Genomic DNA, 221,535 nt, shown 5'->3' with positions numbered 1-221,535 from the left:
TTGAGTGGGTTTTGCAGCCAAACTGTGCTGTCATGGATGCACTTTTTAGGAATACCTGATCTTCGTAGTTTAATGCTTTTCAAGCACAACTCGAGCACATGTGCAAAACATCTACCCCTCTGCATCCATGAAGACAGAGAAGGCGAAGGAAGTCAGCCTGAAACTGAAAGAAGCAGCAACACAACAGAATGCAATGCTGGACTCTGTCCTCTGGGATTTAACTGTCCAGCAGAGAGCAAGGCTACTAAACCTTTGCAAGGCAGAAGGTAAACCACATTGCAGTAGGGCAAGTACTGCCATTTCTCTCTGCCATTATTCTGTGAAATAAGAAGAGGAGGTCTTGGAAGAGAGCAGCCCCAGAACTGCATTTTTTCTAGCTAAAACCTAACGAAGAAAGATGGGATTAAGTTTCCACAGGGACTTCAGCAAAACCAGGTAAATTAGTTCAGGAATTCTTCTCTTTCTGCCCAGTCAGATAACTCCAGTTTTTTCTTAAAAGCTAAGAGATCAGCACCTGAGATTACCTTACCACTGGGCAGGCACAGTGAGCAGATGGGGAGAACAGAAGAGGTCTGGATAAAGACAAAATGAACATTAGACCTGGTAACTAAGATGGGTTTTGGCTGTCTGAAAATTAGGCAGGAGCACCCTAAAAAAAGATGTTTTGCTGGGCCAAAACCAGAAAGCTCCCTCCTCAAAACATTCCCGAGTGGTTTCAAGCACTGTAAGTCTCCACTGAAGCTGCAGCAGCATGCAGTTGTCCCTCTGCAGCAGCAGGTTCTCCATCCCATAGCTCCTACTTTTGTTCTCCTCAATTGTTAAATATTTAACAAGTCTACACGTGGTAAAGTTCATCCCACTATGAATGGCTGGGTACCAGCTGCATGGCATTTAAATTTCATGTAGCAACTGACCGTAGGAGGAGCTAGCCTCCTGCTTGGAACTAACTTTTTGGTATTCAGAACTGCCTCTGAGGACATGTTACCCTGGGCAAAAGACAACTGAGTCAGGATTTGTGCACTGCAAGAAACTGATTTGCACAGATGGACAAACAACAAAGCAGCTCTTGAAGCATCCCATGATAGGCTGTAGTTCACTGCTCCCCACTGCAACTGAGCACAAGTACTGAAAATGTTCAGAATGGATCTCTAAAAGCTTGTGGGGATAAATACATGTCAGTTGAGACATGTGTATCTATTTTTTTTTAAGACTTCTAAAGGTGCAGACACACTCCTTGCTATCCTGCAATGTACTGAACAATGTTTCTGGATTAGTTCACCCGGAAGATGCCTCTTCCTCTTCAGTGGGAGTACCTATTCTGGTACTGACCTATGCAACTCCTATTAAATGTACTAAGTTGGATATCCTGGAGAAACACATCAGCCTTCCCTCTTCTGCATGTGTCCTCCAGAACTCTTACTACAAGCACAATCACAATGGTGGGAATTCAATGCCTTGATTGTGGTGAAAATTTGGACTCAGAAAAGGTCCTGGTCATACAGGTGAAAGTGTCCATTTGGAGCAGACAGTACTGATGCAAACCTTTGTAAAGCCACAGGTGACAGAGACAGAAGTCAGCCAGTCTGTTTATTTGGGGATGAGATGGAAAAAGAGCCTCCTTCCCTTTCTGTGTCCACCTGATAAGCTGCAGGCACTTCTCTGCCTGTGTGGTCAGAGATGCTGTCCAATGCCCTAGTTAATCATATCCTTGAGTTTTGTGCCTGTTTAAATTTCTCCCCACCTGTACACTCCCATTCCAAAAAATCTGCTGATCCTAAATATATCCGGTAAGTAAACCTTTCCCTTTCCTACCTGTGACTTCTAGATTATTACTTTTCTTACCCCTCTGGTAACACATGTCTTACCCCTCTGGCAAATCAAGTTTGCATGGCAAGGTTTTGGTAGCTGTGGGTCTACAGGAGTGTCAGAAGCTTCCCCCATGTCCATTACAGCCAATGTCCACTGGCTCCAAGATTGACCCACTGCTGGCCAAGGCTGAGCCTGTCAGCAATGATGGCATGACCTCTGGGATTCTTAACTTATTTAAGAAGGTGAGGGAGGAAAACCACACCATTTCAGCTGGAGAGAGGAGTGAGAATATGTGAGATAAACAGCCCTGTAGACACCAAGTTCTGTGCTCCAGGCACTAGAGCAGGGATTCCCCTGCAGTCCCTGGTGCAGACCATGGTGAAGCAGATGTGCTCATACAGTCCATGGAGGTCCATGGTGGAGCAGAGATTCATCTGCAGACCATGGAGAATTCACCCACAGGCCATCAGAGCAGATGGATGCACAAAGGAGTCTGTCACCCCATGGGAAGTCCGTGCTGGGGCAGGCTCCTGGCAGAACCTGCAGACCCATAGAGAGGGGAGCCCATGAGGTTTTCTGGAAAGACTTCTGATGCCCTGGGGTAACGCACACTGAAACAGCCTGTTCCTGAAGGACTGCACCCCATGGGAGGAACCCACACTGAAGCAGTTTGTGAAGAACTCCAGCCCTTGAGAAGGACCCTCATGGCAGAAGTTTGTGGAGGACTCTCTCCTGTTGGAGGGACCCCACACTGGAGCAGCGGAGGAGTGTGAGGAGTCCCCCACTTGAGGAGGAACAAGTGAAAGAAACAACATGTGATGAACTGACTGCAACTCCTAACAGCAGCTCCTTTGCACTCGGGGGGAAGAAGGTAGAGAAAATCAGGAATGAAGTTGAGCCCAGGAAGAATGGAGGGGTTGAGGGGAAAATGTTTTTAAGGTTTGGTTTTATTACTCATTATACTAACCTGATTTGATTGGTGATAAATTAAACTAATTTCCCCAAGTCAGGTCTGTTTTGCATGATGGTAATTGGTAAGTGATCTCTACCTGCCCTTAATCTCGAGCCAGGAACCTTTCATGACATTTTCTCTCTGCTGCCTAGCTGAGGAGAGTGGTAGAGCAGCTTTGGTGGGCACCTGGCATACAGCCAGGGTCAATCCACCATATCCATTCACCAAAAAGTCCTGTTGCAGAAAGTTTACTTACAGTAGTGGAGAAAACATTTAATCAACTTGACCCAGCAGGGGAAAGTTTACACTGGAGAAGCACTTTGTGTAATGAAATTACATAAATGCAAGCCACAGAACTACTTCATAGTCATTCAAAAAACACTCTTTTAGTCAGTTATCATGAATCCCAAAATTGGATTTATTGTTCTACTGACCCACAATAATCTTATGAACTGATAAGCATATCTGATGAAAACACATAAAAAGTCAATGAATGCAGTCTACATACTAGTGTGGCAACAACTTTGATACACCCTTTGTCTTTGTTGGGGCAACTACATCAGAAATTGTGAGAGGAGAAAATGCTGTGTTCAGGCAAAAAACAGACAAAAAAATAGACTGTACGTTACTGCTGTAGTGGAAGTAATCCCTCCTGATTTACTTAAATTTTACTCAAAAAAACCCTTAAAACAAGTCACTTGTCAAAAAGCCTCTTGCTTTCTTCTGGGTTCAACCCTCCACTCACCAGAGTGACAACACACACCTCCAGTTGCCCGAGCATGGATGCTTAGCATTCAAACTGTACAGCCTTTCACAGAATCATAGAATGATTTGGGTAGGGAGGGACCTTCAAAGATCATCTAGTCCACCCCCCGCCACAGACAGGGACACCATTCACTAGATAGATTCCACATAGACTCTGGCCTCAAACACTTGCAGGGATGGGATATCCATATATGACTGGATAGTTTGAAAAGAAAGCAAAAGAAAACAGCAAAATATTAGAAAATGAATCCACAAGTCACATAAAACACCCTAACAGGCATCAAGGCACTTTGGAAATGCACTTCTTTAAAGACAGGATCACTGGAAAAAGCATCCAAAAGTGAGAGGCATCACACCTCCCTACCTCTTACCGTGTCATCCCACAGCACTGCCAATGGCAAACCAAAGAGACTTTGGCTAAACAGCTCCTCTTCCTGGCCTCCACTGCCTCCACTGCCCTCCTCCCAGCAAACAGTGGAGGAACCCACTGGCAGGGCCCAGCAATGCCAAACACGTCGGCCAACCTCAGACAGGAGTTTTGGCAAGCCCACTTCCGCAGCGTCAAGATGCCAGCACCCTGTAATACACCAGGCAGGCGGCGCGGAGCCACGGAGCTGCAGGATAATTAATGCTGCCTTTCAGCGGGGAGCCGGGGCACAGACGCGCTCTGTAATGTTTGCGTCGGAGCCCGGCCAGGAGCCTGGGCTGTCTGCTCCAGTGCCCAGATGCCGTGGCCTGAAAGGGACCACTGCCTACACTGCTCTGTCCTCCGACAGTGCTGCTTGAAGTCAAAACTGGCAGCAAGCCAAAGTGTTCTCTCATGAGACTGTAAATTAATGTTGCTGAAGGAAGCTGGCTAGTAGTTCATGTGGCTCTGGGTTTGCTTTACATCTGGTGTCAAACTTTGAATTCCCTCTGCAGCTAGGAATAAAACAGGTGAGGTGCCTGAGCCACTCAGCACCCCCTACACATTACTAATTTCCTTTCATCCAGGCCTTTAAAAAAAAATCCTCGATCATGCTATGGTCTTGAAATGTTATAGGGTTGGGGTTTTGGTGGGGTTTTTTTTTTGTTTTTTTTTTTGTTTTTTTTTTTTTTAAACTTAAAAAAGCAGCTGTTATTTCTCTCCAGGCTTTGCAAACATTCTTCCCATTAAGTAACTCATTTACTGCTAGTGGCAGGCACAGCTTCCTCCAACTCGCAACTCTAAAAGAAGCTGATACCTTTTCCACTTGAAAAATGTGGCCATGGAAAAGAAACAGACGTATTTTAAACAAAGATGCTCATTTTCAGCTCCTCCTCACTCCTTCGCCTCACAGACTAGGTACTTAATAAGCCCTCCATTCCAGCTGCCTGCCACCACAATCAGCATGATTCCTTATCCCTGTGTTTTCATTAGGGACATGAAATCAATCTTTAACCAAGGACAAATAGCAATGCTTCCAGTTACATCCAAATAACAACTTCCAGTTCTGGAATTAGACGTCAGTGCTGTTACTTTATAGCTGCTTTCTTGCTTTCTGCCAAGATGGAGGGGGAAAGGCAGGGCAGTCCAGAGGCCATAAAAGACATTCAAGAAGTATAAAAAGAAAAGTTTATACAGCTACCTCCAAGAAGAGATGAGACAGCATCCAAGGTTCAGATAGGCCGAACCTCCTCTTCACATCACAGGCTTTTCAAAGCAAGCACTTGAGAACTACTCCAATCATCATCTACTGGGAAACTCCCATCGATATTAACTGGAGCTAGGAAGAGAAAATTTAGTACTTGCACTGGAAGTGGAGTACTGATAGCTGCAGAACAGCTTTAACTGCTACACAGGGCTGCTCAACTCCCTGAAAAAAGCCGGGATCCTTCCTCAAATACCTTTACTTTTCTTAAGTTCACGTTGATTGCGATGGGAAGCTATGTAGCAGGGGAAAAAATCACCCAGCCATCCTGAATATTGTTCCTGCCTTATGAGGAGAAACCCCAGCTGTACCGTGCAAGCTCCTTTGAAAGCAACATTAAAATCCATAGTAGAGTCAGAAAGGTATTAGGGAAATGGATCATGACACACAGCTGCTGCATGTGTTACAAGTGAGCATGGCACATGCAAGCAGAGATGTGCCCTAGACTAAGCACTATCCTTTGCTTTGCTTATTTTGCATACTTGACAAGTGATGTATTACCTCATGCTTTCCCAAGTCTTTCTGGAAGTAATTTCTCTATGTATCTCCAGAATGCCACCAACAAGGATATGACCAAAAAGTTTTAATTTGCTTGCCTTAAAATATTCAAATTCTCTCCTACTGCGGAAATTGTATTTAAAAATAAAAAAATTAATTAAGTCCAATATTTTTTTTGTTTTAGTAGATACTTGGAAAGAGTTAGCTAGTCAAAAAGATATGTCACTTTTGGCAAGCAGAAGTATACACACCCACATTAAAAAAAAATAATTCTGTCCTTCATTTTCAACTGTATGTCCACTGCTGAATCATCCTTTAATTACAGCTGACAATTGCACAGATGTCTCCAATGCAGTTTGCTTATAAAGACACATTCATTGCAATGAAATACATGACAGACTTCACACTTAGCAGTTGTCAACATAACTTCATTAATGTGTCTTGAGTATCCACTTGCCTACCCCCACCCACTTCAAAACCAAAATTAAAACCCGCTTTTCTTCTGTCATCACATCCTCCAACAACTATCACCACTCACTCAAGTGTTAGGAAAATAAGTCACCACTTTTTTCCATAATCCCCATCAAAAATTGCTACTTCCAACAAAAGCAGTGTACAAACAAACTCAGTCACAAATGAAAGAAGCCATTTTCATTTCCCGAAGACCACATCTATTTATCTTCTTGACCCATCCAATTAAGTGGTATGATTCACCGATGACTAGTAGCACAAACATACATTCATGTGTTAAGTTCTGTCAAAACATTACAAAATTAGCAGAGAGCAGCTACTGTTGTAAATTTAATGGTGTACCTATGATGACTGTAGCTGGCAAAACAAATGTTCCAGCATTATAAGAGCCCTTTTAATACATAAATATGTCCTCTAAAAATAAGCTTGGACACTTCGAAGACATTGTCTTTATTGGGTAGAAAAGAGCTAAATGTTCTCACTTATGAATGTCAGACAAGCTTATTTCACGTATGTGTAAGGCAGCAGACCAAGAGGAGACAACAAATGGGATTCTAAACAAGAATGCCCATGTTTTGTGTTTGTCTACGCAGGGATTGAGACTAGGATGGAACATGTCTACAGATGGAGCCAATTATCTGAAAACAAGAGATGTTCACAGATTTCAGGTTTTGATTAGAGACATATATCAGTCAAAAAACTACTCGTGACTCATGCTAAGATTAGTTTTATATTATAACAAAGAATTAAACTACCTGTCATTTGTGTCATTACCAATATCATTATTGAGAAGACTGATATTCAACCTGCACTCCTGAATTTTGCCTGAATTTTGCCAACTTTGACAAGGTCTTTTGACTAGGACTTGGTTACAACACTGCTCAGTTTTCATACACTCACAGGAATAGAAACAAAATGTTCAACTCCAGTACCCCTTCATGAAGACTTGAACTGAGGGAAGACTCTAAGGTAAAGGAAGTAGAGTTCAGGAAGTCCTCCCCATTCATACTGCCCTTTGGATTTTGCCAGATGTTTGCATCTTTAAATGCTAGACAGAGCTAAGGGTGTTGTGAACCTTGTAAGGGTCAAGCCTTTGGTGACCTTCAGAGCCAGGAGAGCACTACACCTGAAGGGAATATCGATGCTAGCTGGAGCACCAACAGAGGGAAATTTCCCTTCTTATTCAATTTAGGCTTAGTTTGAGTCCCTCTACTGACGTCTCACTGTACTTCTTTGATGTCTCCCCTCTTTTGCACTGCAGACACGTGCACATACACAGCTGTAACTTCAAATCCCAGTGCCAAAGAATGTCATCCTCATTGTCACCCATGTCTCCCTATCACCGGCTATCTGAGCAAGAGCATTTATCATCACGATACGTGCCCTCATGAAACAATCAACACTGTGAGAAAATTTCTCTGAGTTTCCCTCTCTCGTACAGCCTCCCTTGTTTGGTGGGAAAATGGAACACGGTAAGGAAAGGAAATTATACAGCTGGAAGTTCCCCAGTAAACCTTGGAATAGTTCTTCAGTAGAAAAAAACATCCATAGGAGTTATAAAATCACTCTAATACCAGTGATATACTAATGACATATCTGTATTGCTGGAAGTATGTGGTAAACATTTCTTTGTAAATGTGATTTGAATGTATGTAGGCAGTACTGTAAGACAAATTTGAATTTTGGCAAATGAAGACTTTGTATACTCAGTTAAGTAGAAATTCAAAATGACATACAGCAACATGAGAAAAAAACCCAGTCAGACTGACAAAAGTGTGTGTGGTGGTTTTGTTTGGTTTAAAATGTATTTATTTTGCCAAAAATCCATCTAAATGAAAAACCTTAATATGTTAACTATGATGCTGCTGTTCTACCTGTATAATCAGTTTAATGTCTCTGAAGATTTAAAGAATAGTGTAGTGATTATGTTCGTTCATCTTAATGCCAGCTTCAAAATGAAGGGGGAAAATCACTTCTGTATGCCTCACAGAAACAAATAATTGCTTTAAATCCATCTTCCTTGAAAGCAAGCTGTAAACTCTCCAGTTTAAAAACAGATCAATCTTATGCAATTTGTCTGGTTTCTAATTATTAATATAATTCATAATAAAAAACCGGAGGGGGTAGAGTTAGGTGCTAGGGAAAGATGTTTGGGCACACATCAACCACCAAAATGGATTAAGATCAGATGAAAAAGAGAGAACAGAACAGCTATTAAACTTCTGCCTCGTCTTCACTGGGGCTGTTGTTAGAAACTTGGAGTACAGCTGCACTTAATGAGTTTGTGTAAAAGCAGACATTATACAAATGGGAGAAAGCAGGAACTTCATCCAATTAGATAAGAGAATTGGCCAGCAGCCTCCAATGAACTGAAAAGCTCTTCCAACTTTAGGGATAAGAGCTAATTATAACTCTGTTTTTGTGTGTGTACAATGCTACTAAATTATTAAGAAATATTGTTCTGTCAAAAAACTATGTCATATATACTGACTCGATTATTACAGATAGAGGATTTGCCAGAGACAGGGCTGGAAAGTGATTAGCCTTGATAAAAAGAGAAGTCATTTTGCCATCAGATTTCAGGGTGCAAACGGCTTGTTTTCTTGAGCTTCTCCCAAAATTTTGGCAATCGGGTGGAATGGCAAGAATTTCTATTTCTTCCTCTTGGTAGTTAGGATGCAAGGAAGAGAGGCTGACATAGGTAACTATGTGCCTGTTGAGAAAGGTAGTTCAAGAGATGCTCACTGTTGAAGCTAACACCCAACCCAGGGTATTGTTTCCTTTTTTTCCCTTTTTCTTTTAAAAACACAATAAGGTGAATGAGAAATAAGCTAGATATGAATGGGCACAAAGGTTCTCACTTTTGCTTGATAACAATTAAATACCTTGTTCAGAGAGTAGTTTGAGGTACAGAGAAAACAAGGAATTGCTGTTCTATCTCCTCCTCCTTCGTCACTCCCAAACATGCCTCCTTAACACACGATATAACAACTACTTAGGGTGTGCAACTCCCAATAGTCATGGCCCAAACACTGTTTTGGGCTTCATGGCCAATTAAGTCTCCCAGCCAGCTCCAGAGTGTCCATCAAGTAGGGCAATTTTCAGGAAAGAAATGACATTTTATATAAGGGGAAAAATGTGTGAGATGGCGTGTGCTCACTCCTCCCTGCATGCTGAGGGCAGCAGGGAGGGGAAGTGAAATTAGAGAATTTATTAACTCAGAAAGCAGGTTCAAACTCTAGACCCCACTATTTCACTTCACTCATGTCTCCTTTGGAATAAGGGCTAACAACAACTGCCAAACAATGTCACTGCTTATAGCCAAACACCCAAGTTCCATGCTTACTGACAATCTGTGCACGCTGTCCTTATGAGCATGAAAGGTAGTTTGGTTTCTTTTCAGGACAAGGTAGAGCCACTGGGACTCCCTGAAAGAATCCAGAAAAACAAGACAGAAAAATCCCAGAGCAGACAGCACACCGGAAGGCTAAGCCTGCTAATGGGACAGCTGTAAACAAGGATGACAGACTCAAATTCAAGATTAAAAAGGGAAGTGGGAAGAGTCCCAAAGAGCACTGTGTTTAAATTTAGACAAGCCATACTTCCAAATTAATATATTTTACTTCGATTATCCCAGAAGTTAATAAAGAAATTAACTTAGATTTAAATAATCAGTTAGACAGCCTCTCAAGAGACTTTCCACAATGTTTCAGACTTCGAAGGAAGACTACCAGTGTCGGTCCTAAAACTAACAGAGGCAAGAGAGAGGTTTAAGGCTCCTAAACGCAGATTCAGCATGTCAATTCTGAAATGCTAAATAAAAGCATTGGTGTCTTATTAAACGAAAAACAAATCACCAAGAAATCAGCTTTCAGGGATCTACTGAACCGCCGCATTGTACTTGCTCAGAAAATTACCCAGCAGTGTTTTCTGAATGAAGAAATACAAATCAGTTTTGCTCAGCAAATGCAGGAGCCAAACTCTTCTATTGTGAGAGTTTCAATAGACACTCAAATAACTTTGACAGCAGCATGGAGGGGGAAGGGTGTCTCTGACCCAGTTTCTGTATTACAGCATCACTTGGGTGATGGTGGTACGAGTGTTCACAGCAGAACCTCTTTTCTTCAATTTTCCTCTCCTCCTTGCCCACCATCACTTTGTTTAAATAATCTACACATGTATCATGGGCACAAGAATATGGTTAATTGAGCTTAATGATTGCTGGCGGCTTCTTATATGCATTCAGCTGGTGATTGTTCAGCAGAGAGCCCTTTACACAGTGTGAGAGGAAAATTTGTTTTTTAATTTGTCTTTCTCATTTCATGGCCATTCTGAAAGCAGAGTTCTCATTTTTCCCTGAGATCTTTGCCCAAATCCTTTTAACATGCCGTGGGAAATTTTGAAGGTCAGGCCCTCTTCACCCAGTGGAACCTAAAAGATTTTTTGGTAGGCTCCTCATCAAGAAGTTTCTTGCTACTTCTCACACCACTGATCAGGAGAAGTTTCAACTAACTGCTCCTTTTTGTAGAGCAACAAAAGCCTAGAGAGGCAGGGAAGTGAACTACTGAACAAGTGGATAAATGCATGAAAGAAAGGCTTCACATACCCAGGCAGCAGGGAAATGGGGACTCCACGTGTGCAGACACCTAAAGGCAGTATCCCTGCCAGGAAGCCAGGTAAGAGATGTAACAGATGAACTGGGATGAAAACACTGAAAATCTGAGCAAGAGAGGCAAAATCCAAAGGATGCCCATAAAGCTAGTCACAAGCTTTTTCCCACAGTAAGGGCTGAAATACACTTCTGAGTCTGAATATGCACAATGAAAATTTTCTCTTAAAAAAACCTTCACTGCTAGCCATGTTTCAATATGGTTTTCAACAGATCTTGAATTATTATGAACCTTTGCTTGTCTGCTTTTATATGTCACAAGCCATCACTAACCTGACAGCTCTTTGGCAGTCTTTCAAGCATCTTCAAAAATACAAAACTAATCTTGCTTTTAATGTTTTCCCTACTTCCAGCTCCTAAACCAAAATCAAATTCAGAGATTTCAAGAGAGCAGAATCAGAAACAGATTTTCATAAATGTCCCGATAAATAAAGCTGAAAGTAAAGAGTAACACTGCCAAAAGCAATGGTATATTGGGAAAAGAAAAGCAGGAATAATTTTATGTCAGACTGTAGGCTGTACAGTGGTGTATGCCACAGCCAGGTGTAACCAGCCTTTGAGAAGCCCACAGATAATTCTGCTACGCATAGACTGGGATTATGCCAGGTGGATCCCAGCACAGGTGCATGAATCTGAGGGCTACTGCACAATGAGAACCCAGGCCATGGAAGGAGGGGAGACAGAAGAATTGCTAAGGAGATCCCTGTTCTACTGGACAGTAAAGCAACCAAAGTCACAAGAAGCCACTGTCATCAGCCATAAGACCTCTTCCCAGCTCTCTCCCTCTCATTTTCCTTGGCTAATAAGTGTTGTTCAAAGTGCTGGTGCATGTTTATTAGGGTTAAGGAGATTAGTCAGTTAAAGGACAAAAAGAAAAGACTAAGAATAAAGAGACTGAAGCCTGAACAAAGATGTAGTTTTATTTTTCCATAAAGAATACATTAGCATTCTCATTTCATTGGAGAATGAAACCATTGGAGAAACCAGGTCTCTTTTTCGCTTTCTTTCCAGCTTTTGTTTGTTTGGTTGGTTGGTTTTGGTTTGGGTTTTTGTTTTTGGTGTTTTGTTGTTGTTGTTGTTTATTTTGGGTTTTGTTTTGTTTTTTCTTTGGTTTTTTGTTTTGTTTTGTTTTGTTTTGTTTACACTAGGGAAAAAGACCAACTGGAACATTTACATTATAAATCTTATAAACCTAACTCATTTTTGTTCGAATCCAATAAATTTTACTTCACTTTCTCAAAATAATTACATTTTCTGCAAAAATCTTGTATCATTTGAAAACTCATATTTGTTAAGAAAATAGTGGTGATAAAAACTTTTGACCATTTCTAGTGATTCCTTGTTTATGAGAATTGTGACACTTCCCTGGAAAACGGTAGCTAGTACACTAACTTCAGTACTGTTAAGTACCCTCAGGTGGCACAACCATCATTTCCTCTGCTGCCAGAGACTTCCCTCTTGACTTTGACTATTCACTTTGCCTTTGTGTTTCTCAAATCCAGCTATAAAATGGGTATAAAACTTGTACTCTACAGAATCACCATGGGCATGAAACCACTCATTATTTGAAGCTTTTGCATACTGTGGAGGAAGAAAGTATAGAATACATAAAAACCACTTGAATTAGGCTTTAGAAAGAGGCTGGGAGGATGATGGACCTGTCTGAATTAGTATGCTCAACTGAGCAAAGCAGTGTTGCTTCCTGAATGACTAAAGCCTTAAGATGCTCTTAAACTTGCAAATAGCACTACAAAATCTCTGATGGGTTGCAGACAGGCAGAACTGCTGTTTAATATCTCAGCCAGAAGATAGGAATTATTCTGCTGCTCAAAAGACTACACACGCGCAGTGGCTCAAGCAGACCAATAGGAAAAGCAGCCAGCACCAGAGAGTAAATACCGACGAAATAAACACCATCATTCCCACAGCACTTTAATTTTATCTCCAGTGGAAAAGCCAGGCACTGCTTTGCTTTGCCAATGGTATATGAAGAATTTACTGTCCTGGTGCAGTGTGTCTGTGATGTCACTTCAACACTGGATATTTGTAGCTCTACTCCTGCAACTTAAAACATGTTTTCTTAATATAGCCTTAGCTAAAAAACCTTTTCCCGGCTAGAATTGATCCCATTCACTTGCTGGTCTTTGACATCCCTCATTTAGGTTCAGAGCGGTCTGTTTGCCTTTCTGTGAAGGTGGAAACACAGGCCCAGAGCTGAGCTCGACATGGCAAGGCCGGTAGCATCTCATACAGACACAGGTTAACAGGGAGCAGCCGAGAGCCCAGTGCCCTCCTCCTCTGCCACTCACCAGCAGTACCTGGTACCGGAGCTAGCTGTGCAGGGGGGGAAAGGAGAAAAACTGAGAAAAAGCGAAGCCGATGATTAAGGAGTAAAGAATGGCAGATGAAACTAAAAATAGTCCCCTCGGCAGTTGTAAAGGAAATTCGTTTGACAGGAGGCTGCTTCTTTTGTCGAGAGCGGTTTGTTATGCAAGAGACGACACCAACACCGGCTCTTCTTATCTGGCTTGTCAGTTTAACTGACAAAGAGGAGCAGGGTTAACATCTCTGGAGCCACTGCCAGGCTCAACATTTGTTTGTTTTCATGCATGTCCGTGTTTTAAGAGGCAGCCCGGGGATTAATACCGTCCAGAAAGTGTGGTGCAAGCTCAGTTAGGCAATTCCACAAAAATCTTCAGAGTACTTACTCGTCATTAAAGGCAACAATTGAGCCCCTGCCTGCTGCTGGTTTTGTTCCCTTGCCTTCTGCTTCAGCCATCACATGGTGACTTTCCCGCACAACAGAAAACTGAATGCCTACAGGTTTTTCCATGCACCGGCAGCAGAGGACAACTGCCCCTACTCTGCTTTTCCAGTTCTCAAGATACATGGCTCAAAACGTGCAGAGCCTCCTGGATACAAGAAAATGAAAAACTAAACCAAAGAAAGTTATTTCATTTTCCCCTCACTCCTTCCTGATGCTGAGCCTTCAGCAGCACTTACACCTACCTCTATGCGCAAAGGTAAGAAGTAGGAAGGAAGAGGCTTTAAAAGAATCCACCTTAACACCTCCTTTCTTACAGAAGAGAAGCCGCCATAAAACCCGGGGGAGAAGAAGCAAAAGTGAGGCTATCAGCAGCTTGCTGGCCAATTTCCCACACGACTGCAGGTGAGTCTGTATGTTCCTCATTAAGGTGCCTTCTGGCATGCCTGAAAGCTTTTGGAGAGAGCCTGGTGGTCACGGCTGCCAATATCTGTTGGTGAGGAGGTAAGCAAATCACAGCCTGTCCAAGTTAAACAAGTTGAAGCCAGGATTTCCAAAAACTCAAGTGACCCACATACACTGTGCAGGAGGAGCACTTGGGTGTGATGTAGGTGCAAGGGAAAACAACTCTTATTTGTCTTCTTTTCATTGGACTTCCCTGAAGCATTCATTTTTAGACCCAGTACGCTGCACCAAACCGTGGGTTAATTAGAAACAGGAGTCTCTTCTCTATTCCTATTTTTGGAGGAAATGTTCATCAGCACAAAGACAGAAATGCAGAAGTCCTGTCTCCTCGGTGAGTAACTGAAATCATCCTCTCCGTCCCAAACATCAAGGTGTTTGGTAGAAAAATAAGCAGAATAAGATAAAGTGGTGAAAAATCCTGGTTGAAAAGTATATAGCAGGTTTTTACTTCAGGTTTCAAATATGCACTCTGTTCAAATATTGTGGGCTTCTTCTGAAAACTAACTTAGAAACAACTCGATTCATTTCCCACTCAGTGAAGGAAAACCTTGGTAGCAGGTTCTGCCCTAACCAGACCCACCTGCCATGAACTGCTGGGGCCACAGGATGCCACTGTTGCATTTCTTTTTCAGGAGGTTGAAAGAAAGAATGACAAATTGTTTGCATGAACAGGAGACCTAAATTTAATACCTCTTTTCCTTCTTAACACATACAGTTGCTGATGTTTAGAACCCCAGACAGACCATCCAGATGTTAATAGCTCAGAGCTGCACAGGAATGTTTTCTTCAGGAACAAAATGTTTGAATACCTTTTAAGGCTCAATTACTGAATCCAGCACCTCTGTACCTTCATAAATTTTCTATCCACAAGAAACCTTTCCAATGACTGCCCCAAGTGTTGACTCAAACTCTGATAGTTTTGTCCACAAAATAAATACCCTGTTATTGGATTTTATCTGTGTCCAGATGAGAAAAGAAAAACACTAGATGGGAGAGCAGATTAAATCAGAGAGAAGGCTGATCATAATTGATACCTCTTGTGAAAGAGCAAGAGCCCCTACCATGTTAATAAAACTTCATAAATATTTTACTAATATAAAATGGAATGTAATGTATTCATACCAAGAGACAGGGAAGTGGCCTGAGCTCCCAGATAGCTGCTCTTGCTGCAATTTTATGCAATTTGCAAATTGGCACACAGAATCAGAAGCCCAGGACTACTGAGACCTCTGGGATGGTCAAGACAAAAGCACTGCACAAAGGTCCACCAGTGTGAATTTTAGAGCAATCCAGACTGCAGAGATCTACACAGGATCTAAAAATCCTCTGAAAGCAAATTTGAGTCCTGACATATTTTTACACTGAAGTGGTAAATTATTACAGAAAAATAAGTATGGGGTTTCAGACAGTCTGCAAGATTTACACAGACAAGGGTTCCCCCAAGTTCAGCACAACACAGATGGAATTTGTGAGAATGGGTTGTTAAGAAATGAGGGAGAAATTTTAATGCTAACAGTTTCTCAGATTTCAAAAGCCATTTTGGTTTTGCTCAACATTTTAGAAGGGGAAAAATGGTTTTAGCCTACTACATCTCCATTTAGGAACAGGGAAAAAGAAAATGAATGATAAGGTTTCAGATACCATCTTGGGTGGCCAGCAACAGAAGAACTTGAGGAAAGCCAGCATGAAAGTGACAGCTGTGGTGATGCAGAGCATTACCAAGGCTGGTGTTACAGCTTTGTACTTCAAGCTGATGTAAATATGAAGGGGCCCACAGATAACAGCCTTTTAGGATTCAAGGCTCCAATAGAAACATCCTCACTACCTCCAGCCTGTTTTGGATGTGTCCCAGAAAATGGCTATTCCACAGTGAGGGTCTAGGTTCAGTGAGACAAAATCCATCTCTTCAGAAAGCCATGATGTAAGGTCTCTAAATCAGAGCTAGACAATTACTCAGAAAGATGCTGGGAAGTACTCAGCCTTGTAAGAGAAACAGCTACTGACCAAACAACTCACACATTTCCAAAGACAAAAATAAAAGAAGCTCATGGTTCCACTGCTTTTAAAATTAAGTATTTGTAACAGCACACACCAAGGATATAATATGAATTCAGTCATGACTGTTTACATTTCTTTTGCTGAAGAAATGTTTAGTGTTGTGATTTTTTTGTCATTAGCACAGAAAAAATTTGACCACACATAACCAATTACTTAGTTCCCAAACTGAATTTACCTCCCATTCCAAAGACCAGGGATTTCAAAATCTCCTTAAGAAAGGAAAAAAAAAAAAAAAAAAAGCTTTCAATCCAAATTCTTTTCTTGTTGTTTATAACAATAAACAGCAGATTTCATATAAAAGCAGCAGCATAAGGGTAGAAAATAGTGTTCCAAAGCTAATTTTAGTCCTGCTGATCTCAGGAGCTTAGTGTTCCTGTCAGACTGAACAGACTCCAGTGGTGCCCTGCCTGCCTGGCTGGAGAAATCTGTCCCCGGAGATCTATTTATAGCACCTTGTACCCTGTACCTAGATTAGGTTTTAGGTTTTTTTGTTTTGTTTTGTTTCATTGTGTTTTGTTTTGTTAGGCGGGAGCATGTATCCAGGACTACATTGATCCAGGACACAGATGTGACCTACTCGAGTAAATTACCACGGGGAAAAAAAATATGAAAACAGTTCACACTTCATTTTCTGCACATCAGTCCCTCTGGACTTCATCAGCTAGCCAAAATTCAGTCCCAAAGGTTATTTCTATTACAAAGAGAAATTGATGACAGAATTGGGTGCATCTTTGATACAAACCCATCTGCTTACATACAACACAGCATCCTTTCACCTGCAATAATGTAAAAACAAATTATCTGATCTTTTTCCTTGGTGGCTGTCATTTAAATTTAGCCAGTACAATATCTAATCCCTTCATGATTGTCTCCTTAGAAACACACTCCTACTCCTACATTTGGATATTTCTCCCTGTCAGCATGATTTTCTGTGGCTTGTTTCACTGGTTCTTATGTCATATATAGGCAACTCCAGCAGTCACTACCTATCTTGTATTTCCTTTATGAGTCTCCAGGGAAAAACCCTTATGTCATAGAGTTAAGGGTTTTTTAAAATGTAGATCTCACCTTGTAATTCTGTGTTGGTTGTGACCCTGTTATTTCAACTACCTGGTTCCATAATGACTTTAAACTCTTCTAAATACTTACTTTGCCCACCAGCTTCACTGAGTTTTACCCAGTCCATAATAGCATCCTTTCAGTTCCACCCAGTCTTCCAAACCAAAATGGCCACACCTGAACCCTTTCAGCCCAGAAGGAGAAATGTTTTAACAAAACTACTATACTGCAAACAGTGGCTGTCAGGGATACTCTTATATTTCAGCCCCTCCAAAAAAGTCTATTTCCAGCCATGAATCCTTGTTATTTTTCAACTGTTTGTATGAAACCTGCCCATCAGAAGGAAGATGTAATTCCTCATGCCCTCCATCAACAGTAGATATCTTCTACTGGATGCAAATGATGAATCAATTTCCCAAATATTTGTTATCTAGACAGGAGAACAGAGTTCATGCAGGCACCCTAATCTTTGGGGTAAAATCTGCCAAACTAGCTTAAACAACCTCTAAATAGAAAGAGTAGGAATTAGAAACAAACAAAGCTACGAAACAGTAAAACACTCCTGCTGTTAGGCTGCCTTTGCTAGCCAGATGACAGCCCCAAACAGAGAGGGTGTAGCGACTGATGGGTAGTGGTGTCTCAAACTGCAACTTCTCATCACGGCTTCAGTTACAGTCACCACTCACTGCTGCCAAGAGAGGTAGCCCTCTTCCCCCATCCCTCCCCCAGTTTCTTCCCTGTGGGACATGTGCTTCTGCCAAATCTTTGCTCCAGTGCACATTTGATTGCAGCACAAAGCCAATTCAACTCACTAAAACAGCAGAAAGTAAATTGGTTTTGGCTGGAAAGCAAGCAGAACTGGATTATTATGTGATCAAGCAAGCACTAGAGTTGGTGCAAGACAGTGAGAAGAAGATGAAGTGTACAGCTGAAGGCAGGAACAGCAGAAGACGTCTAGGCAAGGTGTGAATGGTAAACAGCAAAAGAAGCTGTTAACACAGCTCAGCCAGAGCAGGGAATCACACTCCTACCACCCTTCAAAACATGTGCTTTGAGCATTCAACTCCTGTAGCTATCTCCTCATTTCAGGGACAGCAGCTCCTCTGTTACCTGCATGTTACTTACAGGGGATTTTAGATTTACCTCCGCCATAGGACTGCACTTACAGCTACATATCTTAGCCCAAACTCATGAAGCACTGGTACCCTGAGCTTGCTGCTGTGAAAGCCCTGGGAAGGAAAGGGATTTCCTGCTCCCAGCTTTTGTGCAGGACAGTGCCACAGCATAAGGCAGCTTTCCAAAGCTCAATATTAGCTGGGCACGGTGTCATGTTAACACCATCATCCTGTTTCCCAGGCACAGGCTGCTTTTGTGTACAGGACTGCACAACCAACAAGCCATTTGCTGCAATCCCGGTTCAAGAGCCTGTCCAGACTCATTCCAAAAAGAGATTATAAACACCAACAGAAGGCATCCTGAGGAGACCAGCACATTGTTCCTCTGTAAGAGAAACATCACAGGCTGGCAGCGAGGTGACAAAGCCCCTGCTGATACACCACAGGGAAGGCTTTCAGCAGAGCACCAAGGAAGGAGACTGCATACATTCAAATGGCTGTTTATCCAAAACATGGCTCTGCACCAGAGGAGAGCTTACCTCCCTGTGCAACCCGTCTAGTGTAACACAGGCCATTCCCACACACCTGCTCCTGGGCACAAGTTTCACCCATTACCTTTTACCTCCTGCCCTTCACCCCTCCCACCCCCCGTTCTGTGGGGCTTTCTGCCCTGAACGCTGCCAGTCATGGAGGTGGCTTTAGAAATCAATAAGGCAACCTGTGGGGGCCTTGAATTTCAACTTTATTCACCTTCAGGTTTTATATCCTCTCGCGGTTACCAAGTTCTTCCTCAGCACTGTAGGGCACAGGGACATCATTTCGTTAAATTAAACAAAGCTCGGGTTGTCCTGTGCTCCCAGACACCCGCCCATCCCCACAGCCCTCGTTCCTCTTCATTGAGGAGGAGGAAAGGGCAAGGAAGCTGGTGAAGGTTCTGGAGTGCACATCCCATGAGGAGTGCCTGAGGGAGCTCGGGGTCTTTAGCCTGGAGAAAAGGAGGCTCAGGGGTGACCCTATCATTCTCTACAGCTGCCTGGGAGGACGGTGTAGCGCGGTGGGGGATGGCCTCTTCTCCCAGGGAACCAGCAACAGGACAAAAGGACACAGCCTCAGGCTGTGCCAGGTGAGGTTCACGACATCAGGAAGAAGTTCTTCACATGAAGACATTTGAATGAGCTGCCCAGGGAGGTGGTGGCCTCACCATCCCTGGCGGTATTTAAGGAAAGTCTCAGTGCCACGGTCTGGTTGACATGGCGGTGTTGGATCACAGACTGGACTTGACGATCCCAGAGATCTTTAGTTCATTTCCAACCAAACTGACTCCGTGATTTTGTAACTCGGCTCACCTTTCCCGGGTGGCGAGCGGGCAGGGCCGGCCCGGGCAGGGCAGGCGGGAGCGGCCGGGCCGGAGGGCGGTGCCGGCGGCGCCGGGAGCTGCTGCGGGCGGGACGGAGCTCGGCGCTCCCTCAGGTGAGGCCGCGGGCCGCGGGCCTTGGCCCCGGGCCGGGGGGAGCCGGCGGCGGGGGGAAGCGAAGGTGCCCGGCGGGAGGTGCCCGGTGTGTCCCGGTGTCCCGGGGCAGCGCCCACGCCGGGGCCACCCCCGGGGCGCCACGGGGGTCTCGGGGCGCTGCGGTGGCGGCACCAGGGACCTTTCCCTGCGGAATGGCTCCTGCCCTCGGGGGAAGGCGCTGTCTCTCTCCCTCTTAGATGTAAACAAAAATTAATTTATTCCTTTATATTATGTTTTTGTATGTTTATATTTATTTACTTTATAACACCCAAAGGTGATGGAGGAAGGTTATCAGGCCTTGATCAGTGCAAATTAAACCGACTGCAGACACTTCTGCAGGGATGTTGAAGGGCTGTGATGAAGGCAGATTAGTCTAAAGATTGCTCAGGTGTTTGAAGTCTATTTCCCTATTTTACAGATTTGGGCTTAATCGTATTGCACTTGAAAAGATAAAGACACTTTCAGCAAATAACAAACTGGTAGTATTTAGTATGGAATTATCAGGGTATAGCTTCTTGCCAGCTTACTTTCAGCCCAGCACAGCTTTGCCTGTACCTAATGTTTATGTAAATCATAGGCAACGTTTGGTAGTGACTCTGCTTACACCCACGGGTGCCCTCCTCTTAGAAACTCCCAGGACAAAGGTCACAGCCTGCTCTTCCAGACTTCCCTGTGCCAGTGGCAGCTGTGTGCACACTCATGCAGTGCACTGGCACTTGCTGGGCTTAATGCTTTACCTGAGACACAACATTGCAGAAGACAAGATTCAGTTCCTGGTGGACACGATCCCCTGCCCTGGCAGCAAAGGCAGGAGAATCGGAGCAGACCTAGTAAATAATCGAAGTGCACTAAATGTCAGGTACAGAAACATTGCACTTACATGATGAAAAGGAAAGGTAAAGAAAAATTTCTTGCTTTAATGAAGTTACTTTGTAGTTTAAAGGGTTTTACTTCCTTCACCTCTTGAAGAAGTCTGTACTAATTTTGAACAGCATTTAATGGAAGTGAGTGCTGGTCAATGAATAACTTTTAAGTGGAGCAATAAAATGAACCGGTTTTATTTCTCTGGCTCAGGAAGTTATTTTAGAAGGAGAGAATAGATCTGAGAAACAAGATGTCTCATGCTGGGAGTCGATACCAAGATAAGCAACACCGGCACCATGAGAACCATAGATCTGATAGGTACAAGGAAGACAGAAGAGCAAGGAAACCATACCCATACAATGCAAGGTACATCTTTATCTCCTCAGAGAAATAGATCACAGCAGGTCTATAATGTCTGTCTTCTCTCTGCTTTTAAATAGGCTTAATTTACAACAGTAAAGAAAGCTTTTAGTCCGCTGTGAAAGCATGAGCATTCTGCATTTGGAAGGGAGCTATTTTACACTTAGAAATTTTTTTCTTTGTTTTGAGCTGGAGGCAGGACAGAAAGCTAGGCTGTGTAACACAGGCAGATATGTGAATTTCCTGGGATGATCTGAATCAGGTTGGGTGACAAGTAGGTGAAATGTGGCTATGCGTCTTAGTACAGTTTCTGAAGGCACTGGTCAGCAGGTGATGGCAAGCTGTGTCTTGCCAAATATGCTTAAATAAGAATGTTACATGTCTGAGACCAGTACAGGGACTTTGTGAGCTCTCAAGTTGCTGTGAACATGTTCCTGTTAATCTGAAATCAAATTACTTTCAGTAGTCGCTGTCAATAGATGAGTGCTTGTTGAAGTGTCTAAGGCTGTTGGCAGCACTTGAGAGTGGGTCAATCCCTACCACCACAATGAGCAGATCAACTAATGGGTTTCCAGTGCCAAATAAACTCTTAAGATATTGCACTTTTCCTTCCAGCTTTGCCTGGCTGCAGCACACTAGACGTGAGCTTAGGCTGTGTGCCTTTTAGGTCATGCCAGTGCGTGGCTGCACTGTAGGAGAGAGGTCTGTAGGTCTAAAAACCACTGGCAAATTGGCCATGGCAGCAGAGTGTTCATCTCTGCCATTTAGTCTCTGGGGACACGATTGTAGGGGAAATTAAGAATAAAGGGAAACAGGGAGAGGAGAACAAAGACCAGCCTAAGAATCATCCTCAGAGGCTGAATGCCTGTCCTTAGCAAAAGCAGAGATTGGCAGGCAATATAGTTAAATTATTTTGAACTCATTAGAAGTGAGAGCAGCTAATGCCAGTAACACATTAATAGCACAGTGGAGAGAAAAATAAAAAAAACAAAAGGATTGGAGGTTTGATGTGGGCATTTTTTTCTTTCATGTGTAGCATAATATAAACAATGTGTGAAGGACTAGCAATAAATTAAACCACCACTTTTTAATAAAGCACTTCTCTGGATTTCTTGGTTTTGCTGTTAGTTTTATGTGTTTGGACTCGTAGATTGAAAATTGATGGATGGACTGTAAAGGTTCATAGACATCCCTGTATCCACCAGGGATTAGAGGAAGGGAAGCTGCAGTTGCAAATCTGTAACAGCCACGAAGATAATTCTTAGTCAAGTCAAGCATCTGGGGGCAATCAGACCCCACTAAAACTGATTGAAAAACTTTTCTGTCAGTTGTTTTGAAGGAGTTTGGCTTAACCTAACAGCATTTCCTCTGCTTGGTTCTCATGGAGTTCTCATGGGTTTTGGTGAAAACTTTGGCTGATTGATCAGAAGACCACCAGACCCTGTAATGAAATACATGGGAAGAATTTTGTTGTACTTTGGGTGCCTAATACTTTAATCCCTGATGAACCAGACTTTCTAGCCAGAGTGTTTCTCTTTCCAAATGCATTTCTGTCTGAAACTCCTACAGCAACCTTCCTCCCAGTGCTGAGGAGAATTACCTAGAATGGTAAAATCCTCAAGGAAAACAGCAGCAAAGGTGGCCAGAACAGGCCATATTGAGCAAAAAAGGCATCTAAAAAAAGAATTTTTTTTTCCTAAATGTACTCTGCTGCTGAACATTGGGGCGGTGGTGGGGGGGGAGGTTTGGTTTGATTTTTGTCTTGTTTTGTTTTCTGGCAAGTAGCAGGAAACAATAGAGAGAAGCAGCTGCATCAGAAGTACCAAAGGGATTGCTTTCAAGTTACTGGAAGTCTTATAAATCACACAGCTTATTTAATTTATGTGACACAGCTGCACAGGATGCTTTGGTAGTTGCACAAGACACAGGACAGAGGTCAGAAAAATCAGAAATGTTTCAGCCAAATAGAGCTGTTGGCAGCTAAACACGGAGACGTTCGCATTGGTCTTGTTATTGAACGTCTTAATTAAAATGTAAGAACTACAAAGAACATGATTTAATGTGGATGAACGAGATTACATTGAGTCTGGAATTGGATGAAGATAAACCTTAGTGAAGTGCAGTGATACTAGGAAACAAAACTACAGTTGAAAATGCTGATCTGTGGATAAGAAATTCAAGATAAAAAAAGGAATACAAAGAAGACTTTTAAAAATAATAATGCTGAATGAGACTTAAAATACCATTTAATAATAAATTCATCCAGCTGTACCTTGAAAAACGCCAGCTCCATTTCTTCTTCAAATGAGGGAGAAAATTTCTGTTAGATCACACAAAAGATGTGCAGCCAATGTTTCTTTTAACCTGAGTGTTTGCTCAGTTTAAAGGGAAAATTGCACTTTTCCTATAAAATAACCGAATTCTCACCAACTTTAAAAATCATCAGGCTTCAGATATGGAGCTGTATGTCATTGCAGAAAACTGGACCATTTTATCAATGAAGAGACTAATTGGAGATGGGAGAAACGGATCTTTTTGGGGAGGAGGGTTGATTTTAGATTCTTCTTCAAATATCTTCAAGGACCTCCAAAATTTGAATAGGCTGTTTTTTCCCTAGTTTAAAATCTTTGTCTGTTTATTTTAATAGCTTTTATTCTTTTAAAAGACATATTTGTGAGAGACACTAGTTGGAAGTACAAAGACCCATTAAATAGTTGTGCTACTTTGCACATTTATTATGCCAAAATCTCTCTCATTTCTATTATCTGGCCTGCTGTGGACTAGCTAAATTGTTTGGTTTTCATGAAAAAGCTGTTATTTCCTCTTTCTACCTTTTGCCAGTAAGCTAAACAGTTCAGCCAGCCTACCCAGTGAGTACACTATTTTTCAAAATAAGGACCATTGAGTGCAAATATCCTTGTGAACATGGATTTATGCAAGATTTTGGGATATTTGCTTTCAAAACAGGCAAGCAAAAAAGGTCAGATGCCTGTGAAGCAAGCTAGTTGCTTCCACTAAGAGGAGCATTGATAATTTCTCATGTTCTAATGTTCAGGAGGACATTAGAACATTCATTTCTCATGTTCAGGAGAGACTGTGACCTAATGTGTAACCATCAGTTGTTTACTCCATTGTAGAGACATCCGAGGTGGCCAGCACTCAAGGGCTTCTCCTGTTTGCTCAGACCCTTACTCTAAAACCTCAGGAGCAGCACAGGAGTATTTTGGCCCACCACCAGAATTTTATCCTCCCAAGGAAAGCTTCTCAGTGAAGTGTTCAAAGGTATGCACAACAAGAGGTATGTGAGACTCTTATTGCCTGCCATCCACCCCTCTCCTTCCAAGGACTTCTCTTGGTTTCTGTGTTTAGAAGCACAACAAAGTACAGCTAGAGGAATATTAAAACAAAATAAAACAAATGGAAAAAAAACCCTACCAAAAAAAAGGCCACAAGGACTGAGAGAGTTAATGAATTGCATGACTGAGGGTTATACCATTTTAGACATCTAAAGGCAGTATTTCTACAGATATTTAGATACTTGAAAATACATCTCTGGAATATGCATCCAGATCACCAGAGTAGGTCATGTGTGTAATCAGCCAGTCAGTGCAACAAGAGTTAGCCTTTGGGATTTTAGGAATAAAATAGACATTTGCATCTGTGAGCAGTTTAGAGATGGCTGTTGAAGGTTTGGTTCTAGTTTGTTTCCCAGTCATTCTTCTCACACTTTTTATAAGTTCTGGATTTTCTGCAGTTATCACTCATACATCCTTTATAAAGCATCATTGCAGGAGACAAATTTTTTTACTGGACATGAATCCAGTAAAACAATTTTGGAGAAATAACTTGGGTTTTTCTTAGGAACAAGGCAACTGCTCAAGGACAGAAATGAGTCTTAATGTGGGAGGAAATCAGCCTTAGTAAACTCATTCCTGTAAACTGAAAAAAAAAAAAGTTGTTAAAATATTCATTACCTCTTGAAAGTTTTCCCTCTTTCCGGGCACTGATCATTCTCACCTTGTCTGTAGGAAAGCTCCACTGCAGTCTGAGTTGAACTTGCAGCTAGGTGCAAAGTCTTTGGCTGATGTCTATAAATAGACTTTCAGTGTCCTCCAGTAGAGAGAAAAGTGAAGAGATTAGCTGCTGGAAGTAAATTAAAGCACATAACGTTAGATTATTTCTTTACTCCATGTAGGAAAGTTAAGTAGCACAATCAATTTAATATTTCTCTGTATGTGAATATGTGAACAATTTTAAGAGTGAGATGAACTATTTTGTTTTAAAAATATTTTCTGTGTATTAGTATGCAGTTTGTTTTTCATCTTCAGATGTAACTGGAGCCATTAGTAAAGTTCTAGTGACATGGAGCCATGCTGATATTTTATCTATGATAAAATTGTATCATCAGTTTCTTCTTTAAACTTACTGAATTATTTTAACTTGTCTGAAAAGCTGCATAAAACTCCATGCCCTATTTTATCAGAGCTTTAGGAAAATAAAGGGGCAAGTTAGTTTTAGTTTCCAGTTTTACTGGTTGCTTGGACTTACGAATAGCTTAATGTGAATATCTAGGGGTTTTATCCCCTGCATTTGCTTTTCATTATTTCAGTGCATTAAACATCATTAAGATTTTTAAAATGTCCTAGTTTTGGATACATCAGTTGACAATGATGATTTTACTCCCACCCCTCCCCCAGGTATTGCTCAGTGTTTTCCAAAAATTTCATGTCTGAGCTTGCAGTGGAGGAGGGGAAAGAGATCATGCAGAAAATAAACCCTTTTATTAGCAACCTTATTTCAAAAAATGAAAATATATTGAAGGTTGATAAGATTATGAGAATGTTACTAGCCTGTTTAGTTTTTGGAAGTACCAAGATTTAGCAGAGTTTACTAGAATTGTTTTGCAGAATTCTGTATTCCCTGCAGTTATGGCAGATGCTGTAAATGAACTATATGAATTGTTTACAAAGAAGTCAGTACATGGGAGCTGCAATACTTTAGAGGATGAAAAGTTCCTGTAAATACTTATTAACCATCTCCTTCTTTTGCCAATGATTTATCAGCACTCTGGTGAAATTCCCCCTTCCCAATCACCATAATTTTAAAATAAACTAGACTCAAACAAGGCTGGGAATTCAAGTGATGAAGCACAATCTTTTCCAAAGCAACAACTGAAATGTTAATCTCAGTTTCTGACTGTCCACTGAGTAGTTGAACTTTGGGGCTTTTATCTTTTGCCTAGCACACCTAGGTTATGTTCTTTTTGCATTTTGAGCAGTTTAGCAAACTGCTAAAGCAGTTTAGCAAACTAGAGAGGAATTCTATACAACCAGAGCTCTGAATAGTATTTGCTTCACCCAGATAGTTCCCCCTTCATCCATGTTTTTTACCAGCTATATCCCAAAAAAACGTAAAGCTGAATTTGAGAAATAAGCAGCTGGGTTTTTTAGGGATCTTTTAAACAGCTTAGGACACTTTAGGACCTCATTCTCCTGTCTTTGTTATTCCCCCCTTCCCTCCCTATTCCTTGCCCCCTTTTTTTCCCCCCTACAACCACAATAGGACAATAAACCCAGACCAAATATAGTGGAAGAAAAAACTGATACTGACCCCTTTTGCTGGTAAGAACATTTGATACCATCTAAGAAACTTCAAAACATTCTGCTCTTTTTTAATCCTTTCATCTTGAAAACAGAAGGAGGAAAAAAAGTCTGTTAAAACATTATATGAGGGATACCTATTCAAAGCCATTCAGGTGGGATCACATGGATAACAGTGCTGGATCATATGGGGCACTTCATCACTCTTCCTCCCAAAAAATGGACTAAAGTACAAACCTAGGAGGACCATCAAAGTTTGGATTAGTAGAGAGTAAGCTGTCTTCTGGAATAGACTCCAGACTTTGGATTGGTGGAATTTCCTGAATTGGAAAACTTCACTCACATCTGTTGTGTTTAATACCTCTTTACAGACCTATGAAGTTTGTTTAATTTTCTGCTGAATTGCTTTTTTAAATGTTTGACCTTCACATTACCTTAAGATAAGGAGTTCCAGAGTTTCACTTGAAGTACTACTGTTTCATTCCTTAAAATGTTTTAAAGAAGGTGTTTCTGATTCTGATGGTATTCTAAATATGTAGTGATAATCTCATATATTCAACTTCTCTATGAGATTTATCGTTTTAGAGTGAAGTCTTCCCTTTTTCCCTGTGCCCCTATTGCTTCTTCACAGATTGAACAACAGCCAGTTTTGGTCAGTTTTCCAGTCTTATACCTTTTCCAGGTCTACCACAACTTTTTGAGATAGGCTGACCAGAAATGCAGTAAAAATTCCATATAAATTCCAGAAAGAATCAGACATCTGCCAAAGGGCTCTGGTTCTGTAATCCTATTCTAATGCTTCCTACCTTTTTTGTGGTGTTTGACTATCAGTGAACACTGAGCTGATGTCTTCAAAGAAAGCTACCTGAAATGGAAATGCTTTGCTTAGAACCCATCTGCGTGCTCTGTCCACAGGGGCATCAGTTGTTTGTGGATATTTCTGTACAGCCATGAAGTGGAGGTTGCTTATTAAACACTGATTTCATTAATTTCTCATTCAAAGCTTGAGCTCTTAGCAGCCTACCAATTTTACTGTTGGCAAGCATGAAGAAATTTTTTTTATTATTATTATTAAAGCAGATTTCACCATCTCAGTTTTCAGTCTTTTCAGTTCATTAGTCTGTGCGTCCACCATAGTATTTTGGTATGTAGTTTTGAGCTGAACATGCTTGGAACCTCCACTTACAGGTCTTTGGGCCATATTACAGAGCAGACCCAGGGTGCACAAACTGTATTTTCTTTGGATAAAGCTAAATGAAAGGATGAGCTGTAACTACCAGCAGGTACTCTGCCCTTTGGAACAAACAAGACACAAATTGAAGTCCTTCTCTCTCCAGAAAATACCTGTCCTGTAGCCCCTGTGTCTTGAACTCCACCTGACTCTGCAAATCCCCTCCCACTGCACTGCCAACATGGGCATGCTGGTGACAGGCAACCCTTAACTCTAGTTGCCTGAAAACTGGCTGTTTCCTTTTTATTATCCTTTAACCACTGCTAACCAGTGAAATGATTGTTTATCTCACAGGAGCTTGTGTCATTTAAGAGCACTACCTTTCTTCATATATCTGCTGATTTTTTTTAATTGACTTCCCTATAAAACTCTTGACTGTTCCCTGCTCTGCTGTCTTTATGTCTGGTTTCTATATGTTGGGTAATTTTACATAGGAGAGCTACACTTGTGGGCCTGCGGATTACAGATCAAAAGGCAGCAGAAGCAGAAGTGTGCCACCTTCTGTTTCTACAGTAGTGAGGGAGATTGAGGGAACAGTTCATAGGCGGGTGTCAAACTGCCTAGATGCACTATATAATTTATGAATTTAGAATTTGAAATAAACTGTTTGTGATAAAGACAAACCTTTCATTAACTAAGGAACTGCTGCTTGCAATAGCCATTTCTTACTGCTTACACACAATATATTACATGTGCCATTTAAAGCAGCACCTGTTAAAAACAACAAGAGTTTTTTGACCTGGGGATTCTTAAGGCTGAAATTCTGTCAGAAGGAAGCATTCAATTTGCTTTTCACAGTGCAGATAAAATTTCCGTTATTCTCTATTCTATGTGGAAAACCTAAATTAGTAATCATTTTGCCTTTCAAATAACCCCCCCTAGATATATTTAAAATAGAACCAGATTCAGTGCTTTTGTTTAGCAGATGGAATGAAAAAAGTGTTCAAGGCTGGCTGCCATCCTTCACCTCAGTGAGAGGAAAATGTGAGTTGAACCCAAGAGTGAATTGCTGATCATAAATTGGTCTCAGATATTTGGTCTTGACCTTAAAAACTTTTAATTTTCTTTTTATTATGTATATTGATGTGAAAGAGGTGGAGCAATGCAATTCTTGGATAATGCCTCCTGTAGTTTTGCTTAAACAGCAAAGATAAACTTAAGTTTCTGCCATCTTTGGTCAGTATGTGACTCAGAAAATTACTTGTGCTTTTGTCTTCTATAGAATTGTACTGTGCTGGTCATGATTCCTGAGCAAATAACCTTTTTTTTTTTTTTCTTTCAACCCATTTGGCCTTTAAGGGAGACAACACTGAAGAGGTTACGAAACAGTTTGTGAGAGAGCAAGTATAATTGAATCCCTGTTCTTTGCTGCTATGAATACAGCTTTGCTCCTTGAATAGTGTTAGATTTCTTAAGCATATTGTAGGCACTTCCAAACAATCATGCCTTTAGCCTACATTCTAACATCCACAATTGTTAAAACCTTCAGACCAATTTCCTCTCAGAAAAAGACAGCATTATGGTTTGTAACAACATGAAAAGTCTCCAATTTCAAACATAGCCAGGAGGAAATATCAAACTGAATTTATTTGGAGGAGGAAATAGAATTAGGGAGTAACAATGACTTTCTCCAGGATGCATTCATGCACTAACAAGCCAGCATTAATTCAAATGTAAACATCTATAAGCTTTTGTTTTTACAAAACACAGTTAATTTTTTCCCCTATAGCTATGCATGATGGGAAATACTCATAGACAAGAAAAAAATACTGAGATGAAAAGTTAGCCAAGACACGGGGTTCACACTAATAGAAACTCGCTTTGAGTTATGCCATTGTTCTCAGCCATAATGCTGCTGTTGTTTCTTTGCTGTGTTATGTTGTGATACTGTTCCTCTTGGAGTCAGACATGGGAGCAGGAGGGGAAAAACATTTTGTGGAGGACTCATATCCCTTTCAATGCTGCGGAGATGTTGTGGGAGAATAGTGGTCTGCAAGAGGCATTGGACTGAAGTAAAAAAATCTCCTGTACCTTCAGGTATGCACATTTAAAAACACTGAAGGGTCATTAAGTGTGCATAGTGCAGGTAACTCTGTGTGTGAAAACAAGCATTTGATAAGTACATTCAGCAGCATGTTGCATCTTTTTGGCAATGCAGGACACCTACATTCCTGTGGGGGCACCCAACAGGATTAGAAACTGTTGTGTTTTGTAGTCACCATCTTCACATTTCGCCCCCACAGTGTGCTGTGCTTAGTTCCTTTAAATTGTGCCCGAAGCTGCTGTACACTGTTCCTGTGGCAGTTAATTTCCATGTGTTTCTGCCTAAGAAGGGAGCACTAGGGTCCCCTGTAGTCTCATTGTAATTAGACAGCTTCCCCTTCTATCTTTTACAAAGTATATTTTAAACACAGAGTGACTAACAGGCCGAAGTTGCCATCAGGTTTTTTAATCTTGTAATTGTGAAGACAGACGATATTAATAGTGGGAATTGGATGGAGCTGTGCAGATTAAAATAATCCCAGTTATTCAAAATGCTTAATTAAAGTAGCAGAGTAACAAGATACAGCAGCAGAGCTGCAGGTAACCTTCCTTCCTCTTCTGATGTTCAAGTATTTCATTTGGAGCTCAGTCCTCTTTACTGCGAAATACAAACAGCCTTGAGCAGTTGGCTCTATAAAAACACTCAGGGGAGCTACGCTACTTGCAGATGCCAAATCCTACCTTTAGCAAACTGTTGCCTTGCCAACACACGGGACTTCACTCTGCCCACATTTTCATATGAAATTATTTTCATCCACCTTTTGGCATTGTGCTAACATGTACACGATTGTTTTTAGAGAAGGGAGAGCTGCAGCTGAGAAGACTCACTAAAGTTGGCAGGGGAAGGTACTGGCAAAGTTGAGGTGTGTGTTAGACTCCAGCCCGTGTTTCCCATACTGGCAAATCTTAGGTTTGCTCGCTGCTATTACAGAAGAAGAGTTACACCATCTTTCCTGTGAGAGAACCAGGTTTGTCTTCCCTACATCTGACCCAAATTATGGGAACAAAGGGAAACTCTTCTCTTTTAAAAGTGGCTCACAAAGCCAATTGATACAGCAGACAGACAATCTATTGAATGTAGCTCTATTTCTTGAGCAAGTGATCCTAGCTCTCTTAAAGGAGAAAAATCCACCCAGACAGGAATGTTGCTCACCAAGTGTGACAACGTACAATTAGTGAAGTGAATGAGAAGCTTGAGTTCACAGGTGCCTCCAACCTGACCCACCTCCAGACTATGCTTACTTAAAGAGCAATAACATCCCAATCTTTGTACTTTATAAAGGTGGCTCAGTTTCAGTTCAAACGGAGGGAGTGGCCATGGAAAGTTGGCTTAGGGAACAAGAACGGTTCATTGTTTTCTGAACTCCTTTTAAAAAAAACTCCCGCAAGCTGGTTTCAATACCAAGACACTTGTTTACTACTTGAAAGAACTATTGGTACATTAAGAAAAAAAGGATAAAAAAGGTCATTTCCTGAAATGTAGAATGCAAGGTGACCATACAGAGACCTACTGGTGCTACAAATAGAATACAGCCTTTTACAGTTGTTGTTTAAGCAGTACTGTCAAATACAACAGTTTAATGCAAGATCTTTTGCTTCCCACCCTCTCCAAAATTAGGAAAGATGACTCATGCTCAATTAGCAGGAGAGAAATCAAGAACATTCTAGAAGTGATGCTTTAAAGAACTACTGGGTACAAGTAATCCATAGCTTTTGTTCCCAGGCAAGGGCTGGGTTGTACTGAAACTGTCTTACAGTGGTGGGAAACTATGGGGATAAAGGATGATGCAGTAATTCTACAATTTAAGTCCACCCTTTCCTGTGAAAATTGGACAGCACTTTTTAGAGGATGGGAAGCTATTAAGCAGAAAGAATAGAGCAGGTGGGATAGTTGTTCTTTAAGGGAAGAGGATACACAGAAAAAACAGGATAATACATTTGGATCTGAGCACTCTGTGAATGCAAGACTTCTCTGAGTCATTAAAACCAAGGCTGGTCATCCTTTGAGATTTCCTAAGAGCGATTATCTTGACTAAAGAGAGACAAATTATTAAAAGGTAATAAAGTTTTTTTTCTAGAGCACATAAATCTTTTCATTTTCCCAGTTTTAAACTGTTTTTTCAGTGATTTCCAGTAAGATGGATATCTCAAATGAGCATAAGTGTGTTGGGCACATCCATGCAATTTAAATGCAGTTGGCTCTGAGTGTGTGCATCCCTTGGGTCCTCTGAAAAGCCAAGATTTTGTTGGTGTTACATTGCCTAATTCTTGTGTTTTAGGGTTGGGTTGTTTTTTTTCTGCCTTTGATTTTAGCATGACTAAGTGAAAGCTAAGTCCCACCACTGGCTGAAGAACACAGACCTGCAAAAATAATAGTGTTGTGGGGACTCGGGGGGCATTTCTTTGTTTATGAAAAGCTGTGCATTGCCCTTATTCTGCTTTAGTGAAGCTGGTTGAATTCTTGTTGCTGGTTTCAGTAAGATCTTGCTTTCTACATAAAGGGAATAATACTGTTAGAAAGGTATTAAAACATCTTTGCATCCAGATTCTATATTTTTGATCTCTTGCAACTGTTGTCTTCATTTCTTTTCCCTTGTTCAGTTTTCCTCCTCTGTTTTGGTTTCTCCCCATTTCTGTCACATTTTGTCCCCTCCCAAAAGCAGAGCCAAACCCTGCTTTACTTTGAAATTTGCTCCCCTTCTCCTTATCTTTTTCCTCCTGCTACTAACTCGGTTTAGCAGAGAGGTGACCAAAGCTGCATTGAGCTGTGCCTTCAGTCTCTGGGGAATGGCAAACCTGCGCTGGCAAGAGATGTTCTCCATTTGAGATCCTTTTCAGGACTGACTGCTGCTTTTGTAAGTCGCTGTATATGTTCAAAATACTTGTCTTCTCCTTTTTGAGGAGTAAAAAAAAAATAAGAAGAAGAAAAATTACCTCTGAAAAGCAGAAAACTACCCAAATGGGGGGTGGAGGAAAAGCAACAAAATACAACTTGCAGTGAAAAAAGTTTGGAGAAAGATTTTTCATGTGTGTTGGAGCTTCTAACTCCTCTCTTCCCTTCTCCTGGAGCGACCCCTAATGGGATGTGACATGGGTGCCACTAACCTGTATGTCACTAGCCCTGCCACTGGGACCCAGGTGTCCAAAGGTGGCAGCCACATACCCCCAGGGCTGCCCTGGGTCCTGCTGGTCCCAGTGGTACGTGGTCTGAAAAGGAAGCAGAGGGAGAAGGCAAGCGAAAATGGAGAATGGTAGACATAGAATATTCTGGAAGTACACAGTGATGTTCACTGAAGAGGAGTGAATGAGACAAAAAGAGACAGGAGGAGGAGTCCGTGTGCATTCAGCAGAGGAAGGTGATTTCTGTCTCAGGTACAGTGGAGGGAGACACTTTGAAGGCCTTTTCCATTAGTATGGCACTCATGGGGTCAGGGGAGTTCAACAGAAAAAGCCAGAACTGTCTGTCCTGCAAATTCATTTATGGCAGAAACAACGGAGCAAACAAGAACTGACCATTCTACTTTATGTACTCACGTTACACACACCACAACCCACACACCTGAACATCAGAGCTGTCCTGCCACAGTGCCTGCATGGAAATTCCTCTTTGCAGCTTCTGACAGGAGACTTGAGTGCACAGCTGACTTGCTGGGTATCACACATCCAGCCACAGCGTGGTCTTATGAGGCAGAGCACGTGGATTTAACAGCTCACCTCACCTGAGAAGGGGAGTTTCTGGTCCTTCTCTGGTCCTGGCTGGTACTGCCCTTGCTAAACTCATGCCAACATGATTGCTCATCATATATCATCAGATATGCTGTGAGTCACCTCAAGATGCTAAAGTTGCAGAACAAAACCAGCAGCACAAAAGAAAAGAGTTAAATAGTTTCCTGCTATTTTAGTTTATTTGAGCAACTCTTAGAAGGGCCTAATGTGGAGGTAAGGGAGAAAAGTAGTGACTGCCCAGCCGGGGGTGGGAGCTGTTAAATTCAGCTGCTTGTGGGTCTGTATCCTTAACCAGCCCACCTGTCAGCTTTGCTGGATGGCCAAGCCCACATTTGACAGAAGATAAAACCATTGTTCAATGGGTTGATACCATGGAAATATCCCAGCAAGGAAAATAAAGGGAAAGAAAAAGTGAATAGTACATAAATAGTGTAACTTGGAAGGATCTCTTATTGGTTATAGCAGGAAGCATACTCACAGCAGAAGACAACTGCATTCAAGCAAAATTAACAAGTAGGATACATTGAAGTTACTATCCACTGCAGATTTAGATTTTATGAAACTAATGAAACAAATCCATGGAAATCTCTGGCAACACCCACTTCTAGATTGCAGCCCTTCTCCTCGCCTTCAGTGCTGAAAAGCAGTGCAGGAAAGAAGCACAGGAAAGAAATAGCAATCCAGGAGCCCTGACAGGGCTTATTCGGTAAGGAAAGGGTTAGTTCCTAAAGCCAGCTGTTGACTCTGCTGATTTTAATACAAATGAGTAACATTTTAGGTAAATCCAAAGATGTTGGACCTGAGAAAGGAAAAAATAGCCAATAGAATTCTGAGCTGTTCAGACCTTCAGTTATTTTACACTTAAATCTTGCAGTGTGTTCATTGTAGCATGGGATTAGGGAATTACTGTAGAGATAAGCAACTTCCCTGTAGGAAGACCTTTTGGTTTCTGCAGATATAACTTCAAGATGACATGGCTAACTGGCCTGTGAAAGCAGAAATGGCAGGACAGACTCGGTGTGTGGCTTGTAACTCAATCCTTTCCACCAGCAGCACACTGCTTGACACAGGTCACTGCTAAGGTGTGTGTGACCATACCTTGGCAGAGCTAAGATTCAAAATTTACCTGTCCTTTTTTTCCTTTTAGTCTCAAATCTGTCTCTATCCTGTTATACTAGTAGGATTTTGTATCAGCTTGTAACTATCACAGATTAAGGCTGCAAGAGAGGCCTTTGGCATTACTGGGTTGGAACATACTGTAAGGCTTAATATTTCCATCAAAGCCCTGATGATTATACAAGGTCTTAGGCATTTCCACTAATTGTCTGCTACGTTCGTAAACCCAGCTGGCTGTCATCATAGACCTGTAATTCATTCTGCATACTGCTTATCATTTTAAGATTGTCTTTAATACAGGAGGCTTTGTTCTTGCACTTTCTTTTAAAAAATCCAAGTTAATCCAAATGATACAAGTGATCGGTGAAGTCGTTGCTGCTGGACCTCTCTCCATTGTTTCGTCACTCTAATCAATTCTACAGCAGGCATGTGTCACAACTGTGCAGGTACATACAAAACCTGTCCAACCTGAAAGCCCTGTCTAAGGAAATTTTTCAGGCATACCTTCAAAGCATCTACTGCTGTGGTTAAAAATACAGTAGACCTGCACTGATCACATTTGTGTTCCCATTATCAGTCAGCTCAGCAAAGTTAAGGGGTGGCATACAGAATGTGTGTGAACATATAGAAAGCTTTGGAGCAGCATCATTGAGGATTGGGGTCAGTTATAAATGTGGGGAGGTTAGCAGCAGGCAGTGACTACTTTGAGAACAGAAAATTGCCTTTTCCAAAGCTCAGCAAGGTGATGTAGAGGAAAAGTTGATGCTTGGCAGGTCAGGGGGCCTCAGTACACACAGATGAAAAGGAAATTCTGAAGTCAGCAGCTGACGGATCATGAATTCCCAACTACTAAGTAGCCAAACATACTTAAAATTTATGTTTCCCTTAATCAAATGGTCTTTCCTCCATGTAGACTTGTAAGAAACAGTTTCCTGATGGAACATCTATGAAATCAATAGTCAGCCTTTAAAAAGGGAAGTGCCCTCCTGCATCCAACACTGTCACACTGTCTAAGGGCCCTGAGGATCTAAGTTGACTCCCTGTATTTGGAAGGTATACTCTACAACTCAACTGAGCAGACCAAAAAAAAAAAAAAAAAAAACCTGATTGAGTTCCAGTTAATGTTGTGCACAGCTACTACTCTTTCAAAATACTATGAACAGTCCTAGTAAAGTGATGACTCTTTACCTATTAAAAATGACGAGTCTTTTGGCTGCATTACTAGATTTAGTACAAGAAGTTCCAAATCCTAACTCCAGGGCCAAAAATTAAATTTCTCTCTACGTTTAGCTCCACAAATACCTCCTTTGAAGTACTTGAAGCCTCCTGAAGAGATTTGGTAACCACCACAGTTACTGCCCTGCTTCACAGAAATGGTTGTGCAGAACAGTCAAAGAAAAGGTACGCTGCCATGCAGAAATCAGCATCGCCTCTGAAGAATACATACACAGAACTGCTCACTTGGTTCCTCTTGAACAAGGGGAAGAATTTTGTCTGCTCTAACTAACACTACCTTCCTGTGCAGAGCAAGTGGCAGCAGGAAAGGACTCATTACCTTAGCTCTCTGTGGAGGGAGTAAGAAGGGGCAGAATGGGAATATCTGAAAATCCTTCATTGTGGCTGTCACTGGCTTTCTTTGGTTAGAAGCATCTGGCAACACAAGAGAGGAATTTGTTTAATTCCCTTGTGTTCCTGCTTCAGTTCTTCCTTTTCAAGCCCATACAGCCTTGACAACAGCTGAGCCTTGCTCAAGAGGGAAATGCCATGTTGGATCAGTGCTAGTAGCATAAAATGAAAGTCTGTGCAAACCACAGATCGTGCTCCACTTTAAAGACAAATATAGGACCGCTGTGTCGAGCATCTTACATTCTTGGCTGTCAGACAGCAATGGAATAATAAGATTTACAATTCTGTAATTAACTTCAGAACTTGGAGCAACACGCCTGACACGCTAAGGGTTTTCATTTCCCCAACAGGCAACTCTAGCTGTGCTACGCTTCAACATCCGTCATGTTTACTAATCTTAGGCTGACCCCTAGTGAGCTGTCACAGAATAATCAGATTTATCAAACATAAGGCAGCTTCCTGAGAGGCAGCTACCAGAAAAATAAGTAATTTCTCTTCTTTTCGGTTCTGGGTTTTGTTTGTATTTTTTCCCTTAAAGATACTTGGTTACTATTATTAGTAGCCTAACATAAGAAAAAGGGAAGAGTCAACTGAGAAATTGTAAAGCTTTCTTCTGAAGGTCAGGGTGTGAAAGTGCATATGACCTAGTATCAAATTCACTTAATTTATTTATGCATACAAGGTGAGTTTTGCATCCCTCCTTCTTTGTTTTTTGGTGGTTTTTTTTTTTTTTTTTGGTACAATCAGAAACTCCAGAGTTATGAGCAATTTTTGTCTTTGAAGAAGATAAAGTACAAGTTAGATAGTAAGTTTAAATTAACAAATACCTTCACAGAAAAAAAAAAAAAAGGTGTAAGTTAAAGTGGTAAATGTGTTTTGAAGGACTGAAGTAACTTGCACGATTTTTAATGGTTAGAAGCTTCTAGGTTTTTGTCAGCTTCAACCTCAGCATTTTGTTCATACTGGATATTTCTTGCTCAGTGTGTTTATGCCAAGTAGTTACAGGCCAAAATATAATCACTGTGCGCTTGCCTTGGCAGTAACACAAGCACTGTAAATTTTTTATGGATTTTTTTTCACTGTATGAAGATCCATCTATCAAGCACACTGACAAATTAAAAAAAGTAATTTGCCCAGCCTCCAAAATGTACCCGCGAGAGTTCAGGCTTCTCTTTTTTTTTTTCTTTCCAAGTGCTTTTCTGTAGCTGTAGCCAAGAGGAGTATCTCAGTATTAGTACTCTCTGCCTATGATTTTGGTGTACTTCTGTCACCCACAGTTTGCACAAGATGTAGTTTTGACACCTATTCCCATCTTTCTGCTCCTTCCAGGCATTTTGAAGTTTGTGGAAATCACAGTTAACCTCCTGGTGCTGATTTGCGTGGGCGCTTCCCAAGCCTCCGTTGCAGGCTTCACATCTCTCGGAGGCTTCGGATCCTTCAACCTGAATTCAGCCTACAGCCCCTTTGAGGGCACGGAGCTGCGGGAGGTGCGGGAGCTGGACATGCAGTACACCCAGATGAGAGCCCCTTGCGTGTACGGCGGAGTGGCCTTCAGCTTAACAGCGGCCACGCTCACCCTCGTCTTCCTCGTCGTGGGGGCAAAACCCATCCAGCAGCTCCGGACAGGGCTGCTGGTAGGCGAATGTGCCTTCAGCCTGCTGGCTGGCCTGGCGTACCTGGCGGCCGTGGGGCTCTACCTGCACTTCGTCAGGCAGGTGAACGCCACCGAGGTGTGCAGGAGGCGCGAGCGGCTCTACGCGCGCCGTGGCTACACCTCCATGAACTGCGACGTCCAGGGCGGCGACGCCGCTGTCGGCCTCTTCGGGGTCGTCGCTTCCTGCCTGTACTTTGCCAGCTTTGTGCTCTGCATCCTTGCTGTCCGCACCGTCCGCGCCTTCCAGAGCCACGCGGCCAAGGCTCAGCACAGCCCCAAGGGCAGCGTTAGGGACAGAAGTGTCAGAAACCAGCACGCCGTGCACAGGACCTCTGAAAGCTCCCACAACGTCCAGGCTCTCGCCACGTTAGTGTGAAATCAGCTCTGGGACTGGGCCAGAGAACTGAGGCTTCAGCAAAGGATGGACACTCGCAAACGGGCAGCCAGCCCACAGTGTATTTTCCTACAAGGTGCTGAAGTGTGTATTGAATCACCGATTGTAACCATACTGCTCCAACGTGATGTAATAAAATCGACATTGAGTGACTGTTTTAACAAGGATTTTTGCACCGGTCTCTCAAGCTGGACTCCTGCATTTAAAATGCGTTTCATTGTAATGTTTTCATCCCGCACAGACCAAATCCAAACAGCAGTGGGCTTTTAATAGGTTACAACTGCGTTGCTGCCAAACTTGAGCTAAAAACAACTTCCTTTCCCTCTCCCATGACATAGGGAATTGAATACACAGCTAGGATGACCAGCTTTCAACAGATCCTGTGTCTGTTGTGTGTCCTGTTCCTTTATCCTGCAGTGCTTATGAACCAAAGGACACCTGAGTGCTTCTCTGAATCCTGTCCGAAGTTACACTTGTAACCTTTTTTGCCTGGGCTAGTGAAGCGTTTTATCTTTTGAGTCACGGGGATTTACCCATGCCGATCATGTGCTCCCTGAGGAATGCTGCTGGGGGAAGTAGCTGCAATGTCAAAGGCAGCATTCAGGATTCTTATCCAGTTTCCTGCTACATTTTCCCATCTCAGTGAGCACAGATCAGAACCTGAGAGATACCACACTGGTCAGGTATCACCTAAAAGATACCATTTGTTTCTGTAAGCACCTAAACGAGGTTTGCCTTGCTGACTCCACAGACATTGGTGGGCAGAGCCTGAATCAGGAACATGCTGCCTGTCCTGGGAGTGCTGTGACAATGACAGAAAGTACGTGTATCCTTCCAATATCTAAACAGGCAAAGCATGAGTGAACAGCAGTAATTGTATGCCCCAGGGCTGAGAAGATAAATTTAAGAGAACATCTTTCAAGAGTCCTTTGTTTGAGGCAGATGAAATAGATCACTGGTCTTCAAAGATGAGGGAGTGGGAAAAAGAAAAGGCTGTTCTTCAAGTGCATAAGATCTGTCAGCTTGAGAGGAGAGAAAGTTCTGGCCATTTTCATTCTTTTCAGTTTTGTCTGGCTCACAGTCATTGCCCAGATGAGGCTTTTTTGAACCGTAGTAGAGATTATTTACTGCATACTGCATACATACATATATGTATAAACACACACACACAGAGATCTCAAAGGATTGTGTTTGAGGCCAAACAAGAAAATGTTGTGGTTCTGATTAGAAGTGATTACATGAGCCTTTACAATAAGTATCATTTGTGTAATTCCTTAAACATCTCTTTAACACTTTGAACACCAACAAGCTCTATAGCATTATTATGCTTATGGAGAGACAGGAATAGAGGTTTTCCAAACTGGCTATGACTCACAGTCATCACAGAGTCAGGAAATTAGGACTTTGATTTCTAGCTCTTTGCCAAAGCCCAGACCTTCTCTGGTATGCCGTAATCAGCTGCAAAGTCTGTTCCAGGGATGTCTGGCATGCGGCTAAAGCCGCAGCTGACCACTTGTTGGGCATCTCTGCCTGCACTCCTGTTCTGTGCTACCTCTACACCGTGCACAGTTTGAAAGCAGGCTTAGTTACACAATGACACACTGTTATTAACTTACACAAACAACAGAAAAGAAGCACCTTGACGTGACAATTCAAAAGCTTAGAAAATGTTGCAAATAAGAATGCATAAATTTAAATAGGTCATTAAATACATGCACAATATGAATTTTAGTCTCAGGGCTTCTTACTCTGTCCCATTCATTTTTGGATGCTTGCCTGGCATTGCTGTGTAAAAGCAGTAATCTTCTTGGGAACATCAATTTCTTTTTTTTTTGCTTGTCTCTTTATTCCTTGTGTCTGTGGTAGAGGCCTCATTTGCTGCAAGGTATTTCAGTCTTTGGAAAATGGTGCACAGGACTCCACTGTGGACTATTGCTGTGGTGTTCCTCCCCTGGATACCTGGGTCCCTCGCAGTCCAAACATTTTGGGTCCCTTTCCTGTTAGCAGGAGCAATTTTAATGTGTTTTACATGGAGAGTCAAAATGTAGGTGCCGAATACAGGTCAGTCCCAGTCACATTCTCTCAGCTCCTCACCCAGTTGCTTCCCTGCACTCATCAGCCTCTCTTGTTTCTAATTTTTACAGGCTCAAGTTTATTCCTTATAACACAACTAATTCTACTCTCTTTTAATCTAAAATAGTTCCCCCTTGTCCTGTCACTATAGGCTGTAGTAAAAAGTCTCTCTCCACATTTTTCAGCCCTCTAATATATTGAAAGACAAAAGGGTCTTTCCAGAGCCGCCTTTTCTTCAGGCTGAACAGCCCCAACTCTCTCAGTCTGTCTTCATAGCCAGCCCTCTGATCATTGTCCTGGCTGTCCTATGGTCTCGTCCCAAAAGGTCCATGTCCTTTCTGTGCTGGTGACCCCCTGAGCTGGATGCAGCACTCTGGATGGGGTCTCACCAGAGCAGAGCCCAGGGACAGAATGCCCCCCTTCACCCTGCTGGCCATGCTGCTTTTGGTGCAGCCCAGGATATGATTTGCTTTCCAGGCTGCAAGAGCACACTGCCAGTTCAAGTCCATTTTTTTATGCATTATTTTTTATCCCTCCCGTACATCTCCATAGGGCTGCTCTGGATCCCTTCAGCACCCAGTCTGTACTGATCCTGGGGATTGTCCCAACCCAGGCGCAGAACCTTGCACTTGGCCTTGTTTGAACTTCGTGAGGTTCACACTGGCCCACCCCTTAGGCCTGGAGACGCTGACAGGTGGCTGTGGATAGCATCCCTTCCCTCAAGCATTCCAGCTGTCAACTTGGTGTCATCAGCAAACACGCGGAGGTCCTGCAGCACTGCAAGCAGAGGGACCCCCACAGCCCAGCGATTGAGAGTTTCTTGAAAGTTTTGTGCCTTGAATTTGTTTCCTTCCTTGACACCATGGAAAGATTATTAGGAAATAATTGTGAAGAGGTAATAAACAATGCTGTTTCCTCCACTCACCTTCACAGAAGGAAGTGCAGGAGAGGAGTGAGGAAAATCCCAGAAATATTTCTCAGAGGACTAAGGCAGGAAGGAAGCAGCTTTTCTACCTGTTGGGGTGAAGGACAAGCCAAATGCCATCAGAACAATCCAAACAATCCTGCTTTCCAACTATAACGCCATGCTTGATGTCCTCTAGAAGTCTTGAAAGTCTCGACTGTGTGAGCTGGGAAGGTGTAATACAAGAGCAGAGGTTTTCTAGCAGACACATGTGACTAAGGCCACAACAGGCTGTTGTCCCCAGCTGCCATTGCAGGTGGTCCTTCTTCCAGGGCAGATTAGCCTTCCCACTTTCTGCTGGAGATGGCTGTGCCTGACCATTACCTCTTAGCAGCGACTGCCAGTTAGTACGGGACAATAATCCACATTTGGACCAGTAAAGAAAGGCAGGGCAAATGGCTCCTGTCAGCCCTGCCATTCCTTTGAGCCTTTCCCTGCTGCTTGCCCTGTGCACACGTGTGTCTGCAGTGCCTGCGTGCAGCCTTCAAGGTCAGCACTGAAAACAAGCTCAGCTGTTTCTCTGACACAGGCCCTGACAGCCTAATTCACCTGCAGCCAAAGGAATGCTCACAGCCATCACCCTCAGTCCTTCTTTGGTAAGGGGGATCCTCAGGCTGTATCCAGCTTGCCCTCTGTGACCACCACAGCTCCTCACGTGCTGTGAAGGAAGCAGGGATAGCAAAGGCCAAACCTGCCCTTCTCCAGGAGGCTGTCCTGGGCGTAAACAGCACATCATCTTTCAACCTCAAAGCCTTGGGTACAGCAAGAAGCCTTCTGGCACACCAAGCCTTTTCTGAACCTTCACAAAGAGGATTAAAATGGCCACCATCCCTGGAGACGCGAGGAAATGGTTGCAGGATGCAGGGTGAACTGGAGCTGCCTGGCAGGAGAAAAGCCCCACTGCAGATGACAGGTCACTTGTGAAAGGAGCTGGGCTGAGTAGCTCATTCATCTCAGAGTTACCTGTGAGACTCCTGACCAGCCCCTTTGGATTTAAACCATCAATTTGCACCACTCTGCTTCAATGCGTGAGCAAACAGCTTTAGTCAGTCAGAGAGAAAAGCCTCCAGCTGAGCCCCCCAGCATTAGCTACCCGCAGAGGGACCCCCTCCCCACAGAAGAGTCTCAGAGAAAAACAATCTGTCTTTGAAAAAAATGTGTCTCCACACCCTAATCTTGAGGAGGAAACAAAGGACATAAGATATTTATGCTGAGAAGGACAGAATGATAAAAAAATAAAGTAGAGAGGAGGAAGGAGGGGAGGGAATCCTCTCCCCTGATCCTGCATCCCAACACTGAGTAGACTGCCATGAAAATTCCATCACGCTGGGCTGTGCACCTTTGAATACCCACTTTCATGGATGTGTCCTTTATTCAAACAAATTGATAAAATAGTTCATTCTGGGGTAAATCTTGTCCAAAAGAGAGCAAATCAACATCCAAGGACACAGGTCTCTTGTTTCAATGTGAAAGGCAAAACTGGGGGAGTGGAGGACAAAGAGGAGAGAGGATGTTTACTCTTCCAAATAAGCTTAACATAACCTTTACATTTCCCAAATAATTCATGTATCTGGAACTGGAAATCTGGTGCTGCTGGAAGATCTGCATGTATTAGGGCATTGCCATCCTGCTGCAGAGCAGCTGTAAGGGGGAAGGACCTTTGTATCCATCTACAGAAATAAAATTTTCAGGTAAGCAGAAACAAGAAGCTCTCCTATTTTCTTAATGATAAAAGAAAATTAAAAGAAAACATTCCAAGACTATAATACATTTTATCCCTATTTAAGCTTTCTCCATGAGTCCTCCAGAGAAGAGTTTGAGCATATCCAATGTGCAGAAGCAACTAGGGACACAAACCGGTTGTGCAACAGCAGAAACTGAATTTAAGGCTTAGCATTAAGAAAAGTCAGGATCTCAGTTTACATGGGAAACTGCTTTAAACTGATGAGAATACATACAGGGATTAGAGCACTAAAGAACAGTTTGAATGGAATTTTTCTTTCATAATCCATGTATTTTACTCCTAGTTCAAACTCAGCTTCATTAAAGTTACTCTTCTGGTAGTTTTCCACCACAATTACATTCACCATAGAGATAAGCAAAGCTACAGATAGACATCAGACCTTCAGTAACTCAGATCCCTCAATCACATTTGCCAAACTTGGACGCCTCCTCTTCTTTTTCAAGACTCCGATAAGTTACTGAAGGGCACCATTGAAGGGCAGTATTTATGACAGCTGTGACATTCGTCATTACTCTTCTCCTTCAAATCATCCATCTCCCAGAAATGGTGGCGCTCAGAGTATTGCAGCAACTTAACGCCGGCACAGCATAAAAACTGTCACAGATGCTCAGCATCACCCGTCATAAATAAAACATGTGACCCCTCGCAAGGTCCACCAGTTGTCAAGGCGTTTGATGTAATTGGTTCGGGCGTGTGACAGTGCAAAACAGGCAAGTCACAGGATGCCCTTCATTACTACAAACAGTCTATTGATTTCCAGGGATGCCTTTCACACACAGACCTGCACCTGCTACTGTGCTCCCCAAAACTCTCAGGCCGTGCTGAAGGGCTCAAGTCTGGGAATGCCTGCATTCCTGTGTTTTACAGGTAATTAGTTTTTCAGAAGAATGTAGCAAGGCTCATGAGACAGATGCACACAGGTGCAAACAAGGTATTTTCCTTGCTTTAGAGTGCAAAAATAATTCCCCAACAAGATGGCCCCATCACAGAGCCATTACGGTTGGAAAAGGCTTCTGAGATGAAGTCCAGCTGTTAACCCAGCGCTGCTGTGCTCACCACTAAACCATGTCCTCAAGTGCCCACAGCCACATCTTTTGGACACTTCCAGGGATAGTGATGCCACCACTTCCCTAGGCAGCCTGTTTGAATGCCTGAACACCCTCACAGTGAAGAAATTTTTCTAAACCTCCCTTGGTCCAACCTGAGGCCATTACCTCTCATTTTGTTATTTAGGAGGACAGGCCAACCCCCACCTGGCTGCAACCTCCTTTCATGCAGTTGTAGAGAATGATAACATCTCCCAAGCCTCCTTTTCTCCTAAATAACCTAGACAAAGCAGATCCCTCAGCTGCTCCTCATCAGACTTGAGCTCCAGACCTTCACCAGCTCCACTGCGCTTCTCTGGACGTGCTTCAGCACTTGTGCAACTGAAAGGGGATTCAGATTTTCTGACTTGTGAATCAGCTCTGACAGTGAAGTTTTGGCAGTTTATTGGTCCAAATAAATAAGACATGCTGGGATCAAGATCTCATTGTACATAATTTGCTAAGACTACGTGAGATCTTGCTAAGATCCTGTTTTACCTGGCAGCACTGCGGGTGCTCTCATGATCAGTAGCAGGTGTGGCTTCCCTGGCTCCTTCAGCCTCCCATCCTTGTTTGGACTCACAGCAAATACTTGTAACACTCAGGAGGCTTCTGAGAGCCCTCAGCCTGTGCGAAGCAGACTCCTGCTATGTCTGTGTTGCTGCCTTCCATGCTCATCTAAAGAAAGGCTTTTCCGAGCCTCTGGCTCTCCTGCATGGCTCGCAGGATGCGGTGGCAGCACGAGGGTGTGGGATGCAGCCGCCAAGGAGAAAGATGCAGCAATGCTGGTCCAGCCCCGCGGTAACACGAGGGGGAGCCCTTGCAGCTTCCAAGTAATACGGACAGCAGGAATACGCCTTTCCCCACCCCAAATGCAAACGCTCAGTTCCTCATCAGAAAAAAACAGGAGGGCTGAAAGCCATCTCTGATCATCCTCACAAGGACATTGGTCCTCGTTCAAACACGTGCAAGCCACAGACCACTGGGAATGGGGAAGGTCACTTGCTATGGATCCCCCTTCCTAGACATTCCCTATTTCTGACGGTGCAGGATGGTCTGGGGACATCCTTTCCCATGTTCTTATCTCCAAAGCATTCAAAAATGCCAGGGAATTACTCTGCTGATACCTGAGCTGATTCTGAACAGCAAAGCAACAAATTCTGGAAATTTGTGGTCAAATTTTGCCCAACAGAAATGAGAGAACAGAAAAATCTCTCCCTTACCCCCTGTTAAATGAAACTCCCATAGGTGACCTAGCAAAGCTTGCTTTCAGGGAGATTTGCTCCTTTCAGGAGGACAGCTTTAGCCACTTTAAAAAGACACAGCAGGTTTTGCTCTTCCTTGCCACCCAATTTTAAACACAATTGAGCAGAGCACTTCCCTGTGTATTCTATGCACTATTCTGTGCACTGTACATCACTATATATTCTGTAATTTCAGGACCAAGGTAAGTACTAACTGCAAGTGCACCTACTGCAAGATTTTTTTTTCCACATCATGCTGGTGTCTCTCTCCTTAAGAGGAATTAAAATGAAAAAGCATCTTACAAGTCACAGACTTCTGCTACACCAGTCTCTCTTCATAGTTCTGCATCCCAATTTCCCTTAAAGCATTCAACAGCATACATTTAATTAGCAAAACAATCCCATCTGTTCCACGAGTCAATACTGACAACTTTATGGTTAAAACACATTTATTTCTCTTGGTGCAGCTGTGCTGAATCTGACGAGGGGAGAAGAGCCTGCTGTGCTCAGAGCATTGTGTCTGGTGCCCAGGCTCTCATCACAGGGCTGCTGGCACTGGGAGCTCCTGAAGGCCTCCAGAGTCCCATCCCTGACCACTGATGGCCCCTGGGACGCCCCTCAGTGACCTACATGCCCTAAACACAAACCTCCAAAGACAATTCTACAGAACCATTGGTAAAAGATCCCTTTTCTGTCTGTTTCCTTAATTTCAATGAGAGACACAAAAGAACAAGCTCAAACAAAACCATCAAACAAGCACCAGAGGCTGTGATGAGCAGCAGGACACTGGCACTGAGACCCTAATGGGCAAAAAGGGCAAGAAGAGCCAGCTGAACTTCATCCACCAGCAGGAACTACTTCCCAGCCTTGGGACTGCATACTTCATCCTCTCCCCCAAAGTCTGACGTGCAGGAATCCACACTCTGCTTGTAAATCAGGCACCCTGACTCTCCTACAGCAGAAAGCCTCAGGGGATCACCGGCTCCTGGGTCTCCCTATGAGGGAGCAGACCAGTCCTGCCTGTCCCAGGTCTCTGTCACACTGCACTTATTATACAACAGCTTCCTCATGCCGTCATGCTTCTGATGAGCTCTTGCAGTTTAAGTGTCTCCCTTTAGCTTACAATATTAAAAAAAATATGGAAAAAGATGAGATAGTGTCTGCTTTGTTCAGATCCTGCCTCAGTCTCAACCTAGAGGGCAAGCTTAGCTCATGGCATGAGATAAAAGGTAGGATGAGGTATCCAAGTCAACCGCAGGTGAATCCAAACTTGTCTGGAGAAAGGATGATCTAAAGGATGAACTGTTGACCTCAACAGGAATGGAAATACAAATAGAACGGTCTGGATAAAAGCAGGGACCAAGCATTTAAACCAGGGACTTGGAGCAAACAAGGAACGTTTTCCACACTGATGTCCCAGATAAATGGTATACTGATTCTGCCCTGGGGCTGCGGTTAATCTATTTAATATTTGGGGGGTTTCCACCCCCACCTTTTGATTGAAATGGCTGCAAAGAGTCGCTTGCTGTCACACAGCAGACAAATTTTAACTTTCAGCTTTCCACAGAAGCAGCAGTCTTGTTAGGCAGGGCATTTGAACACTTACAGACAGCATCAGTGTAAGGCACAGCAAAATGCAAGCAATCAAGAGGAAACAGACTGGTTCACTAGCACCCCGTGAAACCCTCAGTGCAAGCACGCAGGTAAGATCGCAGGTAAGACAAAGCAAATACTGCAACAATAGCCCCAAACAAGTCAATTGAACGAACAAAGCAGGGCAGTAAAGCAGGTTAACAGAGAAAAGTAAACAGAGTCTTTTAACAGATGCCAAGACTGTCTTGGTTTCAGCTGAGCCCAAGATATTTTTACCACCTTCTGGCCATGTAGCTCCCCCCTGCAGCCAAAGCTCTGAGGGACCGGACCCAACAGCACTGCTGAGAACTTGAGAGCCTTCTCCTCTTAGGAAAAGCACACCTCTCCGCTAAGGGGCTGGCAGTGTCCAGGGCAATCAGGCAGATCAGGCTGAAGGCACTGTTCTGTTCACTCCTTTGAATCCTACTGCTCTGCTTGAATTGATTCAAGCCCTCCTGCCCCCCAGACCAGCAACACCCTTCACGGAGTTATCCCAACCAACCCACTCAAGCGCACATTTGCAAGCCCAGACTTGCAAAGTTGCACCCAAGAGGCACCATCCATGACTAGATGCAGAAATTATCTTCAGAGCCAAGTGTGACGTTTCATTAACACCCAGCCCCACAGAGATATGCTTCCAAAGTTAAAGCAAAGTTATGCTTTAAAAAATAAATATGTACAATTTGCTGGAAAATTACATGTACAAACTGTAAACAAACATGAGGGCTGGTGATGAAGCCGAGCTTGCTACAAAGAAATTACTTGAAGCAAGACTTAGGGGGCACTCTTTATTTACAGTATTTACAGTAGCAGCACATTCTGCAGCCATGAGGGAGACAACCCACAGGGATGCAGTGGCACGCTCCGAGGCCAGTAAGCCAGAGGAAGGCGATGCCACCACGGTGGCTGCCATCACGGAGATGGTGGTGCCACCCGCTGAATGCACAGGCAGGATGCCAACAGGCTATTCTGGCACAACAAAATGTCTTACATTAGAGCACTATGGGCAGAAAGCAAGAAGAAAGCTTTTATGGTTTTTAACAAAAGGCTCGCATTTACAAGCACAGAAGCCACTCGGTTACTTCTCAATAGTACCACAACTTTGTTTAAAATTATCTTCCAGAAAATAATGGAAATATGTTAATTTCTCTGCCATCAGCCATCTACCTCCTCTTATTCATGCATTTCTGCTTGTCTCAGATACAACTATCAGCAAATTTCAAAGGACATGGAAGGTTTGATTATAAAGGTAATGGGGTTGTACATTTTCCATGGCTGAAAGCCTTCTTTTTAGCTCCCAACCATCCTCCCTGCTACAGCTGTCAAGTTCTGCAAATAAATCCACATCTCTGAGTCAGATAGTTCCCAGTAGGTCAAAACTGTGCAAAATACACTGTGAACATAATCCAAATATGCAGTATTAGTGCATGCAGATGCAATCGGTGACCTTAGCTACAGCACTCATGAGGTAAGAATACACTAGCCCGCTTTTGTGAAAGAGGATGGTCCAGAAAAAATCATGAGTTGCAAACACTGCACCTTGTTTTTCAAGTCAGTTTAAAGCCAGAACAAAATACCTTTTGCCCCTGTTGAAAAATAAATGCTATTTACAAGCATGCAGCAAACCATCCAACCTAGCAATCTAGCCCGACACATGACACAAAGCCCAGCAGAGGGATGAAGTCACCCCTATGAATGCATCAATCCTTCACATTATGACTTGCTAAGACAGGCTACTATCACAGCCGTATTTTCAAGGCAGAGCAAATAATCCAGAGGTACAGTTCCTCCACCAAAATCCTGTCACATTGCTGCTAACTTTACAGAAAGCACCAGGTTGAAAGGGGCAGCATTCAGTGGACTGTCAATTTTGACCATCTGCACTTCAAAGTAAGGGCACAAGGAGGGAAACCACAGTGTCGCCTGTAAGGAATGAATGCCACAGGGGCTGGCAAGTTCTTGGGACTCTGTCCTTCAAATGGAGGGAAGGGAAAGTCTTTAGAGCCTATGGGCATATCCTTCTATTCACATGAGAGAAGGGAAGCATCAGTTGTCAGCACTGAGCCAAAGTTTGCTCACATGAAATGGTTCCCCTTCCACTCCTGTTCTGCCCTCTGCTCCTCTCTCTGAATTACCCCATGTACAGCACACCAGACACCTTAGCACAGAGACAGCGACAGCAAGGTTACTCCTCCACCAGCAGCAGGAAAATAAAGGTAGTGCCCTTGCTAGTTATCACCTTCAGCCTCAAGCAGCATCAGAAGGAAAAAAAAGAGAGCATTTTCCAAGGACAAGGAGTCAATTCAGCAAAATCTGAAATACACAGTTTACCAAAGAACCCCCAAGAGTTACTGACCAATAAACCATAAACCCTTTTTGTTTAAATACATTATTTAATGAGTTTTCTTTAAGAAAGAGATCTCTTGAAGCTCAAATTACAATGAAATACAATCCTCTAGATCTACAATACACAGTGCTATAAACATTTATCAAACCAGGTATTTTAATGTTTGCTCCTTTGTTGTTATTGTTATTAAGGAAAAGTAAATAAAAATCTTCTGTTAACAGCAATCCTGTTCTAACTTGGCTATTTCAGCCTAGAACAGAATAAGGACAACAGCCTGTCACCACACTCCTCTTCCCAAATACAGACCAAATGCCAAGAAGGAACAAGACACTGTCATGACTGCACACTACTTCAGCTTATAAAGAGTGAGAAGTAAAATGGAGCAGTTGGCTGAGGGCAATACTGAGAAAGGACATTCCACCTTTCCCACAGGAATCACAAAAAGATTCCCCTTTGCTACCAAAGTCTGATTGCCATCGAACTCATGTTCATGCAGCACACTGAAGCAAATTTACATAGGTAGTTTTAAATTCACTTTTCTGCCTTCTCCTCATATTTTCTCTCTTCTCTCAGTATCCAATGCTTTCCTTCTACCTTTTGTTATCCCTTCATCATTTCTATCTTCAGTCACTCAGTCCCAGTGGGACAGAGCCAGAGCACACCGCTCCTCTTCAGTCTTCTGGCATTGTCAATACTGTGGCAAAGGGCAAATCAATAGTGCTGCATTAGTACCGACAAAGAAAAAAATGCAAGAGGTCAATTCCTCACAGAGTTGGTTTGTATCTTTTAAAGGCCACTTTGCACAACTTTGAATTCTGAAAATACAAGTGAGCTTCTGCAGTTAGTGTAAAAATATGATCGAGCTGAAAAAGTTTTAACACTTCTTGGTTTAACTGAGCAACACGCTGAGGAACCACAGCAAGCTGCTGTTTGAGAGCTGCTGCTCAGCTAGTCAGACATAAAAGCAGACATCAGGTGTAAATTTTATATTTATTATAACAAAAATTATGACATGTTCATTTGTGCATTCGGCTTTAATATAACTCTCGGTATGTAAATGTTCTACAGCAAATGAGCTCTATACAATCATGCTGGTTGTGGCAGCAGTAAGGAACACAAACAAAACGTGTCTGTAAAAGTAAGGAAAGAAAGAGACCGGAGGAAAAAGTGGGTTTCTTTGAACAGTCTACACCACCTGGGCTCTAGCTAACTTGAACACAGCCACACAGTCCATTACGCTTAATGACCATGGCCCAAAGAGTCGCTTAAGAAAAAAGGTCAGTTTTTCAGGTTGTGTCCTTAATGCCAAGGCTACAAAACATGTAAGCATCACTATACAACACTGAGCTATTTACAGGAATTTCCCAATCAACTGTTCTCTCAGAGAAAATTAGTGAATCTCAGTGACTTAAGTCACCTGAAAGAGTAAAGCAACTCCTAGGAGTTAGTCTCCATATTCTACAAATGTCTATCATTTTCAAGACCAAAAAAAGCCTTTTCTCTCAAAGAAATACAGTATTACAATATTACTTAAATCATTTAGCACTGGCTACTGCCCTGCTTTTCAAACAAAACAAACAAGCCATTTTAAAAAATATTACATCATCATCTGTTTCTCAGCAATATATTAAACCTTTTTATTATTTTTTGTTTTGTTTTCCTGTTTTTACACTTGATATGTTAAGGGAGGGTTAACTATTTTAAACTTTACCAGTCAAGCGTCTCTAGAAGAAAGTCAATGAATATTAAACCTAACAAACTGAAAAGCTGCAGTTATCTGTAGTGGCAGGATAAGGAAAAGGAAGTATATAAAGGAAAAGGATAAGGAAAACCCCTGCTGTAATGCAAGCCCACTGGGTCTCACAGTCAAGTCTCCTTATTTGTTAGTTTATTTCTGAGCAGTAAATAGAGTGGGTCATAGTGGTGTGTCATAATAGTCTGCCAGGTGGTCCATCGGATACTGCTTCTGCTGCTGCTGCTGTTGTTGCTCCTGGTGCTGCTTCATAATCTCCTTGACTTCTTCTTCGAGCTCTGGTGGGATGATGAACTGGTCATCAGGATCAGGTTGTGCTGGAGCAGCAAAGTAGCCCCCGGTTTTTCTGAGAGGCGCATCCGTTGCAACTTCAATTAAGTTATGGCTCCTCTCGTGTGGTGCCACAGAGCCGTTGCCCCGCCGCCGCCCTATTGTGCCCGTGGCAGAATATTCAGCTTTCCTGGGAAGGCCGGGCTCATCTTCATTGGCACTGATGACGATCCCTTCGTCACTGGCTTCCACTGGCACTTGGAGAAGCTGCTTCTCCTTCGCTCGGCTGCAGTGGATGTCCACCTCCACCTCCACGCGGCTGCCGTTGGTGAACACCCCCTCGATGGGCTCCTCATCGTCGCTGTCAAGGCCGTTGTCGGAGAAGGCGCTGGAGAAGGTGGCGCTGGAGAGCTGCCGCTGGAAAGAGTTGGACAGGCAGACGGGGTGCAGCATGCAGCGCTGCTCCCCCGGGTACGCCGGGCTGTTCTCGTTCATGGCCACCTGGGGAGGCTCGTCCGAGGCTGTGGAGCCCACCTCGCTGCTCATTTCCGAGGTGGAGATCTCGCTGCTGATTTCGGAAGCCATGCCGCTGCTCGAAGACGGCATCCCGAGCGCGTCCGTGGGCCTGTCCTTGATGACCACGTTGACTGACTGGGGGAAGATGCCTGGGCTGGGGGGCGGGACCCCGTTGAGCTCACAGCAGCAGAAGCTGTCCTCCGTCACGTTGAGCTGAACCACGACGGCGCTGATGCTGTCGTTGCAGCCGTAACTCTGGGCCAAAGTGCAAAGCTTCTTGGCGGCCGCCAGCGCATCAGGCACGTTTCTGACGGCCTCGACTGCTTCATCCATCGAGAGGCTGTCCCACAGCCCCTTGCTCCCCAGAATGAAGAACTCATCTTGTGGAGTTAAGGTGATGGACTGGACGTGAGGACGCGGCACAACACTTGGGTGAAGGAAGGTGTATCCCAGGATTCTTGTTGAATCTGTCACACCATTCACTTTGCCATCCTGAAATTAGAAAGGAAAGGAAATTGGCAACAAGATAGACAAGGATATACAGTACCTGCCTCTCCTTGCATTCTACTGATGGCTGTTTTTGCAGTACCTACCCCCAACGCTGCCATTCACAGTCAAGGGGACAGACAAGCAAAGTGACTTGCAAGGAGGTGACAGAGCTGGGATTAGAGCACAGCAAGGGCTGGTTTGCAATCCTGCGCTGCGCCTCCTACACCCGACTGATTTGTCATCAGCACCACCTATGCACAGACCAACAAGGCAGAAGGCTGCAACAAAGAGCCATCTATTCTGCTCCTGCAGCTGCAAGAGCCAACTGGACAAATCTTTTACCAGTGAGTCAGACTTATCCCTCCTCCACCCACGGTATCTGGCTTTAGACAGAGCAAAGCAACACACATTTGATGTAGGGGCAGCTCATTCAGTTACAAGTCTTCTCTTGCAGCTCTAACAATTGTAGGTTTCATCTTGGCTCATCACTTTAGAAACCAAGGTTCATTTAAGAAAAAGGTTTTAAATTAAGCATGCAAGTCAAATGTAGCAGAGAGCAAGTCTGCATTTCTCAGTCAGCTGAGTTGTAGTGAAATGTTTTACACGCCCTAATTACTTACTACATTTCCACTTAGATATGACATTTCCAAAGAAAGGAGGAGTAGTAACTGAAGGGATAACATCAGTAAAAACGGACGCATTTGAGAAAAGAATCCCATGCACGTCCAAACCCCAGAATCCTGTCCTGGTTAGAATCCAAGCTGCCAGAATAAGCAGAGCAAGTGTCTGAAACAGCAAGTCTGGCTATTTGTCAGCCTGATGGGGATAGCTGTACCCTGCTAATTGAATATTCAAGAAGAACAGCAAAGGTGAGGTTTTACCCTCTTTGGGTAAAAGCTAATAACTGTAGGGGTTATTATAAAGCAGATAACCACAGAAAAGTGAACCAAGACTAAAAAAGCTTCCTCTTTAAAATCACTCAGGAAAAAAAAGCCCCCGTGTCAGCTTGTTAACTTTCCCATTAGAAGGCTGACAGCAGTGATAAGCCATCGGTGTACATTAAATCAGTGAGTCATCTGAAGATTCAGCCCAGAAATTTCCCTTTTCCTCTGGAGCCACAGAATGAGCGTGCCTCCCTGATGCACACTGTGTTGGACTAATTCCCTTTCAACTTGTCATGTTTGGGATCCCAGCCCTCACTTTGCCCAGGCAAGATCAACAGGCACATGACTTACTCCACACACACATGCCCACCCTGCTCTCAGGCACACAGCAGGGAGGTTTCTGCCCTTTCCCCCACCATTAGGAGGATTCAATATTTATCTATTCCTCTGCATGTGTCACACAAGGCAAAGCAAAACTGACAGCAGTGGCTTCAAGCTTCTAAGAAAGGAACAAACAGCTTTCTCCTCTCTCATGGTTCAGCTGAGCACAGGGTGAGCCTCTCGGGCAAGTGCTCTCTTCAAGAGAGCCTGTCAAAGGGCAGTTCTGGGAATGCAGCTCAGACAGCAAAGTCAGCCTGCCAGGAGCAAGGAGTCTCCTAAGGGAAGGACGGCATTGCTCCAAGTGCTCTGCCCTCTCATCCTTTTTAATTGGAAAAGCTCTCCATGACAGTTCCAACACAGCAATTCCTCTCCCATTAGAAGGAGAGTATCTGCTTTCCTGTTTCAATGCAACATGCTCACAGCTGCTCACTCTTGAAAGCTAATCAAAGTCCAGCATGGCAATGGAATGGAAAAGCAACTTGACTGCATGGTATCAATCACCTTGAAAGGAAAAGTGCAACTGAGGAGCCCACACCATGAACACCACCTCCTAGAGGTTGCCGATATCATGTAATTTCATGCACTGCTGTGCAAATGCTCTCCAAAGAAGCTGCAAGTTGCAACATTCCCCAGCTGTTCTCTAACCTCTGTGATAATGGCCTTATGCTGCTTAATCCTCTTCAGCTCTTCTTCACAGCTCATCATGTAACACCTGGACAAAGGCAGAGGTTTTCCATTCCGGCAGAGAACAGTTTGGCACTTCCCCACATTTGCTGAGGTTAGCGTGAAGCATCCACCAGGGTCCATGGGATCATGTTTTATATGGCAAAGGACAGCAGAGCCTCCAAGTTTCTGTCCAGCTGTTCCAAGTTTCCTGGAATTTAAACAAAACAGTGATTGTTCTTTAATTGGAAAACAAGTATTAGGAGCACTGTGGAGAAACAGCCGCTGTTCCACAACCAGAAGCATTTGGGGCACTGGCTCTATTGGATCACTGGGACAGAAACAAAAGTCTCCACTGAAGACTGTGACACTTCAGCAGCAGCACTGCAGGGGTCCCACGAGCAGCTCTCAGGCAGGGTGTTATCTTCACATATACAGCAACTCAAATACGCTCAATTTTAGGAAAAAAAATCTTTGCACTTCTAAGAATTTCACAGTTGTCTTTACATCTAATAGATATTTGTTTTAAAGGTCAGATAGAGCTTTGGATCTTATTATTATTATATCTGAAGCTATGGATCTTATTATAAAAATAATAATTCTGACTGTAAAAACCCTCTACTTCTGAGCAAAAGCAGAATGCAGAGATAAACTGTTTTGCACTATCTTCAGGATAATACTCTTAGAAGTTATCAAATTAGGACGAAAAATATCAAAAATCAGAATCCTGAGGACAGAATGGACAACTAAATTTGCAACCAAGCCTCAATGTGCTTTCTACATTATTTTTTCACAAATATAAAACTCTAAACTCTAGGAGTTCTGCATATCATCTGTAAGCATCAGTGAATGGCTAAATGCAAATGGAACAAATACTATTTCTGGTTCTCCAAAGAAATGGTTAGCTGATATTGATTTGAGACCAAAAAAAAAAAAAAAAAAAAAAAAAAAAAAAAAAAAAAAAAAAAGAGAAAAGAAAAAAAGAGCTTTTTGTAGGAATGCCACATTCCTCATAAATTGCATTAGTAGCAAACAAAACCACTTAGTAAGTACTTCCAGTACTCAAATTTTTTATTATTTTTGAATATTTTAAGTATATGGCAACCACCTTTTCAGTTAGCACTGTTATAAGCAATTACAGGAAGGAAGTCTTTTCTCTCTTGTAAGATTCAATGCCACCCTACTGCTTCCCTGTCTTTCCCAATGCAACAACTTCAGCATTTTTCCTTTCCAAGGGTGCAGAAATTCAACAAGAAGCAATGCTACTTTAAATATGATCCATTTACTCAGTCTCTAAGCTGCTTATTTGCTTTCCCCTCTGCTTCCCTGACCTCTTCCCTCTCCTCTGTTCAATTCCCTTCATACTCCTCCTTCACCCAGTGTCTCCCTAGGCACAATTTCTTCTTCTGTCCAGAACAGCACACACGGTTTCTAAACCACTACACAGAACTACTATTACAGCTAATGTATCACAAGCTCCAGAGAGCTTGTGATGGGTCCTGCTCAAGTAATATTCAAAGGCCAAAGGGATTTCTAAGAAGTCAGACTATGTGTTTTAAATATTTGCGTAACCTTAAATAACCTGAATCAGTACACAGAAACAGAAAGGATAAGCTCAGGCTTTGCAGGCAGCTGTAGCAAGGAAGTTTAAAAAGATGATCAAGACATTGATACCACCGACTTGGTTATGGCCAATTGTAAACCTTAATACTCAGGAGATGATACCAAAAAGGAATAAACCTCCACCCACCACTTAGTCATGAGCATTTTAGTAACTTTGCAGGCGGGTTGGGATTTGTTTGGTTGGAGAGGTGTTGGGATTTTTCTCCCCACACCTTAAAGGAACTGACGCAACATTCACAAAACAAGCAATAAAAGGAAACACTGTAGCCGGATAGCAAGGCTTTCCCCTCACCCCCCTCACATTTCTTTGAAGCAAGAGCAGGTGCCTGACCTGAAAGCAAAGAAACTGCACAGACAAGGTAAAAAAACCTTCACATCCAAGACTCACCTCTGCATAACAATGAACGTGTTGATCATGTATTCCTCCTCATTCTTTGTTTTCTGCAGCTCTTCTGCCAGGATGTCACTCATCGTGCACTGCAGCAGATAGGGCACCTCCACATTGCGGTCCCCATCAAACACACCATAAAGGGCCTCCCGGTTGTCGCAGAAGTTGTTGGCCGAAAGTGCTGCCACGCACAGCCTAGGGAAGAAACAAAGCAGAAAACATCAGGGGTTCTATCCTACACTAGTCTGTCAAGTTGTCATTTTGACCAGAGAGATGCAGCCTGCTCTGAGCACCAGCTTTAACCACCTCCGGTCACAGGTGTTTCAGGATGCTTTCTGAGCTGTGGGGACGAGTCAGGCCCATCAACAGTGCTAAGACACGGAGAGAACTATGCTGGAAGTTCAAGCTAAGCCCTAAGGATTCTTCCTTCTTTTCAGCACGTGAATTTTTTTACTGTAAAAATGGGAGCGAAAATCTCTCTGAAACAATACCAATTTTAAACTGCACTTGCTGCTCCAAAATCCATCCTTGGGATCTAGTGTGCTGATAGCCAAGTTGTGTGTTAAACCAGTTAAGAGTTAGGAAAGGATTGCTGGCACTTGCTATGGGAACCTAGGTAGCAGAAGATTTCTAAAAAGGTATTTGAGGAACAAAGAAAGATTCATCACATTGCCAGCAACACAGAGACTAGCGGACTCTTGGTACATTATTTGTCAAGTGCTGCCTTTAGTCACAGCAGCCACACACTATGAATATTCAGAGTTTTGGTCATTCTGTCTCTTCTTTAGTATCTCTGATTTGCTTGGTAAACATCCTTTGGTTGAAGATAAAGAAGCTTTGCAAAGAGGAAAATGCTTTTAAACACTCAGATCTTTTGCAAGTAGCAGAGTCTTGCATAGACCAAATGTGTCGGCTGCTCTTGTATCTTAGCAACCTCCCTAACAAAGACCCAAAGGGAGAGCCAGGCAGGAGAGCTCGGTACACAAATGCAGAGACGTGGCTTGGCCTCTGCAAACCCTAGAATGTCCCCAAAACTTCCACTGAGCAAAGGAGCTCTTTGTCTCAGCACAGAGGTGCTCACACAACAGAGCCCATGCCAGGCCGTACTTGTTCTTAACGCCGGACGCCTCCGTGTAGCCGTGGCTCCACACTGCCGGCGCTCCCGACGCGTCGCCCGCCGACGGCTGGTCGATCTTGAAGCACCGGATATTGCTGCGAGGAGAAAGGAAAGGGGACAGATGCAATGGATGCACTTGCTGACATGATCCAACTTCAAATGTGAAAAGAACACCCTTTTTACTCTCCCAGTTCTTAGTAAGACATTCGATAGTAGAAAATGCAGCAGGACATCCAAAGTGGTTACCTTTATGTGCCTGTACACAACCAATAATAACTGAGCTTCCATAGGGTGTCAGCTGCACTACTTTGTTTAGCTGGCCTGTACTTCCCTGCCTTCACCCCTGAGCTATTTGGTTCAAACCAGGCCCTGCAGGAATACAAAGCTAATTTGCCACTAGTTTGATAAAAGCCAGTACAGCAAAGTGACTTTTAAAACTTATACATCTCCACACATTTTTACAAGTTTCTGTGCTCTTTTCCTTGGACTCAAATGAAATCTCCTGTATGACTCGCAGCACCCCCTAAATGGGAAAAAAAATTAAAATAGTTGTTTAGAAACAACAATGTGTAGCAACACATTGTTACTTTCATGAAAACACCCACAAAACAGAAATCAGCTCCATCCTGATCCTGCACCAACCTGCAAGAGCCAGCATGTGGTCCTGACAGCAGGCATAGCCCTTCTGCATTGCCCAATTGTGCAGTCCAATTTTCACATAGGCCCTTGATCCTCTACCCTCCAATTTACTACCAACATAGCCTTTAGCCTGAATTTCAAGTATCTCCTGGAGCACAGTAAAGACTTAAAAAGGGCCCAGCCCTCTCTGTTTATACTCTTCTCTTCACAGCCCTGCATTGCTGGGAGAGATGACCTACCCACTGCTCCCTACTGCTCTCTTCCAAAGGCAGGAAAAGCGAGCTCCCCACACACTGCAGACACTTCAAAGGCACCCAAACCTTTCATGAACCAAATGAAACATAAAAGGACTCAAGCAGAAAGGTCTAACTGTTCACTCTGAGCATTCATTTTTCCTCTAAATCCCCACCTGACCTGAACACACAGGAAAGTCTTTTCTGCATTGCAAAGCCTTCTTCAAATAACTTAAAGTACTGTCACATCCAGTTTGATTTCTTTTTACATTAATAACCAGGATGTACATCAGTGAGGGCAGACTCAAAACCAACAAATTACATAAATAATGTTGCAACCACTTGTCTTGGTTTGGCAGCCCTCTGTGTGACAAATAGGAGGCAAACATCTTGCCATGGCTATTAAAAAGGTTAACTAACCCCAAATCAAACTGGAAACCTGGACCTCTTCTAAAGTAGCAGAGATTTTAGTTCTGTTGCACCTGCAAAGCAGGACACACGCGAGCAAACACACTTGCACTGCAGACTTCTCATACAAGGCATTTATCTCCAGGGCAGAGGAACCTGGGTCACAAAAGTTTCTTTTTGTTTCTTTTTTAACTGGGTTGACTGACCTCTGGCTCCTGGGCAGGTCAAGGACCCAGAGTTGTCTCAAGGCTTCCCAGCAGTGGTGAAAAAAAGAAGTTACCTCAACACACTGGTTCCAGCCTCCTTAGGGGCACCAGTACAAACAGACCATGTGTCCTGAAGGGAATGATACCCAGCAGAACATCCTATGCAGGCAATACAGGCTAAGGCTTGTGGGCAGCCTGGCTTATTTTCCCCTTAATTTAAAATGGCTGTTACAATTGAACTAGATGCTCTCTCTTAAAAATCAGAGTAACAGCATCTTTTCTTTTTCTTCATTTTCATTTTAATTGCTAATGAAAATTCTTACATCCAGTAAATCACTTGGCAACATCTTCCCAAGTATGCAAGCTTCCTTTAAGATCTCCATACATACGAAAAAAGCAAGCATGCATGACAGGACTCTTCTCACCAGCACTGAGAATACATATTAACCTACTACCTGCTTGAATTCTGCCAGGGCACAGATGGAGAGCTGCCTTTCACATGCAGAAGGAGGATATAAAAAGTACCAAGTGCACAAGTATTTTTGTGCCTGCCACAAAAATCAAGGGAAAGAAGCACCTCCTCTCTCACAGTCAATTATAGCAGAATACCATAAAAGTAAGTGTAGTGTATCAGACGCTGAGAAACCCCTCAGGAGGTCTGAAACACCTGATTGTGCCTAATGAACACAAATGAACAGAATGGACCTGTGGTTTTAAGAATAATTAATTTTTTTAAACCCCCAAAAGTAAAAGAAAACCCAAAAAATCCTACAACAACCAAAAGACCCCCCAAAAATTCCTAACAAAACATACACATACACTCCCTCCAAAAAAAAAAAAAACCCAAAAAAACACTCCCAAACAAACAAAAAAAAAATTAACCAACAAATTAAAAATCCACCCACACTGCCAATGCCAAAACAAACAGCAAGGAAAATGCACTTGCAAGAGGGAAACGCTTCCTGTGAATTAAGGACTACACATATGCCAGTGAAAATACAGCATTTAACTGGACCACACTACTCTTCAACTACTTAGAATTCAAATTTGTACAAGAACGCTACTGTGCACGATGCCTGAATACTAAAGTGATAAGAGAATGTGAGCCCATCTTGTCTTCTGGGTTATACATAAGAAAAGCTGGTGTTTTCTGAGTTTTGACACCTTTCATGAACTCTATAAAACATATATAGCTTTTCCCCTATGAACCAGAGTGTGTAATATTACACACTGCTTCTTCAGGAAGATTTCCTGCATGCAAAGAACAACCCTTAAAATAGAGGCATGCCCCTTTTTTCACTGTCTGCTGCAGAATTTTGTTTTTATCTCTGAGAAATCATCATTACTCAAATTTCCACCTATATTTTGAACATCTGCTGATTCAAGCTAAAAGTAAACTCACGCTGTAAATTTCCCTTGCTTGCACAATAGATGAGGGCTACTACTCCAGCGTCTGATCTTAACCATTTAAAAGCAAACAACATGAAGTAACTGGTCAGCCCCTAAAAAGTAAATCAATCCTTCTTGGAACCATTTGATGTTTAAAGAATAAAAAAGATTTAGAAGGAAACTTGGAGCTGGTACAGTTTCCCACAGGACATAAGAAAAGTTCAAGGTAGCACCACTGTCCACAGATTATCTGGTTTACTGCAACAGCTCCTCATCACACTGCAGAAGAAAGGACAAAGCACTCAGGGAATTTCAGTTATGGACGGCACTTAAATCCTAGGGCAGGAAACAAACAGGTAGACAGGAAGGAAACTGAGGGTCCCAAAGTAAAGGAACCAATTTCTCTGCAAACAGAGCAAGTCCTTAGCTGTTTAAATATAAAAAAACCCCATAATTTCTAGCACAGAAGCAGGCAGATATGAATGGGAACAAGAAACAGTATGAGAAGAGGTAAAAAGCAGCACAATGGCAAAGACAGACCCAAGCAGGCTGAATGCAACAAAAAGATATAGCAAGCAGCTACTGGCATCTCATCAGTGGTATAAAATACATCTTTTGGCTGAATGTAGTGTCAGAAAAAAAATGCAAACCAACTGGCCCAACAGTGGTTACACCAGACTAGCAGACACCTCCAGCAGTTACAGCTGAAAGCAATTGCACCAAATTGGGTAAAATCATCCTCTTCAATGAAGCATCAATTTCACACCTATTCACTCTATCTGCTACTTTCTGATCCACTGGCAACAGGGAACCATACTCCTTAAAAGAGATTCCACTTCTGTGTAGAAGTTTTCACATCTAGAATTCTTCTGCTCCTTCCCCACTCTGTAAGGTAACTTACTTCAGAAGCTCTAGGGTTTTGTGATCCAGGGCTAATCTGGGATTTCCAGTCAGGTCCAGCTCCTGCAGTTTTGGAGGCAGGTTTTCAGGCAATGTGACTTCACTCAGTTCATTGCAGCTTAGGTCCACACACTGCAAAAAGAAAGCAGCCAAAAAAGCAAGAGAATTCAGCTGTTATCAAGATCACACAAATTTTGACTAAATGTGGTAATGCATGCTTCATGAACAATAAAGGCTGCAATCAAGACCTAAGACCATTCATTTAAGTAAGTGGTTCTTAAAAAAGAAATTCTTACATGGCATTTAGCCATCTTGCCAGATGTCTGGGACACCTAGAAATATGTTCCTTCCATTTCTATCTCTAGTCAGGTGTCATCTTGTTACAAAGCCAGTAAGTTTGGTCTGGTCTTCACAGAGATAGTCAGTGGATTTTAAAAGTAATTAAGAAAAAATATTATTAATGAAAACAGTCTCTTAATAGACAAAGGAAATGGAGGCAAGTACAGCTGGGGCTTCTAAGCCACTGGCATCAGGCTCCCAGGAATTCAGTATTTACTGAGGGATATTAAAATAAGCAGTGTTATTAATGTATGCAAAAGGGAGGAATAGAGGGGGAAAATATCAGAGCAGTTTTAAACATGGTTTTAATTAGTGTCATCTTAGATGGATTTGTATTTAAATACAAAATCAATAAAAAGAGTGAAAACAAAAAGTTTAAATATTTCAAAAATACAAAACAGCAAAGAAACTTGCAGGCTGTCTACCAGCTAAGCACAAATTAGCTAGAACAAGTGAACTATAATGATAAAGTCCCCAAACATTGCTTAAAGCTCCATATTCAAATGAAAGTCAATACACAGGGAAAAAATAGGGCATATGAGAACAAAATCAAATCTCAAACTACTAGAAGGATGACTAGTGTAGTATGCTCCAAAAACTGAGGAAAAAAAAGTAATTCTGAGAGGACAGAGCAGACTGGTATTTAACAGAGGACAGAAGAACTATCTACATTCTTTCTGAAAGGCCATTTTCTACTTTCAAGTTCCAAAAGTGAGAGACTTCAGAAACTTTAATAGAAGAGCTGAAAGGGGCAGAGTGAGACTTTTTCTAGCTGCACATTTTGACCACGATGTAATTTCCATCAATACAAGAGAGGCATTTTCATTTTTGTAGGTATATTCAAAGACATTGGCTCCTGAACTGGAAGCAGACATAAGATAACCTACTAAATCCTGGAAAAGAACAGTCTCCAAACATTTTATTTAAAAAATGCAATGAAAATAAAAATTTCTGACCCAAATCTTGAATCCTAAGATTGTCTATTATGGAAGCTTTATTATCTATGAAGAACAAACTGCTGGCGTTATCTAACCCTGATAAGGAAATCAAAGTTTAAATCAGTCATGCAAACAAAACAGCAGACAGCTTAGCAGCAGTTATTCCAGTGAGCTTTTTCCCTCTGCACAACCGCTTGCTGCTTCCAGAGAGCCAGTAATTACTTTGCAGATTAAGGAAGCTGCCAGCAGGCCTGGCTGTGTTCAACACCTCCATGCCATTACATATTTGATGGAAGAGCATGCTGGAATGAGAAGTACAAACACCAGTAATTTCATTGCTCTCCTTAAATGCCCAGTGTGCCAAAGACAGAGACACTCTACAGCAGATCCCTTGGCCCCTAGGCACTAGTGAAAATGGTTTGTCAGGTTGGAGTTTCTTAGGTGCTGCTTGTACTCATTGAAGAACAGGCTAAGAGGGACTTGCTGTGTTAAATATAGTCTTTGTTTTACTCCACAGGCAAGCAGGAAAGTTTCTTTCCTAACTTATCCCCATTTCCTCCTGTGTTATTTTAATGCAAGCTGGTTTTGCCCCGCCCATGCAGCACCAGAAGAACAACTGCAACTGCACACAGGATTTTGCACTGGATGGGCCAGCTGGAAGACAGGGTTTAACAGGGAGCGTCTGCTTAGGCTGCTGCATTTAACAGCTTTGTAACTGCTGTGTTCAAGGCTGGAAGGGACTTGGGTTATTTCCACTTGTTGCTGAAGGTGATCATACCAATATTATCCTAATTGGCTTTTTTTTGTAAAGCAAGAAAATTGGAGTCACACAACAGCTGCTGGGAAGAGTCTGCTGGGGCACTGACTCAGGTGTGAGTGCTTCCAGCACTTGGCCATTCACAGAAGACATTTCAGTGCACAGGGCAAACCTAACTCTGACAGCATCTGTCATAAAAGACAATAAAACCCCTAAAAATGTATCGTGCAAGGTACTTCCAAGGTCTTCACTGGGGTCTTTAAAAGACAGGACAACACACAACTTCTGTAGCCCTGACTGTAGTGTGTAAAAAAGGCTTAGAGACAATTATATCTTTAAAATGACCTTGTGTCTGCAAGTCCTGGAGTTATTGCAATTGTAAAAGCATCATCATTTACCCTAATCTTCCTTCTGAAATCATTTCAGATAGCATAGTAACTGCTGCTACTAACTGTTCCAGTGACACTGACACCAAAAACATAATACGTCAGCCTCTCAGGCTAATTAAATACAGAAGTAAAACAGCCATTACCTCAGGTAACAGAGTTTCCCCAAGAATTTAGAGTGAATGTCACTTCAGTTAAAATTAATCATCAAATATGATATAATCACGGAGGTGACATTAGACTAGATGACTTGGGGCTTTGCTACAAACAAGCTTATTTCACCAAGTGATCAAATCCACAGTTAAAGAAATAAATTCTGCACTTCAGCATATTTTGAATGCCGCCCCATATCTAAGAAGGAGCTCGTGTACAGACAAGAAATGGATACAGGCAGGGAGCACATGCTTAATCTCCAGACTGATAAATACCAACCCTGACCTAGAGAAATCACCCAAAGGCCAGAACTCCTATGTCTAACAGGGCACCTTCCCATCTGGCAACTGTATGAACTCATCTCACGTAAGTCAAAACAAGGCTTGAGCACTGACCACAAAGGTGGAGTCAAAGAACACTTTGCCCTCTTAGATTAAGCCACATGTTATCCCAGCATTCCCAAACCACTGAGTGACGTCCACATCTCTTTCTTCTGCTGAAAAGAACTAAACCATAGGGAACCAGCAGGAAGAAAATGCCAGCTCTTCCAAGAGTATTTTGCTGCTCAATGTGGCCAAGCAGCACTTTAAATATGACACCTCTGTAAAGCATTCTGTTTTCCCCAAGATGCACAAACAAAAGGAAAAAGGTGACTGTTCCCTATCAGCATATTTACAATATATATTTTTTTTTGTTGTTAACACCACCCTCACATTTTTAAAGAAATGTTTACCATGCAGAGCCTCACTCCCCCACCCCAATTCTTCCTCTGAGAAAAAAGGCTTTACTTCTGATTGATTCTAAATGGCCCTCTGCTTCCTCTGGCCATTGTTCCAAAGAGGGAGGAGTATTCAAACCCACAAGTTTGTTTGAGATTTCCTGGCTGAAACCACAAAGCTCATCTTTACATATACTCGCTTGTCCAACAGAATTATTGCTCCTGCTGCTTTCCATGACCCCAGACACTGAGGCACACACAGCAGGCTGGGAACCTAGCCTTTTGACTTCACAAAGTGCCAGAAGGACACTTAAGTTGTTTTGAGTCCCTGAATAGGTAATCAGTTCTCAGCCTCAGAGAAGGACAGATTTTTTCTGCTGTATCACAAGATTTGTATGCTGAGAGACAACAGTCTCCCAGCTCTGTCCAGCAGAAAGGGCACACAGTGCAAACTATTCTGCACTAGAGCCAGGCGAGAAGCAGGAACTCAGCTCACAAAGGGTAAGGAATAGCGTTCATAGTGTGGCCAAGCGAAGAACGCCTCCCTCAGAAAGAAGCATCGGAAAAAGTACAGAATTACTTCTGGAAACACAGACAGGAGACAGATTAGCTAATCTTCCTGTTGTGCAAAATCTGACTGCAATTAGGAAAATGAAAGTTGATTGCCTAAATACTCAAATCCTGCATGTGCTCCCTGAATTTATCTCTGTCCCTGAGGTCTACCCTGTAGCTTCTGCAGTTTTTAAGATGCATTCTAAACCAAGTCCATTCCTACAGAATCAATCAATTGCCACGGCAGCAAGAGTTAATTACGCACAGCTCTTGCCAAATGTTTAAGTCGTATCAAAACAGACTGTCACAGGAAGACAATTAACACTTATCTGGCAGAAAAGATACAGTGCAACCAAGGTAAGTGTAAAATCAGATTTTGAGGCTCCTTTTTGTTCCACTCTGAGACTGCATAGGGGCAAATATTTTGCATATGATTTCAGAGGAGAAAGCAGCTGTCAGATCCCCATACTCTCTGAGAATATACTAACCCATAGCAATGAGAGACCCGAGGGCAGAAAAGAATTGGTAAAATTGCATTACGCTTGCTCCTTCCAGAGCACATTCATTCCATACCTTTATTTCAGAAAGCTGCATGACTTCTGGGAAGACTTCAATGCAGTTGGAGTGAGCAATTACAGTATGCATACGTCTGCAGTTCATGATGGTTGTTGGAATGGCTTTCAGTTTGTTCCCACTAATATCGATTTCCTCCAACTCTTCCAGCTTGGCCATTTTGCTACGAAAACAAGAATTTGAGAATTTTTCTTCTAATAGATGCATATTTTATTTTGAAGTGGTGATAAGAGCAATGGTTTTGTTACTTTAAGAGAACAAAATTTTGTTCACAGCAGTGCCTGTCATCTCTCCTCATGTCAGATTCTAACACAGTTGTGGAAAAAAATGTGTACTTCTTCTGTCAGTGTTTGTTAATGCTACCTTTCAAATTACTTTATTTTGCTTACATCCCCCCTACTCACCAGCTCACTTTCACTCTTTCCTCCTTTCTCCCCCTTTCTATCAACTCTAGTTTCTTACTACATCTCTCCACCTCACATTTTCCCCTCCTGCTTCTAGCACCCCACTCAGCCCTTCCCCTTAAATTCATCTCCTTCTCCTTGCTGTTGAAGCCCAGCTGCTCAGAATACCACACAAGGACAGAGATGTCTCTTCCATTATTTATTGGCATCTCTTTTTCAAGGTTGTACCCCCATCAGTTTTACAGCACATCTTACACTTGAAAGATTTCTGATTAAAACAGAGTGAACTGAAAGCACAGAAATTGCTGCCAAGGCAGAATCTCCTTCTGGAGTCAAGAGGATTTTTCCCTAGCTGAGTTTAGTCCACTTCCAGAGGACATTTCCAGATGGCTGTGCTCACAAATCTCTTGTGAGGAGAAGCTCACCAGGTGTAAGCAAAGTTACCAAGCCAGGGAGAACAGAAGACCTCCTTGCTTGACTTCCAAAAGCATAGAGTGACCATGCTGAATTAGTCCAGCTGAGAAGAGTTTCAAGCACCACAAAAACTCACCAAGTAACAAGCATCACTCGCTTGTCTGTACTGCAAGAGAGGGTAGCAATGTGCAGGAGGGCATAAGCGGGGAAATCCACCCACTGTAGGTACCACTACACCCAAAATTCAGCCTCTGCCACCACATTCCTGTGCAATTTGGTTCTCGCTGTGAAAATGCTGCATGATGCCCACCCACCCGTGGGCCAGAGGCAGTGAAACGAGTTCCTTACCTTGCAGGGAAGCTCTGTAGGCGATTGTAAGCCATGTGCAAGATTTTCAGGTGTGGGTGGCCTGTTAACAAGGGTACGCATTTATCTGTGAGGTTGTTATTGGTCAAATACAACTCCTGCAAGATGCTATGGGTTTCTTCAGAAAGGGTGGCTGGAGGAAGCATTTCCAGTTTGTTGGCGGAGGCATTAAGAAATCTCAGGCTGCAAAGAAAAGTTACATAAGGGAGTTCAGTCAAACACTCGGCAGGTTTTGTCTAGAAATAGAAATAAAAATCACTGTTTTTAAGAGTTAACTTAAGATAGTCATAAGGTAAAGGTCAAAAGCAACAAGTTCACAACAGACCAAAAGTCTAGCATCACAGGAGCAAAACTTGTGATCATGTTTTTAATGACCACATTTGTAAGAACTGAACATCAGCAAAAGGAGCACATCGAAGTGCCTCTATCCTGTTATCAAGAGCTCTGTATCTCCAATGTTACTACAGCTGTAGCTACAGGTAAGAGCAATAACAAACCCAATCATTTCCATACTCATTACACGCAAAAATGAGCTCCGTATTCATCATCAACGAACCATGAGAATTGCCTTTCAAATGACTAAACAAGTCAATGGTAAAAAAGCCAGACTATTTTTCAGTCTTGGTCTAAGTGCAGACAGTATTTTGTTTAAACATGCAGGCCTGAGAGCAACTGCAAAATATGAAAAGTCCTCTTTGAATATTTGGATGAAAAAAGATGCATTAATCACAACAAAAACCAAAACCTGAGACCAAACAGTAATTTATGCTTTCAACTTTAAAGAGAAACTGTGCTAGTAGCAAATTAAACTTTCAAAATTACATCCTTGCTTGCTGATGTGTGCAGCAAGAGAGCCTTATCTCTGCGTAGCTTTTCTGAGTGCCCTTCCCCTGCTCCCCAACACAGCAAGAGCCCATATTTTTGCAGTCCTGCCACAAGGGAAAACGACGCAAAGAGCACAGGAACTGAGCTATTCTTTCTGTCCTAAAGGCCTATTCCAGGATGGAAATAAGACCTGCTGAGGTACAGGCACTGCCCATTCCTGCCAGCAAAGTTCTGTGGGCAGAGGATTCATGTTTGTTAGGGGAGTACGGTGATCACAGCAGCACTGTAGGTATCTTGATGGCTAGAACTCTCACCAGTAATTCCAAACAAATGGGAAAATAGGACTATTTATCCTTTAGTAACCAATTCTGGCATGACTATGCCTTTTCAACAGATACGGGACCTCTCTTCCTTCCTTCTGTTTTCAGAAAAGGCTGCCTTGGAGCAATGCAGAAGGAAGTGTGGACTTGCCAGTCTGCAGTGACTGCGTTCAGACCAGGCTGTCCTGCTCCTACCAACTAATGGGAACAGGCAGCTGCAGAGAGCAAGGCTGCATTCAAGAAAAAAGACTCATAAAATGTGCTGTCTCAAGCCTGTAAAGCCCACTGATCAGGACACAAAAGGTAGGTGCGTTCCTGTCATCGATTTTAAGAGAAAGTGATAAAATATTGATGGCTCCATGCACGCAGGAGTCCACACTGACCTTTAAGGTCTATTAATGAATGAAGTGGATTTGCAGGAGTAGCAGCTGACTCAAACTTGCTCAGCAGTAAATAAGGGTCAGGCATGCTACAGGAGTCACGTGGAATGCCAAAGGATCTAAAAAAACCCACTATTTCCATCAGGAGCAAAAGCTTCTCAGCACTGCACAGAACTGAAACCAGGTTAGCTGTTTTACACAGACAGAGGAATCCACTTCAGAGAAACACAGTTTAATCCTCAGGCTCATTCATTATTCACAAGGATGCTAAAAATCCAGAGGAGGAAGGGAGGAGAGGAAGGATTAGTACAGAGAAGGAAGTAAGACGCTGAAAGGGGTTTTAAATTCATTTATTTATTCCAAAATGATGCTCTATTTCACCCTTTAGCTACAAACTAAAAATATACTAAGCTCATTCAAGGCTGTATCATTAAACCAAAGTGTACCGCATCAACAGATCCTGTGCTTAATTAAACAGCAGCAAGTACAGCTATTACTAAAGTACAGACAGTTACTACTCAGGCAACTTCAATCAAACGTGCATGGGAGTCTTCCCTCTCCACAAGATAAAGGCACCTTGATTAACATTAAAGCCACAGAATTTTTTGTACCATTCCTAGTACAAAATGGTCATCTTCAGCTCAAGCTGGAAAGGCTTAAGAAACAATTAGGTTTAAGGCTGCTGGAAAAAAGTGAGTTGTCACAGGAAAGATGGGGATAAGGGGTGACAGCAAAACACACCCTGAGAAAGGTGTGTTCTGAAGAAGAACCTGTATCTTAGTTTTGCTCTTGCAAACTGCATAAGAACGACGTGCAGTGTTGCACAGGTACCAGCAGCCAAAGAGATGATTTAGAGAACATCATAGCCCATGGCTGTGAAGTCTGGTCAAGAACAGCTAGCCCAAAGTACAACTAAAAGCTTCAGTTAAGAAAAGGTACATTACTCTGATACAGCTACTACAGTAATACAGTGTACTATACTGTAGCCATTTTAGATTCAAAGAAAAAATTAATCACTCTTCTGTTTCTAATAAACTTTCAGCATTGGTGAAATGTAACAAGATATATCAATTTGTTCCCTCACTGGTAATAAAAGTGAGTGGAATCTGTTTGTTCTTGTCAGAAATAACTTTTGATGTATGTATTTTCTAATAGGGAAGGGAGAGAGGAGAGTTGATGCTCTGCACACACATACCATTCCCCTCAACCTGATCTTTTGCTAAATCTTCGAGGGAGTGATACAGTGACACTGGAAAAAAATCCCCATCATCCTAACCTACAGGCTACTGCCTTGTGAACAAAGTTTAGGTGACTAGCAAAAGTCTTGCCAACAGCTTAGAACAGGAACCCTGAGGTAGCAGAGTGTCTCACCTTAAACAACTGACAGTCAGGGTCAGAATAGTCACATACTCATCTCTGTCTCCAGATGACATAATTAGAATTAAATCAGCTTTTGGAAATTAGTGTGTTGCTTGCTTACATGTTTTTAGGCCAGTTGTTACATTAAAATGGCAAAAACCATTCTGACATCATAATTCTTTCAAGATATTGTCTAGATTTAAAAATAAAAATTAAATAAAATAAAATAGTGACACTATTCTTTGGGTAGAGAACAGAATGAATCATCAGATTGCTAGTACTAAAGATTTATCAATTCTGTACTATAATTTTATGTTAAAAACAAACAAAAAGAAAAACCAACCCAAAGCAACCCCATAACAAAAACCCAACAACCAAAAAAACCCAGCAAAACCTAAAACTGTAGTTGCCCGTCAGGTTTTCCCTCACACTGATTTAACACAGAAGTCCTCCTCCAGGTTATTTCCACTTCCCTATTTCTTCATCCTTGTCCAATGTGCCAGCTGCTACCTTAGAAGGCACATCTTATAAATGCCCTCCAGACGAGTGGAGATTTACTTGGGCACAACTGTTCCCATCTCTCTTGTGCATGAACTTAAACTGATTCATGTTCCTTGAAGATTTCCCACTCATTCTGCTTATCAGATGGAAGCAGAATGTCAAGTATTAAAGCTCAGTCCAAAGTTAATTGTTTCCCCTTTCCAATTCCACCCACACACTATACCACAAGCTCATGAAAAAACTACAGCATCACTACAAAGACCTGGATTCAGCAGCCTGTGCACATACCAGAGCACAATACAGCCAGGAAAGCATGAATTAACAAGTACTAAAAGAGTGTAGCAGTTGAAGAAAGAAATGAAAGTGCTGGCAGGGAGATGTCTGAATTCTTCAGCTTTGACAAGTTGAATAGTCTCCTCTGGCAAAATAACATAAACAGTGATCTCCGGCTGGAGTAAGTCACCTTTGGTTTTTTGGGGTATTAAGTCACTTGCTGGACTTAACTTTTCCAAAAGACAAAAATAAGAAAAAGGACTGTCCCAAAGAATAGGCTAGAAACAAGGGCATGGATTTAATTCAACTAAAAGCACCTAATATCCAGTCATATCCATTCCCTATTCATACCCAGAAGATTCCACCTCAATCTGAGCTTCTAAAAGCAGAGGAAGAATATCTTCTATATAAAGCTGCAAAAGGTTTGAACTTTGCCTACCAATGCCTACCTCTAGCACACACAAAAGCTGAATAGAGACAATCGGGAGAACACAGCTCTGAATTCCTCACCATTTTCTGAGGCAGTTTAACAAACTTGCCTTGCTGGGCAGACACAGCCATCACTGAAAAAAATGTAAGTTCTCAAAAAAGCTCAGGAATGTTTGACACTAAAAAGAGGAAGACAGACAACGGCATTCTTTGGTGAAGCAGCAACAAATCAAAACCACTGTGTTTAGCTTGAAAGTACTGATAAGAGTTGGAAAGAACACTGCAGTTACAAAAAGAAAATATGCAGAGAAATCAAGATCTCCAGTTTGGCCTATGCCCCAAGATTTCCACCAGTACAGAGCAATCAAAAGACAAAATTTCTTCTTCAGTATCTTCTGCAGAGACATGCCCTCAATTTCTGATTGCCTGAGACTAAAATAATTTATGAATGTGATGTAGCAGGTGTGTGAGGAAGAATCCTGTAAGCTAAGCATGTCTGGGGGGGAAAAGAGAGAGGGGGAAAAAATCAAAGCTGTCCTGCCAGCCTGTGCAGAAGGGAGTATTTCTTCTTTAAAAAATAAATAAAATAAATTAAAAGACGGAAACATTCAAGTGAATCCCCTTCCTGCTGACGGACTGCCAGAAAAACCACTGCACTGCTGCTCTCTGTCAGCTCTTGCTTTCTAACCCATCTTTAGCTATTTTATAAACAGATTTCCCCAGTTTCTAAAGTACCTGCTTGCAATCCTTAACCTAGCATTCAAAGAGACAAATGCAGCTAAGCATTTCTGCAACACAAGCATGTTCATCATTAAACACTCAAACAGCACTTGGCATTCATTTGACTTGGTTTCCTCTCTCACACTCCCCCTGCATCCAGGATAGGACTGAATCCTTGCATCACAAAGAAGCAGCCACAGTGGGTGGAAATGGCAAATATCAAACGAGAGAAAATTTAACTGGGTCACCTTCCAGAACTCCAGCAAAAGCCAAATCCACCAAAACAAATAAAACAAATTCAAAACAAACAGAAAATCAAATGAGGTAGGAACAGCTGAACAAAGCTGAAAACAAAAATTCTGCAGACAGAGTCTAGACAAGCTCTGAATAGCTGACATTGGCTTAACCACTACAGCTGGCCACTACCAGACACTGCAAAACAAAGCCCAAGGTTTAAGCTGGGCACATCACAGCTACAAATCTTCACCACACAAATGCTTTAAGAAGTCTGATGGCTGTTTTAAGGGTTGACACTGAAAGCATTCATTCTAACTGGAAAGGAGCTTAGGCAAGAGACAAACCCTTGCCCATCTTCCCACTGTGCTTCCCCATTTTTAACCCTGCCCTGACCACTGTCTCTGTTTTTCTACTGTGCCCAGCTAAGTCTCTTGAAGACTCATTCATCTCATCTGGAGAGCACTTGGTGCAACAGTTTCCATGCCATTGAATGGTAGTTTGCCTGCAAGATGCTCAAGGAAGGCAGGAAACGTCTGTATGAGAATCGGACAGCGGAAAAGGCATCACCAGAGATGCAGCAGAGGATAGAAATGAAAGGCTTCAGGAATGCAGGTGCACAAAGAAAGGTTCAGGACTCAGTTTGGGAGTTTTCCCCATCAGCTGCAGCACTTGCATGAATTCTGTTTTTCCAGCATATGGTAATGAGAAATGAAGAGACTATCTGGCTGCCTCCATAGCACTGATCTTGCCAAGAAAATCCCCACCCCACAAGAGAAATCCTTGCTAACATGATCAAGATGTGCATACTTTCAGTGCAATAAACAGAACCAAGTTCTATCTCGGTCAGAGAGATGTGTCATAGGCTAGTCCTCAATTTCTCCTTGACTAACAGTTTAAAATAGAAAATTAATTAAAAAGCAGACCAACAAAATATCCCTAATTATACTCTTCAGCAGAAAACTACCCCATTTCATTGTTTTCTGAACGATTAAGGCAAAAAAATCCATGTTTATAGATTCTTCTATGAAGAGAACTGAGGTTTTTCAGTATTTGGGGTTTGGTTGTTGTTTTGTTGGTTTTTTTTTTTTTGTGAAAGCAATATTCTCTCTTTGCGCACCAGTGCACTGATTTCCTTTCCTTCCTTAGATGTTCTAGATGTCAAAGCCCACCAGTGCTCGTGCTAAAGTTTGCCCAAGGCACTTCACACCCACTTTGTCAAATATTCAGGATTGAGAAAGAGAAAGTGTTTATAATTCAGAGCATGAGACTTCATATCCAGACAAGATATCATCTGTCAGTTGCACAGACCCGAGTACCTTTCAAAAAAGCCAAACCAAAACAAACCCAAATCTTTCCAAGGCTGTAAAAGGCAAGTCATTTTATGCAGAGATAAAGGTACTATAAGGTAAAGTGATTTGTCCAATGTTACACGCTGGGTAGAGACCATGGCACACCACTCAGGAGAACCAGTTCTCTTGGCACGTCTGGCAGTACAGATTGTGCTTCCCAGGGAATGCTTGGAGAAGAGAAGCATTTTACCTTATTAAAAGCAAAACAATCTCCTGAATGCCTTTCCAGACACGTTCCTGTTGACACTTAGCTGCTGATAGATGCAACCATTTGAAAACAAAAGGAAAGAAGTTTTATGTAGAAAATCCCAAACTTAAAACTCTGATGTTGTACACTAATATATTAACCTGTACTGCTGTTTTCCTTCAGAGTTCTCACTTTTGCAACAGTCATAGGAAAACCAGCATGGACAAGTCATACCATCTTAAACCAAGTTAAAGGGTAGGGATCGACAGGGAAAACACTACCCAAGCCAACCTGGGTTGGGTATCTACCTCTACTATCATCACAGGCAAGGGAGGCTGCACTGGTGATGAGATGTCAGAAAAGGTAAGCTCTGTTTATCTCCTGTGATGGTGCATGACTTTGTTAAGACCTATGAAAACACCAGCCCTGTACTGCTCAAAAACTGCAGAGGGGAAAAAATTCCCCAAGCCTGAATCAGCCGCTTAACACTGTTATTCAAAGTATTCTTTAATTCTATCTCTTCTCAGCATATTCCTAGTAAACTTCTGGGAATCAATCCCCAGTCCAGGTTTTAGCTTTGTAGTTTTTCATTTTGGCATCACAAAAAACTAACAAACAAACAAACCAAAAACATAAACAAAAATGAACAACCAAAAAAAAAAAAAAAAAAAACCAAAAAAAAAAAAAAAAAAAAAAAACAAAAAAAAAAAAAAAAAAAACCCAAACAAAAACAAACAAACAAAAAAACACAACCAAAAAAACCCCAACCCTGCCCTGCCTACAGATGAGCTGCAGTACAAAACAATCAGGTTCTCTGCCAGAATGGTGGCACACTACATCCCAGTGTACCTACAACCTCTTTTTAATACAAGTTTTGCAAAATTATTTCTCTCATTGCTTTCAAAATACCAGGAGCTCTCTGAAAATAACTCAAAGGTTTCTTTTCTTTCCAAGTTAACACATTCAACAGTTAAAGAGTTTATTTAAAAAGCTCAACCACCAATCTAATTCTCCAAGTCAATTCCAGGAAATTTAACCAGATGCTCATGACAGAATTAACAACAGTATAAAAGGAGGGGTTTTGCAATACTCTTAATTAGGAAAGGATCTCTGCCAGCAAGATCACCACCTCTTTTGCTTCTGCACCTCTCAAGATAGCCAGGAGCTTTACATTCCTTTTGCCACAACTAGGATCAGAAATAAACCCAACCCCCCCCCCCAACACACAATCTCACTGTCTGTTAAATTATGCATGCATTGAGCACTCAGAAATCCGATGACTATATGTGGAAGTGAAGAAGTGCAAGGAATGCTGACACCAAGTGGGGCCAGCCCATCCACCATCCCCAGATGATGCTACCAACCTCCTATACTTCAATCACAGTCACTTGAAGGATATGTTCATATTCAGAAAAAAAAAAACAAAAAACCAAAACCTTTTAGAGTCTGATACTAAAGAAATAGCAACATAAAAATAAAAATAAGCATCCAGAAAGCAGATCAAGTGGTGACACTAGCTAAATTAGTGACAAACATTTAAAACAAAATCAAAAAGTAGGGACAGGGGAATAACTGAATTATTCTGACAGCCTGATGCATAGATTTTGTTTTGTTTGACAGGTATAAATAAATTCTAGCCTCTGACTGAAGGGGGGAAAAAAGCTTTCACACTTCATCAAACAAGCCTAAGAAATATGTATTTAAAGAAACTGCCACTAAATCATTTCAGTATATGTAGTAGAAAATAGCATGTGCTTAACTCTACAGCTAGATTTCAAGAAGTAGGTGTTCAGCAGGAGCTTGGTGGCAAAAAAGAAGCAACCATATAAGGAAACAAAACCAGAATAAACAGAATGTGCTCTGGTGAGTTGGGCAGACATCTGTTCTTACCACACAAGGCTTGGCAACTTTCAAATTAGAGGAACCTCAGATTACCCTCTGAACCAGGAAGTAACAGGCCAAGCAAGGTTCATCATATGCATGTCAAAAGGATCAAATTTCTTTATAATTTTACCTGTCTGCTTTCAAAAGCAGGTTGGATGGCAGTTCCAGGAGCTGGTTGTGCTGCACGTCCAGGACCTCCACCTGCATTCGCTCAAGCCGATCTGGGAGCCTTCCTAACATGTTGTGTCCTGCCAGCAGCTTCCGCAAGCTACTATTGTAAAACAACCTTAAGAGAAATAAAAAACACCAAAAATTAGAAAAATTTAAACTGAAGAGTTCCTCTCATAATTTAAATATGGTATCATGGTTCATTATAAGAAAGTGATTCAGCCAACTGATTAGCAGATGTGGTATTAATTACGCACAGATCCAAGAATGTCTTCCCACTCTACACCAACTTCTTCAAAAGGTTTTCAGAGACAGGGAAGGAGGTTCACAGATGACTCAGGAGTGAAAGTAGTGACAAAGGGTTATTTTATGCCACTGTATAAAACATGAATACAGAAGCACAACAGTGAAGGAGGCAATTGCTAACAAAGGCTGCAGAAACCTGCACATGTGGGATCCCCCATGCAAGCACTTCAGAAGTGGGGGTGAAATCACTAGTCACCCCACAAGCTTTATAGTGCTCTACTCATCATGTGCTGACTCATAATCCAATGCAATTCCCCACCCCCACAATTTTTCTTTTCTGTTAATACCAGACTTACATAAAGCCTCCTTTCCAGTTCTACAGCAAATGAAATTTATCTAATCGGCTTTACTTTCTTGAGTTTTTACAACCAATAGATGATCTGGAGTCCCACCCCCCTGCTCCATTTTTTGTGGGGCTAGAGAGGAGAAGGGAGAAGAGGGCAACATAAAGAGAAAAATAGCTGTTCTGATCAAACAGTATAGCTAAATTCACAGGATAAACAAAGGAATGCGGGCATGCACCTAAAGAAACCAAAAATAGAGCAACTCTCAATTTTGAACAGAAACCACTTTCAGCAAATTAAGAAAAAAAGATTATTCTTCATCTGCCACATGTCTTACATTTGTCTTACATGCCTGCTACTGTACTATTTAATCTGGAGAGCCCATGCAACATGCTGACCTGCTTCAACCAAATACTCTCAAATTATTCAGCATTAAAGCAAGAATCTTCTTCCCTCTGTCACAATGACCCAAATACACATAACGAGCCTCCCACCCCCTTCCCTACAATGCATCAGGTCATGGGATTATTGTGCCAAAATCATCAATCAAGCACGTTGAGTATTTTCCCCTTGACAGATACCGTCACTCTCAGTATCTGCATGCCAGTGTTAGCAGTTATCTCACTTGGTTGGATTGTCTGAGTTATGACCATGGATACAAGTCAACAGCCAGCCCTATCATTCCAGAAGGCTCAACACGGGGTGAAAAGACTTACCAAAGTGATAAGCCTATCTATTATGTATTCATTATTTAACCATTTTTGGTTTGCTCTATTTTTACTTGAAAATCTCTCAGTTATGGATTTGCCTTTGTACTCTATTTTTTGAGACTGGTTAATACTGTCAACACCAAATATCAGGGTAGAAAACAGAACTGGTTGACAGCAAAAAAAAAAAAAAAAAATCCCTTGGAGTTTTTTTGGGGATGGTTGGGGGCGGCACCATTTTAAAATTTTTTAAAAAGCTGAAATCATGCCAAAATCCTCAGAAATTTTCTCTTTCCATAATTCAGAAGAACTCAGTAAATCTTTGGGGGATTTTGGTTGTTTTTTTTTTTTAATTTGCTTTCTCTTATTTTTTAATTCACACAAGCACTGAAGAACATGGGGTGGCTGAAAAGAGGTTGAAGAGCATTTAACTAAACAAGCTCCTGATGAGCCTGGGATGCTTAGTACTCAAGCTGGGTGGGGAACCAGGATGCTGGGACTGCTCTTCCATATGGGCAGCTTTCCCACTTGCTCAATTCCCACTGGAAGTTTTTGTGAAATCAATAAATTCTAAGGACAAGCACATCATTCATCATCAGCATCTTCTCAGAAAACACGGTTTGGTGTAAGCATTCTACCACCTCCTTTACTAAGCAACTCTTCAAGAGAACACAATGCTGAATACAGATAATCTTTTTTAAAAAACAGACAAAAAGGAACAAAACCAAATATAAACATCTATTCTGATGGCAACAAGATAATTTTGGCAACTCCTAATTGAAGCATTTCCTTTCTCTTTTGCAGTACGATTTTTATGAATTTGTCCTGCATAGCTAAGACCGAGTATCCTTTTTTGCTATTTTTCAGTACTTTTAAAACTAAAACAGTTGCATTACAGTCCAGTCCATTTTCCCTTTTCCCTTAATTGAGACAAATGCTAGTACAGAAACCTCTATCTCAACTGCTTCAACTCTTTGTCTTCAAGGACTATTTTTCTGTTTCAAGAGGCAAACACACAGCATCAAGTGTAGTTGTTTAGCTCAGATGCAATATTCACCCCACCAGGAATATGCTGGTCACTCAAGGCTTGAACATTTGTTTAAGTGTCACAAGCAGCCTCCTAGGAGAGCCCTGCTGATTCACTTCACAGGTTTTCAGAATGCAATTCTATGTAGAAGTAGTAAAGAGCAGAGCACCTGAACACACTCATTCAGTTTTTACTTGCATTTACTTCACACTTAAGCATGTTAAGCTATTTGCATTTGAGTCCAGACTCAAATTTCCCCTGAAGTTTAACAGATATTCAAAGCCTGCCTTTTGAATGGAACAGGACCTAAAACTGAGCTGACTTATTAGGAGCTAAGCTATCTAGACATATACTACAAAGAAGAACTTTCAAAGATAAGCTATTTCCTGGGGTTAATGATAAGATGGCAGGAGAGACAAGTGGGATGTTGACTGTACCTAATTTCAGCTAATCATTAATCTTCCAGAGATATCCGGTATGCCTTGAAAGTCCTGGCTGTTATGAAGTGCAAATGAAAGAAAAATGAACTTTTGCACCCCCACCTTCTGAGCTGGCACAGCTTCATTTTTTGTGTGTGTGCACATGAAAAAGCAGAGGGATTAATAGTCTGCACATCAGCCTGCTAGTTTGCTTGGTAAATCTCCTCACATCCTCTTCTGCCCATATTTTTGAAATCTATTCTTTTCCCATTTCTGATGCTGAAATGGACAAGTTTACACCATCTTACACATCCACCGGACCTAGAAAAAACTATCATTCTTGGTTTCTGATGCTTTTCTGTGCTGTACAGCTCCTTAAGGAAAATATTTGTACTTGACAGTCATTGTGAGTCCCTTCCAACTCAGCTTATTCTGTGATTTGGTAGCTCATGATACATCATCATCTTACACAACATCTCTTTCAAAGTGTACAGAACAACCTAAAATGACAGCTCTTTTCCAGTGAAGGCAGGAATTAAAAAATGCCCAACATCACCACCTAAGCAGTATAACCCACCTGGAACAGACAGCTCTCTCCAGAACAAATAATAGCAAGATTCATTTATTATTTAAACTCAACTCCTATTTTGCTTCCTCTTGACTTCTTTTCTAAGATTTATATTTATCAATTTTAAGTTTAGACTTCTGGAAAAGAGATCATCTTGGTAGTGAAGGCAATTGCTCTTGCTGGAGTTTATTTGCTTGAGGAGGCTTTCCCTTCTTTAAACCCTTTTTCACTCAAACAGGGCTGTGAACTGGAGTCTCCAAGCATCACTGAATCTAAATTACAAGTGCTGGATTTCTAAAGTGTCATGTAAAGTTATGGCTGTAAATATTTAATATTCAGTATTAAAAATGAAGTGCTTTCCTGCCTGAACAGCCACATGAACAGCTTCAAAGTTCAAAGGCACTACTTTCCCTGCATGAAAATAAAAGAAGAAAGGCTAGGTGGAAGCTCGAGGCATGATGACACCCCACAAGGTAAAAATAAAATCAAACAAAAGATAAAACAGCCCTGACAGTCACTGGAACAAGCTAAACACTGAGTCAGCAATTATTTTTTAATTGTTTATCCTGTTCTCCATTGTGGAGCTGGTCTGCAAGACTTACCGGGCAGGCAGCTCACGTATCTGATTGTGGCCAACATCCAACACTTCCAGTTTCCTACTGTCACACACCCACTCAGGCAGGTTTTCCAGGTGATTTCTATGAATAAAGAACACAAAAAGGTCTAACTAAATTATAATTGAGATGTAAAGGCTATTAAGAACACAGCCTCAAGAGAGATACAGATACCTGCAGGAAACAAATCTGCTACATAGCGTGTTGCCTGTGAGATTTTATCATCCGTCCTTCTGCAAGCGCAGTCAGGTCCTGAGTAAGGGGGCAAGAAAGCTAACAGCAGTGCTATCTGCCTACATATGCAGTCACTAAGAAAATGGAAAAAAACTGCTTCCAAATTACCAGAGGAGTATTAAGAGTATCAGGGTACCAAAGCTGAAATATCTCCATGGAGAAGAAAATTTCTGAGATGCTACTCAGAAGATATTCACACCTTACACAGGCGAAATATCTCCTCAATCTCTCAAATACACTGAAATCCACTCTACCATTTTGCTACCTCACTGAACAGAGCAAATTTTTTTGCGCATATCTTTCAAGCCAACTGTTTTGCTTTTCTTGCATTTATCTTCACAGAAACTGACCCTTCTGGAAACTAACGTCTTGGAGGCAAGGTTTTCCAAATACTGCATCAAAAACATGCAAATAGGCACTATGGGGCACTCCTGCATCCTGCCTTAAAGAAAAAAATTAGCAGCACAAGATACATGGAGGAGATTGTGTGCAAATGCACACAATTCACATAATGACTACTTGAGTCAGAATACACAGATGCAAACTGGGCATCAAATAATAGTCAGGCACTCGCAGACCTGAAGTTCAGGAATAGGATGCTTATGAACCATGAATATAAATCAATCATGTACTCATATCGTTTAGTTTATTCCTGCAATAATCCTAAATCAAAATATGCAATGGCAAACCAACCCCTCTTCTCAGATAGCTTCCTTTCTGATCTCAAATGTATTTCCCAAATTCCAAGAGAGCCAAAAAGCTAAGGACACCCTACCCATTTAGTTACAATGCCATCACTGCAATGAAGCACAAAAAGAGTTTTGTGATCAAAATCATGCATTCTGCACCGATTTAATTACCAAATAAATGGAGGACACAGCTTTTCCAAGATCGCTCTTCAACAAATCCCTCATTCAGTCACACCAGTGTGTTACATTTAGGACAATGTGAGTAACTCAGGGCTGATCAAACTTCCGAGTTGATGGCCGCTAGCCCAGGTAGCTCACTAATTGTTATGATCACCCTCAACACCGTGAGTGCTTTACACAGGTTTTTAATGAATGAGATTATCACTTTAAATGCAGGTGAGTAATTTCTTAAGTAAGACAGCCATTAGGCACGTGTATAAATGTTTTCCTGATTCATTTCTGGAACTGTATAACAAACTAAAACACCTCATTTTCCATTTCTTCCCTTATCCCACCTCCCTCATTAAGGTGAAATTTATGTATGCATTCAAATGGCAACTGTAGACATCCCTGCAGCAGCCAGGGCTGCAGAGAACTACAAGGAGCTGCAGAAGCTGCCAAGCTGATGAGTAAACTATCAAACCATCACCTACGCCGGGCTTACGGTGCAGACACATCCAGAAAGTAACTACCGAACAAGTCTCATATTGGTGTGCATTTGAATCATCATGTTCTAACTCCATAAGACAGAAAATCTTTAAATCATGGAAACTCTTTAACTATAAAGAAATACAAATTCTGATTTGCACAGTAATTAAAAAAAAAAAGTAAACCTATAAAAAGAAAATGGAAAAGAACTGACCAGCAGGAAAAAAAGTATCCTCTAACTCTGAAAATTAGTCTTTTCTTATTCCAAGGTCCAGTTCCTACCCCCATTCCCACTTAGCAAGATGACAGTGAATGTCATTGTTCCGTAAGTCTCTTTGATTTATATTTCACAGGTCCAAGAAAAAACATACTCTTACCTAGAAATATCCATGTAAGTCAGGCAATTAGGAACTGGATACACATCAAGGTGAACAAGTTCTAGGGGAAAAAATATATAACGTGAAAAGTGGTGATAAAGATTTGCACTTAAATTACTGTTCCAGAAGAACTATTTTAAGAGCTAACACCCAGAGATTTCAGCCCGTATCAATAACCTAAAAAAATTTCTGAAGATATGGACCTTTGTGAACCCCTTGTGAGCTCTGTTTCTTTATTATGTTTTAGTACATTTGCTATGTTACATTGTGCTTGCTATGACTGACACTGCATAACTGATCATGGATGACAAAGTGGAGGACTTGGAAAGTTCCACGGCAAATTCTCATTTCTTCCATTTTTGTCACAAGAGCTGTAATTTCACCTCCGCCGCCCTCTGCCCAGAAGAGTCAGTCACAAAACTGCTCTACTTTTTTCTCACTGGTCACTTGAGATATAAGCATGGGAAGGGAACCTCCCCACTCTGGAACAGCAAGTTACAGAATACCAGAATCCTTTAGGTGACGGCAAGATCCAGAGTATTTGTCAACACATTACATAAGCTTTGGCATGCCTGTGGAGCTCCCAGTTGCAGGCAGCCTTACAGATCTTTCATAACACAACTACAGCTAGTAATGTTATTATTCAAGCAATCAAAATATAGTCTATATCCCAAGGTTTCAGGTAGCTAGTGCTTAGCGTTAAGTTTAAAAAAAAACCAAAACCCAAGCAGACATTTATTTCAGCTTACAGAAAAATCAACTACAGTGCAACTGTAACAAGCAGTTTCTTTGGAAAATGAGATGAAAACAAGGTGGCCGAGGGTAATGAGAGGACAAGCCAGGAGGAACAGCAAGAGCAAATAGGCAGCTGGTTGCAAGACATGGGTTGACTTGGATTCTCAGCCCACATTGAACAGCACATGCTCAGATTATGTTAACTTTTCTCAGCTACAAAGATCCTGGCATGAATACTTAATGAAAGCGCAGGCTTAGATATTGCTAAGATGACAGCCTTTTAAAGGCAGTTCAGACTGCTCATCAAATGCACAGTTCTCCTACTTTGCATTTTCTTTATTCCACACTGAACTACTCTAAATGATAAAAAACGTGGTGCAAACTGAGTATTTTAAGTAATAGCAGTTTCCAGAGACAGATCAAACAGATCCTGTTCATGAAACACAGAGACACAGTTATGCAACTGAAGAAGGCTGCATTATTTTTATTATCAAATATGAGCAAATGAAGTTACCATTATGAATTTCATAGCCTTCTGGACAGGTTAAGCAGCTAGGGGGAGGAGCAAAAATTTACAGTTTTGGTTTGTCTCCCAAATGGCCACTTGTTCAAACTTTCTCAGTGCAGGGAAAAGCAGTAAATTCCTTACCGGTTTTAGTACAGCAACACATGAATGCAACCAAAACAAGTGACAAATTCAAGAACCCTCCCTACAGGCATAGAGAAGAATTTCTAAGATTTTCACAGTTCTTAGACCTCCAAATTATGTTATTATTTGGAAGTCACTTCCAAAGCTCAGCACATGTGAAACCCTTTTATCTAGGACTGTGTCAAGAACCTCCTGATTACATGCACTGCACTCCACAAGCATCTGACAGAGAGCCAGGTACAATGACAATACCACAGCTGCCCTGCAAATACACTCACCATTGCAGGAAGCATACAGAGCTTTGAGAAAATAGCCACTGATTTTGAGGGTCACCAGCTGATTCCGCTCACAGTGTAACACTTCCACGTTGTTAAAAACTGTTGCATCCAGCTCCCCAAGTTTGTTGTCTCGCAGATCCAGTTGGGTCACATGATGCAGAAAATCTATTTCATCGGCCTCCAATCTCCTAATTGAATTCAATCTTGCAGACAAAAAAAGGAGATTAGGTGTAGTTATAAGGCAGGCTCCTGCTGACAAACCGTTGCTTGCTCTACAATAAATCAGCTGCACTGTATTAATCTAGCAGGCTTTCAGGTTCTGATCAAGGTTGATTTTTAATATTTTCCCCTTTGCTATGTTACGGTTTTAATTCTTTGAAAAGCAGGATAGCTATGCTCTGTAGCGTTATCCATCATGACAAAGGAATGATGACACCAAGCTCCTTTCTAAACTACTTTGAAAAGTACTGATGAAAAGCTCTGTAAGAAGCTAAATATTACTGTGTCTATAAAAATAAAAGATGATCTGGCTGTTATTTGTGCCCAATAGTTTGAAAAAGAACAAAACCTCTACAGTTCTTGCTGGCCTATCATCTGCTGGAAAAAATCCAGCACATACAACTAACCAGCACGTATTGGAGACCCTTGCTTTACTGAAAGCAAAGGTCTGAATTTATGACTGAGATTTATGAATTCGCATGTATTTGCTTCTCGCCTCTCCATGTTTCACAGCAAACAAATTCAGAGACCTGAAAACGGGTGTTGAAAGAAAACAAAGCAAATATCCAAGACAATTGGGTCTGACAGATAAAGAGGACACGTTTTACACATCTTCACTGCAGGGCATTGATACAGTTAATACTCAGTAACTTGCCAGAAGTTATAACTGACTGAGATTATCTATAACCCCGTAAAGTTTAAGACTGCAGAGCACTCCAAAGAGATCAGTTTCAAATTCCCAGCTCTGAGCAGAACACTAAAATCAGTACAGTAACTTCTGCTGGCCCACTAAACCAGCTGAGCCCTCTCTACAGTAGATGACAGAGACTTGCAGTTCTCCTGTTGCTCCTGTTTTCCAAGCATTGTCCTCTGTGTAACAGTTGTGTTTTTAGAGTAGCTACATCTTCCAGGTAAAAGAAAAAGGATAATATGTCCCCTCCAACATCACCTTACCTTTTACATTTTCAATTTACAAGTAGTGCTTCTTTGTGATTTCACTGAAGCAAAGCACTTCATTGTACAGCAAGTACAATATTTACACAATATATATAATAAATATTTACAATATTTATTAGCAGTTAGTGCCACAAAGAACCACTGTTCACTGCTAGGTGCAGAAAGGATGCAGCAGATGATGAGAGAGCTGGAACTGGCACCACTGGAACTCATGGCCAGGTCAGCCACAAGATCCCTTCTCTGAGGCAAATTTACTTGCTGTTAACAAATGTTAACATATGCTGTTAACACAGACATATTTTAACCCTACCAGAAACACTTCAGAATTTACCTACCTATTTTAGCTAAACTTATGTTAGCCCTTCCTATATTGCAAAGTCTGACAGCTACATGGCAGTACAGTAAAATAAGTTTTATCTTACTTTAGCTTAACTATGTGGTTCCAAAATCCACAGTTATATGGGCCTCATGGTCCAGGCTCTGAATTGAGCCTTGACCAGCTGATTGCAGAATTTGTCTTCCCCAAAGACCACAACAACAGAGAACAAGCTCATACCAGAGCCATTTGTAACAAGCATCTCTTTGGACTCCTCTGAGGGTATCAATAAAATAACATTACTTATGGTAGACAAGGTCTTTTAACACACCAAGAAATATTAAAATATCTATTTTTGCCCTTTCACCTTCAATGCCCTTTTCTTCACCTCACAAATCTGTAACATTTCAGATAGAAGCTTTCTGGACCAGGGACTATCATGTCTATTGCATTAACACTGCAGCAACACAAACTGCAGGAATCACAAGCGTCCCAGGCTCTGTTTTGTTTGATCCTTTGGTGCAAACATCCATTTCCCCTGAAACTCATTTTTCTACCTATTGATCCCCTAAATGCTCCAACTTCCTCAAGGAAGAGTGCTAAGTCACAGCAAGTGCTGGGAGTTACATAACACCACCAGAAACATGGTTCAGTGGACAAACACAAGAGATTTATACCCAGAGGCAATTCTGACAGCCAAGGAGAAGCCATTTCAACACAAATAATTTAGGTTCACTTATTCTTCCCATTTTCTGAATACCTACCTTAGATCCACATGCTTAATATGAGGCATCCTTTTTAACACCTGTAGGTTCAGGGTATCCATGCAGTTTCCTGACATACAGAGCTTATCCATGGCAGTCAGCTTCTCCAGCACTCCAGGAATGTCAGTGAACTCGTTGAAGGACAGACTCACATAGCTGAGTTGATGAATATGCTCCAATTCATCAGGAAGGGACTGGAGAAAGTTGCCATCCAGCAAAAATGTCTGCAAGCTATTAGAAGAGGGGAAGGGAGAGTGAAGAAAACGAGTGACCTGTTAAATCACATTTCCTTCCTATAAACACACAAATCTGCTGCAGTTACAGTGACATACAATATACAAAAAGGCAGCAGAAAGAAAAATATTAATGAATAACGCTGCAATGTGTGCTACAGAAGATATCCACCAAATAATTAAAAGCTTTGGCAGCCATGAAGTGTAGGCTGTTAGACAGTTCTATCTCCAGAACAACAATTTGTATGACAGCCGAAGAACATAAGCAAGAAGGGTTAAAAGATTTTCTTCACCATGAAGGTGACCCTTGTGTCAAATGCTGCAGACTGGAAGAGCTCTGAGGCACAAAGTGTGCTTTCCTTCCATCCACAATTGCTTCCATATGGATCTACAAGCCAGTCTACTTTGACAGAACCCAGTAAGTTTAAACTATTTCTCATAGCAGGAGTATGCAGAGTCATGAAACTGCTTGTTGCCTTTGTCACTGCTGGCTGTGTATGTGAAAGTTCTAAGAAAGTACTTGCTTGTGCATTTCGCCTACAACTGCTGGAATGCTTCTGAGGGCATTGCAGGACACGTTGAGTTCAGTCAGGGTTGGGATACTGCAGACTGCCAGTGGGAAGTCTCCTAAATTATTATTTGAAAGGTTAAGGCTCTTCAATTTGGTGAATCTAAAATGAGAAAAGAAAAAATAAAGGAAAGAAATAAGTAATCCACACTAAGTTGTCTCACAATGATTAATATAAGGCGATTTTGATTATCTAAATACAAATCACATGGATTTTTAGTTTATGTGCTCAGAACAACCAGGAAAACTACCAGACACTCAAATTCAACATGACTTGTAAGAGTTCACTCGTGTTAAGTTGACAAAGAGAAACAGACCCTCCTGAACAACACATTAAATGCATTTTCCAATGAGTGTAACAGAACAAATCCCTTGCAGTCTGTGGCATCTCACCCTGTACTAAAGCATTGCTATTTTCCTGAACCCATTTTTTGGTAGTAAAACTACCCTTAGTTTTACTATCAAAGGTGCAGGAAATTCTCAGACTATTTGAACACCTATTTTTTGTGGTACTGCTGACCTGTGTGCTCAGACCATTCATGTTTGCCTTCCAAACAAAAATTCTCATTAGAATAGACTATTTGGAATACAAGTGGGAAATGTGCTGAATTAAAACAGAATTTAGCACAGCTTCTGTAGTGACAGAGGCAAAATTTTGTCCTTGACACATCACAGAACTCTTAAAGCCCCTTGGTTTATGACATCGGCCAAAAAAAAGCAACTTGCAAGTGTTTGCCTTACTAAAAATGACCAAAAGCATTTAAACAAAAAACCCAAGAACAGGACAATCCAATTAGCCAGCCTGCATGTTCAGCAACATTATTATGGTTGCCTGACAACCACTGGGAGGTGTGCCTAAAGCCAAGTAAAAGGATGAATGAAAAGATCTGTGTCAGATTCCGAGAGATGGGAGGAAGTTTCTTTTCTGGCACAGCTTATACCAGGACATTTTATCTGGACTTAATTTTCCCTTCATTAAGGATCAAGTCCTTTATTTGTGTGAGCAGACTTTTATATAACTTGGCAATGGAAGCAAAACTGCACCCATGAGTGCAGCTATTCCACATAAAAGTAATCTCCAGCAGCATGTGCCAGTGTATCCATAGCCTCTGTATCAGCCCATTCCTATCTCAGAGAACTTTGTCCTCCTCCAACCAGGAAACATGGAAAGCAAATGCATCAAGCATTAAAAGGTTGAAGAATTTTAATAACAAGACTGAAAAATCCCTAGCAGCTACTGCAATCAACTGGCACACACCTTCAGTATTGCCTAAATCAAACTCATGTCACTGACTAAAGTTCAATTGAAAACGTAAGCAGTGGCTTAATATGGTATTTCACTGAGAGCTGCTGAGCCCCAAAGGCAGGCTGTAAACACATATAGCATTGACACAGGCTTGCAGCAAGCAAGGGAATGCTGTACTCTCTAGTGCTATTTTGGTGCAATGATGGCAGGAGAAAAAAAATAGAAAAATCATTGCCAGAGTTATCACAAATTTTGAACACCCTGTGCCATGCTGGAGGCAGAAGGAGTTTGGAACAAAGTTAGATGGAGACTAAAGGAAATCTTGCAATCAACTTAGTGCTGCAGGGGAAAAAATATTGTGCAGAAACAATGACTAGTCTATCTCTAAAGGGAGAACAGTAAAAGGAGGCAAGTGTAATGGAGGCAAGGGTAAGTTAATAAGGGCTGCTAGCCAGAAAAATAAATATGCATATTTTAAACACTTTACCATCATACTCCTCTGTTTTGAAATAAAGGACTTAAAAATCTTGACCTAAAACTGAGACACACAATCCCGCATTTATCTCGAAGATAACTGTAGAGTTAGGGCACAAATATACTGCCTAAAATTTGGGGTGCTTCTGTGGTGGAACAGCTGTCCCACATCATCCTCAAAGTTAGCTGCAAATACAAACAAGAGTGCTCCAAGCACTGGATTCTGAGCCTTTAGAATAATTTCTCCCACTATTTAGGCAAGTACAAAAAAAAGTGAAAATGGGAAGATTAAGTCAAAATAACTCAGCTGCTGGAGAAACACCAAAATGTAATCTTTCCAATTTTCAAGCCAACCATGAAAAAATAATTAACTCATTTAACAACCACAGTGAGGCTACAGCCTTTACCTGTGTCACTCTGTAGTCTCAAAAGGATAGTCTCAGGGCTTTTGTCCACTAAACAATCTACTAGAAGATCCCAAACACAACCTTGAGATAAAATTACAGAAGATCAAACTAACAGAGGAAAGAGTACTGGGGCAGCAGGTGGTAAAGGAAGCTAAGAAATACAATAACTCCAGTGTCATGTTCAGCTTCAAGGTTTTCTGCATACATTCTTGTGCATATCTGCCCTAGGTCAAAGAGGAAGAGGGGAAAAAAAGTTCCCCCTACGCAATGTATCTGGATTACATCTCTACTACTCTAATGTATGTTGTAATGTATGCTTATTAAAGGTCTTTGGTGAGTAATCTAACTACTCAGCACACAAACTGATCTGGTTAACAGGTCTATGAAGTGCATAAGTGAGGATGCAGCCAGTATTGGATACACTCAGACAAAACGCACATGGAAGTGTACATCAAAAAATCCACAAATGAAAATTCATTGTTGAATCACATTTACAGAAACGCTAGAAGACAGAAACCATAGTCTTAGTTAAAGTTAAGAGACTAATCTAAGACATCTGGCTGGAAGAGGTATTTTCTTCCCCCGTTGCAAGCATGTTCATTTAGAAAATGCTAAAGTAGTATTTCTTCTCATGGAGCACTGTCAAGTGCAGAACATTACTGAGCCAAACTAGCAGACATTTGCTCTAAGTTAAGATCTAAGTCTACTTCTCATCTTTGGCTACTCACTTCACACTATCCACATCACAAACATGCCAGTGTACTTCTGTTATGGAGCACTGCCACACTGCACATTTAAAATGCTGAATTGTTTATAGAGCTTCTTATATCTAGACAGATTTACAGTCAGTCACACCAGTATCACTTGTATATCACATCAATATAAATAAGGTAGGAGAGAAGTATTTTACAGACTCAAGGTTTCTGCTGCAGCTGAGTTGGCAAAGCATCAGGCTTCCAACAGATTTTACAAAGCAACATCTTTGCTGTTTTCTCACATCCAAATCTTTACTCTTATCAGAAGCAGGCACACACATCAATGCTGCCCACATGGCATTGCTAGAAATGAAAAAAGGCACAACATTGCTCGTGTGAGGCATGACAATGTAATAGCCTCATATCAAGCCCATACATAGGCTTTTCGTCCTTCTTCCACGGTTCCAGACTTTGTTATCTCTTAGCAAAAGTCAACCTGAATGAAGAACAGCATCTCTCAATACACTATGCTCAGTTAGCTTACTAAGTTTTCTATTGTAATGGCCAATACATAAACACTTGCTTTGCTGAACAAAAATAGCCCTACTTTAAGCTAGAGCAAAGTGTTGACATGTCAACCCTGGGATTTAAACATGCAATATGACTGAACACTAATTGCCCTAATTGAGCCAAAAACTGCCCACTTATTTAATCCTGAAGCTGCCACTTCAGGAAGGGCTTTAGTTTGACATATGAAAAATAAGGAGAGGGACTAACAAGAAGTTTGCATCACAGCAGAGCAATGAGCTGACTGACAGGCTAATTTCAAATTTCTAATTTCAAGATCTACCTGGAGTGAACAGCAGAGGAATTTCCATTACACAGCAGAGGAATTTCCAGTATAGCATTTGTGTTCCACTATTTTTGGGGCAAGGAGAATAGTGTATTCCAACTGGTGGCCATACACAATCCATGAAATCCAGCCATAACAGGCTCATCTGACAAAACTGGTCTTGCCCTACCCTTATCAAAAACAATTAAAAAGCAGTATTTTACTACACCTGTAAGGGAAGGCCTTGGTATCTAAAAAACTCCGTCTAAGGAAAGCAATCACTTTCCCAAACCTATCTCCAGAACCTGGGCTCTCATGACTATGCTGTGGTTACAGCTCAGTATTATTTTCAAGCATCAACGTAAGTGTCCCTCATTTTCAGCACCATTTCTGAGCAGAACAGTGCTTGCCTTGCAGTGCTGTGACAAGTTTTAGAACCAAACTAAAACTTACCACCTTCTTGAACATCTGCTACTCTGGCCACTTAACCACAAAGAGAATTTCTAAAATTCTGCCATGGCAATTTCCTCCTTAGAAATAAAAGGTGCAACTTACTCTCTTTCTGTAGTTGTGTTGGATTACCCTCCATGGCCTTACAGCGTAAGGGAGTTGCTAGCCTAGTGACAGAAATACTGTCATAGCATTCCCTTTCCAGAAAGGTGTCATTGCATAAGTCCTAAATTAGTAATATAATTCAAATGAACAACTAATCAGATGTTAAGTCAAATTCAGACTACCTCCAAACTTAACAACAATAAAGCTTTTATTATATTACATGGTTGGTAAGAGTACCATAAGGACAAGAAAACCAAGTGTATGGTTTTGTTAGTGGAAATAACTTGAACCTACACTACTACACAATGCAGTTCTCAGTTTCTGCACATGCCTACCACACACTGCTTCATACGGGGAGAAAGGACAAAATTCTTAGGAAAAAGTAGTGAAAATATATTTACTTCCTCTCTACTGGAAATTTATAATGGAAATACAAAAGCATTAACTAGGGGTGAACTTCCAAACTGAAACATGTTTAACTACATGAAAAGAAACCCCTTACTTTGGAAGCCATATCCAAAAAAACTAGACAAATAACTTGGAGACTGAAACACAATAACTGGATTCCATATATAGGTTCACTTGTTAAAACATTACCTCGAAGAGAGACTGCTGTACTTAGCCCTACAGTTCACTAAAGTGAATCCAATTAATCCAAGTGCAATTTCTACTTTTAGACTACACTATTTTAAAAGCATGTATCTCTTACTGCCATTTATTTTTCTCACACCACTATTAACTGTTCCAATTTAAAAAATAAAATTTAAAAAAGTTCAATTGTTTCAGGCATTAAACCGATTTTGCAATTGTCTTCACTTAGTCATTTGCAGACACTTAATTTTACGATTTATTTATTCTTTAATTAAGTGTCACTGATTTTTGCTGGGTGTTCACAAGGGCACTTTCTTGAGATTACAAAGATACATGAGTTAAGGAGAACACAGTCATGAAGGTTTGGAAAGATGCACTAACAAAAGCAAACTCTTTGTTCAATGTCTTTTCAAGCTGGATAAAACAAAAGCAGTGAAGTTATGTAAACAACAAACTCCAAGTGCCATCTTTAGCATTACAAATTATTTTTTTTTTAAATTCCAAAGCTACAGAGATAAGAAAATAAGTGTAGCATTAAAATACAGAAAGCACTTGATGGGGTTTGTTGTTAGTAGACCTCTGGCTGTCAATACCACACCGACCTTTCCTCTTGCCCTGCTACTCAAATAGCTGCACTTCAGTGTTTGACTTTAAGTGAAAGAGAAGAAACTGTAAGGAAGTAAGGTTTCCTCCTCACCTCCTCTCCAAGACCAACAGTTGCAAGAAGCAGCTCCCTGCATCTTCACACACCATGGAACAAGCAAAGTTAGCACGCTTCACATACTAGAATACATTTGAATATCAACAAAAACGCACCCAAAACCCAAACCACTAGCCCAAAAAAACCACCACCAAAAAAAAAAAAAACCAACAATAAAACCAAAAAAACCCAAAACCAAAAAAAAGCAAAAAAACCATCACCGTTTGTTTTTGTTTTAGTGTTTTTGGTCACCCCAGAAACAACAACAAGAAAACAAAGAAAAAAACCTCCTCAAAACCCAAACATACACCCCCCTAAAATAAAGGGGGGAGAAAAAAGGAGAAAGCTCAAATATTTCCCAGTGCATCTACTGGCAGTGCCCCTGTGGGGCCTGACAAGGAGGTAGATGTATAATTGACATTCATTAAACCATTCACCTTTCTCCACTAACCTCAGTTTCATACAGTAATAGCAATAATCATAAGGAGTACCTCAAGGCACTTTGAGGCCAACCAAGGGGCAGGCTGGAGACCTTCCTCCCTGCTCCTCAATCTCTAGGTACAAGCTAAGCTCAAGCTGCATCTCACACTGACTTCCAGAAATCCTGCATCCTGTGCTCACACCAGTTAGGTTGGCAATACTGGCTCCCCCTTGCTTCCAAGTGTTCTCTGAACAAAGATCACATTTTAAATTACCTCCTTATTGCACAACGAATTTGTAAGGAGGGTTTAGTTTGAGGTTGCCTGAAATCCTGGGTTTTCAAATAAAAATTTCAAGGGATTTCACAAACACTTGCATCAGTAATTTAGAGTGCTCTAGCCTTCTCATAACTAGAGATTCATCTTCAAGTTTCTGCCACTAGCCCCAAAGACTTTCACCCTAGACGCCATAGAAGGCAGTGCATTTCTATAAGGGCTCTGGGAGAAAAACTAAACTAACTCATCTTAAGATAAAAATCTGTATAATCATTGTTAACAATTAACACAATCAGAATAATAATTCCTTCTTTAGCTAAAACTGGCAAGCATAATTTTATTTATTTTTAAAACAACTTTGTGTCTTCCTACATCTCCCTTTTCTTTTTCTTATTTTTCTTTTAAATTTGCAACAGTCTTATCTTAAAAATCTATATACTGATAACTTAGTTTTCAACATTAACAAGAAAATAATATTCTTGATGCCAACCACTTTTTCCAACAACACCAACTGAAACAATTACTTATAAAGATGAAGTATTCTCAGTCCAGTGAAGCAGAGCAACAGTAAATTAAGACTATATTCTATGCTTTTGCCTCAAATTCAGAGCAAAAGTACTCTGCAAAATTAGCAAGCCTGAACTCTTCTTAGCACTTCAACCAGGGAATATCCTCTCCTCCAAAAGAGAAACATACTTTCCTGTAGTTTTAGAGAAGATTCTGTGAAGGAGAACAAGTAGCATCATTTCCTATTTTTTTCAGTACAAATGAATTTTCAGATGGCTTACTTGTATATATAGCATGAAAGATGTATTCCCTGAGAAGCAGGGAAAAAAATAGAGGTTGCTGTATTTACCTTTCAATATTCAGAGTGTTCAGTTATGGAAGTTCACAGCTGCAGAGCATCAACAGCAACAAAAGGGGGTTGAGTGGACAGTAAAGCAAGTAGAAGTGCAGCTACTGGGAAAAAAGTACATCTACACCTCTTTACACCTTCAGATGCCATATGCTGATCAGGACCAAACATTTTATTCGTAAATGCAAAATGATATTTTAAAAACTGAAAGAAGCAACTGCATAAACAAAAACAGAAATTCCTTTTTTCCCCAATACATTCCTGACTGTACCTGCCGTGTCAGTGCACTAGTCAGCACGTCATTACTATGACCCAGCTGCTTGCAAATCTCCTCAGTGGGTGGCTGAAAAGTTGGTATTTTATCGTGTCTTTGACACACCTGTTCTGAAATCCAGCATTCATTAAACTACCACCAAAAGTTATTCATTAAGAGGAATTGCAGCACCAAGAACTGCTTAGAGCAAGACTAATTTTCCTAGACTGCCTTGCTAACCAGGTTTTACTTTAAAATTGTACCATGAAGGGTAGGTATGTAAATGCCAATGTGTTTTGTTCAAAACATCCAAGCACATGACTATTTTGGAGCCTTAAATACCTGTAGGCTTGATTCAGTGGTGCTGTGCCTCATATGCAGCTCCAATTTAGCAATTGAGAATTTTGAGAATTTGTAGAAAAGCCAACAGTACCAAATCAGAACAGCAGAGATTCTGTACTTGCTTTCCTGTGATTTCAAAGAACATGGTGAACAAAAAAAGACTTTTGGTTTATTCAGTTAAGTTTTACCTTGTGCAACCCCTATAAATCTGAAAATGGTTTTATGGAATTGGTTTAAAAAAGAAAAAATAAATAAATCAAATGTGTGTTCACAGGAACAACAAACTTCATTTGACACATATTTTGATACTGGGTTTCACTAATAATTTCAAAACATACAGTGCTCTCCTCTTTCTAGATATTTGTGTGTTTACTCACTAGAGAAAAGCAGACTTACTAGCAGTAAATCTGGCTCAAAGCTTTTTGGGAACTCAAGTACAGCTCAAGTTTTCCCACCCAAACGAGAAGCCAGTTCTGTGTTTCTTAGGGCAGGAAGGAGAATGGCTTGGGAACACACTCCAGGGTCAGGCTCATGCTTTTGCTGCAGTATGGAGGCAAAAGACAACCAGTGGAACATCACTTTTCCAAACCTTCAGCAGGAACTACCACTACTTCACAGAGCCCTTCCCACTGGCACAGCAATGGAAGCAAGTGGCAACAGCTTCCTCCAGCTACTCACTCTCTGGGTGATGCTACCTGTCCTGGGTGAAGATAAAGCTGGAGGACATCAAGCAGACAAAGGGAAACACCAAGGGCAGGAGTTTCTGATGCACCAGCTCAGATACACCAAAACAGTGCTGTGTAACCTAATTTTTTTTTTCTCCAGAAGTTCCCAGATCTGCTTCATTCCTTTTTTGCCAAGCTCAAAAAAATGGAAGCAGAGCAGAATATTACTTGCTTACAGAATAGAGCCAGCTCACAGAAGAATGAGACAGTAAGTTTTACACCACCTCAGGAATATGCCACTTCTCCAGATTCTCCTCATCTCAGAAGAATCTCAGAATACAGGAGAGTTGTATTTTGTATATGAACTCTTTCACTCTTTTGTGTTCAGCCTCATGTTAGTAAGAAAAAATTTAACAGTTTGTTAACTATCAGCAAGACTCATCAGCTGTTCCCACAACTGCAATACCAAGAGAACATTAAACAGAGAATGAACATTGCCCATCACATTAATTATCAATGCTTTCTAATACCAAACAGAATTAGTTGCAGGTACATGGACAAATCCAAATCTATTCCAAACAGAAATTCACTGTAGGTACATGAACAAAGCACAATCAAGTATCTCCTTTACACTTTCTGATATTTAAAAAGGAAAAATTCTAAGAAGACATTAAAATAAGAGACATTGATTATTTGTCCGTGTTCATCGTTAGCTTATGCTGAAATTCCACTTGCTATCTGGAGACCTATGCTGACAGTCACAGTCCAGTCAGAATTCCTCTCCAGACTGTGCTCATAAGGTCTTGAAATAGCTGCCTGCTTTGTTTGTGAAGCAGACTTGCGGGGTTCATTCATCTTTCATTATGCCAGATTTTTTGTTTTTCCAAAATGAAATTGGAATGATTTAAAAATACAACAGCCCACATAATCCATCTTGTACTTTTCGGTTGTTTTTCAAAGAGGAAGGGATTTAGAAATGTTGTTTAAAACATTTTGTTTGAACAGCACCATCCACAAATACAATCCTGAGATACTTTGCAATTCACTTAGCACTGAAATTAAAATCACAGTTTTATATTCAGTATGGGAACATTCACCTTTGTGAACACAGAAAGGCTGCTGATTCCACAGAACACATACATTAAATCATTCAGAGCACCAATCATGCTGCTGTCTACCCATTTGTTACACTCTTGGATGAGCTGCAGTGGAAAGAACTCAAAGGTCACAGATACTAAGAAAGAAGAATTAGGATTGAGCAGAGGAGGAGGAAGACAGGAACCAGACTGAATTTATGAAATCAGGGCTTCCTTTGCTTGAGGGGGCTAACAGAAAACTTCTTCACTTGGTCACATGCAGTACTGTACCTACCTAGAATGGCTGCCTTTGGTGCGCAGCTCACCAATTCATACTCACTCACACGAGTCAAAGGCTGAGGAACTACAGTCTGGCCTCAGCAGGTAGATAAAAACACATTATGAAAATTGCATTTTGAGCTGAAAATATCCTTCTATTTACAAGAAAAACATGAAGTTTCTTATGAAAGCCAGCCTGTTTCCAACACACAAAGTTAACCAATTTCTGAAGCATTACAGTCAGGCCAATGTTCCACAAGAGGAGGTAGTAATTTTTAGGAAAGTTCCTGCAGATCATGGCTCCAAGGACAGAGGAAGAGTAGTAGAACGATACTACTTTACCTTTGTAATTCACTAAGCGCTCCACTTGTGGATGGGCTGGGGTTTAGCCTCAGGAAGTTCTGCTTTAAATTAAGATGAGTGAGGTCTTGGCTATAAAACAGGTTGGCAGGCAGGTGCTCCAAGCTGCAGCATGAAAGATCCACTGAGCTGATGCGTTGTGATGCAACCTGTAAGTCAAGTACAACACCAGTATATTAATATAGTAATAAAAAAAACATAAAATTTCCTTCACCCCTACCAGCACAAGATAAACTGTTTTATGAGCACAGCAGAAGCCAGTGTTGGCATATACAGCTAATCTAACACAGTTTACATAATTGCTGCAAGTTATGCCATGATCTCCTTCTTGGCTTCAGTGCTTAGACCAGGTCCACACATGACTAGCAGGGAGAAAAGGTTTGTCAAATTAATAGGTGAAAATAATCTATTTTCATTTATGAAGCTATGCAATACTTTACAACCAGAAAAAAAAAATTGACATCAGCTTTAGTTTAGTCTTTGGGTAGGCAATGCCTCCTCCAAGTGAGTGGAAGTGAAGGGTTAGTAGTCATCACCATTGCCTTGGTTTCATACATCCAAGATGGGTATCAAATGGAAGAAGAAGAGTTACCCCATTTACACCTTACTGAAGAGAAAAAATAACCCATCAGCAAAGCACCAAGCACTCATTTCTTCTCAATGAATTAGAAGACTGTCCAAAAGAGATAAAAAATAAGACAAAACCAAAACTGAGATTTGGAGGCTTAACACTGTTTTCTAGAAAGAGGAAGATAAAACAAACACAATCTATAGAGGCTAAAAAAATCATATCACCTAACACTATATATATATAGCTAGCGTCATTCCACACAGACCTACAGGTAACTTCTTCAAGTAACAGCAATACTCCCCTTTCTATATCTCTAGGATACACCTCGGTGAACTGCATCTTCCTGTTTTACTCATTTACTAAACTTTACTAAAAACAAATAAAATATCACCAGCAGAATCAAAAACAAACCCAAGGCTGCAATGTAGAATGCTTAAATAGTCTGTCGTACACTACTAAAAATCTTCTTTTACAAAGCAGTGTACGACAGAAATGCTACATGGCAAAGCACAACTCAGTAATGCAAGGCAGCGGGGATGGTGGGCAAGGAAGAGGTGCCAAATGCTAGAAGAAGGAGAGGCATTTTTGGAGCAGGCATGGCTGGACCAAAGGAAGAGAAGTAAACAACTTCACCACCATTTTAGATTTCTGGGACCACATCAAGAGTGCTCCAATAGTTATGGTGCTCTGTCAGCTGCTCACACTAAAAGCAGCTATTGTTTCACTGGCCTTTTACGCTGGGATTCTGGAGGTACAAACACCACATCTAAGGGGCAAAAAGAGAAGAAGACCCAAAAACTCCTTATCAATGCCCGGTGACATAAGGGCTTCTCAACTCTGATGAAGGCCACACCACTCAACCTTCTGGGCAGAGATAGAGTCCCTGCCACAAGGTACTCTGAAACTAAAGGTGTTGAGGAGGTAGCTTGCCACTGAAAGGAAGGCCACAGAAATGTTTTTTCCCCTCTCCAACGCAAGGTGCACAGGCCTTAGGATAAGTGGTTGCTATTATAAACACACAGCCATAAGCTTCAAGGGGAACAGACACTGCAGTGTTTTTCTCCAACACAACCGTTAATAATCCAGCCCTCCCACATCCATGAAAACGCGTGAAGTTTTTTTACTCAATTAGTTCAGTCCTTTTGGTACTGTAGCTAGTATTTTTCTTCCCCTTTTAGAAGAAGACAAGAATTATGCATAGGCTACACTGAGCAGTCGTCTCTGAATGCTGGGTATTCAGTCTGTTTATGCCCAGTACTGCACAGTTCTGATCCCACTGTTGACACCCGTCAAATTTAAAAGGAAGAATATTTAATTTCAGGTGTAACACTTGTATACGCTGTTGCTCCAACTACTTGTTTGGAATGCAATATGAACAGCAATAAGCAATCCAGCAGTGCTTAGCAAGGCTCATTACTCTAAAAATATCTCAAGGACCAGAAATGGTAACTCTGAGTGGGAATCATGATAATGCAGCCAAACAAAATCAAATATACAAATTCTACTGTGGCCCAAAAAAAGGATGCAAATCCTTTCTTAAAACTGTCAAACCCTGAGAAATAAATCTAGTTAAAATTAATTTTGTTTTTACAGGTTGTATGTACTGGTTATTTTTTGACTTTTTTAAGAGAACACATTATTATACAAAGCATTTAATTAATATTTTCTCACAACTGACAAATATTGAATGATGCTTCTACCAGAGAGATAACTGTAAAAGTAAAAACCATTCTTTTAAAAGGTCTTAGTTCTGGAATCAACTGTAATTTTATCAAAGTCTTTCTGTTACCAAACAGTACTCCAAGAATTAACTCTCAAATTGTTACAAGGAAGGCTCATATAAACACACATTCTCACAGGCTTTTCTCTTCAAAAAACTTCTCTTTCCATTGCTCAATACTGTTCTATAACAAATTCCTACAGAATAGAACAAGATGAAAAAAAAAAAAAGAGTAACAAAGGAGAACATAATTTTAATACTTTCTTTCATTGACCAGAAATTTTCACCAGCAGTTATTTTGAAGTTGAATATCAAAATTCTGAGATCATGTTGTTCTGAAATCAATCAATCTTGCAATTGTCTATAATTGACTTCAATATAGCAAAAGACTGCACATGCCTGAGTTTGCTATTGTTTATTAAAAGCAAACAGTTTTTTTTTTTCCCAAAAGACTATGCAGTTCTTTAACAAAGCACTGGGTTTCCCTGACTCACTGTGAAGAATCACCGCAGACATAAGCTGATAAAAGGTGAGAAAATGCTGAGTAGGATATACTTCACACTCAAAGAATAAAATGCATCTGGAGAAAAGGACATTATCTGCAGAAATTCATGTTTCCACTGGAAGAAAACAAAATTAACAAAATAAACTGTAAATAAATATCCCAACAAGTTATCTGGGCTGTGTTCAACACATCCATGCTCCTCCAAAAATTGTGAAGAGAGTTGGTGTGGTAGCACTGCTAGAGGGAAAGGCTTTCTGGATACACAGGGAACCTGCATTAAGTGCCTGTTATGGTTTGTTTGGTGTTTTCTTGTGGATGACTCTTAAGTACAGCTGTTTGATATGCTATATGTACATATATAAAAATAAAACCACAAGCAGCACAATTCAAAACTCCACAGGCAGAAGCCGCCACGGCCCAAACCAATCCCTCTCAAATGTGTTCTCATCACATCCCAAACTGCACAGACCCCTCAGACTTGTGTCACACGAAACCACTGCTGCATTTCCAGCCCCAATAACACTGGGGAAATGGCTGGGGCAGTGATCTTCTCGGAACATGGCACATGACAAGCTCTCGATGACAGGAGCTACAGCAGGAGCTGCAGAGTCAATGCTTGTCCCTGCAAGACGTGCAACATTTGACACCCACGCAGCTCAAACACAAAGCAACATCTCACTCTTCTTTGAAGTCTGTTTTTCAGTTGGGATATTTAATCATCAAAAAATATAAATAAACAATATGAAATATGCTATTTTCTCCATTCCCTGGATATTATTTTTAAATATTTTGCAGTCTGTCATTGCATTGCAATGTCCCCCACTGTAATACCAGAAGAGTAGTAATAGGATAAGGCCACAACAAACTTTGCACATCAAACCACAAAGTCCAAGGGAAGATTTTTTTCCCTGTTTCTTTTGCAACCTCAGTTATGCATCCTAGGCCTACACTGTTCTATCTTTTTTCAGTCTTCAGATGAATATGGCAAGCTAATTGTAGTTTTGAAGAAGTGATACACAATGTAGCACATGTACTACAAAAAGCCCTAGGTCTACCCACTGCAAACACCAAAACTCTGTAATTGTGCTTTTAATTTTCCCACAGCAGCAACAAAATGCAGATTTATTCTACAAATACCACCACAAAAAATGATGTTGCAGAGTACTCTCCCTCCCTTGGGTAGTATGCCCTCTGCTCCTCCCCACCTGAGAGCTGCACACATGCCAAAGAAACAGGAGTCTCCCTAATACGAAAATTCACTTTTACGCGTTACTTGTGCCACAATACACCTACAAACAAAAACAACTATTCCAAAAAACCAGCAGTACCTCTGATGCCTAGATTCCAGGCACCACTACAAATAAAAGAGATTTGCCAAAGTGTTTTGATTTTATTTTTTTCTTTATTATATTCTTTTATTATTTTTTAAAAGGAAACAGTATTCCAAGACCTATGAAAACACAGTATGGGTTCACTGTAAATCTTTATCAGCTGGCAACAAAAATACAGAAAAACACTCGCATCAACCCATATTCTTGTTTTTTGCTACACAGGGCTGAAAAACCACTTGGCTTTGTCCATCAGCATAATGACACCTCTGTCACTGAGCTATGCAACAAGACTGATTATGGTCTTTGTTTTAAAGCCTTGGCTATACTACAAAAATGATCTGTTGCTGACAATGGATGTCAGCAATGGGCACAGCTGAACCCAGCTGTATGGACAAACACAAGTCTTGTTTACACAAGGACATCTTTTGGTGAGACCTGTGGTGTGAATTTCAACCAATGCAATTATGTCTTTTCCTGTTTACCCTCATCCCATTACCTATAGCTCCATTCAGATAAGAAATTACTGCTTAGGACTTCAACAGAAGACAAAATAGCAAAACAGCCCACACTGTAAAGGCAGCCAAATTCCCAGTCTGTTTGAACTGAGTTGACAGTGTTAAATTATACCTGCTGTAGACATGCAATACAAAGGTAGTTTAATTTTTCTCCTTTAGGATTTGTTTTTAAACAGTTTGATAATCATCACATCCCACCAAGTCCTGCATAAGCCTTAACTAAACAGTGATACATTGCCTTGAAATACCTAAACTAACTTTGAGCAAACAGGTTCTCCTCACTTCAGAAGTTACCTTGCTTCAAATTCTAATCCTCCTTTCTATTGAAACATCAAAGCCCTGCTCAGCAGAGGCTCCCTCCACTGAGCTGAAGTCCACAGCCAGGAAGCACATTCCTCAGCCACAGTCAAGAGCTGAGCAACTCTAGCCTGGTAAACAATCTCATGCCAGAAAACTTAATGAAGGGGAGGGGGGAAAAAAACATTTGTTTTTTCTTTAAAGCCATGTATTTTCATTTTTTAAATGACAGCTGTTAAAATGGGTGCAGCCCAAGGGTAAAAGGGTACTGTCTTTTCTGGCATCTCCTTTTTGTTTTCTTTCAAATGTTAAATTAGATAGACGCCAACTCAAGCTAAGGGCCTCACACAGAAAATATAAAACCCAGCAAAGGGTTTTTTTGAAAGCCTGTCACTCAGATCCACAAACCCAACAGGCACTGCCACAGGTCAGAGCAGTAATTCCCTATTAAGAACAGGGCAGAAGTGCATGCCAGTGTGGCAGCACCCACGGGGCACTCTTGCCCCATCTCTCCTCTGCAGGTGAAGCAGCCAAAAGCCTCTGGTACAAACACCTCATGCCAGCAAGAATCAGGGGAACAAAAATAATTTAAACTTGTCAATTCTCTGATCTCTTTATCTCTGTACAAAGTTTTATAAACAAACAGGTCACTTTTACTTTTGGCCTTTGTGCAAACCTCTAACAACTGAAAACAGCATTAGCAAACGTGTGGGGAGGGGGAAATGCGAAGGGGATTAGCCAGAAGTTGGGCTCCCTTACTTTTCATGATAGGAGACCAGAAAAAAAATCATAGATGCGAAAGCCGATGACCCCAGTTTAGCATAAAGATCTTGAGAGAAAGAATTTGACAAATAAGGTGACATTCATCATCTGTCATTTGGAAATGCTGGGTAGTATCTGAAGTCACTACCACAATATGAGTACTTTTGTTCCTCCTGGAGGAAAAGTAGTCTTCTTCTAGAGATAATGTAGTGGTATCAATATTACCCAGGGAATGATATCAACTCTGTACCTTGGTGGTAGCCACACTGGGATGCTCACACTGAGATCCCTGCAAGGACAAGGCTTAAGATGTAACTTAGAGTTAAGTGACAGTAATTAGCTGTTGCATTAAGCTACTTATAATTCAGACATGTGAATCTCCATTTGGTGGAGAAAGGAATATTAACATCCTTAGAACAGCTTGACTGAAAATAATGCATTTGTAAATACTGCCAAAGAGGTGACAGTCTCATAAAAATTAAGAAAAACCCCTTTGCTTCTTACTATTCCTGTTAGATTTATTTATTTACAAAGATAAGCTGCTGTACTGCCAAGCATGCAGACTTTGCAATGAGCAGCCCTCCAGAAAGGACTTTCTTTCAGCATTTTTTCATTTCAGAATGGGAAAATCATGCAGCAGATCCTCATGGAAGCACTACTAAAGCATATACAAAATACTAAGTGCAAATCATGCCTGGCCAATCTGGTGGCCTTCTTATGACAGAGTGACTGCAGCAAGGGAAGACCAACCAATGTCATCCACCGGCACCTCCCTAAGGCCTTCAACACAGTCCCACACAACACCCTTATCTCCAAACCATGAAGACGTGGATTTGAAGGGTAGACTATTTAGCAGATAAGGAATTGGTGGATGGATGCAGCCAAAGTTGTGGTTAATGGCTCTCTGTCAGGTGAAAGGTAGTGGCCTTCAGGATCACAGGTCTTGTGATTGGTGCTCTCCGATGTCTTTATCAATGAGATAGTGAGATCAAGTGCACCCTCAGCAAGCTTACAGATAACAGAAGGAAGAGAAGCCATCCAGAGGGGCCTGGATAGACTTGAAAAGTGGACCTGCAAGAGCTCAAGAAGTTTAGGAAGTCCAGGTCCCAGGAGCTGCACCAGAGTCAGGAGGTGACCCCAGATGTAAGTACCGACTGGTATAAGTCATCACTGAGAGCAACCCTGTGGAGGGGGACTTGGGGTTCTGGTTGATGAGAACCCACACATGAACCAACAATGTGCACTCACAGCCAGGGAGGCCAACTACAGGCTGGGCTGCATGAAAAGGGATGTGGCCAGGAGGTCAAGGGAGATGATTCTCCCCTTCTACTCTGCCCTTGTGAGACCCAGCTTGGAGTGCTGCATCCAGGTCTAAGGTCTCTAACACAATAAAGACTTGAACTTTTTAAAGCATATCCAGAGGAAGGCCACAAAGATAATCCAAGGTTGCTCAGAGACGCTGCAGATGCCCCGTCCCTGGAAGTGCTCTAAGTCAAGTTGTATGGGGCTTTGAGCAACCTGGTCTACTGGAAGGTGTCCCTGCCCATGGTGGCAACTTTTTAACTACATAATCTTTAAGGTTTCTTCCAACTCAAACCATTCTATGATATACTATAGATTTCAGACTCTTGCCAGTAAGATTTACACTGGAAGTGTGAGTCTCCCCAGTCCCACATGGAGAGGGTGGTAGGGTTTTTTAGTTTGTGTTAAGAAAGAGATTATGCTAGGTCCTCAATTGCTGATCTAGGTTCTTTGACACAGCTGTATCATATGGAAAATTCTACAATGAGATGAACACTTTTCATGCCGTTATTCCACTCTAACTCAGAAAGGCCTTTGACCCAAGTGTTTTGTAATACAAATAATCATGGATATAGCTCTACTGGCATGTGGCCAAAAACTGGTCTCTAGCACTCATTCCCTCTTCTTCTTGGAGACTTTAATCCTTCTCCACTGACTACAAAAGAGGCCTAAGGAGAGTAAATGACCCTGAAGTTAGGTTTTGCTAATAATTCCTCTCCTTTCTTCCTTGCCGGCTAGACTTTACTTGGAAAGGCTTTCAGTGTACAGCCATTCAGGTTCAAGACCAGCTCCATTGTAACACCTTACACACACCAAAATACTGTGCAATATGTCAGTCCCTGCAATCCCCTCCTGTCTTATGGCATGTGCTCACTGCAGACACTTGGTTCCCCTGAGCTTCATTAAGAGCAATATTACATTCATTCTCCCACTTGTTCCTACTCTTTCACTTCCAGAGATTACTGAAAACACTTTGGGATCCTTCTGGATTGAACACATCTAAAAAGATAACATATACAACACCTTACTGAGCTTTCAAGTGATGCTTTCCTGTAATTATGCAAGAGCTGCACAAATTCAGCTTCACTAATACCCGAACCTGATTAAGAGGCTTCAAAAGACAGTACTTGAATGCAATTCCAGATGCTTGGGCGATACCTAGTTTTCTGTTCTCACTCTTGGCTTCAATACTTCAATAACCATTATTAACTGAAGGCAGCAAGCCCAAAACAAGAACCACAGACTCTCTAAATTCCAGCAAAAGAAAAAAAAAATAACAGTGAAACTTTAATTTCTCTGAAACACAAATTAAGAGCTTGCAGTCACCATTACACTTTAAAATCAGCTGAACTGTTTAGACATGCAAAATTAATCAGCTGAGACAAAATATCAGGGCTTCCCTCCTGAACCATTAAGAGAGACTGACTGCACTGAAACACACACAGAAGTTAATTTCCAAAATGTCAACTAACCTCATATAACAAAAAAGACACAAAAGTATAGGCTTTGCAGGGAAAGAGGAGGAGGAGGAAAACTTTCAAGTGTTATCATCAAAAGAGCAAGAAAACTGGCTTCAAGTTTGCTTTGCCCAATCTTCTGTTTTCACACTTGAGATAAGAAGCCATCAACAGCAAGAATGACCAGATATGACGACTTCAGAGCAAAGGTCCCAAATACTGAAGATTTCATGCACACAGAGAAAAGGAAGTCAAGTTCCGCATGGAAACCAGAGGTTTGTTTATGTTTGAGTATTTGTAATCACCACCAAAAGGAAGCTGTGGGTTTATTTTTAGGGATCTATTTTTAGTTAAAGCATTATCTCAACATTGTCATTTTATGGTATTAGGGGAAAAATGGTTTCCTTGTACTGAACTTAGAGTCATCATATTTCCTGTGAGTAAGGATCAGCTCCAAAAAAGACCCACTAAAAAACGAGAAAATCTTCCTGGGTTCTTTTTCCTTGACTAGACGTTGAATCAACTTTTCCAAGCGGCTAATGGTGCTGCTTAGTCTCAAGTGTGAAGAAACACAAATTGTTATTCACAAAGAAAACAAGCTTTGTTTAAAGGCTATTTTCAAAAGATGTCCACTGATGCTGGCAGTATACTAATTTTTAGGTCATATTAGAATAAAGACCAATTTTTCAGCCTCCAAGCTCAACTGGCATAAGAAACAAATCAACTACTTCATGGTCACCTTCACAGTGACCAACCAGCAGGTTCCTGACCTCCAACCTGCTCCCAAAACACACAAAACCAGGCAGCTCCAAATCACAATGGTACATTCAAACACATAAACTAAGACTATTAACCTAAAAGGAAATGTCAGAAACTCCTAACTGCAACACAAGTAGTCTGTTGTACACAATTCCCTGTAGAATGACCACAGGTGATAACCAAGAGCAAAAGATAAAAGCAGAAACGCTAATCTAGAAATTCAAATTGCATTGAAAGTAAAAGTCTACACAGTATTCCTCCAGAAGAAGGTTGCCCATTGGTTATGGGGCTTAACAGACTTGCAGAGGAGACAGTGAATTCAGAGACATAAAAGCACTGTAACAAGCAACATCCCAAATAACTTAAAATAAACTACTTTATCCTTGCATATGATTTTCCCCTACACTCACCATTGGTGCTGTTCTGTGATCAAAGCACTGCAAGAAGGTATTCTGAGCCCATTTTGACCAGTAAGCATTAGAAAAGCCTGCCCCTAATGCCTCCAGAAACAACTGAAGCTTGGTAATAAAAATCACGGCAGTGATGAACTCGGTGAATACAGCTCATTACAGTATCCAGAAATATATATGAAGTACGTCAAACACCTAGAGGGTAAGCCAAGGCAAATACATTGTAGGGCTAACTTAACAATGAGACTAGGCTTCAAGCCTTCTTTACAGACTGGAAGCTGTATTTTGTATTAAAAAGCTCTGCGTTCCACAATGAAGCTGGCATGGAAATTTCTCACACAACTTTTCCTGGCTGACTATGGCTGACAGGAGAAAGACAAGCACTAACATCTGAGAGTATCTGAAATAAAGATGAAGTTATATGCACAAGTGGATATACCTTAATTCCCATCACTTTAATTAATGAGCAAAATCTTCTGTGCTGAAGGAAAAAGCAGTCCCATGGTTGTTGATCTATCCCTGTCTCAAAGGTGGATAAAGCACAGCTGAAAAGCAGGTACATCTTCAGCATTAATGCTCAATTGTTGCTTACTGAATTTCCTCAGCACGGTTTCTGTAAAACACATCCAAAAGCCAATCATCTTGGTCTGCTATTTTGGGAATATTTTTGCAGAACTGCAGTCAAGGTCAGGAATTATTTTCTAAATTCTGCAGAATTTATATATATATATGTGGTTTGTAGCACCAAGCATGTGGTCAGAACTCAAACCTCATCAGAAGTAAATATCACTAGAGTTACAGATGAGCTTTACAGGGCTCATACTCGTCTTTTTACAACAGTTTCTGTACACAATTGTCAAATTTATACTGAAAAAATAATTAGAAGACTGAGGCAGATGGTCAGAACTAGATAACTTTAGAGAAAAAAAAAAAAACAAAAAGCAAAACCAATAATTTTGCACTGCTGCTTCAGGTAAATCTCTACACAAGTTGAGGAAAGATGGACACTATAGCTGTAGAGGATCCTGCATTACTTCCTTGAATAGTATGAGCCAAATTCTAATCTGTTCTTGTTTTCTGCTAGCTTCACAGTGCAAGTAAATGTATGAAGAGAGAGCATTCTGCACTGGCATAAAAGGAATAAGGCCAACATGGCAGCACGCCCTTCTCAGTTGAATTTGCTATTCTTGCTATTTTTACCATGTTTTAAACATAATGTACACTGACATCATCTCTCCTTTTTCACAGGCTACGGTTGTTTGGAACACCACATACTTCCATGACAGACATTTACACAGAGATGACTGAAACAGGGAAAGGAAAATATAAAAGCACACAAGGGAAAACTCTTAAATGTTGTAGGTTTTAAATCCTATTTTTGGACATTCCTTGTATTTTCAACAGCAGGACTTTTGTGTGTAGGCATCTAAGCCCCACACGACAACTTATTCCCAGCCACAGCTGTGCAACTCTGGTCGATGGTGTGCAGACACACAAGGCTCTGTGCCTGTACATCTCTCCCTACCTACACAGACAGGCACTGCTAACAGCCCTTATCCCTCATCGCCTCTTTTCCTCTACCTGCCCCACTGAACCAAGCACTAAAGCAGGAAATAATTGCCATATGAAACTGTTGACACACTTCCTACTCTCCCGCAGCCAGGAGGGGAGAGAGAGGTTCTGTGGGGTCACATAACTCATCCCAGCATGCCCAGTGGGGCACACTCTTTCCAAGAAGATAAAATTCTGTAATGCATCCTGGCATAAGCTCTGCAATACCGTATTTCCAAGGCAGATCTTGACATCCCATTTTAACTGCATGCCTTGGAACACAGAGGACTGCTAATCCTTTTATACTCCACCCAAACCATCCACGTCATGTACTGTGTCATAGGCAGTGCTCACAACAGAAATTTCACATGTTGTAAAATGGTTAGGTTTAGCTGTTAGAAACATCCCACAACAGACCACATCCCAAATAAAAGCCTCACAACAGCAAGTCCCACCAATCCCTAACACTGTATGCGTAACACCTCTCTCTTCTACATTAAGGATGTAGCTTTTCAGCTTTTGGAAGTAGCAAATGAGGAACCCCCTCATCACGTCCTCCTCACTGTTAAACACACGTTCTTTGCCCTGTCCTTCTGCATTTGACATTCAAGTAGCAAACAGTGGCAGATTTGCTGTGCAAGTAATTGTGCCAGTTCCAGAACTATCATGACAACTTTATGCAGACAAAATTCTTTAAAGCTGGGAAGATGTTCCTTTCTTTCCCCTCTGCTCACCCTTCCCAGTTGCATAAGCCTATTTTTCAACATTTGGCAAGAGAACGAATGCATTAGATCACAAAGGACCAAATCTGTTGCTGTTGTTTTCCTTTTAAGCTTCCTTAATTAGCCCTCCAGTTTTTGGAAAGTACAAGGAAAGAAATGCACTGTGGTATAGAACTATCAATCTTAACAAACAAGACAGATCTCCAGCTTTTAAAAATATTCTGTTTGAGGCTAATCAGCGTATCTAAAAGTGGCCTACTTGGAATAAGTATGTCACCAAGTTCGATATTTAGGTCAGTATTTGTGCAATAATTCTAGTCTGTCCTGAAAACAAAAGTTCTGTTCACCTCAGGACACATCCATATAGGAAAACCAATCCTAACACCTATTCACCTTCCAAAAATTTACAGAGGCAGAGCACAAGAGCGGTCTTGGCTATGATAGATTCCACTGTTAGAATGAATCTGATTATACAGGAGCGATGCTTATTTTTAATTAAATTAAACCCCAGTCTCCACAAACAGAAATTCAAATCTTTTCTAGCATACACATATTTATTGCAGGAGTGATGCATTAGGATTTGTCTCATTCTGAAACACCACTAAAAAGTCAACAATTGTCAATATTCTGTGGGGAGAAAGACTGCAGAGCAAGCATTCTCTGCAAGCCTCCTTTCAAGATTGAGCTTGTTATTTAAAAGTTAAAATAACATCATCTTCTAGCTCTTCTGAAGTATACAGAAGACAGACATTAATTTTTTTTCATAGTTAAAAACTGAATTGCACAATTTAAAGGAAATATTTTACCAGGGATTTCCTTCTGCATTAGAATTTATAATTAAAGCTTTCATTGCACTATGTAAGAATCAGATGCCTCAGTTTTCAGCAGCACATATCAGGAGCACAAAGGAGAAGAACTACTCTGAAGAACTATCACTGAATATAACACAAATGTCACTTTCAGAAAAACGTCATTAAACAACATCTGTATTTAAAATACAGTCTTAAACATTATTCATAACAACTCACAAAAGTGTAAGTACTATATACAACACCAGTATTAGGGAAGAACCTGCAGGCACCGTGTGACCTAACCCATAGCGAGCGACCAGAGGCTAAGTTTCAGAGCCATAATACCTCCCTTCCTAAATTTGCTCGCTTTTAGAAACACAGTGTTTTACACAGTATTTTCTTGGTTAGCATGATTGTTTCAGCAGCTTTGAACTTGATTAGTTCCCAAACACCTGAGGCAGAATACCTCATATACATGCTGGGGGTTTTTCCCAGCGTAAGAATGTTAGTTTGCCTGAATGACAGAGCTGAAGATTCAACTTTTGTCATTTCTTTATACATGTAAATCAGGTGTGGTGCACCTCACAATTAAGCACTTTGATACAAACAGCACCAGCTGGAGGAAATCTGAGTTACTTTTGCAGCATTACTAGTTTCTCTGTTTCTGTTCTTCAGAAACAATGTTACTGTACAGCACTTCCCACACCACTGCCTTGCATACAATCATGCTTGTCTCTGTTTTTCAGTCTCAGGACAGGAACCCCAAACATCAAAAAAACAACTTGAAGTGGCAAAGAACTATTTGAAAATCCATTAATGCAGAATGACAATTTTCAGGTTTGGGGGCTGGGGAGTTGGGGTTTAAAATGCCTTTATTTTTCCTCAAAGAATGTTTTACCAACTAAAAGAACAGCATAGAGAGTTTCTTCACTTCTGACAGTCTGAAAAGACACTTGAAACTATGTATTTTCTTTCTACACTTACATAAGAATGGGAGGTTATTGGGAGTGCATGGGGATATTTTCTCATGCTGGCTATCATCCCGACGCTGTTAGTCATTTGGGTGAACCAGAGAGAAAGAGAGAAGCACAGCATGGCACAGAACAAGCTTAAGCTGCCAGTAATTCAGAGGGGCTTTCTGGCCATTTATCTCTAGCTCTGAAGTTCATTGTTTTCCACTGTTTTCCTCACTCATTAGATTTGCCTTTCATTTATCTGATGTCAAACCCTCTGGAGATGAAAGGACACTAGTGTCCTAGAGACAGCCCCAAAGCGACAAGGACTCAAAAACCTGACAGACCGTGCCTCACCATCTCATAAAACTTGCCTTGGGGATTTTTACCTTGAGGTTTAACAGACCTAAGCAGATATGCCAGAACAGCTTCTTTAAAAAGAATTTTAAAACTTAACTAGGAAAAAAAAACCCTAAAAGACATTTTAAATTATGCATGTACTAGAAGGTGCATTAGTTACTGTTTGAAGAAAGTCTGACATCCAATCAAACCTTTAAAAAGTCCACAACCTAGGCTGCATCACTGGCAATTGGCTGGATAATACATTATTGCAATGTAAAGACAAAACAGATCTAGTGCTACATGAGTGTCTCCAAGTAGTGCTACATAAAACTAAGATACTTTTACATAGTAAAGAGCATGGAAAGTCCTATCAAATAGGAAACTAATGAACAGTTTAGGGCCAACTACAAAACCAAACAGAGCATACTGACAGCACAGTAAAAAAACTTCAGTTGTAATAAGTATGAAAAATATAAGGGTGCAAGATATATAGAGCTTTAGCAAAAAAGTAGCAGGGATTAAGAGATAAAACAGACAACTGCAAAAACACCTTTCAACAACAGAAAGTGGAACTGAAGAGTTAAACAAAACAATGCATGCCCTAAATTCCTATAATTAATTGTGTTCTAAGCCCAGTATAAAATTTACTTTACAAAGGTTTTCATTAGTAATCTTTTTCTACTGACAGAAAATTATTTGCTTATTACAAATAACCCAAAAATCAAATAGTTATTAAACCAGAGAGAGGTTCAGCAACACTTCAAAGCAGGAAAAAAAAATCCTTTATTCTAGCAATTTAATATTTAGGTTCTATGTAAGGAATGAATTTTAAAAACCCTGACATTATTTTATGTTTTAATAATACTGAAAAAAAGCTTTTTAACTGAAATACTGACAGTTGTATTTGTCATCCTTGCTATTATAATGATCTCAGTAGATCCATTCAGCTGATAAGAAAATGGAAGAAGTTCAGTACAGCACTTTGCTTACACAACCTCAGTAGAAGGAGGTGTTGGTGTAAATGCAGAAAAATTCACCTCCCTATTGCCTGTTACCACGAGCTCTCAAATCTGGGTATTTCCATACAACACGAACAGCCGTTCTTGACAATCAACCCAGAAGAGGAACAGTATTGCTGCATGGAGAAACTGAACTGGGGGAAACTCTCCAAACATCCCATTCACAGCAGAGCTAGCAGCATTCTCACCTTTGATGCTTGTCGCAGCCATCGCAGATATTCAGTGAAGTTATCAAAACAAATGTAGTAGGTCTGGCTTTGAGGTCCAGAGGAGCTAAATGCTAAACAGTGCTGGTGCTTTTTCACTTCTTCCACCTATGACAGAGACACAAAACTGTGAGTCAACAAGAATCAAAACTCTCTTTGCAGAACTCCCCAAGGCAAAGTGTGCCCAAGAACAGATCATCAAGTAGAGCCCAACTAACCATCTCAAAAACCTAAGCTGGATCTTGGGTATCAAATATTCATTAAAACTGCACAAGTAGGAATGAGAAAAGGAGGAGGACAGAACTAACGGAGAAAACCACCAAGAACATAAACATTTTAATAGAAACTGAATACCATAAAAGGTTTGCCAGTGAAACACATTTAAGGCTGTTTTTATGCAACCTAAAAAAATACAATTTTTACTCCCTGGTTATTAAAAACAAGCTTAACAAAATGCTTCTCTTACAGCCCAATTAAATTCTTTGGCATTTCTCAACTTGTTAAAAAACACCCAGAGTACATCATTCTGCTACCATACACGAGAAGTCCCACACAACTTATGGTCTCAATGTCTCAGTACAGCATTTTGGAAAGCCTTTGCAAACCAGGAAGTGCAGAGTATTTATGGGGATGAGGAAGAATATTTTTTGAGCAATAATTTAAAAAACACTTAGTTCTGTGCCAAGCACCCTCCTCCCAAGCTTTGTCAGCAGAAGCCCTCAGTACATTTTTCTGAGCTTAGTTATCCTTTTCTTTTAAAATTTTTTCGTTAACTTTCTGCTTAACATAGTCTGCATGTTTTATATCACATAAGGCATTTCTGTGCAAAAGCTGCTTAGAAATTCCACATTAAGCAATTAAAATGGTACATAATCTTTTCCCTTGTAAAATTAAAAGAAATATTGAGATAAAAAGAATATTTATCTCAAAGAGAAGGCTGATGGGAATCTTAATCCCGTCCTTTCCAGCAACCTACAGCCAGGAATACAATTCATTCTCCAGAGTTCACACACTGTTGCCAAAAGAGGACAATGTTTCTACTTCAGTATCTCCCAGGAAGAGTTGGAGAATCATGTGAAGAATCATAAAAGAGGCAGGAAAATCAGCTCACAGAAGACAGCTCTGCTTTTCACACTGCTAATATAGAATATTAATGAATCAACTCTAGTCTGCATATATAATACTGTGAAGCTTGTTTATCTCGAAATAACTCTTTAGAATTCAACTTACCACTATGTAAGGGAAAGGAAAATTACTTAAGGTATAAATTCATCCTCAAGATTATAATTCTCTTCCCATTTTCCAAGTTAAACAAGCCAATAATAGTTTTCTGAAACACTGTTTAGGTTAAAACAGTGATGCTGTAATCTTACGGTCTTCACTACAGTTTCCCAGAAGAGCTAAGGTTGGAAGGGACCTTCAGAGGCCATCTGCTTCAACACCCTGCTCAAGCAGGTCCACATAAAGGCAGTTGCCCAGGACCATGTCCAGATGGTTTTTAAGTATCTCCAGGGGTGATAGATATGCCATCGCCCATCTGGGCAACCCATGCCAGTGCTCAGTCACCATCCCAGCAGGAAAAAATAAATTTTGCTGTTGTCAGTCTGGAAGTCCTGGGTTTTAGATGTAATCTATCAGAAAAAAGTCCTGTTTTAGCTTTTCACAAGGAAAAATGTTTGTTGCTGTTAGCTTACAACAGACTACTACTCGTACAATGCTGAATACTCAAAACTCCCGCAATGTTCAGAATAAGCCCATGCCCTTATTTGTTAATTTTCAGAACTTAAGAATAGCCCAGCATGGATAAAACCTGGATAAGGAGGAATGGCAGAGACCACATGTTTGTACACAACAAACCTGCATGCTGTGTACTTTGGCTGTATGCTACTGCATATATAAACCACTTGACACTGCACACTGATTGTGCATACATTGCTTTTCTTTGTAGTTTTAATTCAAACATTCTAAATTGTTAAATGTGACTGACCGTAATCAAAAGTCATTCATATATTCTGAAAATCCCATTTATAGAAACAAGCTTTTGGAGGGTCAGAATCACCCTAATTGAACACAATCTTCTCTTCATAAAGAGACACGGGTTAACTGAGCAAATAAATAAAATATCTTACTTTTCCACCAATTAAAGGGAGGACATGCATCTTTCCAGTCTGGCTTTCTTTTACTGATGAGACAATTAGGCATGTTCCACAAAGGATAGCTTGGCGTCTTGTCCATCTGTTGACTGGCAAATGTATTTTCCCTTTTCGAACATTGTACATTCCTGAGAGCTGAATCCGTTCGGAGCTGCCAGTGCTGTGGGGCTTTCCTGAAATAGAAACAAAAGCATCCAGTTAATCACAGAAAATCTTTGCCTCTTTCACTTAAGTCATCCTGAGACTTGATCAAGAAATTTTCAAGCTACAAACTGCAGCATGGCAAATGACGTACAGCTTCAAAACCATGCAAGCAGGTAATTTAATATTAGCTTCAGTGCAGACTTTTTCCATAGGTAGAAGGACATGACAGGTTGGTATCATGAGGAGCAGGTCACATTAAATAATCTGCAATAACCACAGAAGCACCAATTAATGGTATCAGCCTTCTCTCTGACAATCAAATGTTCATCCACAACAATAAGAAATAGGCTCCTGCTGAATTCACAAGGCATGTGGTAACTGCAGAAGGGAGTGACGATGTAGTGCATGCCGACCCATGTCTTTGCATTTCCATGTCTCTTCTGGCTATCCTTCAGGTCGCAGTTCAAACAGCTTCAAAAGCTTCCCAAAGAACACAGGTCCTGCCTCCCCCAGCCTGCACTGCTCAGTCCCAACCCCACAGCAGAGGCAGCCAGCCATGACATTAGCAGGGGCAACCGAGATGAAATCTCCCAAAGACCCTGCTTTAGTCTGAGTAAAGATTTGGAAAGAGTGAAGTTATTTTGTCCATATTACAATTAATTCACTATTTTTAGTAATTCAGATTATTAGCATAATAATCAATGATTTGGTCTAATCTACTAATTAGACCAAATCTGTTAAATTACTTTAAATGTCTCAGATTCTACTAATCTAATCTATCAGTAAGATTCTACTCTATAGAAAACATCACGAGCGATGGCAACACAAAGACAAGCATCTCTGCTCTTTCAGGATGTAAATGGGAGGCACAATTTACTCATTCTAATCTGATTTATATACACCAAGTTACCCTATCAAACCTTAAACAGTCCAGCCCAGATTTGAGTCATCCAAATACATCTAAGTATTTTGCAAACAGAGACAAGAGCTAATCATGTTCATGTTAAACCAGTTCAAATTTATGTAAGAACACCAGCGTCCGCAAACCTTGGGAGGGAGTTCCCCTGGATAAACAAACCAAAGAGTATGTTAATTTCAAGTAGCTTCCCCATCACGATAAAAGATAAATGGCTAATTTCCCTGCACTAATATTTACCAAAATTCCTAAATACAAGGAATTAATAACTCATTAGGACTCTAGAAAAGCAAAGCGATGATTCTAACACTAATATTTCAGAGCTGTGCCTACTGATCTCCAGCAGTGACAAGTGCTGCACACTATTACTTCAACTTGCTATTATTCCTGCTTGCATGACAGCTCATTTGTTTCAATGAGTCTGCTCTTGCCTTCAAATTATCTACAGAAAGATAGAAGACACCTACCACATGCCCTATCCACTGCCATTCTCTCACCCCTGCCTAGCCCACGCCAATTCTTGTCCTTATCTTTAAAAGCAGCATTTTTGAATCTTCCTGCCAATTTAATGAGCCAACACTTGGCACAGTTACCCTCAAGCCTTGCTCTGCTCTAATAAACACTAGCATTTAGGCTACCAATGTCTGCCAGTTTGGATCTGCAGGAATATCACTGTTGCTTGAAGCTGAAACACTGAAACTTTAATGCCCACAAGGTATCAGCATCAAATTCAAAAATAGGTGCTTCAAGAAAGCAGTAGTTACACTGCCAAGCAAATTCATATCCAACTACAGAAGCTGTGGATTAACTCTTTGCCTAACAGAGGGAAATAGGACACCCTTTCCGTCCACAGCCACAAGACAGGTGATAGAGAATACAAGTGAGTAAATTACAGCAACTCAGCCTTAACAAACACAAAAGCTGAATCAAACACTACATTTGGAGTATGAAACATTTCATTCTTAAAGTAACTGAGAATTTATCTAGCTTGTGAGGAATGCCACAGAGCCCTGATTAAAGAATTAACACACACAAACAACCACATCTCTGTAATGGGAGTAAAAAGTGCTTGGTAAATACTAATAGCACAACTGCATATGGAATAGTTGTCAGAGATGTGTGCAGTTGCACCCCTAAAATTTTGTTTTATAATCATCTTCTCAGGTCTGTTTTCTGACTGTGTGCTCTCTAACTTCCCAGGAAAAGCTGAACATGCTGCAGATAGAAATCCCTTAACTCAATCTCTTGGGAAGACAAGCTCATTTAGCATTTCAACATAACCAAATGCAACTTTCATAAACATTCAGGAACAAAGGGCATAATTTGCACTTAATCTGGGCAGACCTGTGTCCTGGAAAACACCAAACCTCAGAAATTTTTTAGGAATATCATGGATAGCAGAGAGTATGAGCACTGGCTGCAGTGCTGCAGCCAAGATGCTCGGTAGGAACCACAACAGCATTCTGGGACAATCAAGTAGTAGCATTATCCTGCCCAGTCCAGAGGTAAAATAGACTACCACACTAGGTACTCACACCTCACAAGAGGTACTGGAAAGCTGGTCTTGGAAAAAGTTACAGGAGAAAATTAATTCAGATGCCTGAGAAATCTGCTTTCTAGGACCAGTCCCTTTGGACTAGTACATGATGTTAGGCACAGCTGGACCTGTAAAACTACTCAGAAGTATCTAAAAAGTAGCTCCTAATATTTCATGTAAATTCTCAGTTTGTAAGTCACAAGATACAGCAACAATTAGTATCATTAGTAAAGGTTTACTAAAAAACCTGGAAGAGAGCTATCACTAGAAGTATTCCTGCTAGATATGAACTATTTGACTAGAAAATTACTGGAATAAGAACCTTCAGTTACTCCTACAAATACAAAAAAAAAAAAAACAAAAAAAATTAAAAAAAAAAAAAAAAACAAAAAAAAACAAACAACCAAACGCCCTTTAAACTCAAAAGAACCCTTCAAAGGATTTAAGGTGCTTTTTCCCAGAAAGAATTGTCCTTTGCTAAGTGAAAGGCAGAAGGATCTTGATGGGAACATACAGAAATAAACACTGGACCAATTTCATTAAAGCAAATGGTTTCTCTCTTCCATTTCTTGTCTACTTCACTACATAACCAACCATCTGGTTGCACCAGATGATCTTTCAAGGTTCCTTCCAACCTGGGCTCTTCCCTGTAACTTGAAAAGCTCATGTTTAATATTGGATCACATGTTGTTGCCTGAGACGCAATCTGCTCACATATTCAGTTTTCTTCCTGCTTAAGGACTGTCATCATTGATATTTGATAAAACATTGTGATACTATTATCATGCAAGTGCAGGGAAAAAAGAGTCAAAAGCTACTAGCTTATTTTGATTTTAAACGGAGGTTAATCAAGGACACACCAAGTAGCTGTGGAACTAATTTCCTAGATTCATAAATCCAACCAAGTATTTTTTGCAGGTAACTGTGAGCAAAAGCTGTTTGAAAAGTAGCAGCCTTGCCTACTAAAAAATAAGCTTGGACAGACAGCTTTAAAGAGCTCAGGTATTAGCTGCCAAGAGAGCATAAAAGCAGGAAAAGTTTAAATGACAGTGAGCTCTGCTACAGCAGAAGTGGGATAGGGTTTGGAAAGAGTGTGAAGCGATCTAAGGCTGGCTTAGATTCCTCACTTCAGGGAGGAAAGCAGCAGGTGGCAGAGTCTCCTGCAAGAGGGCTCATCCCTGACAGCCTGGGGAGTGGAGGACAAGGGAAAGGCTCGGAACTGCGCCTGCCTTTTCTATGACCTGGAAAATAATCAAATCAGAAGGCAAATGACAATTTTTCTTCCAAGTGTACAGAAAGATGGGGAGCAATTTGGACTACAGCAGAATGCCTTCAGGCCAGGAATCAAACACCACAAATTACAGCGTAACTACAGCATCACCACCAAAAATCTGTTGGTTTTGAGGTACCCTGCCTCTAACAGTGCCAGTGGAAGCACTGTTTTCAGTAAAAGCATCAGCAGTTCTGAAATTATGTTCCTCAATCTGCATCATAGACCTCCCATTCAAGATTTAGAAGGCTGCACGAGATTCACATATAGATGATTCCTCAGTTTTAACTAAACCCTGAAGAAAGCAAATGAGTTTTCACAGGGCCTGTGATAATATACCAAAGCCAACAGGCGTGCAGATAAAATGGTAATGATAATCCTTTGTGACTTGAAACATAAATTTGAATCCTGCCAAAAACTTAAAATATAATTATTGTTGCACTGATCAGAGTGAAGGCAAATAAGCCAGAACATCCAGAAGTCACATACCAGAAAATATTTTTCAAATGCTAAGCCCAACCAAAGCAGTTTGAGTATTTTAGCAAGAAACCATAAAAAGATTATTTTTCATTCCTGTCAAGTCTCCAAGACTACAGCAACTCCTAAGCACCCCCACAACAGGACTTTTGTTCTGTGCAAGGCATTAGAAGAGATGCCTCAAGGAATTATGAGCAGACCACTCATTTGGCTATCTTGGTATTCATGGCTGAATTCCTCTCAGTTTTAACTCCTCCCAGGTCCTGGAGGGAGACTAGCGGTATTCACAACAAGAATAAAGAAAAGCAAGGAATTTGACTGAAACAGCAGGACTGTCTTTAGAATCACAGAACCTACCCTGCTTCATAGGAAGCAGGATGGGACAGGAGTAATCTTTCCATGATGTTAAAGAACTAAGATCTCACCACAAGCAGGCTGAGGAAGCTCCAGGTACACAACACACTGACATCCCGCTTGGTGCAGAGACTTGAAACTTTATTAAATAAATACCCGCAGCCACTTGCTATGGATTCTGGAGTAAAGCTCTTTATCCCAGCAATGGAAGGCATATGGAATACATTATCATCAGAAGTTATAAAATACCAGCTCATTATGGGACATAAAAGTACTTGGGGAGAAAAAAAACCCTCTCTTCAGCAATACGGCCGATTAAGTTGCAAGTACTTAGTATTCCCCCCTGTTTGAAAAGTACAGCCAATAAAGTCTGTCTCTAAAGAGTGACTTAAGACATTACCAAAATAAGAGCAGGGAAAAGTGTTGACATAAGAAACACGTTCACTTCTGTGCAGCAGGTCTTATTTTTATTACTAATATTGGTTTGATGGAATGAAAACTAAAAATTCCTCGTGACCTGCATGGTGCAGGCAGCCCATCCAGCTGGAGAGACTGCCCCCCCAAGCCACCTCGGGTATTTGCCAGTAGTAAGAGAGGCTTAAGTTATTATTCAGCTGGAACAGTGTTGAAGTTTGAGACTTCTCAGAAGTGACTGAATTAACTCTGAGTCTCTAATTTAGGGATGTACTTTTCCTGCTACAGCTGGGCAGCTGCAGAGGTCATCATCTCCTCTGCACAGTGTTGGGCCCCCAACCCGAGGCCAGCATTGCATCAGCCCTACCACATCAGCTGTTCCTTGCAAGGTGTCCCCGAGGCCTTTCAGACAAAACAGGCTGCTTTCATTTCTTGCTTCTCTTGACTGAGAGGCCTTAGGGACAGCTCATGGTGAGTAGTTCAGCATGGAGAGCAGAGGAAAGGCACGTAGGGGCCAGAGCTGTGACACAGTGGCTGCTGCTGGAGAGGATATGTAATCAAACCCACCCACGGCTTTCAATAAGTCATTTCAGAAATAAGATATTACACACACTAATATTCTGTGAATATCAATTCTTCTACGCATTGGAGCAAAAGAACACCCAAAAACCACCACTGATCTGAATCCACTTGGGAAAGCTGGGCTATTCCCTAGCTGGTCGGGGGAGCCAGCAGGGTGGGTGGCAACCTCTGAGTTCACACCTGGAGCACCATCCCCACCACGCTGCTGAACTGAAACCAGAACAGCTCATCCCACCTTGCCTGTGAGCCTGCAAATGAAAGCTCAATGCTGGTCCTACCTCAATAGAAGTGCAAAGAGGCCTCAATTAGCTCAAAACACGGAAAGCCCTTGAGTGTCATTGCCCCCCTTTTGGGAAATGACACCAGAAATGCTGTTGCTGAAACCTTACTGCCAAATCATTCTGCAGATTTCTACTTTTGCTAAACCCCTTTCATTAAATACACATGAAACTACTGCCTGCAATGTTTTTGAAGCTTTTCAGTCATGTAAGGCTGCTTCCCCTTTCATTCTCGTCAAACTGAGGACAGCAGTGATGACTTCAGGCAAGCCCCAGTGCAATGAGATGTATAAAAATAAAGCAGCAAGTTGGATTTAAAAAAGAAAAAAGAGGGTGGCAAAGGAAGCAAAAAAAAAAAAAAAAAAAACAAGCAAAACCTCAAACTATTGTACTGCTCTCATTTTTTATTTGAAACTTACAAAGAAAACCTACATACAGACACATGCTTATTAGAAGTATTTTTCTTGTCCACAGTGTCATAATTTAGGAACAAAGGCACAGAATTAGCAGGTTTTATATTTAACTAAGACCAAGGATTCACCTCACAGTCTCTACTAGCAGGCTGCTTTTGCAAAGGTAACAGACCAGTAATATATATCAAAGTTTCACCTGTCAAATCATTCCAAAATCAGCAATTGAATTTTTGCCTTCAAACCTACTTAGACTCTTAAAGATTGTTGCAAGATTTAACACAAGGCTGCAGACTGATTCTATACTGCTCGGTCAAGGAGGAACTTGGTCACTATGATACTGTTCTTAAGGACATTTAACTCATGTAACCATCAGCAAAGTTCCACAGTTTACTCATTATACTCCTCATTTTGCTGCACTCTGTATTGTATGGGTGCTGGGGGAAAGTGAACTAGTTAAGTATCCTTTAGGAATTCGCAGTTCAAGCTCTACTACTTGAAAGCTCTACTACCTTTTCACCTGAGTAAGAAAAGCAGACTCCAAATGACAAATTTTACTGAACTGTGTTAAACTCATCCTTTCTTTAAGGAAACATTCACTATAAGACAACACTGGCAGAGTAGAACATAGACAAGCCTTTAGTCTCTGTAAAACATGTTCCTCCTACTTTACAGGAAGATCACCCTTAAAAGCAAGGATTACCACTACATGATATGATACAATAAAACACAGTTAATAGTTTTATAGCCATAATCCTGCCTTCCACTTCAGAGTAAATCCTCACTGGAGGAAAGGTTTGTATGTATTTAGTAACTCAGAAAATATCCCTCTTTCCCCACTGAGACAGAGTTCCGTCTTTGTTCACTTGATCATTCCCTTTATCTTGTTCTCAACAAGACTCACCATCTTGACACAGGAGCCCTAAAACCATGGTATCAACACTTCAAATGTTGTTACAGGCGTGTACTGTAACAAAAATTACTTCTCTGAAAAGCTTTTCCGTCAAGTGCCATGTAGAACCATGGATGATGGCTGTAATACCTCTAATGTCAAAAACAAAGTATCAAAGTACATAAGCATATATAAGCAAAAGCTTCTGAAGGAAAACCTAACAGTGATTCAGCAGAATTCACTGAAGAGTCACTGTTAACCAGCACAGCTCCTACACTAGGATAACCTCATAAAGGCAACAAGCTAAAGCAGAATATGTAGCAGCGGACACTATTTGCAATTAAAAGCACGCAAGCACAGTGGAAATTCATCTGGATTACTATGTAGAGAGAGCAAACACAAAGCCTTGGAATGCAATTGTTCTGACTGTAGCAAGTGAACTCAAGATCTAGCTGCTTCAATGTTATTTTGACAGATTTTGAAGTTCAGTTTGTACAAGCAAACACCCATAAACACAGACTGACCCCCAACAAACTCAAAACCCACCTGGTTCTTAAACTCTTCACCCCATCTATCCCTACAGGCTACTCCTGCAGCTGAAACATGGGCCCTTCACATTCAAACTCTCAGATCTTTGCACCCCCATTCACTTCACTTGTCTGCAGGAAATCCAAGCAAGTTACATGCAGGCAGGGTTGTTTACTTTAGCAAAATAAAGGTGCACTTGATGGCCAAACTTCTGCTAGCATTAAAAATAGAATGGAGATGCAGGGTGAATTCTGTTGTTTTGTTCAAATATCTTATTTTGAAGAAAGCTTATAAAAGGGAGAGTCACCTGCTTTCCAGTAGCAAAACTCAATACCAACTCTTTTGGGAAAGAACCATATGTCACCTCTCCAAGGAGAAACAACTGAAATATCCTGAAAATGTACCACCATGAAAAAAGTCATCTTCCTCCTGTGCTTTAACGAAGTTGCAAAGAGCTGCAATATTGGTCTAGAGGCTTCTAGGAAGTCTTATCTAAAACAACTTTCCCATCTTGAACTTAGGATTCATTTAAGGAAGCTACTGACTAAGTTCTTCAGTGACATAATCTACCAAGTATTTTTGGTCCAAGTAAATTTAAAACAGAGTTAGTCTTATACTGGGAAGACTTGTGCTAAATTCTGGTCAAATTCCTTACATGTATTTCTTTAAAAGAATACTTTAGCAATACATTTCAAGTTATCCCTTATTAAGATGGTCTCAAAAAACTCCACTTTCAAGTTATACAGTTCTATGCACTGATATTAAAGAGGTGAAAACATAATAGATGGGGCCAAGAAAAAAGACTTACGAATTCACCAGTACTTGCCATGACTTTTATGACAGCATGTACAGCTTCTGTAGGATGGGACCCAATGAATGCTCAAGTGACCTTTCCCCTTTCTTCCCAATTCAGGCCATATAAAGCACAGCTGAACAAAATGCTGAAAATGCACTTTTTTCTGGTGAAGTCATGCAAAAATTGAATTCTACTTGTTATACTCCCAACGCACAATAAAGCCACAAGCGCAGTAAAATTCCTGGCATCCCAAAGGATACTTATCCTGTCTAAAGCAATCGCTGTATTGGCAAAAGCTCTGAGCTAACCAACTGTTTTAGGCAAAGCTTGAGTCTTGATGGAATTGAAGAGCAAAATTACACTGAAGTTAGCAGCAGCTTTCAGGTTTTATCAGTGTTAGATGCTCAACATGAGGCATGGCAATGTAAGCTCAAAATAACCACTTGAACACACACTCCTCTGAGAAGGAAGAGTGACAGCCCCTGGCAGAAGTTCATCTGTATTCCTTAGTACTACAACAGAAATGTAGGAATCCATGCTCCTCACCAGCAAAAGTTTAGCAAATCCCCACATGCCCTTGGAACGTACCTGCCTTGCCCCAAGGAGGGAAGATGTGGGTAGTCAAACATTTTTTGAAAAGCTACAGAGGTACACGTGTGCGTGCTACATCAAGAATTGCTTTGCATGAACTTCTTACATAACACAAATGTCATCTTTCAAAGTGTTCTAGACTAAAATTCCATCAACTACAAGATGATTGAGCTATTTTGTGTGTTAAACTTATTCAAGTTCCAAGTACAGTGATTTTTCTTCTTGTTCTTTCATCAGAAGAAACAAGTCAGGCATCCTACATATCTAAAAGCATGCAGTGATCTAAATCCTTGCTAAGGTGAAACATTTTAAGTATGACACTTACTATCGCTGTACCAGCATTGTTGAAGAGATCAAAATCTAAACTCAAGATTTATCATAGGACCCAACTGATAAACAGCTTATATAAAAACAATTCTGTGGAGTATTGCAAGGCTATTACTCGCCATCTCAACTGTGTCTAGTTTAAAAAAATCACAAATAACTGTGATATAAAATGATACTGAAAAATTTATAACTTGTCAAGTCCCTCCAAAGTTTAGTCCTGCAAAGAGAAGGCCAGAATTCTGGATTTGGAATTGGCAACATCTACAATCAAAAGCCACAATACCTAATAAATAAAAAGAGAGGAAACTAGTAGGTAAAGATTGAGCGACTGCTTTAAATTGCACAAAGGCAGAGAAATACAAAAGCCAGAAGAAACAGCACAAGCAATTAGTCAGACTTATCTATCATTTAAAATTCAGTTTCATTAACATGAGATTTCAAGCTATTGCTAGAAGGAGTTCTGGCTGACCTTATAATCCAATCTTACTCCATCGTATCAGCTAGAGTGTTCATAGCTTGCTAGGTAAGCTTAGTTCATACATGTTATGTCTGTACCTTGGCTGCTTTTCCCATGCACTAGTCATCAATATTTGTACGTGCATGTGATTTTATGTAGTATGCTCATGCAAACCTTTTGTTTCAAGGAGCTAGTCAGAGCAATAATGGTTTTGGTTCTGACTTCAGTAAGTAGGCATGGAGTACATATTCAGCTGAAAGTGAGAGCAGCAACAAGGCACAAGGACACTTTCAGTTGCCTCTTTCTCCCTCTCTTACAACACTGTAGAGGCTGTTCCTAACACCACTCTTAACAGCCCTTCCTTTTCACTTCTCATCAGCAAAAGCAGCTTCAAAGAATCACACAGAAGCCTGGATGATGAAAAAGGAGAGACAGAATTTGCAGATACACTTGGAAAGCTTCACTACCTGGATTTCTGCCTGCTTATACCCATCCACCTTGTTTCCTTGCTAAAGAACACAGACCCTTTGATTCATGCTAACTTGACTTCAATCATTCAAGTGTTTTCTTTTTCCAAATTTACATGACAAAGGTTGGATTATGCTGATATATATTAAACGTGTGTCAGCAGCAAAATTCTGTGCCTCAGACCACATTGGGGCGGGGGGGGGAACACAAGACAGAAGTTCGGAAAGCTGATTTTATAAAGTGTGAAGAAGAAAGCAGTGGGGAAAGATATGCATCATGAAGAAACATGAAAGAGAACATTTTTCTCAATGCTTTTCTACCCCTGGAAACAGGCAGAGAAGATTTATCACATGCCCACAGATATCAGGTTTGACACAGTTTCTTCTCTTTCCTACCTCAGAGACTAGGAGTAACTGGATAGCATATGGGAATTGTCTAAGAGTGCACATCATACGGTTTTATTACAAAGGAGAGGAAAAAACCAGAAGACATTGGTTTTTTCCATTCCCTTTTTAAATTAAATCAACTATCACACATCTGAGTCATCTCCAAACCCATCAGTTTTCTGTCCAAAGCACTCCATGGGTCTGTGAAAGGACAGTCACAAGTCCTAGCTCATAAGCCTGACTACACTCTAAAGTTTCTTCTTTGATGCTATACATCCCTAGAAGAAAAATGCTGAAAATTCCCACACCCACAGCAAGAGCAGGAAAAAGCCTGTACAAAGGTCCAGTTTCCCAAATACACAGTTTGATTTGGAGCTCCTGAGGCCTCAGGAAGTTATCTAGGAGAAATCAAAACAAGTTCATAAATTTCAGCTTTGACAGGAAAGTGAGTGTGCTAAAAACAACCTCAGGAATTTAAATTCATCAGAGCACCACTTTAACTCTGATTCCTGATAATTTTAGGAAAGGATCCATAAATATCCACCATGAGTCCTTTGTAAAACACTAGTAGGATCAACTTGAAGCTCGGGCTACTCGTCAAAGTTTCCTCCTTTCAGTGAAAATACCCAGAGGAGTCTGAAAAGCCCACCTACACTTGGGTGGACCCCATCCTGAAAGTTGAGCATCAGCTTTACTGGCATTTGAATCCAAGACCTCTCAATACCACAAGAGCAGTCCAGCTGAACAGTGTTAGTAAAATACACAGCACAAGTAAGTCCATTTAAGTATATTGATTGTGGTCAGACCATAACAGTATTTTATTTTTCTGCCCTACAAACAAATGCTTTCTCTACCATTGGAAAAAATATTGCGGCTACACAGAGACACAGCAGTTAAACTGTTTACTTTGAAAAAAGCTGAGCAACTGAAACTGCTCTACGATCCATCCTTGCCCAATGCTAGCATCTAAAAACAAACAAAAAGACCCCAACAAAACCAAAACCATTCCCCTCCAAAGCACATCCTTTCAAAGTTCAGCACATCTTAATCTTATTAAAACTGTATTGAACCCTCCACCCTGTAATCTGGGGTAAAACCTAAAATATGCAAGATCTCATTTGAGCAGGCTCTCCATTTTGACCCACCCACTCTCGCTGACCAATTGTCTTGAGTGCCTGGCTCCTTAGAGAGGAAGGGATCACACTACATTTGTCTTTCTGAGAGCCATTTCACAGGTCACCTCCATGCAGAGGAATGCAAATGGCCAGGACCTTATGATCCCATACTCGAACGGCAGAAATCCTCTCCTGTGCTATCTCACCTGAATAGACAGGAGGAACAAGAGATGATGGATCAAAACGACCTCATTTGCCTCCCCTTTCCAGAGATCTACTGTGTGAGTGGAGAGAGCCACACATCCACAAGGAACAGTATTAAAGCTCTTCTCTCTAAAACACACATGAAGCTTCGCTGTCAGAAAAACCACAGGAAAGGTCTGTGATCCTCCCATTCACAAACATTTGCAGGATTAAATGTGAAAGGCATTTGGACAGATTTTGAAAAGCATCCTTCCCAAAGTACTATCATTTTGATTCTTCTGCCCACTCACCCTCCTTTGAGGGAGAACTGAGACTCCTGAAGACTTTTTTTTATTTTTTTGACACTTTCTATTTATGTTCCAGATATCTTCATCTCCACCTCAGCAATAAAGGAAAGGAAGAAGTCAAGGATGTATTATAGTTGCAGCACTTTAATTTATAGTATCACAGCAACAAGAATTTATTCATTGAAATTTATTATTAGGAGCAAAACAATAATTAATTTTCATTACAAACTGTTTACTTTGCACATGGGAAGAATGCTGGGTACAAAATGCCAAGGACTGCCAACCTCCAAAAGAAAGTTATTCTATTATACTTCAGATCTGTAGAACTCACGTTTTGAGGGTTTTTTTAACTGAAGTTTCATACACAGTATTGCTACATTAATAGATTTAATGAGATACTCTAATTTCTAGGCATTTTAACTGGTAGACGATTTCTACATAGCTAGACAGATCACATTCAGCTACATGAGACTAAACTGAAACACCATAAAATTATTCAAAATAGCATTTTTAATGAAAAATAATCAAATCATGGAATCACATAATCTGCTGAGCTGGAAGGGACCCATCATGATCCTTGAGTCCAGCTCCTGGCCCTGTACAGGACCACCCCAGAGTCACACCATGTGCCTGAGAGCATTGTCCAAACATTTCTTGAACTCTATCAGGCTTGGTGCTCTGACCACTTCCCTGGGGTGCCTGTTCCAGTGCCCCAGCCCTCAGGGGAAGAACCTTTTCCCAGTATCCAACCCTGCCCTGAGAGAAGGCTTTCCCTGGCTGGAACACCACCACCAGCAGAATCACCTCCTCAAAACTTGAGGAATCAACTGCTTGGCAACATCAGAAAAAGGCAACAAGTCATCAGGATCTGCTTTCAGCTTCAAGGAACACTGGCATCTCTATTTTGGTTTTGCTATCAAACCTCGATGAGGAGAAGAAAGCTTGAGAACAGTCTTACGCCATGGGAACATCTACAAAGGTGCAACGGTAAGTAGCAAGGCGAGGGAGAATTGCCCCTCCAATGCAGGAAAACATTTCCCCTTACTGCCCCAGTTTGCCTTGCTCAACATTCTACTCTAATGTGAGTTTTTGTAGTGGCCTCCTGCTGGTTTTTGAAGCAAATAAGCCAGTGACCCAGAATGTAATTAAGGGAAAGGAACTGTGTGGTTTACCTCATCCAATTTGCATTTTGCATACTAACTCATAGCATGAAAAGCTGCTTAGACATACTTTCTCTCACTCCTCTACTGAACTATTTGCTATTAGAATTGTTAATATAATGTGAGAACTCACTACGTGAGTTTAAAAACACTTGGATTCACATTTACTTTAATTGACTTTTTCCTACAAAAGCATACAGTTGTTTAGACTGCTCACAAGCAGAGAAGCTTTGAGCACGAATAGCAACTGTACTCAAACATTTCTACAATTTGGCATTTCAGCAATTCTTGGCCAGTTGTTTTACCCTATAATCCACTTTCTTTCCATCTCCTTGAAATGCTTTTGCTAATCCTTTGCCTCAAGTTTTGCTACTTCCAGGGCAGAACTCTCCACAAGCTGGCTTCAGCAGTGACTTGTGTGCTCCTCCCCAGCAATGACACAAACAGCCCAAAGTCCTGTTAGGAAGGCTTATCCCACAAACCAAGACCACAGTTACTTAACATGGCAGAGATCACTTCCCTGAAGCTACCTTAAATTTACGGCAAAAATTATACAAAGCACATTTCTAGACCAATGCCCAACCTGGAACCAAGAGTGCCATATCAGTCACTGAGGCCTCAAATTTCTACATTTGAAATAAACTATGGAAAGCTTGTCCTAATAAACTGTAGGGAAAAGGCCCTCAAACTTGCAGGACAACGTAAGGAATGCTGGCCAGCATATTCTAACATTCAGTGATATACACAGCAAGCCAACAAGAACTTGCTACAGAAACAAAACTGGCCACTCTTTTCCAAAAGACAGGCTCTGAATTTGAATTTGGATATTTCAGCTCCAAGGATACAACGATTTTAGCAGCTGTCACAGAATTCTTGTCTTACTGAATCATGAAGTACAGTCTGAGGACTTTATGTAGTTTCAAAATCTTTTGAGTATCTTTGGAAAATAAACTCATCAATTCACCAGGAAGGAAACAATTTTTTAACAACTTAGCTTTTTAACTGACAAAATTTTTTCTTCAAAGTCCAATCTGAAAGAGATATTGGTCTTAACAGCTTAATTTGAAATAGTCATATCTATAAAAATTTGTAATTTTAAACTTAGAGCATAGATCATCTCTGAAGAAGACTGTACTGCTGTAGTGGATTTTTTGATTGGTTGGCTTTTTGGGTTTTTTTGTACTAGAAGCAGTTAATTCATAATGAACATGAAGATGATACTTTCTAAAACATTTAAAGCTAATGCAAAAAAGACATTCTGAATCCACACACGGTATTAAGTTTTCACCACACAGAATCCAATGCATGGAAAGAAAATTCTCATATTCCCTCAGTAAAGCTTGCTTGTGGAGAATGTGGGGGTTATCTGAGAGCACTGTGCTAGGCCTCAGAATATGGGATTGAAGCCCAAACTTCTATCTCTTACTTTTCTTGACTTCTAAATTTTATGCATTGTTTGCCATTTTGGGGAGGGGAAAAAAAAGGAGAAGGAAAAAAAGCACAAGCACAAAATTACTTCTAAATCTTTCTATGCAAGCTGCAAACAGAGCAGCTGTATTCATCCAGCACTCATTAGGAGGGAAGAAATTTGTTTTGGAACAAATTTCTTGAAGTTAGACTTCAAAATCTACTTGCGAACCTCACAGTCCTAACTAGGTACTGTCACAGTAATAACCTCAGTACAATAGCTCAGAACTACATTTATATTTCTTGGAAATAGTTGCAACAGTGAGTTTCCCTGTGTCTAAATATAATCTCCCCAGAGATGCATCAGACAGGCTCATAACTCTTCTGTAAAGGAAACCTGCTGAAAGGTAAAAATGTGACAGCAGCAGTTTTAGAGAGGGATCTGGCTGGAAAGATGGCAACAATGAAAAAAGCACATTCAAGAAATCTGTCCTTTCAAAGCATGGGACTCTTTATCAAGTCACCTCCAGCTTTATCTACCCAAATAAAAAGATTCTGGTTGGTCTATTAATAATAATAATAGACCAAATAAAAGATTATTTGGTCTATTCTTCTAAATTTCTCCTTAAGCTACAGGACAGCAATGCTCCAAGGCAATGCTAAATTTATTATTTAATGAAAACAAAAGAGGAACAGAACACATTTAGGACACATTTCTCTGAGGTATATTACTGAAAGATAAAAGGCACTACCAGGAACAAAACTTATCCAGCATGGCATAGATAGCTTCTTCCTGCAGATGTACCTTTGACAAAAACAAAGAACATACCAGGCTGGAAAACAGGGAATGCTGCAAGTTCCAAGGTTGCTGCATGCTTTTCACCTAATCAGAACGTCAGCCTGTGGTATACTGTCTTGTTGCAAGGTTTAAAAAACCTCCCCAGCTTCCACAGGAGAAGCATAAAGCCACAATACCACTAATTCACAAAAGACAACTTCAATTTATTAAAATTACATAGTTACAACCAAGTCACATACTTATGTAAGTTGAGTTGCTGTCTCCTCTCCTTGAGAGTTAGCCAGCACTGCAGGGTAGCAGACCAGAAGTAACATTTTAAAGAGGGCAAGCCAACAGCACTACACTGATCTGTAGAAAAAAGTACATTCAGTCTTAATCATTAATCTTCTGGTACTGTTCCTCAAGTACAACACATAACATACACGTACGGAGTCGAAAAGGTAAAAGAAACCTGTGAATCTACCAAACACAACAATACTCTATGACCAGATCCCTCGACCTGGAACTAATGCAGATTTGTCTAGATTCTGTAAAATCCAAGCACATTGGATTGGCTTTTTGGTGGTTTTTTTTTTTTTTTTTTTTTGTTTTTTGTTTTGTTTTTTTTTTTTTTTTTTTTTTTTTTGTTATAAATTCCTTAGTTTAAGAGTAAATTATAAAATACTTAAATTATATTCAAGGAAAAGGTGAAAACCTTCTTTGGGCAGCCACTAGCAGTTTTAGCTATCCCTCAAAAGACATCCTACATCACTACGCATATCCAGTCCCACTCTCCTTTCTATCCATAGATAATGATCCAAATAACATTTTGCAGTCTGCTATTATAATGCAGTTCAGCTGATTTTTTTCCTCTGTCTTTTTATTAATGTATTACCCCAAGACTTGTCATCCCACTGCACTGAAACAAAAATAGTACACTTCTGAAGAGAACTGAGCCACTCGTTCTTATAAAAAGATTATCATGCCAGTACAAAGGTTGTTGTTTCTAACCGAGTTACTCAAGCATCCTGCAATAAGCCATTCAGAAGTTCATCGTTACTTGTCCAAACAGATTAGTCATATTAGTGCTGAAGCAACGGCATTATGTAAAACTCTGATCTGCTTCATTAGCTCCAAATCATATTTACAAAATGCAGCATGCTATTTCAGCATGTCTGCGGCAATCAGCAGTTAGAACACTTTATTTTACCATCACCCATGATATATGAACACATGGGTAGCCAAAGCATAGCCCACGGGTGCTGGGCTCTCATGACTGCCTGCTCACTTAGAGCACAAAAGGTAGAGCCCATGGAGAGCAGGAGCTGTAGCTCTCAGCACTTCATCTCAGCTTTAGTGGGTTTGTGCGGAGGGGTAGCCCACAGACAGACAAAGGCAGCAACAATGTGCTGCTCCATTTTCGAGACCTTGTGCACATTTATATCTGCTGATGAAACTGAGCCATTTTCCAATGGACAGAATTTAGATGTTTATTCAACTTGACAGAATCAAGCTATTTAACAATGGGAGGAGAGCAGAGATGAAATAATGGGACTAGGATGTTATGAAGTGGAGAAGAGGTAGAATAAATACTGACATACCCCATTGTAAGTCTCAAGCTGACATTATCGAGTTGGCTTTGGAAACTAGGACAAGTGATCTGAATCATGACAAAAAGGCTTTCAAATATACACTGTCTGCACTTTGTTTGGATTTGAAGAAAGCAAGCAGCTTCCCTGAACTGGTGGGTACATCCTCAGAGCTCTCCTTTTGAGAGTCATTTTCCATTTAGCTATTTAAGATGGAAAGTTTTCCACAGAAAACAATCAAGCAATTTAGCCTTTGGATTTGTTTGCTGTGAAAAACCACATAGGTTATGGACGTGCAGTCAGCAAGGTGCAACACTTAGGCCAGAAGAAAATTACTGGGAAAAAAAATGTGCATTATTGTTTATAGGGTGATAGTATCATACCTGGTACCCTAAACCTGGTTCCCATAGCTCACTACTTGGTGAGGAGCAGTAGTGGGGGGAAGATGTGTGCATCTTTCACAATAAGTAAATAGAAAACCTTGTGGTTGTTTCACTACCTGATACTGCAAAGAGAAAAATATGTTCCTTCAACTGGTCAAGAAAATTTATGGCTCTGAGCCAGACAACACTGACAAACTTAGCCACATCACTACCCTTCCCTTGCCCATTTATAAAGCAAAGAAACTGTATTTTCACCGTTATTGAAACTTCTGATTCTTGATACTGGCACAAGCCACGTGACAGCAGCAGAGCTTTGACGTCTGCCCCTGCTGCTCTGCATGCCCCACACACCAGCTCAACTCAGTCTCTTCCACCATGAGATTCCCAAAAACTACCAGAGCCCCAATCCTGTCCCAAGCCTACTAACCTGCCTATAGACCTTCTTAAACAAGATTTATTACTTTCTCACATATAAATTTGTGCATACTTAAGTTCAAAGACAGGGCTGACAGATCCACACAAGTTACCACACAAGCAGGAATACGTACTGCTTAACTCAAACTCTCAAGTCTACCACAGCAGCTGCACAGGAATTATCCCTACCAAGTTCCTCTATCAACACCATGATGCTTTTTTGGTAGATGTAGAAACAGACAAAAGTCTACAGTGTGAATACTTTCCTCAAAGAATCTTGATGGCAGTGGAGGAGTTAGTTCCACTCTTCTCCAGTGTTCAAGAAAGTAATTCTTTGCACTTCAGTTTCTAATGAAGAAAGGAAATATCAAGAGACAAAGCTAGTAAATAGCTAATGGTAAATGGCAGTTTTGAAGAAAACAATGCTCTGTTAGAGGGTGCCCGTCCCTTGAAGCAACAAGTGCTGTTTCCACAATCATCTATATGCACAGAGGGTTAGATTTAGGGTGTCTAAATGTGCAAGTCACTCAAAAAAACTGGAAAAAAGATTCTACCTAAAATTCTGTGACTCCATTTCACATCCCTGAGTTTCCTTTCTAAAAAGGACCAAATTCATAAGGCAAGCCATGCCGTTTCAGGAATTCCCTACCTGTGATATTAAAACCAGAAATGAGACTCAGTATTTGGTGCTTTTTCTTTTCATTTAGGTTTAAGAATCTGGGGAGAGAAGAGGTAGCATCAGATTTTGCTGGACAGTGATTCAGTACTACAGGGGTGAGTACTATTTAATTTCACAACTTGCATAAATTTTCCATCCTTCCATTAAAGTGTAAGATCCCCCAGTTTAAGTACTCCCATATACAAACTCTGATTAATCCAGCAACTTCAGCCAGGTTGCGGCACACAGCAAGACCAAAACAAACTCAAAAACCCCCACTCCAAGCCCAAAACCAAACAAAACCCCAGAACACTCCCCACCTTCTAAGAAATCATTTCTGAAAGGGATAGATATACACCAGACAGGCATCTTGAATACCAATTCTCTGACCAGACTGGCTATTTCTGGATCAGTCTTTTTGGTATGTTCTGTTCTCACAGCCACAGGAAACTATTTTCCACATGCCACAGTACACATCCTAGCACCTGAAATACCAATGCTATGCCAAGTCACGTGATAGCAAGGGGGAAAAAAAGTAGTATTACACCAAAACTAATAGTGTTGTAGACCCCTCCTCACTATGGTCTCCCACTGGCTCCTTTTTTTTCAATCCTCCCACCACTAGCATGAATTTTCAAGGTCAGTCACCTCTGTGTAAAGCACCAGAGGGCTGTCAGGGCTTTAAGATGCTCAAGGCAGATCTAATCTAAGAATATTGCTTCAGATTTGCAAGAAGTGGTTTTTGCTTCTTACCCCATCTGTTGTAGAGCACAAATTTTACCATCCAAGATTATCCTACAGAGATCACCAGGAGGGCACAAAGCTCTTTCTCAGGAGCAAAGGAGCCAGCACGCCTCCACCATGCACAGTGGGGGATGCACACCACGATGACAAGTGGCACTCAGAGATAACAAGTAATGACACCCACCTGGTGTCAGCTATCAGAAAAGAACATACATGGAAGACCCCTCTGCTCTACGTGGCATACTAATGTGTTACTCTAGTCTTCAAGTGCATGAGAAGTCACCTGTTTCAATATAAAATTCTCTTTGAGACTGGTTTATCTTCATCTCTTCCAAGGCCTACAGGAAAAGACAACATCACACAAAGGTAGAAAGCTTTAATTGAGTTTGCGCCCATGTTCATTTCTGTTTTCTGTTTTCACCAGAAAACAGTTCCTAAGTCTTACTTGCACATGTACTTTTCTACTTGCTCCAGAAATGCCAGTGGCAAACAGAAGCATTAAACAAAACAGCTCCATGCTCAGATGAAAGATATCTTTACTTCAAACAGAGATGAGATTCCACAGCACATGCTGTGGTTTTCAGGAACAGAAAGCAAATCTGTCACCTGGAGACAGATAAGCCCATCTTCTGAAGGGCCTTGATGCTGACAAACTTCTGCAGCTAAAAATCCAGCTCAGATAAAGTTTCTTTTCCTGAGCTAAGCTTTCTTAAAGTTTAGGATGAAGTATGCTTGCAACAGAACTTCAAAGAAGCTGTATACAAAATAGAAATAAATCACATTTCCTCAGCAAAAAACAGCCTATGTGTAATGCTCAGTTTTTGATGAAAAGGAGGATGGCCCACCTCATCCACAAGTTTATGGATTATGCAAGGGCAGTCTTAAAGCTTGGAGTACACTTTTTAATTAAGAACTAGATAAAGCTATTTTTGTTCCAACATAAAACTAAACTTACTCAGTAAGGCACAAGAAAAAGGAGCCACCTGTGAGTTTTAAGTGTTCCAAATAAAATCTTTGTCTATGGTTTCCTGGAGACAACATTCTTCTGTAACATTCATAAACCATCATTTTGTCCCCAAATCCCTGTGCATTCTTAAGGCAGAAAGAGTAATGAGTCACAGCCATAACTTAAAACAAGATTCCTAAAACCACATTGGCAACTTCAAAGTGGTAGATCAACTTTAACACCTTAAAAGGAAAAAAAACCTCAAAAGCTGAAGGCTGCTGATGTTCAGTATTTTCAGAGCCACCTCAGATGTGGCATCAGCAAACACTGCCCACACAGAAATAGCTGATCCTCTCTGCAGCAGAGGAAGCAGAACTCTCAGCTGAGCAAAAATGACAATATTGCTCTTCAAATATCTCACTTGAGTTAACACCTATTGCAGCCAGAGACTACACAAATTCAAATACATACAATCCCTATTTATGTCACAGCTGAATGAGAAATAAGCTACTCTGAAGCAAATGCAACTAAAATTTTGTTGGTTCGAGTTGCTCCTGTCCATTTACCGTTCCTTTGAAATCCTTCCGCAGAAACTTGGGTATTTCACCCCAACTTCAGCTTAACTTCAATACTGGTCTTCATGACAAAGAGATTATTATTCCTACAGGCTGAAAAGACTTAGGTCCTGTTTTTAAACTACATGAAATCCACTCAAGTCCTGTAACTTGCAGTTCCCTTTTTACAGCTTAAATCCAGCAGTGAAACTCCACAATCAGAGGACAGCTGGAAGATGCTTAATCTCTTCGATTTCTCAGGCTTTGTTATTAAAGCAACAAAAGGACATTAAAGCTCACACCCACACCACACAAGGGGTACAGGACAACAGAACCGACCTAGCAGGGAGGGGGAAAAGCTACAAGTACTTCTCAGCTGCAATTTACTCTGCTGTCTAAAACTAAAGTGGGGATTAAGACACAAATCTGCACTCCTCCTCTCTCAGCCTACCTACCAAAGACCTGCCATGTGACAGATAATAGACGTCTTTCTTCACTCAGCTTCCACAGCTGTTAGTGAGGAACGCAGACACAGAAGTAACCCTACAGAAGCCATATTAATATACCCAGAATCAGTGGTATGACATGGAGGCAAAGAGCAGAAACAACAGTACCAGTCATAAGGTGAGAAAGTTAGGTATGCTTTGTGAACAACTATCAAGGCACCAGAAGATTTAACAAGGGTCAGCCTTGTTACATAGGAGAAAGAAACAAAACACAAACCAAAAGAAATGAAAAAATTAAAAAAATTTTTTGGCATCAGTAGCTTCACAACAATATAAAGAGAACTGTAATGCTACATCCTTTAAAGGAAAAACCTTATTCTGTCTTGTCAGTTAAACTGAAAGCTTACAAAAAATACAGTGAAACTGACTATAGGATAAATTATTTGGTGTAATAAATTAAAATGCTAAATAATCTTTTAAATTCAAAAATTAAACAGTTTGTTAAATAAAAATTAGACTTTTATTACTCCACTTACCAAATAAAAATATCTGGTCAACAAATTAGTGTTTAAGAGTTATCCATCCTTTGACATTTGCAACAAACATTTTCAGCCTCTCAAAAAAAATACAAATTTACTGCTTTTTGTACTCTGCTGAGTTTGCCCATTTAATTTCTAAGAGCTGCCAATTTTCCCAAGTCTCCCTTTTTCTAATTAAAATTGCAATAGATCATATATGCTTAGGATTATTTCAGCATTTCTCCACATCCATACAAGAGCTTGCAGCATAAATCACAATTCCATCTGCCTTGAACTGAAAGTAACTTTCACTGTGGGGGAGGAAGGATTAAAAACCCCTTGTCTGATAATGACTTATCAATGTAGCAGCCTAATTTTTTTTTTTTAACAGTACAGTTAAAAGTAAGAGGAGAAGTTATTTTACAACTGACATGCTCAGAACATTTCTGAAGACAACTTTTGAAGCCATCAACTAATACTATGAGTAGTTTCACATTAAAGCAATATACAGGGAAGCCACTCTTAAAATTTCTAGCACAGATAAGCATTTGATGTGTCCAACATCAGCCAGAGCAGACAGAACAGCAAACATGCTCGTTACTCAGAACAACACACTTTTCACATTGTAGGAGGAAACAAGAGTATGTTTATGCTGCTGCTGCACTAGGCAGTCTAGGTCGCTCTGCTGCTGCTATGGGGCTATTATGTCAGGAGTGATGAAGCACTGAATACTATCTTTTAATAGTACTTCAACAGTAAAGCATGTAAGCCAGGTCTCAGTAGAGTAGCTTCAACAGTGTTAACATGAGTTCTGCAAATTGCTGCAGCCACTTGTCTTTATGTACAGGCAAGCAGAGTCATGTGGTCTCTGCAGAGAGGTGACTTATTTCTGGCTCTTTCTCTTCCATGCAAGCAGTTCAAATAGCAATCTTATGGTGAAACAATCTCCCCAGCTCACTTCTGCAACGATTTCCCCCCCTCTCTCTCATAACCCAAAGGATTGCTCCCTGAGTTGCTTCCCTTTGCTGACTGAAATCTCCATTCAATGCCCAGCAACCAGCTGCACATTATTCCTTCACAATCTAACTTTAGCAATACTGAAACAGAACAAACACTGTCCCCCGCCAAAATAATATTTAAAAAAAAAAATCTGTCAATTGACTCCATCTACAGCCACCTCACATACTGCTTCTGCACTCGGAATACAAAAGTGCACATTCCCTTAGGGTTCTTCCTCAGACCATGGTTCCTTAACACCATGTCACCAGTTCAGCAGCAGGACTATTCCAAAGGTATTCTCATCTCTTCTACCCCCACTTATGCAGTTAATTTCCAATTTCTTTCCCTTACCACCCACAGCCATGACAGTACACTTGTTTGTGGGAACACACAGTTCGTCAGACCATGAAATTACCCTGCTACAAGACAGCTTTCTCTTTTTAGTTTTTCTAAGCTACTGTTGCTCATTGAATCCTCTCAGACTACAATACCTTGCCCACCTCCTTCTCACCTTTTAACTTCCACACCTGCTAAGTGCAAGCGGCTTCCTCCACATGTTAAAATTCAGAGAGATAACAATAGGCCAGGCAGCAAGCTCATGAATCAAATACTTTTGATCTAAACTCCCAAACTAACCATAATCACTATACAAAATTTCATTCCATCCCTCCCACTATATAAAATTATACCACTTCAATCAGTCTTCAGAAGTGATGGCAATGTATGGTTTTCAGTGGAAACACAGAAGACAAAGGAGAACTTTCCACTAACTGGACATGTAGCAGGAAAACACTCAGACAAGAAGTTCTACAGCTACATGGGATTAGTCACGTGTTCATTTGCACGTCAACATCCAAGTCAAAGACCAACAGCTGAAGCAATCTTTAAGATCTGGGAACAAACTCAGAAAAGGTAAAGAGTAACAACCAGTTGAATGTAACATACCCAAACCATGTGGGCTAAATCTGAACCTTTCCCATGCCAAAACACCACTTAGGGCATGTACGAAGTGTATACTGGTCTCCAAGCTACAGCTAGGGAAACCCCCAAGCACTTTCACAAAACCAGTTTAGAACATAAAAGAGGGGCACAAAACCTACTTCAGATAGTGTTTCAAAAAGGAAGAAATTGACCACAAGTCTTCATTATCTTTTAAGCTGTATTTATTTGGGAAAACTTGTTCAACAAGTTGCTTGTCTGTGAAACAAGGCATCATCAAATGTTGCAGCACTAAAGCTAGCACACTGCAGACCTTGATGTCAATGCATGTCTCTTATTCCTTGGCAACAAAAATCTCTGTATTATTCCTTTCAAACAAACGAAGCATGCTGATTTAAATATGTGTCAAACCTTTCTCTAAAGCAGAAAGGCTGCTGAGCTGAGAGGCCACTGTGATGAAATGAACAGCAATGCAGAAAGTTACATTACATGAATGTGCTAAAAGGGGCTCATGTCCTGCTTTTTGAATGCTCTACAGGCTCCCTGCCCATAGGTTTAGTGCCTTGAAAATGCTATGCCAGAAAAGTGGGCTATTGTTTTAACTAACCAGCAGGAAAAACAGAAACAGCCAGGAATGGCACTGAAAATCAAGGTCATAGAAACTGAGTGTTACAGTCTAGCATCTCCATCACATAGTCTCACACTTCTCACAGAAGTCCGACATCTTTACTTGGCTCTTTCAAGGAAATACCAGATATTTCAACTTCAGTTTTTACTGGATTAATAAATGCATTGATTAACAGAGTGAGTTGGTATAGTTCACGTCAGAATGATATAAACTAAGACAAGAGTCTCGTGTGGCTATTCCTGCCTAGGCAACATGTCCTGGTGGGGTTATTTTTATGCTGCTGTAAACAGACACATTCCATTCCACCTGTAAGGTCAGCAGTGGCATCTCTGCCCTTCCTCATCCATTTTTTTTCATACATTTGCTCCAGGTTGGCTTTCGTTTTAAATAACTTGAAAAGAGTTTTAAGCTTGTCAGAAGCAAGGAAAAAAAGCAGCAGTTGGATTTTACTGCGTAGCAGCCCCCAAAACAATAGATATCTTGCGAGCTAAACAGTCTGCAATTCTGTTTAGCTAATATCGGTTTTGGCCCCAGGTGCAAGAGAAGAAAAAGGAACAATGACAAGTTTGCTAGTGTTTTCAGTTTTCACATTCTGGACATTTATTATTCTAGGTGTCTGTGATATTGTGCAATCCTCTCACAAGGGAAAAAGACTAAGAGCAGAAAGAAATATTAAATTTCTTCTTTTTCCTGTAACCCCAAAATAGTTTTATTATTGTCGTCAGAGCAGCTGTAGTATTTGCAAGAAATAGTAACAGAAAAGGCAGCAAACTGATGAATTGGAATAATGCTTGCATTCACTTATTTCTATATAACCTTCTGAATGCCAAAAACTTTGGAAACTTACCTTACATCTCTTACAAGATTCTGTAAACTGATTGACAAGAATGGTGAACACAAAGTAAGGTGAGAATATCAAGAGAGGAATTCCTCAAGGCTTCATTAGTACTTAATTTCCATGACAACTTTTATCACCTACTTCTAAATCAATCAGTTTATAGAACCTTTTAAGCCATGAAAGATAAGTTTCCAAAGTTACATACAAATAAGTGAGTGCAAGCATTATTCCAATTCATCATGTTTGCTGCTTTTTCTGTTACTATTTCTTGCAAATTCTTGTTCCAGCATCTGGAAGAAGTGCTCCTTATGCTCCACAAAGGCTACAAAACCTATGACAAGGTATCCTCAAACTCATCGTGAGGGTTACTCTTTCACTTAAATAACTACTTTAACAAATGGCTGGGATTATGCAGAAAATTCACTGAATGCAGATAAAAACTTTAAAACATCTCAAAATCAAGTGACAAGGTGTCACAAAGTTTTAAACAAAATCAAACCAACAATAACAAAAACACATGAAAACTACTATCCACAGAAAAACTAGACTTTCATCCATACTAGCATGCCTTAAGCACATGAATCCCTCACCCCCCTACACTTGCAAAATTCTTAAAATACCACTTCTCAATTTGCTATTTATTGTTTGAGCCCCCAGGCAGCTTGCTCTCAAACTTCATATCTGAGCTCTAGAGTTAATTTGAAGAGTCAGATGGAACAGCCACAGCTCCCTGGTGGAATATCCCATTCTTGGTTAAGTTCCTTTTTTAATATTTAGCTTAGTGCCAATAGCACAACACACCAGAGATTGCTTTACAGTTGCAGTTAGTCTTGGGCCAATTACATCCTGGTAGCTTCTTCCGAGGGGCATAGACTTGTCTACAAAAAAGAGAGTGAAGAAAAGCAAAACCACTGTTACCAGGCTTAGCAGTGTTTTCCCTGCTGGAGGCTCAGGTATCCTCCATGCACTGGAGTCCTACAGCATTGACTTCAACACCCTTTCTTCCCTGCAGCAATCCTGCTTCAGCAGAGCCACAGCTTCACTCCTCTGCCGCAAGAAGGAGGTGAACCCCATTTGGTACTTTCTCCAAAGCTACCATCCATCCACAAAATCCTCCCATGTGATGATGTATTTGTTCACTGTTCGTATCTCCTGCCCTCCCAAACTAAAGCATGAGCATGAGAAATACAAGAAAATCCAAAAACTACCATGGCTCTGAGACTGACAGCTTTGATAGCTAAGACCCCTTCTTCTCAGTGCTAAGCTGCTACCTATAGCATTATTTTGACCACTAAAGAGTGTTTCAAAGAGCCTTCTTCCACCACTGATAAAGGAGAGACAGTGCAACAAAAACAGCATTCAAGATACAGGAATCACAGGACTGTGAGGTTACATAGCAGCCTGCTCCATCCACCACACTAAATAAGAAAAGGTATTCCTCTCTGAAGCAATAGAGTATGGACCAGGTATTTACTCAGCCATTTCAAAGATGAAAACATTTAATTACCTCACTGTAATTACCTACACTAAAATCAACCCAGAACCTTTGAAGAAAGCTCCTCTTTGGAGACAAGATAATCACCTTTGCCCTCAAACACCAGGGAAAATCTGCCCTCTGAAGTTCACACCATCAGCATCTACAGGAAGGGATGCAGTAGAACTAGATATATTTTACGTAACAGATAATGAATACAAGCATCACTTTTAGAATAAATAACTTAAATAAGAAAATTACCTTAAGACATTTCAAAGCAATTAAACAACATTTCAGTGACTCATCTTATTATAGCAGACCACAGGAGACCAGTGTTCCATCATTAGGAAAGCTATAATGATTCACAGGCACCACAAGAGGGACAACTGTGATTCAGCTTTAGGCCCCTTAAAACAGGAAAGACCTCAGGGGAATCTCATGTCCTACAGAGCACTGGTACTTCCAGCTTTATTGCTGGCAATGTGGGAGCAAGATGTCAAGCCAGGAATGACGGAAAATTCAATTTCACAGCCTTCCACACTGCATATTGATCAACTTCTCTCAGTTAAAGCAAGATCTTCAGAAACATCCTTGTTACTAAGCAGCCATTTGTAAAAGAGGCAGGGGAGAAAATGTTTGTTTTTCAAATACCAAAGAACAAGGGAATGAAGAAAGGGTGAGGGAGAACCACACAGATAAACAATTGCTTTTCATCACACTAGGAAGTGCATAAGGACAACTTGTAATTGGTATAATCACTGCCTCTGCTTCTCATAAAGGATTAGTTTTTCTAATTACTGTAAATATTTTTATTGCCACAGTTCACAGTGAAGAGTAAACAAAGCTGGGGAAGCAGCTCTCACAGTCCAAAGGACAGAAGGAATGTATCTCATGGTGCAGTCATTTCAGACTGCAAGGACGCTGCTGGCCGTGTGAGCCAGCCTCACATCCTTACTCCTCTTCCTCCTCCAGCCCTCCCTCTAATAGACTGAGATGCAACAGGCTTGGTTCTTAATGCCAGACATGATTTCTCCCCCACTACTTCTAAATCCAGCTTCTCCATAGCTGACTGCAACACTACTCCCACCTTTCCCTCCTGCTTCCCTGCAACTCGCCTTCACTTCCTTCCATTACATTAATCCATACTTAATCAAGACCAGAAAGCAACACAGCTGCCTAACAAACAAACGCACCTGCCTCACTATGCTTGTCACTCTGCTTGTTTACACTTGCTTGTACTGCTTTGGTTTTGTCCTGCCTATACACAGATCTCAAGGGCAGGAATTAGTATTTTGTACAATGCCTAGCATTGCAGGAACCCAATCCAATTATTCACAAGTGCTCCTGCACAATATGTTATTAAATGTCAGCTTGCCTATGTACCAATTTTATTGTTTTTAACAGTTAGGCAAAGCTAAATTCCTAACTCTGGTTATTGAAAAAGTCAGCTTACACTTTGAAGCTTAAAAAAACCAACCAAACAAAACACGTAAGAAAAAAAAAAATAAATAAACAAAACCACCACCACCTTGACTCCAAAAACAAAAATCTCTACTCTGAAGGTTTCTCCACCTCATTCCCATCCTACACCTATTTGTTCTATCAAGGCTACTGAATTAGAATAAATGAAAAAAAAGAAAATAAAAAATCAGCACTGGAGAAAAGCCATGCCTTTTTCTTAAGTGAACTAGGTATTTAAGGCCTTCTAGGCTGAAAAACAGTCTTTCAACATACTGTTTTATGAGATGGTAAAATAAGTCCATTCATACCAAAGCAACTTGTTTTTAACCAAAACAGATGTAAACTCATCCCTCCAGAAACACAGATCTTTTGCAAGCAGTTGAAAATGGTAATTCTGCTAAAGACTTCTGGCAAGCTTTTGATAGCTTTTTCACTGTGCAGTGAAATACTATGAAATCAACTGGTCAGCAGGCCATAAAAGATGCAGAAGGCTCAAGGTGGGCCAAGTCTCCTGAGAGCCAGTAGGGATGCTTTCAGTGGTGAGTGTAACAGAAATCAGAGGGAGCAGCAAATAGTAGAAGGCCTGTTCATCAACACACAGCCCACGAGATGAGCTGCAGAGGATGAATCCATGCAGCAGCCAATGTGCAAAGGAGCCATGAGTGATCCTGCAGGTTCAGGTAGCAAACCAGCTGACACCTCTGACAGGCACCAGAGGCCAGGGTACCAAGGAGAGCTGTAACTGCATCTCATTAACTGGTAAGTGATTTCCTTCCCAGCAACTACTGCCACTACCTTGATTGGTGACTGTCAGTTTTGTGGGTGGTGTTTTAAGTGGAACATCACCGTACATCCACAAAGAGATGTAAGGCAAGTGATGCTATAAAGACTCCTCTTAAAGAGAGTTCAGCCAAAGAAAGTCATGTGGTGCCAAAGGAACATCTAATCCGGCGGCAGCTGTGAAAGGAGGGGAGGGGAAAAAAAATAAAATTGTTTCTCACAGGATACGTTTACAAGTAGTTGAAAACCATAATTCTCCAAAAGTAACAGACCCTGGCTTCCAGGAAACTATTATCAGGCCTAGATGAAATTCAGATCTCTTTGGCTAAGTGGGAATGGCTAGCCATCAGACAGTATGTGAAATATTTTGAAGCCATTTAATTTAGAAAGACCTCCTTTTACTTCCGTGCAGCTGGGGAAAACAAACAAAAAACCCCCACAACAACAACAAAAAATACATTCAGCATGTACTAACCCAAGACACACATGGTGGTCTTGACAACAGGTCAGATTTTACATCCTTGTATAGCAATTTTAAACATATGACTCTAATCTGTTTTCCTGTTGACCTGAGTCAGAAAAGCTCCATGCTGCTAGGTCAAAAGGGCTGACTTCATCCTTGAGAATATAAATAGACAATAGTAAATAGGACTAATAATGTTGTAGTACTGATACAACTCCTAGTAAAATAAAAAGCCAGCTCTGAAATCCACAGTTCAAAGACTAAAATGAGATCTGATAAATGGGAAAAAAAATTTAAAAGACCGAAGATCAATCTTTAAGTGAAATCTATGAACAGTGATGTATTTAGTCAAGCAAAAGGAAAAGGGGCAATTCAGTATTCAAGTCTCCTCTCTCCTCGATGAAAATTTCAAGAATTCCAGTCTGAGAAATATGTAACAACAGACAATGAAAAAAGCTGAAATTAAACATGTTAGACTACAAGACAAAGCAAAATAAGTGCTTTCTTAATGGTGATATAGCTTAAAAGTCCTCTCAAGAATCCTGCAGGACACAGGAGTACATTTTACACACACACACACTGCAGTTTTGATTGGGTGCTAGAAACTTTTCTAAAACAAAGTCTTTCCAAACAAATCTTCATGTAAAGGACTTGTAAAGCTTAAGCAAGAAGCTGGACTAGCTCATAGGAAGTTCCTTTCACCATGCAATTGATCATTTGTTCTTGCAGGTTCATGGCAGAGAACCTCACTGATCAGCAGGGAGCTGAAAACTTATGTAGTTTTGTTACACCACATCTGGTGTCAAGTCTAGGCATTCTGCACTCTTCAAAGGCTGGGGTCTCAAAAAAAAAAAAAATAATCTCAACCTGAGCCATTATCAACCAAAGTAACAGTTGAAGTTGCTACAATGATTTCCACACATGCTAAAAAGATTGACTTCTGGAGGAGTGCATCCTCCCAGCTGTGTAATGCCTCAACACCAAAGCCTTCACAGTTCTTTTAAAAACTTCAGAACAAGAAACCAGATGCACTTTGCTAATAAACATTTCCTCTCAGGAATCTATACTATTAATGAAAACAGTAGACATATCACTTGGAGCCATTCTGAAATTTGGAAATTTGTGGTATCTGTCCTACACTCATGGCTGATTTTGATATTGCACTTGAAGATTTTTTTCCCCTAAACTCAGATTTAAAATTAATATTCCATCTGAAGAAAAAGCTGGTACCATTCTTAATGTTTCCCACTCTTTCCTTTTTCTTTAAAAAAAAAAAAAAAAAAAAAAAAAAAAAAAAGGATGATGAAAATCTTTTTGGACAAGATAACACACAGATATGTTGTTAGAATTTAAAAGACTTAACCTTCTTATCAATGTTATTATCTAAGCAGCATACAGTGCCCTTTTCTGTTTCTTGCTCCAGGAAGCAAAATATAGCAGTATCCCCCTCCCCCTCTGCTCTCATACCAGACTGGACTTCTGCAAGAACAAATCCTGTCCCTTCCAGATATAAGCAAAATAGTGCCTTGGTTTTTTTTTAAAATTAAGGACATCTTAAGGGGGCAGGGTCCCACAAAGACCTTTATTTTTTTTGGCCTGAATTAGAAAACAAACAAACCAGCCTTAGCAGAGCAAAACACAGCAGAGCCAGGTAACCCAGACAATGCACAATTAGTGCTGATGGTGCCTTTAGAATCACAGAACATTCCACGTAACTTTAATTCAAAATTAATATATTGCCTTCCCTTACCATCACGGAACTTACGTTCAGTCTCCTCTTCTTATATGAAGTACACTGCAAGTTAAGAGTATGCAAGAAGGCCAGGAAGAGAAAAGAAACACAAAAGAGCTCAAGGTAGTCTCACACCTTTGCACTGCGTTTTCTGAACCTACCAAACAACACTCTTTGCCACATGGAATAAACTTCAATTATTTTCTTCACATGAATAGGCCATTCCTGAAAACTGCTGTGACTCTGAAAGGAAGGTCAACAGAGATGGATTTTCTACGTGCAGAATCCCAGAGAACAGAGTGACTTCAAGAGAGTCATTGCAGACCAGCTCAGAACCATTCTGATCTCTTTAGAGAAGCAAAAATAAGGGAAAAGGCCATGTGCCAGCAAGGTATGATTAAAGATATTTCTCCATCATGTTGTCACCACATTGTTGATGTCTCCTTTGTTCTCAACAGCTCTCATCTAAGCCATCTGCTTTAACTGTTTCTGAGTATTTACTTCACTTTGTAGCACCTAGAAATCTTCATCATAGCACAGGAATCCACCATGTTAGGTGATACCTAAATACAAGCATCAAACATACACCACCAAAAAAAAAAAAAAGCCATTAAAAAAGGCACACATGCACACACAAAACACATGCTTGTCCCAAACAGCTCACTTTTTTTCAAGGACATCGTTCCTCTGAATGCCTCCACATTCCTGTGAAGAACATGCCTTGAATCTTCATGTATAACACAACTAACAAATTAATTGCTAGAAAAAGTGCTTCTACTTTGTAGTTACTGTTTTTGTACCCTCCAACCTCAGTCATATTCCAAATTCATTCTTCTCAGAAAACAAGATTTTTATCCAACAACTACAACTTTCTCAATTTGCTAAGGAAGAGACCTTAGCAAAAATAAACTGATTTTTTTTAGGTTCTGGAAGCTGAACTCATGTTAGGAATATATTATGAAGCTGGTGTGGACAACTGTCTGTCATCAGTTACTTGCTTCCCTGAAAAAAAGGTTTTTAAAACATTAACTTTCATTTCCAGTCAGAGCATTATAATGAAAATTGTCAAAGCTGCACCCACTCAAAGATATTCTAGATCAACTCTGTCAATACTAAGAGCAACAACAAGGAAAGAGTTTCCTACTTCCCAGATGTCAAGAGGACATGAAGAAATTAGTAAAGTTCTTCTCACCAGGCCTCACAAGCGGCATATGGTTCCTTCCTTTCACACGCACTATAGCTGTCATCTCCTGTTATACAACTGTCTTACTGTATTCAATGAGAGCCCATGAGTTCGAGCTTGCTCACAAGCTCTACTAAGTATCAACAGAAGTTACTGGTCTTGCAAATATCACTGTCATATCAAAAAACTTCCATGCTGCATTGAGTAGTGGTTAAGATGTTGAGGCGATATCAGTTAGGCCTTCAAAATTTTTGAAATTATCAGCTAAAACTTAACATGAGCACACAATTAGAAAAGAAAGGCTGGAAGAATCTTCCACTCTGCAAGAGAACATTCACACTGAAAAATGGCGTTTACCTGTGTAAAGCACAAACTTAGAACACAGGGGGTCTTCCTGTGAAAATGAGACAAAATTATTTTATCTTCTAGTTAGCAGCCTCTGCCTTACTTACTCCTTATATGTACGGAACACTTCATTTCTCCAGTATCACATTCACTGTCTCACATGCTCCCAATTACCACCACAAGGCAAGTATCATCATCATTCTGCAGACAGTTAAGGGAGACAGCCTTGCCCCGGGCCACAGTGAGTCAGTGGCAGAAGCAGGATCTCATCATCTCTCATTGCTCAGCTCCTTCCTTCAGACAGCGACGTTTTACTACTCCCACTGTCTTAAGAAATGCTATAAATGGTATCTTGATTTGCCAAAGTACAATTAAAAAGAAAGATCTAGAAATCAAGAAACAAATAACTGCTAAAAGCCTGCTGTTTAAGTAACTCAGTAAGCTCCTCGATAAAAAATGAGGATATAAACACACTCTGTTTCTATGAAGCTAACTACAAAGACACTCTCTTGCCTGCAGTCACTGCATCTCTACCACAAATAAAGCATAAATTCAACAAACTACTTCCTTGTCATTACAAGCCTGATATGTGCACAGAAAGTCTTCTATGCTTGCTTGCAAAAGGTGGACAGTCACAATGCACATGTCTCCAAAAAAAAAAAATCCTTCCCTTTCAGTTCTCCAAGTGTTTCAGTTTTCCAAGTGTGACTACAACAGTGGTATTTTTAGTACAACTTATGTCATAATTGGATGAAACTTGGGCATCTCAGGACTCGATGACAGCCTTGGTTTCTTTCTGGTGACAATTTACATTCAAGTCTGTTTCTGCAGTTCTTGTACCTCTATAATTCATTTGCAGGGGAGAAACAGGAAACTGGAAAACAAAGTAGCAAAGCCTAGTTCTGGGTAGCACTGCACATTTAAAATGAAATTTTCTTTTAAAAGATGTAAAATATGCTGTTATTGAAAAAACACCTTCAAGTCTATGAAGATGACACTCCAACACACATTAAGATGGCAATTGTATTGCATATGACTGAGTTGACGAGGCTCTGCAGTACTGATGTAGCACAAGAGCTTTTACCAACTGATTTAAAGCTTTGATGTGGCTCAGGCTTTGTAAGATACCCTGACAGTGCAAAGTCTCTGCTGACAGAAATAGCAAGAGTTCCTTCAGCCGCAGACTTTGGCTGGTCCGTTTTAAACTGCAGTCTCCACGGCAGAATTTCCTCACCTGCATCAGACTGTTCTGCTAGCAGCTATTGAAGGAGTATTTAGAGGGGTATCACACACAGTGCTTAAAGCGCTGCACACCAGACTACTTCCCTCGACGATGACAGAATTGAAAATAAGTAACATTTACTTCCATTGTCTCCAGAACAAGAGAAGAAAGCCTTTATCTGTTTTACTCATCAAGTAAAATACTGCAACTTAGGTGAGACAAATAACAAGCTAAATTAAAACATTTTCAATAAATACTGCCTTGAAATAGTAACAGTTGCTTTCACAGCCTGTGTTGTTCCCGTGCTATGGAAATTGTGTACATTTAGTGCGAGTAGAGGAAAAGAAAAAAAAACAGAGGAAAAAAAAGGTGGCAACTCTCAGCAATTTGTATGCTTCGGCATATTTTCCCTTTAGAGGAAAAAAAAGGTGGCAACTCTCAGCAATTTGTATGCTTAGGCATCTTTTCTGTCTGTTTCATTCCATACCCTTCATTGCAGTGCTCCTGCTTTCTAGAGTCCCAGCTGCTATGAGGGAAACACCAGAAGTTATCCTTGTCTTCCAGCTATGACTGTCGACCTTTGTTTCCCCCATCTGCTACCAGTACAGCACCTTTGCACTAAAGAACACTGATCATCTTACAGAACAAAGTTTGACTTGAGACTCTTGCTACTTTTCTAACATGGTTTATTATTTACAACAGATAAAGTCAAGCTGTATGTATTAATAAGCAAGTTAGACACAAAGTCAGCTGCAGTGCTCCAGTACCGACGTGTCTTTATTAAGCTTTTCCTTCAGTAAAAGCTGTTCTGACATATCAGCAATGGTTTCCCAGAGGGCTGATGGTATTATGAAGGAAGAGTTTGTTTCTTCCCTTCAGCATTGCCCATGATGATACACCTCTCAACTCAAAAGTGCAAACACACACACACACACAAATCCACACAAAGAGAATCACATCTCCTCCTATTTGCCAAAAAGCCAACCAAGCCCTGAAGAGGAAGCCGGGGGGGTAATGGTAATCAGCCTGCTGCTCACTAAGAGGGATTTCTGTACAAGTCATTGAAGCTTTGCTTCTTCAGGATCCCAGATGAAAACTGCCCTAGGAGGGGTGTGGGTCAATGAAGATTCTCCCTAGTCAGTAAATACCAATAGTGTTTGGTATGTGTCTATGTGTTATCTTACCTTTCAGAGCAAGTAGGTGATATTCAGACTGAAGCCTTTTACAGAAGGATGCACAGGGTTTCCTACTAAATTATTTTATTACTTCCATGAAAAATATACTGTCTACTAATCAAGCAATCCAGACAGATTACTAAGGGACAGAAGCCTCTATGAAAGCTTAATATTAGAAATGTCAACTAGAGGCCACTACTGAATAATTCAAAGCAAGAAAAGGTCTCTCTCACCTCTTGTCATCTGCTTGGAGCTATCGTTTGGCAACATGTAACAGTTTCAGCAAAAGATGGCTGGCCTGAACACAGAATGAAGAGGCACATAGGAAAAACAAAACCTCGTGAAATGACAAGAGAGAATCTCACCTGCACAAAGCTTATGTATGAGCTCTATGGCTTGAATGAGAAGAAACCATCTCTAGACATGTCTGAAAAGTTCCATGTACAACTGGAAGAGGACTAGCAACCATAATCTTCTAGTTTCACAATACTTCTCTGCCTTACCAAAGTAGTTCAAAGTTTCAGAAATTAAAACACATTAATGTACTTTCTCGGACTAAAGCATAGTTTGACTAGAACAACAAGCAAGCTCTGACATATTTTCATATTCTGTAAGTGAAATATAATTGCAAAGTGAAAAAGGAATATCAAGTATATATCTTTTAAGTCCCAACATTTTCAGGCCTGTAAAAAGTTACTCTTTCAACTCTCTAATCCTGGTCAGCTCACTAAAGTTTTTTCCTTCTCAGTATCACAGCAGTCTCCCAGTAAGCAACAGAAAATTAAATAAGAAGCAGCTTAAGAATTTGACCAATATTGGCTTAGTTATGTTGGCAAGTTCAGCAAAATCTGCTCTTCATATTGTGTCATAACAAAAGCTGAAACAACTATTTGGTACAGAAGGAAAACTGATCTTAAATCTAACAACAGGGAGAAAATTAGGAAGAATTCTCTCATATTTTCTCCACTCCCTGATAAAGATTTTGCTGAGATCTATCCAAGTTTCTCTCACCTTCCTCATAAAACAAAATCTTAAGGACTCTCTGCATAGCAGTCAATACATCATTGTTGGCAAAACTTCATCTTTACAAGAGAAACCAGTATTCCAGCAGCCTGTGGTACTAACGAGTTCTTTAAAAACATTCAGACGTGGGTTTGCAATTTAATTTAAAAACCTGTCACCAGTCTTTGTAAGCCTAAATAGGAAAGGTACCAATTACAAGAGTTCCCCATTATTCTTTGACTGCTAACTTAGCAAGAGCACACACTAGTAAGAATTCCCAGGGACATGGAATACCATTCTTTCTCACTGAAGAGCTGCAGAGAAGCTGAAAAGAGTGATTTTTCCCTGCATTCCTTCTCTTTTTCATTATTTCATTACTAAATCTCTCAATGCAATCCTATTCTATTTTTTAATTTAAGCAGCTATATTTGGAGAGAAACCACACAATTACTTAACAAGGCCAGAACCATACAATCTATTCATTTCATGTGTCAGAGCAAGTGCAGTTACATTCTGAAGTGTAATCCACTCTCACTCTGGTTCAGACATTAGTGCTTTCCCAGGTTTGTGTACAAAGAAAACTACTTCTGGAAGTTCTGCTGAGTAGTACACTATACACAACACAAAAAAAACCCACACTGTAACTTCATCAGGCCCTCCTGTCTTATAGAGGGCTGGAATCAACTGCTCCCTGCCTGTATTTTTCAATTTGCCTGAAAGATTTGAGACAGTGAGACAATTCCTCTTCTTCCAAATCTCAAGCCCTTTCACACTCTAAAAATCCCTACAATAGATTTTTTAGCTACAAATGAAAGGTCTCATTTCAAACAGCAGAAGCAATAAAAAACCAGGAATAGCCTGAAACTGCCTAGCTTAGAAAAAAATCTTGTTCAAAAAAAATCATTCGTCTGAAGCCTGCAAGTGACTTTCTTTTTTTACAGCAAAGAAAACTAGACTAAAATCTGTCTTTAATAATAAACACCAAGGGACCCTCTTCCACAATAAACACACTTCAAGCTCACTCATTTTGTAAGACTGCATTAAGTGTTCAGCCAGAAATCATGCAGCAACTCCTCCTCTCGTTTTAGGACAAAAATCTCCCTTAGTCTACACAAAGTCCAACAGCTGAAGCATGAGAAAGAGTTTATCAGTGGCACCTGAAGCCTTCACGAAGCATAAATAATTTCCTAAACCTGCATGAAAGTTAATGAGATTCCAATGTGGGCAAAACAGAGCACTGGAGACATGTCATGCAAGGAAGCTGGTTACACCTCAAAGCCTTTGCTGAATGCTCAAGTAAAGATGGAAATACAGGGATAGGACATACACTTTTGAGAAATGAAGATCTACAACCTGCCAAACACTCTGACAGTGGAACACCATCACAGGAATAAAATGGATATCTAAAAAGCCTCAAATTTAGGGGCAATACCAAGATGGTTTCTCATTCCCTTCTGCCAGCAACTCAAGACTTGAAACCCCAAATATTGCCTTTGAAAAGCAAAAGAAAAATAGTAAAGGAAAAGGATATCCTTGTTTTCACTGGCATGTTACATAAAAATAGCATTTTTGTATCCTATATGCAGTCTAAATCCTTATTGCAGCTCAGGGGGGCCAGGAGCTCCATGTCTGACACAGCTGCTATCTTCCAAGAATACAGTTTACAAACTACATTTCCACCAATTACACCAATTACATATACAGTAAGATTTTCAGTTGCTTGCAAAGTGATACAGAAGTTTTAGATTTTCACTGAAAGAGTAAAATACACACTGTCTCACAAACTTTTATTTCACCAGAATACCAAAGTGCTAAAGCTGTTAACACTCCTCCCCTCACCAAAAACACATACAGCCCTACCTCTTCCACAGGAAGACAAATTAATTGCTTTAATCTTCCCTGAAAGTAGTTTAAATATTTTTTCTTGAGGTTTTATAAAAATCCACAATAAAGCAGATACTCTGTATGGAAAAATATAAGCCCATACAGGCTGGCCACCTTAGCAGCAACTGCATTGCTATCTCTTAAAGAGGAAAGCTGTCTGACAAAGCAAACAAATGCACAATCACTACCAGTTTTGACTTTACTGTGCAAGCCATAAAATGGAAAAATTTTAGTCCTTTAATTGCTTCAAAGACCCCACCTTCTTTCTTTGCCATCTTAGCTATTTGCTGCAGAGGATGTAAATCCAGATATCATGATCTGTGTTTTATTAAAAAGCCTTCTCCATTCCTTTTTTTAATTTACAGGACAAAATCAAAACAGAAAAAAAGTAGGTATGAATCATACACCTTAAAAGAAAGGGTCAGCCTTTGACTACGTAAAATAAAAGCAGAAGCATCTTTAGAGACAGCAACTGCAGCTCAGGACCACTATGACACCTCAGCTGCCTCTAACACTGATCACAAAAAGCTGTGTAGCTTAATCTCTACAGGAGGGATCAGAACTGCCTAATGTAATACCCAACCCTCCTCTCAGAAGGGACTTGGAGCAACTCCACAGTGCCAGCCCATGGAAAGGGACTAGATCTTGTCCAGCACAACACCTCCATCACAGCTCTTTCACAGTGCTCAGTGACATGGAGAACACTCTACAGCGCCTGCTCCTGTCAGCACCCTCAGGAGAGCAATGATGCTTCCCTGCACTTGGATATCTGGAAAAAGCAGGGACCCATGTATGAAAAATCAGCTACCACTCCTGTCAAACCTCATATTTCCCCTCTCGGAGAAGCAAGCAGAAGAAAATACACTAGTGAACACCAAAAGTTCTTTCAAACCTTTGCTGAAACTACATCAATTTCTCAAGGAACAGGATTTCCAGCCCTATAGTCAGTAACTTCTCAGGCTAACTAATCAGCACTTCAGTGCTGCTGCGATTAGAGACCACAGCCAGGGAGTGCACGCTCAGGGTTCTCACCCTGTCACAAAGCAGTCTGATGAGAAAGATGTTATTTCCAGGAACATTCCAGGATGGGGAGAAAAAGAAACAAACAAAACCAAAAGAACCCCACACCTCCTAACAAACAAGCAAACTAACAAAAAAAAATTCCCATTCAGCACTCTATCAGAAGACATTTTTTACCTCTAAGCTAGCTGCTAGGCTGTCAAAGCCTGCAAATAACTACCATCAAAAATCAAAAAAATACAGTTAGAGAACCCCAGTAACTAAGCATCATTATAAAATCAGATCTACAGCTCACCTCTGACCACCCAGGTTGGTGAGCAAGAACTAGATTACACCACTTTCTCCACTTCAGTCTGAAGCCCAAGCCCTCTCTTCTTCAAAGAGAAAAATACTTGGAAGCTGTGATATTTTCAGGAAGCTGAGCTGCTTGCTGTAAAAAAAGCTGCTTAGCAGACTACACATTATCTTTTGGGAGGTGCGATGAAATATTCATTTTGGTCTGTGTAAGGCATCCATCATACCATATGCACGCTCATTAGTTCTTGCAAGCAGTAACAACTCAGGAAGGAAGCCACAGAAGCAAAGCAGAGAAAACCAAATTCCCACCTATACATTGCTGTTGCAAATGCTATCAAGAACTGTTCTCCCCTTTCCCCACACCACATGCTCTCTTGCAGCTCCAAGTACTACACAAATGAACGGCCAAGATTTAAGGTACCAAAGGAATGTATGGATTGAACATCCCAACTGATTCTGGGAAGACAGATCCATCATGATGTTGCCCAGTTACTGAGCAAAAAAGTGACTGGCAACACCCACTGATGATTGGGAGCCCGAAGTCTGGATGCTCAATGTGGAGAAGTATAGAACTTTTCCATATGAAACCACCCACCAGTGACAAAGGGACAGAATCATTCAGACAAAAACACATATTCAGTCAGTCCCAGCCACAGAAGGAGTTAAAATATAGCTTTCTTATTGGCAATGCTACACACCATTTTTCACCTCACAAACCTTCTCCAAACCAGCAATAAAACAAACTTGCATGAGCTCCCATTACTTGAAGGACTCTGCTAGACAAAGGGAGAAGAGTAGACTGGAATAAACCAGTATCATGCTCTTCTGCATGAAGTGACAGCACAAACACTCTCTACAGCCTAGATGACTGCTACCCAGGAAAGCAGCAGAAAATAGCTTACTTTAAGAACTCAAGTGTCCTCTTTTACCCCGGAGTAATTACAGAACACAGCAGACATTCATTCTGGAGAGGAGAGTACAATAGCTGTTTGTTACCATCAACACTGCAATTTAGGATTTATCTAAGCCTATCACACACAGAACAGACAGCTCAAAAATGCTCAAGACAGAACTCGAAAGAACCATAAGAAATTACAGGTGAAAATCTAAGCAAGGACTAGGACTAAGGCTTGGCCCACAGCTCATAATTTAATCACTCAGTAATCTATTAATTGAGCACATTTTTATCCAAGCTTCATTTAAGAAGCATTAGGTGTAGCTGGTCAGTGAATACACAGCAGAAAAAAAAATTTAAATCATTGCAGTCTACAGCTGGTAAGGAAAGTTGTATCTCATACAGCAGAGGCACAGGGTTTGTGAAGAGGAAGAGCACCCATGTGTTTAACATCAGACATCAGAAACAATGTTATGAACGCACAAAGTCCATAACCAACATAATTAAGGTGTCTGTGCCTGCATTTACATTTTTGTGCTCAGGGTGGGGGTGGGGGGGATGTGTCTCACAAGTCTCCCCACACTGAAGCTCAATCTCAAATTTTAAGAAGCACAAGCTATTAGCTTTTCACATCTTATCCAGGTGAGAAGCCCCAGTTACTTTCCTCCCCATACATCCTATAGCAGCGCTGCTTTAGACTTTCATAAAGTTTTAACACACTCAAACAAATCGTGCCTCAATGTCCACTTTATTTTACAACCACTACCAAATTTACCCACATATGGACTCAGATTGAGAAAACTGTTATCCCACACTGCCAGGCAGATTTTAGAAAAATCAGACTCCATCTTCTTAAACAACATGCAGCATCTTAAGAGCTACCTTGCCTACATTAAGAACAACACTGAAAAAACCATAGTTAGACTGGTGTGAGCTCCCAGCTCCCTCCTTACTTGCATGCCCTTAGCTTCTGCAGAGGAGAGCAGGACAGCAACACTGATATTCTGCATGGGAAATAGAAAAAAGCAGCATCTATCCCATGCTTGGAAGATTTCTGTCCCATCTTCAGAGGACAACAGAAATAAAAGGATTCCAGAAGCTACTCTACTACATCCCTGAGTAACCTCCCACTGAGAGATAGTAAGAAATCCAAATAACAAATTCCAATAACATCAGTACATACTTCACACTTTCCTCTATTACAGAAACATGCACAAAGCATTTATAAACATTATTTCTAAATATATTCTGTTACAAATGAGGAGACTAACTGTGCTACTTAATTTCATGTGGTAAGCGTATTTAAGTCTCTAATTTTTAAAGACTGCACATTGGCTGAAGGAATGCAGATAGCTGAATACAAATACTTGTTTGGACTCGCGCAGAACAGCAACACATACCTTTCCAGAAGGGCACACTGGATTGAACATGTAATTACAATCTCAACCCTAGCAGCACAAATAGACTAAACAAGCACTGTTCAAGTTACTCATGCTCAGTTTCGCAAGTTTGACCCCTGAAGCCAGAAGTACATTCATGAAGGCAAACCAATTTTTCCAAACTGCCAGAAATACAAACACAAGTTTAAGCAAGCTTACAAATCCTGAATAATCACAGTACCCCCATAGTCAAGGCTAATTTCTCTATCTCAAAAGTTTCAACTCAGGTACAGAAGGAACAATTCTATTTCCATTTCCAGTGCTTATACTTTTCAACGGATGGCCATAACAATGACACCAATAACAGATAATTATTTCATTTTAACACTAAAAACATATTTTATGTAGAAGTCAGACTTTCCCAGCCAAACTTTTCCTTCCACGAAAAATTCCAAGATCTAAGAATTTTCTTGCTCAGCAACGTCCTGCCAGAGAACACTCATAGCTTCAGGAGACAATTGTCTGTATTTTGGCTCTTTCTATGAAGAAATACACTTCGAGCCAAGTGACCTGCAGCTACCGCTCTTACTAAAACTTCCTAAAAACAGGTAAAATTTCCATTTTGTATTTCTAATATACACTTGCAGTAGTATATAGATACATAAGATCTTTAATCCAGTGCACTCCCTATGTTTTATTGCAGGTCCAAAACATACTACTTCTGTACTTAACAGTAATTCAGATCTAGAAGTTTTATGAGAGAACTGTGGCTCCCTACTAAAGCCATACAAGGTTTATCTCCTCAGTGAACAAAAACCCCATTGAAATGAGATGCTCAAGACAAGACTGCTGCTGCTCTGAAATAATTTCTCAAGAGAAAAAACTGAGCCTAAAAAGAGTCTGAGTAAGGAACCACACATGTGAAACAATGCTCAGATCTGCAGGCTAGAAAGCACAGATTTTAAGAAGTTCCAGGTGCCAGCAGCATAAACTGCAGTAGCCAGTCCCAGGTTCACTGGCAATTGCATTGAATTGAGATCACAGACACAGTGGCTGGAGCAGAGGTCTGGAGGTCATTAGCCCCACCATCCTCTTTGGGTGGCAAACAGCATGTCCCCCTGTAAGAAACAAGACCTGGGGGCTGCCAGCGCAACCAAAGTCACAACAGAGCCGGTCCTCCAGGAAGCCATTTCTGGGCACCTGAACAACAAGGATGTGACTGGGATGAGCTTAGACTGCATTCAACCAACCTGATTGTATTCAAGGGACACAACTAGGCACAGGTACAGGCAAAAGAAAAGCAGTGGATATTTCTCATTGCCGTTTTTGCAACACCTTTTGCTTGGTCTCCCATAGCATCTTCAGCTAGTGATATGAACTAAGTTGACAATAACACCAGGTTCAAGGCTTGAAATCAGTGGTATGAAACTCAACTGCAGGCTGTCCCATTTCCATGGAAATAATTCCAAACTTGACCAATTAAAACCTTGAATGACCTAATCTAACCAGACCTGACCTGCTCTGAGTTAGAAGTGACACCAGCTGAGACCCAGAGATGCCTTCTGACCTCAGTTATACCATGATCACTGCTTTGTGTTTTTAATTAAAGAAATCCCAAAATGTCTGTTGCAGCCTTTGTTTGATTTATGTTATGCTTCTGCCATGCTGCTCGTTTCAGCAGATAAAATAGACTAAGAGCCACAATAGAGGTACTATGGAAAAGGACAGTAACTGTTCTGCTTAAAAGATTCACAAGTCTTTCTGAAACAAGCCTCAACACTTGACTTGTATTCTCAAGTCAAGAATCTCAAACCTGGTTCCTACTGGGAATTAACAACAACAAAGCACCCAAACAAAACCCCTCACAGGCCTGCAGCTGAAGTGCTAAGACAAGAGAGAATACCACATTCATTACTGGACTCTTACAACAAACCCATTCTGGTAAATATGTCAAATACATCTAGACCAGGAATAGTATAGAAAAAAGGTCCCAAAACAGAGTTCATGCAGAAAAACACAACAGAAACCAAACGCAAAAAAGTCACCACCAAAAAAAAAATACCCTTAACTCTCTGCTTAGCCAATAGAAGTAGGCAAGCAAGCATCCTGAAAGAGCACAAATAAAAACAAGTTTTCATCTTGCTTTTTAAACTGACAGCAATGCCTTATTGAGGTATCTAAAACTGAATAGACAACTTTAGTTCACCCTCTGCTCTGCTTGCATTAGTTCCCACAGAGAGACTCTGGTATAAGATTTGAAGCACCAGAAGAAAGAGAAGCAATGGCATCATTTGCTGGATGGAGGCCAGGATCTCACATATCCACTCAAGCTTGCATCTCTGGAGACAATGTTTGTTCCTACCATAATTGAGTTATGTTCTGTGCAATGAGAAGGTGAATCAATTATGTTCACCACTAAACAGAAAAGCTTAAGTATTCTCTCAAGAGCTTAAAAAATTGCGCAATGGCACCTTCAAAATACTGTTTATTCTTCTCTTTTAAATAAATAACACCACTTCAATTCAATTTCTTCTCTTTCTGAAAACTCCTCAGCTTACAAACTCGTGAAATGCACTCAGGTTTTAATCCAGCAGGACCTGGCAGCTGGGACTCCCTACTTTTATGTTTACACTTAAGTTCCTGATGGAGTAATTTATGTTAAGGGCAGCATCGGATAAAACTGACATCTAAGCCTTTGCTAAGACATTAAGGAATTTAGCAGGGAACAATCATCATCTCAGACATTAGAGTTGCATTGAAAAGGAAGACTTTAATCACGTGTATAAAGAAAAGTATTAATTCTGTAAGGTCAATGGATTTACAGTATTTTAGAGGTTAATCCTCCATGTTGGCTGTAATATTGGCTCACTGCTTTGGAATACAGATAAAAATTGAACAAAACCACTGCAATAGGGCATTGAGAAGGTGCCAGTGTTCTGTACTTGTTCAAATAGGATACACAGGTTGCCTTGCACAGAAAACAAAAAAGCCAAACTGAACACAGATTTCTGCCCACTGTTATATAGCACAATTAAAATCTATTTTTGTTTAGTCACAGAAGTCAGTGAGCACCAATCTTAGAGTGCTTTCTGGCACCATCCCACAGATATAAATTAAGCCCCACATACTGCAAACAAATACAGGTAGGCATATTTCTGGACAACTTTCTAGCAAGAAAAAGCAGGCACACAAGTAGTTCAACCAATGCATGTTCAAGTGTTTGGTAAGCTTTGAGCTTTTTCATAAATAAAGACTGACTTCACCAGTAATCAGATTAAATATTATAACTATCAAAACTATCAAATAAAGCCAGTGTCATTTCTATCACAGTGAATGCCCAGTTCTGCAAACTAGTGAACACCACTGGTTTATCTATTTACCACAGCTTACTGAAGCCATTGTGCTTACTCAGGCTATCCAAGGCAAGATAAATCTTAAACGCGATTTGTCCTTAGAAAAATTAAAGAACCCCTTAATAAAAATTGTGTAAACCGTTTTAAATATGCAGTTCAAGTATGCATAACATTTGTAAGATAAAACAAAGAGTAACTACTTGGAAGTAAATCCCAATCCACATGGATTTAGCCTCTATTTCTGACAATGATATTATTTGCATAATTAAAAATCAAAATAAAAGGCAATTCCCTACTAATCTTATTAAAATTAAAAACTACCTGGACATGATCCTCTAGAGAAGTAATATAACATGTAGTGCTTTTTGTAAGAATACAAAGTTACTTTATTCTAGATCATATGGTTGAAGATTCTGTTATTAAACTCCATCTCCTGTTTAAATATTTAATCAGCAAAAATGAAGAAAAAGAACTCTACAGGAGATGCTGTGACAGATCAAGTGGACTTTAACAGGAATGACTCACAGCACACCTCTCAGCTCCCTTACTTCAATAAAACAGCTGCAGAATAGGAGAGAACCTACAACAGGAACGAGCCTTGCAGTTCAAATTATTGCTGCAAAAGCAGCAAAATTCTTTTACAAGGTTTGCCAATGTTCCACAAAGTTATTTCAAATCTCCTTGGGATACTTGTTCTTCAACACTGAAATAGTGAATATCTTTTCAAGGCAAAATACCATATTCTAAAAATACCAAGAAATTAATCCACTGACATAAAAAGTTTTATTTAAAACAGCTTGAAAGCAATTTTGCACACAAATATACTAATTTGGACAAGAAAATATATTTCCATGCAGAGTTGGTAATGAATCTTAACTTCCAATTCACAAGAGACCTAATTTTCCATTCAGCAACACAAACATTAGAAACCTGGAAAGATATTTTTCTCACTAACATGCAGCTTTCACAATCTAAGTTATAAGCTTACTGTTTATTATTAGACAGCCTTTACATATATAAATCTGGGTAAAAGACCCACCACTGACAAGTTCTTATAACTCTAACAACACCTCTGAGCTAGATCTCTTTAATCCAGCATCCCATTTCCCCCAGCTCCACATATACAAATGGTACTTCACTTACTTTCTATTCTTGGAAAAGCCTCAACAGTCTGGTCTAATTCTGCTTCCAATTCTTCCTGCACTATATTCAGCCAACTTCCATGCAAACACAGCTCATCTGTGAGAAGTCTGCCTTCAAAAACCCAAGTACCATACCCACTGGCTTGTGCTGTGCAGCACTTCCACCTCCTTTGATTAGAACAATTTATTTTTTTTCCAGCTCCTGAGTTTTTCACACAGTCTTCTCATGAGTGGACTCACGCCTTCAGCCGGCCAAAGTCATCACTCACACACCAGTTAGTTTTGTCCCACTTAAAACAATGTTTCATTAATGTAACAGAAATTTAGAACCCAGCTGGAAATGTTTCTGAGTCTCCTGAGCCCATAGCCTCAAAGAGGCACCTGCTCTGTCACATGGGTAACAAAGGATAACATTTTAAGCTCCAAGTGAGTCCAGCAGAAAAAAAAAGACAGTAAAATATATTTCACTTTACTGGCCCTTTGAACAAAAATTCAAGAGCCTCATTAGAGACAGGTTTACTGTGACATATCTGCCATTACCCTCTGTAGACAGAAGACACCTAGATAAAAAGGATAAACCAAAATAGACAAACCATGGCATAAAGCAAAATCCTGAAACTACAAGCAGCATTTATGAAACTGAACCTATAGCAGTATTTATGAAACTGAACCTTTTCCCCTCCTTTCCTATAGAAGAGAACTCTAGGTACCCTCCCTGAAGTCTAACATCCAAAATATTTCAGGCTCCCTATTATCTACATAACTTACTTATCATTAAAAGCTGTCTCTGCAGCAACAGAAGAATTATGTGTTCCTGGGTGACTCAAAAAGGTCAGAGACCTAAGCATTAGTAAGGCAATCAAAGTTACCTGATTTTAACATTGCAGTTTTACACTTGCATTTTTGCTCCTCCATAGATACAAATATATACACACATTATTTTACCCATTCAAAGATACATAGAGTGGCAGGGTGCTACACATTTTCCCCCTCCATTCCTGCATTTCAGGAAGTAATTTCAATTTTCCCTCCTAGCACTCTTCTGGTACACTTCAATGGCCTTAGACACTGTACAAGAAACCAAAACTACACTGGGGACAAGGGAGAGAAGAATAAGTAAAACACAAAATTAGTCAACAATTAATTCCTGTAATTATGGCAAAAAGAAACAGCAGAAGTAAACTATTAAATGCAGGTGGTAAATCTATGACAGTAGCTATAAGTTAAAGAGAGCAAATCTGCAAACAAATCTGATATTTAAATGCTTTCAGAGCTGTTTCTTTAAGCAGGAATATTGGAAACACCCACAAAACAACTCAGATATAAAATCCAACTTTCCAAGTTCACTCACTTCAGGGAAGTTTTAATACACATTTTCCTATCCTTTACAGCTCAATCTGTTATTGACTAAAGAGCAGCTGACTGGGCTTACAGGAGTCAAAAGCAACTGTGCTTGTGGTGACCATGAGACACTGGAGCTCAAGATCCTGATGGGAGTGAGGAAGCAGAGCAGCACGGTAGGTACTCAAATACATGAAAGCAGACTCTGGCTTATTCAAGAAGGCTGTAGGAGGAACACCCTGGCAGACACCTCTGAAGCTATATTTAATGGGGTAGAACTCATCCCACTGACAGCAGAAAAACGTCACATTCATTTCTTCTCTAGGAGAAAAAACTTCAAAACCACGGTTTTAAATAGGAAAGATCTTAACTGCTAAGAAGTGGTGCAGCACTGAAAGATAATGCTAAGCATCTATGAAAGAGTATAATATGCACAAACTAATGTCTCCTTTTCTCCCTACACAGCTCATTTGTCTCCAAGGCAAATTCTGAAAATCTCATTACAAGAAATAGCTGAGAAACTTTGAGATAGACATACCCCTAAAAAATGCCCATTTACAGAGTCAAATCACATTTCTTTTCCTTACATTGCAGTTCTCAGTTCAGAGATGGCTGAAACAACCTTGCAGTAGATAGGATGAAAGCACTGAGTTTTGGATTGTATTCAACCCCAAGCATTTAGGTGTAGATCAAATCCTCCCCAAACTCCATTTTGCTAGGATCTAAAGTCACCTCAACTCCAGCTTCGTAAATTCTGTTCTCAATTACTTGAAGCAGTCCTCTTCTATGATAGGCACATACATTCAAGGAGAAGAACATGGGACTCAAGTAAATGCTGTACTTTTGGGGGGATCAGTACAACACGTTTCTTGTCCCATTATACATGAACACCTTAATATAGCCTTAGGAGAGCGCTTCCTTCTAGAAGCAGAGCTCATCATGGAGGTCAGTGAGGAAAAGGGACAAGGTAACACATAAATCCATTTTTCTTTCTCCCTCCCCCAAGTCATCTTTATGCTTAAATATGTTTCTCTCTTAGCATTAGAATCTTAGCATAAGAGCAGGGAACAGCCACCAATTTCTTTTGGCTATAGTTCTGAAGGTGAATTTGAACAAACAAACCCATTTCCAAAACAATGTCTGAACACACACACAATCCTCCTATTAAAAAAACAGCTGCCCAAGCTACCCTGTTGGCCAAGTAGGCTGTTCTCTAGCCATGATTCTGGGAGAACACACCAGCACAGAACACACCCAGCCTTGCTTGTGTAAGTACCACTACAATGCAGACAGAGAAAAGACCCTCTTGAATCTCTCATAACATATTTGTCTTAAATATAAGTAAGCACATCTGATTAGTGTAACAACCCCCCATTTTTAATTTGTGTTTTAAAATACATATTTACAGCCAACATGTTCTACTCTGGAAGTCAACCCTCTGCGAGCATTTTACACGTGTGTCAACAGAACTGCTGCAAAAGGGGTTACACACCTATTTCATACAGCAACACTAGTTAGTAACTGGACAGCTTACTCAGTAACTGGACAGCTTACACAAGCTGATTAATTTTAGACAAACCTCAGCAAGGCAATACTGCCCAAAATAAGGCTCTTTTAATCCCTCCCCAAAAAGTCCCCATGCCACAAATACCACCCAGATGCCTAGAAGCAATATGGAACTCCAAAAGATCTGAGAGACTCCTTCTTCCCACTGCAGTTTTCTATCTGGCGCTCTACTTGCTTTGTCAGTAAGGCAGGCCACAAAAACCTTTTTCCTCAAAGGGTCTCCCAGGAAAAAGCAAAAGGATTTCCCTCCAAACATTTTGGCCACCTGCACAGTGGAGGAACTGAGTTCGGGAAAAAATCAAGTACCAGTGCAAAAAGCTCAGTTTTAACCAACCTCCTAATATTGTACCATTTTCATGGTGTCATGCCACTAATTTCTCCTACTTTTGAATACTTCCTACTGACCTCTGGATCCAGGGGATGCCAGTGACATGTCAACATGATACTACCACTACTGTGCAAGTTACCCTCAAGCGATTCTCTAATCTGCACCAAGTGCTAGCTTGGACGGATTGTTTTGTTTATGCCTGGAGCTTAAGTCTTTAAAAGTTATGCAAGTTAGAGCATCCAGGCTTAACCTTCAATTTTTGTGTTCAAAAGTGCAGTCTTCTTGATTTCAAATTCTTCCACATCACTGGTGGACAATTTTTACTAGTCATTTGTAAGTTTTTAAAATGTTTTCTTTAGCTGTAACACATCATATAATACTCTATAGTAAGAAAGCTTTCTGCAGAATTAAGCATAATTCAAAACATCAATTACACAATTAGCAAATCTCTGCAAGCTGACAGCCCAGCACCAGGTAGGGAAAATGAAAGAGAAGATCAACTTTCCCCTTGTAAATTTCTTAAAGATAAGAAGACAAGTTTATTTTACCTATCATACTGATGCAGTTCCCTTTGTTTTGGACAAGAAGTTTTATATGTGCAGCCTTTGTATAGATTTTATGATTACTACACAAAAAAGCCTAATTGACAGAAAGGTCTCAAACTTCAAATAACAAGACACTGTGGATTTTATGTTCTAGTTTTGTCCCTTTAAATCCCTACAAAAGTTGGTCAGTGAACTGCACACAACTTGTCTTTTTTCCTGCATTTAGACATTAAATAAACAAATGTGAAAGAGACTAGAGTTTCAAGTTTTTGATTTATTAGTGCTAAAATGACGCTATTATCATACCTAATATAGAATAACAGCAGAGGGTCAACATATTACTAACTATATCCTGTAACAGGTGGATTGGATGGTATGCAGCAGGAGTCGTGGGAGGACACTCAGTGGAAAAGGTATAATGTAAATATTTGCACATTTATTTTTAAGAAGGCTTAAGTTAGAAGTCTGTGAGAATTCAACAAATCTTAGAGATACAGACAAACTCCTTATTTTAGATACTTCAAAAAACAGGTTTTTAAGATGTTATAAAAACAACGTCACATCAGCACCTTCTGATTTTGCAGGGATTGTTATATCAAACCTTAAAAAAAAAAAATGCCCACACACAAGAGTGCACAGCTAGACAGCACTACTCCTTGTTCAGATGTACAAAAGATGCCCAAGGACACAGGTAAATGGTACTGACACATTCATCTTATGAATTTTCTGTAGCCCTCAAGTGCCAATAAGACAAAAAAGACATGGTAAGAAGCACTGCCTCCTGAGCTACAGATCTGACCCACAAAACTATGTTTTTCAGACTGTCTTCCAGACATTAGGATGAAAGAACTTGCCTGTGGAAGGCAACCCTAAAAGTGGCATGTCCTGGTCAGCAGTATTAGGCCCACGCAAACTGCACCAAGCTCAAAAGGCATCACTTCTGGGTGATGTCAAAGCAAGGCCCTGTCACTGCAACTGAACGTAAGAAATTAAAAAATTAATAAACAAAAAAACAACAACAACAAAAAGATTCATCAAAACAAAATTAATCCATTATAAAGATTAGCCAATCTTGGAAAAAAGTACTGCATATTACTCCACAGGGAGAAGTAAAAGAGACTATGCTAACAGGGCACAGAAGTGTTACACACAGCAGAGTAAAAACCAAGCCAGCATGGCTAAATACACCCACCCATTCAGCCAAAGCAAGATTCTGCCTTTCAAAAGTTTTATCCCATTCCTACTCGTTTCTACAGGCTGGAAGACAGCAAACAGTAACTATCCTTTCAAGGCACAGACAACATACATTTCACTTAATCATGTCCAGTAAGAACAGACGGGGTGCTCTTTTAATGCAGATTCAGAAAAGTTGAGCACAAAGCCCCACCTAAACCCAGAATTTCCAGCAGTGGCTGCTTCAGGAAGCCTTCTAGAAGAAATGTAATAGAGCACTCTCTTCAGTACAGAAATCCCTTGAAAGGAAACAGATTTCATTTTCATTCAGCCCAGACCAGACCCTTGGCACTCAAGGGTCAGAGCTGCCTGAAGCTGTGCAAGCAGTGACTGACTCCCCAGAGCCTCCAAGAACAGTGGTTCAGGACAGCACATTATAAACCACCAATCGAGAACCCTTCCCTTGCTGCAAACAAATCTCCTTTATTCAAAAAAAGGAAAATCCATTCTTCCACACTAATTAATAATTAGTAATTTTTAACAGGCAATAGGGCAATGGAGTTGGCAGAGCACTCTGTACTGCCTCCTCCCTTGGGAAATTCTGTATTTGCTCTCTGCATGTCCCATTGCCTGCCCCTAAAACCACAACAACAACAACGCCCTTGCCCAGGACCACATTTTTTTTCTGCAGTAGAAAGCATACACAGCCAAAAAAAAGCTGATGTAAAATTAAAAAAATCACAAATATTTAATCTCAATCATCTAGATAACTGCATCTGAACTTGAAAGCAACACTATAAAGACTGATTAAGGTTTAAAGTGTACAAAAATTAGAGCAACGCACTTGATTGGTAGTATTTACCTGCCCTGTTATGAAGCCAGGCAAAAATAAAGTTTAAAAGCTAAAGATGCTAAAAGACAACTTGCTTTCTTTATGTTTCATTAAAAACCAAAAATAATTTCTGCCTTTCAAACCCCTCCCACCCCCTCCATTTTTTCTTCTAGAATTTACATTTAGAATCTTCAAATTCTGATTTTTTTTTTTTTTTTTTTTTTTTTTTCATGGAGAAGGAAGAGCTGCAAATTAGGATTCTGGGAAAGCGCTCCAATGATTTCTTGCAACTGGATTACAAGTTAACAGGAAAACAAGAGATTTGTGGCTACTGAACTTTTGGATTATTTAGCCCAGCAATTTGCTAATGCAAGCTATTGTATGTTCCACCATCAGGACTACATGAAGCATCTGCTTTGGTACTCACAACCCACATGCAGCTCCAGGACTGTCCAGTCACATAAAATGGAAGACTGCTTGGCTACTTTAGATAATGGTATAACAGCCCAGCATCATGTCCAGCCAATTTGCTGGAAGGTTTCCTTGGCAGAAAGTGCCCACCCGCACACTGCAGAAAACAAAAGGCTGCTGCTCTTGTGACTTTCCATAATGTCAGAGTCATATCACAGAAGAAAGGTCTCCACCTTGCAAGCATCCAGCTTCCAAGAGAGAACTCCCAAAAGAAGGACAAAAAAATCCAGGGGTTTCTAGGTGTGCTACAGAAATGAAAGGGAAGAAGAAAAAAGCAATTAGCCATTTCCCCCTGTAGTTTTAAGATCAAAACTATGGAAGAAACATGTATGCTAAAATGTTTCTCACCGTTATCAGGAATACGGAGAGGAAAGGACCAGGTGCCACAAAGTTTGCCATCTTGCCCAAAGCCCTTCTAAACAAGAAGGGCTTTTTCATCTCAAAATACTTAAGAAAAAGTTAAACATAATTTAAAAAATAATAAAAGCTGACAACATGGTGTATCCACTAGAGCTGCCTTCGCAGTTTTTTTAAATCACAAAAATATGTGAGCCAAAAGAAGAACATGGTACTGTTGCATCAGTAAGATTATAGTTTTATCCTGTATGGACATAAGAATCCTAGAGCAATTCTGAGTCTCAGGTAAATCAGTGTCTTTTACAGTCATCATAAAATGCAAACACTGAAGACCTGTGAATGAATATATATGCCTGTACTTTCCTACTTCAAGGGTTTAAAGTAGAAATATTAAAACATTTTCAAGAAAGGTGATACACAGTAACTACAACAGTTTTAAAACTCACAAGGAAACTGAAAAAAAGGACAGAAGCTTGCCGGGTGACAGAACATAACCTCCATCTGACTGTCCTGATTTGCCCCAGGTTTGCTACTTGTTTGCATGTTATGCTCTTGCAAAAGACAGTACAATGTTGACATTAAAAGTGAAACAATGACAGATAACTATTATCACCATAATAAAATGTCTAAGAGCTGGCTAAGCTGAACAGGACCAGAGGGAAATTCCAAAGCCTAATTTTATCCTCTTAAGTATCTAGATATATAGACATGTTTGCAGAAATATTTTCCATTCACATGATGGCTACAGTATTAATTACTATCTTACAACATTCTGCTAAACACACACACACACACAAAGGCATATGTTTCAACTGAGTAAATCCTACACCACTGATGGTGGGGAAATGAGATACACAAGAAGGCTTTCAATGAAAACCGAGTTGGTTTTCATACGTAAAACTCATCCACACTGTAATAAGCCTTTGACTCCTAGTTTACCTATGTGATAGGTCCCCAATACCAGATTATAAAGGCAGAGGGAACAAGACAATCCTATGGAGACTGGTACTTTCAGGTGATAGTATCTTGCGGCAAGTGCTCGATTTGCTTATATAAGCCAGAAGCTAAACAAAAAGACAGCATTACAACAGAACAGGCAGCTCTTGAGCATTCATCTACTCACAACGCTAACAGCTAGGAGGAGCAATAGCATAAGCACACGTTCCAACACCCTTTTTGTAGCAGCAATCATCAGCTCACCAGAACATGCTACAATAAAAAGGATAGGAATTACACTTTCTGTTCAGCCCAGCTCTCCTCTTACTCACAGTACTGTCAGACTTTCAAAGATAGTTACCTTAACTTTAATATCCTGTATTCTGGAAGGTGAAACAAGCCAATTTCAAAACAGTCAAGTTTCTCTTAACACTATTTTTAACTCCATTGTCCACTCTGCTTCAACAGCAACCCATAATTTGCACTCATTTCCAAGTGATGCCAACGCACTTCTATGGCTGCCTGGCAACAGGAGTTTTACTTGTAAATCTCCCCTCCACTGACACACTCCCCTCCTCCAGTACTCAAGAATGTGTGGAATAGCTGAAGCTATTTATCTTCATTTTGCTGAAGACTTTCACAAGGTGTTGAAAAAATACCAGAAAATCAACCTTGAAGCAAATCTGTGCTTGCATGCACTTTTTAGTCTTGTCATGAAATTGGGTTCACAAAGTAAGTTTAAGTAATGACCTTCTAACTTTAAAGAGATTAAAAACCTTACACATAATGTGCAATTTTATACATATAGGCAAGCAGAAGGTTTTTAATATAAATCTGTAAAAAGTAAAGCTGCCACAGTACTTTTAGAGCTTAAAATGGTAAGCTGTTCTAAAGGGAACGCTGCCATGGATATCCAGCACCAGTATTTATAATAGAAAACAGAATTCAAAACTCATAGTTTGAATGTTGGGGGGCAAAAAGCAATACAAAGAGGCTATCCACCAGCAACAATTTTCCACTCCTTGCTTCCTTGCTTTTGCTAGAACAATCCAGACACTTGGCACTACTTTCTCAGTTGCACATGTGGTAACAGGTGCTATAATCCCTATGTAAATGTTCCTAACAGACCACAATCCAGAACCAATGACACCTTGGGAAAACTACTTCATTCACAAGACTTGTTATCTCATGAAAAGCAATTCAGACTGATCTCTAAAATTTGCAAGCTAGAGCATGGAAAGAGAAAAGAAAAAAAACAGCCAAAATACTCACTGACAGAGTAATAAGCACAATCCTTTTCCTTACAGAAACTAGAAAGGAACAGAATGAAACTCAAAAACTCACTGCAGTTTTCAGGAGAACAGGAAACTGTCCTACAAAAGCATCAGAGTTTCAAATTAAGTCTCACAGCAGGGCAATGCTTAAGTCCTACCCATGCCAGGATCCCAATAAAGGTGGAACCTTATGAAGGTGATTACTTAGCTTTAAGGTAATCCAAGTTTAAAACATGATTTTTAAGGGTACAGTGGCTTGCAGGTTTTATACACCAGCATAAAAACATGTACTTCACCACATGCTATGAGCCAGACACACAAACTTTGGGTTCCCCACCTCCAATTCAGTTTCCAGATGAAACATGCTAGATGTAGCCCACCCTGCCTACATAAAAAGCTTTTCATCTATGGAATTTCTTGCTATTCAGGTACCAAATAATGTATATCCACTGTTCCATCAAGCACTTCTCTCTCCATTATGCAAGAGACAATCCAGAGACTTGTTAACAAGCAAATACCAGGAGGGTCTGTACCACACCAAATCTGTTTGTTTTGGTAAAAACGGCAACTTGCCCAAATCCTGCTATACTCATCCTAGATAGCTGTGTGCTTTCCTCAATGCCTCAGCTTTAACAGCAGAAAACCCCCACCAATAAGCCACTTTCCCTTTTCCAATGCCCTTTACACATGTCAGTAATCTCTATCACTGTGGTATCTAGCTATAAAGATTAGAGACCACAGATCAGAGATGCAAGACAGCTCCTGAGAAGTGAAATGAATGCTTAAATTTGCAGAGCATTTTGTAGCTTTGACTACTACCTTTGATTTAGTAATTGTTTTCTCAGTTTTCTTTCCCGTTGTTGTCCCCTCCCTCTCTCCCCTTCCCTGACCCAAAGGAAAGCCACTGTTACCAGCTTTCTTCTCACCAGGCAGCAAACACACTTCTTCATCCCCTCCTTGAGAGACCATTAGTAACAGTCTATGGACAACAAACATATTGGCTAGAGCCTGAAAACTCAAATAGAAAAAGAACTATTTAACTTGAGCAAATTCAATGTAAGCAGCCAGCTACCGCATGGCAGCATAAAGTTTTCCTCATCAAACTCAGCACTTCAGAATATCTAAGATTACATGTGCTAGCAAAAAAGTACTAATCTATCCCTGTTCAGACGAATCTGAACATACCAAAGGATTCAGCTATCTTGGGGCTGTGGACTGTGAACTTCTCATGATTCTTTGCTCTTTCTCAAGAGCTGCCAAGTGTATAAACTGTTCCCATTATTTACTCACAGATTAACAGTTGGTAAATTGGTCCCAGGGAATTGCTGAAGAATTTTCCTTATAACCATTTCCCTTGCTTACCCCTTCCTTAAAAAAAAAAAAAAAAAAAAAAAAAAAAAAAAGACAACCACACAACGCCTTCCACCCCCAACCCCCAACCCTGAATGAATGTGAGAACTTCCTGCACTCAGAACAGCATGAATAGACCTGGCAAGTAGTCAGGGAGATAGTACAGGCCCATGAATACTCTGAATTCAGCTTCTGTGCTGCCGCTAAATTAAAGGAATTCAGGAGCCTCACAAAGGCTTGGTTATTTAATTATATTATAAAATAAAAGGCTGAATCTATTAGACAGCATACGAAAGAAACCCTTTCCCCGAGTGCCTGTGCAGAACAAGCAGCCCCAGTGACTCTGCCTAACCTTCTCCCTCTCCTCAGGGTGATGTCACCACCACACTGCTGCCAGATCCAGCAGAGCTGCCGATGGTGGCAGGGCACTGCTCTACCTGCAGGCAAGAGTCCTCACCAGCTAGCCTGAGACAAGCCGTGCTTCTCTACCACATGGGGTTTTTACCTTTGCTCTTCACTCTCCATGAGACTCGTGACACCTGCAAGCAAACTACAACTGTATTTATCTCTGTTAACTGGATGAACTCATACGTCAGCATTCAAACCCTCTTTTCACTTCAAGTGCCTTCAGTAAAAACCAAAGCACACACATTAATAGGAGTAACAACTACCAGTAACCAGCGAGATGCAGAACCTCTTTTTTTCCCCCCATCATGTGCTACCTTCCCCTGCTTTATAACTACCAAGGAACAAATGCACTCAGCAATCTGCCTTACAGGTCATTAGGAAACTAAGTCAGAGCAGCTTCCTCTAACTGAGGACTCTATTGCTCATCAAATCTCTCAACAGCCTCTCACATACACGAGAAAATGGATAGGGCAAGAATAGCGCACAGAGGGAAAGATCGGAATGACCCAGAGCACTGTGCACTCATTTTTACAGTTCAGCTAGCCACGCTTGTGAATTGGGAACCCAGGCTGGTACACGTGAGACAGCAGCACCTCACTCTAGTGCCCTGCCAGATAGGTGACATCTCACAGAATCACAGTGCTCAGGGTAGAGGCCATGCTGGCATGGCCTAATGAGACCTGTAACCAGCTACCACCACGCTTTTCACTAGCAAGAAGGGAAGTGAATATTCCCATCCAGAGCAAAACCACCAGGTGTGCCTGCCTGCAGACAGTCCCACAGGGCTGTATTCTCCTCAGCATCAGCTGCCAAATGGACAACTGTAACTCTAGTGTGGAGAAGCAAATGCACAAGAGAATCCAAAAAGACAGAACAGGATGTTTATGCATGAATGATAAGACAAGGTTTGTCTAGTATTTTATTAGGAAAGTAAGGGTACCACACTATTTCCCTGCTACAGATGAAAACATTGTTATATTCAGACATTTTGGCTACAAAAAGGTTGGTGGGTTTATAAAAATAAAAAGTGGGCATAAAAAACTTTAGGCTACAGCATTTGTTCAGGTATGAACAGCATCTACAATAGGTGTGTAAGTTAGACATTAGTCTCCAACCATATTCAGAAAATTATGTATTTTGCTGCAAAGCAGTATAGTAATGTCTGCAGAGAACAGTCCAAAGGATTTTCAACTGAGAAGATGCTGTATATGAAGATTAGTGGATATGAGCTAAAGTAAAACCTGAATGTGAAAAATGCGAAGAAAATGTGAAGAAAAAGGCCAGTGCAACCAGAAATCAAGAGTACTGAAGTATAATTGCCAAAGAACCTACTGAAGAGCATGTTAAATACCATCTCTAATTAAGGATTACCTAAGCACACAGCAATAGAACAAACTTGGACTAACAATACCACATCTGAAAAGGCAATTCCCCAGCTTCAACTGCAACATGGTTAAGAATCTCACAACATAAAGAACACATAGATGCAGGAACAGTTCACCTCTACTAAAATTACAGTTGTTCTTGTTTCACCAGGGACAAGGACATATAGAATCATAGAATATTCTGAGTTGTAAGGGACCCACAAGGGTCACTGAAGTCCAGCTCCTGATCCAGCACACGACAGCCACAAGAATCACACCACGTGTCTGAAAACGTGCCATGACTACTTCCCTGGGGAGCCTGTTCCAGTGTCCAACCACATTCTGGTGGTTTCCTAACATCCAGCCTAAACCTCCCCTGATACAGCTTCATGCCATTCCCTTGGATCACGTCACTGGTCACAGAGGAGAGGAGATCAGTGTCTGCCCCTCAACTTCTCCTTGGCAGGAAGCTGTAGGCTACAATGAGGTTTCCCCCTCAGTCTCCTCTTCTATAGGCTGAACAAACCAAGCTGACCTCAGCCACCTCTCAAAATGTTTCCCCTGTAGATCCTTCACCATCTTTGTAGCCCTCCTTTGAACTCTTTTCAATGCCTTGAAATCTTTCTTACACTGTGGTGCCCAAAACTGCACACAATGTTCAAGGCAAGGCTGCACCAGTGCAGAGCAGAGCAGGACAATTCCCTCCCTCAACTGGCTGGTAGTGCTGTGCCTGATGCACCTCAGCAAGTTGTTAAGCCCTTTTGGCTGCAAAGGCACACTACTGACTGATATTCTACTTGCCATTGACTGGGATCCCCAGATCTCTTTCTGTGAGGCTGCTCTCCAACCTCTCATTCCCCAGGTTGTTTGCACATCTCTGGCTCCCACATTCCAGGTGCAGAATCTGGCACTTGCCCTACTGAAATTCATACGGTTGGCATGCAATCCTCTTCTGGACAGAAGTCTGAACACTGAGGTCCCAGGACCTGCCTACCAGGAATCCTACCTTTTTTGGGACTACGAGAGGAGACTAGACTTTCCCTGTACAATACTCCCTAGCAGCACTTTCGTTCACAAAGGACAATGATTGTTAACTGCATGTTTTATTTAACTTGTCCAGTTGATCATGCCTAGCTTAGCTGGTGACAGCAAACACAAGAGCAGTGCCAAATGCTGAATCTCCTCCACGTCTGCTGTACGCATTCCTAAAAAGCAGAAGCTTTAAGGATGTGCTGCATGTAATACCACTGTTTACAAGTCAGTCTAATGCCAAAGTATCAGTACTATAACAGCATGAACACTTCCACCATCAGCCATAGTTCTTACTATGCAAAATCAATCTTTTTTTCCTTTATTCATAATCAGTTTACAAATTCTTATAAGAGACAACCGAGGCCACAACCCTTGCATTTTAAAACCCTACATTCGCTAGAGATGCTCTGCTGGATGAGGAACAGTTTTTATTAAAACAAAAAAAAAAAAAAAAAAAAAAAAAAAAACAACAACAACAACAAAACCAAACCTAAACCCTAAAAACTTTTCAAATGCCTATTCCAGTAATATAAGGGTACAGTACACCTTAAACTGCTTTAAGGGTCTGTTCTTTTTATCTCTTTTGACTACACTTTTGCCTGATCCTACATTGCTGACATATATAGACAGCAATTTGTTACAGCCATGTGCTGTGACTCTCTGGAGAGAATTTTACTTACTTATTTTTGCAGCCCTGTGTTAGCCATGCTAGAACAAATGCTCTTCTCCACAAGTAATGCAGTGGAACTGTTTGATACACAGCCTTACAGATACAGGCACGGGAGAAGGAAGAACACACAAAGAGGCCTGCTGATACATGCATATTGAAAAGAAACCCTTCAAAATCTTCAATAAGAAGACTCAAAATGTACAAAATGGCTGAGTTGGTAAATGCAGCCAAGAATGTCCAAAAACTTCCAGTAGAAAAAGGGAAAGGGAAGGGGGAAAAAAAATAAGGCAAAAGCAAGGAGAAGTATCTAGCTGCCCGTTCTGGGCTGGAAGGATGTAGTTGATCTCTGCTTTGCCATCTGCTGACACTCTCAAGGCCGTGCTGTTCACAACTAAGGTGACAAATCTGCATTCCCCATTTCCACAGTGTAAGAAAGTAGTATCACTTATTTGCCAGGAATTCAAAATATATCTCCTATTAACATAGAACTGAAGCAGCAAGAGGTGCTGAAACTGCTTGCACTCCCAGTGGAGCACTGCACAAAGGATCACATCCCACCCCATGCTGCAAATTAAACATCAAATATACCTCGGGTTCCAGCAGAGAAACACCTACTCAGACACTCACAGAAGAATATGGCTAGTCCACTGCAGGCTACAAGCTGTCTTAATCTCTGTACTACAGTATCTAGTGATACTGATCAATATATTTCCAGTCTAGATTTCAATTACAAGAAGCTGCAAGTTTCAAAAGAAACTAGGATCTTTTATCACAAAGATTCAGAGAAGAAGCATTCTGAAGCATTTTTCTTACAAGAGACACATCCAATATGTAACCTGTAAAGCAAAATAAGTAAAATAATTTAATGTACTCTTCTTGTATTAGCAGGAATTAACATTGCCATTAGATAAAGGAGATTAAAGACACACACACCAAGCAGTTCTCAGTGCTATAGTCTAATCCTAGCAGAGATGAATATGCTTATACAGATGATACCATTGTTCTGGAAGTCATGAAATGGAAACACTTTCTGTATTTGATAGTCTGAAATGTATCACATTAACCTTCTATTTATTCACAGGGAATATACAGACTATAGGTTCTTTAATTTATACAGAGAAGGAACATGTTTTTCATGCCATCAAACCAACCCACGCTTGCACTCCGTAAAAAAAAAAAAAACAAACAGAACTAACAAAAAGAAAAAAGAAAAGAAAAAAAAAAAAAAAAAAAAAAAAAAGAAGAAAAAATAAAGACAAATTTAAAATAAAGAGCAACTTCCCAGAGCTTGGACATTTCAAATTTTTTCAGTCAGTATTTTCTTTTATTAGCTAGGACACCCAAGACAAAAATGTTAACTGCTTGCTCTGAAAGGATATAAACTCAGGTCTACTTCTAAATAATCCATTTTTAATCCACACAACCATGCTTCTACCAAGACAGTACATTAGAATCCTCAACTCAGGAATAATTTTGTATAATTACATACATACTGCACAGCTTTCAACAAACTCCTGTTTGTATTTCTGAAATGTTAAATTGCATCTCCCACACATATATGATTAACTTCTCTTTGAGACACATCCTGTTTGCAACCTGCAAACTACCATGCTTTGTGTTTGTGACCATGAAATACTGGTACCAGAAGAAACCAAGAGCTCCTAGACTGTTAAGTTCAGTTCATTAGACATGCTAGCCATCTTCCAGATGTTCCACCACTTCATTCTTAACACTTTGTCATTAACATCTTTATTTCATCAGACAAGTTTCATAGCATGAAAGCAAACAGACATAGATGCAGAAAGTCAACAGAGACACACAGTAATTATGCCTGAGACAACCTAAAAAGTTTCATAAATAAAATGATTGCTCACTGATGTCCCCTAGAGGTCTGTCTGTCCCACTAAGTAATATACAACAAGGAAATTCCTCCATCACTTACTAGTCCTGCACTTCAGTCACAACAACCCCATGCAGAGCCACGGGCTTCAGGCACAGGCTGGAAAGCTGCCAGGTGGAAAAGGACCTGCTGGTGCTGGTTGACAGCAGCTGTACACAAGCCAGTGTATGCCCAGGTGGCCAGAAAGGCCAAGGGCATCCTGGCCTGTATCAGCACTTGTGTGGCCAGTAGGAGCAGGGCAGGGATTGTCCCCCTGTACCCAGCAATGGTGAGATTGTACCTTGAATCTTGTGTCCAGTTCTGGGCCCCTCACAGCAGAAAAGACATTGAGGGGCTGGAACCTGTCCAGAGGGGGGCAAAAGAGCTGGGGAAAGGACTGCAGCACAAGTCTGATGAGAAGTACCTGAGGGAGCTGGGGCTGTTTAGGCTGGAAGAAAAGAAAGTTCAGCGGGGACTTTATCACCCTCTAAAACTGCCTGAACAGAGGGTGTAGCCAGGTGGATGGTGGTGTCTCTTTTTCCAGGCAACAAGTGACAGGACAAGAGGAAATGGTCTCAAACTGCACCAGGTGAGACTCAAGTTGCAATCAGGAAGAATTTCTTCACCATCCGAAAGGATGGTCAAGCATTGGAATAGCCCACTCAGGAAGGTGGTGAAGTCACCATCCCTGGAAGCATTCAATAAACAACAGGACATGGCACTCAGTGTTTAGTTGGCATGGAGGTGTTCAATCAAAGGTTGGATTCAATGACCTTGGAGGTCTTTTATAACCTCTGCAATTGTATGAATTTGAGTCAATAATCATAAAAGAACTTATGATTAGAAGTCAGTGGTTCAGCTGATCAATCATCTAATAAGCAAGTAGATTGCACACATAGTTAGCTAGCTTTGCTGCTTGTAGGACTCCAAGCACAAACACAGCGCTCCTACTTACTATCTGCCGTAAGAAAAACGTTAGAGAGGATCTGGCAGTAAGACAAAGCAAGTGCTTGAATGAGAGCAACAAAATGTCACTGTACACAATTCTGATCAGAAAACTCACTGTCCACTTAAAACTTTCAAGGCAGCTCTAAAACTCATGAGAGCTGCTTAGATAGAGCTCCTCCATGGTGTATATAAAAGCAAAATTGCTGCTGGTAAGGACTTCCAAACTTTTCTGTACTATGTATATTAGAGCCAATAACAGCTTGAACTAGGCATAGTTATTGTTTAAAGAAGAATGCAGCTTTTCCAACGGAAAAAAAGCAGAATTATTCTCACCAACTGAAGGTGCCTGAATCACAGGTTTTGTTCTACCCTTAATGCTGCATCTACATTCTCTCCTCCCCAGAGCACACATTCAGAAAAGGAGTGGCCTGCTACTCATCTTAATTACAGGTCTTACTATCTCTTTCTCTTTGGACACAAAGCTTCATAAATCAAACAAACAGGAAGAGAAATTGCATTCAGATTACATAATGAGGTTTATGTAAATTACACCTACAGCCCGGGGTCCTGAACTTCAAAGGCATTCCAGCTCCTCATTACCCCCTGGACCAAGACCCATTGTTTTGTCTTTATTCAAATAAGTTGGCACAGCATTTGGAGTGCTGGAAGATGAGAAGAACCGGTTCAAGTAGCTATTATGGGCTTTTGAGAATTATGACTACAATCCAGAGCCTAGTAAAGTTGAAGATTCCTATTGCCACTACAAAAGACCAAGAACAATTAATACCCTGCAGAGGAACAAATTCACCTCTGGCCCACAAAAACACCTCGAGTTCAATTCTAAAAATCTTGCCCACTTACACAATTTTCATTTTCCTTCTACCAAGAACTAAACTAGATAAAACTGGAGAAAAAAAATCCCTGAAACTCAGTATTTTGCATCAATATGTAAATAGTTATTCTTAGCTGTCAAATCAAGGAACACACAGTTAGTTGAGCAATGAGTATTTTCAGCATCCCTCCAAATAAGTCAAAGCCAGCTGGAAGAAATTTTACTTCCCTATCAACAGAAAAAGCTTCAAGGAAGAGTATGCTACGTTGTGAAATTAAATTACTTCACTCTAGGAGGTCTTTCTTCCTGATTTTACAGTTGTCATTTTTAAATGCAATGTCCTCCAAAGAACAATTTTTGCCCCCTAAATAATGGGAGGATGGAGCAGGAAGGGGGGGTACAAAACCCCCAAGAGATTATGTACCATTCCCATTCTTTCACATATTTAACCCCATCCATGAGAGCAGATAGTCTCAGCCATCAGAACCCAAAGTCAGAACTAGCTAGCTAACCAGGGAAGCAAAAGGAATCCTGGCTGGGACAACTGGCATAAAGAACTTGGACTATCCACTTATGTAAGTAAATGATTTTATGTGACAGGAGCAGGGAGTACAGAGGGCCCTGGTGACCATATCCATGGTGAATAACAGACAAGCCCCCAAAGGGCAATTACTGGCAGTTCCTTCTTTAAAAAAAACAAAACAACAAACATCACAGTGGCTGTGCCAGCACAGACACCACAGAAAACCAGTTCTACCATTCATTTTGCCAACCTGAAATCCTGAACAGAACTTCAGCAAAACACAGTATTGTTACTCATTTAAAACCCACATACATCCCTCCATGATAGTACAACAGCTGCTGCATTCCAAACAGCAAGTAATGTTTTTTCTTTACCTTCATATTTTATCATATAGCACACATATGACAAAAAGTAGACAAGAATTAAATAAAACATATCACAAATAACAACACTTAAGTTTAAAATTCTCAGATACCTAAAGTGACTTCAGTATGTAACAGCAATCAGTGGGAAAATGTTCAATTCAAATCTGCCACGAGTTATTTTTAGAAAGTGGTATCTATGTTAAGATACCATGGTGGATAAATGCCAGACTAATTGAAAAAAATAACTAATCTACAATAAATACAGGTTATTTTCTAGTGAAAAATGTAGATTATTCTCACAAAAAAGGCACCGTTACAACTAATTCAACTGTTCGGAAAAGCTATTTAAGGACAAAAGTTACAGAAAGAATAAAACTTGGCACTCTGGAATGAAGCACAAAACTGAAAAATCTAGGATTTTCACAGAAATTTTCTGCCATAAACTTTATAGACCTTAACTACCTCAAATCTATACACAACTCTGACACTACCATGCAGCTGTAATTTTAATAGGTTTCCAAACTCTCAGATAATTTTCATAAGAAAGATATCATTGTTTGTTTTTTTTAAATGAGGTCCATTGTCCTCCTGTGATGTTTCTTAAATATCCTGTGAATGTCTTAGTGTTTCAGAATTCCTGTCTTAGAGACAAATATAGAAAAAGTTAAGACATTCATTTTTCAGTGAGTTTAAAACTTTTTAGTTGTTTATGAAGGTCGGTTGCATTTCTCTTAAACATCTTGGAGAAGTAAAAGCTAAGCTGGAAATGTATGGCCAAGTTTGTGAAGTTTGCAAACCTGAAGATGTTTTGGTACACCATACCGCACCCTTTTTACTTGGGTTAAGTTTCCCCACACAAACTGCAACTGACTTGAAGCATCAAAATCTATTCCATTTGAATACACACACAAAATATTTTACCAACATACCCTCAAACGTAACTACAGCATTCAGTTCTCTAGGTTAAAGAATACAGCTATTGCAGAGCTACTCCAGACAAACAGCTTCTCAGAGTGCAACCCTCATTTGAACAAAAGTTTTAAAATACAACAATGAAACTGACTCAAGGGAAGCTGAAAACAAGTACACGAGCACTTTGATCTGAGCTAAAATGCCAGTGTGCCCCATTCCACAAGCAGTGAAATAATGAAACACTGCCGACTAAGTCAAACTATCTTTGCTTCTGTCCAAGGCAAAGAGACGGTCAAGTCAAGGATTTCTTTTTCTTCCCCCCCCCCCCCAAATTAATAAACTAATAGCTTAAATAGTTATTCAAAATGATCACCCCTTAAACACAGAGGGAAATTTAGCTGTAAGTATGTGAGGCACAGGTTCCCTCCAAATTAGAAAGCTGAGTATAAAAAGCAGCAGTCCTCCAGGATTTCCATCTCTAAACGTCTGTTCTATGGAATTCTGTATGCATACATTTTTCAAATTGATCTGCTCAGACAGATTATCTTATACATCCCTGTCTTCTACAGGACGACTTAAATAACAAATAAATATATCTTTATATTGTTTTATAAAGAGATTTTTTTTAACTATCAAAGTAGGTTGTGATAGTTAAGAAGCACACACCAGTTGCTAACATTGGATCTAATTAATACTTTTTTTTTTTTTGGACTATTAAGTAGTACCTTCCCAAGAACCATGTAGTGCTTTAGATGCATAGCAGTCTGTCGCGTACTAATAGAACAGATGGATGCTTTAATTAGAGAAGGGCTCTTAGGTACATCAGCAATTCCATCATCAAGAGGATGTTTATACCATTTAAAAAAAAAGGGGGGGGGCATAATTGGTAAAAATTGCAATAGTGACAGTATCAAAATACATTAAGAAAAAAGAAAGGAAAAAGAATTCCATGTTCTGTGCTGCAGCAGTGAAGAAATTCAGCTCCTAGATGTACCAAATTAGGTACTACATATTCAGTATATATAGTAACTGCTATGTACATCACACTAAAATCTCCCGTGTCGGTACTTAGCACGTACTTAAGTTATGGATGCTAGCCAGGAGTACAACAGAATTTAAAAGTTGCAAAGACCATTGTACTTAACAGCTGTCACATACCAAAGCTCAGCTGCGGCTGCACCAGCATTCCAGCATTATCTGCATGGCTCCTCCTTTGTAGGAGAGCTCCCCTGAAAGCTGCCTACCTCAGAAAGACCCCATTCCAACAGAAGATAAGCAAACGGCTATGCACATGAACAGGTGGAGCCAGCCAAAGGCAATGCAACCATTTTAAACTCTCCAGCAGAACAGGACTAGAAATGTCATTACCTTGGGACCAACATGGACCAAGCCCAGATTTAAACTGCTATGTAGCTGAAAAGTGAGAGTTTCCCAAAGAGGAAAATTTTAGGTATTACTTCTCTGCAGGACATGCCAACACATAAATGATTACAAGGTAAAGAATGTTCATCCGAGTCAAGTTAAGAAAAAAAAAAAAAATTAGGATCACAGCAGCCCTAGGCAGTGGTTTTTTTCCTTTCGGTTTCAGACAAGTTCACAGAGACTTCTCCTGTCCAATCACACCTGCAAAAAGATATCCATTCACATTAATGTGAATTAATTCCTTTCATGTTAAAGATACGAGATGTCAGATCTATGTCAAGTGCTCCAAAAGCAGCTCTTTAGGGCACAGCTGCTCTCCCACACTCAATAATAAAAAGAGTGTCTCTGGCATGCTTCCCCCCCATAACGGCACTTAGTCACCTTAAATCGAGTTTATCAACGTATTAAATAGCTGAACTGAGTTATTCACCAAGTAGCACAAACAGCAGCCAGCAATTCAACACATTCCACAAAGCTCTGCACTGCCAGGCGTCTGGCACCTTCTAAACTAAGCATCTAAAACCATGTTTCCATCCATCTAGCTGGGAAGTCTCAGTATGACCCCAATTACAAGGTGTACATTTTTTAAAGAAGGCAAGCAAATGCAATTGCTCAGAGCACTGCAGCCGATCCTGACACAAGATCTTCCCCCCTTTCTTTACTGGGCAGAACAACATCCCTTATAACATATTTCAAGACCAAGCGAGATTCATTTTTCTTCACAGTTTTCTAAAAGGCCACATGAGCCAAAACGATCTCTTCCCAAATAACATCTGACAGCCAGATGCAAAATTAACACACTTAATTACATCTGGCATTTCTTAATATTCTGGCTATAGGCAGTCACCTACTGAAAAAGTGATATAGTTGATGACACCGGCAGGTGCAGAAGCCCTATGTCACATCAGGGGGCAGAGAATTTAATAGCGGCCAAGTGCCAGAATCAGAAACAACATTACCTTTCAGCACTAAAACAAAAAAGCCTCAAACATCCATTGTACTGAACCAGTCTCCAAGACCAGGATCATATTACTCACGCTTCTTGCCATGCAGAAGCTCCAGAACACAGCACTGCATATAATTCCATGCTTATTTTTGATCTAAAACAAATAAGCAGTTTTGCAGCTTTTAATGAGATTGTTGTATTAGTCTGTTTTTCCTTCTACATGCAAATTATCGGGATGTCAAGGCCACTGTGATAACAATTATTTTTACAAAGCAACAGGGAATATTACAACTTGTTTGCAAGAAGTCTTCTGGATCACAGCCACTCTTGAGGTTTTAGGAGTAGTTTAGGAATTATGACCTAATCAGTCTCCCAGCAACAATATCATGACTGTAATTGCACTATGGATTCTTACACAGTTCCATAACTCCTTCACACAGTATCTCAGCAGAAAGCTATTTAACATGTCCTTTTAAATAGAGATTAAGTATTTCAAACTTTGAAGGCATTATCTTTTGTTAAGAAAGATTTCAACAGCGAGAAAAATTGACATGCCTGACCAATCACTAATGTCCAGTTTTGCTCAAATTGATGTTACAGGAAGTAGGATCGGCTCCTTAAAGCTGTAAGGGATTTTGTTTTAGTAGTGGTGTTATCCATTTAATGCTTAGAGTCAAGACACTGACAAAAATTCAACCACATTCACACTCTTAAGGAAGAAAATGAGAGGAGACACCAGAAAAAACATGCACTAACCACATTCTGAAACAAACCAAGGCAATGCACAGGAAGCATTTTTACCTTCTTAGTGTCCCATTTTGGTTTTGAGGGTTTTTAAAATACCAGATATTTCATTTACAGAATATTTGTGGACTGCTATTTATTAAGAAAACTGTTTTGCCATAGCAGAAAAATCTGATTCTCTGCAGTTCTCCTAGCAATAATTTTTTAATATGTGTTTTCCATATTCCACAACAGGAGAAATTACCAGCCTACAGCAATCACTACAACTATTTGCTATATTGTCTTATGTAGAATTTGTAATGGTAAGTTCCAGTACAGTCATCTTCCAGTCTTAAAATTGTCTCTCCTCAGAAATTTAAAAAAAAAAAACCCAAAGTCATCACTTTGCTCTCTACTTCTCTCCCAACTTCAGGAGGATTAGGTGAAAGAATTCCTTTTAGAAGCAATGCAATAAATCCAACCTAGGTTTATATAATTTTACATCAGTAAAAGACAAGTATCACCAAATCCTACTGAGATAGCTTGCAGGAAATTACAGGGATAGAGATGCTAGTGGTTCTCTATCCATTGGGACAAGCCAGGCCACTTAAATCAACGAAGTCCTAGGCAAACAGGAAATCACTGTTTTAAAGCTTTCCTTAGGGTATGATCCTGGTGGATCATTTATTAAAAAGGTATTTCTCCTTAGCAAAACACTTAACTTTGGGGCCAAAAAAATTGCTCCCTTTTCCAGTGTAATTTGGTGTGTATTCTTTTTAAGTGTCTCTCCTTCCCTCCCTTTCATCTTCAGGCTGTGTTTGTATAAAATAAGGAAGCAGAGATAACTTGCCAAGACAGTTACATAAAATCAGTATAATTACGTGTCAGTAATATTTTCTTAGCTGTTTTTTGGCTGGTCTGGTACCTTAGATGCTGCAACCTTTCTGTTACAAGCATCTGATCACAGGTGTTTTAGATGTTGATCACTGATGCCCTCAAAGAGATAAGGATTTCAAAAAAACGCTGCACTTTTGAAGTACAGAGGCATACTTGTTAGCATACGAACTTGCGTAAGAAATTTGCATTAGTTTAATCCTATGTATGCTCACAGAAATATCCTTCTGTCCAGTAGTTTTGTACAAGGAAGTCTAAAATGTACGAGCTACATTAGCAGTCAAGTTGAGACACTGAAATAAAACAAAGCTGGAACATCCTCATTTAGCATGTATAATTAATCATTTAATGCATTAAAACTACATGCAAACAGGCTTAACTGTGTGTAAGACTTCGCTGTGTTTCCTGATTGTGTTTTCTTTAGAACACATCCTGTTAGAAAAGAAGGCACACAGCTGTCCCAATTTAAAACACGTGTGTGCATCCCCATTTAATGGTGGGGTGGGACTGGAAATAAAGGAAGCAAAATCCCTCCCAGCATCACCTGCTGACTTCCATCCTCAAGAGCAGGCAAAGAAACAAAAAAGACCACAATCATGATCTGGAAAAAAAAGTATTTTAAGCTACTTTCTAACCCCAGTGCATCTAACCTATTTCTGTCAATTCCTTTAACAAATACTACTTTTGCACTCGTTATGCCACGGTCATTGTACAATCAGAAAAATCTGAAGAAAAGCTGAATTGACCACTTTCCACCACTCCCACATTCTCTTCTGAATAAAAAAGGGCACTTATCCAGCGTACTGTTCTCCTTCCCACCCCACCATTACCGACTCCCTTTGACATTCAGAGGAATTCACTCGAGAAAAGAATCTCTCTATTTTTCAAAGTTAAAGCACTGAATTCTCACGGTTCATTGAAGGACCATTCTGCTCTGCCAACCCAGCAAGGGGGTGGATGGCATGTGCTACTTTGCTAGCATGACCTCATCTTGGGGTATCACATTTACCTGCTTCACAGGAAAACTTAAAAGGTATCTGAATGCATACTTGGACATCAAACAATGTCTTCCTTTTGAAGAGACGTACAGGACAGTTAAAACCCAAGAAGTTCCGAGATTACAGTAAGTCTTTAACACAAACCAACTCAACTGACACACAAGGTATTTTTAAACCTCCCTAAAACTGCAGAAGGTTGCATAATTACAACGTGGGAGCTAACTTTTCCACCCAACAGTCTCCAAATTCTGTACTGTATGCTGTAACAGCAAAGCTGAATTACAAAGCTTCTCCCTTTTCATTATAAAGGTTTTGACCGCTCCGCTTCCAAACACCATGACCTGTGCTTCCCTACTTCTCTCGCTTGCTGCCCTCAGTCTCTCAGTGAAGTCCCCCCACTCTAACGGGAAAAACTCATGCCAACAACGCAGAAAGCCAAGCGCGGGATTTTGTTTGCAGGAATGCACCGCTCTCAGCTCAGGCATCCGCGTGCCCTGTCCTGTGGTAACCTATTTCAGGAGCAAGAACTGCGGGGCTTCCCCCTTGGGAGCGAGCCGGCCGTTCCCGGCTCCGCGACGGGGCGGGCTCGGTGTTCCCCGGAGCGAGCACACAGCTCCACTAAACCGTGAGCCAGCTGCCGGCATCCTGCAACCGTTTGGAACGAGCCTTCGACCTCCCGTGCCCAGCAGCGGCACCGATGCAATCCCTCGTCACTAGGGAAAGCAGTAGTAGATTAAGGCTGATTGAACCTCGAACGCCGCTGCTGGGAACGGGAAAACAACACAAGCGCGACCTCCATTACCGAGGCGCTGAGAGAAGGGGAGGCTGCTCCGGGCACAACGCTGGAGCAGCCTGAGCGCCGCTGACACCGCGGCTTCTCCCGGCAGCCGGCTCGGGGCAGCGCCTCCCGCCGCCGCCGGGGACCTCCCGGCACGGCCCCTCCCAGGCGCGGCGCGGAGACACCCGCGGGCCGCCTTCCCCGTGACAGGGGACGGCCCCGGGCCACCTTCCCCGTGACAGGGGACGGCCCGGCGGAGAAGCAGCCCAGCTGCCCGCACGCCCTCCGCTCACCCCGGCGCCCGCCGCGCCAACAGCCAGGGCGGTGGGCGCGGCTCCCGCCCCTTCCCCACGGTCGCCCCCCAGCCCCGCTCACCGGCGTAGAAGCGGATGAGGCAGCCGGTCTCCGAGTCCATGCCCTCCTCCTGCACCCGCCACAGGTCCCGGAAGCCCAGCTGGGAGAGGTAGTCGTTCTGGATCTGCAGAGGCTTCTCGTGGGCCTCCAGCCGCCGGCTGGTCTCCCCGTGCAGCTGTACATACAGGGCGGGTGGCCCCGCTGGCTGCTCCCGCCCGCCGGCCGCGCCCGCCGGCACCCCTACTGCCCGCCCCGGGGGCAGCTCCCCCGGGCAGGGGGGGCCCCGGCCCGGCCCGGCACCTGCTTCTTCCACCCCGTCGGGGGGCGCCGGTTCCACCTCCAGCTCGTCCGAAGAGGACGAGCCGCCGCCGCCGCCGCTGCTGTAGGGGTCCAGCCGGTCGGAGACGCTCTCGGCGCTGGGGCTGAAGCTCTCGGTGTCGGAGCCGGTCGGCCCCAGCTCCCCCAGCAGGGAGGGGCAAGAAAGCGGCGGCCCGGCAAGGTACAGTTCGGCCGGCGGTGCCCCGGGGCTGAAGTCGGAGGGCGCCGGGCTCGGCCGGCCGCCGGCCAAGTCGCTCTCTTCGGCGCCGCTGCACAGCGGCAGGCGGTCGGGCCGCGCCGCTTCCGCGCAGCCTCCTCCGGACAGCCCGCTCCGCATCCCCCGCCGGCTCCTGGGCTTCTCGTCCGGCTGCGGCCGCAGCCCCTCGGCCGCGGGCTCGGGCGGCGCCTCGGCGAGGCCCGCCGGCGGCTCGGGCGGGGGTTGCGGCGGCGGCGCGCCCGCCTTGCCCAGCACTCGCACCACGCTGCTGCCGCCCCGGTGGCCGAGCTGCTGCAGGCGGGCGGCCACCTCGGCCGCCGTGGTCTCCAGGGTGCAGAGCACCGGGCGCAGGTAGCAGTTCATGTGCCGCTCGTAGACGTGGACGCAGCCCCGCTGCAGGTCCCGCCGCACCCAGTCCCGCTCCGGGGGCTGCAGGGGCTGCAGCTGCCGAGGCGGCTTCAGCAGCAGCAGCGCCTTCCTGTCCAAGCTGCGGGTGCCCAGCGAGGGGGCCGGGGCGCCGCCGGCAGAGGGGGAGGCGGCGGAGAGGTTCCTCTTCAACCTCCCCCGCCGCAGGAGCAAGGAGTTAGCGCTGCCGGCCCCGCCGGGGGCCGCCGGAGTCCCGCTGGCCGCCAGTGCCGCGGGAGGAGCGAAGCCGCCGGCTCCCCCTCGCCGCCGCCGCGGGCCGCCGGCTGCTTTGCCGTCCAGCTGCCCGCCGCCGCCCGACGGCTCCGCGCCGCTCTCCGCCTGACTCCTCCTGCCCGGGGAGCCGCTCTCCGGCTCCCCCCGCCCGCTTCCCGCCGCCGGGGCTTCTGCCGGTCGCTGCTGCGCGGGCTCCATCGCCGCGGGGCCGGGGATGCCGCCGCCGCCGCCCTGCTGGGAGCGCCGCTCGGCGCGGCGCGGGGGGGCCGAGCGGAGCGCGGCGCCGCGTCCCGGGGGTGGGGGGGGATTACGTAGCAGCCGGGGGAAGCATTCCGCCGGTGCCTGGCTCAGTCCCGCTGCCCGGCTGTCGCCAGCGCCATTAGGGAGGGAGGCAGCCAGGCGAGGAGCGAGCGATCCCGCCGCCGTCCGCCGCTCCCCGCGCGCGCGCGCCTCATGAATATTAACCAGCCCATGGGGGAGCGAGGGAGGCTCGCGAGGGTGACGCCACCGCTCGCGCGGCGGGGCGGGGCCTCGCCGATAAACACAGCGTGACTCCCAGCCGGCCCAGGCGGCGCGCGGGGGTTGCTGGGAGCTGTAGTCCCGCGGCGGCCGCAAGTCCCGGCAGTCCCGCGGCTTCCCGCCGCCCCCGGGGCCGCGGGCGGGAGGCCGCGGCTCGCCGGCAGTGTCGGCGCTCCCTCACGGTGCGGGGTTGAATCCGTGTCAAAATTATCCCAGGACTTTGTCCTGCGCTCCATGTTTGTGTTCCTTGGGTCTGGTCGGAGGGTCCAGCGGGTCCGGCAGGTCCGGCGGCCGCGCTCGCCCCGCTGTGCCCAACGTGAGGCGTTCGCCCCGCTGGCTGCCTGGGCGCTGAAGCCGAGCGCTGAGGCCGGGCAGGCTTCCCCTCTAAAAAGGGATGATATTTCCAGATCCAAGATGGAGAGACATGGAAATTTGGGTGGAAACGTGTATGTGTGTATATGCGCACATCCCGTAAGAAGAGCTGCTTTGTAGTAGACACGGAGAAGGTTTCAGTGCCATTAGTCTGTCGTTGTATCTCAGGGACTAAACACCTAAGATACCTGCTTGCGGAAAATCGATGAGAAGTAGCCATTAAATAGAAGCATTTTTTTTCAAAAACAGTGTCCCATGATTTAAAACAAATCACTGAAAAGGATAATCAGACACATTCAATTAGCAGTGTAAACGTGAGTTTTTATACTGCAGGGACACCATACTATGGAATTCAGAGAAATCTCTTATGCTCGTGGAGATGTTTTAGCTGAGTAATGCCGGCTGGATGGGGCTGTAACTGCCTGAGATCTCTCCTTTTAATACATTTTGTAAAATCACAGTGAAGCATCTTGCCAGATACCCATGAAAAACGCAATAGACTGCAATAAATTGGGAGTTCTGGGCAATTGACCAGTTATGTCAATATCAGGGGAGATAAATCATCACTAAGCATTGTGAGATAAACTCTTAGCGAAACATTATTTTTAGCTGGTCGGTCTTTTTAGTGCACACATAGAATATATGAACCCCAAAATAAACCAGAACCATAATAAAATTAATGTTTACCTCTCCTAATAAAACATTTCTCCACTCTTCCACGTTACTGTGTTCATACCATATAGAAGCAGACTAAACAGGGCACAGCAAAGAACTTACAACTGAATCATGTAGCTGCCTTTTTAAAGTTTTTTTTAACAACAAATCTGATGTTTACTGTGTGTGAAAACCACCCACTTTCTGAACAGAACAATCTAAAAATTAACTGTTCTGGTTGTGAAATTCATGCAGAGCTGTATCTAGAGCTGCTATCACCAGCAGCACTTCTTTGGAGTTCAAGAGCATGAACTGACAGAAGATGACGGCAGCACTTGGCCATTAAAGACTTAAACTGGTGCCCAAAACCTCCTCTGACAGTGGTGACACTCAGCAGAAGTCAGAACTGAGCAGATGAGCTCTGCTTCTGGCTGTTTGATATATTCTGATTTATTTCTACTGCTTTTGCCACCTACTTCATAGAGGTTACACCAGGTCCCCCTGATTTAAATGTGTGAGAGAAATGTTCTACATGCAAACACACACACACACACAAAGACACACACACTCAGAAGGAGACAGCAAGCTCTAGGGACATTATTATTACTGATGATACATGAAATGTTTCTAGCAAGCATTTTCCAGCCCTTCTCTTCTCTGGTGGGAATGGCAAGAGAGAGGATCTACCTTTCTCAAACTGTTCAAATACCTGAATGTTCATCCACACAGGAAAAGTCCAGAACACAGAACTAAAGAGACATCTCCTGGGGCTTCCAGTTTTCTCCATTATGGCTGTAGATGCCACATCCTACATGTTAGTGAGGCCCCCCTAACACAGCAGATAAACAAGCTGAACATCAGTTTGAACTGAGCTCAGCTGATCTGTCCTCTGCCCTAACTGGAAGACTGTCCCAGGGCCACCCTGTCCTCCCTGTTGGGACATTCCTTCCAATTTTCAGCCTGAATTTTACACTTGGGTAGTCTATGCACATTTGCTCACATGCCAGCATTGCATTGCCCTTTGACTCAAATAGCTGTGGTTTTGGGTTTTTTTTTAGCTCCGGAGCCTTTACCCCAAGGTGCTTAGAAGCAGCAACAGTATTCCCTGGCAGGCTTTGTTTGCTCTCTTGGGTAGATTTAAACATGCTCTTGTTGTGTCCTCTGAGGAGATAAATCCCACAGTGTAGGAACACGCAGTTAAGGTCGTTTGGACAGCCTTGGGCCAGATCTTCCATGGGGTGCACTGGTATAGCCACGGCTCTGGATTTTCTCTGTGAGTCCGCACGGAGCAGCCGCCGTCTGCGATACAACTCGGAGAGGTGGCCGGGGACTGAGCTGACCTGGCTCTCCCTCTTGCCAGGCTAACTCACCCTGCCAGCAGCCCTACTCATGAATGGCTTTATGCAATTAAAAAACTAAGTGGCTGTACTAAAGTCCAGAGGGAGTGGGGAAGTTGTTGGATTTATCTCTGCCCCATGACATTAGTTCAGGAGCAGAAGGCTGCAGTGAGGCTCCCGGCATCCTATGAGCCCTGAGTTGAGCTGTGAGAAGAAAAGGGAGCCTGTGGTTGATTTTCATACTTTGATGAATATGAAGGCGACAGTTTCTGTAGTGGCCTAGCACCTCCAAATATTAGCAGTACCCAGCCTGATTATTTTTGCATTGTGCAGGGAAGTGTGCATGAAACCTCTAAGTATATGCATATTTAAATTGAATTCTCCAGCTTATGAGAAAGCTCTGCTACTTTCCATTTCCTGGTATCTCATATATACTCTTAAACTCTCCTGAATTTGTGAATTTTTATAAGGATTAACTGCTTTTGTCAGACATGGGAATGGAGTTTGTGAAATTGATGTTTGACAGGAGGAAGTGGAAGGGTGAAATACACATTTCCCTTTTCTAAAGTTGGATTGATGACAGCTTGCTTGGGAAACAGGTAAAATGAAACAGGGTGCTTTGCAATCTGCAGTTTTCTGTCCAGACTCAGGCGATCTTGAGGAGGAGTTTTCTGGTTATAGGAGTTGGCAACAAAAAATGAGGGAATAAAAAGTAATTTATCAAAGATTACTATAAATTACTCCATGCCAAAACTTTTTATACTGAACGAACAAATTATACACTCTCACACATAAGTGCAGGAAAATGCCAGAAGGTCTGGAAACCACAAGAAGACTTTTGAGGACAGTTTTATGTGCAGAGTTACCAGACCTTATCTGGAATCCTCACAGAGGCTGGAGCTGTTGTGATCTTCACTGTCTGTGTTTCTGCTGGCAGCTGCTACGGCTACAGCAGGAGGCATCAGGCTGCACACACACCCCTGGAGCTGACTGAGGAACTGCCGTGGTGCTTGGAGTGTGTTAATTCCTGCTCAGCCTCTTCTGAAATCTGCCTCCCCCAGTTCTCACAGATTCCTTTAAAGCCCTCAGGGATACACTGTGCTGTCATTAGATGTTTCTGCAAGGGAAGGGACAGATTATGGGCATCAGCTGATGTCTGTGGTTTTCCTTACTCTTTCATTATGAATGTAGAGCAGTGGACAAGGTCCAGCTTGGATTCATATTGCTGCTGGTTCTGTTCTTTGTTAGAATTATACCCCTTCATTTCTGGTAACATCTTGGTTTAGCTATAGTTAATATTTTGCCAGACAATTCAATGATGGCTTATTTGTTCTGTCTAATTTTTCAGAAATGTCTGCTGCAGTGGGATAGTAAACAGCTTTTGTAGACTCAGTTTTACCATGAACTATACTCAAAGGGATTGTTTTTAGTTATATCAAATACACAGTGGATACCCAGTTTCAGTTTTGTTTTCAAAGATACCATTGCAAAATAATATGCCATCATTAAATAGAAATTGCTTAATCCCCAGTCCTTGACTACAGAAAAATTGACTGACAAGTCAGTTCTGGATCAAAAGCTGAGTGCTGAGAAACGCTAGTGTGGGAAAGATTGTTTTTATACTTTCTCTGCTATAAGTCATCTTCAGTGATGCTGCTAAATGTTCATCTGTGTTTCAAGAAGGTATGAATCACTTTAGTGATTCCAGTTAAAGTGTGAAGATGGAGAGGGAGTTTAGAAAGAAAGAATTTAATGTCCTTCAACCCTGCAGAGTGTTAGAGAGCTTACTCAGCTCTCTTCTTTAGTAGTCTGTTTTTGTAGTAAGGGAGAATTTTTCTATAGATGACAAAGCAAGAGACTTATTTCAATGTCAAATTGCTGAAACAAAAGACATGTGCCACTGTATGTGTAATTCAGAGACCAGGAGATGGATGAGCAAAGGGACCATTTCAAATTAAACAATGTAGTAAGAATAACCTTCTTTCTTAAGAGAAATTGAATGTTGTCATATGGAAACTGTTCTCAAAATAATGTTTTATCAGTCGGGATTAATGTCATTTTTTGAAATGCTAGGTATGCACCTGGGCCCATATTTACATAAATTGTAAATTCATATTTACATATTTACAAAATTGTAAATTCGTATTTACAATTGCCACAGCTATAGGAACGAATTGGATATATAGATAACAAAGAACTGAAATTTTATGCAGATTGCTGCTCCAGCTGTGAATTTGAGCACAATAGTGTGTGTATGGTCCATGCAGTTGTGCTCATCTTGGCATGTAGGGCCTTCAGGGTAGTAAGGTATTTAAGATGGTGCTAGTTCAGGGACATGTTTACTTTTAAAAGTGCTCTTATATTGAGGATACAATTAAGAACTATTCTTGAACAGGGGAGTTTCCATTACTCAGTGCCTGAAATTATAATTTAGAGGCTGTAAGTGATCTTACAGTTGCCCTTTTGTTTAAACATTCAGTAACACTGGATTCTTATGACCTGGGAAGTTATTTGTACCTACAGCTCCCTAAATAATTTTCAGCAAGGTTTGATCTGTGTTTCTGGTTCCAAAACCACTTCCATACAAGTAATATCAACACTACTACTTCAGCAGTGCACTTCAAAGCACGTCACAAACGAGAGCAAGTGTAAATATTTTCATAATACGGAGAGAGGAGAAAAGAAGCAAGGACATTCTTGGCTGCACATTAGACTCCTCTAAAGGTGATAGGCACAAATCAGGTCCCCATGTTCTGAAAGTGAAGTGCTTTGAAACTTCCTTCTTGGTAAGCTGGAGTCCTGTCCCAGCTCCTTCTGGGCAGAGGGGCTGGAGGCGGGTGCAGAATCCAGCTGTGAGCTTGTTGAAGCGACAGTGATTCTCACTTGCAGTACTTGGCCACTTGAATTTCAGTTTCTTGTAGAGCGAACCTGTATTGCTTTCAGCAAGGCAGGGTTTTCCTAAGCCAGCAGCAGTGGTGTGGTGTGGAGATCCTTTGATTACACAAATGTTTCCCGTTGTGACAAGCACAGCCTGGGCTCTGTTAACATTGCAGTTAAACATTTGGGAGGTGCAGCTTCCTTAGCAAATTTTGGAATTTCTTCTGCAGCACAAACTTCTTGCTTCTGTTACATGAAGAAAGAAAGGAAACAGCAGCACCTCTGCTGCAGTTCAAGGCAATGAGCAGCTGATCATGAGTTAACTGTATAGCTGAAAGCCGTGTGCAGTGGAAGCAAACATGACAAAAAAGATCTTCAGCTTTGTTATACCTGGATTGATTACAGGTCTATGTTATACATTCTAGTGTCATATTAAATACTGTGTTAAAATTAAACCAGTATTTTACAAATGTTGCATTTAATTTGTGTTGATACTATTTGCACAGCCAGACCTTGTAACTGCCAGTAGACTCAGCAACACCATACACTAATCCTCTTACTGTGTCTTCGACTCTTCCACTTTAAGCTATCTGTTTTGTTTGTTGCTTTTTTAAAGATAAAGAGCCTTGCTGCCTGTTAGATATTAATGCACTCAAAGATTCTCTTCTAGAACTTTATAAATCCTTCCTTGTAATTATTTCTTTTTATCTTTCTTCCTCATATGGCGTCTTAAGCCCTTTTTGTTTCTGAGCTCTACAACTCCTCAAGGTACAGTATTCATCACTCCTGATAGAGATGGATTAATGTGGATTCATTAAGCTGCAGCCAAAACAGTGACTTGAATGTGATGGTTTTACATAATGCCCTAAATAGCATGCCTGGTGCATTTGAAGTGACCCAAGAGATTCCAACATTTTTGGTATCAGCTTTTCACGAGGTTAGTCATCTCCCATTAATTCCCTTGTAAATATCTTGGAGGAAGGTTACTGTCTGTTGTTTAAAGGCTGTGCATAAAGGCCTTTCATGTGAGACTGGGGATATGTTTCCGCCATACAGCAGGTTTGGCAACAAAGTTGGCTTAGAAAGGTCATGCCCCTACTCACTTGTCTTTGCCTCTTCCTCCTGGTGTGTTGCCACACCGGTGTGCCAGGATGATGGGAGCAGCAATGCCAGCAGGATAATGGGAATGTTCTGCATTAAAACAAATTGTGCCTGAAGAATCTCAGGTATCCCTTTAATACAGTAAGAATCTAAGATATAAATGCAAGTTATTTATTTGTGAATATCATAAGCACTGAAATGAGACTAGCACAGGGAAGCTAAACCCTCAAAATATGTGTTAGTGATGATTTATCCTAGTACAGAGTGCTATCAACAGCTGCATCTACAGTACTTTACTTGAAGTATAAACAAAGATGCACATTATGCCCTTTGAAGCAGCCTTTTAAAATTTATTTCTTCAACACCAAAGGTGTCTCTTGTTAAGAGTAAACACAGAAATCCTCCAAGGAAATATACAAAATAAAGCCTTATACAATTAAAATACTGGCAGGATCAACTTAGAAGTTAATACTAAAATAGCTCGCTGTCACTTCTGTGGCTCCCCAGGCACCCCTCTCAGAAGTGCTCTCAGGAAAGCTGTAGGGAACATATCTGAGCTTTGATGAAAATTACCATAAGGAGTTAAATCTAGGAGAGCAGGGTTTTTTTTCTTCCTTAGCTATTCTAGTGACAAAATGCCCACTGACTTGTAGGCTGGCAGCTGGCAGCCATGAACTTGTGTGCAGAACCGCTTTCATGTGCCGTGTCAGCAGCACATGAACGTGGCTACCAAAGGTGCCTTGGCTGCAGCGCTCTGCCCCTCCCTGCGCTCAGCCATTCCAGCTAGGACTGCGGAGTCACAGGGCTGTGACACGCTGTTGCATGAGATTAAGAGAGCTCTTTGCAATACACTGGAACGATGGGAATGGGCTCGGTATTCGTGGGTGAGGCTAAACAAAACTTCCAGGAAAATGAGTCTGTCATTTCACTGACAGATCATGTGGCTCCCCTTGCAGTAACCCAAAGTGGGGGTCACTGTGGTGCCCTGCTCCGTGCTCTCTGTCAGTCTGTGCAGAGGCTGGCCTGGCACAGTCAGGAAGGGAAACCATAGGAAAGGGAGAACAGCTAATATTTTAGGATCCAGGTTTGACTGAGGTGAAAGCACGCATTGTTAGCTTTGCAGATGTTGGTCAGGATGCACCAAACTACAATTATGTTTATATAATTGGCATCCAAACTCTTTCAGAGGCAGCATCATCATGCTTTTGGCTTTCTAAAGGTGTCCTTTGTTGCTTTCTAAGTGCCAAGAACAGATCTGAATGCTCTGTGAGACTCCACCTGTTCTGGTCAGAGCAAGGGTAAAAAACAGGTTCTCCAAACTGATGTGAATTCTCATTGCTAGAGTAGAATAAGCTCTCAGGTTTCCCAAAAGCATACATGCCCAGGCACTGTCACTGGTAGCATGTTCTCCAGGGTATTCAGTGCCTGTGACCTAAGCACTCCACAGATCAAGACATGCCTTGGGGTTAAATTTTCATCAGTCTCTTCATAAGACAGGCAGTGAACCCATTGTGAAAACCCATTGGTGGCCCCCACACAGTTGGGAAATGCCATGTTTGACAGTCAGCCCGATTTTTAGGAAAATTGTTTCTGCCAACAGGTACTGATAACCTGCTTTCATAATAATAGCACAAATTTCACCCTCCAGCAACCTGACACTTCTTTGTCTCACCAAATAGATCTGTCCTGCACTAGTAGTGGATCTGGAATGCCATACTGCCAGGAACCAAAGCTTTCCAGCATCCACTTTCTGACCAAAAAAAAAAAAAAAAAGGTGGTGCACATCGTGAAGAGTTTTCCTGCAGAGCTGAAGAGACAAAGGGATGGAGCTGCCTTGGTACCTGTGACTGTGAGCAGTCAGGCTTTTGAAAGAAGCCCAAGTGGTGGAGTTTTCCATGAGGCTGGTCCATAGTCCAGCACACAAGAGCCAGCCAGAGAGCTCTTCTCCACAGCGATTGCAGCCAGGCTGCTGGCCAGGGTTCACATCCGCCACGGCTTAGCACAGCTGGGCTGCAGGCGTTTCTGGGTGATAGCCAAGTATTTTGTGTCCTACCATTCCTAGCTGCCCTTTATATTTTCTTCATATCAGATCCCAGCATACAAGGAGCTTGCAGCAGATTTTTAGGTGACTGCTGGAAACCCATTTGTCACATCATTCCCCTACATGGTGGCATTGCTTGCAAAAAGTACCCACTGATTCCCAGTGTGTGATGTTTTGTTCTCAGGTGCTTTAGCCAGAGTTCTGCAGCTAGGAGGGAGAATGTGCCACCAGGCATGCCTGCTCCTCTTAATTTACTCTGAGAACGAATGCTGTTCCAGACCAGATGGATGATGGAGGTCTCCAAAACCAGCAACCCCGCTCAGGAGCTCTCAGGGAAGCTGTGTAGGAACATGCAGAAAGCAGCTACTAGAAAAGCTCTAGTGCCTCTCCTTCTGTCATCAGACCAGCTGTCAGAGGAGTGGTCACACTGCTCTGGAGTCAGCATGGAGTGACGGAGGTCAGGCAGGCAAAAATGCAGGCTGCTCCACGACCATCCCGGAAGGGATGCACTGGCTGAAGAAAGCCAAGAAATCTGGAAAGCCTCTGTATGAGATATCCAATGAACACATCTCACTACAGAGAGGAAGAACTGGTAAGTAATGTGCATTATGGTGGATAACCTCTGGGCCTCCTCAGGTCATCCTTCCAGGAACAGGGCGAGTGTCAAAGCAAGATCACATCACCCAGGGCCTCGCAGTGCACAAAACCTCAGAGAAGTTCTGGCAGGCTGGAATTAGCAGGCTGAGTCACTCAGCCAGGAATCAGTTGTCAATGTGGTCGCTGTTGAACGAGTGTAACGACAGATTGTCAAATACCTAAACAAGGGCTGCTTTTTGGCAAGAGCCGAGATATTGAAATGATTTGTAAATCATTCGCAGGATTTCCTACCTACATCTTTTCAGCAGCATAAGTGGATTAGACTACTGGTCCTTCTAGATAGCATTCTGCTGCAAAGGGGCTGTTACCCCACGCTTCAAGGAAAGATTAAAGGACAGTTGTGGTAGATGGTGTGGGATAGCCTGTCTTAGAAACCTATTCCCAAAACTGCAGTGATTGGAAGCTGGCTTTACTCCAGAAGCATGAGTATAAATCCCTTCCAAAGCTCTTGTTTATTTTTATGCATGTATTAGCAGTCTCTTTTGACTCCTGCTAAGATTTTGGTTGTGATGATACTAGGTAGGAAGAGATTTGGCAGAGTAACTGCACAGTGTGCAAAAAAAATTTATTTCCTTTTCATCAGTTTTAAATGTGTCCTTTTTCCATTTAATTGAATATTCCTTTGTGTTTATACTGTGGAAGGGAAACCAGCAGCATGTATTTGCGAGTGGATTTGCTGGACAGAGGCTGGGATTGGTTTCCCACTGCTTCAAACCAGGGGAAATCACAATGGAGTGGAATACACAAATTAAGGGTTCTGGTTAATCAAACTCAATAGTAATTTGGAACAAAGAGAAAGTCTTAGGGGAGTTAGTCCTAAGACAACACACCCATATTTTTTCTCTGCCTCCCTTCCCCCTTTTTCTTTCAGGAATGATTCAATACAATATCTTATGAGAAACATAGCAATTTCTAATTGAGCAAGCTAGTGGAAGGTATCCCTGCTCACGGTTGGGAGGTTGAAAATAGATGATTTTTAAGGTCTCTTCCAACCCAAATCATTCTGTGCTTCTATGACTAAAAACCAAGGCAAAATCAATCAACCTTAACCCTAATGCTTTCTTCCAGTTTTAAAACAGTCACCAGAACATCCCTTATTAAAGGGGCTAATTAAGTATGATCCCTTTTTCTTTCTTGTAAAGGTTATTGGGAAACAAACCAAGCAACATCTTTGTTATATTTTTGCTGAGAAAGTTCCTTCTTTGGCAGGGGAAGGGTAATTGTGATAGCAAGCTGCTTCTGTTCCCAAATTCCCTGATGTGCTGGGGTCATGTTGCATATTTGCACTCTGCTTTAACAAGGAACAACAACACAGACAGAAAGGCTTATTTTTGGTGTCACTACATTTAGAGCAGATGTTATAAGCTCAATTATCCTGGTACTTCAGCTGTAACATTGCATTATTCTCTAAGCTCCGTATCTTTGGCTGAAATTGTTTTGTTGGAAGACACTGCTTTCTGAAAGCTGGTGCTTCCGCTCCTCCACTTAGTATAGCCTGACAGCTACCTTCAGTAAGCAAATTTATCATTTTGGATTGCTTCTGCACCGTAGCTACAAATCACATTGAATGTACTGCTGAACAAAACACGTTTTATAATGTGGAGCATCTGCCCATTATAAGAATATCCAGCATTTTAACGCAGGATCATTATACACCAAGAGTAAATTGATAGGTTATCAAGTTCTGCATATTTCTGTCAGCTTCAAAAAAACCCTACTTGTGTAATGCAGGAATATTCTAAGTTCAGCAACCTCATAGTATAGTTATCTCCATATATAACAATGTTGTGAAACAGAAAGACATGTCCCGCAGCTCCTGAATCACAGCCTTGAAATGCAGCATGACAATTATTTCATTTTGAGGCCAATGGTGATGAGCTCTGTCAGCATGGCGAGTAATTAGAAGAAATAGGGATCACTTGACTCATCTTTTCTTCCTGCCTTTGCCAGGTCATTAAAGATTCCATTTTCACCATCTAAAGCTTATTCCATGCCATTATTCCATTCATTTACTGCATCATATTGTTCTGGAGTTATGTTTATGAAAAGGGACTCTACATTTTTAATTTGAAGTTTTTTTGTCTTTGAAGCAATAAAACCATTTCTAATGCTTTCTGTAAAGGTGATGTTTTTTAGGATGCTTAAACTGCGATGAAAATAACTGAAAATAATGAGTCAGGCCAATAAAACTAGCAGAGGAATCAGCCAAATGGTAGCTCAAAGAAGGCAGATCACATATTAAAAAACAGTTGAATAATTTTCTTTTAAAAATCCAGGAATCCATACAATTCCTTGTCTCTGTCACGTAACATTTGCCACATCTACTTTATGAACACATATACTTTGCTTGGTAAAGAGGCAGAATGTTTCACTACAATGTATAGCAAGATATGGCAGTTTTACACTATTTATATTATTAAGTAGTGTTATAACAAGAGGGGGCGTGTTAAAATTTCCTTATTTTAGTAGCAGCATTCTCCAGAATACTCATATATTTCCTACACTTGGACTGTATGAACAGATTATCCAACAACTACATATTAATTATTAATCACCCAGTGCTTCAGAAACCACCTTGTGGCTCTCTAGTGCAAGAGCTCTACTGCTTTTGCAACCTAATGATATGATTCTCCCAGCTGTGGCGTTGCAGTGCTCAGCCAGACGGAAGGCTGATGACAGAGGAAGACGTAAAGTTATGGGGATGCCTAAGGTTCTACCTCACCTGGTTTGGGGGAGGTTATGAAACAGTAACCTAAACAAATTCAGTAGGCAAAATACAGAAAACTAATTAGGTGGCAGACTATGGTTAGAATTGGCGTGGGCATGTATTTTAGGTGGTCTGTATAGGGATTAATGGAAATACCTGAAAATAAGCAAATAGGGAAGATCTTTTCCTTCCACGTTTCCCAAGAACATCTTTTCTGACTCCATGTTTAAGTGGCAATTCTGAGAACTGTGATTTGCATTATCTGTACACTTTTTTGGCTGTACATGGTTACCACTCAGGAAAACAAGATTGATTTCTCATTCTCAAGCACATTTATAATGTCTGTGCAAATGAATGTAGGGCATATCCCGCTTAGATCAATATTTATGCAGCCTACTTTAGAAAGCAAGGGAGTTGCTTCTGAGCAGCAGGGGATCTTGTAATTTCTTTTCCTATGGTTTCCTCTTTTCCTCGTTTCCAGTGAAATTTGTTTGCATAATGCTCCACGCTCGCTGACAATTAAAGGGAGTTTTCACGAAGGCCCCTCCAAGAGGCTGAGCTGCTGCTGGCACCGAGGCAGCGCCGGCACCTGGGGACTCCCTGGGATGGAGGGAGGTGGGTGAGCCCGTGGAGCTGCTGGCCAGGCCCGTGGCAGCAGGGTGGCCCCAGAGTGTGTGCTTGTGGCAAGGGGTGCGAGGGCAGTGAGGGAGCACAGTGCCACTCCCCGAAGGGACAGGGACTCGGTGGAGCTGGTGGCTTCTGCCGCCTCCCTCCAGCTCCGGCGAGCCACTTTGGCTTTGCGCACTTCATTCCACTTGCGGAAGAGCAACAATTAATTACCCTAATTAAACCTAACTGCAGAATATCCAATACTGCGGTTTGTTTCGTTCTTCTAGGCTCACCTCTTTCGTGCACACATTCCCCGTGCTGTTGTCACAGCTAATCTCTTTCATTCATTTTGAAATGGTGGGCAGGGGGCCAGGGGAGAATGGAACACATAATAAATCAAAAGGCAGTAGCAAAACATTAAAAAGAGCCAAGCTCCCAGCAGTATGCCGGCATCTATGTCTAAAAGGATCTTCCTAAACAGCTGTTTTCTCACAGCACAGCTTTCATTTTCTTGATGCTTAGGAGGAGGAACTTCACTGACCCACAGACAGAAGGCAGCATTTGTGAATACCCTTTACTTTTCCTTCTGCCATATTTACCAGAATTTTCTTTTTTTAACCTGACTTGAATAAACTCAAGGGCCTTCAAATGCCCGTAGTAATGCAAGTTCCTGCACAGTGATGCATGCATTTGGAAATCAATTGGGAGATGATAACAAGTAACTTTACAGTACTGGTATCTTCTGATTGTCAATTTAATTTGCCATCAAATAAAATACACTTTATGTATATAAAGTATTCCCTGAAAGCATTATTTTTTTTTCTAAATAAGCTCCTCCATGATGCAAACATGATAAGCTCTAGGCTATTAAATAATCTTGATTTCCTTGGCTATAGCACTGAAATGCAGCATTAGCAAATACAATATATTGAATATACTCTGTAGTAAATATATTGAATATACTCTGTAGTAAATAATTCCATTTTTTTCAAGTAACTAACCAGGCAATAAGAACCCTGTCAGTTCTGTGTTGACAAAGTATCTTAGTTACTGAGTAACTATAGAGATGTTTTCCTTAAGCTTGACGTAATTATCAAAATGCCTTCCAATAGTTGGTGAAAATGTTAAGGCTGAGAGAGTAATTCCTGGAGTGTGGCTCGCTCTTACAGGGACAAAGAAGTCAGCTCTGCACAGGCCAGCTATGCACCCACAATTAAAAAGTTCTTCATTGTATTTCTTCTTGCCATCAGTCCCTTTGGAGCAAACTGGGACATCTGGTGCTGCCCTCCAAATCAAGTTTCAGATTTGGTCAGCCTCAGGCACAGGGCCAGGAGAAGACACAGACATCCTAGGACATAAGCCAGAAATTACTTTGTTTCTCTTAAAGCTCCAGCTTAGGTAAGGACTTAAACTCTGTGTTGTCTCGTTCAGAAAGGGGGATGCAGTTGAAAGCATGTGCAAAGCTTGCCCTAAGAGCCCCCAGCCCAAAAGGATACTGGTTTTGCTACTTCCCTGATATGTAGGCAAATATTTCTTCACGATCCCTGTGCTGTTTTACTACTTTGGGGTGGTTCAGATTTTACCCGGGTGCTGTTAACTCTCTGCAGATCTTGACTCTCTGGAGCCTCTGGCAGACACCCCAAAGCTGGATGTGTCCTATGGCCTGAAGAACATGGACTAGTGCACTGTGGTGAGGGACATTTCCTACTTGGCATTCATGCTGAGCTCTGCATGGGTGATTTTTCTCCTACAAGTGATATGGAACATGTAGAATTTCAGTCTGAGCTGTGCTCAATGAAGAATGAAGGCTGGAAGGGATCCCAGTGGGATATTTACTGTCTCTTACTGACATAGAGTATTACAGATACCATACAAAAATATTACTTATAGTAATGTATAATATAAGTATTATAGTATAATGTCAACAACAATATATAGACTGCACCCATATTGTTCCAACAGGTTGTCTTTTAGATATGCAGTGACAGAGGCTCCATGCCTGGCTGCTGTCTGTCCTCCGCCCCGCTGCCCTGACCAGCTATAATTATTTCCCAGTGACTAACTCGAAACCACCTTGCTGCCCCACAGGCAGAGAGCGGAATAATTGCCTTCCGCTTTGCGGCCCCACGTGTTGAAACACCCTTCTTTCCTTCTTCAGGCAGAGCAAGGGCAGTGCCTTTGGACTTTCCTCATAGGTGGTGTTCTCCAGGCCTCCTGCCAGCCACATGGCTGCTCCTGTGTCCTCTTGTTCTGGGAAAGCCATACCCCAAAACCAGCCTGACTCGCATTAGGGGAAAAGGGCTTGTGCCTGCACCTTGCGAGCCGTACCCTTGTTGGTACATCCCGGTGTGGTGTTTGCCTTTGTCTCCGAAACACGGTGCTCCCAGGCTTTAGCTTACAAGCCAGGTTCCTGCCCAGCAATCTGGGCTATTGCCTGATTGGATTTGTCCATGGCTCCTGCCTGATAGCATCATCTCATATGAGATTGTCCCTGTTCTGAATTGCATCCTGTGTTTCCCCCCACACCAGTGACACCAGTGATGATGCCAGCCCTGGCACCAGTGTGCCCTGCTTTTCCTGGTACAGCCACTGTGCCTGCTGTCACTCACCCTCTCAATTTGACAAGCCTTGTGTCAGCCTCCTGTAAATTTCTCTTTTGAGCTTACTTATGATGAGAATGGCATCAGAGGCACGGTCAAAAGCACTTGGAAGACAAGATACGTGACATGGTGTCTCCTTTCTGTAAGACTGATGGCTGCCATAAAAGGAAATAAATTTGATTTAGCTCATTTAGTGCTCATTCCGTTTATCACCAAGTGTGAATTAGCCCACATTTGATTACTTGCTCCAGTATTTCCAGGGCATTGACATGAAGTTGGCAGGTTTTTTCCTTTGCTCTCAGTTTTAAGGGAGCCACCCTATTTGTCCATCTCATACAAAGTCACAGTTTGACTCATCCTCCATCAAGTCTTGCAGACAACTCATGGTCCAGAGGTGCCATTAGCCAGGTCTTCAAGTATCTGAGGTCAAAGTATTGCTGCCAATTTGCAAATAATTAACTTCTGCATGAACTCTTTCCTTGTTGGAGTCACCCATCTTTCCCACTGGTGCTGCTGGTGTTTGTGTTACCTACCCTCATGCAACTGGCGTTTTGGGGAAGAAAAGTAGAAACTAAAGACACTAAACACCTTTTCTACAGAAAGGAGCACGATGAAAGCATTCCTGTTTCAGGAATTAGAGACCATAGAATCATAGAATGGGATTCCTGATGTGATTCACATTAGAATGTGGTTCCTGGTGTCCCTTGATAATCCCCTCTCAGCTTACGCCTTGGCCCTCGCTTGCCCCTGCATGTTGGGGCAATGCTGTGTACGTGCTTGGCTTACCAGGTGTCCTCTTCCTGGGCATTTCCCTCCTGTGCTGAGAATGGAAGACTGCAACAATTAAAGAATAAAAGATTTTAGAGAGCAAATAAGTGAGTCATGCCCTGATACGTGTCACTGTAAGTAAAATAAAACAGTAAATCAGCAGATTTCATGGAAATGGCGTGGTCCAAGCTTTGCTCATGGAGCCAGCACAGGAGATCTGTGCATTCGCAGATCCACAGAGACGTGGCCATCCCTGGCGCACCACATCCCACTCCAGTGCACAGGACCGATGAGGAAAATTTCTCACAGTGCCATTGAAAGGAGTTGGTTAAAAGTGAAAAACACTTTCCTACAGCATAAATCAGCCCTGCAGAAACTCGGTGCTCAGCCATACCATTAATGCCAGAGCTGTTGTGCTGTTTTGAACTGGGGAGCGGGAAACATCCCCAAGGTAGCCCAGGGAGAGACAAGGAGAGGGCAACATGAATTCCAGGGTGCAGGTATTTGACATAATCTTTGAAAAAGGCCAGTGGCTGCTCTCTGCCACTCTACCCACTATTTCTTCCTCCACTTTGGCTGACCAAAAAGCACAAGCCAACCATGATTTGTTAATAATGAAGAAAAATGGCTCTTTGTTGACGGAGCTGCCACTACGCATCCCCAGAAGTCCCATGAGCAGCTCTGCTCAGGAAAGCTATGCTTGATTAAACTGAGCACTGGCTTCTGAAATACTGGAGCAAGGGCTGTTGTGGGACTTCATCCAATATAACTGCATTTTATTTTTATTGCTCCTCATCTGTTTTCCCTGATTTTGATAAGGCCAGAGAGCACCTTGGCTCAGCAATCTCTGCTCTCAGCAGGAGGAGGAGAATCATGCACTGAGTGACCTTACTGAGGTGCCTGTCACGTAAAAACCCTTCTGCCACCTGGAGTCCTGCCTGCACCCACTTTTCTGTCTCCTTCATGAATATTTATGGTGGCAAAACTAGATATTGCATGAATTAGCATGGAACTTTAAAATTACACAATGAGCAATTTCATATAGAATGAAGTTCCTTGGCAATTCTTCCATGTAGTTATATCAGTAAGATTCGTGCCTGTGCAATTCCCAGGGTGAAATCAATTTTACCTTCTTTTTTTTTTTTTTTTTTTTTTTTTTTTTTTTTTTTAAGGAGGGATAGAAGATTAATGTGATTCTCCTCACACTTTCATCACCAGACTTTGCTGGTTTCCATTCCAGTATAAAATTATGATAGTGCCCTGCCTCTCAATTTATATTTTCCTTTGCCTGCATATAGCTTTCGTCTTCCTGGGGTTGTCTGTTGCACCTTTCCTTTTTGTGTTTCCTGTTTTATCTCACATCTAAGATCACTGTTTTGTCACGAGACAGGGTCTTCCTCAAAAATGCATCAACGATAGACAAAAAATGGAGGAGACAGTCAACGCTGCAGTAGGCAAGAGGAGTAAAGTAGGTTAGGCAGTTAGCATTCATCAAATATTTAGTGAGTGATACAAGCTGAGGCCAGCTGTACAGGATCTTGATATGTTTTCTCTTTGTACGACTTGGTTAGTCCATCACACAGGTCCCTGCAGAGCACCCCATCACTTACCCGTGTGCCTGACCTACATTTTGCACGGCATGTGTGCCCGTCTTTCCCCAAATGGCAAAGCCTGCTTTGGAAGGCTCCTTTGCTCCCATTTCAAGGCACCTGCAGCAGAAACCCAGCATCTGGCCCCTGCTCACCCTGGCTGTGACATGAGCTGCTCTTGTGGGTAAACATTCCTAAGCCCTTACTGTAAAATGTGTTTCCCTTTTTCTTATTCGACCCTTTTTTCATCCCACTTTTTTCCTTCTTACAGCAGACATTGCTCTGGGAGAAGCCGGCATTTCCCACTGGTAAAATCAGCTGAGCTCACATAATTTCTCTAAGCCACAGTGTTGGAAGTTTTGTCTTGTCTTGTGCTGGGGATTTTTTTCTTCCAAAAACACTAAGAATTAAAGATATTATTCTATAATGTCATGGGAATGGTTTATCAATTCAAAAGGCTTTAAGATTCCCAGGGAGATGAAGCCACTGGGGCACATCAGGCTTTGTCATGGCACCCCCGGTGTGCCAGGGGTTTGCTGTGCCACTGGGTCCGCACACGGCCAGGTCTCTCCTTGTGCTGGGCTGCGTCACAATGCAGGGGCCTGTGCTTGTCCAGAGCCCCTAAACTCAAAGACAAACGGGGACAAACTGCCTTGCCTCATCCCTTAAATCCCACAGCCTGCCTCCCCACTGCCAGGCTGCTTTCCCCCAGCATCCTGGTGCAGGTGTGCTGCTTTACTCCAAACTCCGTGCTGGCACGTGGATTTCTCTTTCTTTACAGCGAGGCTGAGGCTCCCGACAGCTCCTGCAGTTTGTCTGTCTGCCAGGAACCCGCACACCTTTTTGGCTGCCCCAGCCCACACTCGAGGGGTCCTCGACCTGCCCATTGCATCCCTTTGCTTTCGTTTTTGTTTCTCAGGGTCCCTCCGTGCTGCCGCTCCCTGCCAGCAGGGCAGCTCACAGGAACATGAGTCTGCGGGATAAGCAGCCAGGGCTCAGGAACGTGCCACGATTTGCTAAAATTGCCTAATGAAGCTTAGAGCAGCAACTTCAGGCACTTGCAAAGCATGTAACAAAAGTAGCACCCTTAGGCAAATATAACCCTAATTTCTTCACATAATAATTAAAAGGGCAAATTTAGGAGAAAATATTAATCCCTGTCCATAGAAGACTTGCTTTTCTCTTTTACTCCAGGCTAGAAATATCAGTGGAGTTAAACATTTGTCGACGCTTGCAAAAGCACAGCCAGAGCAAGAGAGCTGAGTAAAGGCAAAGAGAAGCCAGAGCCTGCTGTCGCTGGCAAGATACAGGATTCGAAGGAAATGAAGATGAGTGAGATTGCAAAACTGAGATGCCTGCACTTGCAAATTACTTGTAATGGCTCCAGAAACGACTTGTCTAGTGCTGTTGTTTTACCTTTTACCTACCACTAGGTATGCAGTCAGCTCATTTAAAGGGCTGTATCGAGACGTATAATTTGTTTACAGCTCGTTAATTGCCATTATAATAACAATAGCATGATACATGCGAAAGCACGCTGGCGTTTTGGTGGTAGCATGCAGCAGGGCCTCCCGAAGGCAGCTCATTGCCTGCCCAAAGCCCGGTTGCAAAACATTATTTGGCCCTATTAGGAGTAATTTCGGGGGCAGATTGGGGAGCACGAGTCTTCCCTTTGCCACAGACAGAATACGCACAGTTTAAACTTGTTTCCTTCCTAATTGTGGGTGAGCAAAGCACAGGCGCTGTTCTTTCCATTTGGGTCATTTAGGGTTTGAAAAGGAGCTAATAAGGAAGCCAAGGAATTATAACATGAGGGTGGTTCTCTAACTTCTTCCATCCCAGCTGTAACACATGCGATTGTAGAACTTCTTTTGCAGCAGGAGCAATGCCTCCTGCTCCCAGCAGATGATCCTAAGCCATTCCTCTGGGTACCAGCTCACAGGTTACTGCTTTCCTTTGGCAACAGTCCTTAGGCTGATCCCGTGTGCGGGGGTGACAAAGGTGGTGAATCAGCTCAAAAGAAAAAGGATAGAAAGGGGAACAGGAATTGTATTGCTGGCTCAACTTCAGGTGCTAATGGGAATTTGGCTTGCCTGATGCAGGGTGCAGATTTTGACTGAGATGCCGTGAATCCTGGTAATGTCCTCTGCTGGCATTTGGTGCTTCTTCTGAAAAAAAAAAAAAAAAAAAAAAAAAAACCCAACCCAAAAACCCTATGCAGATCTCAGAATTTGGAAAGGGGCTTTGCACTTATTTTCTCTTAAGAAGAGTTTAAAAACTGCAGGTAAGTAAAATGGATTCAAAGCTTTTACAAAATATACAGACAACTATTTCTTTTGACCAGGTTTAGTAAGCACAGCCAGGTTCTGACTGAGGGGTATAAATGCTCTTTTTTGGAATGGAAACATTTTTCCTAGTAGTTTACTATTCTCTGAACTTGTCATGAAGCACAGAGCAATTGTCAGCAATACGCCCCATGAACACAAAAATATCTTGGATAAACTCCATCACAAGATTTTGCCTTTCAAACATTTTTCATTGCAGTGATCACCGTTTGCCAAGAAATAACAGATATAAAGAGAAGAGGTTCTGCTTGGTTCAGTAGTAGATCTAGAACAATTATTTTGTGATTACAGAAAAAGCCTTGCTGTTTTCACTGTGTATCTTGAGAAAAATTCTTTCTTGCCAAGAGATTTTATGAGAAGCACAGGCTGTGCTATAAAATCATGCTGTATTCTTCATTTAATCACAGGGAGCTGATATAAAATGCAGACACTGAAAGCAAGAGATGAAATCTCACGACTTTGTGTGAACCCACTCTTGTGGTGGAGGAGAACTCCTGACTTTGGTTTTCACTGCAGTGATGTGTAAGTCCCAACAAACACTTTCAATTCATAGCATCTGCACAAGTTTCATGCTACAGCTCCAGAGCCAAGTAAACATCATATCACAGCAGGATATGATGGATTTCCCCATCTTCATGACATCACCTCTTTAGCAGGGCATTTAGCGGCTGAGTGCTTCAGTTGTGAGTGTGGCCTCTTTCTTGGTCATTTTTCCCAACCTGACTCCAGTACCAGGCTCTTTCTGGCTTCCCATGTACAGCAGAAATGCATTTCTGTTTTCCCTGGAGCCATTACCAGGTCTGTATTTGTGGCCAGGGCTGCCTCACGGGGGGTTTCTGCAGCAAAGGGAGAGGCTGCAGACACCGACTGCGTCAGCCACAGCACATTTGCCAAAAGATTTGCGATGTGTTTTATGCAGAGAAAAGCCTTCAGCCCTCCTAGTCTAAACTTGTAAGGCTCCTAGCTGAACTTAGGTGTCTGCCTGGAGGTGGTTGTCCTCTAGAAAAGTCTATGGGCACATGGCAGAAAATGGCAACTTCATCTGTCTTCCAGAACAACCTGAGGTGCTGCAACTGCAAAAGATATACAGCAGGATTTTTCCAGAAGCAACTGGAAAAAAAATCTAGGACAGAGTTCACCAGGGCTTTTCTAGATCATCCCTCTCTCTATAAACCAGATTAACATATCTTTTTTTTTTTTTCCCCCCTAGGATGTGCTCCTGTGGCAGCATGAGTGGCCCTGGATATATCTGGTATATCTTGAGGAAGACAGATTTGATAAGGATTGCTTTCCCTGGCTTTTCAAAGTGGGAAATGTGGGTTATATTGTGACCACATGTAGAAGTGTGCTTTTTGGAGTTGTCACCATCATCCAATGCACTTGGATTTTGCTTCCTCTTTGACTTTTTTCCCTGTCCTCACAAATGGTGTCGCTGTGGAAAGCTATTAGGCACCTTGCATCTTCCGCTGGAGCAGACACCACATACGTTCAGAAGGGTTATCTTTGTTCCCTCACTTATGCCAGGCCCATTAATCTTGATGCAAAACAAATTAACATGTTGTCATCCATACTGGGACAGTTGTGGGGCGGGGGTGTCTGTGTAATGTACCAAGCTTCCACTGCTTAGGGTGTGCTTTGGTACCTGGAATAAATTAGTTACAGTTTCTTGATCTACAGTACGGGATCCAGCTGTTGTGTAACTCTGGAAAAACCTTCTGTTGTTACCCAACACTGTTGGTATCAGCCCCATCTATGATACAGCTGTGCAGTCAGAGCAGAGTGCGTTTGTGCGCCGCACATCCCTCTTCCTGCCCCACTGTGTGCAGAGACACATCAAACACCGCCTGCTTCCTTGGGCACACAGGGAACAATCCTCTTTTCCCCACAGACTGTGAGGGAATTGAGAAGCTGAAGCAGGTTTGTGACAATGATTTTGGTTTGAGCTGCGCGGGTGGACGCTGTTTTACTCACAGGAAAAACCACCAGCCCTTGCCCCAAAGTACCAAATGGCCACATGTCCCCTCCCCAAAATGAGCCTTGCAAATGGAAACATGGCTTCTGGACCAGCTCTGCTTTCCACTCCTGACGTTTCCCACCTGGGATTCATAAACCCTGAGTCATTCCCATTTATGTCACATGAAAAGAGGAGGAGAAAGCCCGCTCCTGCTGGCCACACGCCAGCACTGGCCAACCTTTGTACCCGGGGTCAGCAGAGGTATCGCCACGCAAGAGGTTTTGCTCCACCCCGAGGAGGAAGAGAGTCAGGTGCCATTGTCCATGAGCACGTGGAGTCACTGGTGCTTGCCCAGCAGAGCGAGTGGCAGCTCTGCTGAAGCCTTCCCTGGGAGTAGGAATGTGCAGTGTGATAATATTAGGGTTTTTTACTCTCATCAAGCTCAAAATTATTCTTTTTTTTTGGAAAAAAAAAAAAAAAAAAAAAAAAAAAAGGAAAAAAAAAGGAGGAAACACCTAATATATGTACCTTCTCCTGCACATGCTTGGATGTGCACCCAGGATGAAGAGCTGTGCACAGAGTGGGGCTGTGTGTGCCCTGCTGCCAGCAGCTGCCAGCAGCTGAGGACTCTGGCACCAGGCACAGAGCCTGACAAGGCATTTCAGCTTTGTTGGAGCCCTTGGCTGCACATCACCAGGGCCCACCCTGGGTCACTGACATTGCTGTCTCTCTTTACAGCGACAGACCTCAAGCTGCGATCAGTATCTCCAGAAACAGACAAAGTGTGGACACCACCAGCATGTGGCAACACAACTCCTTATTTGGACCCTCAGAGAAGAGCAATAAAGATCAGAGCTCATCATTTTTCAAACATGTAGGGACCAGTCCTCATCCCAGAGCTCTTGCAATGCCTCACAGGCAGCAGTGAAGGAGAGAAACCCCAGCAAATGTCTCCTGATGGTGTTTGAGTCCTCAGCTCCCAGGCTAACTTATGCCTTCTGATTTCAGTGGAAGATCTGGCTTGAGTGAAGCAGGACACAGTCACACTCCAAGCTGCACAGTGGCAGAGAAGACAGCAGTCCTAAATCTCCTGAATCCCAGCCTTGTGCTCTTTCTTCTCAAATTCACGAGTACTTAATCTTTGAGAAGCTTATGCTAAGATTTTCATGTTTGTTTAAAGTTTTAAAACAAAACCTAATCACCTGCAGGCAATCCTACATGGCATTTTTTTTTCAGTCCCAGATGCAAAACAACCCTAAACCTGCTCTGCAGATCTGCTGACACAGAGGAGATTAAATGCTATTTTGCTGGTCTTTTTAAACCCCTTATTGATTTTTTCCTGGGTTCACATAGGGTTCACAAGTGAGAGTGTTGGTCCTCCGAGTACGACTGTCCACTTTCTGCATTAAAGGACAGGCTGCAAAAAGGGCAATATGGACAGTAATGCTGAAGGGCTTGCTCATGGCCCAGAGCCCCAGCAGCTTCATTTGAGATTTGTTTTTCACCTGATATGGTTAGAGCATCACAGAGGGTGGTGTGGAGGTCACAGCCATTTTAACCAAGCATGGTGCTGTTGGCTTGAGAGAGCGATGAATCCACAGCAATTGGCCTTCAGGTGGTGGCAGAGGGGAAGGACCTAATTCCTTTTGGACCTGCTGCTGCACACCTTGGTTTGTAATTGCCTGATTGACCTTGACACCAAGAGGTCAGACTCTGTCCCCAGGGTGTGGGTACAGAGCCACTGTGGAGCCACAGGCTGCCTCAGGGCACCAAACCTCTGGGGGCCGGGGCCAGGGTTTGGAGATGTGAGAGCAGGGCTCCCACCAACCCCAGCTGTACTCAGAGACACCCACACGTGGCTGTCTGTGTCACTGTCTGGGAAAAAGGATCACCAAAAAAAGGAGACCCAGGAACTGAGCTCAAGTGTGAGCCTTGATCATCCGCACAGCTGGAGCATCATCCCTGATAATCCTGTCAGCCACATCTGCTGGAGGTGCTGCCTGGCTCCCAGGCCAACACCTGGCTCTTGGTCATGACATTGTCAGAAATCTCGCTCTTTGAAACACAGCACAGAAACTGGAACAGCAAAGGGAAAGAGATTAACATACTGAAAGCAAAAATGTGTGGTGTCTGGTAGTACCAAAAGGAAGTGAAAATGGGATTTTACTACAAGAGGTGTTGGACAAGGGTGATTACACTTACAGTTGCCTGGGCTATAGGTATAAATGAAACCAAAAAATCAGGTATACCTACAAACAGTACACAGAATCACACAATAAATAAGGTCAGAAGGGACTGTCTGGCCCAATCCCTACCCAAAGCACAGCCAGCTTTAAAGTCAGAGTAAGCCTTTGTTGGGAGAGCTTTGCACATCCCTGCAGGAGACAGTTTGACCACCAACCCTGTGAAAATTTTTGCTAATGTTTAATTGGGATTTCCTTGTACATAGCTTCTGTTTGGTGCCTCTTATCCTTTCACTGCTCACTTCCAAGGTGAGCCTGGCTCTGTATTTCCTGCAAGGTAGTGTCAGACACCACTGAGGTCTCCTTTCACCCTTCTCTTCTTCAGGCTGGACAAACCCAGCCCTCTTGTCCTCTCCTTGTATGCCACATCCTTCTGTTGGACCTGCTCTGGTACCAAGGATGCTACAACTGGACACAGCACACTTAGATGTGGCCTCCCAAATGGTTTGTGTTTCCCTCCAGAGAGGGTGAAGATTTGTTTGGTTTGGTTATAATCTAGGTTATCTCAATTTAAGAGGTCTTGCTTTTCCTGCTGAAATACCCTACTGACTATTGCTGGGCAAATGACATTCAGAAAGATCCTCCAGCTGACCCCATGTGGCTGCTCCCTTCTTCTCAGCTGGTTTCTAAATTGCCAGAGCAGGGAGGCTCCAGAACAACCTTTTATGGAGAGAAGCAGGACACAATTCAGCCTAATTGCCACAGTAGGAGAGCTAGGGCAGTCTGAAACAGAAGCCTACAGTGAGCTGTGGGCGATGGAAGAGGTTGCAAGCCTTGCACAGGACTCTCACGATGTCTCTTAAGCCCCAGTGTTCCTCTTCACCGTTTTGAAACGCAAAACCTGTGCTTGCCCTTACCTCCGTGCCCGCAAAGCGGAGCGCAGCCTGCGGCAGCGATCTGCGGCCGCTGCGCTCCGGTGCCGCTCCTCTTTTCCTCCAAATATGTGGAGTCCGCCAGGCGAGCCAGGCGGCTTCTGGCATCCCGCTTTCCTCCCCCCTCCGGGCACGGCGCTGCTCCCACATGCATCCTCTCTTCCACGTGGTTCATTTCCCCGCCATGGTCTGTCTTACACCTCCTTTTTTTTTCATTTTCCTTTGGTAGCAAGCTCCCCCTTGGCTCTGCGAGAGTGACGCAGGCTTCAGCCCGGCAGGGTGCGTGGTCCTTTCCCTTCGCTCCTTCCCTTCGGAGTGGCCTCCGTGCACTGGGAAAACATTGCAGTAAAGGCTGCCCGGGAGTGAAGGCTGAGCTGGCTTTTATTCTGATAAGCAATCAGGTCGCACAAACGCTATCAGACATCATCAGTCGCGTGATCTCTGCCGGCAAGCTCTTCAGCAAGGAGGGCAAACCCTTCGGTGCTGCGCTTCACGGCAGAGCCAGAGCTTTGTGCATTCCTTGGCCAAGCCCTGTTGCATTTGAGGCAGGGCATTTGCCTCTGGCCAGGGGCTCTGCAGCCAGCTTTGCAAAGCCTGGCTTTCTCCTCTGTACTCTTCCCCCGGGACTCTCTGCCTCCATCCATCCATCCATCCCTGGCTCCCTGCAGGTCTGAGGCAAGCCGAGGCACGTGGCCAGCTCTGGAGCAGGAGCCAGTGCTCACCAGCAGTTTTCAGCCTCAGGATGTTTCCCTTTGAACAGCTTGACAGCAAAATCTTTCATCCTGGAGAAGACTGACTTGCATCTGCAGCTCGTCCGCCCGTCTTCCTGGGATTTGCACACCAGTGGCTAAAACCTGGCTTTGGCTTTTAGGTCAAGTGCTTGAGTGGGGTGGATCTGCCGAGGTGGCCTTGCCCCAGCTTCAATCCCCTGCTTGAAAGGTCTCACAGGACAGCCTAGGATACATGGGATGCCTCATGGCTGAATTGCACCTTGGCAAAACAGCTTATGATCCATCCTTCGGGGCCAGTTGCTGGCGATCATACAGAGCAGGGGCAATTCACAAGGAAGAAAAGGTATCTTTTTGAAAAATAAAGTGGTTTGGGTTTTTTCCCCCTCCAAGAGGCCTGCGAGGCAGAATGGCAGCATGCATGAAGAGAGCATTTATGCAGATGAGCAGCGTGGCCTATTTAAGAGCAGAGTGAAAGAGCAATTATTCTGCAGCTCCATTCTGATGTTAACCAAAAATAAAAAATGTCGGGACTCGGCAAAAGGACCACACACAGCCAAGGAAGCAGCACTGGCAGTGGGGGTTACATTGGCAAAGGGACCCTGAGTGGGAAGCGAATGAATGCTGAGGCTCCCACTCACAAAATCACCAGTCCAGGGTTTGCAGGAGCAATTGCCATGAGAAAGAGCATTAAAACCCCTCTGCGAGGCAGGCTGGAGGCAGTAGGGAATAAAGCCAATTGCTGTTGTACTCATTTCCCCATGCAGGAAGTCAGGGCTAACTCTGCTCTCTGTTTCTGGCCAGCTGAGCCTGCACAGCCAAGGCTGCCCCTCAGACAAGGCACGTGGCAAAGCTGCCCACCAGTCCTATAGGCACAACCCAGCACCTCTTAGGAAAAGACTTTGCAAGCCTTTGCAGAAGCCATCACCAATTTTGGTAAGAGAGAGCCATCAGTTTTGCTGACAAAACAGCTATTTTCTCATTTTATTTTGACCTTTAAAGGAGTTTTTATTTATCCAAGTTTCAGAGAGGGCAAGAGGACACTAAGCTAAAGGGACAAGGGCACCTGATCTGTTACACAGGTTTCTGAGCAGAAACCTCACCAAGATGAACAAAAACAGCTCACAGTGGCAAAATACCTGCAAGTTTCAGCACAGGCGGCCCTCCATCCCCACTTACACCCTCCACTCTCTGCAGTGGTGATGTACAGTGGAATTCCCTGCTCCTGTACGACTGAAAGGTGATTCTTAAAAGTTGATCTGCACTTGTGGACTCTGAGGCCCTCAGGAGCAGATTCCCAGAGTACCCTGCTAAATACCTCCCAGGCAGCTTAAAGTTGGCTCTCCTGAAGTCTAGGGTAGCAGCTCTGTTCTCCTGTTTTCTCATTACACTGAGAAACAAAGTCAACCGTTTCATGATCACTGTGGCCCACCATCACATCCCCCATGAGTCTTTCTCACCCACCTTGGGGCAGAGGGATCAGCTGCATGCAGCCAAGCTCTGCTGTGAGCCCCACAGCCATCAAACAGGCCAGATCCAGGAGCAGGGATGTAACCCTGGGCTCCTGACACCAGCTGGACACATTTCTCCCAGAGCAAATGCCTGCTGGAGACCAGGGCATTTATGCTTTCAGCTTCACACTGCTGTTTACAATCAGTGCCATGGGGGACAAAAGCATCTCTGTGTCCCATGGAGCCATGGAAGTAATTATAGAGAGAACTCTTCAGTGCTCAGATAACTCAGATCTTAAGACCTGTCCACATAGTGTAGCTACCTCCTTCAGTCACGGTCTGTAAACTCAGAAAGAGAAAGAAAAAAGCCCCCATGCCACAAACAGCTGGATACTGGGAGAATAGGACAGCTTTCCCTCTGAGCAGGACAGGGAATGATGCAAATGGCTGCATTCATCCTTTTTCCAGGAACATGTTTAGAGCAAAGGAAAAAGCGCTAGAAAGAGAAGGGGAGTGCACAGCACCAGAGGCAGAGAGGAGCCCCATCAGGAGCAGTGATGTCAAGCTTGGCTATCAGACTCCAGCAGGTGTGCCTCCATTTGGATGCAATTCCATTTGAGGGAAAATTTGATAAAAATAGATGAAATTGGTAATCAGTGGATAGTTTATAATTTTGCCCATTGGTAAAGGGCATGCAGCAAAGGTCTCCCTCAGGTGCCTGCCCCTGGGTCTCTCACTGCCACCAGAGCCACCCACAGCTACTTGTGGCAGCAATGCAGAGACAGAAAATAAGATTCAGGACATACAGGAGACATCCACATGCCTGGAGAGGCAGCTGAAGGCCTGCTGGGATGCACCAAGTTTCCTCAAATGATGCTAGAGATCTACACCTGGACTACTTTAATCCAGCCCCCTGTCTATGCCAAATAAGAGCATTAAGTAGGACAGGAGGAGACAGCAGCTTATCAAAGAATTGCAATGATAAATATCAAAGGGGCGTGTCCTGTAGTCCTTGCTTTGCCTGCTTAGAGAGGACATTTGTATCAGCAGTGGCAATGACAGGCCACCAGCTGGAGCACAGTGTGTGGCACCTCTAAGACCTGGCAGCGCTGGCTGGGTTGGGGCAGGAGATGAAGAAATATTCCCACCTCACCAGCATTCACTGGGAGCTGCTGGAGATGCAGAATCACAGAATATCCGGAGTTGAAAGGGAACAAGAACCATCAAGAAACACAAACAAAAGCCTTGAAGGCAGAGACAGGGAAGGAGTGAAAGTTGCTTGGCTTGTGATTTGTCTGTGTACATCAATCTGGAATTTTTTGCTGCTGTTCCCTTTTCAGCTGTCACTTCAGCATGAAGATGTAAAATTATAGCAGGAAGGGGAAGCACTCTCAGCCTACCTTCAAACCACAAGTTGTAGTTTTGTTTAAAATGGAAAAAAGAGATAAGCATGGCAGGGAAGGACAGCATCAACCCCTAATGCTGGTGGTGGCTTCAGGGGCACATTGGCCCAAGCACCTCAGGGAGGACAAGAAGGCAGTTTCCAGGCAGAGGAAGCAGGACAAGAGCACTGCTGAGCCACTGAGGTCTACCTGCTGTGCTGGGTGAGCTCCCCACCAGAGCTCCAAGCCTTGTGCTTCTCCTGGGCAGCCAAGTCTAGCCCTGCTTTGGCCCTTGGGCAGCAGAAGGACCCAGAACACACACGTGCACTTCCACCATGTGCCGCACCAGTCTAGAGCTCAGCCACTCTCCTGCCCCCCACCCAGCTCCGGGGACCACTGAAGTGGCCACCTTGCCTATGCCCGAGTTTGCACTTCAGTTCCACAAGGGACAGAGCCCACAGCGACGCTCCTGTGCAGCGCCCCGTGTCCTGGACACGGGCAGGCCTTGTCTCCCTGCAGCTGATGCTCCCCACAGGTGTGAAGACAAGGGCAATCTGCTTGATGCTCAGAAGAAACTGAATCTGGAGAGAGTGTTTGTCTCCAGCTACGTTTTCTGAGCTTTTAAAGCCCTTTGAGCCGAAACATGGCATTATCCAAACAGAACATGATGCTACAATAAACAACACAGAACAAAAACACATAAACTAATTAAAAGTGGAATGACTTACAGCCAGTGAAACCCAAAACAGAAAGATGGAGCAAGGTCATTGTGGACACACCAAGGCAGACAAACAGCAGCATATGAGACTCACAGGGAGATGAAATGGAGGGAAACCACAGGAAAATGGCATAAGCAGGTAAGAGAAAGTATTGTCCAACTCACCCAGCAGCAGGCCTGGAAGCAAGGATTTTGTGGCTGATCCCATTGCCTCACTGTGAGAGAAGTGAAGCAAGAACATGGGAAGTGGTAGCACAATATGGCTTGTGGCCAAAAAATTAGATGAGACCCAACAGAGGCAGCACAATGGAAGAGGAGATGAAGGGGGAAATGACCTTTTTTCATTTGGATTAGTGTGCCCAGCTGAGCCCAGGTTGCTCCTCACAGGTGCTATTGCACACCCCACTGGTGAGAGCCCAGCCAGAAGAACTCTGCTCTGGCTGTAGGATTAGAACCTCTCTGGAAATAAACAAACCATCACTCAATGCATTTGCATTCACATTTGTGAGGCAGCACCACAGGATTATTGCTTCTCCTTTTCTCAAGGAGGGAAAAGTGACATTTTAGACACCAAGTGCTAACAAGCACAGACAAGTGAGTTTTTAGCTGAGCCTACAGTATCTGTAAATTAGAGAAATCTATTTTTCTTTCTTTGATAAGGCAACTGCAGTCTGAAGCCAAATCTGCCCTGTTTCACCTGTCCCTGCTGCCTCAGGCACACAATGTAATACCTTATTTTAATAGGTCTCAAGTGAGCAGTGAAATCCATAAGCACACAGTTCGATGGCTTCCTCGCTGCTGCAAGCACACTGTGTGGGAGTGCGGCTGCAAAGCCCTGTTTGCTTCGCTGGAGGGCCCCAGCCAGCTCAACCAGCACCAGGTTCCTTTGGCTCTCCATTAGTTGTGTGACCAAAATCAGTTCCAGAGTACCTGGGACTGAATTTGAACCTGAACCAGCCTTAAATAAACAATACTGAGTGACTCTGTTAGCTACATTTTAGTCCGAGTAGTTCCATCTTTTCTTCCCCCTCCCCATCTGTGTTCTGCCCTCTGCAGTCCGGATGACTTCCATCTTTATTTCCACCCTCTGGTTTTCAGCCCACGGCTGATACAGAACCAGTAAGAAGGAAGGAAGCCATGACTTACCTGGGAGGGTTTTAGGACAGCACCTTGCAGAAGGGAGCTCACCCGAGATGAAGAGGTGCTTGCCAGGGGGACGCAGGACAGTGAGGCTGCCCCATGAGGGAGAGGGATCCCAGCCTTCCCACAGCGCCCCACAAGAGCACACAGGCCCATCAACAGCCCCAGACCAAGGGCAGCAATGGGGCAGGCCCAAGGACCACCCCAGGGAGCAGCAGGAGGGGGAAGCACCCAAAACATGGGCCTGAGAGCCACCTGGGAAGACATGGCCGGAACTTAGGAGGGATGAGGCGCATGGACAGCACCAAAGCCTTGGCTGAGCCAGACTGGGGCTCTGGGCCCAGGGGAGGCTGGGCAGGCTCCTCAGGCCCATGAGTGCCCCCAAGGCCCAGCTGTTCATCTTGCACCAGCTTTGGCTCCTTTTCCCCCGGTGCTTTGCGGAGCAGCCGCCCCGCTGGCGCTCTGCTCCGCACAGCGCTCGGTGCAGCGCGGCTCCCACTCGGGGACGGCGCAGGCAGCTGCGGTGGCTCCCCGCCATCCCTCCCTCCCTCCCTCTGCTGCCTTTAAACTCTCACGTTTCCCTTTATCAAAGGCACGGCCAGCTGTAAAAATAATATCCTGGCATGGATGGAACAATACAGCACAATATGCAAACACCTAAGCAGAGCAAAGCGCGGCTGCGTGCGGCTCGAGAGAGCAAGCGTTTGAAGAAAAATTAATTTTGTTTAATTTTATTAAAGAACCAAGGGAGCTTCCCAGCTTTTAAGTGGCAACCGGAGAGCCTGGCATGTCCCTCCATCAGAGACAGACGGGAAGAGCTCATGGGCCAAAGGGAAGAGAGCATATGGAATGTGTTACACATGTCTGTCATTGAAGTAAGGAGCTTTAAAGAGTTTAGAAGAAACTAGATACATTTCCAAACAAAAAAAAGGCTGAAAAATACAGGGTGAGTGACAACACCCAGTGGGGATGGGACAGGGCTCCCATCGCCTTCCCCCTGACTGAGAAAGCCTGAAGCATAAAGTCTTTTGAATATGGAAGTTGTCTAAAACTGGTTAAAGATGTGCAGTGAAAGATGAAACTTTAGGGCATTAATTGAGAAGGCATTTTTGGGAAATGAAGAAAGTAAGGGCCCAAATAAATGGTTAAACTTTGTAGGAGACCACACTCTGCCTATACACACCATTGGAAATGTCAGGCTGACTTGATCTGCTGCATCCCAACCCAGGCTCTACTTGCTTGCAAGAAGACCACTGCTAGGTACTTTTAAAATAGATCCAAAACCAGGAACAACTGAAGTTTGTAAATGAAGCTTCTGTAGCACGGACCACCAGCGAGCAGTCGTGGTCCCTCCGTGGCTCCTGATCACAGCACCCACTCCTCTGCCAGCAGGATGCTCACCCCCACCCACGTGCAAGTCAAAACCTGCTCTGAAGTGCTGTGCATGTCACCTGCCACTGGCCAGGAGATGGCATTCCCCTCCCCGAGGAGGTGGTCTGGAAAGAGCAGGAAAGTGAGGGCAGATCACCAGCTAAATGCAGGTTGAGATGTAACCTGCAAGCCACAGGATGGTCCCTGCTGAAGTGAGCTCAACACCTCCTGCTCCTGTTGTCTTTGCTGATGGGGCTGTTGGTGCAAATGAAAACACGGCTCACACAGGTGCCTGAAAAAGCTGCAGAAATGGAACATCAGCATTCTCTTTTCTCAAGCCCCTGTGCCAGGTGTTGGGCAGCTGTCCCTCCATCCTGAGCCCGAAGGCAGAGTGCTGGTTAAGGCATGAGTGCCCTGCTCCTGCCAGGTCTGCACTGGGCAGTGCAGCACAGCACCTTCCCACCAGCTGTCCCATGCAGGCATCAGCATTAGGAACCTGCTGGCAATAAAAGCATTATCATATTCCCTTCCACAGTCAAGAACAAAACTTAGGAAAATGCTGTTGTTAGTCTCCAGCAGCTTGGCTAGACATCTCTGGCTTGGACAAAGTGACAGCTTTGTCACCTCAGGGCAGCTGCTCTCCCCAGTGGTGCTGGAGGCATGACAGCCTTTGGGAATCAAGCTTTAATTGTAGAGTATCCAACCACATTTGCTTTCCTGTCTAACTCTGAATTAACATCCTGTTCTTTGCCTCCTCCAACTAAGAACATGCTAGAAATGAGACATCCTTCCTCAGAAAGGAAGCAAAATGTGTTTTCAGTGTGCGGTGCAAAATCCCAGCTCCAATTTAGCTGCCTTTGCAATGGCAGGCACTGGCACAGGCTCAGACTCTGATAGCTATCCTCTTGCACTGCTTATTTTATTTTGAATTAGCAAGTTATACTATCATTTGGGAGTTTCCCCGTCACAGATTAAAGCATTTCAAATGGCCCTCCACGTCCTTCATAACAATGTTTAAGGCATGAACCATAACATTACCGTCTCTGTCACCTTCATCATGTGCATGGCTTTAGCACACATGGAAAAGAGACTTAGAAAGGCTAACCAGGGCAAAAGTGACATTAAAAAAACCCCAGCAAACACATAAATGGGAAATGGAAAAAAACCATCAAAGGGAGACACCACTCAGAAGAGTGTCTTAGCTAGCTCTGTGTGGCTGTTCTTAACAATTATGAACACATTATAAGGTTTTGAATGTATTGTTCTAGTCTGTCCCATGTCCGCATAACTCAGCCCTGTGCAGATTGCTGGAAGGGCTCATCTCCTCTGTCATGTGTCTGATCTGGCCAACTGCACTGTGGTGACATGCAGAATTCAGCTGGTTTTGTACCAAATTGATGCAGTTGCTCTTTGAAGTTCTGTGCTATGAAATTGATCTGAGCTGTGGTAAGAAATCAAGTGATGTGTGGAAATTGTCTCTCCCCAATGCCTGTTCCTATTTTTTTGGTGCTGCTGTTGCTTTCCCCTGCCCTCCTTTCCTCATGTTACTGCTCTTTTCATCTGTGATCTTTATTTTGTACACTGACAGATGCCAGGATTTACATGCCTGGTTTGAAATACCCAGGAGGCCTTGGCAAGATGTACCTCAGAGCCAATCTGGTCTTAAAGGAGCAATTAAAGTAAGTCCCATGATGCTTTCATCCAGAAATCTTGAGACTGCTAAGCTGTCTTCTCTTTTGCTGAGGCATGTACATATCCTGTAAAAAACATTTTAAAGAAAGGAAAGGAGCATTCTGATAGCAACACAATTACTTTTATACATTATATTTACTCAGCCTAGACATGCCATCAGTTTCAAATCTTAGTTTTGGCTAAAACAAGAAAAAAATCTGATGTTGAAATGGCATCAAACTACAAATGATGCAAAATTTTAATGTAATGTTTGATTATATAAATTATATTTTATTATGTATCTCATAATTTTTTATGAAGTTCTTAAGCAGTATTTTAACACCAAAGCTAAGTGGCAAGTAAGTTTTTAATACAACAATCCCCATCTTTCCATAGTCACAGCAATGAGCATTGGTAGGAGTTAATTCTTATCTTTGTATCCATCTTCAACATCCTGTGCCTCAGGAAAAAAGCAAACTTTAAAAGTCAGTAAAAAATGGACACTTTAGATCAGAGGAAAGTTCTAAGATGAATGCACAAGTGGTTAAGATACAGCTTTCCTTTTCCAAGTTCAGCACTTTTTTCAGCCTCTGCTTTTGTACCTTGTGCTATTGACTCATTCATGTAACAGTGACCCTGTGCACCAGTCAGGGAACACATATCAATATTAAAAATAATTGTCTTATTATGTTCTGTCTCTTGGGCAAAATGTTCCCAAGCATGAGATATTCCAGATAAATGTCTGATCTCTGGACCTTCAGGCTAAGTAGAGAGAGGTAAGACATTACCCTCAAAGATAACCAGACTGCCTCAGGAATTACTCCCAGAAAAAAAAAAAAAAAAGAAAAAAAAAAAAAAGGCTTCACAGTGCTCAGAAAGCAATTCTCATTGTATGAATGCAAGTATCTAGAACCATTTTAATCCTCAATAGTTCTTAAGACACAGCTTCCACATCTGGTTACGACACCTGGGCTATTCTAGCTCTGGTTTGGGTTGGCAGAGACCTTTAAAGGTCATCTACTCCAACCTCCCTGCAATGAGCAGGGACACCTTCCACTAGATCAGACCCCTATCCAACCTGACTCTGAATGTTTTCTGGGATGGGGCACCTACCTCCTCTCTGGGCATCCCATGCCAGTGTTTTACCACCCACAGAGTAAAGAATTTCTTCCTAGTATCTAATCTAAACCAACCTCCTTTTAGTTTAAAACCACCTTCAACCACCCTTGAAGTGTATCAGAGGCCACAATAAGGTCTCCCTAGAGCCTTCTTTTCTCCAAGCTGCAGACCCTCAGCTTTTCCAGCTTTTCCTCACAGGAGAGGTGCTCCAGCCCTCTGATCATCTTTCATGGCCCTTCTCTGGACTTCAGGTCCACATCCTTTGTAAGTTAGGGAGCTGTCCCAGAGCTGGACACTACTCCAGCTGGGATCTCACCACAGAGGAGTAGAGGGGGAGAATCACCTCCCTCAATCTGCTGGCCACACAGTTACCATTCTTATTTTTTTGAGAGGTAACAAGTAGTATGCTCATCATGTGAGAAAATACATAAACATGAGAAAACTCAGCAGAAATGAGCATTACAGAATAAAAAGTCAAAGCTTACTTAGAT

The 221,535-nt window shown here is 41.8% G+C and overlaps 3 protein-coding genes across 4 annotated transcripts; 1 reads left to right on the top strand and 2 right to left on the bottom strand.

The window, feature by feature from the left end:
* Positions 1-19,424: 19,424 nt before the first annotated feature.
* On the bottom strand, positions 19,425-25,079 carry LOC121358053 (translation initiation factor IF-2-like). 2 transcript variants are annotated; one of them, XM_041475915.1, is made up of 3 exons: positions 25,004-25,079; positions 20,543-20,632; positions 19,425-19,997 (listed from the first exon to the last, which is right to left on the bottom strand). In XM_041475915.1, exons 2-3 carry the CDS (start codon positions 20,554-20,556, stop codon positions 19,592-19,594), a joined length of 420 nt encoding a protein of 139 aa, XP_041331849.1. In that variant the 5' UTR covers positions 20,557-20,632; positions 25,004-25,079; the 3' UTR covers positions 19,425-19,591. The 2 variants fall into 2 exon arrangements, with proteins under 2 accessions (XP_041331849.1, XP_041331850.1); XM_041475916.1 differs by having other exon boundaries at positions 25,047-25,062.
* Positions 20,658-38,434, top strand: LOC121358037 (MARVEL domain-containing protein 3-like). The gene is given in 5 exon segments (XM_041475883.1): positions 20,658-20,701; positions 20,880-21,035; positions 21,697-21,705; positions 24,167-24,327; positions 37,701-38,434. Coding segments are annotated over 5 exon segments (1,071 nt in total). The 3' UTR covers positions 38,402-38,434.
* Positions 38,435-50,479: 12,045 nt separating this feature from the next.
* On the bottom strand, positions 50,480-186,867 carry PHLPP1 (PH domain and leucine rich repeat protein phosphatase 1). The gene is made up of 17 exons (XM_041475891.1): positions 185,067-186,867; positions 113,560-113,756; positions 111,413-111,538; positions 96,200-96,366; positions 86,148-86,294; positions 85,391-85,621; positions 83,135-83,337; positions 81,473-81,533; positions 79,513-79,608; positions 75,562-75,717; positions 66,950-67,150; positions 65,784-65,946; positions 61,369-61,499; positions 57,583-57,687; positions 56,476-56,670; positions 54,447-54,675; positions 50,480-52,539 (listed from the first exon to the last, which is right to left on the bottom strand). Exons 1-17 carry the CDS (start codon positions 186,415-186,417, stop codon positions 51,424-51,426), a joined length of 4,875 nt encoding a protein of 1,624 aa, XP_041331825.1. The 5' UTR covers positions 186,418-186,867; the 3' UTR covers positions 50,480-51,423.
* Positions 186,868-221,535: the final 34,668 nt, after the last annotated feature.

The sequence above is a fragment of the Pyrgilauda ruficollis genome, unplaced genomic scaffold (genome assembly GCF_017590135.1).
Source record: "Pyrgilauda ruficollis isolate IOZ18807 unplaced genomic scaffold, ASM1759013v1 scaffold37, whole genome shotgun sequence".
Taxonomy (NCBI): domain Eukaryota; kingdom Metazoa; phylum Chordata; class Aves; order Passeriformes; family Passeridae; genus Pyrgilauda; species Pyrgilauda ruficollis.
This window is presented reverse-complemented; position numbering and strand designations above follow the sequence as displayed.

Coding starts and splice junctions, on each gene's coding strand:
- PHLPP1 (XM_041475891.1), bottom strand. CDS start 186,417: ATGGAGCCCGCGCAGCAGCGACCGGCAGAAGCCCCGGCGGCGGGAAGC. Junction 113,757..185,066: donor CCTCATCCGCTTCTACGCCG/GTGAGCGGGGCT, acceptor TTTCTATTTCAG/GAAAGCCCCACAGCACTGGC. Junction 111,539..113,559: donor TCCCTTTAATTGGTGGAAAA/GTAAGATATTTT, acceptor TCTCTGTCATAG/GTGGAAGAAGTGAAAAAGCA.